This window comes from Diabrotica undecimpunctata, chromosome 6 (assembly GCF_040954645.1).
Source record: "Diabrotica undecimpunctata isolate CICGRU chromosome 6, icDiaUnde3, whole genome shotgun sequence".
Classification (NCBI taxonomy): Eukaryota; Metazoa; Arthropoda; class Insecta; order Coleoptera; family Chrysomelidae; genus Diabrotica; species Diabrotica undecimpunctata.
This window is the reverse complement of record NC_092808.1, coordinates 81,337,120-81,625,477: the sequence shown is the minus strand read 5'-3', so window position 1 is coordinate 81,625,477 and position 288,358 is coordinate 81,337,120. Positions and strand designations below refer to the sequence as shown.

At 32.7% G+C, this 288,358-nt stretch overlaps 1 protein-coding gene across 1 annotated transcript; it reads left to right on the top strand.

Moving 5' to 3' along the window:
• Nucleotides 1-48,757: 48,757 nt before the first annotated feature.
• Nucleotides 48,758-282,125, top strand: alpha-Catr (alpha-catenin related). Its single transcript, XM_072536256.1, has 12 exons — nucleotides 48,758-48,766; nucleotides 49,677-49,860; nucleotides 72,216-72,376; nucleotides 111,189-111,398; nucleotides 134,179-134,416; nucleotides 138,043-138,212; nucleotides 172,681-172,929; nucleotides 181,996-182,274; nucleotides 199,465-199,623; nucleotides 204,561-204,737; nucleotides 221,072-221,278; nucleotides 266,618-282,125. The coding sequence occupies exons 1-12, from the start codon at nucleotides 48,758-48,760 to the stop codon at nucleotides 266,750-266,752; spliced, it is 2,178 nt and encodes a 725-aa protein (XP_072392357.1). The 3' UTR covers nucleotides 266,753-282,125.
• Nucleotides 282,126-288,358: the final 6,233 nt, after the last annotated feature.

The following is a 288,358-nucleotide window of genomic DNA, read 5'->3' as shown; positions in this document are numbered from 1 at the left end:
TGCCCCAACAAGACCGGTAGGAAGACCCATAAACAGCGCTCCAATCAACAAAGGAGTCAGCTACGCACAGGCAGCGAAAAAATCCCCTGAAACCACCTCAGAATCTCCAGCACAACCACAAGAAGTATCGGTACAGGACACAGCTACCCTTATCGCAAACTTCCATACAGAGTATAATAACAAAATGATGGAAATGATGTCCATGATGGACAAAGCAACAAAAATGATGACTGCATTTGGAGAAGCCGTCCGAAAATGTTAGCAAACCAAAACGAAGATCTACGCATTGGGTCATGGAACTCCGGCGGAATTTTCAAAAAGATCAACCTTCTGGATGAAATAATAAACAGATTAGAGCTCGACATCGTAGCCCTTCAAGAAACCAAACTAGTGGAAAGGAAAAAAACAAAATTTCCAGGCTACGATATCTATAGAACGGATCATAGAGCATTATCAGGAGGAACAGCTATATTAGTCAAAAGGGGACTCGAACACGAGCACATCCCAACACCAGACGGACTGGTGACAATGGAAGCCACAATTATTCGACTTAAGGCCAACAACGAAACACTAAAAATAGTGTCAGCTTACGTTAGACCACATGATCCGATTTTCAACGAAGATTTGAGCCTAATACTGAACTCAGAAGAGCCAACTATAATTATTGGAGACCTAAATGCTAGATCTCCCAATTGGTTTGACAGGACGACCAACCGAAACGGAAGATATCTCTGCAATCATCTCGAAAACAGACCGAACACATATGTCATCGGACCAACAGAACCGACATGTTTCCACGGAGAACTCCCTACGTATCTCGACATTGCAATCCTACACAACGTGGGTCAACAATACGAGATACACTCTCTAAATGAAGGCGATTCGACACATAACCTAATCGTCCTGACCCTGGGCGCAACAGAATTGAACTATTTGCAGCCCCACAACAGAAAGAAAACAAGTTGGCCAAACTTTAGAAGAATTGTGAGCGAGAACATCGGTAACATCCCAACAATTAATAATATTACAGAACTAGAAGACAGTGTAATAAAACTAGAACAAGCAATAAACAATGCTATCGATGCCAGCTCCAAAACCGAAACAATCACAAGACTAAAAGGAAGATTCAGGGATATAAGTATAGAACTTCAAAACCTAATCAAAGAGAAAAACCGGAAAAGAAGAAGAGCCTACCGCACAAGAACGGTAGAAGACAAAAGGATTGCAAATGAGCTAGACAGGGAAGTGAAAAAACAACTTCAAAATCATAGAAATGAAAGCTGGGACTCCTATATCGATGAGCTAAACCCTAACAAATCCGCCTTCTGGAAGTTATCTAAAATCCTCCGAAAGGACAAGAAACCCATACCTCCCCTACACGGAGTAAACGGGATTGTCCATACGGAAATCGACAAAGCCGAAGTCATGAAGGACGAACTAGAAAGGGCGTGTAGAAACAACGAAGACCCCGACGATGACATAGACTTTGAAGAAGAGGTAGAAAGAACAGCGAGAAGACTTAGAAGGAAAAAGGGCAGAATAGGTATTACACATACATCTCCCGAAGAAATAAAGGAACTTATAAAAATGACAAATGCCAAAAAAGCCCCAGGACCCGACAACATCACAAATAGGGCGCTGAAAAATCTACTAACAAAAGCTATTGTTTATATCACTAATATAATAAACAACATGCTAAAACTACGATATTTCCCAGATAGGTGGAAAGAGGCACACGTAATAATGATTGCAAAACCTGGTAAAAACGGCACATTTCCGCAAAATTACAGACCTATCAGCTTATTATCATCTATAAGCAAGATAGCGGAAAGAGTCATACTAAAAAGACTCAATGAAGAATCACAAATGCTAGGAACCATACCAGAGGCTCAATTCGGGTTCAGAAGCGAACACTCCTGTGAATTACAGGTACTACGACTTACATAATTCATCACCAAAGGATTTAATGAAAAAATGTACACAGCTACAGCTTTTCTGGACGTCAGCAAAGCCTTCGACAGAGTCTGGCACCATGGACTCATCTATAAAATGAATGAATTTGGTTACAGTGAGGTAATGACATGCCTCCTTGCGTCATATCTTGCCAACAGAAGGTTCAGAGTTCGAATAGGGGCAACCCTATCCGAAGTCGGGACCCTGGAGGCGGGTGTGCCTCAGGGAGCCGTGCTGTCGCCGTACCTGTACACCATCTATACGGCCGACACGCCAAAAGAGCCAGGCTCTCTGTTGAGTCTTTACGCTGACGACACAGCAATAGCTGTTAGCTGGAGAAACCCGGATCATGCAGCTAATCATCTGCAAAGAGCACTAAACAGATTTCAAAGATGGTGCATAAAATGGAAAATAGCCCTAAATCCAGATAAAACACAGGCTGTAATGTTTAGTCACAGAAGAAGTGTACCAAATCGCGAAATTGCAATCGAAAACACCCCAGTAGACTGGACCAACCAGGCTAAATACCTACGGGTACATCTAGCTAAGAAGCTAACGTTCACTGAGCACATCAATCAGCAAATACGCAAAGCCAAAGCGTTGAAAAGTCAGCTCTCAACACTTATTGGAAGGAAAAGTAAACTACGATTTAAAACCAAAATCAGGGTTGCCAATAGTATTATCCTGCCAGTCCTAACATATGCATCCGCTGCGTGGGGACACACCTGTAAAACAAACAGGAAAAAGATACAGACTACTCAAAATCAAATAGTCAGAGATGCCCTTAAGATACCAAGGTACGTACTCTTGAGATATGTATATAGAGACTCAGGACAAACAAGAATCCTACGCACGCTAGACGAGAGAGCATATGAAATTTTTAACGGACTAAGAAACCACCCCAGCAGAATGTTAAGAGAGCTGACTAACTACAATGAAAACACAAGGACGGTACACAGAAGACCAAAACAACAGATTGCTCGATATAGGGAGAACCCGAACGAATAAATAAAAGTAAAGTAAAAAAAAGTCAGTAAAGTAAATAGGGAGAAAAGCCTAGATGTGGCTATCCCTACAGTTAGGTGGCATAACCACATTCACTAAAAACCGAGGATGTCCTATTACCCAGGGCATCTTAAGTAAATTTCAGATCATAAGCCTCCTCACGTAAGTCACACGATGAGGAGGGGTGGTGGAAAAGCCTGGGGGTCAGATAGGTACCACTTCGACTAGCGAAGTGTGACCGGTTTGATCTTCGTACATGTGGATCCCATTCTTACATTGGTATACACATGTTCCTAGGGGCAGGGTTGATCACTGCGTGTGTGTGTGTGTATGCTGTGATACTCTTGATCGAAGTGTCGTGACAGCTCTTTTTAGGTGAGTGTAGATACTCCTCACTGCGCGTGCAATCACGTTTTTGTAATTGCATAGAAACTTTTATGTTTTTGTTTAATATTTGGGTAAGTTAAAGGTATACCATTAAAACAATTTTATAATAGGTTACCATTACCATTTTTAATGTGTATTGGATCCGCGTCAAGAACCCAGGGCCCATTTGGAATTCAAGATGAAGCAGAGCCTTTAGAAATAAAACGAGAATCTAATAAATGTGCCTCTTATCCAAATTGTGGAAATCCGATTTGTAAGGAACTCACAAAAATTGTTTGTGCAATTCGTAAAATGGAGGAGGAAGAATCTGTGTAGATGCATTCATTATCTTTAAATACGTACATTACCTTTTAAACTTTTTATTTGTATATTCATTATTTTATTTATTTATTATTTAATTATATTTGATTTATTTCGTTATTAATTTGTAAACTTTTGATTTATGATGTTTTATCACTTTATTTTGTTAAATTAATAAATATATTTTGGTTTATTAGACTTTCTATTATATGTAATTATAAACCATTTAATTTTAATAATACTTTTAATTTTATACATGCTAACATTCATTCTTCCTCGAAATAAGTGGAATTAGAAAAAGAACCCTGTATGCATTGAAGATAATATGTATTATAATAATTTAAATAAAAGACCTTATCTCTAATTAAATTTGAGTCAGGATATACTTTTGTAGCTCAATATCTTTATTTTTGTATTTGGAAGCATAAGGACCAAAAGGAATAATAAAAAACAAAAATGTCAAATGTAAAATTCATTAATATATTGAATCAAAATAAGATTAATAAAAATATCAATTGTAAAATTCATCAATATCATGTATCAACATAGGATTATTATACCTGCTATATAAATACATAGAATTTTCTAACAAAACAAAGTCCTACCATAAATTGTCAACATTTACAATACACAAATCATATTTGCCTAACGTGCTTTCGGGTTCTAGCAATTAATGAAAAAATTGTTTCTATTTAGTAACCGATAAAATATTTTTAATCCACTCTGAGCTCCTGTGAATGTCTCTTAAAAAGAATTTAGTTTACAAATTGAAACTTTTTCTTCTATCGTACCCACTCCTTTTGGTGCAGCTACTCTCCTACTAAGTAATTCTTTGCCAAAGACGCAACTTATTATTGAAATTAAAATTTCCAATCTGCTGCTGAACTTTAAAAATCTAGTGTCCCCTTAAAAAGATATAGATAGCCTAGCCTCAAATCATTTGTTGTTAAAGAACTTACAGTTTTGATCTTTGTAGATCTCTGCTTGCTCTGCTACCATACTTTATTTCACAGCTCACTTTACTCCCTCGGCAAACAACAACAATAGTTATTTTTCTTTTATAATTATACGAAGAAACAAAAACACATTTTCTCCTTCAAGTATTCTACCGAAAGCTTTGTGTTTCTTTCTTTAAAATCCCTACTTGGTTTTCCCTCCTACCCATTCCTCATATTCTTCTCCTTTACTAATCACAACACTCCAAGAAACTACATATCTCTTTCCTCCCTAATTTTTCTATCCTCATTTCGTCCTATTATACAGACACAATATCCACCGGTTTCTTGTTGTTGTTCAGAGCGAATTTAGACGTGGAAGAAGCAACATCTCTGTTTGGCAGAAGTCCTAAAAATCCGCCAAGGATTTAATCCTCAAAAAGTATATGCTCTCCAAATCGGACAACAATTTGTCCCGCTGTTGGTATAACAGCAATCAATTTTAATTACAGATATATTTTAATCACAGATACATACACTTTCGAAAGACTTATTAACTAGTAAGTAGTATTTAGTAGTAGGAATTTTGTTTTAGTTCTTTATGTATTTGTACTGATTTTATCTATGCTATTTGTTTTTCTCTCTTTTTCTCTTTAATAAATCGTTTTTGTACCTTTGAAGAGCTTTTTGAACCACTAGCGCTGTGGCGCACCCAGGGAGGGTTTTGGGGGTTAAAACCCCCCAGGCCATATAAAGTAAACAATATATAAAGAATAGTAGGAAAATGTAACTTGTCACATACAAATATACAATACAAAAATCCAAAACGCTAATTGAATAATTAAATTACCACTTTAAATATGTAGAACACAATAATTATTGTATAAATACACAATAATTAATAATATTTTTCATTATATTTTAGATATAGATACCTAATATTGGGCTTATGAAAAAGTAGACAGAACGAGTCTGTTGCGAGTAGCATGCGCCTACAGGACTGTATCTGTGGCGGCCTTATGGACTATCACGGGTTGTGTTTCTCTGCATGTGTTAGCAGTAGAAAAAAGACATCTCTATGAGAAAAGAAAGCATTTGACAACAACTATAAAAAAAAAAGAAGAAAGGGAAATATTATTGGAAAGATGGCAAGAAGAGTGAAACAACAAGGAAGATGTTACCTAATGGACCAAGATGCTGATCCCGAGCCTAACGGACTGGGTAGATTGTCTATTTTAGGGCGTATCTTCATAGGTTCAGAAAGACAGATACAGATAAATGTTCCGATATTGTTACTCACTTAATGCTGAAGTGTAATAAATGTACAGTGGAGAGAAACAAAATGTATAAAGAAATAGGTACGAACCCTATGACTGTAAGAGAGATGATCGTGAAAATGACGGGAAATTCGGAGGGATGGAATAATGTTCACAATTACATCCGAGCAGTCATTAAAAAGAAAGGAGGAGAAGAAAAACACCAACCGGGCCAACTACATAGATAAAATTTAATTACTATTTATATAATATATATATATATATATATATATATATATATATATATATATATATATATATATATATATATTTTATATATTATTATATATATAATATATATATATATATATATATATATATATATATATATATATATATATATATATATATATATATATATATATATAATATTATATATTATATAATATTTTTGATCTTTGATCTTGCGCTGATAACTTGTTTATACTCCAGCAATTAATAGAAAAAAGAATAGCGTTTGGTACCAAAGTACATCTAGCCTTTATCGACCTAGAAAAGGCGTATAATACAGTTCCAAGCTTAAATTATGGAAAGCTTTACAACAACCCGACATTAGTCCATAACTTTTAGGAATAATCACAGAAGTATACAGGGATAACAATACTTTCCTAAAAATCGGATATAGACTATCAGAGCCAATAAAAGTAACTAAAGGACTAAAATAAGGATGCAGTATATCACCCTTACTGTAATTTGTATATTGAGGCAGCCCTCCAAAATTGGAAAAACCACTGACAGGGAATGGGAATCTCTATAGGAAATGACGTACTGTTCTCCCTGAACTTTGCGGATGATCAAGTCGTCCTAGCTCAAGATTCTTATAATCTAGTATTTATGATAAAGCGTCTATACAGAGAATATTTAAAATGGGGATTACAAGTCAGCACGAAGAAAACAGAATACTTAGTTATCAAGCCAGATGCAAGGTTTGAAGTGTTGATAGACGAGGACGTGGAAATCAAACAAGTGGAAAAATTTAAATATTTAGGTGCATTCACTGCTAAGAACGGCTTGGGAGAAATCGAAATTAAACACCGAATTATTCAGTGACGTAATATTAATTCAGGTGACCGTCAGAAAAGATCATAACATGTAATTCGTCTTTAAAAAGACAAATACATGCCATGATGACAGTAAAATTCTCCTGTTAGTGATTCCATAGTAAATTATGAGGGAAAAACCAGGAAAAAAACCTCATAATACTATCCCGACATGGTAAGTATTTGATCTTGCATTTATTTTACCTTCAATAAATACCAAATTTCGATTTTATATGTTTGTTATTTAAAAAATATAAATGATGTATTCTCTATATGTTACTGACTTACCAATACTGGTATTTTCTTTTTAATAACTTCCTCTTTCAATATGGGTAACCAGATCCTACTACATTCTGCCGAGGAATTCGCGACACAATTGGTCTCATTTAGCATAATTAGAGCCGCTTCTTTGAGAATATTCTCAAATAATGGATATTCTCAAGTTAAAGTTGATTTCATGTAATCGAATGAACTATCTTATAAGTAAAGTCGTCCCAGGAACGCAACTCAACAATATTGGCAATATCATTTTAAAGTCGTCTACTTTAAAATGTATAATGTATGTCTGAATTGTCAATATAGATGAGTCAGATAAAATTAAATTAATAGAAGAATTTTTTCACTAAGTAACAAAAACAAAATTTGTTTAATTTAGTAATGTTTGTATTTTGAGAACGATTTCCGAAGTGGAAATTGAAACGTCAATAAACGTATTTTAACCTTTAATTGTGGCTTATTCCTTATAGTGGGATCACAACATTTCCAAAAGGAGCAAAAAAAGAATAGGACAAACCAAGGTTGAATCAGTTCTTTGTTATGGCTCTGAAGTATAGACAATTAATGCAGACCTGAAGATAAGATTGTTGGCAATTGAAATGGATTATTTAAGAAGATGTGCTAGAACATCAAGGCAGGAAAGGAAGACCAACGAATCTAAAAGAAATAACATGAATGCTACAGAAACGGTCATTGACAGAATAGAAAGAAGAGGTTCAAAATGGTTTGGACATCTATTGAGAATGCCTGATGAACGTTGACCCCAAGAACTTTACAAATGGAAGCCCCCTGGAAGAAGAAAAAGAGGTAGACCTCGACGCTCACGGAATGAAGGAATTAGGAGAGCGATGGAATCGAGAGATTTGGCGGAGGAGCTTGCCTTGGACCGGGAAATGTGTTATATTTACAAGTTGGATTAATGTCAAACGTCAATAAACTTATTTTAACCTTCAATTGTGGCTTATTGCCATCGAATAGTAATTACTTTAAAATGCCACAAGAAAATAGCTTTAGAACAATAAATAAGATCTAGATAAGAGAAGGGAATGTTCTAAAAATGTCGTCAGCCTTACAGCGGCCATCCCATTTTCGGAGTACAGTACAAGTAAGAGAGGGTGGTTTTAGTTGGTAGGCAGGATAATAGATACCTGAATCTTTGGTACTGCTAGTACTTTAAGTTAAACTAAAATACAAATTTTAGGAGCTCAAAATGGAGGTAGCTTAAAAAAAATTTCAAAATATACACAATATATTACAGGTAAGAGCTCTCATATTTTGTAAGCAGCAATCTATGTTTGCCTCTCTATCTCATTTTAGGACATTCTTCATGTTTGTCCTATTGTGTAGATACTAATTTTATCTACAGTGTTTGTGTTATAATGTTTGTGCCTTCCAAAAAATTTTTATTTAATTAAATTAATTTAATTATACATCTTGATACAACAGCTGGAGACAAAATATATAATATAATAACATCTTATTAAATATTCTTAATAAAATGCACATAATAGGGTTTAAAACTCATAAGTACGAGTGAATGTATTCCTTAAGGGGGAGGGTGATTCTCAAAAGTACCTTACTTCATAGAGCTTTCCTGTACCTTATATCGTTTAGTTTTTAATACAAATACAAATAACGTACTGGGGCCTGATGATGGGGCCAATATTGTAAGCCTTGAAACCGTTAGCCCAAAATTTACCAACTATATTAATAAAAACTACTTAAAATTGTGAGTATTGACTTATTTCCCTTATACTAGTATAGAGAAAATATTTTAAGACCAATTTCTAACATTCAAGCATTATACCTAGTTTATTAGAAGAGATCTATCAAAAACAGGCTAACTCGTTTAACCAAAAAACTTATAATAATAAATGCCTTAGACACCCGAAAGTACGCCAAGCCCATATCTTTCCGCCAATTCTAATGATGATAACTGATAGCTCAGGACCATCCACATCCTCTTAAATCAGCTCTTATTAACACTAGCACTGCTAAGACTTATTCGGTGGAACTGCGATAGATTTACCCCACACTAACATACATACAAAAACTCATATTGGACTGTTCGCCCAATCTTAGCTGTCTACAAGAAACTAATGTCATCAAATCTTACCAAACCTATTCAAAAAACTACACTAGCTGAAACTACACTTGAAATTTAAGTTTTTTAAAGTAGCTGTAAGAAATATAAATTCCCATTTAAAAAAAATCTGAAATGTTGAAACAAAAGTTAAACTGTGTCGTGTTTCTAAGATTATGGAAGAAGATGAGCGTGTTATTCGGAGACAAGATCTCAAGATTCGGAGACAAGTTTCTTTACAAGGATTGGCTGTAAAATAAGCCCATGCTGTTGGCAGACCAATTTAAAAAGATACTTGTTTAAGGAGAATAAAAAAAAAAATAAGATATGGACTGTACGCAGTAAGTTTATTCTTATGAATAAAAAAAAAACCTAAACTGGGTTCAACGTCAATGTGATTCAGTTATTTGGAGTAATAAATCTAAATTTAAGGTTTGTGTTGGCGATACACAAAGTAGAGTTATTCGACTGCCAGGGGAAGAGTATCATAGAGACAGACTCAAAAGAAAGGTTAAGTTCTTGATATCTGTGACGGTTTGGGATTGTATATAACAACAATACAAAACATAATATATGTAACTCAAATCAATTCTTTAGAATCCAAAACGGTATCAAAATTAAATATCAATAATTCAAATGTTGCACTTTAAAATTTGTCATTTTACTTATAATTAGTATTTTAATATATCTGTTTTTGTATTTACAAATATATTATATTTTTATAGCTATGGGTGTAAAAACAATGAAAGTATGCAGCCTTGTTTTAAAACTCTTTTAAATTTTTTTCTCTGATTTTTAGTCATTACATAACACTAATGTTATATTTTCATAACATTCCATAATATTCATGCTTTTTTTTTTTCAATGTAGCTGACATCCTTGTTTAAATGGCACGTTGAAAGTTATAAAATAATAATAGGTAAAATAAATAAAATAAGACTTACTCACAATCAATTTAATTTTACTACCAAAACGACCGGTTTCGCTTTCTACACTTTGCAAAGTTTCTTCAGGTCAAACGGTACAAAGTAAATTAAATGCTGAAATTATAAAAAGCCCATATTAGGGTGGTGTCTTATAAAGATAAAGATAAAAAATTACAGTAATTATGCCAATATTACATGTCTGTGTTTATTAATATGAATAAAATTGATTAAATGAAATCGTAGGCTTCCACGGCCAGAGTCAGAATTATAGTTTATTCGTCTTCCGGGTTTGGACCGTGTCATTTGTGAGTGACCCAAAAGTGGGTTCATCTCGACGTTTCGCTACAATTGTATGTAGCTTCTTCAGAAGAACAAAAATAACAAGAAAAAGAAAAACAAGAGACAGGAAGATGGGTAGTTAGCAACGGTAACTCAGTTACTCAACGCAACCAGAGGCGAATACTAACTACCAAGATGGGCATTTGGTCACAGTAACTCAACTACTCAACGCAGCCAGAGGTGAAAACCAAATGCCAGGACAAGGATTCACGTCCAACAGCTTAGCACACTAACGCGTCGAGAGGCAGGGAGTGAATCCGACGAATTAAGACCTTTAGATAGAAGACTGCTTTCTGCACTTGTTAATTGGTGAGAAGAAAGATTAACGACGGTGTTAGTAAGAGGTGAATGAGAAGTAGAAGTGGTGGAATGTGATTTTTTCTTAGATACAAGGGATTGGAATTTCTTTTTGTGAGTTTCGTTGCTTAGAAGAAGGATTTTATCGGCTTGATGATAGGAAATGCGGTCTAAAAGTGACCAATCATCGACACTAAGAATACTGGAGAGTTCAAGATGCAGCTTAAAAAGTTTTTGGGATTGAAAATTAAGGGTTTTTCGAATATGTTAAATCCGTTCACGAAGTAGAGATAGGCTGGCTCGATGTAGAATTCGGGAAGAAGATGAAGAGGAAATGTGATGTTTTAGAACAAGAAAATTGGGAACCAAGTTATTATCACGACATCTAGAGAGGAAGGTGAGCGAAGAAAGTAGAGATGAAACTTTAGAGCGAAGATTGGAGAACTCTGAGGTTTTGCGGAATATAACCTCCCCGTAGAGGTTGGTCAAATGAAATCGTAGGCTTCTACGGCCAGAGTCAGAATTATAGTTTATTCGTCTTCCGGGTTTGGACCGTGTCATTTGTGAGTGACCCAAAAGTGGGTTCATCTCGACGTTTCGCTACAATTGTATGTAGCTTCTTCAGGAGAACAAAAAGAACAAGAAAAAGAAAAACAAGAGACAGGAAGATGGGTAGTTAGCAACGGTAACTCAGTTACTCAACGCAACCAGAGGCGAATACTACGACAGGTCACCGCGACTATAAATAGAGCGGTAGCGGAGTAATCGTCGGATTCACTCCCTGCCTCTCGACGCGTTAGTGTTCTGAGCTGTTGGACGTGAATCCCTGTCCTGGCATTTGGTTTTCACCTCTAGCTGCGTTGAGTAGTTGAGTTACTGTGACCAAATGCCCATCTTGGTAGTTAGTATTCGCCTCTGGTTGCGTTGAGTAACTGAGTTACCTACCCATCTTCCTGTCTCTTGTTTTTCTTTTTCTTGGTCTTTTTGTTCTCCTGAAGAAGCTACATACAATTGTAGCGAAACGTCGAGATGAACCCACTTTTGGGTCACTCACAAATGACACGGTCCAAACCCGGAAGACGAATAAACTATAAAATTGATTAAGCAGACAAAGTAAAAACCCACAAATTGGTAAGAGATAATCTATTTAATTTTAATAAATTAGTAAAAATCAAAATGCTATTTACATGCCGGTACAAAAATTATTAGTTAATGATTCGGGAATTATAGATCAAATTATCCTATTAATAATGATGGGTGATCTTTGGTTTTTATTGTAACTGTTTAATAATTAGCAGGGAAGTTTCTTGAGGGAAGAGATGTTAACAAATGAAATAGGAATAAAGTATTATGTGTTTGTTAAATAAAAGTGATGCTTTATATTATTTAAATTATTAAAAGTTATATATATATATATATATATATATCTGTATGCCGGAGGTAAAGGGCACTATGTCACAAATTTGTAATTTTACAGGAGAAGCGTTTTAAGTTTATTTTTGTGTTTGTTTATTCACAGGATGTATGTTAATACACATTATGTCACAAACCCTTGTCTAATTTATTCTTCGGATTATTATCTTTCAAAATTGTATTATTTAAAACACATATTGTGATAATAAACTTGATTTATTTTTAATAAAAAAAAAAATAAAACACAATGTAGTGGACATAGTGCTGTTTACCTCTTCAAGATCTTTTGGGTCATAGTACTAGATGTATACTAAAATGCATTATACAAGGTTAAACTTTAATTTGTTTCTCCTTCATGACAAACATTACAGGGTAAAGTGTAAAACTTAATATTTGTTTACATTTAACGACCGGGATACTGTTAGAATACTAAAAGAAACATAATGTATATCCCTCATGCATCAAAAACTTCTTCTTCATCATCTTCTGGGTAATCACTAGCGTTGTTAGATGTAGGTAATTTTTTATAAAATTGATGACATACAGATGGTAAATATGGTAGCAGTGATATCAAGTCATCGAACTTTTGGCGAGAAATCGGTAATAAGTCATTAGTGATAGGCAGTAGAACTTCTGGCCATGTAATTTTTTCACTTTTTCGAAATCGTATCATATCAAGTTGTTTGAAATTATTATCATCAAAAGAAGTTTTAAGAAATAGCTTTCCTATAGCCTCTCGACGAACTTGAAGATGAACACAGGCAGACATTAATACACGTTGTTTTTCAGTGTCAAGTTTTCTTAAGACAAAAGGAGCTTCTTTTCCGACAGATAATGAGTTGAATTGCTTGAAGTCCTCACATTTCATATTGTGTACAGTGTATTTAGTAGTTGTTGCCAATCCCAAGGAGTCAGTATTGTCATGTTTGGCACTCTTTTCCTTTTCCTTTCAATGTGACCATATACAGTGTCTGCTTCCATATGAGTATGGCCCTTTAACAAAAACTTGTGATCTATTTGCGGGAATTTGTGGGAAGGTCTTCAAAATCCAGAAATATGCCATTACAATAAACGTATTTTTATTTTGATCATAACAGTTTGACCATTTTAATAAATACAAAGCCATTTCTTTTCTGTCACGAGCTGCTTTACTTTCATCCCACATCATGTAGTGTACTGAAGAGTCGAAGGAATCATAAATCGTAAAATTAAATGTCCACAATTTTCTCTTATAAAAACTGATCTTAGAAGTGCTTACCTACACCTTTGTAATCAAAGCTGATGATACTGCAATGTACACAGAGGTATAGGGTTTCATGTCCACATGGTGCCCTCTGCCTCTAAATAAAATGTGACATGATACTTTTTTTAAAGTGCTTATCTTCGTTATTTTATAACGTAGGACATAGTGCTTTATACCTCTGTGTGGAGAATTAAAAGTTCATTATAACTGCAGTTTAATCTCAATATTGACAAAAATGGACATAGTGCCCTTTACCTCCGGCATACAGATATATATATATATATATATATATATATATATATATATATATATTTATTGAAGAGATATATTTTAGAAATGCGTGTTAAGTTATTAAAGTTTTATTTACAATTAAAGGACAGTTGTATGACAATGAATAAAATTAGATGTAAAATTTTGTTCATGTGCAATTTCTTTAACTTGTAATTATCAATTTTTTTTAATAAAATGAACTTAATTTCTGTTTTTGCAGAAAATTGTGATGTTATATATGTTAAAATTATTAAAACTAAAACAATTAAGGACACTTAGGGACAAACAGAACACAATTAAAAGGATAAAACAGACATAAATTTAAAAGGGGGCACTTATTGGCACTACATCACTTTGTAAAAGAGGAACTGGTAAATTGAGTTTTTTTGTTGTCTACTAGAATTTTAAGAGGTAAATTTGACAAGCTAATGTAGGTAGGTAAAAGAAGAACTGTCGCACTTTACCCTACATTAGCTTGTCAAATTTACCTCTTAAAATTCTCGTAGACAACAAAAAAAACTCAATTTTACCAGTTCCTCTCCTACAAAGTGATGTAGTGCCAATAAGTGCCCCCTTTTAAATTTAATGTCTGTTTTGTCTTTTTAATTGTGTTTTGTTTGTCTCTAAGTGTTCTTAATTGTTTTATTTTCAATAATTTTAACATAAATATGATATCACTTTTTTTTGCCAAAACAGAAATCAACTTCACTTTATCAAAAAAAATTTGACAGTTACAAGTTAAAGAAATTGCACACCCACAAAATTGTACATCTAATTTCATTCATTGTCATACAACTGTCCTTTTATTGTAATTATAATATCAAGAAATTAACACACATTTCTAAAATATATCTCTTGAATAAAAATAAATAACTTTTAATAATTTAAATAATATAAAACATCACTTTCATTTAACAAACAAACACATACTATTTTATTCCTATTTCATTTGTTAACATCTCTCCCCCCATGAAACTTTCCCGCTAATTATCAAACAGTTACAATAAAAACCAAAGATCACCCATCATCAGCAATACAAGATAGTTTGAGCTATGTTTCCCGAATCATTAACTAATAATTCTTGTACCGGGTGTAAGTAGTATTTTGTTTTTTACTAAATTTGTTACAATTCAATAGATTATCTCTTATTAATTTGTGGGTTTTTACTTTGTCTACTTAATCAAATTTATTCATATTAATAAATACAGACATGTAATATTGGCATAATTACTTTAATTTTTTTATATTTATCTTTATAAGACACCACCCTAATATGGGTTTTTTATAATTTCAGCATTTAATTTACTTTGTACCGTTTGACCTGAACATGCTTTGCAAAGTTTAGAAAGCGAAACTGATGGTTTTGGTAGTAAAATTAAATTGATTGGGAGTAAGTCTTATTTTATTTCTTTTACCTATTTGAAATGGACTCACACAAGCAACACATTAATGATTTGATATAAAATAATATTTTGTCAACTATAATATTAACCAATTTAATAGTTATATTTATACAATGAAAGATTTGTAATGAAATTCATACTATTATTTTGGCACGAAAATCTTACCCCTGTTTTTAATTAAATGTCACCAATTTGGGAATCTTTCAGAACTTAAATTTTCAAAGTTTAACCTAATCTCGAAACTCATTCGCAGACAAAAATATATCTCAAAGCTTAATCTGGCTACTCGACTCCTAACGAATAATAATTCTCTATTTAATGTTATTTCAGTCAAGAGAGCGGTAGAGTTGAAGAGTTCCTGAAAATAAAGTCTCCAAGATCTCGACACCTAATTGGAATTACTAAGTAAACGTAATCCCGGAAAACAGTAGTGTGCACTGACTAAAACCTTTATTGCTTTCCTCTAAAAAGCTACGGTACGGAAGGAAACTTTTGGTATTAAAAAGAGCGACATATTTGTTCAAGTTTTTTGTAGAATACACAAGCCTAAGAACATTCTGGTGTCATATTTTTGGTATATATATATATATATATATATATATATATATATATATATATATATATATATATATATATATATATATATATATATATATATATATATATATATATATATATATATATATATGTGTGTGTGTAAAAGATATAATCTTTTAGCGAAAGCCGCTATCGCTTTATTAAATTGTCCTCCTAGGCAATATATATATATATATATATATATATATATATATATATATATATATATATATATATATATATATATATATATATACATATATACAAAAAAAGTGTACAAAAACAATATATTATTAACTAATAATAAATGGAGAATTTTCTGCTGTCATATGGACGCTTGACGAGATTAAATTAGAAAGTGACGACCAAACAACAAAATTAAACAGAAGGATGGGACAAATGGTCAGCTTACGGAGAATTAAGAGAAGTCTTTACATCAGATATTCCCATGTGCTTGAAAATATAGGTCTTTGTGTGCTTTTAATTCTAACGTATAGAGCAGAAATACTGAATCTTACCAGAACCTATTAAATAAAATACAAATAGCACAGAGAGCAATAAAGTGTTGAATATAACCCTCAGAGACAGAGTTTCAAATTGCCTCAGAGTTAGTAGAAAAACAGGTGCTACGGACGCAGTTAAAAGAACTACAACGCTTAAAAGGAACTAGGCAGGAGATATTGCCAGATTAAAAGATGAAAGACCAAAAAAAAAATTTTTATAATATGTATTGTAATAAAGAACGTTCTTCAACAAGATAGTCGGACGACATCAAGGGAGTCTATTTTAGAGAATTATTTACGGGAGTCCTACCTTCAGAAGACTCAAAACGACTACACATGATGATGATGATATTAGACAACATGTTAATAACGCAATCTTTTTTTCTTCAGCTTTAATTAAAATAAATATAATTAAATAAAATTAAGTAAAATTAATGAAATTAAGCAAAATTAAGGTAAATTAAATATTATGTAAAGTTAAGTGAAATTAAGCAAAATTAAATAAGATTATAAAAAATTAGATAAAACTTATTTCTACATATACTAGAAATTTTGGAGTTGTTTATAAATAAGAATATAATTTTCTTGTATTAGTCAGAAATTATTTATTCTATTAATACAGGAACGAATTAAAGTTCTGGGTTAAAGTAAAACCATCAAACCCAATTTACCGTTGTATTGACTCGATCTCGGTAAATACTGACTTGAAGCTTTAAGACCTTTTGACCGACTCTCTCTCTCTCTCTCTCACTCTCTCTCTCTGATCTGTTACGTGCTTTTATAAATTAATTCCGAGGTCAAGCTCCACGCTTAAAGCCTTATTACAAATATAATTACCCAAATAATTGTAACAGTTTAAATCAATAGCGTGTGACAAACAAATATACTTATTTCAGGCCACACATGCAATACCAATATTTGAGAAAATTAGCATTCTTTACACGAGACAATAAATCTATTATTTAATAGATAATATTTAACAATAAGTATTTACAAATCAAAAATTTTTAATGAAAATTAATTAATATAACCTCCCATGATTCATGATAATTTTTAGAATATTGTTGTTTTTATTATTCTAATTTATTGTTTTTATTTATTTATTAAAGGTTCTATTTATAACACTTACAAATTTATTAAAGTCTTTATTACTAATTTATCTTACACGAACAATTATACAATTTATTATGATACGGGCGTTACATTTTAAAAAACGCGGCGCGATCTTCAAAAATTAACTGTCCCTCTTGGTGAAATGTCCCATTTATATATTATATATATATATATATATATATATATATATATATATATATATATATATATATATATATAAAATGCTGTTATCTAAAAGGATCGAAGACCTTCTCCATTAGAACGGGATCCCATCGAATAGACGAGAACGTCCCTCAAGGACTGGTCTTTCGGCAAATTTACTAGAAGTTGGTCAAAGGCTGAAACTGGTTTTTCAACTGAGCGCCGAAATAACTAGAACAGAAAAGATATTAGCAGTAAATATGTTTACAGTTTTGAGTCATATGACACGTCATTATTTGTCGTAACAATATATTAAAAATCAAAATAAAACTTTTGAACTATAGCCTTGTTAGGCGTACTTACTGCGCAACAATCTGCTTATTTTTCAACATTGTCTCATTTCATTCTTGGTTAAAGACATGTTTGATGCTTTCTCTAACAACATGCTATGATATGGAGCGTTATCTATTATAATTACAGACGGTTCACACAAACGTTTTAGTATTTGATTTTCAAACCACGATAAAAAATTTGCTTGATTCATTTTTCCATGGTAGTCCATTAAAGCCGATTAAGAGGAGAATGAAGCCTCTACACCGTCAATGAAGTCATTTTCATAATCAGCATGAAGAATAATGTATCTACAAAAAAAAAACTATTTCAACATCTTTGTGTTTTTAATATAATTATTTAAATATATTACCGTTGCCAATGCCATGAGTGACATATAGATCCATTCTGAAAAATCCAAGTTAGAACTACAAAAACAAACTTATATTTTTCTTGATGTTCAAATTTTTGATATAATCTCAAAAAATCTGCCCTTTTTGCAGCCATATCTTTCATTTGTCCTAGCCTTGGATTATCTGTTAGCCGGTTAAAACCAATTTCTTTCAGTACAATACTTATAGACATACGACAACCACTAAATAGTTTTTTTCCTTCAATTGAATCAACAAAAAGGTTGAAGTCACATGGTCTCCTAAAAAGAATTAAATTTTACTTCGTGTTAAACAAATCTGCTTAACTTAATACACTTTATGATATTTAATGAAAAGTATACCTACTTCGATCATACATACTGTAAATTGTATTACGAATTTCGCTTGTACTTATTATTACATTATTGGTAACTTTCTTAGGCCTAGTACGTTTTTTGGGTGGCGATGTTGGAGATGTATGAGTTTTTACGGCCTGGGAGATATGTACAATTCACAGTTGAAATATGCAAATTTAAAGGTGCAGCAGCTATATGCTAAAATAAGAATGTACGTTTGCTGTATAGAATGTATATATGGTAAAATAAGAACTATTTTCATAAACATATTAAAAACACATTTCATACTTCCCTAAGAGCAGAAGATGATAGAACTTGGCCATTATTATCTCGTTCCTATTCAAAATAATGAATCAAGGAAGCTACTATCTCTTTACATCGACTATTTGACTTCTTATGTGACATTTTGGAATTAAATCATATTAATTTTGTTCTAAAAAGAACAGAGTTTAATGAATAATGACTAATAAAAACAAATCTGAAGTGTCAACACCGCAATTGTCAAATAAGTGTTACCAATTTATGCCAAAAAAATCATCTTCGTTCGATCGCGTAGTTAAAGTGTGATCCGGACAAGTCTACTTCATAAAAAGGTTTTGTAATTCCCTTATACAAATTAAATGAAAGAATTTATGGTGCATTTCTTTGAAAATCTTTAAATATTATTTATACGCAAATATAATAAAATATGTCTAGTTAGTGGCTGTAATTCTAGTGTACTTGGCTAAAAAATTCTAAGAAGAAACGGACCTATGACTTAATTTTTCTATGTTGGTGTCATGTGACGTAAATTACTATGACGCGGATTATGTGTACAGGGTGGTGAATCGTCAAATGGCCCATAGGAAACTCAATGGGAAATTCTAAATTATTGAATTCCTGCTTCCCTATTATTTTACACCAAAAGTAAAAAAAAATATTTTTAGAGGACTAAAATATGTATCGAAAATAAATGTTAAAATTATTCTACAAATTAAACGTATTCCAAAATTTTGCAAGAATTTAATACATTTTTCAGGTCACCCTTTGTATATAACATGTTGCGTTTAGTCATATTGATGTTTCTGATATTTGACAATATTTAAATTGCCAAAATTTTTGTTTTGTGATTTATTGTTTATAAAACAATAAAATTGATTAAACAATGTATTTAGTTGAAGAGAAAGTGAAGAGAATAGTGCGCGAATTGTCAGTTCTTTATTTAGCGTAAGATATCCCAATAGACCAATTTCGAGTCATTCAACAATTCAAAGGGTTAAAAAAAATTTTGAAAATACTGGGACCGTGATTTTTAATTGTACCTGTACAAACAATATTGCTGAGAAACCAAAAATTCTGAAAATCAAAATGAAATAAATGTATAAACAGAAGTTGTAGAAAATCCTAGAATAAGTTCTCGGACCATTGCAGACCAGTTTAATATTCATATTTACACTGCCTTAAAAATTTTAAAACGGAATAAGCGACAAATGAGCGACAGGCGGAATTTTGTCATGAAATTAATTTAGAGGGGGCTAATGCAGACAGACAATTTTTAAAAAACATTTTGTTTAATGATGAATGTACATAATAATAATAATGAACCAAATATTTAAAATTTTAGGATTTGGTCGACAAGAAAACCTGAGGATATTATTGAAAGCTATACAAAATATCGTCGAAAAATAAATATCTGGTTAGGAATATTTGGATACAATATGATAAGACACAATATGATACAATAGACACAATAAGGCACAATATGATACAATATTTTATATCAAATCAAAATATTGGACCATTTTTCTACGAAGAAATTTAAATTCAAAAAAGTTTTTAGACTTGCTACAAGAAGAGATATTACCCAAACTTGCACAAATAGCTCCAGATTTTTGGATTCAAATGGATGGATGCCCTGCGCACAATAACTGGGATGTTAAGGAATTCCTTAAAAAAACTTTAATAATTGTTTGATTGGATCTGACTGCAATATTAAGGCCCCCGAGATCTACTGATCTCGGGGGCCACACACACACACACACACACACACACACATACGCAGGGATCAACCCTGCCCCTAGGAACATGTGTGTACCAATGTAAGAATAGGATCCACATGTCCGAAGATCAAATCGGTCACACTTCGCTAGTCGAAGTGGTACCTATCTGACCCCCAGGCTTTTCCACCACCCCTCCTCATCGTGTGAGTTACGTGAGGAGGCTTATGATCTGAAATTTACTTAAGATGCCCTGGGTAATAGGACATCCTCGGTTTTTAGTGAATGTGGTTATGCCACCTAACTGTAGAAGTAGCCACATCTAGGCTTTTCTCCCTATTTACTTTACTGACTCAATTGATTTTTACTCTAGCTTTACGTCGGGACTTGAGTCCCTAAAAAAAAGAAAAAAGAGCGTGTGTTCCGACCATAGAGCCATCAGCCTGAGCTGATGACTCTATGTCCGGAAAAGAGTGTGTGCTCGGTCACTCAGCCGCCGATTTGGCAAAATAAATTTTGTTCTCCTCGCCGGCTGAGCACCCAAAAGGGGTCCAGCCACCAAGCCCATGTATGCCGCACATGACTTCAGTGCTCGGATTTCGCGAGTAGATCTTTCATTCGATCTGCCTTAAGGGCCTAGTCCGCGGAGCGGTATATAAAAGGCCTGACGGGCCCCTTCTATATTTGCTATATAAGGTAAATTTACGTTAAACGGTTTAATGAAAAGTATGAATATATCAATATGAATTTACGTTATTTAATCAGAAAACACATTTTTTTTGTGGACTTCCTTGTGGCTTTGGGACTATAAAATGCCTGGGCAACAATTCTTTCCTTTTTTCTTTAATCCTATTTGTGTGCGTGTATTGGGGTGTGCATTCCCAAGTGTATAATGCTCTCACACACCCCGGTGTATATTGGACTTATAATTACCTAAAAACCTAAAAACCTAAAAAAGAAAAGCGTACCCTCTCGCCAGAGTTTTTTTGGTGTGTTTTCTGATTGAGTGCATTTCTTTGTTCGTTCTTCTTGCACCCATCTCATTCTTTATTTATTCGTTCGGGTTCTCCTTATATCGTGCTATCTGTGGTTTTCGTCCTTGTGTTTTCATTGTAGTTAGTCAGCTCTCTTAACATTCTACTTGGGTGGTTTCTTAGTGCGTTGAAAATTTCATATGCTGTCTCGTCTAGCGTGCGTAGGATTCTTGTTTGTCCTGAGTCTTGATATACATATCTCAAGGGTACGTACCTTGGTATCTTAAGGGCATCTCTGACTATTTGATTTTGAGTGGTCTGTATCTTTTTCCTGTTTGTTTTACAGGTGTGTCCCCATGCAGCGGATGCATATGTTAGGACTGGCAGGATAATACTATTCGCAACCCTGATTTTGGTTTTAAATTGTAGTTTACTTTTCCTTCCAATAAGTGTTGAGAGCTAACTTTTCAACGCTTTGGCTTTGCGTATTTGCTGATTGATGTGCTCAGTGAAAGTTAGCTTCTTATCTTGATATACCCCTAGGTATTTAGCCTGGTTGGTCCAGTCTACTGGGGTGTTTTCGATTGTAATTTCATTCGATTTGGTACACTTCTTCTGTGACTAAACATTAAAGCCTGTGTTTTGTCTGGATTTAGGGCTATTTTCCATTTTATGCACCATCTTTGGAATCTGTTTAGTGCACTTTGCAGATGATTAGCTGCAGGATCCGGGTTTCTCCAGCTAACAGCTATTGCTGTGTCGTCAGCGTAAAGGCTCAACAGAGAGCCTGGCTCTTTTGGCGTGTCGTCCGTATAGATAGTGTACAGGTACGGCGACAGCACCGCTCCCTGAGGCACACCCGCCTCCAGGGTCCCGACTTCGGATAGGGTTGCCCCTATTCGAACTATGAACCTTCTGTTGGCAAGATATGACGCAAGTAGGCATGTCATCGCCTCACTGTAACCAAATTCATTCATTTTATAGATGAGTCCATGGTGCCAGACTCTGTCGAAGGCTTTGCTGACGTCCAGAAAAGCTGTAGCTGTGTACATTTTTTCATTAAATCCTTTGGTGATGAATTCTGTAAGTCGTAGTACCTGTAATTCACAGGAGTGTTCGCTTCTGAACCCGAATTGAGCCTCTGGTATGGTTCCTAGCATTTGTGATTCTTCATTGAGTCTTTTTAGTATGACTCTTTCCGCTATCTTGCTTATAGATGATAATAGGTCTGTAATTTTGTGGAAATGTGCCGTTTTCATCAGGTTTTGCAATCATTATTACGTGTGCCTCTTTCCACCTATCTGGGAAATATCGTAGTTTTAGCATGTTGTTTATTATGTTAGTGATATAAACAATAGCTTTTGTTGGTAGATTTTTCAGCGCCCTATTTGTGATGTTGTCGGGTCCTGGGGCTTTTTTGGCATTTGTCATTTTTATAAGTTCCTTTATTTCTTCGGGAGATGTATGTGTGATACCTATCCTTTTTCCTTCTAAGTCTTCTCGCTGTTCTTTCTACCTTTTCTTCAAAGTCTATGTCATAGTCGGGGTATTCGTTGTTTCCACACGACCTTTCTAGTTTGTCCTTCATGACTTCGGCTTTGTCGATTTCCGTATGGACAATCCCGTTTACTCCGTGTAGGGGAGGTATGGGTTTCTTGTCCTTTCGGAGGATTTTAGATAACTTCCAGAAGGCGGATTTATTAGGATTTAGCTCATCGATATAGGAGTCCCAGCTTTCATTTCTATGATTTTGAAGTTGTTTTTTCACTTCCCTGTCTAGCTCATTTGCAATCCTTCTCTCTTCTACCGTTCTTGTGCAGTAAGCTCTTCGTATTTTCCGGTTTTTCTCTTTGATTAGGTTTTGAAGTTCTATACTTATATCCCTGAATCTTCCTTTTTGTCTTGTGATTGTTTCGGTTTTGGAACTGGAATCGATAGCATTGTTTATTGCTTGTTCTAGTTTTATTACACTGTCTTCTAGTTCTGTAATATTATTAATTGTTGGGATGTTACCGATATTCTCGCTCACAATTCTTCTGAAGTTTGGAAAACTTGTCTTCTTTCTGTTGTGGGGCTGCAAATAGTTCAATTCTATTGCGCCCACGGTCAGGACGGTTAGGTTATGTGTCGAATTGCCTTCATTTAGAGAGTCTATCTCGTATTGTTGACCCACGTTGTGTAGGATTGCAATGTCAAGATACGTAGGGAGTTCTCCGTGGAAACATGTCGGTTCTGTTGGTCCGATGACATGTGTGTTCGGACTGTTCTCGAAATGGTTGCAGAGATATCTTCCGTTTCGGTTGGTCGTCCTGTCAAACCAATTGGGAGATCTAGCATTTAGGTCTCTAATAATTATAGTTGGCTCTTCTGAGTTCAATATTAGGCTCAAATCTTCGTTGAAAATCGGATCATGTGGTCTAACGTAAGCTGACACTATTTTTAGTGTTTCGTTGTTGGCCTTAAGTCGAATAATTGTGGCTTCCATTGTCACCAGTCCGTCTGGTGTTGGGATGTGCTCGTGTTCGAGTCCCTTTTTGACTAATATAGCTGTTCCTCCTGATAATGCTCTATGATCCGTTCTATAGATATCGTAGCCTGGAAATTTTGTTTTTTTTCCTTTCTACTAGTTTGGTTTCTTGAAGGGCTACGATATCGAGCTCTAATCTGTTTATTATTTCATCCAGAAGGTTGATATTTTTTAATATTCCGCCGGAATTCCATGACCCAATGCGTTGATCTTCGTTTTGGTTTGCTAGCATTTTCTGACGGCTTCTCCAAATGCAGTCATCATTTTTGTTGCTTTGTCCATCATGGACATTATTTCCATCATTTTGTTATTATGCTCTGTATGGAAGTTTGCGATGAGGGTAGCTGCGTCCTGTACCGACACTTCTTGTGGTTGTGATGGAGCTTCTGTGATGGTTTCAGCGGATTTTTTCGCTGCCTGTGCGTAGCTGACTCCTTTGTTGATTGGAGCGCTGTTTATGGGTCTTCCTACCGGTCTTGTTGGGGCAGGTGTTTTCTTTTTGGGGGCCTTAGAGCATCCTCTATAATTTGCTGTGTGCGCTTCACCACAGTTTGCACATTTGAAGTCGGTTTCCCGACTTTTCTCACAGTCGTTACTGATGTGGTTTTCTCCGCATTTTACACATTTGGATCCGCAATGGCAAACCTTTAAGCTGTGATAGAACCCTTGACAGTTATAACATTGTAGGGTGTCTTTTGTGATTTTGAATTCATCCTCCACATAGATGCGCATGTAGCATATATCAGATATTTTTTTAATTTTTGCAACGTCTTTCTCTTTGAGGGTGACGATGAAATGTGGCAGTACTTTTTTATCAGCTTTTTTGGAGATCATATTGATCACCTTTGTTGCTTCTATTCCTTTATTGTATAGTTCGTCTTTAATTGCTACTGTGCTAGTAGTAGCAGATAGCCCTTTTATAATGACTCTTTTTAGTTTATCGCTATCTATGGGATATGCGATGAATTTTACTTTTGGAGTGTGTTCTTCTAGGATATGTACCATTCCTAGGTAATCTTTTCTGGTTTTTGTGTTAATAACAATCGATCTGCCTGATCGTGCAAACTTATTGACTGATATTATGCCTTGGTTGGCTGCTCTCTGCAGGATTTTTTGGTGTTCTCCTACAGTTTTTAGGATTATCGCCGGTGGTTTCGGCTCTTTTACTATTGGCTCTTTTACTATAGGCTCCTCGCTTGTTTGCGGTGAGTCTTTTGGTACGTCGTTTTCTTTTTCAACTTGGCTATTTTTGCTCAAGTTATTTTGGGCAGTTTTCTTTTTCTGGCTTCTTTCATGAGCCTCTTTCGCAACCTTGTTAAATTCGTTTTCTTTCCGCTGATTTATTATCTCCGTCTGCTTTTCGGCGACGCTTATTTTTGTTTTCACACTACTGTCTGATTTCTCAGTAGTGATGCCTGTCTTTTTTCCTTTTTTGTTTTGGACTTGTGTCCAACCTGCAGGTTCTTCGGTTGTTATGATTCTTTCCGGCTCTTTAGGCTTGCCTTTGCTACGGGATGGCTTTGCGGGGGGAGGTGAACTGATTCCTAGTTCCACTAGCTTTACAACGTAAAGCTTCTTCTTTCTCCTTGGTTGCTGTTAATGCCATTATATGTTGTACAAGTTTTTGTATCTCCTTGTCCTTTTCTTTGTTTTCGTTTCTCAGCTCAGTCATCTGAGCGAGAAGGTCTTGGATTTGTTTATTCGCCTTTTCCTCGCGGATACGGCTTTCTTCTTTTAGGGATTTGATCTGTTCCGTCAGTACATTGACCGACCTTAAAAGCTCATTGGCCTTTTCCCTTTCCGCCATTTCTCTGGCCTTTTTCTTTACTTCTTCGTCTTCCGGAGAGTCTTCTTTGGGCCTTAGCCTTTTCATTTTCTTGCCGATTTCGGGCTCGGCTTCATTTTTGGAGACGTCCACGGCGGGTTGTGTCTCTACTACCGTTGGGGGGCGGGGCTTCGCGCGATTCTGCAGCTTGGCTCGGCTCTTCGTCGATGGCGTCCATCGTATTAACATCGTCATCGGTGTCGATTTCGCTCCTTTTTTCTTCCTCCGACTCGAGCAGATAGGAGTCATCGTCAGAAGATATCACGATTTCTATGTCGTCGATCGCGGGATTAGTCGATTTAATAAATTTATTATATAGCTCGATCGAGCTGGCAACAGGGGGTTTGATGATTCGGCTAAATCATTCTCTTCTTCTTCTTGTGTTTTCACCTGTGTGACAATACTTTCTTGTGGGGGAATATCACTCATATTGCCGTAAGGCAGTGAACAAATAGTTCATAAGATATAAGAAAATTCTACTTAGACGACTCTGTTTTTTTTCCACCGACTGACCGCTGTCAGTACGGCTTACTGGGTGCCGTCCCAGGTACCTAGCGGTAGTTCACTCCCTGTATTCACAGTGAGGGATTCTCTTCCTGTTTCTCACACCTCGGGAGCAGGGGCCGTTTCCGTCCGACCTTGTCAAATGTCAAGGCCTTACAGTGTCATCCCTGACGACACACTGAGGTGATCCCGAATTCTTCGCAAACGCGAAGCTATTATAGCCTCCGCGGGGAGCCTATAAAAATAGCTCCTCGACTGTTTAACTAGTAACAACCTCGCATCCGCTTTTCGCTAATATGTAGGACAAGTGCCTATGCCACACTCGGTGTCTTACCCACCGGGAGCTGATAAGCTCCGTTGACAATAGGTCAGTCGCCCCCACCTAAGCACGCTTCTCTCTTGAGCACGTCTGTACTGTTCGACTACTCGAGTCGAACTCTATCTCGGAGGCCACTTAATATTACAGTACGATTATTTTATCTGGGAGCATCTAAAATCAAAAATCTATTCTGACCAAAAATTTACAGATATTGAATTGTTTATTGGCTAATGTAAGACGAGAATTTTACAATCGAATGGTACTGCTTAGTACAAAATGGCTTATTGTTTGAACATTTGTTATAGTTTTATGTTTAGAAATTATCATAAGTTACTTTTAGGAAGGATCATAGTAAAACTATATTGAAATTCTTTGAATTGTTGTATAACCTGGTATTGAATTGGAGTGTATTATAATATCTTCAGGTAAATAAAGATCTGGCAGTGCTTGCACTATTGCCCGAATAAAACATCATTGCGATTTTTTGTGAACTGAGTACATTTCATTAACTTTATTGCTTTGTAAACAGTATAATTTCTTGTTTATATAGTACTTTTTATTGGTAACTGGTATCTTTTTAAGCGTCATAAAAATTCAGCTTGTTCGTATGATTTTTAGAGGTTTAATGATATTTTCGTCTCTGACGACTGGAGTATTGCGTTAGTGTATAAAATTTACGTTTTACCAAAGTTTTCATGTGTATTTACAAAAAAATAAAATAACGTATTATTTATGACATTCAGGTTTTCGTCACGGGTCTCACTGAAACTAAGGTTTTACTCTAAATTGCTTTAGAGAATTTAATTTTAAAGTTCTACATGTCGTCTTTGATTTTCACATGAAAACAACACGAACTCTTTGTATTTTGTTATTTTATTTTCTCTTTAACCATCTCAAACGTTTTGCTAAAACTTTAATTGTACTTTTGTTCTCTGATATACTACGTCTTAAGCCTAAATACATAACATACTTGTTTAAATATTTAATGTAAGTGTATGGAATTTGAAATGTAAGATATTTAGTTATTATTATGGTCTAAAAGAATCGCTTATTGTGAAACATCGATCATACTAAGAAAACAAAATCATTTTAAACTAACTGATTATTAGAATTAAAAATACAACTATTACCTCTTTTAGTAAAGACCATAGCTAGGACTACTGAAAATGTCGGCCTTATGTTGAACGCCACAGAATTTTTTTCAAAAAGGATTGTTTCGTTTGTTTCCCTGGATTTTCTATCACAAAATATTTTTATCGCATTTATTCAACTAAAATTGGATTACACAAAATAAAAAACTTAAAAGAAAACATTAAAATGTGTTGAGTGTCCGAGAAATGAATGTCATTTTTCGTTGGAGGTCTGTCTCTCACTCGTACCCTTGCACGCGTAGCAATTTGGCGGTCATTTCGTCTACTCGCCCGGACCCTCTTCTAACTGTCGCGAAGAATTTAGAGTCGGGTTCACAGTTTCGCGACGTACCCACGTTTAAAATAAAATAAATGAATACAGTTAGGACGGAGTCTTAACATACTGCCCCCTGTTGTCCATCTTTCAACCCATTTTAACGCACATGATGCCACCTCAGAGGTGGAAAATCATCCTCCTTGATAATGACCACATCGCCGATTTGCAATTGTCTACTACTTGAAGTACGCCATTTACTTCGTGTCTGAAGGTGAATGAGATACTCTTTACACCACTTATCCCAGAAGTGCTGAATTATTTAAGTGACATGATGAAATCTGGACATTCTAAATTCGTTGTGATGTCGTACGTCTTCTTGAGGTAAGAATTTTAATTAGCAACCAATTAAAAAATGTACAGGCGTAAGTACCTAACTCTAAGTCCAGAGGATTTTTGGTTAGAGGTGTGAGAGGACGAGAATTGAGGCAAGACTCGACCTGTGGTATCGCTTTGTTAAACTCATCATAGCCCAACCGTTAATTTCCCACTATTCTACGTAAATGAAATTTAACACTTCGAACCCCTGCCTCCCAAATTCCTCCAAAGTGTGGGGAGCGTGGATGGTTAAATGACCAAATTAAATTATTTAGATTCATTCCTTCCCACCATAATTTACATTTTAATAATTGATCTGGATCAAGTCCCCGGGATTTAACGTCAGCTGGATTGTCCTAAGAAGAAATGTGCCTCCATGATGTCACTGAAGATAATTGTTGAATCTCTGCCACTCTATGCGAAACGAATGTTTGCCACTGACTGAGCTCCCCACGTATCCAAGATAAAGAAATAGTCGAATCACAGAAAAATTGACCTTTATTTATTGACATTCCCATGGCTCCTTGAACTTGTTTGACCAACCTTGCACCCAGTAAGCATCCACACAATTCTAATCTAGGTAAGGACATCACCTTTAGTAGAGCTACCTTGCTCTTTACGCAAAGCAGATTTACGTAATTATTTTCATTTGCATCTGTTGATTTTATGAATAAAACAGCCCCATAAGCCACTTCGGATGCATCTGTAAAGCAATGAAGCTCTATTCCGACGTTGTTTGTACAAATTGCTTGCCGACTAATACTGATCTTGCTAAGCTCATCGATTTGACTCCTGAAACGTACCCAACTTGTTTGGATATCCAGCGGAACAGACTCGTCCCATGTCAGATTTAATTTCCAAAGCTGCTGCATGATTAAGTTTGCTCGAATAACAACTGGTCCAAGCAATCCCATTGGATCAAAAATCCACGCAATTGTTGACAAAATCATCCTTTTCGTTACTTTTCTTTGTGATTTGTCAATATTAATGCTATACCGTAAAGTATCCTCGTTTGAGTTCCATAAAACTCCTAATGTGTTTGTGACGTCCTTATCCGAAAAATAGTGTTCAATATCTACACTTGAATCCCTCTCGTCGTTTAATATTTCCTTTCGATTCGATACCCATTTTCTCAATGAGAATCCGCCCCCTTGACCATATCTGTAATTTTAGCCTTTAAATTTCGAACGTTTTCAATTGTATCACCACCTGTCAATAAATTATCGACATAAAAATCTTATAATATTGTTTTGCTTGCTTCTGGATAGATGTCCAAATTGTCAAGAGCTGTTTGATGAAGATATCTACGTATGTCTGAATTGGTTCCTCCCTATTAAATCGCCATAACGTCCTTTGTAGATTTCTATGTTCTTGTTTCACTTGCAATTGCCTAGGCAGTATCTGCGCCCATTTTGACGGAATGCTTTCAAAACCTTAGAAGAATATCAAACAAATTGTCTTGTAGTTTAAGTCCAACCATGAATGTGTAGTTCAACGAAATACCAGTACCTGTGGACGCTGAACCATCGAAAACTACCCTTAATTTTATGGTAATAGAATTTTGTTTGAATACCCCTTTATATAGTAAGTAGTAACTATCCCCTTTCTGCATGGAAGGTGTTTCTTCTGAAGTTAATTTTAACATATGCCCCAAATCTATATATTCTCGAATAAATGCACGACTCTCGCAATTCTTCATCCTTCATCCTTCATCTTCAAACCTTCTTTCGAGCTGTTTGAATCGTTTTTCTGACAAAAATGACGAGTCTCCTAACTGATTTATGTTGTCACATAGCAACAAATTTACCCTAAAACGTCCTTCTTCATTTTTTACTATTGTTTCCTCGAAGATCCTTTCGCATTCTTGTTCCTCTTTGGTCGATTTGTGTTCTTCGCCGAGTTCCTCCAACAACCAGAATTTTTCTATTTGTTTGTGTATATAACTGTTGACAGAAAAGTTGCAAGTATGTGCTTCGATTTTTGAAAAATATCACATGCTTTGCTGTGAAGATATAGCTCCTGCTACCACCCATCCTAATTTCGTTTTTTGAACCGTCAAGTTAGTATTTTCTATACGCACTTGCCCCACGCATAAAAGTTGCCAAATGACAGATGAACCTAAGGTCATGTCTACCCTGGTAGATATACTAAAATGTTCGTCTGCAAGAGTTAATCTTTCCGGAATTTGAATTAATTTTAAATTGATATCAATTATTGCTGTGAGATTGCTAACAATATTATTTATTACCAAAAATGAAGCCTTGAATGAATAATTATTAACCCTTGAATTGACCATAGCATCTACTGCATGTGTGATTTTAGTAGAACTCTGACCCATACCCTTAACTGAAATATCCATATGTTTTGGTGTTAACCATATTTTCTCAAAGAACTCCCGTGACATAAAATTGGATTGTGATCCTGAATCTAAAAGTAGGTACCCTTCCTTCATGTATAATCCCATCTTTACCGGTGATATAAACAATCGCTGTGGAAAGCAAAACAACTGTTTCTGAATTTTGTCTTAAATTGTTACCCATAAAGAGATGATTATTATCATTAACCAAACACCCCTGATTTTCATTTCCTTGCACTTTTTGAGTTGTGTTACCTTGATTTATTTTCTTCCTAAAATAATTATATGATGATGAATGCGTTGGATACCCTTGATAAAGAGATTGATTTGAAACATTAGTGTGAGTTAACTAATTGTCTAATTGTGCCCTTGAACCATCTTGTATATATGATGAGAATAGTTCCTGATATTTGCTCTTGATTCTAAATGATTCTCAACTCTTGGCGGTTGTGCTTGTGCCCTCGTGTAATTTCCTGGAGTTGGTGTCCTTGAACTTGTGCGAAATGTTGAATCATGGAGAAGAGATTGATGTTTTCTACCACATGATTTGCAACTTCCTAATTTACAGTCTCGAACCCCGTGTCCCAGCTGTAGACAATTCCAACATTTAAAATCCGAGATATTTTATAATATCCTTAAATTTGTCTCATGGCATGACAAAGGTTCATAGAAGGTAATATAATTTTCAGGTCCATAAATATAATTTTACTCATCCGACAGAAAGTTGACAAAAAGAATCGTCGAATTTTTAAGAAAATTGACACATGGTTAGTTTGGCGCCTTCAAATGTCTATAGTAGGTTTGTTAGAAAAACCATTTAATAAATTTTTTAAACAATATTTTTTGTATTAACTAAGGCTTTGTATTAAAATATTAAAAGTCACAAAATATAAAATTATTATTGCCTTAAATAAAAAGAATGTCAATAACTTCAAATTTCAACAGGGGTCAACGTGGTCCCTTCGACAAAACCCTAATCCTAAATCCCTAAAACAAATAGCCCAATCACTAATTACACAACTCTGCCAGGTAGACAAATAATCATGAGACTACACACTGATAGTATTGGCCGTATTACGTGTATTATTAACTATAATACGTCGAAACTCATCTTGTCATACTTTGACACATATAGTAGTAGCCTTAAAATATTAAAAAAATAATGCGATCTGCTTAGTTTTGAATAACAGTCTTTTCCATGTTGACGTTTAGGGGAAGACAAGTAGACTGTGTGCCTAAAAAATGAGGCACCATAAAGAGGAGTACTTTCACCAGTACTCTTTAAGATTATAAGCCAATTACCAACTGATCCATAATGGGACAAAAACATTTATTTAAAATTAGTAGTCTTTTGGACATAAAATAACATCTTACGGAGAAGCTTGAATCGATGACAAGATATCACAAGGAAAATCAGCTGCACATAAATGCACAAAAAACATAAAATATTTTTTTAATTTCACTAATAGTCATATTCCAACAAGTGGAGTCATCATCATTATAGTTTCCTTTCTTTAACAAAAATGATCCTAATGTGTCAAATGCTACTAATACTGATTCTGACGCAACAAAACATTTAGTGAAAAACGTACATGTGAAAGAAAATAAATAAGGCTGTTAAGCATCTGAAAATCTTCAGACCGTCAATAATTCCATTGCTGTTGAACAAAATATAGAATCGTTTCCTACAAATACCCAACAAAATAAAACTAGCCATACTGAAAATTTAAACTACCGATCTTTTGACCTGGAAGATTGTAAAAGTGATGATAGGATTAAAGATCCAAATTATAATTGTGATTCATCTTCATCAAGCAGTTCGTCATTTTCAACGAAAAGTTCTTCGTCCATATTAAACAGTTCTTTATCTTCATCGAACTTATCAGCTTCCACTAGTTAGCACGTTCACCACGGTGTACAGACTCTGTAGCTAATTTAACTTTAAAACGCCGATTAAACTTAGCAGAAGAATGTTGAAGAAAAGAAGGAGGACGTTGAAGAAAAAAAGCCAAGAAAATAATTCGTGAACAAACAGAGTGAATAAAATCAGAGAGTAAGAGGTTGCGTAATATGGGTAAGGAATATATGTAATGTTCAAAATTCAAACAAATAATACCATTAAAAAACGTACAGACTGCATGTACTAATAAAAAATGCAAATTCAAATGTAGCCAGAAAAACAAACGAGATTGCACTTAACGAGTTTTATAGTTTAAGTGATATTAACAAAAAACGGAAATCTATAAATCGAAATATGGAAACCATACAATTAAACTACAGATACCAAAGTCCTAACAACAGGCGACTGAATAATATCTTTTATTTCCAAGGCTGGATTAGTAAGTGAAAACAAAAGAGGAAAGCATGGTAAACTTAGTAAAGTAGATTCTAATAATATAAACAATAACATCCTAAACATATTCAATCAATTCCGAAAATTATAAGCTGTTACTTAAGAGCATCGACCAGTAGAGTTTTTATCGAATGCGATTAAAGTGTTGTAGATTTACATAGGAATATTGTTAAACAATTTAAAGAAGCCAATTAACCTTTTGGAAACAAACATTAGCTCTTTTCCGAAAAAGAATCAATTCAATCGTTGCTTTCTATCTAATAACGCCAAAGAAACTGAAAAAAGTAATCTCGAAATTAAATATAAAAAACATCAAGAAGAAAAACTATTGTCTAGAGCCGAAAAGAAAAACCACTAAAAAAATTTTAGCGAGAACTTTGTAGTCGCATGTTTTAATATATAAGCAGTGTTCCAGCTGTTACAGTAAACTTAACTTAAAACTAAAAAAAGAAACTTAACTATCACCATTCTATCACTGAATTGGTAGGAGATAATACGTGCTTTATATGGTATGAATGATTAATGAAGTGGCTGCATGTGTTTTGATGTATCTAGAGCATACAAGCAAAACGTTCAACTCTACAAATTTGTAAATAATTGTCATGTATAGCGAAAATCGTGAGGCACATCAAAACAATAAGTAAGAATAAAACATTGAATTCAACGAATTTCTCTTAATGTTTCTACTTCTTTATTTCAGATTTTTGATATTAACACTCATTTATTCAGTACAGAAATTCCAGATTAAAAAAATACGCATACGTTTCTTATTGTGGGCCACGCTCCAAATAAGAAAGATTCCACACATGGATAATATTATCCATAGGCGGATCAGTTATCAACGGTATGTCATCTAACGGTTGGTAATAGTAATGTTCATATACATTTATTACTTCATGGTAGTGCCTTTTTTTCGTTGGGCCGTCGCTAACGCGGCCCTACTAACGCGACGATATTAGCGCTCTTATAATAGAGTACTTACATCAGGACCAAATTATGTACCGGACCAATTTATTTAAATTATAAAAAATGCAAAGAAAAATGCGAAGCCATACCGAGTCAAAGAGATAACTTATAAAGATTTCGTGAATATCAAACAGTTAATGAGTGACCTGGGATCAAATTTTAATATCGATGCAGACGGAGAACAGATGCATATTATTGATCTTAAATTGTTAAAGTAAAAAAGGATGAACCATTTAAGTATTTTTATAAAACTTTTTTCTCTCAGACAGCTTTCAAAGTAGTCGATATTCTCAAAAAAACGCGTGCCAATGCCAAAACGCATAAAAAAGCTTGCACTTACTCGAACACAGTTGACAACGTTAAAAAAAGTTTATAATGTCTCTAAAACGAGATGACTCCAGTTTTTAGTAAAGAAAGGATATATTTCGAAGTATTACTTGTTCTATGATTTATTATGTTGAGATATCCATCAAAAATTTAAAAGACGATAATTTCAGTATAAACTGTTACTATATTCTGTTCAAAACCGTTTTATAATAAAAAACATTATTCGAATGTGTTCAATTTTTAAGTTTTTTGATATAAATCATAACATTCATCGAAAAAAACTGTAACATATCTAAAAATTAAAAAAAATTACTTATCTCAAAAACCATTTTGTTTTACAAAAAGAGTTATTATCTTTATTTTATGCTAGTTGAAAATTTACTTCTCGTTTTAGTATTAGCATTTTAAAATTGACAAAAATTGTTTTTATTATTACAAAAATTATAATGTACAACTATTTGCAAATAAAAATGACACATTTATAAAAAATACACAACTTTTTATAAATAAATTATTAAATATTGAATTTAATTCAAATAATATTTTAGTAAGTTTTGACATAAATAGTTTATTTACAAATGGGCCATAAGACAAGACTTTGAATATAGTCAAGACAAAATTAAAGAGTTATGATACATTGGCAACTAGAACAAGACTAAATATATAAGCTGTAATGGAGTTATGGACATTATGTACTGATAAAACATATTTTCAAGTAAATGATGAATTCTATAAACAAAATTTTGGTCTGGGAATGTGCTCTAGTTTATCTCCATTATTAGCCGATATATTTATGAACAAATATTGAAAGGTACGATATAAACTATAAAGGAAAAGACAATAACATTTACCATGGAAAAGGAATACAATAACTCACTACCTTTCTTGGATGTTTTAATCTCTAAGGACGATACTGGATATCAGACTCAGGTGTATAGAAAACCCACACACACCAACAGATATTTAAATTACAAATCAAATGACAATATCAATAATAAACAAGAAATCAGTAAATCCTTATCCCACAAAGCTAAAATTGCTTGTTTGCTAAAACAAGCAATTTTAGCTTTGCTAAAACGAAAATTTGTTCTTGTAGGAAACACATCTGTTTTAAAATCTGTGTTATTAAAAACTGATTATCCTTTATCTTTTATAAATAAGAAATTTTCAACAATCGACCGAATAAAACAGAACAACTTAGAACGAGATACTACAGCATACACAAGGAATAATACGCGGAAAATAACAATACCATACATAAAAGAATTATCAGAAAAACTTAAAAGGATAGAAAATGAATTTAACATTTTAACAACATTCAAAACAACAAACACATTGAGAATCTAAAACTAAACCTAACATTGAACAAGAAAGAACAAAGAATTGTATTTATAAAATACCTTGTGAACACGATCAGTTTTATTTAGGTGAAACATCAAAGCCATTAAATCTTAGACTGTGAAAATCAATCTTATATTAAACATAGAGAATTTGATAGATCTGAAATATGTAAACACGCATGGGAAAATAAACATAGGGTTCAATGGAATGATTCAAGTATAGTCCTAAAATAAACGGATGCTAAAAAGGGAAAAAATCAAAGAAGCGGCTCTAATTATGCTAAAGGAGGCCAGTTGTGTCGCAAATTCCTCGGCAACATGCAGTAGGATCTGGTTACCCATATTAAAAAAGGAAGTTAATAAAAGTAAAATACCAGTATTAGTAAGTTAGTAACATATCGAGGATGCATTATTGATGTTTTTTAAATAACAGACATATAAAATTAGAATTAGAAACAAACGTCTGTCTCAAAAAACTCGTATAAGGCTGTATAGAACACTGATAGTCCCCATTCACACATATGGATCAGAGGCATGGACGCTAAAGAAAACAGATGAATCCGCTCTATCCATTTTTGAAAGAAAGGTGCTACGCAAGATATTCGGAGCGGTCTGTGAGAACGGAATATGGAGGCGTAGATATAACTTTGAACTGCAGAATATCTACAAGCATGCGTTTGGTGGTAAAGATATTACCACTATAATTAAGCGAAACCACCTGCAGTGGGCAGGATATGTATCCCGGGCCCCTGAGTCAAACATGATAAAAAAGATTCTAACAGCGCAACCCGTGGGAATGAGAAGACGGGGTAGACCAAAGCTAAGGTGGATGGACGGGGTAACACAAGATGCCGAGATCAGAGTCGGAAACTGGAAAATGCAAGCGAGGGACAAAATATAATGGCGTAGAAAGCTTGAGAAGGTCGAGGCCCTCTAAGGGCTGTAGCACCAAGATGATGATGATAAAATTAGAATTTGGTGTGTATAGGGAGTAAACTAAATGTAAGACCAAATACTTACCATGTCGGGATAGTATTATAAGATTTTTTTCCTCATGATTTACTATGGAATCACTGGCAGTAGAACTTTAATATCATTATAGCATGGTCTTTTTAAAGACGAACTACATGCTCTAATTTTTTTGTGATGGATATTCTCAAGTTAAATTTGATTTCATGTAATCGGATGAACTATCTTACAAAAAATCATCCCAGGAACGCAACTCAGCAATATTGGCAATATCATTTTGAAGTGATCTACATACTTTAAAATGTATAATATATGTCTGAATTGTCAATATAAATGAGTCAGATAGAATTAGATTAATAGAAGAATTTTTCACCAAGTACCAAAAAACAAAATTTGTTTAATTTTTTAATGTTTGTATTTTGACAACGATTTCCGAAGTGGAAATTGAAACGTCAATAAACTTATTTTAACCTTTAATTGTGTCTTATGTTCATTAAAATATTATCTATAGTTTTTACTGTCCTGAAAAATTTTGTTATTTTAATTTATTACACTTTATCTAGGAACGTGCGATATAATGATCTGATAGAAAATCTTTAGTTGAAATTTGTATTATTTGATTAAATAAAATATGCTCAAATAAATTTGTATTAGAAACAAACCCCAAAAATATGGAAAATACCTTTTAAAAGTATTTTTAAATGGTTCTGAAACTATTTTTATATGGTATGTTAAACACAAATATTTTTTGGATAGCAATAAACCACAATTAATTCTAATTAAAATGGTAGCAGCATATTTTGTGTTGACATTTTGATTTCCAATGCTAATATCGTTTTCAAAGAATTCTGAAATAAAAACTCTAAAAACTTTGAAATGTTAAAACAAAATACAAAATGTAATTTATGATGCAGTGTGGTCCATCCAAAAAAACAACTTTTAAAAACTTTAATAAATAATAAAGAACTTTATTTTTAAATGTAAAATATCACCTATCATCTCTTATGCCTTTTTGTCTACTGAAAAATAAAAAAAAACAAAAATTTAAAGTGAACCAGGGTCCGTTTTTCTGCAAATCAAATTTTACAAATTTTCTGCAACTTCTCCAAAGTAAAATTTTTAATTTTGACGACCTGCCGTTATATCTTTTTTTGCAAGTTCCTTCTCGTAGTTAATCTAACAAACTTTTACGTGTCATGAAAGAAGAAATAACGTTACATGTGATACACAATAAACATTATATGTCTTCTTCTTCTTCTTCTTCGGCTTTTCCCATTATGAGTTCGCCGTTTTCGTCCTCCACAGCACTCTATTCTCCCAGTCACCTTCTCTGAGGTCTCTATCTATCATAGCATTTCCAACGTATGTTTTCCATCTTGTAGCAGGTCTTCCTCTCCGTCTTCTTTCCGGCGGGTCCCAGTTTAATATTCTTTTCGGCCACCTATAGTCTGGCATTCTTTGTACATGCCCGTACCACTGCAGGGCTCTGTTTTCCAACTTTTTTGTAATTGAACATTTTACTTCCATTCTGTTCCATATTTCCTCCGTTCTTATTTTATCAGCTCTTGTGATTTGTAGACATCTTCTCATAAAGTCCAGTTCAACTGTTCTTATTTTATTTCGTATTGTTGTTGTTATTGGCCATACTTCCGCTCCATATAGGGTAATATTCATCACTATGCTTTGAAAGATCCTCTTTTTGTTTTCTTTGGTTAGAGTGTTGTTCCATATCACTCCATGAAGTGCTCTTGTGGCTTGTTTTCATCGTGCTTTTTTTATTTTTACATCTTTCATACAAGTACCATCTCGGCTAATCATTGATCCTAAATACTTAAAAGCCTTACAACTGTTAATAGTCTCTTCTTCTAAACTTAAGTCTAAATCTGCAACCTCGGGTCCAATACATAAGTATTTGGTCTTGCACATATTTATCTTGAGTCCCCAAAGTTCATATTCTTCCTTTAATTTCCTTATATCCTCTTATATCCTCCCTGCCTTGTGCAAAAATGACTTGATCATTTGCGAAAAGTAGTGAATGTAATATATTCTCTTGTACTGGTATGTCCATTGTTCCGCATTTTCTATACCATTTTTTCAAAGCCTGATCTATATATAGGTATGTTAAAAAGTGTAGGCAAGAGACCACATCCCTGTTTGAGGCCTTGTGTTGCGGTGATTGTTTTTGTTATTTCATTACCTAACTTTATTTGCACTTGTGTTTCTTTATACAGTCTTTGTGTTATATTCACCCATTTCTCTCTAACGCGCATTCTTCTCATTGCTTCTCATAGTTGTTTCCTGGGCACGTTATCGTATGCTTATTTCAAGTCGATAAAGGTCATATCTGTTTCAATGTTTTTTTCTTTGTTCTTTTTAATCACCTGTCTCATAATGAATATATTATCTAAACATGATCTGGCTTTTCGGAATCCGTCTTGTTCTTTGCTATAATGGTCCATGTGTTGTTCTAGTTTTTCTTTTATAACTGATGAAAAGATTCTTGCTATTGAAGGCATTACACTGATCCCTCTGACCTTTTGTCACCTTTTTTGAAAATTGAGGACATGTATGATAAACATTAAATGTTTAGGTGATAATTACCACCCTTAGGACACCAGTAGCCCTTATGCCAATGAATACCAAAAAATGAATACTCCTCTATAGATTCGTAAAATGGCATGAGCAAGAAAATTTTTTTACAAAAAAAAAAATTCAATTTTCACGCAATTTCTCCAGAAAACCCCACAATTTTCACATATTTTGCGCTCCTTGATTTCACATTTCAGTACTCTCAAAGGTATAAAGGTTCAAATCGTGGCTAAATGTTGTCGAAAATCCGACGGTCTATAAGTGCGAAAACTTGGATCAAGTAATGATTAGCAGAAGAAAAGAGTTGTTTATTTTCAACGAAATATTTGACAAAATCTACTAGATGAAAATAGTTTTAGAACCATACTATGTTTTTAGCCAGTTTAATTTTGAAAGTCAAGATTAGTTTTGATCCTAAATTTACTTTAGTAACTTAATAATAATTTAAACCTAAATATTTAATAATAATTTAATAATAGATTTTAATATTGATATTATATTATTCTAGTTCCCGTTTGGACTGTCGTTAACGATCCAATATGTTATTTATCGCTTTAGGGTAAACTTATATATTCACAGGTGCAAAATATAGCTCCAGTTATTAGTTACATTTCCTCCTTATGATCGACCATTAATTTTCCAAGTGAATACAGGTCCTACTTTACCGATGAAGGTATGAATTATTTCACTCTGTCATAATTTAAGGCGTTATTGAAATAAATGTAAGGAATAAATTGGTGGAAATAAAAGGAATAAATCATTTATGGCGTATCTCGTTAACTTGTCTGCGAATAATATTGAAAAAATTTTGGCCAAACAAAATCACAAACGAACAACTATGGCGAATAACAAGAGAAAAATAGAAATTACAATAAAAAAGCGGAAATGGAGGTGGATAGATCACACTTTACAGAAACCGCTGTCAAATATAGCTACAGTGCACAGGTTCTAAACATGCCGGTGGGAGATGCCTTCTATACGTTGTATTATAGTTGGTGTATGAGAGAAAAAGTTTTCGAATTAATGAAGTAACAAATTTTATATTATTATTTGTTATTTCATTATTTTAAAAACTTTCTCTCATACATCGACTATAATACAGCGCATAGACGCCATCTCCCACCGGCACATTTAGAATCTGTGCACTGTAGTACCGCCTACCAGATTTTTTTGCATAGTTACTTTAATAAGATACCTCAAAATAAAGTTCAAGAGGTCGCGCAGGCGAAAAGTTATTCAAATTTTTTAAAAAGAATTTTTTCGGCCAAAACACTTTTTTTTCGAATATTTTGGACCTTTCCGAACAAAGTAATTATGATCTTGTAATTTTTCTTACAAATCGAAGAGTACTACGAAAGAGTAACAAATCAAGATGTTCTGCTGAAGATGGGGAAGGAATGCGAAGTCATAAAAACCATACAAACGAAAAAACTGGAATATCTGGGCCATATAATGAGAGGAGAAAAGTACTCTCTGCTTAGACTCATAATCCAAGGAAAAATCTCGGGAAAGAGAAATGTGGGACGTAGGAGGATTTCCTGGTTGCGAAATTAAGGGAGTGGTATGGGTGCAGTTCAATAGAGTTGTTTAGAGCTGCAGCCAACAAAGTAAAGATTGCTGTGATGGTAGCCAACCTCCGATAGGAGACGGTACTGCAAGAAAAAGAAGAAATTTTTCTTAAAGTTGATTTTTCGATAAATAATTTAAACCTGAAAGAAAGGCACAATTACGATTTCCAAGGCTAAAAAAATATTATTTTCAAATTCACCAATGACCTAGATTCATTGCATTGCATTGCAGTGCATAACTTGTTCTATCATTTCCCGATAAGTATTTTGGGTTTTTTTAATTTGAAAAAATTTTTTTTTAATCGTTAATGAACCGCTAATGACAGGACGGACGCTTGGGCTGCGGCCTGTATAAGAGAGAGAAACAAGATCTATGGCACAAATTTAAACCCTTTGCCATTTAAGCCCTGCCATAAACGCTTAATTAACGATTAAAAACAATGTTTTCAAATTAAATAAGCCCTAAATACATATCGGGAAATTATAGAACAAAGTTTTAATTTAAATTTAGGTTCTTGGTGAATTAAAAAATAATATTTTTAGTTGTGTTTTTGAGTCTTCAATTTTTTAAATTTTAAATTGTTTGTAACTCGAAAACGATCAAGTTTACATAATTAGAAGAGACCTATATTGTTCAGAATAATTCAACAAATTAAAAAAATAGTCCAAATCAAAAAAAATTATTGTTACACTTTGTTTAAAAAAAATTGTTTTAAACAAATTTAAACAACTTTTAGCCTGGGCGACCTCTTTAAACATATTGTGCGGTATTTTATGAATGTAATTGTTCAAAAAATAATCTCATAGGAATATTTTTCCAAACAATCGCAAGCTTTTCGCCTTTTCTATTGATTTTTGCTATTGAAACGCTAATTTGTTCTTTGCTCCACTGTGGAGGTGGAACTAACTATTATATATAAATATACATATATATATATATATATATATATATATATATATATATATATATATATATATATATATATATGCAAACAACACAGTTTATGTTTGGCCGGCCAAACCTACTGACTGCAGCCCTAATAAACTGTGTTGTTTGTTTATATCGACAGTCAATAATATCCAGTATTTCTTATATATTTCTTATATATATATATATATATATATATATATATATATATATATATATATATATATATATATATATATATATATATATATATTGAGATGATTGGTGTTTAAAGAAAATAATTTATAAGTTATATACTAGAGAATTTTATAAAAATATATTTATGTGAGGGCATTTTTAAGAAATTAGCATATAATAATTGTAAAAAGTTGTATTTTAATGTTGTAAATATATTTAAGTGAGCCATGTGATTAGGCAACCAGATATAGTTTACAGTTTAAGTGACAGTTTAAGTAATGATTACGAATATAAAGTGGGGTTATAATAATAGGTTGTTTAAAATGTGTATTTAATTAAATTAGAATGTTAAGTTACTGATTTAAGTGTATATTCTGATCTGAAAAGCCTAAATGTCAACAAAATTATCAATAGAAAATTAAAGAATTCTCCAGAATAGAGAATTTGACCTTTGTTTACGGTGGAACATTCTCGAAATAATGGTTATGTCTGTGTATCGAACATTTACTTTTTTCGAAAACATTCATATAGAAGAAATAGAACAAATCGAACATGATTTCTTACCATATGGTTCTGGAACATGAAAAAAGGATATAAATACCCGGTGATTTGGATTTAGTTAGTCAATCAGTTATGAGTTACAGTTACTATGATGGCCAGTTTTAGTATGAAAATTAGTTAGAGGCAGTCAATCAGTTACAATTGTTCAATATAGTGACTTAAATCAAGATTAAGAAACAGTATAAAGAAAATATTATTGAAGATTAAAATTTATGTTATGTATAAATGATGATAATGGAAGAAGTATTAATTGAATATTAAAATTAAATAATATTTTTGGTGATTGGATATTGATATATTGAAAAGAAGAATAAAAATAAATGCTGTTTGCTGGTTTGCTTGGTGGTTTATAAATGCTGTGAAGAAAAATATCTTAAATTGGTGGAAGCTGATAATTGGAAAAAGTAATTTCACAAAAACAGGGATAACCGAAGCTGAGAAGAAGACATTTGAGTGGTGATTATAATCCATATAGTGGAAAACAGTTCATTTAGGGATTCAGTGACAGAAAGGTACAAAATTTTGTAAATATAATTTAGTTAGTGTTATAACAATTTCAATTTTGAAGATAGTTTGTTTAAATTTTACATTGTCTATAGAATTTAATTAGTTTCATAAGAATTTCAATTTAAAGATAGTTTATTTTAAATTTACATTGGCTAGGTTAGATATATATGTGTGTTTCATAATAGATATAATAAAGATAATTTAAAAAGTACTTACAAACTAATTCTTTGAGAACCGCGATAAAAACCCTATATTATTAAAAAATACTCATTGCTCATCATTTACAAACAACAATACATCCTAACAATTTGGCGCCCACCGCGGGGCTCTCTATTTAAAAGAATTAGTTTGGGAAGATAAGTGCTCTCATATAATTAAATTAATTATCATTAGAAAGAAGAATTATAGATTTTATTTTTAATTATATTTGAACAAGTAAAGTCTCAAAATGTCTCAAGGAAAGAAAGGTACAAGAAGCAAAAAGAATGAAGAAGATGTGGAAGTAGAAACACAACCTATACAAGAGGAGAGTTTAGTTCAAGTTCCACAAGATACTGCAGAAATGAATCCAGAAAGAGAGGAAAATGTCAATATGGCAGCTTTGATATCATTAATGATGCAGATGAACAAGACAATGGAAGAGAATACGAAAAAAATGGAAGAGAATACGAAAAAAATGGAAGAGAATTCAAAAGAAATCAAAGAAGACATAAAAAAAATTGGAAGAGAATTCAAAAGAAGTCAAAGAAGACATGAAAAAAATGGAACAGAAATTGGAAGAGAATTATAGAAAATTAGAAAAGAAAATAGAAGATAATAATAATAAAATTGTAAAGCAAATAGAAAAACAAATGGATAAAAAACTTGAAGCTGCAGAGAAAAAAGTAGCAAATGAAATAAAAAATATACGGAATGACTACAAGAAAAGGATAGAAAATGAGAGGACAGCAGTAAAGAGGATTATTCAAGATAATAAGATAGATATAGAACAGAAAATAGAGTTGCAGAAATGTAACTTAGAAGTAAAAATTAACGAAGACAAGAGAAACATAGAAGAAAAATTAGACGATATACAACAAAATATCCAAATAAATAGTAATCAAATAAGAAATGTGGAACAGAGAATAGATGACATTTCACAAATGAGAGACATAGGGAGACCTTACTTAAATTTAACAAATGAGACTGGGATTAAATTCTCTGGTAATATAAAACAATTGCATCCTAGAGTATACATAAATAGTTTAAAACATAAATTAAGATTTGTGAATAATATTAATGATATTAAAGATTATATTAGAATGACATTAAATGACAATGCAGCAACTTGGTTTGCTAGTATTGAAAATGATTTAGATAATTTTCAAACATTTGAAAATAAATTTTTAAATTATTATTGGGGTGAACTAGAGCAAGCCAAGTTTAGAGAAATTCTATATTTTGGAAAGTATAATCACAATTTAAAATCAAATATGGTAGATTATGCATTAAAACTGATAACAGTTGCAAAATATTTAGAACCACCACTTAGAGAGGATGAAACAGTCTTAAATGTATCTAGACATTTTGATGCTGATGTTGTGCAAACAGTAACTGTACAAAATATTCAAACAAAAGAGAGTTTTATTAATTTTATTCAAAGAATACAAAGAGGTAATATGACAAGTAATAATAACAACAATAGAAAAGGCAATAATAACTTTCAATATAATAAGAATGATAATCAACAATACAGACAATCATATAACAATAATACTAGGTATGGTGATAGTTTACAAAATTTTAATAATAATAACAATATTCAAAATAGACAGAATCTTAATAACAATACTAGTTATAATAGACAAAATTTTAATAACAATACTAATTATAATAGACAAGATTTTAACAATAGAAGAAATACAGAGCGACCTAACTATAACAGACAGGTAAATTGTGTTCGAAGGAATAGAAGCTGCGAAGACAGGGAACGAAATAGTACAAGGCAAGAAAATATGAGTAGAAGTCATAGTAGGGAAAGACATAGGACATCAGATCCAAGTGGTCAGATACAATCTGACAATTCTAATAATCAAAATTTTGTTCAGTTAACTTTCTGAATTACAAGTTAGGCCATTGCTATTATGAAAAACCTTCTGAATTTATTTCTTTAGATGAAGATAAAATTATTGAATCTATTAATTTATTTAGTTCTCGGAGAATTTTATTTTTAATACATTAAAACTATCAGATATAATAAAGATTCCAAAAATTAAAATTGTTGGTGCAAATAATAAGAAGTTGGGTGAAATTGATAAACTAGCCAATTTTAAAATTAATATTCTTAATAAAGGAATTAATATGCAAGGATTTATTGTCAAGGATTTATGTGTTGATATATTAATGGGAAATGATGAATTGGAAAAGAAGAAAGTAAAGATAGATTTTGAAAAAAAAATGGTAACTTTGGAAGGGCAAATAATTAAATTTATGCAGAAAAATGAGGTGGAAGAAGGAATAAGAGTTGATAGGATATTATTCAAAGAAAATAATGATGTTTATGAAGAAGAAATGTATTTTGATGATAGGGAAATGTCCCAAAAGAATGTAAAGAATAATTATTGTAGTGAATATTTAAGGAATGGAAATTTTAAGCAGATGGATGCCTACGAGGTGGAGTGCGTAAAATTGGAAGCAAGGAATAATGAGTACATAATGAAGAATAATTTTATTTGTAAAGAAGAAGATGTGATAAAAGTTAATTGCCCTGAAGAATATAAATCAATAGTCGTTTCCATATTGCAGCAACACAAGGGACTTGTCAATAAAGAAAATGGAATTGCACAAAATTATATCCATAGTATAAAAGTTAAAGAAGAAAAAGATTTTAAAACAATAAATCATACCAATATATATATATATATATATATATATATATATATATATATATATATATATATATATATATATATATATATATATTCTATATATATATATACATATATATATATATATATATATATATATATATATATATATATATATATATAAATATATATATATATATATATTCTGAAATCCGTTTTATTATTTACGTCATCGATATTAGCGTATATAATATCACTGTTTTATGAATTTTCACTGTTTACGTGTTAAGAATGTCATATAAGAAATAGGATATATAATAATTGAATAAAATGTCTTCAAAATAATAAATTTTAATGAAAAACATTATCAATTATTTTTTTTACATATATTTACGTGGTGTCAGTATACGGACCTATTAGTAACATGATTTGTTAATTTTCCATGACAATTGGCGTACAACATGGGTAAGCAATCAATTTTATTTATAAAATTTGTATTAGTTTTAAAAGCATATTAAAAATGCCATGCTATAAACCACTAAAAATTTTAGTTTAAACATGCCACCAATTTTTGTTTTGCATTATTTTGTTGCAAAGTTAACATTTATTGGATTTAAGTATATTACTTTATTTCCTTCCATTGTTCTGTCACTGTGTATTTTAATTTTTAGTTTATATTACTGTACAATTATTCCTGATTTAAGTACTCGTCACCTATTTAAACTATTAAAGTGCCAGTTTATTACAAATTACCTACTATTAATCAAATTAGTAGCCTATTTATAGCTATGGAAAAAAATTGTAATTTAGAAAGTCTTGAAATCACTTTGTTTTTAATTAAAATAAATTGTTAATTATGCACTAAAAATAAAAAGCTAACTAGTAATGACAACAACTATATTTCCAAATTTTGTAAGACACAGTTTAAATAATTTACCTACATGTACAAGAAAAGCTGAAATGACGGTAGTGATGGGGGTGTTAAAGTAAAATAGGGCCTAATAGTTACGAACAAATAAAAATACCAACACTACTGTGCCAAGTAACAAGGGTATTATGCCAATAAATGAATATCTTACTGAGCAGATGCAAAGGGGTGAGGTACTCACCGATAGGACTAATATGTGTCCGAATAGTAACTAAATACCAATTACTATAATCAAAATATTTATATAAAATATGTAATAGAATGAGTCGGGTTAGAGACTCTTTATAAAAACCTATTTAAAAAAAAACGCATTAAACATTCCCCTCCTTATTAAACAACCCATATAAACTTTAATTGCCCCTTCCTTTCCTATAAAAAAAACTAGTAGGTTTACTTAATTATATGCATATAAGCAATTTACACTGATTGTAAATCAAAACAAGTATCAACAATTAGAGATATAAAAAGATTTACAGGTATTTATATGAATTTAGAATTTAAAATAGCTTATCTGTTCCAACAGCTGGTTCCACAGAAAACAGGTCCACAAAGGGTTTGGCCTTCTCGGCTCTACAAAAACCAACGATGATGGACGGCTGATTGGAATAAGCCAAGCTGATTTCTCCAAGTGTTGTTTTATCCCAACACGCTGAAAAATAGGGCAATATATGAAAGAAGGAGTCCCCTCACGGAAAAAGAAGTTTAAGAGAGCTATCCAAAGACGAATAGAGTAAAAATATTAATAGCCAGGAGTCTTTAGATGAAGAAAATAGTGAAGATGAGGGTGGCTATTTATTCAACGATTTTATACCTGATAAATATACATTTCAAAAAGTACAGGAGGAGATAGAAAGCAATGAGGACGTTATGGCCATAGAACCTATCAAGAAACCTACAGCAAATCATCCCAAATTTTCTGGACGTATTACGTGGTACTCACAGACACTAGTGACGAAGAAAACAAGAGCCTCTGCAAAAACTTTTGTTTTGCATTTATCTGCTACAAAGGGAAGAGCTAAAGATGTAAATAAATATGAAAGAAATATGGCAGCTATTTTTCACCAACGATATTTTGGATATAATTGTCAATAATACAAGTAAAAAAAGACTATGTAAATGAAAATATGCATCGGAACAGCAATATTTGCAACAAATAAATAAGGCAGATATATAATTGTATTAATTAACTATCAGAGATTAACAAATATTCAAATGTATATTTTATACTCTTGAATATTCGATTATAATATTTATATCTATATAATCTTCTTCTTCCCAGTGCACTGGACTATCTAGGATTAATAGACTGGTTTGACATTGTCTGTTTACAATTGGGGGTGGATAATTATACAAACTAGAGTGTTTCTTGTAAAGCGGTTACACTAATACTAAATTATATATGTGTGCATCCCGAATTTTCTTCGCCTCCCTTAATTTATGTAAAGTGTCACGTAAAAACCTACACAAACGTTAATTAAAAAATAAAATATAAAAGAAAAATTTAAATTCTTTCGAAATAGGCAGAAAAATATGTTGAAGGGACGGAACAATGGCTTTTTTTGGATTTTTTATTTTGCTGGCGTTTTAAAAGATGCACATTTTTCACTAGAAGACACGTGACACAATGACAAAAAACCGATTTGCAGCATTACGGGTTATGCTAGATTATTGGTTTTCCTTATTTCATCTAGCAGGAGGTTGCTTGAAAATAATCTCCACCATGGTTGGAAACTCTTCGTAAAAAACAAAAGGGAAATACCGACACAATTTTTAGGTATTAAACGCCAAGTTACCCCTTCACCAGCTTTAGCTTTTTCAAAAGACATTACCTTAGTCTTGCATTTATCAGAAAAGAAAACATGCGTTGTGTAAATAAGTTTTATGAATTTCCAAGATGATATAAATCTGGAAACAAAAAAGACCGAAATTAAAAAGCTCTACAAGTCGCCTAAGAATGGACTCGATACATTTGACCAGCTTTGTCACTCAAAAAGTGGTACCAGAAAAACTAGAAGATATTCGTTTAGAATTGAAATGGTATACTAGTCTCCGCTGGAATCAATTCTTTTGTATTGCATCAATTCTATACGTTGGACAATGGAGATACTCGAACAAATTTTTTTTAAAATTAGCGAATGTTCTGGTGGAAGATTATATAAAGCAAAGAGAGAAAAACAAACGATTGCCAATAAAATTAAGACTGTTTATTCTTCTTATCCTTGGTCAAATGTCATTGTGACATTTGACCAAGACCTCGCGATCGGAAAGGAAGCCATGTTTGTGCTCATTGCACAAAAAATATGTGCTCAGAACATCAGAATGCTTATTTTAATCTGACTTTATCTTTTATTGTTTTATTCAGCATTTGTTTCTATGTTTTTTATGTATCAAAGATGTTCATTTTCTATTTTGTCATTTATTTGTTAGTCATAGTTTTAGTTTGCTATACCTCGTAAAAAGTTTACGAGATATATAATAAATTATTCAAAAACATAAGTTGAGCCATTTTATGAATGTGCTTCAATGTCAACCTATATTATTATTAAGTATGAGTTAATTGGTATCCAGCATATTAATTTCTTTTATTCTATAAATAGACTCGTTAAGCAGTTTTCTGACAAATATTTGCATGCTAATTTACAAATGCTACTAAAAGAAAATAAAACACTCCGTAGGTAGCAATTAAAACTTAAAATTTAATTAAAGCAACTTTTAATTAAAAACAACATTTGACTCGTGTATAAAAACCATTTTCTGAATAAACTTTTTCTTTTCCAGATTTCGTCGCTAATAGAACAACATGGAAGTTCCGGAAATTTGCGACCGTCAGCTGTGGCGAGAGTGGGACAGGCTGTCAACTTGGCTGTGGAACGATTCGTGACAGTGGGAGAAACAATTGCAGATGATTATCCAGAAGTTAGGCAGGGAATGTATGAAGCGTGTAAGGAAGCGCGTCAGGCGGGTACGTAACATCAGAAATCAATTAAACTTTTATTTTGGGCACAAGAGTATTTGAAATCTTAAATTGACATTTCATTATTCTTCAAGAGATATACATACCTACAGTAAGCTAATATTTTGTTGCTTCAGTCATAAATAAATATTATAATATAGATAAAAAATTAGGTATTTTATAATATTCTGTCAAGTTGTTATATATAACTATTGTTATATTGTAGTAATGATTAACAAAATTTAAAAAATAATTGAACTGCTAGTAGAATTAGAACCAGTAGTAATTTTCTCCAATGAAAAAATACCTTTAATATTAGTTTACAAAACTACGATTGCACATACAGTTATTAGCTAACTAAACCTATTACTCAAGTCGGTTGGTTTGAATCGTCTTAGGCGCCACACTTCACCTGTGGTTTCGTGTAGCTCACGCATCAGCACATTACAATGACCACTGGATTTATGTTTGTACCATGGAGCATCTGCTATCGATTAGGAGTTTATTTTCTATTTTTAGGCTGGATTTCCTGCCAATCAACCGGTATATGTGGTGCAATTTTTATCCCCATTGTTTACGTTTTATGAAGATGTGTGTCCTCCACATTATGTGATGATCTAAATACATACCCAGGTACTTTACGTCATGGATTTGTTAGAGCTGTATACCATTCATTGGGGCCGGTGGGCAGGTGACCCTTTTCATTGTAAAGGTTAAGTGCTTGGATTTGGCTTCATTTGCTTTTATTTTCCATTTGTTTAGCCACGGTTTAATCTTGTTAAGACAATTTTGTAGGTTTTTCGTAGCAGTAGCTGTATTGTATTGTGATGCTAATATTACAGTTTCATCGGTGAATGTACCTACTGTCCTTGATTGTGTTTCAGGGAAATCCATGGTGTATAGTAGGTAAAGCGCAGGTCAAAGAACACTGCCTTGGGGTACACATGATTCAACTGGGTCGGTACATTCCTCTTGGTGTCTAACTATATGTGTATCAGACCTTATCAAAAGCCTGACTTATATCCAGAAAGCCTGCCAAACAGTGTCGTTTATTTTCTAGGTCGTTATCGATTTGTTTAACAATTCTATGTACCTGTTGGATAGTGCTATGTTCCCGAAGGAAACCCAACTAGTAATCAGGTATGAATTTTTAGATGTCTAGGGTAAGTTAAAGTCTTTTTAACAACAATTTCTCAAATATTTTGAAAATAAATGGCAATAGCCTATTTGGCCTATACGACGTAATTTCCTCAGATTTTGTCCTTGGTTTCGGCACGAATATAACTTCCGCTACTTTTTATTGTTGCTCAAAATAAGATGCTTTCGGTATTGAAACACCCTTAGTTTATCTTGACTGTGGTTAGGCCACCTAGCTGTAGGGGTAGCACAATTAATGTGTGCACGGTCACTTAGCCTCCGATTTGGCAAAATAAATTTTGTTCTCGCCGGCTGAGCATCCGAGAGTTCTGGACACCGAGACAATGCTTGTCGCACATGACCTCGATGTTCACGTTTCACGAAAAGATCCTTATATGACCTGCCTAAGGGGCCTAAACCTAAGAAGCTTGTATAATAGGACTATATTCAGCTAAAATAAATTTAATTTAACTCTAATCGCATCAGTATTCGCTTGATATTTGATTTAGAAATGATTTAGACAGGGGCAGAGGAGACATTGGGTATATTTTTTTTAGCACCGACTCTTTCTCTGGCCAGAATCGTGTGTGCCGCCGCGCTCCTACTGTGTTTTGATGAGTTACGACGATTTAACTTCATATTCCACTGTGTTACACAGTGGAGGTCTAATAAGATCTACTTCGTCGAATTAGTCTACAACTCAGAATACTAAACTGAAAATTTACGTAGCAGCAATTACACCAGTAATCACACATGGTGCTGAAGTAATTTGGCTGATACAGAAAAATGAAGAAATATTGAGGATCTTAAAGAGAAATATCATTCGGAGAATTGCAGGCCCACTAAACTTAGGTTTGAATAATGAATTTAGAAAACTAAGGAACCATAAAGTAAGAGAACGTTTTAAAGGAGAAGACATCGTCAGATTTATCAAGGCACAGTGATTTAGATATATGAGACATCTAGAAAGGAGAACTCCAGAAGCAATTATTAAAACAATCACTAAATGGAGACCAGTATCAGGCAAACCACAAGGAAGATCGAAAACGAGATGGAGAACCAGATAGTTGCGGAGCTTAATAAGATGAAAATTAAAGATTGAAGAACCATAAGCAAACAGAGGAAAGAATGAAGTAATATTGTATGCCATGATAATGATGTTTAAGATACCGTTTGTTTTTGTTTTTATATATTTTTTTTACTTCATAATTTATGACTTAGTTCTGTTCATTCTTACATCTATGTCTTGGAACTCCAATGTCCAGCTCTGGTGCGGTTATTTTGGGGGTTTGAAAGATGGTCTAGATATACTGGGTTTTTCAGATCTGGCAATTTTTGCGAGCCTCACATGGTCCATTCTACTGATGTGGTCTCTCCACTTCCTGACTCTCGGTTCATCATATTTTATGATATTCTGGACCCCGCATTGTATAGTTTATTATTTGTCTTATGCGCATCTTATATATTTTACTACACTATTATTACACTATTATTACACATAACTTTCTATGTACGTGTCCTTGTTTTTTAACTAGAAGTATGTCGGTTTTCCTTTAACTTAAGCTTAATATCCAATTTGGTACCATCATTTATTGCATTGGTCGCTGCTTTTTTATCCACCTTACATGCTTAAGCCCGCGACACAGCTTTTCCATTTTCTTAATTGTCCCTTGGGACATAGGTGGCAAATTTATAAATGTTTCATGAAATAAGCGAGCAACATCTACTTGTATTTGTGTTTACGTCTCCATAACCAATCATCTGTAGAATTGTTGTTTTGTATATCTCTATTAAATGATGAATTTTTCTCATATGCAGTTAATTAAATTTAAACGAATGTAAAATTAACATCTATTGTTATGTACATAGACAATAATTTGCTAAGGTCAGGTGTTTTAAAGCAAAAAAAATTATATATTTTTTATTGTATATCAATAAAAAGGAACGGTGAAATAGTTTTTGCTCACTTTCCCCTTATTAATATATACATGGTAAATCATCATTAAGTGTTGTTTATCAAATTTTGCAATAAATCAGAAAACACTTAAAATTTCCGAAACAGTTAAAGATACTTAGAACATTGTACATGAGGTATGTCTAGAATATTCTGAGAAATCCAAAAATTGAATATAATACAGAATATTGTTTTCGAAATTAAAATGTTGGTATTGGCCACTGTTACATAACACACTACATATGGAAATATACTTTGCATTTTATTGTTATATTCCTATATCTATTTGCTTTGAGCCTATTGCATGTTTTTTAAACAATTTGTTTCTTTTCATTTCTTTCTAATTTTTGCTTCCACTATTTCTTTTTTTTTTAATTTTTCTTATTCATAATCAAGCCACACATTCCAAGTGCTCAGTTATGCAATTCCATTAATCGACAAATGTTAAATATTGTCTTCTTTTCTTCTATTTTCATATTTTATTTTGTTTAGTGCCAATTTATTCTTCTATATATAATTCTATATGTATTTCAGAGATTACTATGTTTCATTTTATGTTATGTCAAATTATATAGACAATATAATTTATTATACCTGTTGCTTTTCTTTCCTTTGCCAGGTATGTATATATTTTTTCCACTGGTTGGTCCCAGAAAGTTTTTCCTACCAGTAGGACCATTGACAAAGAATTCTGGAATTTTTTCTCTATTTTGGATTACGACACTTTCCTATACTGTTTAGACTTTGTGGTATTATTTTTTTGTTAATATCTTTTGCTCTAATCTGAAGTTAATTGTAGTTTTGCATGAAATTGTAAAACTTTTTATATTTCTGTTTTCTCCACTAATACATAAATTTACATTTTATTGATTTTCTCTTCCAATTTTTATTCCATATTTATTATTCTTAGTTTATGGGTTCAAATTTTATTAATTTTTTGTTTAACTTTTCGGTTAATATTACTCCCTCTCACCTCTTTCCTTAATTTGGTGCTTTTCTACCAGAAGAATATAGAATGGGTTTATTTGTTATTTTTATCGTTCCTTCTTGATTTTTGGATTAACTCATTTTTCATATTTACATATTATATTGGTCAATTTCTTCTGTTAAATTTACTTCTTTTCCGATAAATGACGTCATATTCCAGGAGGTTATTACATTATTTTTCTCTTATCCTGTGGTTATTTTTTTCTTTCCAGGCTTTTTTGCCATCAAATTTAAGCAGTTTCACTGTTAAGCAATCTATTTATTTCATACATTTTCTTTAGTTTACGGCTGGCTTCGTTGCTGTTGAGTTTGTGTTAAGCCTAATACTATTCGACGAGATGTAGTTACTTAAAAGTCCAATTTAAAATCTATACATGTATTAGAAACATTCTATATAAAAATAATGTTTAAATTCCAATTTTGTTGGAAGTAGATCAAAAAGAAGAACCAAAAATATTACAAATTTTACTCAAGCGGATACTACATTAATATACTCTCCTCGCATGGAAATTGAAAACCATCTTGTAATATTTCATCCATACCGCATACCAGCGACGGTTTACCGTTTGAAAGCAAAATAGGCCAATGATTTTAAAGATAAGATATAAGTAGTGGTTGAGTTTACCGAAAGTGCAAGCTGAATATAGCCGCAACTGTCAAAAATATTTCGGTTTGGCAGTGTTGGCATGTTTTTATAATGCATATGTTGTATGCTTCAAATATAAAGAGAGAAAGCTTTTAAAAAGTACATATCGATTATACTATTTTATGAATTCTGCAATTTTTATTTTATATGAAACAATAACAAGTAAATATTAGTATCTCTCCAGATTAATTGCAAACATCTGTTGCAATCTGGCAACTGCTGATTTGACGATTGCCAAATCTATTCCCTAATCTATCAAAGGGCAATTGCCAAAAAAAATTTCTAATAAATAACTGCAATTAATCAAAGAAACAAATATTTATTCATTCTTGTTTTATATAAATAAAAAATTACAGAATTCATAACATAATATAAACAAAATGTACTTTTCTAAAGCTTTATCTTTTTGTATTTGAAGCATCCAACATCTACATTATCAAAACATGATAACACTGTTAAACCGAAAATTTTTGTTTCATGTTTGATATTTGCGGCTATATTGAGCTTGTACTTTCGATAAACTCAACCCTAAGTAGTATTGGTTGCAAGCAAATTCTATTATTTTTAAAAGTATTCGATATATTTTATTTTTGCCGACTCCTTTTATGTCGCTTATAAATAAAAAGAGATGCTGTGGATTTTATTTATATTAAAATATCGATTCACTCTTTTTTATTTTGATTAAATATTCCATAATAAAATAAAACTTCTTTAAAAATTTAATGAAACAAGACAATTCTCTTTTTTACGACGTATTAATGTTTTCATGAAAATATAAAAATGAATAGAATATCGTTAAGAAGAAAATCGATCATAATAAAAATATATTTATCTTATTTGTTTATATTTGATATTTTCTCCTAAAGCCCTTATAACAGCCTGAAGAAATCTCAACATTGAACTAATTAAATGTAGAACATGAAGATTAGAAAGGCCAGAAACACCTCCCCAGGAGCCATTTGAGCAAATCTGGGACGTTTTAGTTAAAATAACTAAGGTTCTTCTTTTTACTCTCTATTAAGTATAATGAACAGTCTATTATATAACAATCTAATAAATAAATATTTAAAAATTCATACGCCACCATGATAAAAAAACAAAAAAAAATTAAAAGCATGGAAAGAATATTAAGAACTACTATTTTAGAAACAGAAAACAAAACAAATAAGTGTGGCAAATAAAGAAAAAAGTAATTGATGCTATAAAATACACAAAAGAATTCTATAGGGCCTACAGGTCTACAGAACTGCCAAAGGTAATTAAAACAAAAATAACATTGATTTATTATTTTTGAAAAATGTTTACAAACTGGTTTCTCGACCCAAAAACAATAAATACAAATAGTTGCACACGATATTGGACTATTGCACTTATTGATTCATATAAACAGGATGCGCTAAACCTCTTATTTCTTTGATTATAGCTAAACTATGTAGTACATAAAAAAATGTTTCTAACAAAATTGATGTATAACAAAAACGTCCATAATTTAAAATTATTTTCAATTACTCAGGGTCAATCAGATCCACGGAATGAACCAAATTTGTTTTTTATGGAACACCCTGTAGATTAAGCATTTTTGTATATATTTTTTAAAAATTTAAAGAGTTTGTATTAAGTTTTGTAGGCCTTGGGGTATTAATTTTTGAAATATTTTCACGTATAATAAGCAAAACAGTAATATTTAAAGGGCTGTGGATTAAGCTTCCAAGGTAATAAAAATGTAAATGATAAGTATGTCAAAGATTTTCTAGTATAGTGTTATTATTAAATATTTTAATACCTTTGAAATCGAGCCACACAATATAAAGTGTAATCACTATTATAAAACAAAAAATTTTCTCATTTTTTTAAGAACACCTTATATATTAGTATTTTATTTTATAAAAAAATATTATAACCTTTCTTCTGGTATCAGGTTTTATATAACTAGCATGTTTAGTTTTGTAGATATTTAGAGCATAAATATAAATTTTATGTATTTTTAGGCTTTTTATTATTTTTTGTGTTGCTACTCAAATAAAACAAACAAAATTATAAAAATTAGAAGCTTATTCCATAAACATAAAGGCCTATAAAGCCTTATATAAACTCTTCAAATAAAAAAAAATACATTAAAAAATGATTTAATATACCGGTTAGTCCATTTAAAAAACACAACTTTGGTTTATTCAGTTGTTTTAACTTACCCTGTATAATCAAAAAAAATTTAAATCGTAGACTTTTTTGATATACATCAGTTTTGTTTAAAACATTTGTTTATATACTCCATAGTTTAGCCATAATCAAAGAAAGCCAGAGGTTTGGCGCACCCTGTATATATTTCTATAGACGACACTCTGAAGAAATTATTGAGATATTTTATAACAACGATATTAAATTTAAAATGGTTAGGAGAAACGAACTAATACTTATAATTGGTGGTATCAAAACAAAAGTTATTAAAGTAGAGTCCTATAGAACTCTTTGGGCTAAGATACCGTAACGAACGAGGGGACTGTTTAGTTAAATTAAACCGAAGAGCAGCTGGTAGTGACAAACAACGTTTTAAATCTTCCTCCAAGACAAATATACTTAATATAAATCATCGTAAAACTCTCAGATCACATCACACACAACAACATATGATTTAGTTTACTTTCATAAAAGGATAAATGAAGCTGAACATAAGAAAACTAAAGAACTAACATATGGACAGCGAAACTTAATATTAGAAATAGAGCAGAAGAAATTTGGACGAAATACAAGGAGGAAAGTTTTGACGATGTACGACATGGTATTGATAAACGCCAAATACGAAACTGGAACTCTGCTTCTAAATCGAAGAAGTAAAGGACGTCATTAAAAGCACTATTCTCGATTTTAAATATACATTACATAATTTATCCATTACATAGTGTTTTCCAACTGACACAAAGGCATGTTAAATTTTTCCCCATTTTTGGTCAATAATTAGACTTTATGCATTATCTTCTTTGACTTTACTTAAGTTCTCGTTTATTTTAATCTGACTGGTCAGATACCAATTTTTTAATTCATGTTTAACTTTTAAAAAGTGTAAACATAATTATAATTCTATAATGTAATATAGGAAATATAATTCTATAATGTAATGTTTATAAAATAAAGTGCTTATTGAAAATGGCAAATTTGTCGAAACGTTTAAGCAATAGTTAAGTAGTTTTATTTACATCAGACCAGTAGTTTTATTATATCATTAAAAAAAAGTGGAGTGACATAAAAGACTACACTAACATCCCATTGGAAGAATTCCAATCATCTGTAGAGTTAATTTATATTTAAATGGGAATAAGCCACAATTAAAGGTTAAAATACGTTTATTGACGTTTCAATTTCCACTTCGGAAATCGTTCTCAAAATACAAACATTAGTAAATTAAACAAATTTTGTTTTTTGTTACTTAGTGAAAAAATTCTTCTAATAATTTAATTTTATCTGACTCATCTATATTGATAATTCAGACATACCTTATACATTTTAAAGTAGAAGACTTTAAAATGATATTGCCAATATTGTTGAGTTGCGTTCCTGGGACGACTTTACTTATAAGATAGTTCATTCGATTACAGGAAATCAACTTTAACTTGAGAATATCCGTCAGAAAAGATCATAACATGTAATTCGTCTTTAAAAAGACAAATACATGCCATGATGACAGTAAAATTCTCCTGTTAGTGATTCCATAGTAAATTATGAGGGAAAAACCAGGAAAAAAACCTCATAATACTATCCCGACATAATAAGTATTTGATCGTGCATTTAGTTTACCTTTAATAAACACCAAATTCCGATTTTATATGTTTGTTATTTAAAAAACATAAATGATGTATTCTCTATATGTTACTGACTTACCAATACTGGTATTTTCCTTTTAATAACTTCCTCTTTCAATATGGGTAACCAGATCCTACTACATTCTGCCGAGGAATTCGCGACACAATTGGTCTCATTTAGCATAATTAGAGCCGCTTCTTTGATTTTTCTCTTTTTACCATCCGTTTCTTTTAGGATCTGGTTACCCATATTGAAAGAGGAAGTTATTAAAAGGAAAATACCAGTATTGGTAAGTCAGTAACATATAGAGAATACATCATTTATGTTTTTTAAATAACAAACATATAAAATCGGAATTTGGTGTTTATTGAAGGTAAACTAAATGCACGATCAAATACTTACCATGTCGGGATAGTATTATGAGGTTTTTTTCCTGGTTTTTCCCTCATAATTTACTATGGAATCACTAACAGGAGAATTTTACTGTCATCATGGCATGTATTTGTCTTTTTAAAGACGAATTACATGTTATGATCTTTTCTGACGGATATTCTCAAGTTAAAGTTGATTTCCTGTAATCGAATGAACTATCTTATAAGTAAAGTCGTCCCAGGAACGCAACTCAACAATATTGGCAATATCATTTTAAAGTCTTCTACTTTAAAATGTATAAGGTATGTCTGAATGGTCAATATAGATGAGTCAGATAAAATTAAATTATTAGAAGAATTTTTTCACTAAGTAACAAAAAACAAAATTTGTTTAATTTACTAAAGTTTGTATTTTGAGAACGATTTCCGAAGTGGAAATTGAAACGTCAATAAACGTATTTTAACCTTTAATTGTGGCTTATTCCCATTTAAATATAAATTAATTTAAAATGCCACAAGAAAATAGCTTCAGAACAATATCTGTAGAGTTAACATTAAACTCAACATACTCTTATATAAGGACGAAATATACCAACAAATGGATCGATGTTCAATGGGTGCAAGTATTTCTAGTGTCATTGCTCAACTGGTTTTGGAAGATTTAGAAGAATATGTAATGGGTCATTTAGATTTTAATGTACCATTCATCTACCGCTATATCGATAACTGTATCTGTGCTATTCCAACAAATAAAACGAACAAAATTTTAGATAATTTTAATAGATACCATCCAAAATTAAAGTTTAGGTACTATAGAAATTAAGAAAAATAACAAAATAAATTTTCTGGATATTACCTTATATCGCATTAATAACTCAGTTAAAACCATATGGTTTACAAAAGAAACATGGTCTTTACAATATCTCAGCTATAAATCTCATCATCCATTCTCCCATACGAAGTCTGTAATTATGTCTGACTGATAGATCTATAAAACTAACAGATCCATAATACAGACCAACTGCAATAAAAAAAAAGCAAAAAATGCCCTTCTACATAATGCATATTCTGAGCACCTAATCGAAACTATTTTCAAATCGAGACCAAATAAATTTTACAACAATACCAATAAGAATAAACCACAGTTTTAAGACCACGTATACAATTCTTCCATAAAAGGTTTGTCCGAACAACTACCGAATCTTTTAGCCAAATTTAACATAACAGTGGCACACAAAGACCACAACTATTTAAATAAATATTTCACTAAACTAAAACCCCAAACTCCAAAACTCAAAAAATCAATTCATTAATGTCAGTGTCCCGTTATATGTTTTGGTAAGTTTTTAACATATTTTACAATAACTTTTTGTTCCCATACTTGTACATTTTAGAATCTTTACAAAGGCAAGGGTTTCCTACCGAAACGTTGATTTCAATGGACAATAAACTCTAGTGCCAAATTTATTATCACTTATTGAACCTAAACCCAAGAAACACTAATTTTATATATATATATATATATATATATATATATATATATATATATATATATATATATATATATATATATATATATATGGACACTCATGGACAAAAATATCGAATATTTTGGAATTTTTTAATTTTTGTTTTTTCAAAATAAATTCTGGTCAATCAAGTCATTTATTGGAAAATAGAATTTATTTTAACAATGTTTAATTAACATATTTAAGTTTTTATACGGAGACAATTGCGAAAAAAATAAATGTTTAATATTAGATAAATAAGGTTATTTTACTCTAAACTTAACTGATAATTTAAATTGCTTAAACAAGTCGTTTTAACTGAAAGAAGAGCATGATCAGTAACGAGTATTCTTCCCTGTAGCTCTTATTACTGTTTGCATCTTTTTCAGCATGCTTGCAAGTAAACTTTGGACATATCCTTGGGAAATTGCATTCTGTTCATCCTGTGCAGCAAGCCGAAGCTGCTCTATCGTATTTGGAACGGGATTTCTTTGTCGTATACTGTGTTTTAGGTGATCCCACATGTGCTCTATTGGATTTAAATCCGGGCTAAACGGTGGCCAATCCAATCTTCGAATTTGGACCTCATCAAGATAATTACTCACTATGGCAGCGTCATGTGGTCGAGCATTATCGTGCATTAATGTGAATTTTTCATATCCAATGTAACCAACATATGACAAAACATGATCTTGCAGGATGTTTTAAACGTAAAAATCACTAGTCAACCGTCCAATCACTTCCACAAGTGCCGTACGTACCTCCCAACCAATACCTTCGCAAATAATTATGCAATTAACTCAAAAACTAACGGTTTGGGCGAGACTGCAGCTGGCGAATCGTTCTCCAACTCTTCTGTTGAAGTAGTTTTGACCATCTGGCTTCCATAATAAGATTCTGGTCACATGAGTGAAAAGAACGTTTTTCCAGTTGTCGATATTCCACTAGATATGTGTTCTTGTAAATTCCAAACGACGAGCTTTATGATTTTGGAGAAAACGTTGAACTTTGGCGGGGCGTCTGGGCTTTAAGTCTGCTTCTTTTGATCTTCGTCTAACTATTTGTGAACTTACAATAACTTGTCTAACATTTAATAGCTCATTTCTGAGGTGCATCGATGTCAATGAACGATTTAGTGTAAAATTAAGAACCAAAAACGGTCATCAATTGCGTTTGTGCACCTTGGGCGTCCTTGACCAGCCCTTCGTACAAAATTTCCTGTTTCGCGGTACTTTTTTAGAGTATTCGAAACTATAGATTCAGTTCTGGTGAGACGTCGTGCGATATCTTTTTGTGCATATCCTTCCTCGTACAAAATTACAATATGTTTTACTTGGGCTTCATTGCAGTGTTGAATTGGTGGGATACTTATTTTAAGCTTGGTTAAATAAAAACAGTATTTAATTAAACTTAATAAATTAAACTAAAAGTAACCGAATTAGTATGATTTTTGCTTTACGTGAAGAAGGTTTTTTTATGATAAAATGTACGAATGACACTAACCACTGAATAAACGTCAAAATAAACATCAAAATATTTTAAACCAGTTGAGTACATCAGCCTACTATATGAGTATTATCAGTAATCTAAAATTATTTTGAAATAATAGTAACTACAAAAAATTGGAAAATTCCAAAATATTCGATATTTTTGTCCATGAGTATATATATATATATATATATATATATATATATATATATATATATATATATATATATATATATATATATATATATATATATATATATATATATATATATATATATATTTAGAAACTTTTTTATTTTCTGGGTTTGTCGGTCTGGTGTAAATAAAACTACTTAACTATTGCTTAAACGTTTCGGCAAATTTGCCATTTTCAATAAGCACTTTATTTTATAAACATTACATTATAGAATAATATTTCATGTTTACACTTTTTAAAAGTTTAACATGAAATAAAAAATTGGTATCTGACGAGTCAGATTAAAATAAACGATAACTTAAGTAAACTCAAAAAAGATAATGCAGAAAGTCTAATTATTAACCAAAAAAAATTGTGTCAGTTGGAAAACAAACCCTCAAACCACGCGGGAAAGAAACAAAACCTTGGATGACAGTAGAAATTCTTAAACTTATGGAAGAATGAAGCAAACATAAAGCAAAAGACCTTCTTCTTAGGGTGCCTGGCGATTAAACGTTGGCGATTATTCTGGCTATGGTAACTTTGTTGGTTGAAATACGGAATAGCAGTATTAAGGTCTTTCTATACTATGCTCTCAGGTTAGCAAGCCAGGATATTTTTCTTTGTCCTGGGGCCTAAATAAATACAACGAAATTTATAAAAACATCAGAAAGAAAATTCGAGAGGCAAAATAGAGGTAGTTTTCCAAAAGATGCAAAGAAATAGAAAAAATAAAAAGTATGATAGCTTTATTTTACACAAAAAAATTAAAGAAATAACAGGTTCTAGAAAAAGCACAAGAACGAATGTCCTTAAAAATGATAAAGAAGATAATATTACTAATATAAAGGATATATTGTGATTGTGAAAGAAGTATCAGTAGAAATTACTGAGGATACCGGACCACCAATATCACGGGAAAAAATCATCTATGACATCAAAAACACAAAAGGGGGCAAATTTACCGGATCAGATGATGTGCCCATCGAAATAATAAAACTTATTGATGGAGATGTTATTGATGTAATGGGTTTACTCTTTAGTCTAATATATCAGACTGCCACAACCCCAGACAATGGCTGCAATCGACCTTCGTGGCAATGCCCAAAAAGTCAAAAGCAACATCCTGCTGAGGTCACAGAACAATAGCTTTAATAAGTCATACAGTTACATTTTTGAAAATAGTACCAAGCAGAATAGTTAAAACTCTTGAATATGAAATTAGTGACCCACAATTTGGCTTTAAAAATGGTATGGGCACAAGAAATGCTTTGTTCGGCTTGAATGTGCTGGCCCAGAGATGGATGGCTATGAAACAGGACATGCACTTATATTTTGTAGGTTTTAAAAAGTCATTTGATAAGGTTCAATATAAAAAGCTTGTAGATATATTAAAAAGCAAAAATAGTGAAAACCGTGATGTAAAAAAATTATATCTAATCTATATTGGAATCACACTGCCAAGGTAAGAGTTGACAAGCAGAACACCTGAGAGATCAAAATACAGAGATGACTCTGCCAGGGTTGAGTGCTGTTACCACTACTCTTCAATGTCTATAGTAAAGCGGTATTTAAAGAAGCGCTCCCAAATTCAATAGAAGGTATATCTATCAATGGAGAAAACTTTTTGAATTTTGAAAAACTTGCGTTTTGCAGACGATAAAGTAATAATGACGAATAACAGCAATGATGTACAGAACGTAATGCAACGACTTAATGCTGTCATGAATAGGGACTAAGGATGAATTAAAAAAAAAAAAGGAAATGCATGATCATGACTAAATCAGCAGATGCAAACATCCAATTGATTGTTGAGAATACTGTAATTAAGAGTGTGAATACCTTCAAATACTAGGTAGATGGATAACATCAAACTTAGATTAAACAAAAGAAATTAAGACACGTATTGAAATCATAATAATAGGACTACGCCTAAGAATACTTTAATGTTACGTATTGACTTATTTCCTTTATGGCTTGAAAGCTTATAAAATAAAACAAGTGCATCTGAATAAGTTGGCCGCCTTTGAATTTTGGTGTTACAGAAGAATCCTACCAATATCTTAGACTCAAAGGATATCAAACGCAGAAGTTACTAGAAGAAAAGGAAATTAAGCTGAAATAATGTTAACTATCAAAAGAAGGAAACTTAAGTACTTAGGCCATGTTATGAGAGGATAAAAATACTCATTATTGCAGCTTAGACGAAGAGTATCGTGGCTTAAGAACTTAAAGGAAAGGTTTTAATGCAGTAGTGCAGAACTATTTATGGCGGCAGTCAACAGGGTCCGCATAGCCATGATGATTTCCAACCTTTGATAGAAGATGGAACTTGAAAAAGAAGTAGTAGTGTCTGTGGGTTTGGGAGACTCAGACCTCGGAAACCCAGAAGAAGACATCTGACAGAATGTCAACAGCTCGGCGCAGTGACCATCGAAGCGGATCAATCCGTATATATATATATATATATATATATATATATATATATATATATATATATATATATATATATATATATATATATCTATATATATATATATATATATATATATATAGATATATATATATATATATATATATATATATATATATATATATATATATATATATAGATATATATATATATATATATATATATATATATATATATATATATATCTATATATATATATATATATATATATATATATATATATATATATATCTATATATGTATATATATATATATATATATATATAGATATATATATATATATATATATAGATATATATATATATATATATATATATATATATATATATATATATATATATATATATATATATATATATATATATATGTCCGTTTGAGTTCGGGGTCTCAATCTGCCTACTCCCCTCACTCGACGTACCAGTATCTTGTTCTCTATAAATACAAGAACCGTCAAACGGTACTGAGGTCTCAATCTGTCTACTCCTCAGTGTCGAGTGACTAGTTTTTTAGAAACTTTTTTCTCTTCATAATTTAATAAATCTTAGTGTCTTTGTTTAATAAATCTCTCCAGTTGTATGACAACTCGAGAAAATTACCAGACAAACAAAAGAGAAAAAAAGAGAATACACAAAAGAAAAAAAGAAAACCACCTAACCGAGGAACTTAAATATATAACAGGGAGAAAAAATTCAGAAAATTCTATAAGAAAGTTACCATCAACAGAAAAGAATTCAAGGAAACCACAAGACAATGCAGACATCAGAATGGCGACCTATTAACAACAAGGAAAGATATATTAAATAGATGGGTGAAATACTTTAACCAGGCACTTAATATAGAGGAAGAAGAAAAAAACCTTGAAGACGAAAGAGATGAGGTAAGGGGAACAGACGAGAGGGAAGAGTAACCACCAACGATTCTTGAAGTTAAGGATGTAGTTGAAAAACTAGCCAGAAACAAATCACCTGGAATAGATAATCTTCCAGCTGAACTATATAAAAAAGGTGGCCATGATACCATAATGGCATTACAGCAGCTTATAAAACATGATATAAAATGTAAAACATGTAAAATATGGACACTGTAAAATATTAGAATACTTTGTACCATACACAAAAAGGAGCTAACTACAGGAAGGAATTACGCTTCTAAATGCAGCGTATAAAATATTTTCCACAGCACTATGTCATCGTATGGCACCATAGGTAGAACGGATAGTAGGAAAATACCAGGCTGGTTTCAGAGGTGGTAAATCGACAATTCATCAGATTGCAACCCTGAAACAAATTTTCGAAAAAACACTAGAATATGGCATTGGCACATATTTATAGACCAGAAAGCGGCCTACGACTCTGTGAATACAAGAGTTCAAAGTACACAATACATAAATGTTCAAAGCAATAAAAGAGCTAGGAATACCAAATCAGTTGGTAAATTTAGTAAAATTAACTTTTAAAAAAGTTGAATGTAGAGTATGAATTTAGGGGGAACTGACTGAACCTTTTAAAACAAATAACGGGCTGCGCCAGGGAGCTCCTTTCTTCTGTGTACTGTTCAATCTGGCTGGAAAAAAGTAATACGTATGTCACAAATCACAACCACTGGTTCAATATATAATAAATCACTCCAAATCCTGGCCTAGGCTAATGATATCAATATTGTTGGGAGAACCGAAAATGCTGTATGAGAGACGTATGTTGTATTAAAAGAATCAGCTACAAAAATGGGTTTAATAATAAAAAAACCACCAACCAAATAAACACCAACAAAACGAAGTATATGAACATAAGCACGCTACCACAAATACTACGACCACTTGTTATAGAAAACGACTTCATCGAAGTGAACGAATTTGTATGCCTCGGAGCGCTCCTTAACCCTAAAAATAATACTACCGCATAGATAAACTGCAGAATTTGCACGGCCAACAGATGCTATTTTGGGATCAACCTCTCCCTAAAATCCACAATTATATCGAGAAATACAAAAATTAAACTTTACAAAACAATAATACGCGTAGTCATAACATATGGTTCAGAGACCTGGACTCTAACAAAAAATAATGAAAACATGTTAGGATGTTTCGAAAGAAAAGTATATATATATATATATATATATATATATATATATATATATATATATATATATATATATATATATATATATATATATATATATATATATATATATATATATATATATATATATATAAGCGGGGATCCTACAGCTTCTGCCGCTTCCCGCATTTCGATCGCCATCTTTTTCTATCTCTCCAGGTGTCTTCATCAATGGCTCTATCTTTCATGGTTTCCATAACACCTTGTATCCAAGACTTGGCTGGTCTTCCTCGTTTCCTTCTATTACTTGGATTGTATTCCATAGCTCTTTTGGCCATCTGTTGTCGTCCATCCTCTGTACGTGTCCATACCATATTAACTGTCTAGTTTCTATTCTTTCAGAAGTTGTATGTACTCTATCTGTTTTTCTTCTAATTTCAGAATTAGGTATACGTTCTACTCTTGATATATGGCAAGCTCTTCTTAGGTAGTCCATTTCAACCGTGTCAACTTTTTTCTTTCCTTTTACTGTCATTTGCCAACATTCTGCTTCATATGTAAGAATGGGCTCTACAATTACTTTGTAGATAGTCATTTTAGTTCTCATAGTAGCTTTGTTGGACCAAAGTATCGAATTCAGAATTTGAACACTCTTCCTGCCTTGTTGCACTCTATAGTCTATATCTCGTTCCGTTGTTCCTTTACTGCAGATAATACTTCCCAAATATTTGTATTCGTAGCACCTTTTCATTTGTCTAATTTCCAAATCCGGGTCTTCGTCTTCATTGCCTATTCGCATATATTCTGTTTTAGACATATTCATACTCATCCCCCATTTTTCGTATTCATCTTTGAGCTTTCTAAGCATATAATCTGCATCTTCTTCACAGCTTGCAATTAGTACTTGATCATCTGCAAAGAACAGCGTTGTCAGATAATGGTTGTTAAGCTTCAACCCCATTCCCGCACATTTTTGTCTCCACTGGTGCAGTGCTTCTTGGATACATATTTTAAATAGGGTGGGGGAAAGACAACATCCTTGTCTCAAGCCTTTTGTTACTGTAAATACCCTTGAGAAAGTATTTCCTGTTTTTACAGTGCTTTGAGGACATTTATAGATGTTCAGTATTGCTTTTAGATATGTTGTGCTAAGGTCCGTTTTCGTCAAGACACTAAATAAGAGTTTTAAAGGAACTGTATCATAAGCCTTCTCCAGATCTATAAATACCAGATGCGTAGGGAGGTTTCGAGCTGTTCGTTTTTCAATTACTTGTTGAAGGGTAAATGTGTTGTCCACGCACGATCTTCCTGCTCTGAAGCCGCTTTGTTCTTCAATTTCTTTATACTCCTCTTCTATTCTTCTTTTCAATATACGACCATATAACCTTCCCAGCGAGCTAGTTACGCTAATGCCTCTATAATTTCCGCATTCTTTTCTGTCTTCCTTTTTATAAATGGGGCTAATGTGGGCCAAATTCCAATCGTCTGAAATCGTTTGGCCTTCAATTAAGCATTTATTAAAAATATTCACTATGCTTTCCAAAAGAGCATCTGGTCCATGTTTCATCAACTCGATGGGAATGTCTCCAAGCCCGGGTGCTTTTCCATTTTTCATTTGTTTCAATTCTTTTTTCAGTTCTTCTTTGTTTATCTTATGCACCTCTGAGTTTTCTGTTATTGAGATATGGTCAGGTCTTTCCATAAATTCGTGCCTACTTTCTGTTAATAGCGTTTCGTAATATTTTTCCCACTTTTTATTTTGAATCAGGTTTATATTTCCCTCATCTTTTCTTTCTTTTCTAATACTTTTTATGAATTTCCAAGCTTGTGCCACTTTGGTTCCTCCTAAGCATCGGTCCATCTCTTCGCATTTCTCTTCCCACATTTCGTTTTTTCTTTTAGTGACTTCCGAAAGAAAAATACTAAGGCGAATTTATGGAGCAGTAAATGACAATGAAGTGTGGAGAAGACAGTACAACTTTGAAATTTATAGAATATACCAGGAACCTGATATCGTAAAAAGTATTAAGATAGGACGTCTAAGGTGGATAGGGCATGTAATGCGGATGGAACAAAATGACCCAGCTAGAAAAACGCTCCTTGATAGACCCATTCGTCAGAGAAGAAAAGGAAGACCTAGAACAAGGTTCCTTGATAACATCGATGAGGACATAAGAAATATAGGAATACGTGCCTAGCGGAGAAAGGCAATGGATAGGGACGACTGGAGAGAAATTCTTGAGGAGGCTAGGACCCACGTAGGATTGTAAAGGCAGAATGATGATGATGGTGTTCGCTAGTTTTACATATTTCTTATTATTAGTTTATTTATTATCTATTTTATAGTATATTTATTATAGATTAGTTTCTTATACATCGTATTCGTCTCTTCTAGTGCCCATTAGAATTTTATCAGATGTACACTGCCGTTTGCTTTTCTGAAGTAGACGAATAGCAGATATATCTGTTGAATTCGTGCATTTTTTTACATAGTGGTTAAGTGTCTTAAAACATGGTGTGTTTTTAATCGGCATGCTTGAAAATTTTGTTCTTTTGAAAAGGAAAAGACAGTTAAGATTTGACAGCGAAATTCTGAATTTGATTTCGAACATTAGTTTACAGATTTTATTATCAGATGTCGCTATTTGCGTCTATACGAAGCCATGTTAGAGTTGCTTCCTAAGACAGAAAAGATTTATTTTCATGTTCACAGCAACTGCGAAAGCCGTTCTGATGAGGCCTATTAGGCCGAAATACGTATAAGCGGATGCGCAGGCGCCCTGTACGTGAAATGAAATTTTAACTGTCTTTTTCTTTTTATTCCGATATACTCTGAACAAGTACTAGAAACCAATTCGCTAAGAATTTTGCTTAGTTGAGGAGATATGTTGTGGAATGCAATTTTTAGATTCCCCATGTCTCTAATACCATCTTTATCAACGTCTGTTTTGCTTTGCAATTCTTAGAAGGCACAGATTAAAGCGAAATTCTGAATTTGGTTTCGAAAATTAGTTTACGGATTTTGTTCTTGTTCTTTCTTTCTCTGCTATTCTTTTGTCCCTACAGTCCTAAAATTTTTTGTCTTTTTGTCGCCTTTTTATGTGATGTTTGTACCTGTTAGATCCATATTTCTTTTGTCCTCTCTATCCAGGAAGTTATCAAAACGTATAAACATTGTAGAAATATCGAAAATCTTTCTTTTGACATAACAGATCTGAAATCATATCTACCAATAACATATGTAGAAAATATAGAATTTATATCTTCGTCATTTCTTTGAATTGTCGTCATTCTTTTGAATTCTTCGGATTTGAAAGCTGATGTGTACAAAGAATCTCCAAAAAGGCTTTTAGTTCCATTTGATCAATTTCATTTAGTTCTTGTCTATTTATTATTTTATAGTTTTTACGAACTGCACGTAATTTATTCTGTGTCCATTTAAATATTTCTTGTATTATATCCTCATAAATAAGAAAATAAAAAAAAAAGATGATGTTTCGTTTCTTAAATCTTCGGATCGAACAGCTGGTAAGTTTTTTTCAAGATCAAGTACAAATCGTGTTGATTTTCAATACCTTATTCGTCGCTTGCATTGTCAATATCACTATCACTAAAATATTCTAAATCACTAGGTACTTCGTTAGCCCATTGAGCTAAAATAGCATCAAAATCATCATCTGAAGGTTGTACACTTTTGCGAGTAAATTTAGTACAGCTGGAAAAACTTGCTGCCATACTAATAGCGAAAGAATACACTGGACTGCTTTTAACTATAGAAACGTAAACACTGACATGAGGTACGTAATACTGCAAGAAAACCTTACGTCAATGTAGCTCAAAGACTAAACGCATACTAAAACTGCAGCAGTTAAGAGGAGGTATTATAATGCACATCACTTGTAGGTACACCGATAGCCTTCTAGGAATCTTTTGTAAAACACATTTAACAACAAAAATACATTTTTGGTAAGGTTTTTATTACTTATATGCAGTTATTTTTATTTAAAAGGCAGGTTTATTTTAAGTTTGAATATCTTGTTTAAGTACTATATCTGATTCAAATAAATATATCTGTAAATTATAGCGGGTCTGCTATAAGTATTTATATTATGATGGTTAATAATATTTATTTATGCTCCAAGGGTACTATTCGGATGATTACGCCCTAAGAGCAATATAATCCAACCACAGAGCCTCTGGCTCGAGGGATGGATGTTGCCCGATAGGGTGGTTATACCAGTGGTACATACAACATTTTATTTTTCACGTTCTTACTTGTTTGAAGTAGTCTATAACAGTTATTTATATTTTGACCTTTACTGATTATATTATGTAGTTGTCAGTTGGATTTATATTTAGTTATGGATTTATATCGTTTATTTATATCCAGTTATTAAAAAATTTTACTGTCAATATTTATAAAGATTGTTAAGTTTAAAAAATGTTGGTTCTATAATATTTACTCCTTTCAATATTGTTTAAAATAAAAAACAACTTCTTTCTATAACATATGCTTTTTATTGTACAACAGGACGTTATAGGCCATAAAGCACGCTTAATGTATAGGATATAACAAGTGTGTTTATAGTAACCATATCCAAGATAAAATAAACAAATAATATGAAAGTGAAAAATAAATGTTTTTTTAATATATTTGAATTTTACACGGATTTTAACAATGATCATTTAAATCCAACAGACTGTCTTTCTTGCTTTTATTTGCGTAGCTTTACGAGATCCCTAGAATTCGAGTTAATAATGATTACTATTTTCGGCTAAAGTAATCAAACCGGTTGGCAACCCTTATTTGAGGTAAGCCAATATTAATTGACCAATTATAAGTTCTTGCTAATTCCGCTGGTATTGTTCCAGAAATTGCTTGGTTTCCTTAAATTCAAATATACCTTGAAAGTGGTATAATAAATTGCAAAGTTTCCAAATAATTCCATTGGCAAGATATTTTGTCTATCGTATGTGGCACGCAACTCTCTGATTTTTAACTTTTAATTATTTAGACATGCAAGTCTGTGTTACTTTGGTTGTATTATTTTATTTTGTTTTAACAGAAATTAGTATTAACGTTGATTAAAATTTTTATATTAACTTTTTTAACAAAATTATTGATTGAAGATAAACCATAAGAGAATAGGTAAATCACATGAATAGGTAGTTTTCGGATTCTAAAATTTTAAGTTGGGAGTACCACAATTTTTTTTAATATTGTTTTATTTTTCGTTTAAAGTTCGATCAAGTATCAATAATACAAAGGTATAGCACTTTTACTCTAAAATGCATCTACGTCTCAATAATATAATGCTACTATTCATGTACCTACTGTTACATTTTGTTAAGGACTCTATTTTATGGCCGATTATTTACTTAATGTTTTCTTTCCCGTTATATAATTTTGTCATCAAAAACAATGTAATATAAGAGGAGTCATACAGAACAATTGAAAAACTATTGTCTCTGGATCGCCGAAAAAACATAGTTTCAAATGAACTTTATAGGTCTGTATTTCTGTGTATATATTTTAAATATGTGTATATATTTTAATTTGTTACAAATTAAACACTTAAACAAATAACCATATAAAAGGATCCCAAACTATTAATATTAAGAAAGTAAGATAAAAGTAGTAATTACAATAAAATAACACTCAAATTAATCTTTTTCATAAATATGAAATATATATAAATATTTAGTCCAAAATTTTGTTTTTAATTTTATATCATTAGGCTATATCAATGTATAGATTTTGTTTTTTTTTTAGGTTCAGCAATCGAGCATATCTGTGAAGTACATGACGAGGAAGTCTCCCCCGATAGGACCATATTAGTTAGAGCAGCACGATGTCTACTGGGTGCTATTACTAGAGTTTTACTTTTGGCTGACATCGTAGTTGTAAAACAACTTCTGTTTGCCAAAGATAAGGTAATCTTTTATTTTATATATTTGTTTATATAAATTTGTATAGCATTCCCGAATTATAAATTATTCAGAATAATGCAGTTCAGAAATTAACAGATAAGTATATATGGCAAATGGAGCAAATTTCGGATTAAACAAACTTTAAACAAATTACATAAAGGAAGAAAAAATTGATATATAGAACTCTTATCGAGCCCGTACTCACCTACGCACCAAAAACATGGAAGATGTCAAAAAGCGACGTAGAACGTATAGGCTGTTTTGAACGTAAAATATTTAGACATATTTGTAAAGACGTGCAAGAAAACTGATTATGTCACACGCTATATAATTTTTTAGCTGTACTGCCTTAACAGTGAACCTGATATTACTCGGTCCATAAAAATAAAAAGGCTGCGGTGGCTAAACCACATAGAGAGAATGAACGATGTAGGGCAACTGAAACACATATGTAGTCAAAGAAGGAAAGGACTAAGGAGAGTTAGGCGAGAGCACGATTTTAGGACCAGGTGGAGAAAGACTGAAAATTGTAAAGCCAAGTGGAAGAATAGAAGCTGATCCTGGAGAAGGCCGAGATTCACTATGAGTTGTAGATCTCATATGTGTACTTTGTATACAGTGTGTAAAAGCCAAATGGAATAAATTCATTATTTAGGTTACTGTACATATTTATAAAAAATCCCGAAACACGTCAAATTTAAATTATAACTTGACATTCTTTAACGTGAAAATGCAACCCCTATCTTCAACCCCCTTAGAATGACAGGTCCAACCCCCAATTTTTAAAATAGGAAGTATAGGCTTGTGATATATCGTTTGAAAAATGTTGTCGCTTTCAAGTTTATTAAGATTAATTAAGATAAAATAAATTAAAATCATGTGGGTACCGAAATTTGCTAAAATATACTCAAATCTTATTTCCGGTTTAGGTCTTGATAATGAGAAAGTGAACAAAAACCATAGCAATGTGGTTTTTAGATGGTAACCATTAAAAAACTTTAAAGAATTTCCGTGGCAACGTTATTTTAACACGCATTATTAAATTGTTTTATTTAAGTTGTCAGTATTTTAATTTAAGTACAAAGTTCGTTCAATTCAATTCTGAAAAATGGTTAGTTTAACGGAAATGCATAAAATAACAGTTTTTCAATAAAAGTTATTCCTAACATCGTTTATTAGCTTGCAGAAAGCTTTGATTTGCAGCACACCTTATGAACCATCGAAGATAATTCTCTTGACTTTTTGTTGCTTTATGTAGACGTCACCACTAGCGTTCTCAGGCATACTACATATGTCATTCTATCAGCTATATATATATATAGTGTGTATAGTGTTCCTGATAAGAAGTGAATACTTAGAAATACGTGTAAAATAAATTGGAGCACTAATTGAAAAGATTTCTTATGGCATATTATGGTTGTTCTCGTTATATTAAAAAAATGTAAAGGGTGAATTGACAAGTTAACTTATAACTGTATCTTCTACAAATCGAAATTTAAATATATAGGGTAAGTCAGGGTACTTTCGATATAGGTACTTTTTAATTCAATAAAGCAACCTGTATTATTCTATATATTTTTTGAATTGGATGATTATAAAGAACTATAACTTATATGATAAATAAGAATAGAGCGGGGAATGTAAGTAGTCGCAGATAGTGACGTCATAAAACGAGTAAAAATTATGCTAATAATTGTAGAGCATATCACTGCTGGTAGTAATGGTAGTGATAGAAGTTCGTTTGTCAGAAAGTCGAGCTGGCAGAAAACGCGAAAAAATCGGTTGCCTGTAAAGTGGGTTTTATGGGCGAAGATTTTACGTGACAACGTCTTTTTCTCGGTAGAATATTTATTGATATGAATATTATTAAATTGCACAATAGGAACAAGGAATTGAATGAAAATAAGAATTGCACAAATTTTAACTATAGAAATATATTTTGTTTACTAAAACATTGTACATGTAAACTTAAACTTAACTAATTTCTATTTGAGTGATTTTGTTGAGGATAGGACGATGATAGGAGAAATAGCATCGCACCAGCGGACCGATCATGTTTGAGTGGGAGAGAGACGCAAGGCATTCGCCGGTCCGGCGGGCCTCTCTCTCGTTCGGTGACTCATCGTAACAGACGTGAGCGGGCGTTACACTTTTTCATGAGTGACTCCGAGCCACAACTTAATTTAAGACGTTGTCACGTCAAAAAAAATTAAGCAAACACTAGTAGGATGTTAAATGTGATAAATTAATGGCATGCTGCAGATCAAGTGTAACATACAGAAAAGTCGGTTATTACAGGAATAAATGCCCTAATTTTATGAACTCGTGTAATATGAGTGATAATAACCATAAGAGTTGTTTAAAATATGTATTATTTCTAATATGCTAATAGATTTATTAACCACTAGTATGTACATACTTAAACTATGAAATAAAGGGATATCAAAATAAATATCAAAATATTCGATAACAGTTACTCGATAGTTGTAGTTCGTGTCATTATTCGTAACAAGTAACAGTCTCGTTTAAATAAAAATTGTTTTCGAATAACTTTGATCTACTACATTTGGATATAAGTTTGCCAAGTTTTTTTATTTAATCCCATTGCTTTTAACAATATGTTCTTTCCATTGGAACAATAAGTTACATGTATGTCTATTACATAATGGTTGTGTAGGGAGAACCTCCAATGAAGTTTTACTTAAGATCACTTAATACCTATTTCAGTCTGATCTTAAAATCTAGTAATCAAGTGTGTTTGTTTTTACCGCACTTCATTAATAACGTCAAACAGCTCACTCGCGAGCTCGTTAAGATGCACAATCTATTGGTATTATCTGCTGAAGTTGAAGATTTCTTCTTTGATAGTAGGAAGTACTAGATCCCTTAATTGTACTAGTACCTAACCTATCCCTTAATTGTACAAGTACCGGTAAGCAATTACTATCATTCGTAAAACTTTATTTTAAAATCTGTGAAGAATTTCCAAGTTAAAATTACTGGCTGTACCCCATAATTGTATTGTAGGGTTTTATTATAGATTTATAGACAGAAGAGTATTTTATTTTCTTTTGATAGTTGCAATTTTCTGCCAATCATCCAGTAGAGTTTTGGTAGATTGAGTTTAAGTTGTTTCCTTTTAGTGAAGATGTGTTTCCGCCAAGTCAGCCTTCTATCAAAATGTATACGTAGATATTTTGTGGAGTCTGCTTGTGTCAGCTGACTATCATTTAAATAAATTAAAGAATAAGTTTCCCGTCACATTGTGAATGTCACATGGCACGATTTTGCTTCATTTGCTTTGATTTTCTATGTTTGAAGCCATTTTTGATTTTTTTTCAGATCCATTTGCAAGTGTTAATATGCTCTTTGTTGGTTTATATGTGACGCCAGAATAGCCGTAAAGGGCCAATAATGCTGCACCAATAACGCTGCCTTAGAACACACCAGACCTAACTTTGAATAGCTCTGACCGGGTTTCATGCTTTTTAACTACAGAACAACCGTCATATACGTAAGGTAATAATGACAGGGAAGATTTTTATTGGGTTTATATAAAAATTCGGTGTACCACACCTTGTCGAAAGCACCAATGTCCAAAAAGGCTGCACTACAGTACCTTTTGTTCCCAAATTATTATTTTTCTGTCTTACAAAGCGATGAACTTGTTCTATGTGTGATAAAGTTTTACTCTAAGAGGATCGGCTCCTATAGTTTTATGCGAAGTTTTTCAAATACTTTAGAAATTATTGGTAAAACATTTATATACCTATATAATGTTAACTTATTTGCACATTATCCAGGTCTTAGTATCATGAGAATTTCCGCAACTTTCCATTGGTTATTAAAATGATTGTGGATTAGAACTGCATTAAATACCTGTGTCAATACCTTTGCTAACTTTTCAGAAATGTTCTGTAATATTTTGAAGCAAAGCTTTTATACTGGCATTGTATTACTTTTTTTTCTCTACAGTAAAATGCTGAGGCGTGTGTCACGCAACTAGCACCATAAGATGGCGGGTCACGGGTAGCTTTATAGAAAAGCGGTTCTTGACATCGGTTTACTACTCTGAATCAATTCGTTTCTAGTTTAAATTTAAAAAATGCTTGAAAAATAACTAATAAAATATAGACAATAAATGAGAAGTAGAAAGTTAAAAGACTATCTCTCACAAAAAGATTCAATTCATAACGATTGTCAAAATTAAATAAAAGTCCTAAATTTCATCCGATTAATAACAACATTAAATCATCTGTTTAAATTTTTATAATAATTTTCGTTTTAAAATATTTTCATATAAATACCATTATTAGTTTTGGGGATATTACTTAGTTTATATACTAATTAACTTTATTATCAAATGATATTTGAAGTAAACGACGTATGCTTTGTTAATTTGTAAACAGGTGCCGTTAGAAGCAAACATAATAATTTGTTGAATTTATATTTAATAGAACAAATAAATAAAAAATAAAATTACTTTATCCAATTTTAAATAGATTATTTAAATTTTAAAAATACAGAACACATAGTATAAAGCTCCGCTCCAGTGTACAGTACCGCCTACTGTTCCACCCTGGAAACAGGGTGGCAAAATAAATTTTGTTCTCCTCGCCTGCTGAGCACCCGAGAGGGGTCCGGCCACCAAGCCCATGTATGCCGCACATGACCTCAGTGCTCGGATTTCGCAAGTAGATCTTTCTTTCGATCTGCCTTAAGGGCCTAGTCCGCGGAGCGGTATATAGAAGGCCTGACGGGCCCCTTCTATATTTGCTATATAAGGTAAATTTACGTTAAATGGTTTAATGAAAAGTATGAATATATCAATATGAATTTACGGTATTTAATCAGAAAACACTTTTTTTTAATTTTTTTTTTGTGGACTTCCTTGTGGCTTCGGGACTATAAAATGCCTGGGCAACAATTCTTTCCTTTTTTCCTTAATCCTATTTGTGTGCGTGTATTGGGGTGTGCATTCCCAAGTGTATAATGCTCTCACACACCCCGGTGTATATTGGACTTATAATTACCTAAAAACCTAAAAAGAAAAGCGTACCCTCTCGCCAGAGTTTTTTTGGTGTGTTTTCTGATTGACTGCATTTCTTTGTTTGTTCTGCTTGCAACCATCTCATTCTTTATTTATTCGTTCGGGTTCTCCCTATATCGAGCTATCTGTTGTTTTGGTCTTCTGTGTACCGTCCTTATGTTTTCATTGTAGTTAGTCAGCTCTCTTAACATTCTGCTTGGGTGGTTTCTTAGTCCGTTGAAAATTTCATATGCTCTCTCGTCTAGCGTGCGTAGGATTCTTGTTTGTCCTGAGTCTCTATATACATATCTCAAGGGTACGTACCTTGGTATCTTAAGGGCATCTCTGACTATTTAATTCTGAGTGGTCTGTATCTTTTTCCTGTTTGTTTTACAGATGTGTCCCCACGCTGCGGATGCATATGTTAGGACTGGCAGGATAATACTATTCGCAACCCTGATTTTGGTTTTAAATCGTAGTTTACTTTTCCTTCCTATAAGTGTTGAGAGCTGACTTTTCAACACTTTGGCTTTGTGTACTTGCTGATTGATGTGCTTAGTGAACGTTAGTTTCTTGTCTAGATGTACCCCTAGGTATTTAGCCTGGTTGGTCCAGTCTACTGGGGTGTTTTCGATTGTAATTTCGCGATTTGGTACACTTCTTCTGTGACTAAACATTACAGCCTGTGTTTTGTCTGGATTTAGGGCTATTTTCCATTTTATGCACCATCTTTGGAATCTGTTTAGTGCTCTTTGCAGATGATTAGCTGCATGATCCGGGTTTCTCCAGCTAACAGCTATTGCTGTGTCGTTAGCGTAAAGACTCAACAGAGAGCCTGGCTCTTTTGGCGTGTCGGCCGTATAGATGGTGTACAGGTAAGGCGACAGCACCGCTCCCTGAGACACACCCGCCTCCAGGGTCCCGACTTCGGATAGGGTTGGCTATTCGAACTCTGAACCTTCTGTTGGCAAGATATGACGCAAGAAGGCATGTCATCGCCTCACTGTAACCAAATTCATTCATTTTATAGATGAGTCCATGGTGCCAGACTCTGTCGAAGGCTTTGCTGACGTCCAGAAAAGCTGTAGCTGTGTACATTTTTTCATTAAATCCTTTGGTGATAAATTCTGTAAGTCGTAGTACCTGTAATTCACAGGAGTGTTCGCTTCTGAACCCGAATTGAGCCTCTGGTATGGTTCCTAGCATTTGTGATTCTTCATTGAGTCTTCTTAGTATGACTCTTTCTGTTGTTCTCGCTCACAATTCTTCTGAAGTTTGGCCAACTTGTCTTCTTTCTGTTGTGGGGCTGCAAATAGTTCAATTCTAATGCGCCCAGGGTCAGGACGATTAGGTTATGTGTCGAATCGCCTTCATTTAGAGAGTGTATCTCGTATTGTTGACCCACGTTGTGTAGGATTGCAATGTCGAAATACGTAGGGAGTTCTCCGTGGAAACATGTCGGTTCTGTTGGTCCGATGACATGTGTGTTCGGTCTGTTCTCGAGATGGTTGCAGAGATATCTTCCGTTTCGGTTGGTCGTCCTGTCAAACCAATTGGGAGATCTAGCATTTAGGTCTCCAATAATTATAGTTGGCTCTTCTGAGTTCAGTATTAGGCTCAAATCTTCGTTAAATATCGGATCATGTGGTCTGACGTAAGCTGACACTATTTTTAGTGTTTCGTTGTTGGCCTTAAGTCGAATAATTGTGGCTTCCATTGTCACCAGTCCGTCTGGTGTTGGGATGTGCTCGTGTTCGAGTCCCTTTTTGACTAATATAGCTGTTCCTCCTGATAATGCTCTATGATCCGTTCTATAGATATCGTAGCCTGGAAATTTTGTTTTTTTCCTTTCCACTAGTTTGGTTTCTTGAAGGGCTACAATATCGAGCTCTAATCTGTTTATTATTTCATCCAGAAGGTTGATCTTTTTGAATATTTCGCCGGAATTCCATGACCCAATGCGTAGATCTTCATTTTGGTTTGCTAACATTTTCGGACGGCTTCTCCAAATGCAGTCATCATTTTTGTTGCTTTGTCCATCATGGACATCATTTCCATCATTTTGTTATTATACTTTGTATGGAAGTTTGCGATGAGGGTAGCTGCATCCTGTACCGACACTTCTTGTGGTTGTGCTGGAGCTTCTGTGGTGGTTTCAGCGGATTTTTTCGCTGCCTGTGCGTAGCTGACTCCTTTGTTGATTGGAGCGCTGTTTATGGGTCTTCCTACCGGTCTTGTTGGGGCAGGTGTTTTCTTTTTGGGGGTCTTAGAGCATCCTCTATAATTTGCTGTGTGCGCTTCACCACAGTTTGCACATTTGGGGTCGGTTTCCCGGCTTTTCTCACAGTCGTTACTGATGTGGTTTTCTCCGCATTTTACACATCTGGATCCGCAATGGCAAGCCTTTGAGCTGTGATAGAACCCTTGACAGTTATAACACTGTAGGCTGTCTTTTGTGATTTTGAATTCATCCTCCACATAGATGCGCATGTAGCATATATCAGATATTTTTTTAATTTTTGCAACGTCTTCCTCTTTGAGGGTGACGATGAAATGTGGCAGTACTTTTTTATCAGTTTTTTTTGGAGATCATATTGATCACCCTTGTTGCTTCTATTCCTTTATTGTATAGTTCGTCTTTAATTGCTACTATGCTAGTAGTAGCAGATAGCCCTTTTATAATGACTCTTTTTAGTTTATCGCTATCTATGGGATACGCGATGAATTCTACTTTTGGACTGTGTTCTTCTAGGATGTGTACCATTTCTAGGTAATCTTTTCTAGTTTTTGTGTTAATAACAATAGATCTGCCTGATCGTGCAAACTTATTGACTGATATTGTGCTTTGGTTTGCTGCTCTCTGTAGGATTTTTTGGTGTTCTCCTACAGTTTTTAGGATTATCGCCGGTGGTTTCGGCTCTTTTACTATTGGCTCTTTTACTGTAGGCTCCTCGCTTGTTTGCGGTGAGTCTTTTGGTACGTCGTTTTCTTTTTCAACTTGGCTATTTTTGCTCAAGTTATTTTGGGCAGTTTTCTTTTTCTGGCTTCTTTCATGAGCCTCTTTCGCAGCCTTGTTAAATTCGTTTTCTTTCCGCTGATTTATTATCTGCGTCTGCTTTTCGGCGACGCCTATTTTTGTTTTCACACTACTGTCTGATTTCTCAGTAGTGGTGCCTGTCTTTTTTCCCTTTTTGTTTTGGACTTGTGTCCAACCTGCAGGTTGTTTGGTTGTTATGATTCTTTTCGGCTCTTTAGGCTTGCCCTTGCTACCGGATGGCTTTGTGGGGGAAGGTGAATCGATTCCTACTAGCTTTACAACGTCGTTATCGAGGGAGGCTTTCCACGGGTCGATCTCCATTATTGACTCTTCTTTCTCCTTGGCTGCTGTTAATGCCATTATATGTTGTACAAGTTTTTGTATCTCCTTGTCCTTTTCCTTATTTTCGTTTCTCAGCTCAGTCATCTGAGCGAGAAGGTCTTGGATTTGTTTATTCGCCTTTTCCTCGCGGATACGGCTTTCTTCTTTTAGAGATTTGATCTGTTCCGTCAGTACATTGACCGACCTTAAAAGCTCATTTTCCTTTTCCCTTTCCGATATTTCTCTGGCCTTTTTCTTTACTTCTTGTAGTACTTAATGTAGGACAAGTGCCTTTGCCACACTCGGTGTCTTACCCACCGGGAGCTGAAAAGCTCCGTTGACAATAGGTCAGTCGCCCCCACCTAAGCACGCTTCTCTCTTGAGCACGTTCGACTGCTCGAGTCGAACTACACACTGTTGTAATATTTGTTATATACGATAATATAACCTGCAATCTTTTAAAAAGTCAATTAAAGCACTGTACACATTTGGCGAACTAAGTATCTATACAGTCTATAATAACTGCACTCAATCAGTAAGTGTTCTACTGTAAGGCGGTGAGAATCACAATGTTCACAAGCAGGTGGGTTTTCGGAAGTCATCAGGTATCCGTGAGTGAAGCGAGTGTCTCCTATTCGGAGTCTTTGAATGATGAGTTTGTCCCTCCTAGTCGTTGTAGGTATCTTAAATGAGTATAGAGTGGGATTGATTATGTACAGTTTTGTGTTTTGTCCATTCCAATAATTTTGCCATATTTTACGAGTGTTTTGTTTTATGATTGCTGCTAGATCTTGATTGAGTTGAATTTTTTCTAGGCTTAGATCAAAACAACTTGCTTTTCTTGCTGCGAAATCTGCAGACTCATTTCCAGTGATCCCCACATGAGATGGGGTCCAAATAATGGTTAGTGATGTTCCTATGCTGTGGTTTTAATGACAGATGTATTGGATTTTTTGGACTATCGGATTTAACGAGTATATGTTGACAATGGACTGAATTGAAGAAAGAGAATCAGTGCATATAGCTAAAAATTTCGTATTGGGAGAAGTCATTTCAAGAGCTTTAAGGATACCATATAATTCTGCAGTGTGAATACTACAAGTGGTTGGTAGTCGGTGTAGAACTAAGGTTATGTTTTCGGTACAGACACAGCCAGTATTCTTTTCATCTTTAGATGCGTCGGTATAAAGAACTTGATAGTACTGTTATGCATTTATTGCTTCTTGAAATAATTGTCTAAGGAGGTGGTTAGGAGTGTCTTCCTTTTTATGTCTAGTTAGACTAGTATTAAAAGCAGGTAGCTTATTGGTTCGTGGACGATTATTGGAAGTACTGATGGGGGTAGTTATATTCAGGTCTATAGCTGCTAGCAAAGGATTTACTAATTTTGGTAGGGGGTAAACAGATCTGTCTCTATTTTCAGAAGTGTAGTGAATGTTAATGAGCTTAAGTACTGGGTTTTTTGGGTTGGCTTAAACTCTAGTGAAATAGGAAGAGAGTAAAAGCAGACGTCGTAGGAAAAGAGGAGGTTCCAAAGCTTCAACGCACATGCTTTCGGCGGGGCCAGATCGAAATGCACCTAGACATATACGTAAGGAGGTCATTTGTATTGAATTTAGGGATTTAAGATAAGTATTACAGACGGTCATGTAGAGCATGCATCCATAATCTAATCTAGAGAGAATAAGAGCTGTATAGATTCTCCATAACATATTTTCTTCAGCTCACCATTCATGATGTGCAAGTGTTTTCAATATATTTAGTTTACCAGCACATCTGTCCTTTAGATTTTTTAAATGTATTTTCCAGTTTAACTTCTGATCGAATAGTAGCCCCAAGATTTTATGATTATTTACTGTAGGTAAAAGAACATCGTTTAGATAGATTTCTGGGTTTTGAACGCTTTGCTTTTTGGTAAATCTTAGTACGTTAGATTTTGAGCTGGAAAGTTTGATGCCGTGTTGTGTGGACCAAGAATATACGTTGTTTACAGCATTTTGAATAAGATGTACTGGATATGCTTGCTCCACTACAGTAAATAAGTAGATCATCAGCGTACAGCAGAGCTTTTACCGGTTGGCGAACTTCTTTTGAGATGTCAATAATTACTAAGTTAAACAGAACTGAATAGTTTGAGTTGTCTCTTATTAATAAGTTTGTTAATGAGGTTGGGGTCATACCCATTGTTACCTCTAAAGCAAATAGCATCCAACAATATTTACGATACGAGCAGTATTAAACAATTTGATTTAAATACGAAGTCTTACATTAGCTACAAATATATACTATTTAATTTTTCCTTGTCCTAGATGTAAGCAACATAAAAGGACATTTCCATATTTTATATTTAAGCTAATTCGTCACAAATCACACTTTTTAGACCACACTCCATACGATAAAGAGTAACATAAGCTGCCTAATGCATACGTCATTCTCTTAAACATGACCTTCAACAACACCAGTAATTTACATCTTTTATATCCAATATTAAATAATTATAGAAAATTTTTTAAATCCCAACACCTGGATTGCTGTTATCATTTTAACATCATCAAAGTTTTTTAATCTTTTGGCTGTAGTAATACTATGTTTAACTAATATTGTTTCATGGTACATTGACATTTTGTTTTTGACACCGTTCATGGGTATCTTATCAATCAGTTACCAGCTGAAGTCCGTTTGAAGAGGTTTACTCTCCGGACACTGGAACTCACTTAAGCATGGGTGTATGTTACCTTAAGTAAAATTTAATTAAAATATTAAACATCATATAATATTATCAACATCATGTACAATCTTTGGTAACACATTACATTTTAAAGGGTTTTTACCCAAATATTTTGGTGGCTCAGGCATGGTAACCTGTAAGTATAACCATTTTGCTTTTTTAACCTTAGTCAAAATTTTAAACCACGTTTGCTGTAATCAAATGGTTAATACTTATTTTAGGTATTTTAACCTGATGATGGAACAGTTGTTCCGAAAACGTTCGTGCTTTTAATGTTGCCCTTTTAAGGGTTTTTATAAAATAAAATATACCCACATACAAAGACTAACCTCTTTTTGTTATACGTGGTATACAGCCAGCTACAGGAATTATTTTCCTTGTGGATTTTATTTTAATTAAAAAATGTGTTTGCTATTAATGGACTGCCTTGTGAAATATTTTCTGATAATGGTCCTCCATTCAGCTCTCATGAATTTTTAAATTTTGTCCGTATATATAATATTGAAGTAACAACATCAAGTCCACAATATCCTCGTAGCAATGGCATGGTGGAAAGAACAATACAAACAATAAAAAACTTGTTTTTAAAATCTGTACAAACTAAGAAAGATCCATTTCTAGCTGTATTAGATTATAATACAACTCCAAAACAAAATTTACCTGCTCCTTGTGTGTTGCTAACTGGAAGAAATTTCAGAACCAACTTACCAGTCAGTATGGAATTTCTAAAGCCCATACATTCTAATAAAAGATATTTTACACAATTGAGAGAAAATCAAAGTAAACAAAAACACTATTATGACAAAGGAACAAATAGGTTACTAGAATTAAAATCAGGACAACAAATTTTACTTCAAGAAAAGAAAAGGAAATGGAACCCTGTAGTGGTTGTGGCAAAGAAAGGATCAAGGGATTACATGGTTAAAGTAAATGATACTGATTATAGACGTAATAGACACTATCTTAGACCTGTACGGTCAGAAGCACAGCAACATGCAAATGCAAATTGTGAGCAAGCATATGTGAAAACTAGTCATGAAAATGATATTGTGACTACTGGAAGGACAAGTATGGGAAATATGAGAACAGTTCTTTGTCTAGATGTACCTGATGATACAAGAGACTGTAAAACAAATAAGACTATCAAAGATATTGATGTACCTTCAACATCTAATAGAACATCACCCATCAATGACATTAATGTACCTTCTACATCATACAGTTCTTCACCTGGTTTGAAAACCTCCAGAAGTGGTAGAGTCATTCGCCCTCCTGATAGATTTACCTATTGAAATATTTGTGAATTATTGTTTTGTTATTTATGTACTTATGATAATATATATTATGTGAATTAATTTTTGTTTATTTTGTTTTTATTAAAGGGGACGTGTTATGTATGGTTTTCATGTACGGATATACTTGGCAACGTTGCACTTGGCAAACGGAATCTCAAGTGACAGCGGTGACATGACAACCACACATGACAAGGGACTTAGGTTATGGACTACATGTGAACTAAAATAATGTTAATTTATACAATACTTATAAAGCTTAATAAATTAATAAAACCTATGGTAAGTAGCTTTATGTTATGTCCAACAGTCCTAAAGAGGAATACATTACATCTATGAACGCGTAAATATTGCCTGTAATATTATTATCGATAAGTTTCTGTAATATAACATTCTTTGGAATAGTATCGAAGGCGCTTTAATATCGAAGACTGCCACTACTGTATCATGCTGCTTATTGAAATTCTCGGTTATATGGTTTTGTAGTAATATTAAATTGTCCATTGCGCTTCGATGTTGTCTGAATCCCGATTGCACGGAGGTAATTATATTGTGCTTTTCAGAAAACCAGTTAAGTCTATTATTGATTAGTTTTTTCATTAATTTGCACATGCAATATGTTAATGAGATCGGTCTATAAGAGGATGGCTCTATTGAAGGTTTGTCTGGTTTTTTTTTATTGGAAGAATGATGGATTGTCTCCACAGGTTAGGAAACTTTTTGTTGATCCAAAGAAAATTATAAAATGAAAATAATTTTGTAGTTCATTGATGGCTAAATTTTTAAGGAATATGGAGGGTATATTGTCAATTCCTGCTGCAAATTTTTTTAAGGTAAATACAGCAAAGGAGAGCTTTTGAAAAGTAAAAGGTGCGTTCAAAGCGAGAAGGTCATCTGAGAGATCTGTGGTAGAAGGAAGATCTTTATGTTGAGTCAGAGTATTTGTGTAGTTGTCGTTTTTGCTTTTATTATGAAAATAAGATGCCATAATTTTAGCAATTTGATTATCTTCAGTTACTATTGAATTATGATAACTGAGCGCTGAAATTGATAGGTGTGTTATTTTGACCGTGCATTTATTTAATTTTCTTCCAAACTTGACTGGAAGGGGCGTCAATAGATATGGAAGATATGTATTTATTCCAACAGTCTTTTTTGCTTTGTTTTATCACTCTTCCTGCTATAGCTGTTAGTTGTTTGAATTTGATCAAATTTGACTTAGTTCTGATTCTACTATATTTATTTAATGCTGTTTTCTCGGATAGCTTTCTTACATGCAGTATTTCACCAGGGTACAGTTTTACGAGAAGACGATATTGTGCACGTTCCAATGTGCGTTTGAGCAGCCAGGATGATTAAAATCACTATGGAGTCTAGTGCTATATCAGAATCTTCTGGAAGTTGTAGCGGGTTGATCTTGTTTTCAATGAAGTCTGAAAAGTTTTTCCAGTTAGTTTGAGATAATTTCCATTTTAAAATTTTTGCTCTGGGTTTGCTGATAGAATTAGAAATCAATATAGGAAAGTGATTACTGTCGTAAAGGTAATCCATTGTAGTCCAAGTAAGAAATGGTGTTAACCTTGGGCCACATAAGCTAAGATCAATTGAGGAGAAAGTGCCACTAGAAATGTTGAAGTATGTTTTGGATCCGGTATTCAATATACAGATGTTATAGGAGTTTAAAACATTTATAACGACCTTTTCTCTACCAAATGTTTTTTTTTGACCCCCAAAGTGAATTATGGGCATTAAAATCGCCTACTAAAATAAAGGGGGCTGGAAGTTAAATAATTAAGTTTATTAGCTTAAATTTAGTAAGGCTGTGGGAAGGTGACATGTAAAGAATAACAGCAATAGCTTCTAGTGTGGTAGTTAAGTGTACTGCTTTACAATAGTAGTCTTTAGAAGTATATATAGATGTGCCTCCACTAGCTCTGATATAAGTTGTTCTTAAAAAGTGATGTGCGTGAAAACCATTGAGATATTTCTTGTCCGTTTGCTTGAAGTTTGTTTCTTGTAGGCAAATAATGTCAGCATTTGTGTCCATGATTAGTAGTTGAATGCGTTCTGGATGGGGGTAAAACCCGTCGCAGTTCTACTGGATTAAATTAAAAATGAGTATGTTATGTTTCTGAAGTGGTTGCCCCTTCAATGAGATGGTCTTCTTCGAAATTGTCTTGTGAGAATACCGAGATTATGCTTTCTGCGTCAGAATTATTAGAGCCTAGTTCCGTTTTAATTTTTTTACTAATTCTAGTTAGTCGATTTTTGAGAGATCTCTCAGTTAGTGATTTGTAAATCTTGGAAATGTCGGAGAGGAGATCTTCTATATTTTTTGTAGACAGGAGTGCTTTACTCAGTGGACTGGTTTTACCGTAGCAATTCTCTAAGAAAGCTATGGAGTTATCGACCGGTAACGTAAAGGAGTCTTTTTGATAGTGTTCTATGATTGTATTCTTAGATATCAGCGATATTCTGCTGTCATCTTGAATAGAAGAGTCCCTTTTGAGTTTCTTTTTGGCTTGATTTACTTTTTTTGTGGCTTGCTCTGGTACGATAAACTCTGACTCAGTTGGGTGTTCTATTTCTGATAAGTCAGTTGACTTTGGCCTCTTTTCACCTTTTGAAGTTATATTAATTTTGCGCGTGTCCTTAGGTGTTTTCGAATGTTCGTGTTGTGGAACTACCGATTTGGACTTGCAGCTTGGGAAATATCAGAGGGAAGTGGAGATGTTTTGTTTGAATTTTCTGATTGATTGGATTCAGGGGTGGTGCTAATTTATGCTATGTGAACGGGTTTTTTACAGTAGAAACAAGTCATTTTATCTGTGGATAAAAATATTCTATGATCATGATTGTCAAATAAAATAATCAGGGATGTTTGAATCCCAGAATTATCATGGGATTGCACAAAATATACTTGCCTGCGAAAGGACAAGATATGATTGTATTCATATCCTGGGATGCCAGCTCGTAGGAATGATATTGGAGAGACTAGCTGAAGTCCTATGTTTTTCAGGGAGACCTCTATTATTTCATTGGGTATTGAAGGACATATATTAGACAAGATCAATCGTTTTGCTGGTGTGATTAATCTTCTGACTGAAAGGATATGGTTTCCGATGGTAATAGTAGGATTTGTGGAAATGAGCTCCTCAAGTAGATCTGTTTTGGTTAAATAAATACATATTCTGTTGTTTGAGATCCTTGAGGCAAAGCATATATTCCTTGTTCCGACAATATCTCCTATGGATTTGACGTAGTCATATAACTTTAAGTCTTCTTCTGAATGGATCACTATGGCTTGCTCCTTCTTTGAAAAGGAGCATTTCGGCGCTGATTTAACTGCAGCTGTGTAAGAAATGGAAGGCTGTAAGATGTTTGTTGAAGTAGATTGCTGTGACATGTTTGACGTTGTGAGATTATTTTCAGTCGGTGAACTTATATTATTATTTGGGGTGCCCTCGTAGTCAAAAGCAACCCTGGAAATCTTTTTAGTTTTGTCTTCCATAGGTGAATATTACGTTTAACAACCAGTAATTACTCATCGTAATTCTGGCTGCCTATTCGACAGGTAGTTGTTTCAATAATAGGTTTATGTTTATTGTACCGTACTAATTATTAATAAGAGGAGCAAAAAGTCGTTTACTAAATCAAGTGTTGTTAATGTTTTTATGCCAGTAAATGCAAGTAAAATTATGTAAGTTAATATTACTGGCAGGTACACAACACAGTAACTATACTCCACTGTGATTCTTATCAATTAATATCAACTATTTTGCTATTTAGGCAACAAAATATTAAAGAGGTTGCCCGATTCGAACATACACGTTCTAGCTCGATTAGGCCAGTCCGACAACGAATTTAGTACCATTAAGAAAAGGGACAATAAGTAGAGTATATTTACTACTACAAGAACAGCTTTTTACCAAAAACGATAAATCAATATATGGAACAACAATCTACGATATTACGTATTAATCATAAACAGGAGAATTTGAGCGCATGTATTGCAAAATCAGCAAAATAAGACCATAGGCAAGAAAAATAAAATAAGGATAAAAAAATACCTACTAAAATATGGAGATAAGAACAAGTGAGAACAAATGAAAAATACAATACAATATGATTACGTACCGGTTAATAAATAAAAATAATTATTTATAAGGTAGCACATTTAACAACCAGTATAATAGACCGTCGGATTTCAATAAAAGTTCTGTAACGATTTTATCCCTTATGCCTTTGAGAACACCGAAAGAGGAACTTAAATAGAGTATAAGGTGTGAAAACTCTCGGGTTTTCTAAAGGAATCTGCGTGAAAACTGAATTTTCTTTTGTAAATTAAATCGCATATGCTGCAACGATTTTCTACATTATGCCGTTTTACAAATCGTTAGAATAAGGGCTACCGGTGCCCTAATGGTACTAATTATTATCTAAACATGTAATGTTAATAGGTCTTCTTCTTCTTCTTAGAGTGCCGTCTTCCTAGGGAGGTTGGCAATCATAATGGCTATTTTATTTTTGAACTTGCTGCTCTAACCAAATTAATCTATCTGCATTGATACCAATCACGTAGATTCTTCAGCCAAGAATTATGCCTTTACGAGAGCCTTAATAGGTCAGTGTCCATGATTTTCTCCTTCATGCCACTTTAAAGTTTGTTAGTTTTCACGATAAAGAACCTGCACAATAAAAGTTTGGGAAAATTTGAGAAAACTTAATAAATATGGATATTCAGAAAACCAAACCCGTTTCAAATTTTCTTTTCTTTTTGTTTATCTCATATGACATTTTCAATATACAAAAAAAAGCATAAGAAATAAAATCGTGGTTAAACTTCGCATTAAAATCCAATAGTCTGTAAGATTAACGCTAGAGAAGAATCATTTCAGAAGAATTTCCAAAAAGTAATTATTACTAAAAGTCAAAAACGTTGGGTAGCAATTATATGAGGCAAAACAGATATAAAAGTGATAGTCATAAAGCTTCCAGCTTTACCTTAATGTAAAAAGAGTATGGGAGACAAGGACTGCAAAGACAAGGATTAAGAAACACGGAAACTGTTCACCTGATTAAGAAAGAAACATAAAATGAGAATTGCGAACTTGTTAAAAAATATGTTTGCCACCATTCATTATATATTTCCACTCAAAAGGGAAAAACAAAATGATCTGTGAATAAAAAAAAAATATATAAATGAAAGGTAAATCTCTTAAATCTGAGGACACACATATACACTTTTTATAATCGGGTAAAGCCTAAAAGCAAGCATTACGCAGAAAGTTGCCGAAAAAGCAAATAAAAAACAAAATGTCTAAAATGTCTCATTGACTATCCATCCAACTACAGAAGCTCTCCATCCAGTTATGCAAGAAAGATAAGCTTACTAAACACAAATCAGTAAACAAAAGTAAACCAAAAAAATTTTTTAAATCCTTTATAAAAGGTATATAATTGACAAACCCAATCGGGGTATATCATAAAGACAAAACGTTTTCGGAATCCATATTCCATCATCAGTGTCCTGTATAAAAGTATATAATCACTTTAGTTAAAAAGAACGTGAAATTTATATTTTGACCAAGATTAATACAAAATGTGGTTAATACTTACTAGGTGTACATGTTTTGAGCCACTAAATATCTGGGTAAAAACCCGTTAAAAGTTATAGGTTAAAATTAAATTTCCATTATTCGATCTTCTATATTAAGATGTTAAAGTTACCAGTGGATCTGATAACATTGCAACGTATGACTACATGAAGTTGCTAGTCCTGAGACAAAGTGTCTACGAAGACTTGATGATAGCAACTGATTGAAATGACAATATTGACATGTTAGGACGGAAGTCCGAACAAAGCAGTCAGTGTAACTTAATGTATTTTTCTAAATATGACAGAAGCCAGCAATATTTAAAAATTGAATAAGTTAAAATTAAAATTAAAATAATATAACAGTAGCAACCATCAATGTTGTAGTTTTAAATTGTAAATTTGTCCTGAATTTATGTTAAGAACATGGAGAAAATTGTTTTATTGATTAATGTATGTGGAATGAATTGTGGTGAAAAATTGTGTGGGTACTGATACACGGCAACCAACTATACATAAGTCTAAATAAAGTGGTGTAAAATAAAGATTCTAATAAAAGGCCCTTTATGTTTTGCAAGATTTGGTACCTGGAAAATGCAAAATAGACATATGTGGGAAGTTGGATTCTTGAAACTTTATTGTTGATGGCTGAAATAGGGAATAATATATTTGAAAGTGCTATTAAGTAAGTAAAATTAGATACTTTTGTAATGTAATGTTCATGTAGTGTTTAATTTATAACTTAAGCATAGATGGCCCTGTTTGTTAAAAAACAAAATTTGGTACCTGGTAAATATAAAAATTTTTAAGTTACAAGTTCATGAACATAAAAAACTGATTATGTGTTAACGGATAAAGTTGGTTAGTTGTTTTAGTGTGTTAACAACTACATGAGACAAAAAGAAAATTGATGGTTAGAACGTGGTTTTGTAATATGTTGATCAGACATTACTCAGCTTGTAGCTTAAGAAGAAAAGGCCCTATCTGTTATAAAGCAACACTAGGTACATGAGTAATATGAAAAGGATAAGTTATAAGTTCATAAGCTTAAGGTGGGAAGATAAAGTTAATAAACTTTTGTTGTATATTGACAAGATATGTAAGAACTTCAAAAGTAGAACGGTTGTAGGTGGCTATGTTAAATTGAAGTAAAAAAGAAAATGTAAAGTTTAAAAAAAAAGGTGTGAGAAGAGCAAAGACTCTCCAGGAAGCTGAGGTCTCCAGAGATCCGAAACCAAACCCTGAGGGAGCTATGTGAATAAGTAAAATAAGATGTGGAACGAAAAATAATGAAAAGGTGATGATCTAGTTTAAAAATATATGTGGGTGGTTTTGTAATATGTTAATCATACATTACTCAACTTATAACTTAAGCAGAAAAGGTCCTATCTGTTATAAAGCAACACTAGGTACATTAGAAATATAAAACGGATAAGTTGTAAGGTCATGAGCTTAAGGTTTTAGGTGGCTCTGTTAAATTTAAGTAAAAAAAATGTGATGTTTTAAAAATATTGTGAGAAGAGGAAGTTGTGAGAAGATTAGTTGTGTCGGAAAGAAGCATGGAAAACATTAGGTATAGGGGTCAGACCTGAAGTTTAGGTTAACTAGAAAGAAGTGGACAAAGATAGAGAGTTTAATTTATTGAAAGAGAGGTTTTGGATTGAACTAAGGAAGATTAATAGTTGACGAAAGAATAATGATAAATACAAATTTTATTGTAGAAGTAAATTAAGGATGTGGGTTATGAGAATATTGGGCGATGGAGTGGAAGGAAGTCTGTATTGATCGAGACATGACGATTAACACAATCTGGACTTTGGAATTTTGTTTTTCTTTAATAATTTCAAGGTCTTCGTATAGGTCTAGATTGAGAAAGTTTTTTTGGGGGATATTGTGAATAAGTGATACGTCTTCTGGGATATTGAGGGTGTGGTTATGGTTAGTAAAGTAAACCAATAAATGAATATCCTTTTGTCAGGAATAAACGAACTGTGTTCCAAATCACTGCACAGCGATAAAAAATTTAACCAATTAGTCAATACACCTAAAACCTAATACGACCAGCCATATCAGCTGAAAACACCATACACGAGCTACCCTTGCAAATAATTACTAAAATGGATTTGCGTTCTGAGAAGTTGGAAGAAGTACAATGTCCTAAAATTTAAATAAAAATACAGGTTAATTAGAAGGGATATTAGACTTGCTATCTAAAATACCAGCGGCACACTTTAAAAGAAAAAAGATGTCCAACGTTTCTTGTATTTACAGAAAATAGATATTTTACTGATTCCAGAAACTCATCTTACAACTAGGTTATGTCTTAACTTCAAAATATTTGTTTTTTTTACGAATGTAAAATTTATGCATAGTTAGCATGTAATTATAAATTCAATATTTCGATGTAAAATGACAGAAAACGAAAAACAGTAACAAAAAAAAGTAACAGAACTCACAGATAATATTTATCTATTATTTCCGCGTTGTCGTTGTCTAGGTGCATTTTAATGCTTTTGCACAAAAAATGTCTTAAACTGTCATCCAAGGGCCATCGAGTTATCAAATATAATGTTTACTTTATATAAATTGGTGTGGGCATAATTAAAATAATTAACATTATTATAACAATAGATACTATTATTTTTATTTATTTTAAAATTTCACCCTGTAATGTTTGTTCAAACCATAAACGTAACAGTTCGTTAAAAGCTTATTTGGTGACCTATTAAAAATGTAAAATTATAATTGGTGTCGTTTAAAAAAGATTACTAGCAGTATTTTATTCAGTAGAATCATCAAATTCATGTACCCATATAATATATATGTTTGTTGGAACAACGAACAATTAATTTCTGAAATTGGCGTATAGAAGCGTTTATTAAACTATAAATTGTGACCCAAAAGAATAATATTAATAGTAAAAAAGAATGTGGGAACGAGAAATGCGCATAAAACCACTTGACTAAACAAGAAAAAAATCCGCGAATGGATGAGTAAACCTCTGCATAAGCGACATCTCAATAAGATCAGCCAGGAATGTGTCGACAGTACAGCTGTCGAACTATTGGTTGACATCAGGAAAGATGTTTTCCGAGACTGAGGATTTTCTACTTGGCATTCAGGTTCAAGATATTCGAACAAAAAATTACCTAAAATATTTTGTTAAAGATCCTCAAGTAAAAAAGACAAATGCCGATATGGATGCCAAGCCCAGGAAACGATCCAACATCTTACCAAGGGCTGCCAGGCGTTTGTCGGTACTAATTATATGGAACACCATGACCCAGTAGGAAAGATTATCCACCAGGAACTAGCTGACAAACTTGGACTCCTCCAAACCGACCACCTTCCTTTTTATTAATACGTCCCTGACAGTATGTTTGAAAATGACAACTACAAGCGATACTAGGACCGCGCGATGCTCACAGATAAACTAGTCCCAAATAATAGACCGGGTCTCATACTAGTAGTTAATAAAATTACTGGGCAAGCAACACTTGTTGCGATGTGGCGACACTTAACACCAATAATGTGCATGTTAAATACAACGAATTGATCGCCAAGTTCAGAGATCTAGAAATACAAATCAAAAGATAATAGAGAATGTAAACTAACCAGATAGTAGCTAATATTTTATCTACTACTGGTGTTATTCCCAAAAACGTGTATATATGGACTGTAAGCCGTATGGCTAAATCTGAAAAAAGAGTTAAACTTGAACTCTGATATACTATATTCGAAAGCACCGTTATTCAGTCCTAGTATATTAGGGGCGGGATCGTTTATAAAGGTGGAAAACACACAAAAGAATTAAAAATACAACACAACATGCAATTAAATAATACATATACAAAAAATAAAAAACTTACTCTCTAGTTAATCCATTTCAATTAAAACATGTTTAAAATAAGACATTATTAATTACCATTAAATATGTAATACAAAATTATGAAACATGCATTATCAACATAACATATAATAAAAGATTAAAAAAAAATAATGTAACTATATCCAATATCTTGCATTTATATATAAACTTTCTTAACATCACTTGAATCGGCTAAAAATATAAGAAAAAGTACTAACAATCAATTAGATAAAGCTATTAATAAGATCAACAACGTGTTGTCCTTTCTGGCAGTCAATTTCCTTATGATGAGTGCTGGAGTCAAAGGAATTTGCTGAGGAAGTGAGAAGAAGCTTAAATTCCCAATCGGATAACCCGGGTAAACGTGGAACTACCAACGAAATAAACTGAGACGAACTGGGGGCAATCAGGGACTACCGTTGATTAACTTGGTACTAGCTTACGATAAAATTAGATTCCCAATTTAAAAGCCTAATTAGTTGAAGAAAATACAACGTCGTAGGCAAATAAACAAAACAAAAAAATACGAAAAGGTTTAAAAAAATATCTTACCTTTTATCGGGGGTTTATAAATCACAAGACGAACTTTACTTAGATCTTGCACAGCAAAAAATAAAATAAAATTATACTGGTATGCATTTTTATAGAAAAATGTTTAAATAGAAAAGATATCGTTAGTTCATTTTTTCTGTGTGGTCCGAATAGACGGCATATCTTTCAGTAAATTCTTTAGATGGATTACAGCCGCTTGTTTCAATAGTTGCAGGTAAAACGTCAAGGTACTAAATCGGTAGATTTACCAGCAATTCGGTACATTTTTAGGAACAAACTTTTAAAGAACTATAACGAGTATTTTATTAGCATCGCCAACAAAAATAATTTCGTGAGAAAAAAATAGTTAAAAAAAATTCTTCTGAGCAAGGTGTGTTGTAGCGAAACATGTTTAAATAGCTTCATTTAGTGATTAAATTAAAAACAAAGTGTTGTTTTTATGCTTGTTAAATTGTAGAACAAAAATTTCCGTCAAGTAAGCAAAAAATCCCGTAAATAGTTCTCCATAAGTTCTTCGATACTTTAAAGAACTGCTTCCAACCAAAACAACTGACTTAAATGCACTACCTTAAATAGTAAGATAAAATACAAACTTTACACTCCCTGCAACTAAATAATAAATCGTCGGGAAGGTAATGGTGAGTAACTAAGGACATAAAATAGTACTTTGGGTTTATAATAAGGAATAAATCATTGTAAAGATGGTTTACGGAAACTATTTAAATGTTGCAACTACCAGAAAATAACCGAATAAAAAAATATTTCTGGACCCTAACCGGAATCAAAGTGGCTTTGAAGCTGACTCTTTTATTGAAATTAAATAAGAATATTATAGTGAATGAAGCCATGGACGAGTTTATAATACTCAGAAAATTAATAAGACTGGGGTGGGAACAATGCATCAAATTGTCTTCAGGGAAACATTTTAAAAAAACTTTAAAGCACAGAGCGGAAATCTTGCTTTGGCAGAAATATACATTAGGTGGTCTCCTTTTAAACATAGTCTTGAAAATCATAGTCCTCAAAATGGACAATAATGGAAAACTTATTAATTAATATTCTCAAAGTAAGGCCCATGGAGACGATTGTGACTTTAATGCCCATACAATACACAAGTTTTTTAACAAAGACATATCAACTAGTTTTTCGCCTGCCTTAGAAAATCTAGGTGTGTAAATATATGAAGAAACAATTAAAATGATGGAGTTAATAACCAATATCAGAAACATAAGTTATTTTTTTTTTATTGAAGCAGTCTCATAAACCGGTCGTCCTGTAGCCAGTTGGCTTATTTTACATATTTCATTCATTTTTAATACTGAGACTCATTTCAAAATTCCGCATCCCTTGTAGTCATGCAAGTTATGCTTGATGAATAATTATAAGTCCTCTGCTACAGAGCCTTAGATTAAATCTCCATGACATGGTTTTATTGTATTCATGTGTCTTTTAACTGACATATTTGTGCTAAGAAAGACTGTTATAACTCTAATCTGATTCCTTCTTGTTTTTCGCAGTACTTAAGAATTATAAGCACATATCTGTCTAATATACATTTTGCTTGTATTTGACTGGTTATATTATCCCAACGAATGTTATGCTGTATTTGGATCCAGGATTTTTTCCGATCGTGGTCGGTTCTTTTTAGCTATCCCACGGCCGCTTCTGAACCAAAGGATTTTGTAGCTAAGGCCCTTCTGTCAAGTTCTTTAGCTCTTCTGAGCTCTTTTGTCTATACATGTGACACTGTTAGGTTCCACAAGTCTATCCAGTTCCTCTCGGCATTCTCACACTTTCCTAAAAGCCTCTTAAAGGCAAATATTAGTACTTATTTTATCGTTCACAGTTAACAGTTCTAGCTTTAACGTTGAAGACACAATCATGTATTTGGGTCATTTTTAACCAACGAAAACTATATAACAAAATAAATCAAAGGTAAAATAATTCTAGCAAGCAACAACTACTTTATCCTTAGTAGACAACTAAAAATTAGAACAATAAGCTAGTTAACACAAAATACGATATACCAAACTGTCATTTGAATAAATGTTCCTTAAATGATGATTGAGTGGTATCTGAGTAAATGCTATTCAAAGAACTAATATAAAAACATACAAATACAAATACAACATACAAATACAACAAATATACCAAAAACAAATACGAATACAGATCACATGGAACAGACTTAATCTTAACGTTAGAGGGGTTTAATGTTTGAAACAGAAAAACTGAAATGGGCAAAACAAATAGCATGATTGGTACATAACAACCCTCATAGATGAAAGCTTGCACCAGGACAGGTAGAAGTTAAGGTCGGCAAAAATTAGATATTATGGCGCGTAGTTGCTAGAAAAATTGGTAGTTAAACGGGAAACGGTTGTTTCCCATATGTCATAATACTTCGCACTAATGTTTAATAAATCTATGTTTTTGTCTTCATATTTAGGTGTCTATCCCACCATACTGAGTTAAGTTGTCGAGTTGCTGTTCTTGTTTGTCCTAATCTTTGTGTAATTAATTCCTCTGTTGTTGCCTTTTTCGTGATTATAAACCCCAAGTATTTGAATTTATCCTTTTCTTCGATTGTTACGTTGTCATCAATCTGTAGATCTTCTATGTCTTCTTCACTTGTAGATAGGTACTCTGTTTTCGCGAGGTTAATATCTAGGCCAGCCTTGGTATATGCTTCTTGTAGTTTTGGTTTAACTAAGTTTAAAACAAGTATGCCACCAATTCGACACTGTGATCAGGCCCAAGCAGCACATATTGTAGTTTTACCAAATAAATCCATACAGGATATACACAAAAATATATCGCACGACGTCTCAGAAGAAGTCAATCTACAGTTTCAAATACTTTAAAAGACAATTTGATTTAAAAAAAAATTAAAAAATCCCAAAATATTCCATATTTTTGTCCATGAGTGTACTATTTATCCAAAATAAAGAGGCTTAAAATTGTTATTTGATATAAAGAGCGTTATTTGATATGAAAGCTTTTGAGGTATCATATCAAATAATGCATTAGAAACAGAAAATAAAATAAAACTATTATTCAAGAATGGTACAAGAATATGTTGCGAATGATATTTTTTAGAAATATCTGCAAACCGAATTTACATTTTGGGCTGTCACAAACTAAACCTCGTTTCTAGAACAATCTAAAATTATCTACCTAACTTTTAACTGCAATAAACTTTTGACATACTGTTCAGAATGGCTCTGAAAAGTTTTAACTAAAACAAATAACAACCATCCATATTATGTACGTGGATTACGTGTGGCTTCGATTGTGAAGTAACAAAAAGCAAAACAATTTTTGATGGAATCCTAGCTTATTTTCAAATTAAAATAGATAAAACAAATTTATACAATGTAATTACAGAAAAACTATGGAAATGTTTCAAAACCAATGGTAACAGTGGAAACAGCGGAACTACAGCGAAACTAAAATTTACAAGCCAATAAGAAAAAACCAAAATTAAAAATTAAAAGCTTAATAAGCTTAACTTTTTTGTTTCATAGTATTTACTTCCTTTTATATTGATTTTCTAACATTACTGTTTATTAATCTATGAATATACCAAGTCATTGAAAAAAACTGTAATTAAAGCATGCCTGTTAAGTCTTTTTTTAGGATGGTTAGTTACCACACAAGAAATTCAAAATAAGTATAATAAATAATATAATAATCTAACTTGTATATATCTGATAGTCAGATTTCTATAAAACACAATTTAAAAAAAATAGAATATGTATTCTAAACCACGTTTAAACCATTTTCGTTACATTTGTAGCGCATTCATTTTAGTGCATCAGAGAGTTAAATTAAATTTGACTGTCTGAAGTATTATGTAATAGAATAAATTTACTTGAATTACTTCCAATACAGTAAACTTTTTGTTTTAAATCCAGTAGAACTATAAAGTGTATAAGAGCAATTATAAGAACAATCTTAATTTCGAAGGAATAAAATGGTTGTCAAAATAAATGTAAAAGTGGAAAAAAATGTTTCTTGTTTATTTGGCAAAAAATTTATTGCTGTCAGTTGTAATAAAAATTTAATTTTTAATTTTAATTTAATTTAAAATGCAAAACGTGGATCATGACCGAAGCAAACGAAGAAAAGCTCAGACGCTTTGAACGAAAAATACTTCTTTGACCTCGCCATGACATCACCACAAACCAGTATAAGATCAGAACCAATATCGAATTAAAAGCACTCTACAATGACGCCGATATTGTCCAAGAAATTAAATCACAGCAACTAAGATGGGCAGGCCACGTCCACAGACTGCATAACGATAGACTGGTAAAACTGGTATGGGAAGAGATTCCCACAGGCAAAAGACCACTCGGACGTCCCAGAATACGATGGAGAGATAACATCCAAGCAGATCTCCGGAAAATGAACATTCCATTTGACCCTAGGTTGATGGAAGACCGAACAAATTGGAAAAAAGTTGTACAGTCAGCCAAGACCCACCCAGGGTTGTAGCGCTACGTGATGATGATGATGATGAGTTGTAATAAAAATGGTAAATATAAGAAAGTTTCGACGTCAAGTGCATGAAGGTTTACATCCTGACACCAAACAATTAAAAATAAAAATATTAGATGAATCATTCTTAAATAAGCACATAATATGTATCTAGCTTTTGAATTTTAATATGGATATATTTCGGTGTTACATATAAATCATAGGGGAATAATTTTATTGTGCACAACTTATTCCAAAATAGCAAAATTGCAGTGTCCTATAATAAATGGTGCCGTAATAATTAATATAAAAATATCCTCTCATGGTATATGATTACGCTATTTGTAAATATAATCTTAATGTAAGTATATTGGAGGTTTTAATATAGGCATTTTATAATTGTGTTTGGATAGTGTTCTGAATAATTTCAGTTGAACACAGATGGTTGTCACTGGAATCATAAATACTCAAGAATGAAATATTACACAATATCTTAATAATATTTGGTAGTTGAATTGGATTCACAAAATATTTCCGTATATCATGGTATCGTACTCTGGTTATGAGTAACTGGTTTTCTTTTCCGTTTTAATTTCCTTTTACATTTGTTTCTTAAATAGATTTATAATTTATCATAAAAATGTTTTGATAGATTACTGTTTATTGCAACAAGTTATCGTCAGTTTTGTTTTTTGGGTTTAGCTGAACCTGGTTGATAAGTAATGACAGAGATATATTAAATCATAAATTGTTCAAGCGATGGGGATTCCCTGTATCTCGACATCAGCACGTTCGGGGATTCGCAATTGATTTCATAGCTGCTACACGGACATATTTATCTCACTATCACTATCTCAGTACTGTTTTAGTTTTAGTGTGTTTAGTTACGTTTGCAGTGATTGTCTCGAATACTTGCTTTATAAAAATGAGTGAATCACCAAAGTTTGGAAATCCAAAAAAGGTAGCTGATGAAGAACTATTGGCGATGAGTTGGTACTAAAAGATAGTTCAAGTGATATTGAAGAGAGAGATATAGTTACCTAAATAGATTAGGTAGATAAAGTGTTGCAAGTTCGTGTTTGTGAGATCACTAACCAATCAGTAAATTATTTTAACAATCTAACTTATACGTCTAACGATGGTATTGTGTGGGCAAAAAGTTCCACTTACTTCAAGAATAAAGGGATGTAAATGTATTATACAAAATGTTTAAACAGGTTTGACTAGATATAAATAAAAAATTTAAAATAGTTTTTTCTCAAAATGTCATGAATTTTATTTTATTGGAGAGAAAAATGGGAAAGACCTTTTCTCCTTTTGTGCAAGAAGAAGTGGAAGCATTAATTAGTATTCTTATCATTTGTGGTACCTGGCACGCTGCTAAAGAACTAATATGTATATTATGCGGCAAAGATTAACTTTATGACGACCTGTAGTATCATCTGCAATGTCTTACAACAAATTTCAACAGATTTTGTGCTTCCTAAGATTTGACAATTTTGAAACAACAGAAAAAAGAAAACCCACTGATAAATGTGCTATAATTAGACATTTCTTTGATGGTTTTGTATCAAATCACAAGAAATCTTTAAATCCATCTGAACACTTGTGTGTGGATGAGCAGTTAGTCCCATTCCGAGACAAGCCTTCTTTTCGGGTTTGTATGACAAACCAACGATTTATATATGGTTGGATTTCAATACGAACCAAACAAAGTGCATGGTAGTTATTAAGCGCGAAATAATAAATCAAAGCCTCACCTTTGGGTAAACCAACAGCCAATTGACAGAGTAAACAGCTACACATATCTTGGTACTAACATAAACAGTCAATGGGACCACCCTAATAAAATAAAACATCGCATAGAGAAAGCAAGATCAGCGTTCGTAAAGATAAAGTCTCCTTTTAGAAGTCGCGATTTACTACTTAGTACCAAAATCTCTATCATCAGATGCTATGTATTTTCTACATTAATATACGAAGTAGAGGCATAGACGCTCTCTCAAGCTTCTTTAGGAAAGCTCGAAGACGCTCTCTCAAGCTTCTTTAGGAAAGCTCGAAGCCTTCGAGATGTGGTGTTACAGGGGCATCTTACGAATTTCATGGGTGGATCATGTGACTAATATTGACGTCCTACGTAGAATGGGCAAGGAATGCGAGTTCACTAAGATAATTAAAGAGCACAAATTAGAATATCTTGGCCATGTTATAAAAAATAAACATAGATATGGCTTATTGCAACTCATTCTTCAAAGCAAGGTATTTGAAAAGAGAGAACCAGGGAGAAAAAGGATATCTTGGCTTCAAAACCTAAGGAAGTTGTTCAATACGTCTACAATCGGACTATTCCGAATAGCTTCAAGTAAAGATACCTAATAATAATAATAATATCGTATGGCTTTTTTGCCAGGGAGATCCTTTCAGATTGTTCCGGCACCATTTGCATCTTTAACCCTGTTTCAAGTAGCTAGTGTCGATGCACACTAGCCCAGGGTACCGACGGCTTTACGTGCCCTTTGAACCACGGTGAACGACTAGTATCATTTTTCGAAATAAAAATGTCCTTGTTGGTGCCGAGATAAAGATACCTATGCTGATCGCCAACATCCGAAACGGATAGGCACAGTAAGAAGAAAACAATTTCATGAAAAAAAAAATGCAATATTATAAAATGTATACTTTTAGGCAAAAAAGAAAGGCCAAGGACAAAGGGTAAAGATGATCTGGTGAACCATTTATCTGGAGAATATGGAATAACTATTAATAACTTTTTACCAGTATTAGTTAGCTATTAAGCTTTTAGATGAAAATATAACCTGGTGTGGAACACTGTGCAAAAATAAACCTTATATTACAAAAGAAGTGCTATAGATATAATCAAGACATAAGAAAGACTTTTAAAACATGTTTGCTTTTATGGAAACTTAAACCTTAGTTTCATACGTCCCAAAAAAATGCAGGAGTTATTTCTTTATGGACAAAACATAGAGATGGCAAAATAAGTGGAGAAGAAACAGGTTGCAAACCCGATATTTTATTACACCACAATAAAACAAATGGTGCAGTGAATACAACAGATAAATATTGGCAAAAAGTTCACGACTCAAAGAAAAAGTACCTGTTGGCCGAGGGCAATATCTTTTCATGTGCTGGTCATTCGTGGCTCAACACTCATAAACTTTGGATGTTGAAAATACAGATAGGCAAATTAAAAGTTTATATAGGAGAAAATTGTTTTTATTAAAGTTAGACCAACAATTAATTAGTCAAAATATAATTTGTAGTTTACCAGAATGACAAGTCATTATATTTCAATATAAAACATGTCATGTTAACCATTTTACCAGAATTAAACAAGGAATCAAAAATGTGTTCCTGTTATTGCCATACAACAGTTAAAAAATAAAGAATAAAGAGTAGATTAGTTGGCAGTTAATCTAAACAGATGAAATTATTAAAGAATTCTTGAGACTACTTGATTACTGAGATAGCAGGAAATAACCTTTTAGTGGGCGCATCGCAATAATTTCTTACTGACGCGCAAGTGGACTACCTTTACCCATATTATTTTGGGCTTAAAATATAGAATATTTGCCAAGTTTTAAATAACTAGTAATATATATATATATATATACATAAACAAGTTTTTTTAACAAAAATTTGTATATTTATAAAAAAAGCATATAAAAAATTAAAACTAAATTAAAACTAAAAAACTAAACAAATAGTAGGTAACCAAACAAATAACAGAAAAGAGGCGTGCTGTAAGCCCCTGAATTTAGAGATTTCAAATTTTCTTAGCTACTTCGATACCACATAGTTTAAAATTCTCGATTTTAAGTTCACTGCTAAATTTACAATGATCAGACAGATACAATATACAAATTATACAAATATATGCTCCAAAGATTACTCACATTAAAGAAGAAATAGTGAAACTCGACAGTAACATAAACGAAACATTAAAAAACAATAAAATTCACTTCAAGTATTTAATTGGGCACCTTAATGTTAAATTTTGCAAAAAAAACGAAAAGGAACAAGTCGTAGGAATGTATGGAATCGGTGAGAGAAATAAAAGGCGAGAAAGACTGGTTTAGTTTACACACTATCAAAAATGCCTATGGCAAATACATTCTTTAAGAAAAATCGAACAGAAAATGGACTTGGGTAGCATTAAATGGAACCACTAAGAAGAAAATTGACTTTGTTCTAACCAACAAGATTGCTACCATAAAAGATGTCAGTGTAATAAATTAATTTGTTACTAAATGATACTATAACTAATTAACCTACCTAACAAAAATTATCTAGTTTGACAAATTTTTGTTGTTGTTTATTTTAAATAGCCTTAATTTATTTTTAAAAAATGTTAAAAATCAATCCTACTCTGTAAAGTTACCAATATATCATTTATAACAGTTGACCCTTTATAATCACTTTGCCTTTAAATAATTTTATTTTTAGAATCACATCTGGTCACGACAGTTTGATTAATCTGTTACATTTGGCTGTATTAAATATTAGGTTTTGTGCAAATCCGGGCTTTATTTAAAATTAGTTTCAGTAGAAGCTTGACGAATTATTGATGATATTAATTAAAAATTGATGTAAATAAACAAAAAACAAAATAAAAATAGAAAAAAACTTATAGTGTAAGGGTATGAGATTTGATCTAATCTTTAACTTTAATTTCCAATAATCGAAACAATTATTTATCAAAAAATACCCATTAGGACCAATATACTTTTTTTTATTTTTTAACCAGTTAGAGAAGTAGTTACATACAGCAGTAGTTAGTATACAGCAATAACTGCATATTCTGCATGGTTAATGCATCAGATTCCTTTGTAGACGTTGTAAATTGATGCATTGTTTATCCGACTACGTTTGTAAATAATAATATTTCTTGGTGCAAATTGTAAAACACGTTCATCCATTACAAACAAGATACATTTATAGATAAAGTATTCCTATTGCCTTGTATAGACGACCTACACAATGCGACCACGGTACGATCTAAAACTCCTTTTAAGTAGATATACTCTACCTGTATGCTTGCAGTTATCGGAGACGTTTTGCTGCCTGCTTTTGGGTCGCAAGTTCTACTTGAACAGGTACTTAAAACTTTTCCCAGGATTTCAGCGCTCATGTTTGCTCTCTGTATGTTTTCAGTTGTTTCTCTAAGCTTTATTGCGGTTTTTATTTATTTGTTCCTGGAACACTCTTATTCCATAAAATGCCAAATTAAAGATGGATAAAGTAACCTGGGTATCGCCTAACGCACGTAGTTGGCCGGTCTCTATAGTAGAAACCCTCAATTTAGAAGAGTGATTTCATATTTTAAACGCCGAATATCCTCAAATTTAAATGTACACAGCGGCCCTCGAAAACTGCCTGTTCTCTCGATTGCAATTTGCGTTTCCTCATAAGAAATTACAGAATATATAAAGTAGTATATTTATTTGTGCCTCTCTATAGTAGACTTGACCAGAAGTTGTCGTACAGTGAAGCCAATTCTTGTTCACAAGTAGTAATTATGGTCATACAAAACCTGTATTCTTCCACGCAGCGATTATCACCGTCATAAAAATACAAAAAAACATGATTTTTTCAATAGTAAAAATTAAGCACAAAATTGTAATGAAATAAATTTTATTTATATGTTCCGTTTCATTACATATTTAAATTTATAAAATAAAAATCGATATTTTAAAACATTATTTTTCAATCGCTTGGCAATGTTGGAATTAGCGAGGAAATTCCTTTTTACAATTCGGACCCAGACATGCCGTAAAACTAGTTTTTATTATTTTTTCGCCGAAGAAATGGTTCATTTACATTGGCGTTTCTATGGGTAGTGCATTTTGTGAGTATATTTTATGTGATAAGTTTGTAAACTTATTGTTGTCAATACTGTTTTAACAATACTGTATTGTAGTATTGATAAAACGTGTTATTGATAATAAGAGTGTCATAGTTTGTCGTTTTATAGTAAATTTTTAGTTATATTCTTATACAGAATTGTTGAGATTATTGTATATATAATATATACACAGATTATTGAAATACAATGGAGGAAAAACCGAGTTGTTTCAAGAGAAGACAGCAAAATTCTGATGTTGATTCCAAAAATAAAAAGCCGCAAAAGAGACGGAAAATGTTAACGTCCGAAGAGAAGGTAATGATACGAAACGTTTATGAAGAAATTGTCGGCAGAAAAATGGCATTAAATGTTAGCCAAGCGGTCGACATTTGTAGCAGTTTAACAAAAGTATCCGTTAGCTGTATTTATCGTGTACTTAAAAATACATCTGAAAATAAAAAGCAAGAAAAAGGTAAAACTAGAGGTAGGAAAAGCATTGTTTTCGATGACGAGAAAAGGAATATTATACGTCGAAAAATTCATTCATTTTATTTTCGAAGTGAAATTCCAACACTGAAAATAATTTCTCAAGAGCTCGAAAACGATGACTCTTTATCCAAGATATCTCGTAGGGTCTTAATCAGAACCATGCGCGAAATGAACTTTCGATATGTAAAACGCAACAGAAAAAGTATGCTATTAGAAAAAAATGAAATTATTCTGTGAAGAAGAAAATATTTAGAAGAAATACGAAAAATTCGCAGCACTGGACGCAAAATATATTATTTGGATGAAACCTGGATTAACGAAGGTCATACAGTTGGAAAAGTTTGGCAAGATTTAATTATCAAAAGTAAACGCGAAGCATTTATAGAAGGCTGGTCTACAGGATTAAAAGCTCCATCAGGAAAGGGACGGCGTTTAATCATCACCCATATAGGAAGTGATACAGGGTTCCTTGATGATGGTTTGCTTCAATTTAAGTCGAAAAAAACAGGTGATTATCATAAAGAAATGACTTCCGAAGTATTTGAGCGCTGGTTTAAGCGAATCTTACCAAAATTGGAATCTGGGTCTGTGGTTGTTATGGACAATGCGCCATATCATAGCCGCAGACTAGAACAATTACCGACGACGGCATGGCGGAAAGGGAGAATTCAAGAATGGCTTACAGAAAAGGGGATTGCATACGAACAATCAATGCTCAAAATTCAACTACTTGACATTGCACGGTTAAGGAAAAGTGAATATCTTAAATATGTTGTGGATGAAACTGCAAAAGATTATGGTGTCAAAGTTCTACGTCTACCACCTTATCATTGCGAACTTAATCCCATTGAACTTATCTGGGCGCAAGTGAAAGGAAAAGTAGCACGCAATAACAAAATGTAACTCCAGAGAAATGGGCTAAATGTATAGGCCACATAATTAAAGAAGAATATCGTATGTGGGAACTTGACACTCATGTCAAAGTTTTACTAGAGCCAATTATAATTACACCCCCATAAAAAGAACCTGAGCATAAAAAAACCAAAAACAAAAAAAGACGAAAAGAACATAGTAAGTGTGTATATATAGTGTTTGTGTTTAAATAGAATAGTACAATGTTTTGTTACATCCAAAATTATTTTTATTTTGTTTTTATAGAATTTTATTTTGTTTTATAGGATTTTATTTTGTTTTGTTTTATACTGTTTAAGTGTTTTGTTTATTTTATTTAATGTGACAATATGGCTCTTGGCGAACACCCATTTAAAAAAAAAGTGACGCGCCACAAGACATACCTCTCGGGTGGTGTGGAAACTGTCCTTGTGTAACTCTTTAAGGACGGGTCACGTCAAAAGACGTTTTAGCGTAACTTCCGCGACAGCCTGGTGGCATCAGTAAGATTTCTGCAAAATTACTTGTTTTTTATAGCTTTTTGTTTGTGGCATTCTGTATTTTTAGAAGACTGTATGGAATAAGTCACAAAATATTTATTTATAGGTTTAATTTACTGATTTTTCGATCTCTATATAAAGACATCGTTTTCAAATATACAAGTGATAGTAATATTTATTTTTTTATGGCTTTTTGCTTGCCGTTCTGTATCTTTAGAAATAATGTTGGGAATAAGGAACAATATATTTAATTGAAATTTGTAATTTACTGACGTTTTAATCTCTATATAAAGAGATCGTTTTCAAATATACAAATGATAGCAATATTTATTTTTCTGTGACTTTTTGCTTGTGGCATTCCGTATTTTTAGGGAAAATGTTGGAAATAAGCCACAATACATCTATTTACATGTTTATTTTACTGACGTTTCGATCTCTATTACAGAGACAGTTTTTAAAGTTAAGAACAAAAAAAGAAAATAATATAAGAATATATAAATATATAATAATAAACAAATAAAATAAATATAATTATAATTTATATCTTTGAAAACGGTCTTTGGATATAGAGATGGAAACTTCAGTAAAAACCTGCAGATAAATATATTGTGGCCTATTTTGAACAATAATATTTAAACAATATAATATAATTAACGTTGAAATAAAAGTGAGTGTACGCCACTGGATTTTCATACGTCTTTCCCCACTTCTACGCCTTCAAACGATGACTCACTCTCCCAAATTGTGAAATTAGAGTTTAGGTCACTTCACAAAATTAATGTCAATAACTATAACTGTGGCGATTAGATATCTTACCACAATATCTCGTAGCTCTCGGATGGACATGTCTAAGATAATAGAGAGATATCGCAAATGCATTTTTATCGCACGCTAATAGCGGAATACGCTATTTTGACATGTACGCAAGCGCATACTGAATGTTACGTTAATAACGGATAAGGGCTTCCGCTATTTGGGTCGAAATAAGGGGTGGTAATTACGTTAAACGATAATTTGACATTTCGCATAAAACATAAAAATATTTGATACAATACAAATTGAGAAACTAAAAACTGTGACTGTGGATCAAGTGGATGATCTTGTTTGGCTATCTAACCTTATCTATGTTGTTTGGTTTGTTTTGAGAAACACGTGTGTTCTTATTTTGTTTAGACAAGTTTAATACATTGACATTGACTATTGGTTAAATCATTAAAATTAAAGTGCACGTCTACCTGCTCAATATCTTCTCCTTGTAGCAAATTAACAAGAATTAAGTCTTCAATTTCGTTATCATCAGCACCAGCTATTATTGCTGCATCAATTTCCAAATCCATTATTCAATAAAAAAAAACAGTTAAGTACAAGTAGTTATATTCGAGTATGGCTATGACTAACATTAATTTCTAGGTTACAGTTAATGCCAAACGTCGGTTGTCATAATAACGTTAAGTCTTATCGTACCCCCCAGAACAATTTGCGATAACTCTTGATACCTGTGTTTCAACAGACCCTTATCCGTTATTTACGTCTCAATACGGTATTAACGTTTGACGTTGCGATATCTCTCTAATTACAGATTTTTATAGTTATATTAAAAATATACTTTATGTTTCACCTAAATAAAAATATTCTTTGTTGTTCTTTTGTTCTTTTTCATTCGTTCTATTCTTGAAAATTCCTTATTTTTGAACATCAGTCTTATATCAAAAATAGTAACTTTGATAGATCTCAAATATGTACACACACACATAGAAAAATTTACATAGGGTTCAACAGAAAGACTCAAGTAGAGTCCTAAACGAAACAGATGATGACAATAGAAAAATCAAAGAAGCGACTCTAGTTATGTTAAGTCAAACCAATTGGGTTGCAAATTCCTTGGTAAAATACAATAGGATTTGGTTACCTATATTAAAAAAGAAAATAAATATAAATAAAATACCATTATTAGTGGTATGACACTGTATGACCAACCATTTACCATTTCGGAATTTTTTTTTCTGATTTTTTCTCATAATTTACTATGGGTTCACTAACAGGAAAATTTTACTGTCATCATTGCATGTTATGACTTTTATGTTATAACATTTTTAGACAAATTTCATGTTATGATTTTTCTGACGGTTATTCTAACCATATCAATACATTATTATTTTAAAGTCATCCACTTTAAAATGTATAATATATGTCTGAATTGTCGATATGAATGAGTCATATAAAATTATATTATTAGAAGGATGTTTTGTCAAGTAACAACAACCAAATTTAAAATAAGAAATAATTGAATGCTTAAATATATGAATTTTACAAATAAAAGGCAGATATGGAGCAGAAATATTTTATTAAATTTTGCCCAAGTAGGTACTGTTATATTTTTATTAATCTAATTTATTGTCTTTATTCATTATCAAAGGTTCTATTTATAACACCTACAAATTTATTAAAGTCTTTATTACTAATTTATTTCACAATATTTATTTATATTTATTTCCGCGTGCAATTATATTTTCGGACTCAAACTAACTCGATATTCAAAAACTAACTAATTGTTTACAACAAAATTCCTCTTTTAATGTAAAATGCCGTTATTCGAGAATTGCGGCGATTCCCCATCGAAGAGCCGAGAAGGTCACTCATACTGGTTTAATTCGGCCTGCTTCTGGAAATTTCGAATCGTAGGTGACCCATCAGAATTCAGATTGGCAAACAGGTCTTTCAACTGAGCGGCGAAATTACTAGAATAAAAAATAATTAGAAATAATATATTTACAGTTTTATGCGCCATAATATTTATCGTAGCAGTACTTTCGCTCTCAGAGCATGTTCAGAGGCATTTCATAAAAAAATTTGGTTATCAAGCACATTATCGAATGTCATAAACATTTAAATACATTTACAAAAACCCAACACTAGACAAAGGACAAACAATTTTTAAAGGATCCAAAAAATTTTTAAACTGTTGTCACACCTTGTTTTGACACCATTATTTTGACAATGAAAATATGAACAGGAACAAATAATACAAGAAATTTCAGGGGAAAGTGACAAAGTACGAAGAAATAGCAACAATTTAATAGAGTAAAATCAGGGGGAATTGGCGACATACATTCGGAGAGAATAACGTATCTTTTATTAGTAACAATACTTTGGGAAAAACGGTGATTTAAAGCTCAAGAAAGGCAATAAAGAAAATTATAGGTTTATTTGTTTAACAATAAATATAGGGATATTTAATAAAAAAGAGCAAATTAAATAAAAATAAAGAAACAACAGATAACATCTCTATATTGAAAATTATTATTTAGAAGAATGCCAACCAGAAAAGACATGTATCTTACGTGTATAGATATAAGACTCGAGAAGCAATATGAATTATAGTAAAATATAACGATTCAAACGAAAAGTAAAGTATTTATAAATTAAACTTCTAGTGATAGCAACTTCTATGGAACTTTTTATGCATATGATCTACTAATAGAAAGATGAGTAAAAAAAACATAAAATTTTCAAACAGAAAGAACTAACTAGAAGACGAAGACTATAATAATACCGAAAGCAAAAAAGGCTAGAAACCTAACACAACCTACAAAACCTCTGGAAGAAAAATCCATATTATCAAAAATTGAGAATAATAAAGATCAAGAAAGAATAACATTGAGATAATGGTATAGTTTATTAAAAAAATACACTTCTGAAAACAAATGGATAGACCACATCACAGATGTAGGGAGAAAAAGGACAAATATATCAATAGATGAAATAATCGTTGAATGGTGAAATGAACTGTAAGAGAGGGTGAGAAGAGAAAGAAAAGTGCCTCCGACATACTTGAACGGTATAAGAAAAGAAAAGAGATCTGTGCCCCCGACATACTTGAACGGTATAAGAAGCTTAGAGAAAAATGAAGATAATTTTAATTAAAATCAATCTTTCAAAAATTAATCTCTCTTTAGGACTAACAGCATATTATAAATAACTAATATTAATACAATTTCTAATAAATAAATATAAAAGAATAAAAGTGTAATAATATAATTTCTCAAGAATGAAGAAAACTATTAAAAATGACTAAGATATTAATACTCGTATATCATATTTAACTTCTTACGAAAATTTTACACAGTGATCTTTACAAAAAAGTAAATTAAATGCAACTTTTAGGTGTCCCACAGTTTAGATCGATTAGAATCCGTGAGCAACTTCACAGAATTTGTCAAAGCTTTTAGTCAGTTTGGTGCTGAAATGGTGGAATTAGCGCATTTAACGGGTGATAGACAGAATGATCTCAAAGACGAAAGGAGACGAGCTCAAATGGCTGCTGCTAGACAAGTATTAGAAAGATCGACGATGATGTTGCTAACTTCCAGTAAAGTAAGTATTTCGATATTTTAATCCTAACTTGCCATATGTAGTAACGTATGTCATATCAGACATTATTTAAATATACTTTTTTATATCACGTAATAAAAAGATATAGTGTCCTGCTAATTATTATAATTATATTATTTTTTATATAACAATTACAATTTTAGTATTTTTGTGGTTTAATATTACCGTAATTATATACTGATAATAGTATTTTTTATATGTTGAAACAAGTTTATTTTTATGATGTTACTTATATTAACGTTTTATAGCGATTCATGTTTGTAAGTTCAACACTAGAAATACTTTTTTTGAAAAGTTGTCTATAACTACGCTTCTACTATTTTTTCCTTGTACTTTTTTATTTTTTTTCTGGTACTATAATTTTATTTAAATATTGATCTTTTAATTTATTTTCTTGGATTTTAGTGTCAAGAGCATCTAAATTTGATCTGGCTACTGTTATGATTGTGATTCTAACCAGAGATATTTTCAGAAGAGTGGCCTATACCCAAATTAAAATCTGTGGCAAATAATGCCCAACCAAAGAGTCTCAAAAATATAATTTTTTCTATAATTGCCATAAAATCTGTTTAATTTCCAGTATGATAGATTAAATATCATGGTTAAGGTAGCATGAGCTTTTAGCAAGTGGTTCATATAATACACAATAAGTTTCTATTTAAGAGGCAGTACGTAGTCTAAATATAAATTGAGTGTTAGAATGAAAAGTTAAGAATACCTTATAATTTATCAAACGGATTTAGAAATAGTTTATGATTAAACTGACCTCCTAATGGGAAATAAAAACAGCTACAGAAAATTCGGCTTAACCACTGATTTCCACGAAGTTAAAGCATTTATTTACTCTCATAATCTAGACGTTGTTTCTTTGAGCAGTATTCATTTTGACGATTGGTAGGTTGCCAACCTTCTTAATCACCCTCCACATTTTATCCGGGCTTGGAACTGGCTGTGGTAACCGCACAGCTACTCAATCCACCCTGCAATTACTCCATGCAGTAAATACGGCAAAAGATGGTTCTTCTAAAGGAAAACGATTAGTTCGACCACTTAAACGATAAAATGACAACTTACATTAAAAAATAGACATAGTCATGTTTACATAAAAAAGAAGAAAGAGAAGAAGAATCTAGATGTTATGTTTATTTCTGAAGCACACATGACTAATAAGGGCCATTTCTATATTTTCAAATATTCAAACTACAATTTCTATAATTTCAAACATAATATGTTACTTAACATAATAGAACAGACATAACATTAAGCATCATGAAATAAATAAAATTAGTAGAGTCATCCAAGTAGCATCAGTGTCGGTCGAAGATTCATAAGTCCTGATTATTTTATATGATGTTGATTGCCCACGGAATAAAATAATTAAAGATGATCATTTTACTAAATACTTTAAGATGCTCGGACACCGTTTCATTACTGCTGAAGATTATATCTCCAAGTGATGTATACTTATTGCCTCAGTGATGCACAAAAAATTCCTGATCTTATTGATTTTGCTATAGTAAAAAGAATATCACATACCTACTTCCAAATTTCTCCTTCATTTGACCTCTTATCAGATCATTTCCCTTTCTTCAAAGATCTACAAAGCCAAATTTGTAACTGTATTTATACATTATCCTAAACTTGCCTCTTAAAAGTAATAGAAAATGCAGTTATTCGCTTTACAGCTATTTAGCCAGCTGCTTGGACGTCCACTCCAGAAATTACCTATAAATACAACTTCGAGTCCTATCCAGCTCACATAAATACATTTATATTGGAAAAAAGAAAACTGTGAAATTGATAGCAGCTCACTAGGCATCCAGAAGATAAAGCAAATCTTAATAGAGCTTACAGTCTACTCAAAAGAAAATTAATCCAATATAACGACAATAGAAATTACGTATAAACACAACTTCGAGTCCTATCCAGCTCACATAAATACATTTATATTGGAAAAAAGAAAACTGTGAAATTGATAGCAGCCCACTAGGCATCCAGAAGATAAAGCAAATCTTAATAGAGCTTACAGTCTACTCAAAAGAAAATTAATCCAATATAACGACAATAGAATCAACAAATATTTAAAAAAACACCTGCAGATGATAAAAATTATTCGCTGTGGAAACTAAAAAAAAGGTAAACACAACGAAAAAATGATTATGCCAATCAGAAAACAAAATGACACTTGAGCAAAAACTGACATAGGTAAAGCATATACTTTTTCAAATCATCTATGCCAGGTATTCCAACCGCATAAAGGGGAAGTGTCTCATCTTGAAGAAGAGGAAGCTATTCGTGAAGTCGTGAATGCACAACATCAAATGGCTCCGCCTATTAAATCTGTTAAGCAATTTGAAATCAAAGAAGTAATTGATAAACTGGAAATTAAAATATCACCTGGATATGATATAATATTCTAGTTTTGTACTAAAAAATCTATCCAACGAAGGCGTAAGTTTAATTACTTTTATACTTAATTCAATATTAAAAACAGGTTATTTTCCACTCCAATGGAAAGTTGCTAAAATTGTTTTTATCCCAAAACCTAATAAGGATCACGCCAAAGTATCTTCATATCGCCCAATTAGCTTGTTGCACATTATATCTAAAGTGTTTGAACGGCTTTGTCTGAGAAGAATTAAGATTATTTTATATGACAGTAATGTTTTATCGAATTATCAGTTTCAGTTTAGGAAACAACATGATACCATCGAGCAACTTCTAAGAGTGGTAAAGAAATTTGCTCGAACACAAAAAGTACTGTACCGCTGCATTTATAGATGTCCTCCAAGCATTTGACAAAGTTTGGCATGTAGGTCTTATCTCCAAACTTAAATCCATATTTCCTCATCTCATAAGATCACTTTTAAGATCCTACCTGACAGATCGATTTTTTTAAGTTAAAAGAGGTGGGGAAATCACTATCATGTTTCCAATATGTTCCGGAGTTCTACATAGAAGCATAATAGAGCAACCTTCTACTTAGTATACATATTAGATTTCCCAATCACGAGCTATACAGCAATCGCTGCATATACCAATGACACAGTTAATATAACTTCAAATTCTACAGCAATTGAAGCATTCCAGGTATTGAAAAATCACATGCTTTAAATAGAAAGCCGGCTTAAACTGTGGCGAGTCCAAGTCAACACTTTACAATCAACACATATAACGTTTACTTAAAAAAAGGTGACGTGCCACCAGTTTCTATAAACAACACTCCACTTCCAGTTAATACCGTTCTTAAATACCTGAGAATTTATTTGGATAGCAAACTTAATTGAGGCATCCACATCTGGAAGAAACGTCTTCAACTTAGTTTAATCTACGGGAAAAGTGTATTGGTATATGAGTCGAAAATCAAATCTTAGCCTGGAGAACAAACTTCTAATTTATAAATGAATTTTAAAACCGATATGGCTATATGCAGCACAAATCTGGGTACAGCAAGTGATACTAACATACAAAAACTTTAATTATTCCAATCGAAAGTATTGCGCCAGATCTGCAATTTCCTTTGATATATTACAAATTAGAGATTACACTATGATCTACAGTTATAAACAATTAGCAAAGCAATATCTCCTGTAAACTCTGCATGCGAGACCAGACTGTCTTGCCATCCAAATCCGCTAGACAGTGATTTGCTCAACATTTCACACGAAAGAAGATTAAAATAATGAAATCATTTGGACCTCTAGTAAATCTGTAGAAATAGAGCATAATTCCATAGTGCGGTAAAATAACAATTTTTTATTCTGGTGTTTTCTAAAACCTTTCTCAATTTTTTAAGACTTGTAATACTCATATTTGTTGTCAGTGTTGTTTATCTGCATTAAACTGTGTGTTAAATTAATTACTATTTAAATGGGAATAAGCCACAATTAAAGGTTAAAATACGTTTATTGACGTTTCAATTTCCACTTCGGAAATCGTTCTCAAAATACAAACGTTAGTGAATTATTTACTAATTTACTAATTAATATTAATAAAACAATTTACTAATGTTTGTATTTTGAGAACGATTTCCGAAGTGGAAATTGAAACGTCAATAAACGTATTTTAACCTTTAATTGTGGCTTATTCCCATTTAAATAGTAATTAATTTAAAATGCCACAAGAAAATAGCTTCAGAACAATATTTGTGTGTTAAGTTAAAGTTAAAATTAATTGTTATATCATAGATTAAATTTATAATATTATATGTCTTACCTGGATGCTCGCCACTGGGCGGCTTCCCACTATGTTATTGTACTTAAATTATACATATTGCTTATTGTTTGAAATGAGATACACTGCAATAAACATCGGATGTTAAAAAAAAGTTCAGTCGATTTATAGTACCATCACTACGTGTCTAATTAAGTCTCGACTGAGTCATATATCTAATATTCTTTTGTGGACATATATCTTTATATTAAATAATACAGCGTAGTTATGTTCAGATAAATCATTATACCAAAAATAATAATGACTTAAAAGTTTCGTAAAAATTATGAATGGGACAATTTAATATACCTCATACCCGGTTCATTTACATCGTCTGGTCTACATAGGTTGCACTGTAACCAATCGACTTCTTAAATGACCAGTTACATATACATCTGTCAGTAACCATTACCAAAGACCTCGGAGTTTGGCAGATCTGCAATATATTATAAGCATTCCACTAATACCCAATATACATAGCAGCGTTCTTATATCGTGGCAAAGCTTAAATACTCCATAGCTGACAAGTTTTTTAACAAGTTATTTAGAATTTTTTTCCCTCGTGCTATGTATTTCATTGGCACAATGGTGTTATACCTCGGCATTGGTATGCGCATTAGTTGCAGCATAAAACTCCCAATATGATAAGCCAGTTATGGTGCGGTGGTCTAATGTCTTATCGATTTAGTATGTGTATACATGTACTATTAAGTATGATGTATATTTTTTCTTTGTGTGTGTCATCAATAACCACATTTACAGGTGCCTGCAGCGTTAGTTGGTCCTGTTCTATTGTTCTATATACCCATATAAAGTTCCTTATTAGTCATTAAAATACGCCGTAGTAATAAGCACTTCCTTATCTATTTTCTGCGTGGACTCTTACTCAGTTCATAGCTCCCTGCACTAATTTATTATGCTTCATACGACGAAAGAAATCTCTGGATAAATAACGGATTAAATATCACCACTAATATTTTCATGGTTTTCCCTTTCTTAAACATGGTCATCTAAGATCAGAATAGCCATGATGATTGCCAACCTCCGTCGCGGAGATGGCACGTGAAGAAGAAGAAACATGGTCACATATTCATTATTTTTATTTAAAGTCAATACAATTGTGCGTCCAATCAAATTAATTACTCTCCTCTCTGTAACCAAACTCCCGCTCTCACCAGGCATTATAAATATCTTGCATAGATCCTGAGAGGGCACAAAAATATGCCTTAATAGGACTTCCAAAACACAACAACCCACAAAAACACTACAACACTTTGAACAGACGCGAAGACGAGGCGAGAATTGCTAGGGACAACAGATTGATACAAACATATATAAGTTGATCATCAGAACATCTTACAAAACGGGACGTGCCAGTTAATATCTGATGAGATTCCTGTTAATTTAGATAATCCAAATAGCACGACACTTATTAAAATCTTTATTTAACGTTGGGTCGAATCCTGCTTTAAAGACATGTTCCAGTTCTAACCGATTCTGCAATATTTCTGGTTATCCTGGTAAAATTAACTGACCAATAACTAAACTTTGCGATGCAATAAAGAGCACAATTATATCCACTTGTCTAGTCTCTTAACCTAAATTATGTTTCGTAAAGACTAAAAACTTGCCAATGTACATCTTTCTAATTTTTGTCTTAACAATGTATTGACCTTTTACTTTTATTTAATCGGAAAATAACAAAAATTTTGTATAGAATATGTTTTATTTGAAAATTATCCTTATTATCCTCAAATTTTGACCAGAGTTTAATGGCGTCCAAATTTACTCTACACTATTAAAGTTCGAGTTGAAGATATAAAAGAATTAGTCAACTTATAAAAAATACCTAGTTCTTCTCGTACCAATCTTTCAGCGTCCTATTTATTTCTACGACGTGAATAGAACAATAGTTTCTGTCTACTACAAATTATGTATATGTATAACAACCCGAGGATATATTGATTGAGACATATACTTTTGAAGGCGTAAGAGAGTTTATATATTTATCTAGGTACACAATTCAACCAAAATAATGCAGTAAGTGCAAAAATTAAAATACGAATATAGTTGTTTATATTTAAAAAAAAAATAGAAAAAAAAATACAAATGTAATTATAAACACTTTTATTACAAAAACTATATGACTTATTAAGTGATAAAAACTTAATCAGACCTGATATATAAGTGTCAAACATAAAGGGTGTTTTTTTTAGAGATATAGAAATGTAAGATGGTCACACTTTTTTAACTGTTGGCCATTATAACAGCTGTCAAGTGATTTATGTTAAGTTCGGTTTGGCATTTCAGCATAAATAGACTTGACGTCCGAAAAATGCTTCCAAATTGTACAAATTTATTTTGAAAAGTGTGGTTCTGTGAACATAATCGTCCATTAAAGCAATTAATTCAATTAACTATGGAACGCTTTTGCACTACGTTTACTGTAAATGATAATATGCATCCACAGACACGTCGTATAGTGCGTACAGAAGAAGTTCTTGCTACTGTAGAGCGTAGCATACAGGAAGACCCAAATCAGTCCATCTGGAATCGTGCACAACAGTTGGATTCGTGTCCATCCACTTTATGGAAGATTTTGCGGAAAGATCTTGCTTTGCGTGCTTACAAAACACATTTCATTTAATCATGCAAAAAATAAAGGTACATCATCAACTAGCAAGGCGTAGATTCGTAGATTCGGTGAGTAGGTCTAAAATTTGATTGCCGTTGATTTCAATTTTCATAAGCGAATTTTGTTTAGAGATGAAGCTCACTTTTGGTTAAATGGCTACGTCAAAAAACAAAACTGTCCTATTTGGAGTAAATATAATCCTTAAATGTATGCTAGGAAACCATTACATCCAAAAAAACTGACTGTTTGTTGTGCTTTATGGTCTGGTGAAACCATTGGACCGTATTTCTTCAAAAACGATGCTGGCCAGAACGTTACAGTCAATGGTGATTGCTATAAAGTTATAATTACTGCCTTTTTCATTCCCCAGTTAAATAATTATGATGTGCAGGAGATGTCGTTTGAATAAGACGGCGCAATATATTACGCAGTCCGTGCCACAATTGATTTATTGAAAGAAACGTTTGGTAACCACATAGTTTCACGTTTCCGACCGTGAATTGGCCTCCAAGATCGTGCGATTTAACACTGCTAAACTATTATATGTGGGGATATGTGAAGGTACTAGTCTACGCCGATAAACATGCAACGATTGACCACTTGAAGGACAACATTCGCCGCGTTATTGCCGATATACGGCAATAAAATTTGGAAAAAATGATCGAAAATTAGACCTCCAGATTAGACTACGTCAGAGCTAGCCATGATAGTCCTATGCCAGAAATCATACTTAAAGTATAATGCCAAAAGATTATATTTCAAATAAAGTAAATTTCATGTAAATTTATAAAAATTATCTTTGTTTTATTCCATTTTAAAGTTCTCTACCTCTAAAAACACCCTTTATATTTCATAGACTATCTTTATTTTCTGCAAACATTATCAAAATTGCCAATAAAGCTTTTAGCTCATTTCTACTGACGTCAAAAATATGGGCACAACTGTATGTAACTGAAAGTATAAAAAATATTCTTCAACTTTTGTGTAGATTTTTTTATTTTCTTTGGGACTAACTATACCAGGAAATAAATAAAAAAGAAATACCATTTGTAGCTGCCGTTCTTTTTGACAATAAAGATATTTTGTTTGACCACTCATGTTCGTTTTAACCTTTTATAACCTTTTCTGAATTTATAATAAACTTAGAAATAACGACGTTATCTCTCGATGTTTCTTTCAGGTACTTCCTCTGTAGATTTTTCGCTTTCCACCACTATTGCTTTTATATCTAAATCCATTAAATTTACAGATGAACTGATTACACTAGATGGCTGGAAAATTTCAGAATTACCAATATTTTTAGAGTAATGTTGTTCATTTGAATCGTCCTACTCAAACTCGAAAGTATCTACTTCTAACTCCCAGTCACTTCTACTACTACTATTATCTTCAAGAGGCTCACTATCTTTACCAGTCAATATATGCTGTATTTCATTGTTTATTTTCTTTGCTGTTAAAGTTTTATTGATGACATAGTGCTACAATTAAATAAAATAATATTTACTACAAATATAAAAAATAATTAGATAATGACTTACCAAAAACGTCACCAGCATCCAAATAGACTTAAGAGAAAAAAACTAATGTAGAAACTGGACTGCCGTATAATCTACGACGTTCCTTAAAAAATATACGTAAATACAGTTAAAACGAAACACACCCACCACTTGTTAAATCAAGACTAAAGAAACAGCTACTGAGGAGGGTATCACCCTAATTGCGACCAAAACAGAGGTGCGTCGTGAAATTTACGAGTGTCCACTTTTCTAGGGTTAAAAAAAATTAAAAGAACAAAAATTGACATATATAACTCTTATCAAGCTCAATGAATTATGGCAAGGGCGCTATAATTTTGAGCTTTACCGCCGTTTTGTTGAAATTGACTAGGTCTTAATAGGTATTACTAGGTCCATCAAAACAAGCAATTGGAATTCTTCAGTTCTAGGTTTTTACCCAAAATGATTGAAAGTAAAACAGAAAGTCGATATTTGAACTCCTCATTTAACTTTGTTCCGATTGAGATACGATTTTACCAATTTTAAGTCATTTGTGCAAAACTTCTGGTAGTAACTTTTTAACCGGAAGCGATATAAAAACCAAAAGTATATATTTGTTCTAATCTTACTAATGCGCCTCGAATAATATATCGGTTGTACTATTACCGCGACTCTTAAATAGTACTTCCAGTTGAAACTTTGGACCCGGAAGTCACAGATCAAATATCTTAACTCTAATACTATGTTTGGGCTATAAGTCTAATAACGAAGGATTTGTGTTAACGGATAGACAAAGATGGATAGTTTAATGTTTTTACTATTTTGTGAAGCCTCCGAAACACATTTGTAACCAAAAATGGATTGGGCGAGAAGGAAAGGCAGGTCCAGAGCGAGATTTAGGGGTCAAGAGGAAGAAGACATAAGACTAAGGACATATTTAATATAATTAGTGAAACAACCATACGATAAAACTTATTGGTTACACGGGAATTGATCCAGAAGTAAGGTTCCCATTAATTTTACAAATAGACATTGTTTATGCTCATAGAAATTTTTATTCGTTGAAAAGAAAAAAATTGCTTAGTTTTTCTAAAAAGTAGTTATCTTTTCTGTATCTATTGTTATGATATTTATTTAACTGTTGTCTTTTGTCTTTATTAAAAGGTTCTTATTTTAATTTATTAAAAAGCACGATAACTTATATTAATTTATTTAACTACTCAATAATACATAATTTATTTAAAGGCGAGCGTAACAATTAAAATCGCGGCCGCGGGTTCAGAATTAACTAACTCCTTGAATGAAAAATCCATTATTATATATAAAACCACAACTGGCCTAGAATTCAGGAGAACCCCTCTGATGTATACTAGAAGGTCATCGTCTGACTGGTTTTCTTTCTGCCAGCTGGTAGAATTCTCTCGTACAATCTACAACATATTAGTGAATTAGTCATAATATATTTACGGTTATTTTTAGGCCATGATATTTATCGTAACATTGCCCCCCTCTTAAATTATGGTTCCTCCTGGAACCTTGTCGGGACTGGAACCGGAACGGTATGCTGGTATCGGCAACTGGACCCTCTTTTACAACTTCCAGTTGTATAAAAATGACAAGGGACGTGTTGGAGAACAATAATCTCCAACCAAATAATTCTATTTCAAAACAAATAAAAATATTTCCGCCGCATCGGTTACCTAAATAAATCCCTTGTCTGCATTGACTTATTTCTTAGAATGTTAATCTCCGCCCATATTGACCTTAAACCGGTAGATCCTTCAAAATGCAAAGACAATTATTTCGGAGGGGCTAGCTAGGGGAAGCCAGTGAATTAGCAATCGTTGTAGGGTTTAGACCTACTTTTCAAGTTTCGGAGAGTTTTTCTCCACGTTCGCAATCGCAAGTTACGCAATATATCGGGAACCCTTAATGTGAAGTGTTATGGTGTTTTCGTTCGTAAACTGTAATTTTCTAATTAGGTTCCTTACGATTAGTTATTCAGTCACAGTTTATAAGTTTCTATTTCTTGCCCTTTTTCAATTACAGTTCTAGCTAAACAAGTTATTGTTTTATTTCACTCTATCAATCTATTCAACAGGCCAGACCAAATCACATTTAAGAGTCCATTTAAGTTTCTATTACTGAGCATTCGAAGGCTAGCGGAACAATTGGACTTACAGCAAGTACAAACCGCTGAAAGAGACACTGTTAGCATACAAGAATCTTCCTGAAGGGATGTTGAAAACCGGCATCCCTCCAGGACGGTTTTCTCTCCGCACCAGTAACTATGCGGATTGCGACAGACTAACACCTGGACTTCGGTGTCTTTAAAGATCTCTTCCACCATATTTCGGATAACCTCCCTGAAGGGATGTTGAAAACCGGCAGCTCTCCATTTGTTCACTTCGAGCCGGATTTTGATCCTACTAGCCGACTTTCTGGCCTAAAACCGTTCAATTTAAGTTTCTGTAATTCTGTGCTTTCAAAAAAACATTGAGCGTCTATATTCTTTGTTAAAAGTTTCGTGTGTTTCGGATATTCTCGTCGATAGACAATAATTCCTAGAGACATAGTGAGTGCGTTGTTTATTCTACGGACAAATAAACATTTGATAAACAAAACAAAACAGTGATAGTTTAAAGAAAACCAGTGATTACTTCAAGAAATGCTGTTCCAGGACTAGCTGATTCCAGAGAGGGATAGGCAGCCCACATTCAAGTACTAAGAACCCAGGGGTGACGTACAAATCAAACTTTTTTATATAAATTCAAAAAGTTATTTCAAAAATCTAGTGCAAATTAGTGTTCTTATAAAGTCAAACATTGTTAAAGAACTATTCAGGGTTAAATTTTTAGTTTAGGTTATTGCATGCTTGTTAAAATTCAAAATTATTAATTCAGAATTAATTAATTCAAAAATAAATAACAATTTCATTTAAAAATAAACAAATTAGAGTTGCCAACCGTAGTCCGTTTGAAGAGGTTTACTCTCCGGACACTGGAACTCACTTAAGCATGGGTGTATGTTACCTGAAGTAAAATCTAATTAAAATATTAAACATCATATAATATTATAAACAACATGTACAATCTTTGGTAACATTTTTCAATTTAAAGGGTTTTTACCCAAATATTTTGGTGGCTCAGGCATGTTAACCTGCATTTTAACCTGATGATGGAACAGTTGTTCCGAAAACGTTCGTGCTTGTAATGTTGCCCTTTTAAGGGTTTTTATAAAATAAAATATACCCACATACAAAGACTAACCTCTTTTCTTTTAAACAAATTAAAGTTATTACAATGAGCAATAAAGGTTTAAATAAATTAACAAAAAAGAAGCAGTCTATACTAGATTCTGTTGGTAGAATTCAAGCGTGGCTAGAAATAAACCACGACTCGGAAAAAGATATTTTCTCCTTCAAGACACGAGAAGATAGGTTAAAAGACCTTTTCTCTGACTTCAACAGCGTACACGATGAAATTGAATTCCTGGACGATTCTCAAGAGTCTGATCGTGCTTTGTTTGAAGAAAATTATTTTGCGACGCTTTCAAAAATTCAAAATTCAATTAAATCATTGGAAATTACCAATACAGGGAGCGCTACTAAACAAATGGCCGTAAAACTCCCAGAAATCAGTACAAACAAATTTTCTGGACACGTAAACGATTTTAAAAGCTTCTATGAACTATTCGACACACTGATAATAAAAAATCAGTCCCTTTCTGATATCCAAAGATTTCTTTACTTAAAAAGTTACCTAAAAGGTGATTCTCTAAAGTTGGTGGATTCTTTGAAAGTCACCAATGAAAATTTTTCAATTGCTTTGGATATTCTAAAAAACCGCTATCAAAATAAGGTCACAATCATAAATTCTTATTTAACAGAAATTCTAGACATTCCTACACTGAGAAACAGCTCACCGCAGATTCTCAGAAGCTTTCTAACAACTGTAACAAAAAATATGCAACTGCTAAAAAATTTGCAATTTTCAAGTTCAGAGCTCATTGATATAATTTTAGTTTTTCTGCTACAAAGCAAATTAGACTTTTCAACAAGGAGACTTTTTGAAACTGAGCGAAATCATACAGATGTACCAAATTTAGATGCTTTTCTTAAATTTTTAGAAAAAAGGTGCATTGTTCTGGAAAGTCTGGAAAATACAAATCCTAGGCAAACCAAAAACGTAAAAGTTTCACATCATGCATACAGTAATAACACATCAGAGGATTCAAATAAAAATAATATTTCAAATAATTTAGTTTCTGACTTTTATTGTATTTACTGCAAAAAACAAGGACATAAAATTTATAAATGTCAATTTTTCAAAAACATTCAGCATGATGAAAAAATAAAATTCGTAAATTCAAAAGATCTCTGCCTAAACTGCCTAGGTAGGCATAATTCTAAAAACTGCTCCTCAAAACATGGATGCACCATATGCAAAAAGCGCCATAACACTGTTCTTCACATTTCGGGTAAAAATTATACTTTTTCTACGACTCATAACAATGAAAGTCCGTCAACTTCTACAAATTCAAACAATTACGAACGCGAGCATTCGTCTAATTCAAATTTTCAAGGTCCTTCTGTTCAAGGGCAAGAACCTTTTACAAATGCTTTTTCTGCTTTGTCCGTAAAGAATTTAAACATACTTGTTGCTACGGCCAAAGTCACTATTTTCGACAAAAACGGGAACCCTTTAACGGCCCGATTGTTACTCGATACAGGAAGTCAGAATAGCTTTTGTACCCGGTGTCTCGCTGATAGGCTGGGTTATAAGCCGTATGACATTTCTCTAAATATATCTGGCATAGGCCAAAATAATTCGGTTTCAAAAAAGATGGTCAACATAAAATTGCATTCTAACTATAATAAAAAGTCTTTCAAAATTTCATGTGCTATCTTAAAAAATATTACTTGCAATCTTCCACAGTTCCGCATACTTACAAAAAAGTTACCAATTCCAGGGGACGTTTTTCTCGCCGATGATTCCTTTCACAAACCTAGTCAAATAGACATCTTGGTTGGGGCAGATTTGTACTACGACCTAATTCTTCCGGAAATAAATCCTCTTGGCCCCAGGCTTCCAATCTTGCAGGCTTCGCATCTGGGGTACCTAATTGCCGGCGTGATAGCTCCTCACTTGACGGCACCCACAGTAGCAAACAATGTTTCTGGAGAGGTTGCTCTACTTTCTACGTGTAGCACGGACAAGCTGCTCACAAAATTTTGGAACATGGAAGAACTTTCTCAAAAACCTATTCTGTCGGAAGCTGACGAGCTGGCCGAAAAAATATTTCAAACTACAACAAAGATCCTTGAAAATGGACGCTTTGAAGTAGATATTCCATTAAAAAATGCACAAGAACACCAATTACTGGGTGATTCATTTTCCATAGCCAAACGGCATTTTCTCTCGCTCGAAAATAAATTCCAAAAAGATAAAAAATTATTTTTCGAGTACAAAAACTTCATTGACACATATATTTCTTCAGGGCATGCTGAATATGTACCGCTTTCGTTCGTGAATGAAAATTCGGACAAAAAATATTTTATTCCACATTTGTGTGTCATCAACGAACAAAATAAAAGTACAACTTTGCGTGTCGTCATGGATGCTAGTTGTAAAAGCTCTACAGGAAAAAGTCTGAACGATATTTCATTAAAAGGGTATCAGGTGCAATCTGATCTATTCGATATTCTGGTTCGTTTCAGGCAATACAAATTCATATTTTCCTGTAATATTCAAAAAATGTTTCGACAGACGTGGATCAACAAAGATCAACGCTTTCTACAAAATATTCTGTGGAGGGACGATACCCACGATTCTATAAAATGTATTCAACTTAATACTGTTACATACGGGACGAACAGCGCCCCATTTCTTGCGACGAGAGTCTTGCAAGAGATTTCAAATAAAAATAAAATTCAATTCCCATTGGCCTCACATTTTCTCGAAACCCAATTCTACGTAGATGATGGTTTATGTGGGTCAAATAATATTGAAGAATTGCTCGAAATACTTCAGCAATTAAGTTCTGTTCTAAACCGCCATGGTTTTACATTACATAAATTTCATTCAAATTCATCCATATTCCTACAAAAAATCAATCCAAAACATTCAAAAACTACTACTCAGGAATATGACCTAAATTTCGATTCTACTTCCAGCAAAGTTCTAGGCCTAAAATGGGACCCTGCGGAAGACCAAATGACAATTTCCGTCCCCGAAAATAATTTCTGCCCCCCAGTAACAAAAAGAAAAATCCTGTCTGCATTAGCACAATGTTTCGACCCTCTGGGACTCATCAATTCATTCATTGTTAAAGACAAAATGCTTACGCAGAAACTCTGTCTGCAAAAAATTCACTGGGACACAAAAATTTCGGACAAAAATATTCTAAACGATTGGAACAAGTTTCTACAGGACTTGTCACAATTAAAAAATTTAAAAATTCCTCGTTTCTACTTTTCTGAAAAAGTAATTCTAAAGGTTGAGCTTCATGGATTTTCAGACAGCAGCTTGGCAGCTTATGGCGCATGCGTATACCTGAGAACTTTCTATGCCGATGAGACCATATCCTGTGCATTAGTTTCTTCCAAATCAAGGATAACTCCGTTAAAGACGGTAACACTTCCTAGGCTTGAGCTGTGCGCAATGGTTCTCCTTTCAAAACTTGTTTCAAAAATAATTTCTATCTTTGAAAATCAACCTGTAAAATTTATTCAGTCATCCTCTGGTCAGACTCCCAGGTAGCTCTGTCGTGGTGTAAAAGTCACCCTAGTCGGTGGTCTGTTTTCGTGGCTCACCGGGTAGCACTTGTCCAAGAGTTGACTCAAAACTTTACATAGCTTCACATAAAGTCTGCACAAAATGCCGCAGACCTTCTTTCTCGAGGAATGTCTGGTTCTGAAATTCTCAATAGCGATTTCTGGTGGCAAGGCCTAAATGCTTACGAGATAAAAGTTTCAATGTTTCCAATCTAGCAAATGACAAAGTTCTCGAAAACCTGCCCGAGGAACGAAAAATAGGCCTCGTGGTAAATTCTAACGTAGAAAACTTCTGGATGAGCATTTTTTCACGTTTCTCAAATATTTCACGCTTAAAACGTACAGTAGCGTACGTATTTCGGTTTATTTCTAATTGTAAAAAACAAAAAATTTCTGAACCCCTTTCTGTGGCGGAGTTAAATTATGCTATGGATTTCATCATCAAACAAATTCAGGGTGATGCATTCTCAAAAGAAATTGCAGAGCTTAAAAATAACAAATTTATTTCAAATAAAAACATCGTTTCACTAAAACCATTTGTAGATTCTTCTAATTTTCTCAGAGTTGGAGGCAGACTTACAAACTGTCCCGACATAAACTATTTGCAAAAACATCCGATACTACTTCCATCCAAGAATCATACCGTCAATCTTATTATCAAAAATGAGCATATCAGATTGGGACATGCTGGTGCTCAAACAGTTCTCTCAAACCTTCGGTTGAAATTCTGGCCTCTCAATGGTCTAAAGGAGGCAAAACGAATTATTCGCAACTGCACCATATGTTTCCGATTTTCGTGCACTCCTGCACAACAGCTAATGGGTAACTTACCTGAAGATAGGTTGTCCATTACAACAAGACCTTTTCAAAAAATAGGTGTAGATTATGGTGGACCATTTCTGTTAAAATATTTTTCACTCCGAAAAGCGCCAAAAGTCAAGGCATACATATCCATTTTCGTGTGCATGGTGACCAAAGCTGTGCACATTGAGGTTGTTTCTGATCTAACAACTTCTTCCTTTCTATTAACACTCAAAAGGTTTATATCCCGACGTGGTAACCCAACCGTCATTTACTGTGACAATGCCACATGTTTTTCTGGTGCAAGAAACCAACTCTACGACTTATACAAATTCTTTAAAAATAAGTCAAATTCTCAAACCATTGTGGAATATCTGTCTGAAAATCAAATCTCATGGAAGTTTATTCCCCCTAGATCTCTTCATTGGGCTGGGATCTGGGAAGCTTCAGTAAAAAGCGCTAAATATCATATGCGTAGACTAATAGGCTCTTCTTCTTTCACTTTCGAACAGTTTTATACTGTCATGGTTCAAATTGAAGCTGTGATGAATTCAAGGCCTATCTGTGCCATGTCCAGCGACCCTTCCGATTACACTTTTCTCACTCCTGGGCACTTTATAATAGGCTCCAGCCTGACTGCGCATCCTGAGCAAAACTTAGAAAAAATTCCGGAAAATAAACTATCCGTGTTTCAGCAAATTGCAAAAGTACAACAAAGTTTCTGGAAAAAGTGGTCTGTTGACTACTTAAACCGCTTACAAAACTCTTCAAAATGGTCCCGACTAAGGGATAACATAAAAATCAATGACTTAGTTCTTCTTAGAGAGGACGATGTACCTCCTCTAAAATGGCCTCTAGCACGGGTAGTTGATACAATGCCCGGTCAAGATGGCAAAGTCAGAGTGGTCAAGTTAAAGACCATCAATGGTCAATTTACAAGGGCAATCTCTAAAATTTCGGTTCTCCCTAGGCAAGATAAAGAAGAGTAGGTTAGACCACAAGGCTCTAACGCCGGGGGGAATGTTGGAGAACAATAATCTCCAACCAAATAATTCTATTTCAAAACAAATAAAAATATTTCCGCCGCATCGGTTACCTAAATAAATCCCTTGTCTGCATTGACTTATTTCTTAGAATGTTAATCTCCGCCCATATTGACCTTAAACAGGTAGATCCTTCAAAATGCATAGACAATTATTTCGGAGGGGCTAGCTAGGGGAAGCCAGTGAATTAGCAATCGTTGTAGGGTTTAGACCTACTTTTCAAGTTTCGGAGAGTTTTTCTCCACGTTCGCAATTGCAAGTTACGCAATATATCGGGAACCCTTAATGTGAAGTGTTATGGTGTTTTCGTTCGTAAACTGTAATTTTCTAATTAGGTTCCTTACGATTAGTTATTCACTCACAGTTTATAAGTTTCTATTTCTTGCCCTTTTTCAATTACAGTTCTAGCTAAACAAGTTATTGTTTTATTTCACTCTATCAATCTATTCAACAGGCCAGACTAAATCACATTTAAGAGTCCATTTAAGTTTCTATTACTGAGCATTCGAAGGCTGGCGGAACAATTGGACTTACAGCAAGTACAAACCGCTGAAAGAGACACTGTTAGCATACAAGAATCTTCCTGAAGGGATGTTGAAAACCGGCATCCCTCCAGGACGGTTTTCTCTCCGCACCAGTAACTATGCGGATTGCGACAGACTAACACCTGGACTTCGGTGTCTTTAAAGATCTCTTCCACCATATTTCGGATAACCCTCCAATCTAATTGGCGGCACTCCAACTTTGGCATGGCTAACTTTTGCACGTCGGACTCTAGTACGTGCTCTCTCAATTGAAGTAAGACTTCCCATACATCTCGGTAGGTAAGTTGGTCACGGGCAGTGTCTTTTGTTACCAAGTAGAAAAGGTAACGTGATGCATCTTGAAGTTTCAAGGTTTTACCGGGAGCTGGCACTTGGCATTGAAGTTCTGCAACTCGACCAAACTTCCTTCGAAAGCCGGATGCCAACCCTGGTGCGTCTTTGATACGGGCCGGGATGGTAAGGGCCAGCGAGTGGTCATCGGGGAGCGCGAGTAGATCTTGCTTTTCTTCAGTGGTAACACCATGTCTTGCTTTACCGGTACCTCCATAGGCACCCATGAATTCCTCAAACGTGAGGTCAGACACATCTTGGACTTGGTTTACTTCCACTTTTTCATCTACGTCGTGGTCACCTTCGAAAGACGCCAGCCGGTTATGGTGTACTATCATCGGCTTTCCCCTCGGAATCTTGCTTATTCGGTAGATGACATCGTTGATCTTCTCCATAATGAGGTAGGGACCTTCCCAAAACTGCTGCAATTTGGGAGAACAACCTTTTCGCTTCTTTGGATTATACAGCCAGACTTTGTCGTTCTTCTTAAAGCAACCCTTTTCGACTTGTGTATCGTACCGTTTCTTCATTAGGTCGCTAGCGATCTGAAGGTGGGAACGGACCAACTCATGTACATCGTCCATTCTTCTTCGTAATTCGATCGCATAATCTTCACCTGCTACATCTTCTCCAGGTCGACATAGGACTCTGGCTGGTGTCTGGCCTGTTGATTCGTTAACAGCAGATCTGTAGGCCATTGTGAAGAATGGAAGGTATTGGTCCCAGTCTCGCTGATGATCGGACACCATCTTTGTCAAATATTTGCCGACTGTCCTATTCATCCGTTCTATCTTACCATCATATTGCGGATGATATGCTGTAGTTCTTGTTTTCTTCATGCTTAGTCTATCGCATATTCCTTGGAATAGATCGCGTTCGAAGTTCCTGCCTTGGTCACTATGTATCTTCAAAAGCACTCCAAATCGGCTGATATATTCTTGGATCAACTTATCTGCAACGGTGGCGGCCTTCTGGTCTGGAAGTGCGTAAATCTCGACCCACTTAGTAAAGTAATCCATTACTACCAACATGTACTTGCCTCCATTTTCACTTTCTGGAAATGGCCCAGCGATATCCAAAGCTATTCTTTCAAACGGGCTCCAACATTATATTGTCTCATAGGAGCTCTCCTTTTTCGGTAAGGCCCGTTACTCGTGACACAAATAGTACATTTCTTACACCAGTCTGTCTTTCTTCATTTCCTAAACAATCGTTTCAGCTTCCTCTCTTTTCGCCTGTGGTAATCGTCGAGCTGTTTGACGAATTGGCTTAACATTACCAGTATCAATTTTATGCTTAACAACGGTATTTCTTCCCGTCTTTCCTCCTTTCGGTACGAAAATATCACGATACTGCCGAAGAAATTCCCTTAATTTCCTTTTCTCCATCTGATTTAGAGACTGTCCTGCAACTGCAACCATTTGGTCGAATTTGACGTTGGAATTATCAGGTGTTGTCGCCTGATGGATTATGGATGTCACAGGTACACAAGTTCCTACTTTTGTCTCTTTCTTGATGGTCACTGGGTAGTCGTTGACATTGATAAGTCTCACAGGAATTTCTTTAGCCGAAGTCACCAATTCCTTTCCAATTATGATTCCACTTCCAACCTCATCGTCGTGGTTCCAAGGCTCCATCATAACAGGTGTCCCTTCGTCTACAATTCCCTGTAGTCGCGCAACTATGATCGTTTCGCTTCTAGCAGGCACGACTGTATCTTCTGTAATGGCTGCTTGCACAGTGTTGTCATTATGTGGATGAAGAAATACCTCCTCGTTGCCAACTTTAATTACCTTATTCTTAAAATCCAATTGGAATCCATGCATATTCATTACGTCCATTCCTAATATAACATCCTCTTCGATGTCAGCAACTATAACAGTATGGACAAACTTTTCTGCTCCAATTCCCAATTGTACCTGGATTTCTCCATGAATGTTGGCGTTTTCACCTGTAGCGGTCCAAAGTCGCAACCTCGTTGGTAACAGTTTCTTACGGCTGTTTATAACTGTTGGGCGTATAATGGTTCTGGTCGCTCCGGTATCCACCAACAACGTATGCTTTTTAACATTTATTTCTCCATCTACATATACACTATCTTCACGACATTTCAAAGAGGCTATTAGTATAAGAGGGTCTTTGGAAAAGTTCCGGGCCGAAGCTGCTCCCCTAAAGCCGACTCGTTCTGGTTTTCCTGATGGTGAGTTTCTTGATTTTATGGTCTTCGTTTTCTTGCATGTAATAATGTTCATCATATTAACGAGCTGGTCAAGTTTATCTTCATCTCCTTCCTCTTTTACAGTCCTAACTTTACGGTATCCGCCAGAGGCCTGTGTAGCTGACTCGTATTCGAGGGCGGCGGATAAGACATCAACCAGCGTCCTGTGACGAGCTAATCGCAGTGTTCTCTGCATTTCATGATCACGAAGACCATCAATAAACGTTTGAACGGCCAACTTTTCCATCATGTCTTCGGGAGCTGTTGGATAGACATATCGTACTAATCTGGCAATATCTACCTCATATTCTTGAAGAGCCTCCTCTTTCTTCTGTCTACGATTTTTAAGCTGCGACTGATATACATGCTCCAAATGTTCGTGGCCATATCGCATATTTAACCTCTTCTTAAGTTGTTCGAAATCATCCGTCTCTTCTACGGCTATGGTCTGAAGCACATCTAAGGCATCTCCTCGAAGAGCGATAGTCAGGTTTACAGCCTTTTCTTTTTCAGACCATACATTCGCTCTTGCAGCTGATTCGAACTGTTTCATGTAGTTATTCCATGACGATTTTCCGTCGAAAGTTTGGACTTTCACATGGACAGAACCTCCACTTCCTTCAAATTTCGGCCGTATTTCCAACTTACATTTCGTCTCGTCTTCTTTTGTCTCAACTGTAATTGGATTGTTTCCTCTCTCTGCCGTCCCTGTTTCCTCCAGCGTCTTTTCCATCTCTTTCCATATCTTTTCTTCGAAGGCCAACATATCGGCAGCAACTTGGTTTTTTAACGAAGATATTCTATCGTCCAGGGCAGACATCTCAGAAGTGACTTTAGAGATTTCCGAAGAGATGTTAGCAGAGACTTTGCTTTCCAGCGAAGAAATATCGTTAGAAACTTTGTCTTCCAACGAAGCGATGTCGCCGGAAACTTTGGCTACATCACCAGAAACTTTGGCTACATCAGCAGAAACTTTCGAAATATCGTCAGAAACTTTGTTCTCTAATGATGCGATGTCACCAGAAACTTTTGAAATATCGCCAGAAACTTTGTTCTCCAATGATGCGATGTCACCAGAAACTTTGGCCACATCACCAGAAACTTTCGCAATCGACGAGATAACAGCAACATGCTTATCTTCAAATATATAAGTTTCCGGATCCAAACCGTCTTCTTTTAAAGCGTTCTTTAGTCGTTGGACTAAATCAGCCTTTTTTCCGGTAGAAGCTAATTCCCTATCTTCAAGATGCCTTCTTAAATCCGTAACTGTGAGCTCAGAAATCGTAGCCATTTTCACAATTTATTTTATATTCACTTGTAATTTATTATTATAAGTCTAATTTATGTTCGATCCCACTTGTGACACCACTGTTATGATATTTATTTAACTGTTGTCTTTTGTCTTTATTAAAAGGTTCTTATTTTAATTTTTTAAAAAGCACGATAACTTATATTAATTTATTTAACTACTCAATAATACATAATTTATTTAAAGGCGAACGTAACAATTAAAATCGCGGCCGCGGGTCTTCAGAATTAACTAACTCCTTGAATGAAAAATCCATTATTATATATGAAACCACAACTGGCCTAGAATTCAGGAGAACCCCTCTAATGTATACTAGAAGGTCATCGTCTGACCGGTTTTCTTTCTGCCAGCTGGTAGAATTCCCTCGTACAATCTACAACATATTAGTGAATTAGTCATAATATATTTACGGTTATTTTTAGGCCATGATATTTATCGTAACACTATATTCTTATCATGTTTGTAGATAATGCTCCAAAGCGTTGACAACTCTACCACTCCTGTAATTTGGGGAATAAGTGATAAAGTCATTTGGTGTAAGATCTGGACTGAGTTGGTGTGATACATGGTGGGTGAGGCATGACTATCCATCTAAAAGTTCCTGCGTATAAAGGGAGGCGTGACGTAGTGCGTTGTGGGCTAGAGTCAGCAATAAAGTTATATGCTTTACACTTTTCAAGAAACTGGCGAACAAAACGATTCGGCTTGTGTTCTTTATATAACCGGGATATTTATCGATCACTACACTTGTGACACCCCAATTTTTCAGTAAAAGCTCTTTTCACTGTAACTTAAACTCTACTAGGAATTCAAGCAACAAGATTATGAACAGTAATCCTTTTATTTTAAAGCATTTTGCGTTGGACCATCTCGATATATGCCTCTGAAACTGACAGTTTTTTACTCCGTTCTTTATTGTGGACTTCCTTCCGATTGACAATAAACACTCTGCATGCTTTTCAGACGTATTTAACGAACATACACCTAGCAAATGAGGATGGTTATCCACAGGTACAGTTCCTTTTGCATACAAAAATTACGAATTACAGACGAATCTCGCAATTAGCGAAACCAACAAAGGGAACCCCGATCTCTGACGACTAAGCGGCGCAGCGTAGCGAAGGTAAATCTAAACTAATGAAATAGCTGCGCTGGATTTTGCCTCGCATATTCCTCTGCAACTAAAGCTCTTTAAGCACCTTATTTCAAGGTCGTTACTCGTACTCGTACTCGAAAATCAGGAAGTTTGATTTTGTTTCAAATTTAGAAAAATTCAAAATTAAGTTTGCCAATGATTTCACGACACTATATATAAACACTTTTTTTTTAATTTGATTGCATTTATTATTTCTACTTACTTTTAAAATTGTTAATATAATTTTATTTTTATTTGCTTAGACAAGCTTGAGGCATCCAGAATGTACATCTGCAAGAGAAAATCGTGATACCGTATTCTGCCAAATGAGAAGAGCCATGGATCTTATTCATTATGTAGTGAAAGACGGTGTCTTAAATAGTGCCGATTCAAGTGTTCAATCAGTTCATAGAGAAGGACTATGCGAAAGTGACAGAGGAACGGCATATGCCTGTATACAGCATTTGCAATATCTCCTCGAACATAGTAAAATCTCTATGGGTAAGTATTGGCAAGGAATTACCTAGAATACATTAATTTATTTTTTCTTTTTCTTTACTGTCTTTAAACGGACGTAGGCTTCTCAACTAGTAATAACAGGTGACGTAATATTGATAGATGACATTGCAGAGCCACTGTAATCAATAATTACATGGGATCATATGGCTAATGATATCTTTTTTAAAAGATATTAAACACACCTATTCAATTATACTAATTTTGTTTGGGTTTAAGCTGATTTTAAGCTGTTTAAGCTGAATCAATTAAATAAATACTAAAATTATAGTTTTGCATTTAATTATTAAAGATTGTAACGTCAGTCTCTGATATTTGTCAAACAAGTTGACGTTTTTCAATTCTCTAGTTGTTTTTACTTTGCTAAATTCTTGCACAAGTGTTGATAATTTAGTTTAATTATGATTTAAAGATACGCTTAAATAATTTCATAGGCAGAATGGTACGTACTGTAGCAAAGTAGAAGCTGTCTTAATAATTGGTGAATGTAAAAACAATTTCCGTGCAGCCAAACTTCTTGTCAATAAGAGGTACCCCGATCTCCTAATATCGAAGACTTATTTGTCTTATTTGTCGAAGGAAATTAAAAAAAATCAGGTAGTGTTCATGTTCAAGATGCCAAACGATCGGGTCGACCAACAATTGGTTATGACAAAAAATTTACATAATTGCAGAAATGGTAGAATGCAGAAACTCTACTTCTTCTTCATGTTGCATTTATTTGTAGATACAGTGAAAGGATAGAACACCGAGTGTTGGCTAAAAATAAATTTTATTCATACAACTTAAAAATTGTGCACCAACTTTCAGAGGATAACCCTGACCAAAGACTAGAATTCTGTGAAAACACGTCCAATCAAATTAACCAACAGATAAATTACATAAAATTAATTTGTTTTAGTGACAAAGGTACCTTTTTTCTCAATGGAAATGTTAACATATACAATGAGAGGTATTGGAGTGACACAACTCTGCACGTCTTTCGTGAAAAGATACTCAATTTTCAGAAAAGGTAAATGTTTTTCAGGAATTTTGGAAAACCACATAATTGGGGCTATTTTTCTTAATGATACCTTTACCAGTGAAGTGTGTCTGGAGACAAAACGCAATTTAGCCGTTAATTCTCAAAATTCTAGAAGGTAATTCAGATGAATTCGGCAAATTGGAAAAAAGGTTTTAACAATATGGTTATCCTGCACACTATTATTATGCAGTAAGACGTTACCTAGATGATAAAAATCGTGGTAGATGGATTAGACGACACACCCTTACATTTTTTTGTGGGGTTAGTTGAAATCTAGTGTTCACGCTACAGCACCCGACAGTATTGACATTTTAAAACAACTAATTGTTGAAAAATGTAGGGTAATTTTCCCCGGCACATTTGAACAAGTAGAACAAGAGTTTATTAATAGGGTGCATTTCTGTCAATAACTAGATGAAGCACATTTTTAACACTTAATACAAGAACTGGTTTTTAAATATTTATTAATTAAATGCGAAACCACAACTTAAGTATTTATTTAATTTATTCACCAAATCAGCTTAAACCTAAACAAAATTAGTATGATTGAATAGGTACTTTCAAGTACTTACATAAGGTCTCACTTAAGATTATCGGTCACGGTGGTTCTCTAACGTGATCTATGATCACTAAGTCACCTATTGTGACTAGTTGAGAAGCCTACGGACGTTTATTTCCTTCCTTGAAATTTCAATATGTTCAAAAGGTATGAGGGGAGGGACTTTTTGGCTATCACAGTACATTTTAGAGAACCAAAGTCAGGCAAAAGTATATATATATATATATATATATATATATATATATATATATATATATATATATATATACGTTTATATATTATCATGCTTTATTGCTAATTTTCTGGTATATATACTTATATCCACAAAAATAACCCTAACAAAACACTTTGCATAATTCACACATTTTCCGAAAAATCTTGCTGAATATTTCTACAATACCGCTGGATAACTGGATCATAAAACCTAAATGATATCACATTAGGTACAACGTTGCAGGGGTATACACATTTAAAATTCTGATACAAGATTTTTCCATTATACTCTGTAAACAGTATATTACATTTACGAGTTTGGATATCAAATCCAGGCCAGCTCATTTTTCGCCGTTTAGAGTGTTATGAAGACTACATAAAATATATGTGTATAAAAATTTTGTTAAGTAGGTACTACTTTTTATATCATAAGTATACATATTATATTCGATTCGACAACTCACATAATAATATTTTGGTATGTTAAAAAGTATACTGTAGAGTTTATTACAAAATGAATGCCTATATTTTAGCAATTGGTTCAGGAAGCTTAAAACCTTATCAGAATTTAAAGAATATTTTAAACAAATTATATAAATAGTAGATAATACGATTCGCAAAAGATTTGTTTTATTTATTATTTCAACCAATTATTTGAATAATATATCTGTTATCTGAATGGTCTCAATATATACCAATAAAATATATCATCATAATATCAAGTAAACAAAATTTAACATAATGACGGTATTAGATTTTTGTTTTGATACAGGGCAGCGACAACCGCTGATACGTATTTCGACCTCCTTAGGTCTCGTCAGAACGGTATAGCCACTGCTCTGAACCAAAACAAAAATCTCTCCCGTCCTAGACAATAGTTATTAAAATATCTATATACGGACGTAACTACGCCATATTAAAACAAAAAGTGAAATCAAACGATTTTTACCTAGCGAAACCGAATTCAAATTTTTACCACTGTGTTTCCTAAAATTTGCGAAACAAACATCTGGATAAATTACTCGGCAAGGGAATCTAAAATTGCATTCCGCATGCCGTTCATCCTGGTCAAAATTCGTAGTAAATTCAGTTTCTGGTACTTCAAACGAAGTAAGTAATAAAACATAATACCGTTCTGACAAGACCTAAGGAGGTCGAAATACGTATCAGCGGTTGTCGCTGCCCTGTATCAAAACAAAAATCTAATACCGTCATTATGTTTTATTACTTACTTCGTTTGGAGTACCAGTGACTGAATTCACTACGAGTTTTGACCAGGATGAACGGCATGTGGAATGCAATTTTAGATTCCCTTGCCGAGTAATTTATCCAGCTGTTTGTTTCGCAAATTTTAGGAAACACAGTGATAAAAATTTGAATTCGGTTTCGCTAGGTAGAAATCGTTTGATGTCTCTTTTTGTTTTTAGATGGCGTAGTTACGTCCGTATATAGTTATTTTAATAACTATTGTCTAGGACGGGAGAGATTTTTGTTTTGGTTCAGAGCAGTGGCTATACCGTTCTGACAAGACCTAAGGAGGTCGAAATACGTATCAAAACAAAAATCTAATACCGTCATTATGTTTTATTACTTACTTCGTTTGGAGTACCAGAAACTGAATTCACTACGAATTTTGACCAGGATGAACGGCATGTGGAATGCAATTTTAGATTCCCTTGTCGAGTAATTTATCCAGCTGTTTGTTTCGCAAATTTTAGGAAACACAGTGGTAAAAATTTGAATTCGGTTTCGCTAGGTAGAAATCGTTGAATTTCTCTTTTTGTTAAACAAAATTTATTTTCTTGTATCTTTTAGACCCTTCCTGTCAAGAGACACTTCCGACTGCTTTAGAGGCTGTCTTAGAAAGAACTCAGGACTTCACTGACAGTGCCTATACTAGCCATGAACATAGAGAAGCCATTTTAGAATGTAGTGAACGACTTAAAACTGAACTGGATCATCTTCTAGGTCTTTATGCAAATGTAGTAAGTATTTGGAGTATACGTAATAACTACAGGGTTATCATTTACACAATTTTTATCAAGTAAGAAATAAAAAAAAATAAATATTTTATAAACTAAGAGTACACCAAATTCATATTTATAATATATTGTCTAGTAAATCAATATTTTTCATATTATTATACAGGGTGGTCCTTAAGTAATTGTACAAACAGAAACCGTGGATTCTGCACTTTAAAATATTACGATTTAAGCCTACTTGCTTTAATAAAATGTTGATATTAAGAAAGATACAGGGTGTTAAAGTGGAAATGTAAAATTTTATTTGTCGCTATAATCTTTACGTTTGTTAATATTTATGGACAACAATTTACAATTGGATGCTTTTGAGCAGGATAAATTATAATTTTATAGATACTGTAGCGAGATTAAATAAAACGAGCGGTTCGAATTTATATAAATATATTTATTTATAAGTTTACAGTTTGGTACTCTCTTATCAACTAAAACTAACTCATAACACCGTTACATATATATACCAAAAGTATTATTCTAGAACAATCCAAAGTAGTCCCACCTCTAATTTGCCTACCTGACCGGTTGTTCTCTCTCGCACTCGATACATCGTGAACGATCTCGAAGCGTTTTCGAGATGCAACCGTTACATGGGCCATGCCGGAAGCATGTTCGTAACAATACTTTAACGTAACTGAAAAAGGCACCACAAATGCCACATGTGGGGCATAAATTTGCGCTTATCTTCTTTGCTCTTTAAGTTAGCTCTAATTGTGTTAAAAAATAATAAAGACATATTATTTTTACAAAGAAAAGGTATACTTGTTAATAACTTCAAAATTTAACGGTTTTCGAGATAATCGCATTTTATAAGTCAGCTGCATAATAATTCTTAGTTGCGATATTTGTGCGGTAAATCACTGAAAATCTGTGGATAAGCATAATTAATAGTTTATTCTTATTAAAACAACTTAAAGATAATAATTTAACACCACAAAATGCTTTGTTATGGCTGCTACATATCTTATTGGCTTTTATCTTCTTCTATAGATGCCGCGTCCCTATTCAGACGTTGGCCGTCATCATATTTACAATTTTCTTTTTCTATCGCTTCTAAAGTTTCTATACTGGCGTTGTATTACTTTTGTTCTATTCTAAAATGCTGAGAATGTCGTACGGTCGTAGCGTCCTCCTGGTTTTCAGGGGTTTCTGGACGATCTACGGCCGCCGCTCTTGAAGATGATCTCAGGTTTCGAGAGTCCATCTTCGTTATAAGGAGTTAAATTGAGATACCGGCCTCTACGGGCAAGAAGTTCAGCCGAGCCTTTGTGGTAGGTGAGGGGCCACCGGCAATCTCAGAATTCTCTAACAGTTCGAAATTTCTTACAGACAATATTTCTTACAATGACTTAAATTTGTGTTAGAATTCTGATGCGTGGTGTATGCCTCAATTCCACAGAGATGTCGGCCTTCTCGCTTCGTATAGCCGCGTTCCCTCTCCTCAAGAGAGGTACAATAATGCCGGCAATGTCGACTCTTCCTGTTGCCAGTCGCTTCGTATTGCTACCTTTCGCTAACAGTACTTCTTATATTTACTATTTGCATAAGGTTCTGGAGACGAAGTGTTATTGCAACTCAACCTGAACGGAAAAGCAATTACAAGTCCCCATCGGGGCTTTCATTCGCTCTTTACCATGACAGGCCCAAATAACGCTGTGGTCAGTTCGACACAATTTGAAATTGTTCTAAGACCAATGTCTTTTCTATCTCAGGAAATCGTGTTCTACTACAGGAAGCGTTTTGTAGTCGACACGCCGGGTCTTGCACACTTGATGATGATTTAACTTCTAAGTTCTATAACTATTCTTGGATAATTATTCTTGAATTTCGACGTCTTCGACGATAGCAGGATATTGGTTAATTAATAAAACTCAAAGGTGGCGTAGTAGCACACCGAGCCAACAAGGTCTAACGGTGCTAGTAGTGAAGAATGACTGGATCCCGATCGGAAAATGTGCTGCCCTTTTATACACATCGTGTTTGAGCATTTGCAGCACATTTCCGCGAGAGGCCAATGACGGCGCAGTTAATAACATGCGCTGTGGTTGACCGGCCAAAGTAACAATATTTGTCGTGATTGGCGACCTTGGCGACACTCCCTCCCCTCCGAAGACCTATTGGTAGGGTGTTTTTTTATTGAAAAATCAAGAAAATTTACATTTTTTTTTTCAGTAAACATATATGAATTAGTAATTAGTGTACATATGTAAAACATTGATACAATATAATTACAATACATAAATGTGGCAAAGAAAAATTCTTATCACTAGGCCATTTATTCAAATAAAAATAGTCATAATTAAAACATTAAATGTTCAGGTTATAAACCAAAGGTTAGAATTGGACATATATAAAAACAAAGAAATTGTGATAAAGTTACAATTAATAAACAGTGTTAAAATTGTTAAAAGGTGGAATATCGACTTGGTATCTACCCAAGTGCATAAATTCGTGAAACCTATTTGGTTGGTTACCGCAGAGTGTCTGTCCAAGTTTGAAATGCGCCTTGTACAATATTTTAAGGCATGAAATATTTATAAAACTTGAAATGATTATGACACTCTTAGAGCTGTAACGATAATATAAAATATATAGTTTTACTTGAAAAATACATGTTATGCCAATATTCCTGCAAGGAAAAATGTTTAAAATTTTTAAGAAATGTAACGTAAAAGTATAATAATTTGTTTTCGAGGTGTTCGAGGTATAATCCAATCTTTTCGCCGGTTAAATCAGCCTCGAAATTATTCTAAGTTTTTACACTTCTATTGGGAAGTTGCCAGAAGGACCAAAAAAACTTTTGAACTGAAAATATATTACTTGTAAATGAAATTAGGTAAAATTGATTTCTGCAATCTTCCAATATAGTTGTAAAAATTAAAATACTTAAAATTTACACTTAGAAAAGTTTGTAAAATTTTTTAAAGAAAAAGAAGAATTATTAGTCTGTTTAAACACTTACGTGGGGCTTATACGGGAGTGTCCGATGCCTAGGTCCATAGTTACGAGATCAGGAATTCCGTGATGTGTCATGAAGGTTAGAAAAGCTCTTACAATTTCAGTACTTGTCAAAGCTGAAAGTGGGTATGCTTCACCGTATTTAGAAAATGTGTCTATTATAGTAAGAAACTTTTGGCCTATAGTAAGAAACTTGAAAAGTATCTGCAAATATTATTTCAAACGGTTTTGTAGCTGTGGGTGTAATCATTAATTTTTGATTTGGCGGATTACGATCATATTTATTTACTTGGCAAATATTACAATTATTTATAAAATCTGTTACATCTTGTTTTATTCCTGGCCAATAGTAGGTACGTTTGATTCTAGTTTCTGTTTCTAGAATACCTCTGTGATTGGTTTTTCCTTCAAGAAATAACCTTATTTTTTCGTGCTGTTCATCTTTGTCTACCAAATATTTTAAGATGCTGTTACATTTTATTAACTTGTAGGCAGAATTTTTAAATGTGTTTTTCAACGTTTCTAATATTTCTGGTATAAAGGTGTCTTCTTTGAAGTACACAGCATATTTGTATTTTGGGTCAATGTAATTTTTAAATATATTCATAGTTTCTTGTACAATATTATTTTTTGAAATTTGGCTATAAAGTATTTTTCTGTTTATAGGTCTATTTAGTTTAAGTCTATAAATATTTTTTCAATTTTTGGTTTAGCAGCTGACTGTAAAACAAAATCAATTACAATTTGGTGATCAAAAACATTGATATATTTATCAGAAATGAGCATTCCTAGTATTGTATCTTCTATACTAGTATGTACAGTCTCTCCATCATCATCATTATCTTCAATGTCGTTATCTTGGTCCTTTCCTTGTTCTAGGTTTTCTTCGTTAATGTCGTCGTCGATATTTACAGCCATCGAAACGCTATCATCATCGTTCCTTGTCTGAGTCTTATTGTGTTCTTCCATGTATTTTAAAAATTCATTACAATGAATCTCTATTCTAGATAGGGAGTTTGCATTTGCATTGCAACTTCCTTTTTTGTATTCGATTATGTAATCAAATTCCTCTAATTTTAAACGCCATCTCACTAATCGTGAATTTGGTTCTTTTAAAGACATAAGCCACTGTAAAGGTTTATGGTCTGTCATAATTTTAAATTGTCTTCCAAATAGATAAGGTCTAAAATACTTAGTTGCCCATACTATCGCAAGAAGTTCTTTTTCTATAACACTGTAGTTTTGTTCGGACTCGTTTAATGTTCTCGATGCATAAGCTACTGGTTTATCTTGACCATTTACCAATTGAGATAATACGGCTCCTACTGCTACATTACTTGCATCAGTAGTTCTATATAAAATCTATATAAAAGTAGTTCTATATCTAATATAAAATCTTTATCAAAATCTGGATACTGAAGTATAGGTTCATTAATTAATAGATTTTTGTAATCTTCGAAACATTTTACAAATTCTGGAGTGTGTTCTATCTTAGCATCCTTTTTTAAACATTTCGTTAATGGTTTAGTTATTCTGGCAAAATCTTTTATAAATCTCCTGTAATATCCTTGCAATCCTAAAAATCCTTTTATTTCGCGTGCTGTTTTAGGAATTGGATATTTGATAATTGAATTAATTTTATCTGGGTTTGGTTTTACACCTTCTGTAGTTACAATGTGACCAAGATAGACTACTTTTTTTCTTAGAAATTCACACTTATCTAGTTGTATTTTAAAATTATTGGCTTGTAAACGTTTAAAAACTTTTTCTAAATTTACAATATGCTCTTGTAGTGAGGTAGAAAAAATAATTATATCGTCTAAATAAACAAGACAGATGTCATCTTGAAGACCTCGCAGAATATCGTCCATAACTCTCTGAAAAGTTGCAGGAGCATTCTTGAGTCCAAATGGCATACGAACATATTCATAATGTCCATTCTCAACATTGAAAGCTGTCTTGGGAATATCATCTGGGTGCATCTCAATCTGATGAAAACCACTAGCTAGATCAAGTGTACTAAAATAGTTGCATCTGCCAAATTTATCAAGTGTATCGATAATATTTGGTAATGGGTATTTGTCTGGAATTGTTTTCTCGTTCAGTTTTCTATAATCTACGACAATTCTCCATTTTTTTCCTGATGCATCTGCTTTTTTGGGTACTACCCAGATAGGCGAAGACCAAGGTGAGTTGCTTGGTCTAATAGTTCCTTGTTCTAACATTTTGTTTATTTGACCATTTACTTCTGGTTTATGAACAAAAGGTTATCTATACGATTTACTATAAATAGGTAGTTCATCCTTAGTTTTTATAAAATGCTTAACTCTATTTGTAAATGTAAGAGGTTTGTCCTCGCTATGAAAAAGATTAGAATATTTATTACAAATTTTTAGAATATTTTGTTTTTCTTCAGAGTTTATATGAGACGTACGGATTAAATTTTCAATATTAAATTTTTCGATTTCGTCAGCAGGCACTATGTCCGCATGGAATAATTCATGACAATTTTTGTCAAAAGGAACAGTATCAATTGGAGCATCAACAAAAATTTCATCTTGGGTTCAGTTATAGATTTCGACTAGAGCAAAACCATCTATTGCGTTCGAGAGACATGCAGGGATTTCACATTTTTGAATACTTTGGTCAGGGATAAATATACATCCTGATTTTTGAGAAACTGGAATTTTGGCTACACTACAAGATAAGTGGTCCAATTTTTGTTTGAAAATTATTTTTAGGTCAGATTTATAGTATGTTATAGGTATACTAGAATATGGAGTAGTTAATTGGGAATTTACGAAATCTAACTTAGCATTAAGATATTTTATGTTATCTAGTCCTAAAAGACCATCGAAACTTCTATGAAAATCAAAAAGATGGAACTTAATTTTAACTTTCTGAATAAATTCTGAAAAAATGGGGATTTCTGCACAAAAGCCCTTTTTTGTACTTTGAAATACTGCGGAAACATATAATTTTTGTAGAAAAGGTCAGCTTTTTCGGGGTTTAAAAAAAGATTTAGAGGAGCCTGTATCTACCAGTAACTTTAATGGAGGATCATGAATCTGAATATATGGCAGTTCTCTTTTATTTGTGGAAAAATTTAATTCTATTAAGTCGGCTGGTTCTGAAAAATGCTGTCTTGAAAATTTTGATGATGCTCTTCGTTAACAATATCATAAGCTTGTTGGTGAGAAGTCTGAGGACTATTTTGTTGATCACTATAATTATTGGATTCGTATTCGGTATTATATATTTCTTCGAATGTAAAATTTTGATTTGGATTTCTAGGGTTGCGGAAATTATTCCTGAATTGGGGAGTACTATTTCTAGTAGTTGTACTCATATTAGTGGATCTGTTAGGAACAAAATTTGGATTTGGTCGCCAAACATTTTGAGTTGGCCTATTAGAATTTTGGACATTATACTGATAGTTTTGGGGAGTGTTTCTTTGATACTGATGTGATTGTGAAGGTTGAAAATGTCTATCGTTGCGAGAATTTATTTGGGAATTTAAATGAAAGTTATACTTTGATTTTCTGGAATATTTGTTACTATTATTATTATTATTATTAAAGTTTTGACTTTTTTGATAATATTTAATATTATCTTCTTCTTTAATGCATTGTATAGCTTACTCGATAGATTGTGGTCTCATTGCACGAATTATGGGTCCTAAAGGTTCTCTTAAACCTGCTAAAAATATTTTCAATGCTTGTTTGTTAAAGAAATCTCGTTTGTATGTACGTTCCTGACCAAGATGGTGTAAATCTATATAGTTACAAATAGAATTTAATAAATCTAGCACCTTTTCATGAAATTGATATGGTGATTCGTTTGGCTTTTGTTTAAGATTAACTAATATACCGTTCAATAATAAACAATTTTGAAAGCTATTAGGATTAGTTGTATCAAAATAATGTTGTAAGATTGATTCGGTACCATTTTTAAATATATAAGGTTTATTGATATTGCCATCAAAACGAGGTATAATGGCTAAATTTGCGATATCTAACTTAGGTACAATAATAGTAGCATTTAAAGTACTTGGTGAAGTCATTTTTTTTATCTATTTACTATTTTTCTTTCTTAATTATATTCTTATCAGTAAAAAATAATAAGTAAATAATACTTACTCTTGACTATTATTTTCACAAAAGGATTTAATAGGTAAAGAGGAGTCTGAATATGAATAAAAATTATTAGCTTACCACATTTATTTACTTCTGCTTCTTTATTCTGATCTCCCTGGAAATTCTGGAGGTCCAGATGGAGCCCAAAATCACGGAGAGTTCGAAAAGTTAATAAAAAACGGAAACCGGTTCTTTTTTCGTCAAAGAGTTAAAACTCACGAATATCACGCAAAAACATGATAAAAATTTAAAAGTCCAAGAAAAGCTTGCAACTCGGTTTTATTGGTTGGCGCATGCGCATTATTTATGGCCGCGATTTTGTCTTTAGTGGGGTGTAAACCGTCTTCACCAATTTGAAAACCAAGAAACTCTATAGTTTTTGTTCGAAAAACGCACTTTTCTTTGGGCAAATGCAAATTTGCGCAAAATTCCTGGAAACGCGATAATACCGCGCGTACTTTTGAATACAAGTCTATTTCTGAGCTACCGACTATTAAAATGTTATCGTAATAAGGTAGTACACCAGAAATACCCTTTAATCTAGTGTCTATGAATTTTTGAAAAATTTGTGGAGCCACTGATATACCGAACTGTAAATAATTGCATTTAAAAGCCCCTTTATGCATGATTATTGTTTGTGCTTCAGCAGCTTTGCGGTTGACACTTAACTGCAGATAAGCTTGGGCCGTGTCCAATTTTGCAAAAACTTTACCGCCCGCAAGTGTGGATAAGATACCATGTACCGATGGAACTGAATAAGGTTCGGGATATACCGCTAAATTCAATGTGGATTTGTAGTCATCACAAATCCTAAGCTACCCGCTTTCTTTGCACACAGTCACAATTGGGGTGCACCATTTTGGGTGCGTAATCGGCTCTAAAACCCCTTTTGCAATAAGCCTGTCCAGTTCAACTTCGATTTTGTCTTTTAGCGCAAATGGAACTTTACGAGCTTTACACATAACCGGCTTTACATTTTTGTCCAACAAAAAACTTACTGGGGGACCCCGGTAAGATCCCAAATCGGTATTAAATACATCTGGGTACTCTTCTGAATAATTAATCATTGATAAAATTTTACTTACACCAGCTTTATTTAAACCTAAACTATCAAACCAGTTTCTGCCGAGTAGACTGGTGCAATTTCCTTCCGTGACTATGAGAGGAAGTCTCGCTGATGGACCTCTCTTTACCTCCACTTGACACTTATCCAATGTGGGTATCACTGTGTTTTGATAGTCCCGTAAAATAACACTGGATTTATCTATTTTAGGTCGATTTTCACTAAAAATTTTATGGTAGGTTGATTTGCTTATCACTGACTAACTCGCGCCCGAGTCAACCTCCATTTTCACTTTTTGGTCATTGAGTAGCACATCTACTAAATATTTACCGGTAATGATATCAGACGTCACGTTATTTAACGAAAATTGATAGTCACTACTTTGATAAAAAACACTCTGAGTGTTCCCAGAAACCGGCTTGGTATTGGACGTAGATTCCAGAGTAGTCTGATGTACGTTGCGTTTGTGATTTTGGTTCTTCTTTTTAGCAAAACAAACTAGTTAGATGTGTCCAACTTTCCTGCAATAGATTCAGGTCGATTTAATGTGGTCACAAGTTTCAGGAGAATGTTCCCTTTCGCACCGAAAACATTTCTTCCTTTTGCAATTAGCTAATTGTTGTTTGAACTGTCCCGGTTGATTTTTACGAAAACTTACCGCGTTTACATCTGCGCTCGACTCACTTTCTCGTAGCACCGCCAAACTTTCCACGGCCACCTCGTCTGCAAGGCACATGTCTTGCGCGTCTTTAAGTTTTAACTTATCTGTGACTAGCAATTTTTGCTGTAGCGATTCGTCGGTAATACCACAAACGAGTCGGTCACGTAGCATTATCTCAAGGCTAGCTCCGAAACCACAGGATTCTGCCAATTTTCGTAATTCTTTTAGATACACAGATATTGTTTCACCAGTCTGTTGATTTTGACGATAGAACTTAAACCTGCACACAATTTCTGACGTTTTTGGAGACAAATGCTTTTTTAACTCAACTGTGATTTGGTCATAAGTTTTATCAGACACTTTGCACGGCGCGACTAAATATCTAATAATCTCGTATGTATTTGAACCGCACAAACCTAAAAATGTAGCTTTTTTCTTATCAGGGTCCGTAATGTTATTTGCTGTGAAGAAGAAATCCATACGCTCGACATATGTTTTCCAACCTCACGTCACTCACGTTAAACTGTTCGATGTTTCCGAATGCCGCCATCTTGCACACACTTTGCTTTATTTATCACAGGGACGAAAAAATGCACTTAGGTAAGCGGCACAAACACACAGATCCCATCCTCGTCGCCAAATAATAAGTATCGAACCGGGTTGTAAATAATAACAACAGTATAGGAAATATTACCGACTTTAATTACCACTCCAAAAGGTAATGCAAAATAACAATATAATAATAATAGTCTCCCGTTTTATACCGCTGTCGCGGCTTTGGGAGTATAGCAGGGTAGTCTGCTATATCTAGGGCCTACGGTATACAAGGAAGGTAACATGGCCAGTGCTACGCTTCAACCGTCTATTATTACCCCTGGTTTTACCCAAGGTACTCATTTGTATTCAGGCTGAGTCGACCTGGGGCCTATAGACATTTTTAAAATGTCTAGATGTTCTTGCCGGCGGTGGGATTCGAACCCCGGACCACCGGCTTGCGAGGCAAACATCCTACCGCTTGCGCTACGCAGGCCCTCAAAATAACAATATACATTAATTAAACCCTCGTCGCGTATGTCTGCCTGAGTTTCTCTCCAGCTGATTGTGACGTAACCGCACTGCATAGTTGCCAATACATCACACTTAAGGACCTCCCTGTATAATAAATAAGACGATATGTGATGTATGTGTTAAGCAATAAACATAGGCGATTTTACATTATTTATGTATTCTAATCGAAATTGCAGTAAGACCTTAATTTATAATATGTTTTAACCTTAACCTGTTTGAAATTGCATTTTCTTCTTCTTCTACTACTTCTTCTTCTTCTTTTTCTATTCCCTTTTCCGATGTTGCTGGTCCTTACTCTAATTTGCCATTCATTTCTAATCATCTTGTCTTTTTCACCTAAACCTTTCTCTTTTAAGTCGTCGACCACACAGTCCTTCCATCCTCTCCTCGATTTTTCTTTTTCTTTCTTTTTAGCACCTTTTAACAGCTCTATCCTTTGTCCTACATAGTGTTTATTTCTACGTCTAACTTGTCCAAACATTTGCAGTCATTTTCTTAAATACTTTTTGATGCTCTTTCCCTAATTAATTAGTTTCTGACCATGTCTCTTTTAGTCTTACCCATTATCCACCGTAATCTTTTCATTTTCAGCTACCTTCATATTCTTTTCCTGAATATTTTTTACACGCCACACTTTACAGCAGTACACCAACGCAGGCGTCACGACACTCTTGTATATCTTTCCTTTTTGTCCTTTTCGGATTTTTTAATCACAGAGTATTCCTCTTATTCGTTTTTAGTGAAAAGGACCAGCTTGTATTCTATGGACAGTTTTCCGATCTAGTATCCCATTTTCTGTGATGTGGAATTATGTATTTAAATTCTTCTACTCATCCTAGCCTTTCTTCAAGCAATTTTGTATCCCCAATCGTTACTGCTCATCCTCCCAACTACATATACTCCGTTTCGCTATCCTTAAGTCCTGCCTATTTAATAACCCTTATCCAACCCTTCAGCTTCCCCTTCAACATTTCTTTGCTCTCTTCTACTAACACGATATTATTAGCAAACAGCATTGACCAAGGAGCTCCCTTCCTTACATTTTCGGTCGGTACATTCATATCAAGATTAAGCAGGTAGCGACTTAGTGAATAACTTTGATGCAAACCAACCGTCACTGGAAAACTTTAAATTAATCCTACACAAATCATTACTTTGGTGTAGCTCCCTTATACATATCCTTCACGAGCCTTACGTACTTCTCAGGAACCCATTTTTCTTTTAATTTATCTCCATGGCTCTTGTCTAGGTACTGTGTCATCCGCCTTCTCAAGATCTGTAAATACCAAATGTAGCTTTCTTTTCTTCTCGTCGTATTTTTCTATTAACTGTCTCAAAGCAAACACGGCATTCGTTGTCCTCCTTCCTGCATAAACCCAAACTGTTCTCCTATCGATGTCTCTCTCCTTAATCTTCGCTTCACGAGTTCTCTCCCAAATTTTCATTGTGTGGTCCCAAAGCAAGGACCAATGGTCGGTTGTATTCGATGGATTCTTCGATAATCCATTCGATGCAGTGGAGGTGGTCGTTGGTGCCAAAGTATTTTCTAAAACATTGTGTTTTTTGTAACTATTTTTATATTGTTTTAAGTGATGTTTATTAGTGCAATTCTTCTTCTTCTTCTGGTTCCTATCCGTTTCGGATGTTGGAAATCATATTGGCAATCATGACCTTGCTCGCTGCGGCTCGAAACAGCTCCGTTGAGGTTTTCTTAAACCATGTTCTTAAATTCCGCAGCCATGATATTCTCCTTCTACCGGGTCCTCGCTTACCTTTGACTTTACCTTGCAATATAGACTGCAGCAGGGAGTAACGGTGCTGATTTCTCATAACGTGTCTTAATTAGTGCAATTAAGTTTTGGAAATAATGTAATAATGTCCTTGACACATGGCAATTGTCAGTGGTTATAAATGAAGTCTAAACTCAATCTAGCTTTCTAATTTACATCATTTCTTGCAACGACCACACTAAATTGATAGTAAGTGAATCATACATGGTTGTCAGACCTTAAATTTAAAAATCTTTTTCACCTTAGTTGTTATGGAACTCAAAAGACCTTCAATATTTGCCATGTAAGTACTTAAACCAGTTATGCAGTAATGACCTAATGATTATTTGTTGCATTTGCAAGATAATTTTTTACCATGTTTGTATTAATTTGAGCTCTGCTCTAGTACTCGTATGAAAGTTGGAAATGATCTAATCTCATCTGAAAGTCGTATTTGTACTATCGGTTGGTAATTTTAATAAATAAATAAAAAACGATCTTCGGTTTTAAATAAATAAATAAAAAAACACCGAACTTAATATGAAAAAAATAATTTCGGATATTACCAAAAGGAACAACCGGAAAAATGGTTATAATAATTTTTGGGGTTAAAGAAGAGGATAACCCTTTCAAGGAAACTAAACAGAAAAACGAGAATGGAAATTTTACTGAAATTCTTAAAGTTGTGGTACCTTCTATTAAAATTTATAATAGTCATTTTCGAAGACTTTGAAAATATAATTCTGATCATAGAAAACTACGTCCTATTCACATACCTCTTTAAACTGGACAACAAATGTTTGATTTCATAAAAAAAGCTCGTAGTCCCAAAGACAATTTTTCATGTAGTTCTTCTTCTTGATGTGCCTATTCGTTACGAATGTTGGCGATCATCATGGCCATCTTTATCTTATCGGCAGCAGCGCGGAAAACCTGCACAGATGTTGTATTGAACCAGATTCTGAGGTTCTTTAACTAAGATGTTCTTTTTCTTCCTGGACCTCGTTTCCCAAATATTTTTCCTTGCAGGATGGCTTGAAGGAGAGCATATCTGGATTCATTTCGCGTAATATGTCCGAAGAACTGTAACTTTCGAGATTTGATAGTGGTCAGTATCTCTAGGTTCTTATTCATTCTTCTGAGAACCTCCTCATTTGTAACTCGGTCAGTCCACGGGATCTTAAGCATTCTCCGATATAGCCACATCTCAAATGCTTTCAGTTTTCTGCACATATCTTCGTTTAAGGTCCACGATTCAATACCATATACCATACCATACCAGCATTTTTATTTTGTATCAAGAGAGAGGTTGTGACTCTTGAAGAAGGCCTCCATCCTATTGAAGGTGGATCTAGCTTTTCCGATGTGTGCTCTTATCTCCTGGTTGTTGGTCCATTCTTTATTTATTATGTTGCCAAGGTAGTTGTAGTGCGTCACTTTTTCTACAGGCAATTGGTTGATGTAGAGTTATCCTTTTCTTGCTAATTATCATAAGCTTTGTGTTCTTAACGTTTATATTGAGTCCATATTGTTGACTGTAATGTGATTTTGTTCATAAGAACTTGTAGGTCTTCTAACTTGTCCGCAAATACTATGGTGTCATCTGCATATCTGATGTTGTGTAGCCGGTAACCATTTGGTAGAATACATTTTTCAGTTTGGTGCAAAGCTTCAATAAATTTTCTTTCAGAGTACAGATTGAAGATTCATCATCCAGCTTCAAGAGTCCACTGCTGAACATAGGCCTTTTCCTCATGTTTCCAACCCCGTCTATCTTGCGCCGCTCTTATCCAGTTTTTACTGAGTCTTCTTAAATCGTCAGTCCATCTTGTAGGTGGTCGACCGACGCTTCTCTTGTCTTCCCTTGGCCTTCATTCCAATAACCTCTTTGTCCATCGCCCATCTGTCATTCTGGCTATGTGTCCTGCCCATCTCCATTTTAGTCTGGCTATCTTCTCGATGATGTCAGTCAGTCCGGTTCTTCTCCTGATGTCTTCGTTGGTTATTCTGTCTCGCAGAGTTATTCCCAACATGGACCGCTCCATTCTTCTCTGCGTGACTCTCAGTTTGGTAGCTGCTGCTTTTGTTAAGGTAAGTGTTTCTGCTCCGTACGTCAAGACTGGGAGGACGCACTGATCAAATACCTTTCTCTTTAGGCATATGGGCAGCTCACTTTTAAAAGTTTCTCTCAGTTTTCCAAATGCTGCCCACCCAAGACCGATTCTTCTCTTCAGTTCATGAGTCTGGTTATCCCCGCCAATCATAATTTCATGTCCCAGGTATTTATATCTATCTACGAGTTCTATTTCTTTCCCACCAATACTGATGTTCTGGTTGGGTACCAAATTGGTCATGATTTTTGTTTTCGAGATATTTATATTTAAACCTACACTTTCTGTAGCCACAACGAGTTCCTGTACCATCTCTCTTGCCATACCTAGATCTTCAGCTATTATAAGTATATCATCGGCGAAACGTAAGTTGTTTAGATATTCTCCATCTATTTTTATTCCCTTTGTCATCCAATCCAAATTCTTAAAAGCATGTTCTAGCACTGTATTAAAAAGTTTAGGTGACATTGGGTCTCCTTGTCTAACCCCCCGTTCTATTTTTATGCGATTACTGTTAGTTGTAATCTGACAGTGGTTGTTGCCTGCAGGTATATTTTGTATAATAATTTAGTATATCTATAATCTAGCCTGCATTCTTTAAGCGCCTGTAATATTTTGCTTAGCTCAACTGTGTCAAAGGCTTTGTGAAAATCGATAAATATTAGAACTAGAGGTTTATTGTATTCCACTGCTCCAAAAGCAGTGGAAGCAGATTCAAGATTAGAGGAGACAAAATACAGCCTTGTCTCACTCCACGCATGGTTTTCACATAGTCAGTGAGTTCACCTTTAACTCTGAGATTTGCTGTCTGATTCCAGTAAAAATTTCTAATTATTTTCAGATCTTGGTTGTTAATTCCTGTTTCTTTTAGTATTTGATTTAGGATTTTAGTATTTTTCATGTAGTAGAACACCCAAATAACTTGATTACTTCTGAAAAAAGTTTGTTTGTAACTGTTTGAAAAAATCAAACCATAATTCGTTGATATGAAGACAGAAGGTAAAACTAAAATTAAATACTTCCCAAGGTAGGAAATTTGCCTAATTACAAGGTTGATATTAAATGCTATTATTAAAACTGTCGTAAATTGAATTCATAAACGGCTTCATAAAAGGTTTTTACGTCTGTGCTGGTAAATAATTGTGAGGTTTTAGCGTTGTCTGAAACATAGTTGTAAGATAATGTCCACAACACTGAACTACCTATTATGCTATATTTTGTCCCCCATAATTTTTTCAAGCTCTTTAAAATTATTCTCTATATTATTCTCTAACTTATAAAAATGTTTCTTGTAAAAATTTAATTTCTATTTCTCAACATCGATTTGTTAAAAAAAATCATCAACCACCGGCTTAGCCGCCATTACCAATTTATATCGACACTAATAATACCAATTCGTATTTATATAGATTTCTAAAAAGCATTAGGCCAAATAGATCATTGAAATCTGTTATATCGACAGTGTTAATTTGGAATATCTCACAACTTAATCAATCTGTTTCGATTTTAACTTATTAATTGTAAGGTAACTTGCCCAGAAGGGATATTGGGGCTTAAAAGAGAGAATAGAATTCAAGTTGTAAGTATGTTCGCGTCACAACGGTGAGCTTTGGGACGTGAGTATACAGATTAGGATGGGGTATATTTAGATAAAAATGGGGAATTAAAACGTGTCAATGGAAATGGCAGAATTATGATACTAAAAGAAAAGAAAACTTTGAGAAAAAATGCCTCCTCCTCTTTGTCCTTTGGCAAAGGACGAGGAAAACTCCACATTTTATCGATGAGAAGATTGGTTTAATATAGATTCTGAAAAAATGACAAATATGCTAAACCTCTCTAAGAAAACCAAAATGCATACATAGTCAAAAAGAAAGAGAAACAAATACACTTACAATCTTATATTGTACTTTATATTAACTTAAATTAACAAAAATATTATGATATTACCTCAGTTATAGCATATCATGATATTATCGCCATTAGAATTTAATATATAATAAAATATACCTATAAATTAGCTGAACAGAAAGTATAATAATTACCGTTTGACTACTAGAGTACAAAACATTAATTTTAGGTTTTACACAAAAAACAAAGATTACTACGACATACAAAAAAGTTGTGTGACATACTTCACACAAACAACGTGATACTGCACTACACTAAATACAGATGGAAAAAACTTTAAAATGTAATCAGGTATATTTATTTAGTATACCAAATAGAAAAGATTCTGTGATTTTATCTCCATATATTTTGACAAGTTTTAAATTAATTAAAAAAACTTACAAAAAACTCTGCTAAATTTTCCTCTGGTCATCACTGCCTTTAAAATTTTAACTTAATTAGGCTTTAAACATTTTATTTAATCTTTGCTTAGCTGTCATTTTATCTCTTTAAATGAGACTATGTGTACTTAAATGCTTGCAAATGCAAATAAAAGCAACTGCTTCACACGGTTAACCACAGGAAACTGGTGCGATCTAAAACACATTAGTCTCACGAGGATAGATGGAAATTTCTTAAAGTAACTAGTGGACTTAGTGGACTTTTATTTCTCTATTTCTTAACGAGCTGCTTTGAGAATCAGCATTTTATTTGAAGCTCTCTATTCGCGAAACAAAAATAAAAAGAATTCCAAGTCAAACAGTTAATATTTCTTCTAGAAAGAGCATTCTGCTAATTATAAACATACTTCAAAGTTGTTTAAAATAATATTTTTAAAATGTATAAGAATTATGAAAATAGTTTACGGATTGTAATATCAGATGATATCATACGAAGCCATGTTAGAGCTGCTTCCTAAGACAGAAAAGATTTATTTTCACGTTCAGAGCGACTGTGAATATCCGTTCTGAAGAGCCCTTTTAGGGCGAAATACGTATAAGCGGATGCACAGACGCACTATACGTGAAATCAAATCTTAACTGTCTTTTTCATTTTATTCCGATATACTCTGTACGAGTACTAAAAACCAATTCGCTAAGGATTTTTGCTTAGTTGAGGAGATATGTTGTGGAATGCAATTTTTAGATTCCCCTTGTCTCTAATACCATCTTTATGAACGTCTGTTTTGCCTTGCAATTCTTAGAAGGCACAGATTAAAGCAAAAATCCGAATTTGATTTCGAAAATTAGTTTACGGATTTTAATATCAGATGTCGCTATTTGCGTCCATACGAAGCTATGTTAGAGTTGCTTCCTAAGACAGAAAAGATTTATTTTCACGTTCAGAACGACTGTGAATAGCCGTTCTGAACAGCCCTTTTAGGGCGAAATACGTATAAGCGGATACACAAACGCACTATACGTGAAATCAAACCTTAACTGTCTTTTTCTTTCTTTTTATTTACTTTGTTTACTATACTACTATACTAAACTATACTGTTCTTAGAAATGGCATTCATTTCTCAGAATGCCAATGCAATGAACAAAAGGAGTGATATAAATCAATTAAGCACTATTTACTCCTACCTATTATATTTGGATAACCATTCTCTATTCCAATAATGTTTCAACAACTGATTCATTGTAAAGTTCCAACTTTCAGTCTATCTTAAGTTATTTAATATACAGTTTTGGTTTTTGAACTTCAAACAACTTTCTGGTAAATTTAAATGTGTATTCTATCAGTAGTAGTACTTCATAGGAAAAAGATAAACTAAAAGAAGAAGTGGTGTCATTTGCAATGTCCAGAAATGACATTTACTCTTAACCTCACAAATCACAGTTGGCCGGCACACGTGGCTTTAAAACTGTTTTTACTTGTCTTTTTCTTATGTCTTAGTGTATAGAATCCACGAAAAACAAATCTCAATCACGTAAGTTTAATCAACCCTTACACCTTTTAATATATGTTTCGAGGATACTGTACTAACAGTCGCACTTTATTTCAGTTTTTCCTGATGATGAAAATAAACACACATTTTCGAAAGCTTGAAACTTAGTTAAAAGAGTACACTTATTTCACCGCTGCGTATCCCAATAGACCTCAAAGCTGTAATATATATATATATATATATATATATATATATATATATATATATATATATATATATATATAAATATATATATATATATATATATATATATATATATATATATATATATTGCATCATCACTTTCTGGATCGATATCATCACCTTCGTGAAATGTAGATAGCATCAAATTATTTTTCTTACGTGAACGTTAGAGAAATAGGTCTTTTACTCCACAATCCTTAATAAGTTTTATTAATAGTCATTAATAGTCAATAATGACAAAAAATTTTCTGTTTTCGTCTCTGCTGTTTCTAACATCCTTTTTGTCCTCTCTGTGTCAGGTCGTGTTTCTGCCGCATATATCATTATTGGTCTGATGACTGTTTTGTAAATTCTCCCTTTCATTTCTTTCCCGATATTTTTATTTCTCCATATTATTTCATTCAGGCAGCCTGCGGCTCTGATTGCTCAATTCACTTGATCTTCCACTTCAGTTTGGAGCTTTTCGTAACTAGATAATGTGATGCCTAGATATTTAAACTCGATTACTTGTTCTCGTGGCTGAAAGACCTAAGGCGATGGTTCGACCGTTCATCCGCAGAGATTTTTCGCGCAGCAGTTTCCAAAACTACAATTGCCATTTCGATCGCCAACCTTCGAAAGGATACGGCGCAATGAGAAGAAGAAGACTTGTTCTATTAGCTGACCTGCTAGCTCTAAATTAAATCTTAGTAAATTTGCTGTCAAAACTATGCATTTTGTCTTTTCTGGGAAAATTAACATGTTAAATTTTCTGGCGGTTATATTAAATTGGTGCAGCATACGTTAAAATCGTCTTCAATTTGAGAGAGTAGTATTGCGTCGTTTGCATAGCAGATTATTTTAAGTTGTTTTTCTCCCATTTGTTATCCTGTTTTAGTTCTTTGAGCAATACAGAACTCAGGGAATCTTCCTGTCTTATCACATTGCCAGCTCCAATAAGGTCGGTTAGTTGTTCTTCCACTATTACTTTTATTGTGTTGTCTTGATAAATATTTACGATCGTTTTGATTTTTCCTAGAGGTATCTCTCTTGCGTACAAGAAGTGGATTTGTCCACTTAATTTGTCCTTTACGTCCTTTAATTTGACCTGGTCAAGTGCCTTCTTAAGGTTCACAAAACATATATATGCCAGTTTTTTGTATTCTAATGATTTCTCTTGCACTTGCCTCAATATAAATATAACGGCGCTGCATGATCTTCCTGACCTGAAACCTTGTTGTTCTTCTGCTAGTGTTATAATAATTTCATTCAGTTTATTTGTTATTACTTTGGTTGTTAAGTTTAGTTGACGTTAACTGTATGAGTTATTTATTAAAAACGGTTTTATATTCTGTTGTTTACTTATTATGAGTATTTTGGTTTTCCGTATGTTCAGATCCGAACCTTGAACCTTTTCTCTGACTATCTTTAAAACACGGTACTTGTCTAGTCCGAAGTACATACTAATATTATAAGGGAATGTTTCTACAGTTTTTGGCATCTGATCTGATATGGTGATTTCGAGTGAAAGCCATTAGTTTCAAATCATTCATATACAACAGATGATTAAGCTTCGCCACTACAGTATTGTTGTTTTTATAGCTAAAACCTGAGTAAGTGAAGTTCAGTAGCTGGGATAGTGGGTTCATCGCTAGTCAGAACCACAATTAACTTAACGAGTCTTCTTGGAATAGGCCGCGGTTAATTGTGATATTTTCCGTTTCGATAATGTTGTCACCAGGTATTTGAAGGTTAATTTTAATTTCCCAATCTGTCAAACATGACAGATGATAGAAATAACATGATTAATTAGTGTTGATAAGCACTCGTGAGCACTCCAGAACTTCTTAAGCCGGCAGTTTTAAACTCCATCTGGTCCAGGAGATTTCCAGGTATGAAGCGCTTTGAGGATATTGAGACTTCTTCTGTGGTGAAAGATTTATAGAAAGTAGTACGGCGGTGTTGACAGTTATGCGTTGTCTTCTATCCATCCAGCATTGGTGTTAAGAGCAGCTGGTGTGGAAAGTTGATTTCCCCAAAACTCCTGAATCTCTTTTTGGTTTATGTATGACTTATTGGTACTTTCTACAGTGGAATTAAATTTCCGACATAACGCCTTCTCGGCATGCTCAAAAATCGCATTGTCGCATTTCCGGCTGTTACTGACTTTGTACCTCCTTAGTCGTCCTGAATAAATGGAAAGTTTTTGTTTTAATATATCCAGGCACTGTTGGGCTGTGCTGTTTTCTGATTCATATTTACAGTGTTTTGCAATTCTCAGCATTACTTCTTCAGCTCTTCTGATGACTTTTTTGCTTGTTTCTCCTCATATATATTTTCCGATTTGACTAATATCCCCAAGCAGTAAATTAATCTTGGTTAAAAGCCGTTTTTCCCAGGGTGCACCTCTGTTATTTGTTCTTCCCACATTGGTGCCCATTCGTGTTTTGATTTTAATTCTCATTACATTAGCTGTTGCTGGTGTTGTACTGTATATAAGCATATGCGTATCTTCCAGCGTATCGTCTTCTGTGACGTTTTTGGGTAGGACTTAAATATTCATAATTTGTAACAGCGCACCTAGTTTCTTAAAAGAGTTTATTTTTGGTAGCGGTGGTCTGCTTTTGCTAGCGGTTGCTAGCGGTAAGTTTGTTCTATTAAACTTTTGTACAGCACGTGCCATTTGGCTAACCAGAATATTGCGTAACTCGTTGTTCTCCCGTGGTGTATTATCAGGTTGAGTTTCTTGTATGGCAAACTCAGGAAGCTGCTCATGTATTTAGTTAGGGACTTCGTCCACACTTACTTCTTGATTATTAATCTCCAGTTCAACTACGCCTCTGATGTTATTGCGTCTAGTCTCTGGGATAAGATTGTTTCTTAGAATTACCCGATATTGATCTGCAACTCGTTGTTCAGATAATTAAATTTCTGGGTACTTACTGCAAAACTCGGCATATAGATTTTGTCGATACCCGATCGTTTCTTGACCAAGGTTTGTCACATGGTAGTAGAAGTGCAAAATATCTTTATTCATGGACGTATTTCAATTTCATGCGCTGCCTCAGTCGTCGGCTTGGGTAAGCGCCGGCTGATGTTCCAGCGAACCTTCAGCGAGTGTAGCTCTTGTTATTGTTTGGCTCACTTGTGGTTGTTCTTGTTGTTGGCCTGTAGCTGATTGTATGACATGGGCCTGCCTCCTCAGCACCATACCATCGACGTCCTGCATGCTGTCACGTCCAGCGCAGGCTCCAGACGTGCCCTAGCGATCCCTAAGCAGCGACCTTAAACACAAATTATGTAACTCCATTTTCATGGGCGTGCATTTTATACCCACTGCTAGGTGTCAGTTTTTGTTCCATATCAGATATCCCTGCTAGCCTTTGGGTATCTTCTTCTTCTTCTTCTAATGGCGCTACAACCCTTTGTGAGTCTTGGCCTGCTTAACAATCTTCTTCCATTCTGCCCTGTCGGATACTTTCCTTCGCCACTGCCTGATTTTCATGGTTTTAAGATCCCTCTCTACGTCGTCTATCCATCTTTTACGGGGCCTTCCTCTTGTTCTGTTTCCTTGGGGCTTCCATCTCTGAACTACTTTTACAGCTCGATTATCTGGCATTCTTTCTAGGTGACCAAGCCAGTTTAGTCTTTGTGATTTTACAAATCTGACAATATCTGCGCTCTGCATTAGTTCATCCAGCTCGTGGTTCATTTTAATTCTCCACGAACTATCGCTGCATTGGGTTGGTCCAAATATCTTCCTTAGTATTTTGCGCTCAAATATTCTCAGTTGATTTTCATCAGTGGTTGAGAGGGTCCACGTTTCACATCCATATGTGACCACTGGTCTAATTACTGTTTTGCCTTTGGGTATCAGCTCTAAGAATATTCAGAGAGTATTCCCCACTCGCAGGGAGCAGCGCCTGATAGAAAAACTGACAAAAAACTCCCACAGGATATATAAATATACATTTTTTGTCAGTTTTTCTATCAGGCGCTGCTCCCTGCGAGTGGGGAATACTCTCTGAATATTCTTAGAGCTGATACCCAAAGGCAAAACAGTAATTAGACCAGTGGTCACATATGGATGTGAAACGTGGACCCTCTCAACCACTGATGAAAATCAACTGAGAATATTTGAGCGCAAAATACTAAGGAAGATATTTGGACCAACCCAATGCAGCGATAGTTCGTGGAGAATTAAAATGAACCACGAGCTGGATGAACTAATGCAGAGCGCAGATATTGTCAGATTTGTAAAGTCACAAAGACTAAACTGGCTTGGTCACCTAGAAAGAATACCAGATAATCGAGCTGTAAAAGTAGTTCAGAGATGGAAGCCCCAAGGAAACAGAACAAGAGGAAGGCCCCGTAAAAGATGGATAGACGACGTAGAGAGGGATCTTAAAACCATGAACATCAGGCAGTGGCGAAGGAAAGTATCCGACAGGGCAGAATGGAAGAAGATTGTTAAGCAGGCCAAGACTCACAAAGGGTTGTAGCGCCATTAGAAGAAGAAGAAGAAGATACCCAAAGGATAGCAGGGGTATCTGATATGGAACAAAAACTGACACCTAGCAGTGGGTATAAAATGCACGCCCATGAAAATGGAGTTACATAATTTGTGTTTAAGGTCGCTGCTTGGGGATCGCTAGGGCACGTCTGGAGCCTGCGCTGGACGTGACAGCATGCAGGACGTCGATGGTATGGTACTGAGGAGGCAGGCCCATGTCATACAATCAGCTACAGGCCAACAACAAGAACAACCACAAGTGAGCCAAACAATAACAAGAGCTACACTCGCTGAAGGTTCGCTGGAACATCAGCCGGCGCTTACCCAAGCCGACGACTGAGGCAGCGCATGAAATTGAAATACGTCCATGAATAAAGATATTTTGCACTTCTACTACCATGTGACAAACCTTGGTCAAGAAACGATCGGGTATCGACAAAATCTATATGCCGAGTTTTGCAGTAAGTACCCAGAAATTTAATTATCTGAACAACGTGTTGCAGATCAATATCGGGTAATTCTAAGAAACAATCTTATCCCAGAGACTAGACGCAATAACATCAGAGGCGTAGTTGAACTGGAGATTAATAATCAAGAAGTAAGTGTGGACGAAGTCCCTAACTAAATACATGAGCAGCTTCCTGAGTTTGCCATACAAGAAACTCAACCTGATAATACACCACGGGAGAACAACGAGTTACGCAATATTCTGGTTAGCCAAATGGCACGTGCTGTACAAAAGTTTAATAGAACAAACTTACCGCTAGCAACCGCTAGCAAAAGCAGACCACCGCTACCAAAAATAAACTCTTTTAAGAAACTAGGTGCGCTGTTACAAATTATGAATATTTAAGTCCTACCCAAAAACGTCACAGAAGACGATACGCTGGAAGATACGCATATGCTTATATACAGTACAACACCAGCAACAGCTAATGTAATGAGAATTAAAATCAAAACACGAATGGGCACCAATGTGGGAAGAACAAATAACAGAGGTGCACCCTGGGAAAAACGGCTTTTAACCAAGATTAATTTACTGCTTGGGGATATTAGTCAAATCGGAAAATATATATGAGGAGAAACAAGCAAAAAAGTCATCAGAAGAGCTGAAGAAGTAATGCTGAGAATTGCAAAACACTGTAAATATGAATCAGAAAACAGCACAGCCCAACAGTGCCTGGATATATTAAAACAAAAACTTTCCATTTATTCAGGACGACTAAGGAGGTACAAAGTCAGTAACAGCCGGAAATGCGACAATGCGATTTTTGAGCATGCCGAGAAGGCGTTATGTCGGAAATTTAATTCCACTGTAGAAAGTACCAATAAGTCATACATAAACCAAAAAGAGATTCAGGAGTTTTGGGGAAATCAACTTTCCACACCAGCTGCTCTTAACACCAATGCTGGATGGATAGAAGACAACGCATAACTGTCAACACCGCCGTACTACTTTCTATAAACCTTTCACCACAGAAGAAGTCTCCAATATCCTCAAAGCGCTTCATACCTGGAAATCTCCTGGACCAGATGGAGTTTAAAACTGCCGGCCTAAGAAGTTCTGGAGTGCTCACGAGTGCTTATCAACACTAATTAATCATGTTATTTCTATCATCTGTCATGTTTGACAGATTGGGAAACTAAAATTAACCTTCAAATACCTGGTGACAACATTATCGAAACGGAAAATATCACAATTAACCGCGGCCTATTCCAAGAAGACTCGTTAAGTTAATTGTGGTTCTGACTAGCGATGAACCCACTATCCCAGCTACTGAACTTCACTTACTCAGGTTTTAGCTATAAAAACAACAATACTGTAGTGGCGAAGCTTAATCATCTGTTGTATATGAATGATTTGAAACTAATGGCTTTCACTCGAAATCACCATATCAGATCAGATGCCAAAAACTGTAGAAACATTCCCTTATAATATTAGTATGTACTTGGGACTAGACAAGTACCGTGTTTTAAAGATAGTCAGAGAAAAGGTTCAAGGTTCGGATCTGAACATACGGAAAACCAAAATACTCGTAATAAGTAAACAACAGAATATAAAACCGTTTTTAATAAATAACTCATACAGTTAACGTCAACTAAACTTAACAACCAAAGTAATAACAAATAAACTGAATGAAATTATTATAACACTAGCAGAAGAACAACAAGGTTTCAGGTCAGGAAGATCATGCAGCGCCGTTATATTTATATTGAGGCAAGTGCAAGAGAAATCATTAGAATACAAAAAACTGGCATATATATGTTTTGTGAACCTTAGGGAGGCACTTGACCAGGTCAAATTAAAGGACGTAAAGGACAAATTAAGTGGACAAATCCACTTCTTGTACGCAAGAGAGATACCTCTAGGAAAAATCAAAACGATCGTAAATATTTATCAAGACAACACAATAAAAGTAATAGTGGAAGAACAACTAACCGACCTTATTGGAGCTGGCAATGTGATAAGACAGGAAGATTCCCTGAGTTCTGTATTGCTCAAAGAACTAAAACAGAATAACAAATGGGAGAAAAACAACTTAAAATAATCTGCTATGCAAACGACGCAATACTACTCTCTCAAATTGAAGACGATTTTAACGTATGCTGCACCAATTTAATATAACCGCCAGAAAATTTAACATGTTAATTTTCCCAGAAAAGACAAAATGCATGGTTTTGACAGCAAATTTACTAAGATTTAATTTAGAGCTAGCAGGTCAGCTAATAGAACAAGTCTTCTTCTTCTCATTGCGCCGTCTCCTTTCGAAGGTTGGCGATCGAAATGGCAATTGTAGTTTTGGAAACTGCTGCGCGAAAGATCTCTGCGGATGAGCGGTCGAACCATCGCCTTAGGTCTTTCAGCCACGAGAACAAGTAATCGAGTTTAAATATCTAGGCATCACATTATCTAGTTACGAAAAGCTCGAAACTGAAGTGGAAGATCAAGTGAATTGAGCAATCAGAGCCGCAGGCTGCCTGAATGAAATAATATGGAGAAATAAAAATATCGGGAAAGAAATGAAAGGGAGAATTTACAAAACAGTCATCAGACCAATAATGATATATGCGGCAGAAACACGACCTGACACAGAGAGGACAAAAAGGATGTTAGAAACAGCAGAGACGAAAACAGAAAATTTTTTGTCATTATTGACTATTAATAACTATTAATAAAACCTATTAAAGATTGTGGAGTAAAAGACCTATTTCTCTAACGTTCACGTAAGAAAAATAATTTGATGCTATCTACATTTCACGAAGGTGATGATATCGATCCAGAAAGTGATGATGCAATAAAACCGTGTTTTAAAAGTAATAAGTTTCTAAACTCTCACGAAAGGAGCTGTCAAGGAAGGATAGGAAGAAGGTAAAATATTCTACAAGAGTGAGAAATCCATGACCTTGGACTATTCTTTGTTCTTTACTTATAGACCAGGCGGTTTTGGGTTGGGTAAATGGTATGAAAAAATAATTATTATTATTGCGAAATTGGCAAAAACCATTAAAAATGGTTCAAAAATTAATATTTTTTTCAATATCTGTTTCAGATATTTAAAAGCCACATATAACCTTCAAAATTGATCCAGAAAATATTTTCAATATAAAAAAACACTACGCAAAATTTTAGCATAACTAATCAAGCAGTTTTCACAAAATTATGTTGCAACCTAAATTTTTGAAAAAAGTTACTAATTTTCAAAAATTTTCAACAATAAACCTTTTAAATACCAGCAATTTTTTGCATATAAAGGGTATTCAAAATTTTAAATAAAATTCAATCATTGAAATCCATTGAACAGGAGAACATACAATTTTTTTCACAACTGTACAGTTTTTAAGCTAATAAACAAATACAAATAACAATTTTTTATTAACATTTTTTTTCTAAACTTTACTATATCAAAAGTTCACCGGAAGACGCGTATTTAAAAAATATTAAGATGGGCCAATTCGTTCCGAAGATAATTAAAAATTTTATTGCCAACTATAGTCATTCAACAATTTTTTAAGTATTTTATCAACTCCCTGTATATTTATATTAAGTTCTTCATTTGTGGCTTTTTCGGCGTTTCCGGTTTTAGCGTCGTTTGTTCTTTTTCTGCATAGAGCGTTTTTAGGTAATCAATCCATGTATCCTTTTCTAATTGTTTTGGTTTTAATAGTTCCTTTACCTCCGTAAAGGAACAAAGTCCCTGTGATCATTTTTTATTTGTCTTACAAGTTCCTATGTTTAGTTTCTTATTGTCTAGTTATTATGGTATGCCTTTTGTGTTTTGGTTGAAATGTATTTCAGATCAGCCTTTCTTTTTTCTTTACATTTTTCCTTTAATGCTGTACAACAACCACGGAGCTTGAAAACGATTTATTTTATTTATATTTCTTTCACCAAGAACTTCCTTGGCCGAGTCTGAGATATTACACTTAATTTTCAAGACAAGCTTTCTTCGACTCAATCACTTTCTGTGATATATGTGTTTCTGCATTTTTTGGTGATTCTTTTTTGGAATAGATATCTTAGCGAGTAATCCTGTCAGCTTTCGACTTTTACCTTTGTGGTTTATTCTGGTGTTTTTTTGTCATATATATATATATATATATATATATATATATATATATATATATATATATATATAAATATATATATATATATATATATATATATATATATATATATATATATATATATATATTTATGTTTTCATTCGGATTTTGCACAATAACAATTTATGGTCGCTTCCTATTTCTGCTTTTATAATATGTTAGTGCTTTTACATCCAAGATTGGGGAGAGATGTAACTCTTTATTCTACAGAATATAGTCTATTATAAATTTTTGTCCTCTAATATTTCCAAAAAAGTATTTGTATGGTTCTTTTTGAGGGAAAATGTAATATTATTATTACGAATTTCGTTTATGTTACAGAGGTTAATCATAGGGTCTCCGTTTGCATTTCTGATATTTTCATTATATCGCTGTTTTATTTATAAGACTATATCAGTGCCAACACGGGCGTTAAAATAACCCGTAATAATTATACATTTATTATTTGGGGTCTCGTTTATTACAGTCTGAAGGTGTTCATAGAAGTTTTTCCTTGTGGTGGTATCTCTGTTATTTTCTGGTGCTTTATTTGCAATTATATTCTATCCTAACCTACATTCTCGTTTGTTTTAAATATAATCTTATAATTTGCAGCTATTATTATTTTAGCAATCAATATTCAACGTTTTCGAAATATTATAAACAAAATACTTGTACTGTAATACAAAATAATTTAAATAATATCAAATTTTCGGTATATCGTAAAATCGACATGTTTAGGGAAAATTAGAGGAAAAATGCCTCATAATAAAAAAAATCGCAGAGCAAAACCGTGTCAACTCGGGCTAATAAAACGATACTCAAAGTTTGGAGAGAGTATCTATCCTACACTTTTTTGCTGACGGGCACTCTAACTATTGTATGTATCTCAATTTCCTGATCACACCAGTACTGTCTCTTTCTTCTTTAGGTGCCGTCTTCGTAGCGAAGGTTGGCGATGACCTCTACAAAGTCTTCCCTATTTTGGGCTTTTCTTATTAAACTTTGAAAGTCTAATCCCGTCCAATCTTTGATGTTGCGCAGCCAGGTCATTTGTCGTCTACCCGGGCCGCGTCGTCTGCCTTCTCTTTTCCCTTCTATAATAAGCTGAAGAAGTTATACCTGTCGTGTCTAAATATGTGTCCAAGATAAGACGTTTTACGCTTCTTGACAATATCTGTGAGTTCACGTTCTCTATTTATACGCCTGTACTGTTTACGACTTTTATTTTTTCTATTTTTTTTTTCAAAACTCTCGTGAAGACTTTACATACCCACGCGTTTATTTAATAATATATAGTATGTTTATGCTCAAATCTTGTCCTATAAAGTTTTTTGTGCTTTCGTGATCTAGGTTATTTAAGTTGATACTGTTATATAAAGTTTTTCATCGTCGTTGTTAGCTTATTTTTAAATCTTGTTTTTTCTTCTTCGTGAAAAATATATATCTGCCTGTAAGAGTTAATGACTGCAGCAGCTTGGTCCTCTAAATGGATTTACATATTTTACACATTATATCTCTATTTACGTATTTAGTTATTTATCGCATAATCAATTATTAATTTTGAATGTCTTCTTTCTTGGATCTAAATATCATCTATTTATCGATTTTATTGGAATGCATTCATTCAAAATTCTGATTTAAATCTGAGCACATACATCTATAGTCTTTCTTGGTTATTGTTAATTACCTCTCTTAATAGCCTCTTAGGGGAGGATGGGGCATCATGGACCATGGGGGTAATGTAAACCACATCGGTTTTTTTGTTTAAAATTGGCAACACTGCATCTAGTAACTACTACAAATATGCGTAGACATCTTATCTACTTTTAGTATGAGTGTGAACGCACGGGCAGTACGTTCAGACGTGTTATAATTAAAAACACGTGTTTCGTCGCTGCTGATCTAAGGAATTTACTACTTTTGACTGAAGATTTCTCGGTAAGTAGACATGATTATTTTAACTTTTTGATACTATGGTGTTGCTTGTAAAATGTGCTTTTAATAATTAAGATTTGCTTTTGATACGTTGTGAACTGGTACGTTAATTTCCATATTTTGAATGTGTACTACGCATGGGACAACGTGGACTAGGAGTGGTTCACATTGTCCCATTATATTTTCTTGACACTTTTTTAATTATATGCTTCTTTTGCAGTTAGAAATGGTACGAAATTATGTGAGGAAAACTGAGCAACAATCCTGGTCTCTTGTTGCCTTGAAGAATGCTATCCGGACAGTTAAAGCTGGGGAAATGGGCTATTTAAAAGCTAGTAAAGTTTATGGTATCCCGAAAGCAACGTTAATTCGCAGATGCAAAGAAAAAGTAACAAGAATTGCTCCTGACGAAAAGGTTTCTACAAAACGGTTTTTACCAAGGAACAGGAAGAAGAATTGTATAATTATATCTTAGATATGGAGAAGCGTTTATACGGAATTACTTTGCTTGATCTTTGTCACCTAGCTTTCCAGTTAGCCGAAAAAAATAACATAGACCATCCATATAATAAAACAAACAAACTTGCAGGTTTAGATTGGGCGTACGGATTTCGAAAACGGCACCCAGGGCTTTCATTACGTAAACCCGAATCAACATCTGCTGCAAGAGCTGAAGCTTTTAATCGTTACAATGTAAAACAATTTTTTGATCTGTATAAAGCTACTTTAGATTCTAAACATGTCAATCCAACGCGTGTTTTTAACTGTGACGAAACAGGTCTAGGTACAGTCCCCAAATGTAATAGTAAAATCTTGGTGCATAAAGGACGGAAACAAGTTGGACGGCTTACTTCTGCTGATAGAAGTGGAATAACAACAGCCGTTATTTGCATGTCATCATCAAGAATCTTCATACCGCCGATGTTAATCTTTGCAAGAAAGAGAATGAAAGTTGAACTCCAAGCTGGTGCACCTCCAGGTTCAATATTCGCCTGTAGCGATAGTGGCTGGATAAATAGTGAACTCTTTTTAATATGGTTTCAACATTTTCTTCAACAAACGAAACCAAGTGAAGACGATCCGATCTTATTGATTTTGGATGGACACAGCAGCCATACAAAAAACATAGAAGTAATTAATTTGGCTAGGGAAAAACACGTACATATCATTTGTTTGCCTCCACATTCCACCCATCGAATGCAGCCAACCGATGTTGGTGTCATGGCTCCTTTAGCACGATATTATGATATGGCATTAGAAAAGTTTCTTAATAACAACCCAGGCAGAGTGGTAACAGCTTTCCAAATCTCTAAAATTTTTGGCGAGGCTTTCTTACAAGCTGCAACACCTTTGACTGCTATTAACGCTTTTAAAAAATGTGGGATAGTACCTTATGATCCCAATATATTTACAGACCTCGATTTTGCACCATCTGCTACGACTGAAAGAGATTTGGAGAATAATAGTCTACCAGTGTCAAGTCAAGATGAGGCAAATCCTTCAACTTCAACTGCAGAGCCTCACTTAAGTCAAGATGAGGTAATTGCTTCAACCTCAGTTGCAAAGCTTCATACTGGTAACGATTTTCAATTGACAATTTCCCCTGCACACAATAGAGCAACAACTTTATTTGGAGCAAACAGCCCTAAAGACATTTGTCCTCTGCCAAAGAGAAGTAAATTAATGGAACCAAAGAGGAAATCCAAAAAAGGTAAAACGGCTGTACTGACATCTAGTCCGTATAAGCTAGAATTAGAACTTGAAATAAACACGAAGGAGGCAATAGAAACAATGAAAAAGGAAAAAGCTAAGAAAAAAATAAATGATGATAAGCACGAAGATAGTGAAAGAAGTAACAAAAAAATAAAAGTTTGTCCTTCCAAAAATGGTAAGGGAAAGAAAAAAAATAAATGTAACCATCAAGTACAAGATGATGGCAATGGTGAAGATGCTGAATGTTTTTACTGTAACGAGTGGTTCTCCTCATCAGCCAATGAAGAAGGATGGGTACGTTGCTCGGCCTGTCTGAAATGGGCTCATGAAGCATGTGCGGGAATAGATCCAGAAGATGATGAAGAATTTCAGTGTGAATTTTGTATTTCTGAATAAATATAACATTTGTCTATTTTTACTAATATTCTGTTACCGGTTTTCTAAGTATTTTTAATAAAAAAATTCTTTTTACTTGATTTTATTTACCAAACATAGCCATTAGATAATGAAATAGTGTGACTTTCCTCAGTAGTTCACATTGCCCCACCCTATGGGGCAATGTGAACTTTTGACATATAGTCAGTTGTCATTTTTTTGTTGAAAATACGTTAAATAAATTATGTTTCAATTGCAACTAAATGACAGTTAAATGTTTAATGAACGTCCCTAATTAATTAAACAAAACAAAATCATTTCTGGTTTAACAGTATGTGCATATCTTCCTTAGATGGTTCACAATGCCCCATCCTCCCCTACTACCTACTGTTTATTTTTCGTTCTTACTCCTACTCTAAAAGTCTCCTCTCTACATAAATGATTTTGTACTATTTCCATTCTTATCTTTTTTTTTTTTTTAATTTCAGAGATTATTTTAATGTCAACCTTGAGTCGTTAGAATTCGTTCACAACTTAAATTATCGTTTTTAAGAGACCCTGAGAAGTCCCAGACCTGGACAACAAGAGTCGGAATATATTCCTTGTTTATTTGCATTAGTTTTTTAGTATACACCATTTTGTCGTTTGTTAAATTTCTATCTATTCTCAGCAGTGTATACAGGGATTTTTGAGACACCTTCTCTTTAGGAACGTGAAAGTAAAATTCACTGGTATATGTCAGTTGTAAAGACTGCCATGTAAAGAAAGCAAAAATAAAACCAAGGCCAAGAAAAAAGAATTATTCTCAAAGGGGTAGTAGCAGTACAATATCTCTGGTTAATTTTCTGATAATAAATATCGATACAATTGGTAATGTTATACGTCTTCATCATAAAAAAATTCAAGCGAATATCAATATACTGTCATCCGCATTTGATTGTCCTTTTACTAACGTGTAGTGGATAAGCATATTCTGTTTTTCATTGTTACTTTACATTTATCACTTATGTTTTTTTTTCAAACAAACAAGATTCTTTTTTTTTTGTATTTCTTTAAACTTAAAATTATCGGCCGCAGACACTTATCTATTGCCTTGGTAGTTACTGTCTCTACAAATTGCATCAGATTCGTAATCATCGAATCTCTTTTCAGGACTTAAATCTCTAATATTTAGTTCGAATGTTTGTAGATATCAAGTATAATTTTAGTCCAAATAGTAATACTATGCCGAAGAGTACAAAAAATAAATGATTTTTATATTTAAAAAATAAAACAAACTTCTTAAGGTATTATAATTTACCGTATCTGACTATTTTGGCACAACAAACAAAATCTACAAGAAAAATGAAATTCCTGTAGTTGGCTGTACACCATGAATTATAAAAACTTGTATTTAAAAAAATCCTGTATAAAAGGTATATATATTAAAAAAAAACCTTTCGGGTTACATGACAGAACGTTTTCGTATTAATAAGTTTATCATCAGTGCAGTTACCAGGTATACATGACTGAAGCCACTTAATATGTGGGTAAAAACCATGTAATTGTTGTTGTTGTAAAGCATGTAAAGTTTGTTAATTAATACATATCTGTTAAAAATTTAAATGATGTTTAACTCTTAAACAGATTTACATCATGGCAAAGCAAGACTCCCAGGGGTTGCTAAAACAAGAAAAGGTATCTCTATAGGTCCTCGATAGCAACTGCAAAATGTGATGAAAAACAATTATCACGTTTTGAAATTGACATTTTATCTATAATTAGAATTTTAACAGAAGGATCTAAATAAGCATATTTAAAAATTACTAGAGTCAGATAGTCACCAATGAAGAAGTACTGCGGAGGATGAACACAACTGAGGATCTGGTCAGCATCGTGAAGGGCCGTAAGCAGATACAGTTATAGGAAAACCCGAGATCATTATTAATTACAATAATACTGAAGGTGGAGTTGACATTCTAGATAATATGTGCACTGCATATGAATGCGCTCGAAATATGTCAAGAGGCTAATGGTTATTTTTTATTCTGTACCGAATATGACTGGATTAATTTCATTGGTATTGTTTTATTTGAAAAATCTAAGTACTATAAATAGAAGAAAATTTTTGCACAGACTTTCATCCCAGTTAATCGAAAATCTTATTTGTTCTCGAGAAATACAAACTAGATGCCATCCAAGTAGCTGATAGCTCCCAATAAAGAAAATTTTCGAAGCTGTAGCAGTTATTGTGACAGGAGAAAAAATCGACCAACAAGTTTCTGGTATAAAAAATGTGCCAAATTCATGTGCCTTGAACATTTAACTTGTGCAATATGTTATAAACATCACATGTACTATATATCACGCTTTTTACGTGTAAAAAAGATATGCGGACTTATAGTCCGCCGCCACTATCGGTGCAAAGAAAACGAAAAACGGAAAACGACCAAAAAAACAAAAAAAAAAGAAAGCGCTAATCACGGAAGGTTAACTTCGATTACATTTTTTATTTTTTAGAAATGAATCTTTAGTACAGTATACAAATATACTGCGCGGCTTAAGCTAGGGATATTGCCAATATAATGATAATGGTACTTTATTATGTTTCAATTATTTGTAAGTAAACAATTAAAAATTATTATAGATTTTAAAAAAACATGAAAATTTTAGACTTTATAAAGATAATAAGACCAAAAAAACATTTTAAGTATTGACAAAGCACCTATACAGCCATTTGAAAATGATCTTTGTTCTCTCAACTGGGATAAACAAATATAATTGCTTAAAAACTACTTGGCCGACTGATACCATCTTACGCAAATGAAGTAACTACATAAAAACTCGTATATATTATAACCAATTTAAGAACATGCTTACTGTTGGGTTTAATTTGCAACTTTTTTGTTTATAAACAGTTTTTAATTTAGAAAATCTCATTTTAAACAGAAAGTATTTTCAAGCAAGTCGTCTGTTGAACATTTTATTCTAGAATGCGTAGTTTTTTCACAATATTGAAATAAATTAAAAAGTGCTGAAATTGTGCTGCTTTTGTGCTGAAATGTCATGACGCAGAAAAAGTTTCGATAACCATCAGATAATATGCCCTTTCTATCGACATCTCCCAGATATTCCAGTTTAAAAATAACTCCCAGTAATTTTTCGAATTTTCAAGTTTTTGGTTTCGTTTCATGGGATAATAAACTATAAATAACTTATTAATTTAATTTAATTATTTATTTCTTTGAATAAAAAAATCAAAAAATAGTATTGTTGATGTAGATAAGTATCTTAGTTGACTTATATAGTTGTATAATTGTTTTATTATTATTTTTTTCGTTTTTTTAATATTTAACTATATACCTTACTTATGCCTTGCAGCTTATGTTTTAAGTTTTGTTTAATACATTATTAAATATCTTTTTTTCAAAGCTAATTAGTATCGTATTCGGAAAGCTTTGCATACTATGTCTCGTACGGAATAAATATAAGTTATTTTATATTCCTAATTATGACATACATGTAATAAATCTTTTTTATTTTCAGGGAGGTTTCGAGGATGTATCAAACTGTCCGGAGCTAGACAATTCGGTGCAAGTGTGTATCAACTCGTCGAGAGATTTATCTAGACACTTAGCGAACGCTGCTATATATCAGGCTCAGGACTTAAGCAGTGTAACGAAACAGGGACTGGAATTAGTTGGTGGGATTAGGCAACACGCAACTATGTCGGAAATCGATAGACTGCATCATACCTCAAATGCCTTTCATGATTCCATTGACCATATTTTAGAGGTGAGATATGAACCAATCGTACACGTTCCACTAAAAATAATAAAATTATATTATAATAGTGTAGATAAAACTATCCATTCTCAGTTGCTAATTTTGGATTTAACTTAAACCCTTACTACTATAATATCGAAACCTTAGAACACAACTGCGCAATGTCCTCCCATTTTTAGAAAATGTAAAGTTTTGCGGATTGCATTACTCAAGCGGTGCATATAATTTTGTTTTATTATTTATTTTAATAACTCGATGAAATCTTAATCTTAAGTAAAATGATAACAAAAATATTTTTAGAAGATTTTCCAATAAATTAAATATTCACTTAACCCTTCGTTAGGCACTTGGTCTACAATCGTAAACCACCTCTTTTCAAACACTTGTAACTATATCACTGTCATTTTATCTTACATGCGCGTGCCTCTCTGTAGCTGTTGCTAACGGGCGTCTTATTCTAATTTGGGGTTTTATTTGTGTTCGGCACTTCACTTGAGTATTTCGTCAAGCATAGAACAGTATTGTTCATTGTCGTTACAACATCTGGTTAAACTACAGATATTTGATTGTATTGTTTTCAAAATCCGAGGTAACTTTTATTTATTACCATTTGGTACACTTGTAGTTACTGTGATATGTTTTAGATAATACTGTGTCAAAAAAAGAAGACGGGTGGAACGAAGCAACGGCCCAGAAGTTTGGTCTCGATGGTTTGATGAGATATCAAGTAGGGAAGAAGGAGACTGTGATGATGAGTCCGAAGATGATCTCGATGTGAATGTGAATTTTGCTGAAAGGAGTGATCACGAAACAGACTGAATTAGAAACATCGGAGCAAGAGAAATTGGCCCAAGATAAAGGAACGTCAGACGACTCTGATAAAGCACGTCCTTCAAATTTTTACATAGGAAAAGACAGGGTGATTAAATGGAAAAAGAATAGATCCAATTTCTTATCCGTTCTCAGAATCTCATCAAACTTATGCCTGATACAAAAGGAATCCCACGCACTGTTGAAACTGAAATTAATTGCCTGAAGTTATTTTGGATGTAACTGTTATTACAGTAATAACTGTCTCGACAAATATTTTTATTGAATATTGAATTCGTGCATGTATTGGGATATTATTCTTGATTGGTATTCTTAGAAGTTCCAGTAAAAATTTACATAAAATATGGGATAATTCTCAAGGATCCGGAGTTGTCATGCTACCTGGCAATGAGCGAGAAAAGGTTTTGATTTTTCATAAGATGTCTACGGTTCGATGATGTGGAGACAAGAATAGAGCGAAGAGAAATTGATAAACTTACACCCATTAGATAACTTCTGAAAATATTTTTATTGAATTTTCAAAATAACTTTATTCCTAGTGAATATCTTACAGTAGATGAACAACTATTATCATTAAGGGGTCGTTGTGCATTTAAGCAGTACATCCGAACGAAGCTACCCAAATATGGCATTAAAACATTTGCTGTGGTAGACGCAAAAACGTTTTACACATTCAATTTAAAAACCTTCGTGGAAACACAGCCAGAAGATCCCTACAAATTTGTTAATACCAGTAACGAAATAACTCTTCGGTTCCACGCCTCTATGTCTCATGACATGAACTGGAGATTCACTTTCACAAGTTTCATCAAATTTAACTGAACGAGATGTAAACACTGCTAGTTTTAGAGGGTCCCAGAGGTGGTATTTATTTTCACAATAGCCAATAAAAATACATTTTCTTGATCTCTCAGAAAACTTCCCATATCGATCCTCTTCAGGAATATATGCATAAGCATTACATCCAAATAATTTAATTTTGCTGCTATCAGGTTTGTAACCATACCAAACTTTAGCTGGTTTACAGTCATTAGGCAATGTGCTTGTAGGAGTTCGATTTGTTAAGTACACAGCAGTCAATACAGCTGCTCCCCAAAATGACTTGTTAAGACCACTGTCCAAAATTAAACGTCTAGATTTATCTAAAATAGTACGATTGTATTTTTCTGCTAATCCATTCTGTTCTGGATTCCTGGGTACAGAATATTGTATAAATATTTCTTTACTAGTACAAAAATCTTTAAATCTTTTAAAACTATTCTCCCCAGCATTATCACATCTCAAATTCTCAGATTGAATTTTGATTCAGTTAAGGCTACAAAATTCCTAAAGCACATATGGACACATATTGAAGTAAGCGTCGAGCTTTCCTCTCACTTGGGATGCATTTTAAAAATAGAGAACGCGTCTGCTTACCTTTTAAGCATATCTCACATACTGAACTCACAGGAAATCTACAAGAGTGTCCCATCCGCTTGTGCCAGAACTCAGTTGTATCTCGAACAATGTTAACCACATCTGAATACAATTGCAATTATATAAAATACAAATTACCAATCAATTTTCCAGTAATAATTGTAGTATCACCCCTCATAATTCTTACTTCCTTATTTTCAAAAATCACACGAAAACCTTTTTTTTTCAATTTTTCTTACTGACAATAAATTGTAAGAAAGATTGTCACAAACACGAACATCATTCAAAGTAACTGAAAGTCCTTCTTTAGATGTAGCTGAGAAACTACCTTGAAATTTTGCAGCTACAGTTTCACCAACTTTTGCTACATTTATTTGTATATTTACTGCTATCGAATTAGTCAAAAATTGAATGTATTTTGACATAAATAGATGGTTTGTACAACCACTATCCACAACCAGATGTATACTATTCATTACATTTGAATTACAGCCGACTGCAACTTCCTGTTTTGTGTGACTACCAAGAAATGCAATTTCTTTATTTTCAACATTACTCATATTAGCAGTTTCACGATTTTTTGATAATCTTTTTGGACATTTCGAGCGAATATGCCCCATTTCATGACAATGATAACAACGAACTTTAAAAGTATGTTTGCTCTTACCTTTGTATTTCTCTTCACGAACAAAGGCATGTGAAGGAATAGGTACACTAGTAACTTCCTTTGATTTTAAACGATCATCTTCTGCCACTAAAGCATTTTACACAAAATCTACAGTTACTTTGGATGGATCAGAACGAAATAAAATATCAGTGGATGTTGCAACTTAACTAAATCTGTCAGGCATTGCAGATAAAAATGTAGTGATCTTTTCAATATCATCTATTTTACCTCCTGTATCATTTAATTCTCTTAAGGTTTTATCAAAATTCACTAAACACTCACCCAAGTTGCCGTCTTCTTTAAGTACTAAGTTGCGCAACTTTGTCTGGATTCGAGACTGAAGTCCTGTCTTTTAGTAGACAGCTTTAAGAGCTTTCATCATTCCCATCGAAGTATCTTGAGTTTGTATTATTTCCAAAACATAATCCTCAACTAACTGAACAATAATATCCTTTGCAGTCGAATCACTTTTAAGAAAGTCTTTGTACTTATCGTCAGTCCTAGCAGGTTTCTCTTGAGAAATGACATCAAGAACACCATGTCGTTCGAATGTTCTTTCCAATCGAAATTTCCACGAATCAAAACCGGCTCCATTTAATGTTTTACATTAGCCATAAAAAATTGATTGCTGGACTAAGCCATAACTAAATAACACACGTGCAAAAATTGTAAACAGAAACTGGCAATCTAATATTAACTTCAGTAGGCGATGGTCTCTTTTTTATTTAAAGTGGAGAGTATATCTGATCTGTGATGTTAAAGGAGTGAACATATTTCCAAAAATTATATTGTAGCAAATACATTCATCAGATTTTTGGCTATCGACTACAGATACATATGAAATACATCAGAACTTTTTTTTGGAGATCAAAAGGTTGTTCCATTGTGAGGGTAAAAACATAGTATAGCAGCAAGCGGCGAGTCTCGATGCAGTTTTTTCGATCAAAGGAGGTATTTGCACAAAACATTAAACGTGCAAAACTTTCAATAAGTTAAGAATAAAGGTAGAAAACGCGTTAAGTTACCATGCTGAGCATTTAAAAAAAAATATAATTTCAAACTAAATCTGTTAGAAATAAGACGTATGCATAAAAAAGTTAAAAACGATGAATAAGCGAAATATGTACTTAAAAAAACAACTAAAGTCCGTTTTGAACGTAATATGTTACTCAGAAATCTACTAATTTTGTATATTTTGCTGTGAAAAGGTTTATAGGAAAAGCTTAAAGTGTTAAAGTTCATGACGCATTTTTAAGCAATGTATAAGTAGCCAAGGACTTTTTATATTATGCTGTTCTGTGAAGACCGAAGAAGATAATTGGTCATATTTAAAAAGAAGATAATCTACAATAAAAATATATGTGATTGAATATGTTGGAATATGATTTTACTTAGGTCTCTTAGGTCTCTTTCTGGTACACTGAAAATTATTTAAGGATCGAAATATTATCTAAAGAACAAAAATAAAAAAGGGTATCAATACATATCAGAAAGAATAGTAACAGTCAAGATAAAAATGGAGAAAAAGACCTGAACATCATCGGAGTATACGACCCAGAAAATAACAAGCTTCAAACCACAAGGAAAGCGTTTTATGACCAATTACAAAAAGTAGTAGATAAAGTCAGAGAGAAGATGATAATATTGGAAGATTTTAAAGCTCGAACAGACAATCAAGTAATACCCGGAATTAAGCAAAAACATAACGAGGATGTCAAAAACGAAAATGGAGAACTGATGTTAGACTTCTGCGCGAATAACGAACTAAGAATAAACAACACATTTTTTGACCACAAAAACCAACACAAATATACATTTAATAACACCCGTGGACAAAGGTCTGTGGTAGATTATGTTATAACCAACAGAGGTATAGATCCGTCGAAAATAATCGATGTAAGATGCCTCAACTCAGCAGATGTAGAAAGCAACCATAGCCTAATAATATAGAAAATATGAATCATCCTGAAATACAACACAAACAAAAATCAAAGTCGAAGGACTAAATACAGAATCCACGGACTACTTATACAGGAAAAGAATATCAGAAAATATCGCTGGGAATAAAATATTAGAAAACGATAACAGTGAAAAGAAAAGCTGGGAAAAACTCAAAAATAACATAATTAACGCAGCAACAAAATCACTTGGGGAGAAGAAAGTAACAACGAACACTAACATATCAAAAAAGAAAACACCATGGTTTAGAGAGGAAGTGAAGACAAAATGTAAAGAAAAGAAAAAAAAACATTTCTACAATACAGAACACAACAAACACAACAGTCATACAACCACTATAAACCAATTAGAAATGAAACAAATACTTTAGTTAGACAAATAAAAAGGTGACACTGGCAGAGCTTCTTAAAACAGATGGAACACGACTTCTACGGGACACAAAAAGAAATATGGATAATGATCAGAGGACAAAGAAAAGAGAAGAATAGAATAATAACAACGAAACACATTCAGAGGAAACATGGGTACACTACTTTCGATCCCTATTTGCTAAAGTTGACGATAATGAACCACCAACACCAGAGATGACGACAAACAAAGAAATAAATATTAAGGAGGAAGAGGTAAAGGAAGCATTAACGAAATTAAAAAAATAGAAAATCACCAGGAGAGGAATACCGAACGAACTCTTCAAGTACGGAGGACGAGATCTGACCAAACAACTATTAAAACTAATCCAAAAAATAATAGAACAAAACACAATTTCTCAAGAATAGAGATCAAGCATCCTAATACCTCTTTTCAATTAGGGAGACATATCGGACCCAGAAAATTGCAGAGAAATTAATTTAAATTAAAATTTAATAAAATTAATTTATTAAATACAACAGTAAAATTAACAACCAAAGTGATAACAAATAAACTGAATGAAATTATAACACTAGCAGAAGAACAACAAGGTTTTAGGTCAGAAAGATCATGCAACAACCCTATATTTATAACGAAGCAAGGGCAAGAGCAATCATTAGTATACAACAAACCGGCATATCTATGTTTCGTGGACCTTAAGAAAACATTTAACCGGGTCAAATTAAAAGACGTTATTCACTTACTCTAGGGATGAGAGATACCTTTACGAATAATCATAACGATCTAGAATATCTACCAAAACAACACAATAAAAGTAAAAGTAGAAAAAGAACTAACCGACCCTATTAAAGCTGGCAATGGGATAAGACAGAGAGATTCCGTAAATCCTCTATTGTTCAACCTGATTATGGATGAAATAATAAAAAAAGTAAGAACTAAAAAAAGGATACCAAATGGGAGAAAAACAACCTAAAATAATCTGCTATGCAGACGACGCAATACTACTCTCTCAAAGTGAAGACGATTTACAATGTATGCTGAACCAATTTAATATAACCGCCAGAAAATTTAACACGTTAATTTCGTTAACACGAAGGAAACGATATGGAAAAATAAAAATATCGGGAAAGAAACGAAAGCCAGATTTTACAAAAAAAGTCATCAGACTAATAATGTCATATGCGGCAGAAACAAGACCTGACACAGAAAGGACAAAAGGATGTTAAAAACAGCAGAGATGAAAACACTTAGAAAAATGATGGTAAGACACTATGGGCTAGAGCTAGAAGGACAGATATACGACGTAGATGTAAGGTGGAGACCATTAAGAACTGGGTAAGAAACAGAAGAGTAGATTGGAAGGATCATGTAAGCTGAATAACAATAAATAAAGTAGTAACGACGGCTAAAGACGGTTCCCCAATAGGAAGACGATCAGTAGGAAGACCACGAAAAAGATGGAACAGCAACTTACTGGAGGCACATTTAAAAACAGGCAGAGTCATATCTATATAAATAGAAGAAGAAAAAGAAGAAGAAGAAGAAGAAGAAAAAGAAGTATACTTATGTATGATATACTTGATATAAAAATCAACTCTTTCATTTGATATGATATCTATCTACGTTATTTGATATGATATTTGACTAATTTTGTTGATCACGTTGTCCGATTATGTTATTCGATTATTTTGTGGTAGATATGATACATTTAATATGATATTGGATTGCTTTATATGAATATTTCATGTGATTATTTTGTGGTACGCATGATATGTGTATATTTTAGAATAAAGTTTGATATAGTGATTTTTGCCATCTTTTATTAAATGGTACTTGCTTTTCTCTTTGATTTGTACCTAAATATTCCTGTTTTTTTGGTCTTCAAACATTTTTGAAATGTCAATTCAATGTCCATTCAAACACATTTTGGTGTCATTCACCTCTATGAAATATCTCGCCGATGATCTAACAGTACCGAGCAACTAGGCAAGGCAGCAATGATGCAGTCAAAAGCCCCAAATCTACCAATTTTTTGCAGTTGAATAGATCTCAATGAAACTTATTGCATTTTATTCGTTAGAGAGTCAGGAAGTTTTTTGAAAAAAAATGATTTTGGAAATAAAAATTGCTTAATGAATAAGGAAAATGCATTCTCCAAAGTGCATTTCGAAGTTATGAAAAATGATAAATTTGTAAATCAAGAACAATTAACGGAAATGATTTCAATATGACTACTCAGGGGTTTTTGTCACTGAACACAAATATCCTAACGGTGGTGGTCTCCGAGATACTTGGTGCCAAGGATGAGCCTTATCTTTTGGAGTTTTATAAAAATGTGATACAAGTGCACATTCGTTACTGGAGGTTTTTTGGGCGATGATCCCTATAAAAGGGCCATAAAAGCATATAGTAGAGTAAGCAATGCACTCTAGTTAAATTATATCTTCAATAGTAATCTACCTTAGCCCAGCGGATTACTTTAATGTAGGTATAGGAAGAGGGTCAACACAGTAATATCTACATGCTCTACTTACACTTTGAATAATAGTGATATATACAAATTAGAATCAAAGCAATTGGTAAAGTTCTAAAAATAAAATAAATGATCAACACAAATAAGTTTTTCTAAAATGTTTAAGACTTTGTTGAGTTTTTAGTAGCGTATGACGGCAAAAGCACCAATCCGTACCGTCACTTCTTGAATTTACCAGCAGTTATTTATTTACAATATCATTATGCAAATAACTAATATACTGAATGAGTATATTAAATACCAAAGTAATGTTACCAAATAACATGAATATACCGGAGCTTATAAGGTTTACATGTATCTACTTGACACCACAATGCAATTTTTTAGTTTTACGTTTACAACAATAATAATTGTTGAGAGCGCTTAAGGAAATGAGGACACTATAGACTAAGATGAAAGGGCCAGAGAAAGAGGGAGGAAAAGAAAGAGACAGAAATATTTGATATAAACACTAAACATTTCTATCTTTAGCAATATTAGAAGGCTCGCCAGCTGCTTTTTTAAATTTCTGTAATTTGAGAACAAAACAAAAAGGATATGGAGATATAATTATCAAAGTTATGTTTGTTTTAGAAATAATGCTACTGGGCTAATGGGTCGTTGGAATTTATTTAAAATTGACATCAGAGAGAAATCCCTTAGAGCTTAATATATCCCTAAACATAATTAATTCAGTTCGATCTTTGGATCGTTGATTAATTGTTGCCTTTGATTTTTTTTACTTATGTACAATTATACTTTTTTAAAAGCTTTAATACCAATATAGAAGAAGTAATTTTTTAACTTTTTATGGTCTAAATAATCCTCATCCTCCAACTGCTTCTACTCACTATGATCCATATCTTTGTTTTTTCTTTTACAATATCCTATATGGTCAGCGTCCAAGATGTCGCTTTGTAGTCCTAAAATTAAAAAAAAAATGTATAATAGTTTGTCGTTATAAAATTAAAGGAAAATGTATAATGGTTTGTGGTTTGTCGTTACTTTCTTATCAAATACTCTTAAATGCTTGAAGTTGACAGAAAGTAAATACCTAGATTAGATTATCATTTATTTATATTATTTATAATTTATTATTTTATTTGTATATCATATTTATAATTAATGAAATTATATTAAACATTATTGGGCGCGCTCATGTATTCAATGTCAGATAGAAGTACCTAAGAATTTAAAGTCAAAATGCCATGGTTATAAAATGCCTCGGCAAAGCATTAAAAATAAAGGGAAAAAATAAAAGCTTTGTATTATTAGTAGACAATGCTATATAATTATTATCATATTTTTGTTTTTAATATAGGTCTGCAAATTACTTAGAAACGTGGCCATTTCCGACACGCTTCAAGTATCTGCAAAATTTACGGAAATAAATTTACGTGTTTACGGTCCTCAAGTGATAACGGCAGCAAAGTGCTTGGCCGCTGTTCCCAGCAGCAAAATTGCACAAGAGAATCTTGAAGTTTTTGCTGATATGTATCAGTGGCTTATTTCTGACGTGACGACAATGGTGAAAGATGTCATTGATGCCACGCAATCGAGACCGGAGAAACAAGTTTATATGTCTCTGCCAAGACCAGGGGTAAGTTACAATACGTTATTTAATATAAACATCTATTTTTTAGAAATTGTTTCTCTTTATGTTTGTTAAACTAAAATTTACTCTAATACTATGGTGGTATTCATTTTCTATATTTTGAGTACACTTAGACAGTTTTCAGCTAAGCTTAATAAGAAGAGATTTCAATAGTAGCATAGAACTCTTTCATTGACTCTGGATAAGTTAAATACTAGAATGATCTAGGTATATTAAGAATATTTTTAATACAGTGCTATACAAAATATAAAGAGCAACATTTTTTGTGGATCAATGAGTCTAGTGCTAAGGGTTTATTGGATCTAATTTCAAAATATAAATAGAACATTCATTAAAACTAATATGTCAATAAAAACCGTATAACAATAACAAGAGTGTACTAAGTTACAGAATGACTTAACGAATGTGCTATTTTTCAATTGAACACATCTTCGCGGTATACTTTGGGCAGCTTTTCTAAGAAATAAAAAATCTAGACGCTGTCTAATTTCGTTAGTTTAAAACTAGTTTATTCTAAAGGCCGCCTATAATATTCTACACTTACCACACAACACAAAAAACATACATAATATACAAATATGTAAATATGTTATTAGAAAATACGAAAAGCTCGGGTTGGTTCGAAAAAATATTCTTATCAGATTTTTTGCGTAGTCACTTTTAAATTTGTTTAAATTTTTTATAATAACTTTTTTTTTAACAAATTGTAACAATCATTTTTTTCTTCTGTAGTTTTTTGTAAACTCAATCGTTTTCGAGTTATAAATAATTAAAAACTGAGAAAAACGCTAAATTACGGTTTTCAAGGCACAAAAACAGAAGGAGAACCATTATTTTTGAAAACTAAATCCAGAAAATGTGCTGATCTACACGCCGGCAGCACTAGAAGTTAAAACATCGAAAGGAATAAATCTGGAAAATGCTGCAAGAGGAAGGGGTGTAACGATCACGCTTTTAGGCAAAAACGCTAGAAGAGGGTGAGCCAAAATAAACACCAAGCCCAGAGAACAAAATGGAGTGATAATCATGAGCAAAATCAAAGAAAAATCGTTTGTGTAAAACGTTTGCAATGTGAAAATAAAGGGTAGAAATACTAAGATATCTCACCTTTTTACCTAAGCAAGGGCACTGTAAATGCAAAACTGAAGATGGATGGAAGAAGGATGTTGCTTCCTATGTAAAAAAGAGGGTCACATAGCGTTGGAATGCAAGGGAAAAACAATCGGATGCCTCAACTGCTATGTCACCAAGCATATGGCGAATTCAAGAAGCATCTGACTGGGTTGTGAACTATTAATACGGAGACTGTACAAGCCTCTTTGCATTCACGGATGATCTTCTTGTCTTGGTAGTAGCGTGGAATGAGCCAGATTTTAAATGCCGGGTTCTGTACGCATTCTGTACGATCATTACGCAGGACGGACTCAAACTCGCAGCAGGGAAGACCGAAGACATCATTCTTAAAGAGAAAGATTAGGCAAAGGGTAAAACTACGATTTAAAGGGGCGTGTTTAACACCTAAGATACACGTAAAGTACCTGGTAAGCACCAGAATAAAAAGTAAAAGGAGCAGGTGTGAGAAGTGATCCGGAAGGCTGCGAATAGTACAACTACGCTGGGGAAGATAATGCGTAACAAAACCAGTTGGCTGCGAGTAGTATGCGCTTACAGGACTGTGTCTGCGGGACCTTGTGGGTCATCACTGTGTTGCTCTGCATCTGTTGGTAGTGGAAAGAAAAGAGCTATATGAGAGAAGAGACCTGGACCTTACTACGGCCGAAAGAAGATAGGAAAGGGAAATATCAATTACAATATCGCAAAAATAATTAAAAAACAAAGAGGATGCGGCACAGTGGACACAGGTGCTGATCCCAAACCTAATAGATTGGATGGACTGAGGTCACAGGCACTGGATTATTTCCTAGTGCAGACACTATGACAAGGCTGACACGGATGAATACCTATACCGCGGGTACCCAAACACTGTGACCCATACGATATTGGAGTGCAACAGATAAATAGTAGAAAGGAACATAATGGAAAAAAAACAGGTTTAAAATTTGTCAATGTAAGACAAATGATTGAAAGAATGATTGAAAATAAAGCAAGTTTGAATATTGTACACAACTATATCCATGCAGTGATCAAAAGGAAAGACGAGAAAGAAACAGCCGGACCGGCAAAGGTAAGAAAGGAAAATGTTGTAAGTTACAGTAGAAAGGTAAAAGGAATACGTTTAAATATGAGGCAAACAAGTAAGTCAAATTGTGTAAGTTAGATTATTAGTCAGGCACGATCCTGAACTGAGATGCTTTTTAAAGGTTTCAGAGCCTCCTCTATAAAAGGGATCACAAAATATGCATTGGCCACATTGTCAAATTTTTATTCAAAATACTGTACCATCTCCGGACTAAGGCAAACAAAGAAAATAAAAAACGGCTGTGAAAAATGCTTCCCGTTCAAGCCACCCAAGTAAACACAACTTATCCCAATCGTATTCTCTCGACAAGACCCTTTCAAATAGTCTTAGTAGATTATGTAGGTTTTTCATGTTCCGATCATCTCATCTTAGAAAAGCCTTGTTATATAAAGATACGTAGCCTTCTGCATATCTCTGATGACCAAATATGTACAAATCGAGCTTGGCACCGGATTAACTACTTGTCAGAAAATGCCACTTATTTGTATAATGTTAGAAAAAACTCTATTTGATTAAAAATTTAAGCTTGGCACCTGATTAACTACTTATCAGAAAATGCCTCTTATTTCTATAATGGTAGAAAAAACTATATTTAATTTAAATTTGGGGTGCCTCGTAACTTCTTTTAATTTGGGTTACATTAGGTACGAAATAGAGGTGCCAAATACGATCTATATCGTCTTTTGAGACACCTTCATTTTACTACAGAAGTTTTTTATTCAACAATTTGTAAATTAATAGCATTTTGAACATAAGACTCATCACCCCGGACGCAAAATAGTTAAACGATTTCTTAGTCCTAACGTTCGGACATTTCATTTTAGGAAAAAATCTCGCAAGTCTACCAGAACCAGATCTTTCAGAGATACCACATAACCGCTTTTCTCTTTTTAGCATATCTCGCACATTTATCAAAATTTTAAAATTTAAAATTATTTCAAATTTAAAATTTATTTAAATGTGACCCAAACTAGGCGTAAGTGAAATATTGCTACTGATCCTTTGAAGATTAATGAAGTTGTACTAATCAAAGATGAAGAGACTTCTCCCGTTCCTCTAGTCCCTAACAAAGGTCATTGAATGGCTCCTAGGCAAATATTATCTGGCGAATACCTTAGGTCAATGAAAAAAGTAGCCAATTTACCCTTTAACTAATAGTGTCGCTTTCAGCCATATGTACAACTAGTTTAGATTCTAGTTTTTTAAATTTTAAGTATTTTTCAAATATCTTGTTTTTACTATATTGCATTTAATATATATCATCTTACCCTTCTCTGCTGGTAATCACAGACGAAAGACGCTCTTTTGTCCTCTTGATCCTTAGTCATAAAAACTTATTAAAAAGTAAAACTAATTTATAGGCATGATAAAGCTCCGCGAATCCGTTACAGATAAAGCGAACTCATATGAGAAACTTACCGCGCCTGACACTGCCGTCAGTGTATAGGTATAAAAGTAGAATTGGTAAGCATTTTATAAACTTTATTCAATTATTGTCTGTATTAAATTTAATTACCTATGCCAATTATTTTCAATTAAACCTATTAATACAGTCCTATCAACTGTGAAATTATTTTAATAATTTCGCATGTGCACACGAACCCTTAATTGTACAAACTGGGTAGTGGAAAATTTGGCAGAAGTATTTTATCATGCCTCCTTCGTTAATTTATTCATTGTCCCTTCTTTTTACTGTACTGCTTTACTTCTACCAGATTCTCCCTCCACTCACTATTTCTTGTTTATTTGCAGTGCCATTTTTTTCTGACTAGAGAGCTAGAGAGCACTAATTGAGTCAGTCATGTAATGAACCAGGTTTTAATATTGTTTCTTTTATTTTTATATATAGCTATAGAAACACCACTTTTTGCTCAAGAACTTTTACATACTACACTATAGAAATATATATATTCTCTTTTTCTTTCATTTCTTTTTTCTTTATTTCTCTATGGGCATACATATTATATTTAAATACTTTTATTTTTTTGTTTTCGGGCTTTGAATGTTCCAGGTTTCCGTTCCCATAACCCCTTTCCGTTGCGTTCCTCGTACCGTATTTTGGTCTAGATTCCGAGGCTTTTGATCAAAACATTTAGCGCATAAAATGTTTATGAAATAAGTTACTAGCCCATTGTTTCAAATATTCTCTTTACTCGGGCTTGAGACCAGTAACAGACCACTGAGCTATTCAATCCAAACAATGTAGTTCAGGCGAAGTACTCTCTCAAATTTTGCTGTTTTAAAATAACAAAAAAATACTGCCTATATTGTTTAAAGACTCATGTCAAATATTGTTTTATTTATCAACATCACAATCTTCACATCTATTCTGTTGGCTGTTCCTCTTCCATTTTATCAAGACCGCCAGTTCGCCAGCGTACCCTACAAGCTGGACGTCCAACGAGCTCTTTCAACGAGACTTTTAAATATTTATTTTATTTTCATTAATTATTTTCGTACCATATTTTGTTATTTAAATTTTTAAATCATGTATACATTAATTAACGATACCTACATTTAAATAAGACAACCCCATTTTATTTTAGATATTAAGGAAAGGAAATAGGGATAGGTCGTGAATATTTATATAGTATATCATTGGGCCCGACAGACATAAAAACTTCCTACAAAATTTATTTGGTATCTTCTTGTTTACTTACACTGGCGTATTCGAATCAATTCTTATTGCCCTTCAGAATTCTCAGGGTAGTCGCATCGGCTCCAGTTTGTAATACATTGTTGCCAGGCGTTACTCCAAATTATTTTATTATCTTAGGTATAAAATTTAAATTTTCCTAGTAATTCTTTCACACAAAATCACACATCAAATTGTTCACGTAAATCAATATCAGTTTTTTTATAATTTTCGCATAATATAATATATAATTATTAAGCATATTAATTATTTTAATATTTATTCAAAAATATTAATTTTTTTATGCATTTCTGACTGGACTTTATTTAAGATTACAATTGTTTAAATGCATAAGACTAACAATCAGAATTGTAATTATTATAAAGTCAGTTACGTTAGTAGCTGAATATACGCATCTTCAAATCTCGCAAAAAAAATATCTATCGTAGATTGCTTTTACTCCGTTAACTATATTTTCGTACCTATATCCACCAGAGGCCTTACTAAACGATGTTGTTAAATATGCACATGGCGCCGGAACCTGTCCGAAATGATCTCCCTGGCAAAAATGCCATACGATATTATTATTACAACTTAAGTTAGTTTTATATACCGTTTTTAAAAGTTCTTTGGTTTCCTTTGTTACTTTTTTTTATTTCTCAAGTTTTTCTTTCCTGCATAATTGTTTGTGAATGATTTTTTGAATATAATGTTACTTGCTGCGTCTTATTAATGCTACTACTAATATTAGAAATGTAATTTTTTAAATTTATTTAAATACCTATTGACAATACATCCTTATTTTAAACTTTGACATAAAACTAGGTTAAATTGCATAGAACTACAAATATAAAATTGTAGGTGTGATATTTACCTGTTAGTCCAAATTACGACACTGGCTTGGTTTTTTCAGTTAGGGTCATTTTGTAAGTAATCGCTATTAAACCATATGGTATAAAATATTTGATGTAAGGCGCTCTAATTACTTCTATAAGCAGAAAATTCTAGGGGATGCACATTAAAAAATGTACGTATCAACTTAGTGTTATACATTTTCTTTTTTATGTTTAAACTCTTTACTTATTTACGTCTAAAAATAAAGATGGCCTCTAATTATTCTTTTTAAGAAGAAAACATATTAAGAGAGTATATTCTGCAATATTTCGCTTTAAATGTTACATAATTCAGAAAATGGTCAATTTTAACGACTTGTTCGAAATCCAATAAACTTGGCAATGGTTACGTAATATACTCTCGGAAATTCGGAAACAGTAAATAATGGTTTAGTTGTGCCTGAAACATTTAGAAGTCAAGTCAACCCAGTTTCAACAGAATTTCAATGTAGTCGCAGTTATTGAACATTTTACTAGGTATATTTTTATATTATTTTCGGTAATCTAGTTTTGCTATATCATCTTTATTAAATCGATAGATTTAAAGGGTTATTTAAAGCAATTTTATTTAGCTTCGGTTATTTTCTTATTTTCAAAATTAATTACTGGTGTTTGTTTTCGAAACTCGCTACTGCCTATATAATTCTTGAAATTAGAATTTTTATTAATAAACATTTGTTATACTCAATTTTATTAAATATTATTAAAATCATTAACTTTTGTATATGGCAGACAAAGATGTATTTGACCGGTACTTTTACCAAAGAATATAGACGCTTATTCTTTGCTTTTACTTATCCCATATTTTTATATTTTAACGGTTCTACACACATAATGGGCATATTACACAGGGCTTTAAGTTCGATAATTCCACAAACTTATTAATTTTCTTTTTATTTATAGAGGCTTAGTTTGTACATGGTTCAAATACAATGCGAAGTAAAATAAAAATAAATACTAACAATATTATTAAATTAAGCTAATAATAAAGACAAAGGTCTTGGTTTTGGTACTAAATAGATTACAAAGAATAACAAATCACTATATGTGACTTAATGCTTAGTTTAATTTTCAAAATATTTAGCGAAATTTTGAGGCTAAAAAACAAATCAAGAGTTAAACTATATTCAATAGTATAACCCTCATCAACATAATATATTAGTCTCTTTCGTTTATTTCTGAACACTGTTTATCTGCCATTGTTTTTCTCATTAATTTTAAGATATATATATATATATATATATATATATATATATATATATATATATATATATATATATATATATATATATATTAAGATCATCGTTCTGCTAGTTGCTGTTTTGCTTTAAGTTATTCGACATCACTTGTGTTTGCCAAGAACTTTTTTATGTCCTATTTGCATTTATCAACATCTTTTACTTAAAATTTATGTTTTTGTCTTAATAGAGCACAATATTATTTGTGTACTGTTGTTTGTTTTACCTACAGTTTATTTATTTTGATGATTTTGGTTTTTAGGCCATATAGCGATAATTCTAAAATTATTTAATTATAAGTTAGCATGTTTCTTTAAAACGAAGTTTTCAATATGAGTTTAAGCATGCCACTATTATGTATGGCATTTTATGTTTTGGGCTTTTGATCTGTTTTAATAGATGTTGGATATTTCGAATTTGTAAATTATTTATGAAAATGATAATTTTATTTATGCAAGTTATCCTTATTTCATAGTTTGTTAACTTTAGAGATTAGATTTTTTATTTATTTTTTTTTTATTTTTTTATTATTATTTTGTATTTATTTGTTGAGACGTTTTGATTTTCAGAATTAGTTTAACGGAAAAAATGAACAAAATTCAAATAAGGAGGCTATTACAATTGCTCTTTGTTAATTGGGTCTTTTTTGGGACCAAAATTGATGGGGAACTTATCTGGCTTCCATCTAGCAGGTTGATAGCCTTGTTTTGAATAGAAAATTCCGAGGTTGTACCCTGAGGTCGATATAAAATTGTGATTTATAGTGTTTGTAGTGTCTGTTTATGTATTATGTATTTATATATTGTGTATAATTCTAGATGATATTCTGTGAGCTTTCATCTACTATATCTGGGATATTCTTGACTTTTTCTGACTTTTTCTTTTAGTATTAGAAACCAGAGTTTACTACATTCTGTTGATGTGCTGGCTACACATTTTTTTTTTTTCATTAAGTGGAATCAAGATTTTTCTCTATTTCATGTCTGTTTCTTACATGATTATTGATGTCTCTTTTTCTGTTATAGCCTGTGCTCATTGACCCTGGCATATTTTTATATCTGGGATCTGTCAAAGTCTCTGTTTTATATGTATGATTTAGCTCGTTTATAGTGGCACGGTTTCTTCCACATGATTGTTAAATTTACATAGTATTATATAAATACAGTTCCTTGATCTCTCATATGTCTAGTTTGGATTGTTTTTGGACAGAATAGACTTTAGTCTATGGATAATTTTAAATTCTGTTGTATTCATTTTCTATCCGTATAAACCTTTTTGATAAGCCATTTACATATGAAATTATTGTCATCTTTTAATACCTTCTTGTGAGAGTTTCTGGATACTTACGTTGTTTTGTAGGTAACTTTCTTCAATTGTGTGAAATTCCTTGTTTATAAATAACGATAGCAAATTATTTTTTATTGAAACCGTTCTTAGTAGGTATTTTTCCTTCTGAAATGTTTTCATTTGAGTGGATGTATTGGGCTCAATATTGCCGGATACCGGTTATACAGAAGCTGTAGCTTTCTACACCGGTTTCTGCAGCATATATTGTAGAAAGTTTAGATTTCTTTTTGAATTTTGTTGTTACAAATGACGGGTAGATTACAAGAGCTACTACTCGAAGTCATTCCACATCGGCTGTAGATTTTACTATCATATCTTATAACGCATTCTCGACTTTTTACCAGGATATTGTCCCATATACCTATCGATCCGACTAAGCTTCCATTTGACTTTCTGTGAAAAATATCATAATTGAATATACGATGTTTATATTTGTAGCACGACTATTTCGTTAAGTGACCAATGCTAAATTCTTACTGGAACAATTGTCTTTGCAGAGAAAGTTTTTACGTTCAAATCAAGTATAAATAAAACCAACGAAATTATTTTATTCCTATTAGAATCTGTTTCTAATTTCCCTCTCGTCATTCCATAACGAGACGGAGAATGAACAAGATATAGGCGAAGAAGAACAATACCTACAAATTTTACCCTTAGAAGTAAAGAATGCCCTACAGAATGCAAAACAAAGAAAAGTACCGGGTCCTGATCAAATTCCAGTTGAACTGTTAAAAGCCTTAAATCGATATTTTTACCTCTACCAAAAAACAACAATCCCAAATCATGTAATGACTATAGATTGATAAGCCTAATGTGCCACCCTTTAAAGATTGTCTTGAAAATTGTTCACAACCGAATTTATAAGAAATGTGAGGAGCAGATAGAACAAACGCAGTTTGACTTCAGAGAAGGTATGGGTACAAGAGAAGCATTATTTGCGTTGACGGTACTCTTGCAGAAATGTCGGGAATATAACAAGAATGCGTATGTATGCTTCATAGACTTTAGGAAGGCCCTTGACCGAGTGCAGCATATGAAGTTAATAGATGAATTAAAAAACCTCAATTTAGACAACAAAGACATTGAGTTTATTAAGACTATATACTGGAACCAGAAAGCAGTAAAGGTATAATATACCGATTAAGAGAGGGGTCAGGCAAGGATGCGTCTTGTCTCCGACGCATTTCAACGTGTACTCACAGGTCATATTCAGAAAAGCCTTTGGAAAAGAAAAGAGGGAATAAGAATTGGTGGAGAAATCGTAAACACGATGACAGGTTTATGATTATTATGTACTGTATGTATGACAGTATTATGATTTACATGATTACCAGATGACAGGTTATTATGGCTGAGAGTATAGATGAACTACAAACTTTACTAAATGCAATAAATAGTGAATGCATTCAAATGGGACTTGACATCAACACAAATAAGATATCCAATATCTAATAATATATAAGGTTATATTGGGGGTGAAGACACCATTCTAATAATATATAGGATAATTTATTGAGGGAAGCTGTAATTAAATCTAATATACCCCTCTAATGAATTGTCTCCACTCTGATAAATGCTGTCACCATTGTAGAAGACGTCTGTTTCAATCTCCTTACCAATGCCTCTACAGTTCTTAGGGGATACTTATCCCTGCGAGCGGGGCAAGGCTTACTGGCTCTACTAGTCTGAACTGACTGGTGTCGCCCTCGCGGATTTACAAGAGGGTAGAGAAATCTTTTTGGAAAGGAAGGGGATTAAGGAATTCTCGGTCTCAGGTCCTGCAAAGAGTGAGAGGCTATGGGCTTACGTTAGAAGCCGGAGCACTGCATAGCGAAATGTGTATCTCTTCTAGTCTCGACCTGTAACGGCTAGGAATAACAAAAAAATTTCGAATTTACAATGTATTAACTAGACTGTACATTACAAATATCAGTTATGACAAAAATGTTCGCTCAGGCGCGAAGGGAGACGAGAAAAGACAAGCAAGGAATTAAAGATCAGACAATTTCCGTATTATTAGATATACCTGGGGTTAGTATATAGAGATCTTAGTTACCTCTGCGTATCTAGGCTCTAGCTAGGGAATACGCCTCCAGTCTACCGGGATTTGAGATTTCGTACCTTCGAATCTCCAGTTGCCGACACTTTATACGTCACACTACCCCGTCGAGTTAAATAACGCGTCCACTGTCTGCGTACCTTCCGATCTCCACACTATGGCGTGGAGCTGCTGCGTGACCACTTCCCACTAACGCCGCTCTCGCGTGGGGCCCTCAGGCGCCGCGCTACTACTGTCCTCTCTGACCCACTTCATTCCGTTTTTATGTATCGCCAACTTCTACCTTAGATTCTTTATGTCACGTATTCCATGTGTTAAACTGGATCACGCTATGTAAAACTACTTACTCAGCTCAATTCTTCTCACTTGTTTAACAATTCTTACCTTGTATTAATTTCCAACAAGGTCTAAGTGTCGTAATTTTTTAAACATTCAGGCTTGTGTTAAACTGGGTCAATCGTTTTGTTTTTACTTTGGAATGTATACGTTAAACTGTGTCGAATTTATTCTTTATTAATTTGGAATATATAATAATTACTTAAATAATTATTACTCTTTACTGGGCTAATTACCTCTTAATTTTTCCTTCTTTATTTCCTTGCTGTTTACATTACAAAATTTATGATAATTTATATTTAAATGGGAATAAGCCACAATTAAAGGTTAAAATACGTTTATTGACGTTTCAATTTCCACTTCGGAAATCGAAGTGGAAATTGAAACGTCAATAAACGTATTTTAACCTTTAATTGTGGCTTATTCCCATTTAAATATAAATTAATTTAAAATGCCACAAGAAAATAGCTTCAGAACAATATAAATTTATGATAGTATCAAGGAGTCCAATAAATAATGAACAACTAACTCTTGGTGGACAGAAAATAGAGAGAGAGTGATAAAATATAAATATCTAGGAGCTAACATCAACACAGAATTAGATCCAGATCAAGAGATCAGGGTGCGAATAGAAATGGCAAGGGTAGCGTTTTTAAAATTCAAGCAATTGTTCTGTGACAAAAATCTGAATACTGCGCTGAGACTGAGGTTTGTTGAATGTTACGTCTGGTTCCAACTATTCTACGGGGTAGAAACATGGACGTTAAAAGACGTAAAGGCGAAAAATATAGCCATGGACGCAAATAGTTAAGAAGATTGAAGCCTTTGAACTTTGGATATACCGGAGAATGTTGAGAGTTCCATGGACTGCCAGGGTCACCAATGAGAAAGTGCTGAGCAGGATGGGCAGAGACAAAAAATTGTTGAGAACAATAAAAGTACGCAAGACTGCATACCTTGGACACATACTGAGGAATGACAAATATAGTCTTCGGCAGGTCATCATGCAGGATAGAGTCGATGGAATCGGTAGAAATAGGAAGTCATGGCTGCGAAATATTCGAGACTGACAAAAATGACTCTAGACGAATTATTCCACGTTGCAAAAGACGGAGAAACTTTTAGAAATATGGTCGTCAACCTCCGTTAATGGGGACGGCATAAGAAGAAGAAGAAGAATCTGTTTGTTACAAACCACGTACTATTTTACTCTCCTCCTTTTAACCAGCACAAAAAAAATCATCGAGATCCCTCTTCCCAGAGGTAGTTCGGCTAGTCCCTAAGACAAACAGTTGTAGCAACAATAATCACAACCGAGACCAAACCATAGCACAAAAATTTAAACAATTTTTTTTTCAATAAATAGGTAAACTTGTCTATATTTTACAGAAAGACGTTTACAAGGTGACTAAAGACCTAAAAAAGTGACTAAAGGTCCAAAGCAAATTAACTGGCTAAAGGCCTAATGGTAAAAAGGTGGCTGAAGGTTTTAATATTTAAAGAAAAATGCCCTTACAAAACAGCCAAGCTGTTTTCAGTGCAGAGCTGCTAGATGAAAATTTGACGATGTCACTAAGACATAAGGTCTTCTAGTTATTTAGTAGATAGTGGAGACTGTAGTGAAAGTCTACGTGTGTAGTGAACTAATAATATCGTAAAGCTATTCTGTATCAAATGCTTTTGTAATATATGAACACTGCAATAGTTTCCTGTTTGTTTGATAATTATTCAAAAATTTCAGACTATAAATCATTCGGATTATCAGTTGTAGTTTGATTTTGTTAAAATCTACTCTGGTCTGGTATAATTATTGAGTTGTTCAGGAGGTTGGGAAGATATTATTTTACCAAACTTATTTGAAATTTTTTTAAAGAACACACTTAGGCAGGTTTTCCAAGAACACTAAAGGAATATTTTCAGGTCTAAGAGTAGAGTTTTTGTATAGTACTAAGATCAAAGTTAATTTCATCTGTAGTTAAAAGGATATTGAACGGAATATTTTCGTAGGACAATCAAATCCATCACTCGACTATTTTCTTATCTTTAACATCAGTAAAGGTAACTAAATGGATAGAAAAAAAAGGAATGTGCAAAGCTGAGAGATGCGACAATTGCAGAAAGGCACTCGGAAAACATGACCAACAGGCTAAGGAATAAAAATGTAAATGAAGAAGGACAGACAGATATAGAAGCAGCAACGAAAAATGAAACAGGAACAGAAATTTGTACCAGTAAATATCAATGGTTTGACGATGAATGCAAGAATGCAACAAAAGTAAAAAATTAAGCCTACAGAAAGATTCGCAGCCAACAAACTAGAACAACTGTAGAGTATTACCAGACAAGGAGAATAGATGAAAAGAGGATACACAAAAGAAAAAAAAGGAAACCACTTAAATATGGAACTTAAATATATAGAAAACCTCAACAGGGAGAAAGAATTCGGAGCATTCTATAAGAAATTTAACTAACATCAACAGAAAAGAATTCAAGGTAACCACGAGACAATGCAGAAGTCTGAATTGCGACCTATTAACAAGAAAAGATGTATTAAATAGATGGATGAAATACAATAATCAGGCACCTAGAGAAGAAGAAAACTTGGAAAACGGAAAATATGAGGTAAGGGGAACAGGCGAGATGGAAGAAAAACTCCCAACGATTTTTGAAGTTAAACATGAAGGTAAAAAACTAGCCAGGAACAAATTACACGAAATAGATAATGTCGCTGTTGATCTATGTAAAGCAGACGTCCACGATACCATAATGGTATTACAGCAGCTTATAAAAGAAATATGAACACAGACATCCCTTTTCAACGATTGGAATATTAGAATACATTTGCACTATAGACAAAAAAGGAAATATCCTTGAATGCACTAACCACAGAGATATTACGCTTTTAAAAATATGAGTATAAAATATTTTCCTCAGACTTATGTCACCGTATGGCACTATATATGCAGAACGAATAGTAGGAAAATACCAGGCTGGTTTCAGAGGTCGTAAATCGACAATTTACATTTACCAGATGAACCCTGAAACAAATTTTAGAAAAAATATTGGAATATGGCATTGATACTCATCACATATTTATCGACTACAAAGCAGCCTACGACTTTGTGAATAGAAGAGAAGTGTTTAAAGCAATAAAAGAGCTAGGAATACCAAATCAGTTAGTAAATTTAACAAAACTAACTTTTAAAAAAGTTGAATGTAGAGTACGAATTCAGGGGCCTGTCTAAAGCTTTTAAAACAAATAACCGACTGCACCAAGGAGACCCTCTCTCCTGTATACTGTTCAATCTGGCTCTAAAAAAAGTCATAAGTATGTCACAAATCATAACCATTGTTTCAGTATCTAGTAAATAAGTGCTAATTCTTACCCATGCTGATAATATCAATATTGTTGGGAGAACGGAAAACGCTGTACGAGAGGCGTATGTAGCATTAAAAGAATTAGGTACAAAAATGGGTTTAATAATAAACACCAACAAAACGAAGTATATGAAAATAAGCACACAACCAAAAATCCTACGACCACTTGTTACAGAAAACGACGTCATCGAAGCAGTGAACTAATATGTATACCGCAGAGATAAACCGCAAAATTTTCATGGCCATCAGATGCTATTTTGGGCTCAATCTCCTTAAATCCACAATTATATCGAGAAATACAAAAATAAAAATTTACAAAACAATAATACGCCCAGTCCTAAAATATGGTTCAGAGACCTGGACTCTAAGGCGAATCTATAAAGCAGTGAATAACAATTGAGTGTGAAGAAGACGATACAACTTCGAACTTTATAGAATATACCAGGAACCAGATATCGTAAAACATATTTAAGATAGGACGTCCGAGGTGGATAGGACATGTAATGCAAATGGAACAAAATGACCCAGCTAGAGTAACGCTCCTTGATGACATTGAACAAGGTTCCTTGATAACATCGATGAATACATGAAAAATATGAGAATTTCTTGAGAAACTTCTTCTTCTTTAAGTTCCGCTCCTATCGGAGATTGGAAATCATTCTGGTAATGATAATTTTGTTGGTTACGCACCTGAATAGTTCAATTGAACTGCATCCAAACCATTTACGTTGATTGCGCAGCCACGAGATTTTACGTCTTCCTACGCTTCTTCTGCCTTTGATTTTACCCTGTATTATCTTCCTTAGTAGTTCGTATTTTTCACCTCTCATAATTCCAACTCCAATTTCCTGATTTTTATAAAATTTAAACTTCGAACTTCGCATTGTTTTCCTAGTTATTTGAGAACTTGTTCGTTTGTTTTGCGATCCTTCCATGATATTATCAAAATACGTCGGTTACACCACATTTCGAATGCTTCTAGGTTTTTAATGTTGGATTACTAAGTGTCCAAGCTTCAATCCCATACAAAAGGGTAGAGAAAATATAACATCGAAGCATTCTTATTCGGAGCGATATATCGGGAGGCTACCCACGCAGGGTTGTAAAGCCAGAATGATATGATTATCTTATATTCACAATCGTGCTGCTGTTTTCCTGTAACGATTTTCTGTATTAAGTAGTAGCTAATTTATTGGGTTTTATTATTACATTAGTATTATGAGTAATATTATGAGTACTACATAGGGCCAACATGGACCAGAAGGAGATCAGAATTATTCAGAATCTATACTGGAACCAAATGGCAAAGGTGAGGATTGATCAAGACCAATATTCGGATGAATTTGAAATCCGGAAAGGTGTCCGCCAAGGCTGCATACTCTCTCCGATGCTTTTTAATTTATATGTTGAAAATATATTTGCGGAAGCATTAGAAGACACGGAATTAGGTATTAAGGTGAACGGCATACCAATTAGCAACCTACGCTATGCGGACGACACAGTGATTATAACTGATAATTTGGAAGATCAGCAGTTATTACTTGATAGGGTGAATAGCATAGGTAAAAAATATGGCCTCAAAATCAACATTTTGAAAACGAAATATATGGTCATTAGCAGAAACCCTCCAGAAAACCCGATAATATGCATAGGTGACGATCGCATAAAACGCGTGAAAACTTTTAAATACCTTGGCACCACAATCAATGACCAATCGGATCCACAACAAGAGATAAAAACCCGAATACAAATGGCAAGACAAGCTTTTGTGAAATTCAGACCGCTCCTATGTAATCAAAACCTAAATTTCGAAATACGCTACAGAATGGTCAAGTGCTACAAATGGTCCATCTTGCTTTATGGCATGGAAACGTGGACTTTGAAAAAAACATCTATCAACAAACTTGAAGCATTTGAAATGTGGTCATTGAGAAGAATGATGCGCATACCTTGGGTGGATAGAGTTCGAAACGATGACGTCCTTAAGAGAGCCGGCGTGGAAAGAGAACTCTTTGAATTAATTAAAAAACGCAAGATTGGTTACCTTGGGCACATATTGAGAGGAGCAAAATATGAAATACCACAGTTAATCCTACAAGGGAAGATCGAAGGTAGGAGAGGAGCCGGTCGCAAACAATTATCCTGGTTAAGGAATATTAAAGAATGGACAGGAATACACAATACAGGCGAGCTGTGTCACGCCGCCAAGAACAGAATTCTAGTAATGAGATAGTCGCCTACGCACTTTGGTGTATGGCATGTTAAGAAGAAGAAGGTAAAATTATTTGTTTCCTTATATTCTGCGAAGATTGCGCTATAGTGTAGATAATGGTGTTCAGCTGTTTGTATTTACGACAAATTTCCTCCAGTTAGTTGTCCGAGCAGTTTTTGTTATGTATCTACCATATGCCCATCGTTTTTTGTATTCTATAATGTTAGTTGTATTATGTTTTTTTTTTATTTGAAAGATGCTTTGTCTTGCTTGATTGTTTTTTGAAATGGTGTATTTTTAAATCTATATTTAAATATTTTAATTATTACAATATTTAAATAATACTTAAACAATATTTAGATTTTTGCTATACGCATTTTTGCCGCTTATATAAAAATATTAGTAAAAGTATTGAGAGATTTTATTTATATCTGTGTTTTCTAAACTGTCTTTTAGTGATAATATTATGTTTATTTCTATAGCTTCAACGTATTTATTCCAATAAGTGGTAGGTATTTAGATTCCATTTTGGGACTTATATTTATTCAGAAGTAATTTTATCAGAAAATATAGATATTTTTATTGGATAATAGTCTGTCCCGTGTAAAAGAGGTAGAGGATCCCAGTTAAGCCCGATTAAAAGATTTGAGTCCCAAATCGATGGATCTATTGCCGGTATTGTACCAGTATGTACATTAAGTTTGATTAATCTACCTTTGGTATTAAAATTTTCTGATTCCTACTTTGGGTTGTGACTATTAAAATCCCCTATTATTAGCCTGGGCACAGGTATTTGTGAATTTGTGAGATAACTGTTTTAAAATCGGTCAAGGTCATGAGTGGTTTTATATAACGTTTTAATATTTATCTTTTTTAGAAACATGGTACTACCTCGAAACCTTTAAAAGCTGTTCGACTAGACGTAGCAGAGCAAGAAAAAATTGCCAAAACCGGCCTCGAGATGAAATTAGCAACTACAGAAATGGACGCTGAGACTGACAAGTGGCAAGAAAATAATAGTAGTGCACAGTTAGAGGTAAATGCGTAAATACTATAAAATTTATGTTGTTTATTCAAGGCAAATAAAATTGTAATTGGGGTTGCAATTATAGGTTAGGTTTTACAACCCCTGTTTGTACCTGACTATAAGACAAAAAGTTTACACAAAAAATGTAAAAATTGTAATGTAAAGCCCTTGGGACTTTGCATTCCTTTTGACTACGCCCCTCAACCTAGCTACCAAAAATTCTTACCAATTTTAGTACTAGCCTCGTAACAAGTAATCAGTAAAATAAAACCTTTAATGCTGCAGTGCTGATGGCAATACATTTATAAGAAACTAAACATTAAAAGTCAAACTGTTTTTTCTTTTCGTATTATATAGTCAGTATAACTGTTAGTTGTTCCTTTTCCTATGTTGAAAGTGTCGATGGTGGAAGCGACTGGAAAGGATTTTTGATTAAAAATATCGAGCAAAAACGGAATTAACACCAGGGGTCCTTTAAATTAGAGATGGAGGATGGATCAGTTGTAGAATTCGAGAAGGTGGATGAATATCTGTACTTAGGTACCCTTATTGATCAGACATAAAAGAAAAAAAATGAAATCAATCTGAGACTGATTAGGGCCAAAGACCTACCTGGTAATACAAAAATTAGAGTATACAAAACTATAATTAGACCCACAATGCTATACGCTACCGAGACATAAACTATCAACAAAACTATACAGAACAGGTTGGAAGCATGCGAAAGAAAGATGCTTCGCAGAATGTTTAGTAGAAAAGTAGTCGAGGGAAAATGGAGAAGACGTACTTATGTAAAAGTATACCAATTGTGTGCTAACCCTACAATAACAAAGCTAGTAAAAAAACGTATACTAGAATGGCTCGGACATTTAGAAAGAATGCAACGTAACAGATAGGTCAAGAATATTAGTTGGAGAGTACCTAAGGGCAAAAAAGAGCGGAAGACCAAGAAAGCAATGGGGTGATGTAGTAATGGAAGATATCAGAGAGATGGGAAGCGAACAGCTAAGAACAGAAAACGATGGAAATTATTATCAAGCTATGGACCTAAAAGACCTGTTACCTCTGTAGGTAAGCCACAATTTAAGTTTAAAATAAGTTTATTGACATTTTAATTTCCACATACATATAAAATCAGAGTTTGACGTTTATTGAGAGTAAACTAAATGTAAGACCAAATACTTACCGTGTCGGGATGGTATTATGAAGTTTTTTTCCTGGTTTTTTTCTTATTAAAAATTACTTACTTTCATTATAGCATGTGGTTATCTTTTTAAAGACGAATCACATGATTTTTTTGACAAATATTCTTAAGTTAAAGTTTATTTCATGTAATCGAATGAACTATCTTACAATAAAGTCGCCCTAGGAATGCAATTCAGCAATATAGAAAATTATTTATATATTAATATATTGTATTATAATAGTAGTCTACTTTAAAATGAATGATATATATTTGAATTGGTAATATGAATAAGTTTATTTTGAGAATGATTTCCGAAGTGTAAATTGAAACGTCAATAATCTTATTTTAAACTTAAATTGTGGCTTATTCCCAATAAAAATTGTAATTTCATTAAGATGCTACAAGAAAATAGCTTCAGAATATTTCCTATATTTCTTCCGTTAACCTAAAGTTACATAACTGCTCTCGACAAAGTCTTCACGTCGTTTTCTATTGTTTTAGATAATACAGTATTGCCCAAAATAAACAGTACTGAAACTGAAACATAGATGTCTCTTTGTGCGCGTTGTCATATTCAAATTAACTAGTATAAACTTGTCAAGTAATCCTTAAGCAATTAATCATTAGGGCCTAATTGTTAAAAATTGTGTTAAGTACAGAGGAGAAAGTGTTTCTTGTGGAGCATTAGTTTCGCTTATACGAAATCGGCCGACGTAATAGTGCAAGGCTGCAATACGTGTGTCATCAATTCACACAACCAACGGTTTAATAAGCGTTATCCAAGTAATTCTGTAATTTTGAAGGTTGTTGGGAAGTTTAGAAATACGGGTAATGTATTGTGCCAACGAAAAGGAATCTCAGGGAGTCCCAGGACAGTTAACAACAACGATAACCATGAACGTGTTTTTGAGCGAATCTTGGAAAATCCGAAAGCCAGTCAGATAAGAACAGCGTTGCATCTTGGCTTAAAACAAACTTTCTTGCAAAGAATCCTGAAGGAGCTGGGTGCATTTTCGTATGGTATTCAGGTACATCAACAATTATATCCCAGGAATTATCACAGTAGAGTGGAATATTTCTGAATTCTTGCATTATAGTTTTCAGCCAATCCTGAATTTTTGGAAAATGTATGGTTTTCAGACGAAGCACATTTTCATTTGTCAAGCCATGTAAATCGTCGCACAAATTAATTTCTGGGCTTTGCCAGACCAGATGAAGTTCAAGAAGTTCCTTTACATAGCGCAGAAGTAAGTGTCTGGTGTGCAGTTTCGGGACACGAAATCATTGATCTATACTTCGAAGAAAATGATAGGCAAGTCACATTTAATTAATAGAGGTACATACAAATTTTAACACGCTTTGTTTTCGATCTACGTCAATTTTGTCCTGCACGTAATTTGGCATTTCGAGACCAATTTTTCCAGCAGGCTAAAACTGCCGTTTTTAAACGGGCACCACAGACCATCAATGAGTTAAAGAATACCGTTAGAGCCTTCCTCGAGTACTTGAGACAATCTTTATTCCAGAACATTACGAGAAATCTGGAATATCGGTGTAAAGTCTGTCTTGAGAGAGGAGGAGCTCATTTAGAACATGTTATAGAGTGTCAAAAATATGTATTGTTTAAAACAGTAAAATAATTACAAGTTCAATACTGTTTATTTTGGGCTATACTGTATTATCCATTGTTAATAATAATAAGGGACACGCGACTCCTATGTGACAATGTCGCGACATCCTAGGCTGTCATTACGCACCGTTAGGGAAGCTCTACTCTACAGTTTTCATTCATTGGAGCTAGGATAATTAAATTATTTCAAAGGATATATACTAATAGTGTAAAATATAATCTTATAACCATTATAAATCTTAAGAGTCTATGTGGTGATAATAGTTAACAGTTACAGTTACTAAAATGATTCTGACCGTTGTGTTTTTTTCAGAGATTGTATTGCTCCTTTTATGCCATTTTTATATCTGTCTTTATTTTGAATTGCAAATAGACGCTACCAATTTTCCCCATTCTTATATGTCTTGCAAACATTGACAATATGATAATCTGATTATCAAAAATTAAACTCTTTTGTGATATGGTACCACAGCATAACGCACAGAACATCATGAGTGAATAAACTATATAGATTAATAAAAAAAACGAACAAGAATAAGTCGTTTCTAAAACGATTCAAATAAAAAATATTTGGGCTCATATAGCGAAATCAAAAAAACATGAGTTGGATAAATCTATTATGCAAGGAAAGATATCAGAAGAAGACACCTAGTGGTTTAGATGGTTTTAGCTCTTTATACTACTTTGAAAATGCGGCTAATAGCGTTAAGATAGCAATGGTGATTTCCAACCAGGTAGAGTATAAGGATCTTAAAGAAAAAGTTTGTTCCCTAGAGTTAATTGGGTTCTGTGTCACAAGATATTGTTTATTCTTAAGATGAATTCCTAATTGCTTGTTTTAATAATTATACAGATATTTTAGCTATATTAACGTTTCTCAATACCACGAGTAAATTTACAAATTGATAAGATTTTTTGTGATAAAGGAAAGTGCAATAAGTGTATTTGTTGGTATTTCTAATTTAAGTTTAATTTTTATATCTTAATGTATGTAATGCATATTTTAATGTTCTTTAGGGGATTTTTATAAATGTAGTGTATCGTTTTAGCTGTAAAACATACATATCCATAATATTCCGATGCTTCTATATTTATCTTACTTTATCAGGTTATTTCGATTGGGATATGATGTTTTCGGATTAGATTTCGAAAGGGTTTTTTAAACTTAAACCACATATCAGGTTGCTGTTCTTTTTCAAGCAGAAGAAGACTTTTTGTTTACACCTTTCCCTGGTTATGTTCCTAATTCGGTACTAATTATTTATCTTCTCTAATTAGTATTACTGGATAATTAATAAAAATTTGGACATCTCTTCTTTGTTCTTAGAAGTGTCCAGTTTTAAGTATTGTAGTATATATTTGATTAAAATTTTTAAACATTTTGTTGACACTAAAACACCCGACTGATTTAGAATAAAATTAGCATACTCCAGCAGATGAAGCCAACCGTCCACCAGGTAGCTGGATGACCTTTGCCGTTAGAATATTCGTATTCAGCGACCTCTAAAACCATCCGAGTAATAACTTTCGACTGATTTTAAATGAAAATAACATAAAAGTCCAGGGGACGAGGTCCACCCTTAGCACCAGTTAGCTCGAGGACCATCGGCGTTATCATATTCGTGTTCAGCGATCTCGAAAACCCCCGAGTAAGAAAATTAAATTCATTCTGTCGATATTTTTTGAGTTGCAAATTTTTCATTTTCTATACACTTTGAAAATACATTTTCTTTATGCACAAAATGCAATTTTCATTTTACCACCATGACGCTTTCCGAATCGAATGCTAAAAGTTGCGCAGCGATTCGTCTTACTGCGGAAAATTGGTAAGTTTCGTGCTCTTTAGTGCTTCATTGTCTGGCAATTTTATTGGAATCCAATTATTATAAAATGAAAAGTAAATAAAAGTTTACAATTTCACTGTTTTTTGTACGAAACCACATGAATAATAACTATTAAAAACAACTAAAATTAGATACTATTTGGAGATAAAGAATCTGTACTCTCCTGTGAATACAGAAGTTGGAATTAAGTAATTTAACAATATATAGTAATATAATAAAATAATTAACATAACATAAGATAATAAATAAAAAAAACCTATAACTAGTCAATTCATACTTATTTTAGGAAAACAATGACATTGTGAAGAGGGCGAAAAATATGTCAGCCATGGCCTTTTCTATGTACCAGTTCACAAAAGGTGAAGGGGAATTAAAAACCACCCAGGATTTGTTTACACAAGCTGAATATTTTGCTGAAGAGGCCAACAGGCTGTATAAAGTAATAAGACAGTTTAGCTATCAGGTAAGCAAGTAGGTATTAAAATAAATATTTGAGTGTTATTAGTTTGGAAATTTGGAAGTGTAAATTCATAAAAACAATTTATATTTATCCAATACAACGGTTGTTACTAACAAATATTAGATAAATGATATGTTAAAGTTTACAAGTATCATTAAGAATTTGAACTATGTTAAACACTAAGGTGTAAGTGGCTTTAATCAATCTTCCAGTGGGTATCTTGGCGTATAGATAATTAAATAAAAGTTACTTATAGCTTTTAATATCAATAATCTGACTTGAAAAATATCATTTTTATGTGTATTCACAATAACACATGACGACATATATCTAAACGTGTTTATACAAAACAACACAATAATGTTGTTCTTAAACATCTATTCTGAACTAATATTTTTGTAAATATTAGTTTTGCTAAATGTTAGTCTCAATATTAAAATAAAAAAGGAAAAACTCCCTAGTAAAATGGCAATATTATGAAAATTACGAGTAAAACATAATCAAAGCTTAGATTTAAAGTTCTATCACCCATAATGTCCACATAAGACAACAATGGATTAAATAGATTACAAATTATGCTATGAAAGATATCTAATGTTTTAAACCACTAGCGATAAACACGGCAAACACAGGTACATAATGACAGAGTTAAGGACACAAATAAAAATTCACACAAACACCAATAGCACAAAACTCAATAGGCTTTAAGCAGAAATTGATAAACACAGATATATTAAAGCAGAATAACTAAATACAAATCATAACTGGAAATTCGTGTATTAAATAAAAATAGACAACATACTACCAGTTGTGTAGAAATAAATCACGAACAAGAATGATCAAGTTTCAAAACTAACCAAATAAGTTAATAATAAAGAGACAATAACGTGAACAAACATATAATAGAATATAACTAACCCAAATCAACAAAACCATAAAGAAAGTATAGAGAACTAACAGGAAGTACAACCAATTTTAATAATTTTCTCCATCAATAAGCCTGTATAGTTTTACTGAATGTCAATAGTTATCACATTGAACTTGACGATAAATGATAAGTTTTAGTTTTAATACTATTTTTTTCAATTCCCAGTCTATGTGATTAAAAAATAATTTCAATACATGGTTGGTAAGATCATAATTATATTGAAAAGATCTAAAATCTTGAATTTAATATGAATATTAATCTTTTTAATAAAATTGTACTTTTGTACTGTATTTTAAGGATTATATCACTATTACATCGTTTATATTTATGAAAGATTAAATTGCGGAAAATAAATTTCCTTCTTAAGTTCATAGTTACGGAGTTCAGTGGAATTATGCTTTCAATATACAAACTGTAACGTATTTTTTATTTATTTTTTAAAGATACTTGCGGATAGTTATCACATAAAGACAAATTTTAAAAACTCAAAAAAGTGAAAAACGTGTACAAAAGTTATATGAGCTTTAAAATGTACGTACCTATTTAATATTTTTATTTGATGATAAGCTATTAGCATTAGATATTTAAAACTGGATTAGATATATGTAGAAAACTTTGAAAAATATTATAAAATTTACAAAAACAACCGGATTTCAATAAAAATTATTAAACGAGTTAATAAATTTTTAATTTATTTATAAAATTATCAACCATGTGTGGAGCTTCGACGTGAACACGCAATAAAAAGGATATTTATATGTCCTTGAAAAACTTGGTAACTGCAATTCTTGGCAGAAATACCGGCGTGACTTTATTTAAATAATGGCATGCGGCCAAACTGTACACCATAAGAATTGTGACTTTGGTTTCCTCTGTTTTTGTACTAAACAAAGATAAAGAAAAATCCAGTATTATGTTTCTACCGGATTATAACTCTTTGAAAGATTTTTGAATGCCTGCCAAGTTAAATCCAGAAATGCAAAATGAGTTAATTTATTGAGTTATATCGTTTATGAATGTATTTTAAAAGGTAATTTTATAGATAATATTTTAGAATTCATAGAGAAAAACTCATTTATAGGGTATCCCCAAATAATATACTGCCATGAATATTTATTAATGTTTACCAACTCAATAGAGAAATAAAAATATTGTAAGTATGTTTCAATATCGCTGAGATCATTATCAATGTTCACTCTGAATAAGTTTACAGTTTATCTTTTTTCTTAAAATTTAACAGATGTTAAAACTTTATAATAATTTATTTACATAAAGTATAAAGATCCGGTATAAATGGAAAGAATTTTATAGTATAGTATACCTAAAGATTTTATTCACTACAACTAAAAGAATTGAGGGAACTGTTCTTTTTGTAAATACTTTTGTTTTATTTTCCAGTTTACATGTCTAAAAACACTCACCTCCATACGATCGAGGGATTTGGGTGCAATTAGGAAGTAAAGATTTAAGTAGCATTTTTTCTAGAGTATTCTTCTTCTTAAAGTGCCTATCCGTTCCGGACGTTGGCGATCATCACGGCTATCTTCACTTTGCTTATTGCAGCGCGGAACAGTTCAGTGGTAGTCGTGACTTAAGGGTTGTCACTCCCGAAGGTACTTTTTAAAAAGGCCCTTTTAAAGGTACAACTGACAGAGTAACAGCACTTTATTTAATATAATTACAACTGACTTTAAAATGAAAATTTACAGTATTTATATGAAATTAATTGATGACAACTTGTCTGCAATATGTGTCGAAACTGCTGATCGGCTGGACTATTGAACTGCAATACTGCTGACAATCGGGGTTAATGTATCGTAATTTCTCCATCCCCTGGGGAAGTTTTGTGAGGGATGAACAAAACTCTGTGAACTGTTTCTGAGGACTCTGGGCTTTGGTCAGGGATGTCTTCTGCTGTGGTTGGATTCTGCTCATCTTTTTCTTTTTTCAGTTTGCGTAGCTTGAGAAAACCAAAAATTAAAAGGATTGCTACCAGTATATATATCGGTGGTGTCCATATGTAGCTGTGGTCCATTTGTGTTGGAAGGATGGATTGGAACCTTTCTTCTTCTTGTGATAACTTGTGTAGTTCGTCTAAAGGAATTCTGTCCAATTTTAGGGGTTTGACTATTGGGTGGTTCTTCAGAATAGTGGTGGTCTTGACTTTTGGTAATGTTAGTGGTTCTTCTTTAATTGTTGTTTTGGAATTTATGTAAACTTCATTATTGGTTCGTAGTTCACATCCTGGCGGTAACTCAATTAGATAGGTCCCTTCGAGTACTTCTATTTCAGTGGTGGTGCAATGGGTAGATACTTTCGTAGCCTTTGGAAAAACGGCAATGTAGTGTGCATCGGATACTTTTTGAATGATCGTTGTAGTGACAGTGACGGGAACACTTTGGCATTGGGCGGCATCATTGATTAACTGGAGAATTTGGATGATGCAGTCATTAGTCTGGTCATTCTCTTGTGGAAATTTCTCAGGACAGATGAATGATTTGGATTCGCTTCTTTTGCATGGTACATCCATATATTGAAAAAGGTCTGAGTTGTGGACTAGGTATGGACCAGGTGGAATGATTATTGTGTGATTATTAGTTGGAAGGGAGTATAAATGGAAGTATGTGAACGACTTGGAATGAAGAATAGGAAAATGTAAAATAAAAACAAGGGTGTGATTCGTGTAGTAACCATCAATGTCTATGATTTCATAGTATTTGGTTAAGTCTTCTTCCTGAATATAGGGAATCTGTGATGCAGGGTGGTGTTCAAGCATCTTTTGCACGGTCCATTTTATTTCTTCAGGTTTAATGAGACCGTTGTGTAAAGTTTTGATTCTTGCAAATGTAATTGCTGTTTGTAGATCATCCAGTATTTGTATAATTGTTTGTAAATTTAGATTTATCTGGTCAAGGATATTTCGAACTTGCATATAATCATTAAAATCGAAAACGAATTGGTTCATCTCTAAGCTAATTTTGCTTGTCTCTTCAGCTATGATTTCTTGGTTGTGTGTAAGTAATGAAATTGTTTGGTTAAAATTTGTCATTATTCTTTTATTGAGACTGAGTTGGCTATTGATGTTAGTAATAATGTTCTGTTGGTTATTTTCAAGTGATTTAATGGCAGCGTTGTATCTTTCAGCATCTTCTTGATCTAGATTACCAGAAATAGATTTTATTACACTTCCCAATCCGTTTATAAGTCCTCTTTTGCTTCTGGATTTTGGATATATTGTGTCTAGTTTCTCTTTTGCTGTTTGGAGGAGGTACTGTACAGTTTTATCAAAGTTTTGTAGGCTCTCAAAATATGGTTGACTAAGTCCATTTTCTATTGCTCTGTTGGTGGTGATATACTGAGATTCTATGGATTCAATCTCTTCTGCGATGGGTTCTAGATGGAAATAGTGGATGAAATCATGAGTGCTGGTCTGTATCCTCGCTTGTCCAAGTTTAACTGGGAGGATTCCTGGATTGTCCTTCAGGTTTTGAATTTGAACTTGTTGGGCTGCTACTGAGGTACATCTGTAAAGCAGTTTTAGCGTTAGTCTTTGGCTGGTGTTTGATGTTCTTTTTGTGTATTGACGTATCTTGAGTGTCTATTGTTACGGGATTATTATTTTTCACAATGCGGGAAGAAAATCTCGGAAGAAGTTTGTTTCTTTTTACTGTTTTTCTAGTGTAAACTTTTGTGCTGGGTTTATAAGTTATTGGTGTTTGTCTTTTTTGATTTATTTTTTCAATATTTTTCTGTTTGGTTTCTTGTAGCTTTTTGTTTATTTCACTGTAGATTTCTTTTGTCTTTAATCTGTGGCTCTGTGTATAGTTATTTATTAGAGTTCTGTTAATATCGATGTCAAATGGATCCTGAGGATCGATATGCCCATTTAGAATTTCGATTGGCTTTTGTTTAGTTGATGAATGAATGGAATTGTTGTATCCTAAAATAGCATACAACATATGTTCTTTAATACCCAGAGTCTTCCTTTTTTCTCTAAGTATTCTTAGGTGTTCCAAAATTGTAGAGTGAAAACGTTCTATCATTCCGTTCGATTGTGGATTATCTGGTGTTGTGTAGTGAATCGAAATTTTGTGTGTATCGACAAATTCCTGAACAAGGCCGTTTTTGAATTCGGTTCCACTATCTGCGATTATCATGTGTGGGAGTCCATGGTGGGTTATAAATAGCATGAAGGCATTAAGGACATTTATTGCGTTGGATCCTTCTATGGGATATGCTTGGCCATATTTCGAGAATGCATCAATTATTGTAAGGAATTTTTGTCCGTTAGCTTGGAATGTGTCCATATGAATGATTTCTAACGGTTTTGTTGGAGTTGGTGTTACCATAAATTTCGGCTTAATTGGATTTCTGTCATACTTGTTAGCTTGGCACGTATCACAAAGGTTGATAACTTCTTCGATGTCTTTCTTTAGCGTAGGCCAGTAGTAGCGTTTTCTTATTTGAGCTTCGGTTTCGTTAATTCCTCTGTGGTTAGTCTTCCCTTGATGGTAGTTCTCTATAATTTCTTTCTGTCTCTCTGTGCTGTTTATATCTTCTAGGAGGCTGTTGCATTTGACAAGATCGAATGCGGAATTTTTAAAAGTTTCTCGTAGAATATTGCATAGGGATTTGTAGAGTTCATCATTTTCGAACAGAATGGCGTACTTCTTTTTCGGATCTATATAGTTCTTGAAAAACTGGAAAATGTCGTTGTGAAGATCATTTTTTCCCAATTGGACATACATTCTCTTCTTTGTTACAAAACACTGCTCTATGATTGGTTTCGCCGGGCTATAGTTTACTATCTTGAGAATTATTTGATTATTGTAACAATTTAGTGGTTTCTTGCTAATTGGAATTCCCATTATTGGATTTTCTGCCGTGGAATGTTTGGTTACATCTGTATCGTTATCTTCTTGTAAGTATTGGGAGTTTGATGGCTGAGCTTTAGATTTTTGCTGTTTGCTGTCTTCATGTAGGATTTCGTCTATTATCTTTATTTCTTCGGGAGTTAACGTTGCCGTTTGATTTTTTTGGATGATTTTATCTAAGTCACCTAAAGGGGTTGACGGATTCAAAGTTTTTTGAGACTCTTCGGCTGGGTCGGTTAGAAATTCTTCCAGATCGGATAAGGAACTGGGGTGGTTAATCATGGAGATATCATCTTCATCTTTTGAGAGGAGTTTCATTATTTCTTCCATATTCTCGTCTATACTGTTTAATTCTTTCGTGTGAATTTCGACACGGGATAAAGCATCTGCATTGGTGTTGGATTTGCCTTTTTTATATATTACTTCGTAATCAAATTCCTCCAGCTTTAATCTCCATCTGACAAGCTTTGAGTTTGGATCTTTAAGTGAAAATAGCCATTGTAGAGGTCGATGGTCAGATAAAATTTTGAACTTTCGTCCGAAAAGGTATGGGCGGAAGTATTTAGTAGCCCACACAATTGCTAACATCTCCTTTTCGATAGTCGAATATTTCAGTTCTGTTTCATTTAAAGTTCTGGATGCATAGGCGATAGGTTTATCATTTCCTATTGGACCTTGTGATAGTATGGCTCCTATAGCGAAGTTGCTTGCATCAGTCGTGAGGTTAAAGGGTTTAGTGAAGTCTGGATATTGCAGAAGTGGTTCATTAATCAATAAGCTTTTACAGGTTTTGATACAGTTTAAGAATTCTTCGGTGTGTTCAATTTTTGCATCCTTTTTAAGACATATGGTAAGTGGTTTTGTAATTTTGGCAAAGTCCTTTATGAATTTTCTATAGTAGCCAAGTAATCCTAAAAATCCTCGAATTTCTTTTGTTGTTTTTGGTACAGGATAGTCTATGATGGCTTTAATCTTAGTCGGGTTTGGTTTAATTCCCTCGCAGGTTACGACGTGACCTAGAAAATCGACTTCTTTCTTAAGGAATTCACATTTGTCAACTTGTATCTTAAATCTTGTTTCTCTTAATCTTTCAAAAATTTTCTTAAGATTTACCATATGTTCTTGAAGAGAGGTTGAAAATACAATAATGTCGTCCATGTAGACCAGACATATTTCTCCTATTAGTCCTTTTAGTACGTTCTCCATTACTCTCTGGAATGTTGAGGGTGCATTTTTGAGTCCGAACGGCATTCTCATGTATTCATAGTGGCCATTTTCAACGTTAAATGCAGTCTTCTGGATATCTTCTTCGGCCATTTCAATTTGATGGAATCCGCTGGCTAGATCTAGGGTTGAGAAGTATTGGCAGCGTCCTAGTTTGTCCAGAATGTCTGTTATATTTGGAATTGGATATCGGTCATCGATGGTTTTCTCGTTCACCTTCCGGTAGTCGACAACTATTCTCCATTTAATTTTTCCTGAGGCATCTGGTTTCTTTGGAACGACCCAGATTGGAGATGACCAGGGTGATTGACTCGGTCTGATAATTCCTTGATCAAGCATCGAAGTGATCTGCTTACGTACTTCTTCTTTATGGATGTGTGGATACCGATATGACTTGGTATAAACTGGAACTTCGTCTTTGGTTCGTATATGGTGCTTTATTTGGTTAGTAAATGTTAAAGGATCGTCTGGATGATGAAATATCTCTGCAAACTTCCTGCACAGTCGTCTTAGGTGAGATTCTTCTTCGGTATTAAGATGATCGGTTCTAAGGAGAGGATCGACATCTTTTAGATTACTGTCTTCGGTAGGTATGATATCTGACGTATATATATGATATTCCTCGAGATTTATGGGTTGACTTTTGATGGGATCAGTTAATGCTACTTGGATGTATTCATCAGTGTTATTGACTAGCTCGGTCCAGGCGAGTTGATTACAGGCAATGGTGAGAGTTTCTCTTAGGATGGCACCTTCGACTTCTTGTCTTGGGATGACGATTGTACCTGATGTTTCCTTTACTGGTAAGCGGACTTGGGTAATTGATTGGGGCTCTAGCTGGACTGTATAGAATTGGGCTTTGTTTGTGACGTAGTAATTAATAGGAAGAATAGAATGCTCTGTAGTAAGAGTAGCTTGGGTAAAATCGAGATTTGCTTTTAGAAGTTTAAGATTATCGAGGCCGATAAGACCGTCAAATGTCTTGTGAAATTTGAAAAGATAAAATTTTAGGTTAATATCGGAGTTAAATTCGGGAAAAATTGGGATTTCTACACAATAATCCTGTGAATGATTTTGAAAAATTGATGTAACGATAAATGGTTCATATTTAATATTATTCTTGTAGAATTTATTGGCTATATCAGGATTAAGGAAAGATTTAGTGGCTCCTGTATCAATAAGAAGTTTAAGAGGGGGATTTTGAATTTTAATGTAAGGAAGCTCTCTTTTGTCGGCATAAGAATGCAATTCTACTACGTTTCTTCTTTTTCGTCTTGAAACGTTTGAAAATTTACATCTTCCTCATATTCTTGGCTTTCTTGCTCATAATAAGTGTAATCTGGGTATGTGTCATTGTCTATACCTTCATCGTAATTATTTTCCTCTTGTTCGATATTAAAGAGTTCTTCTACGGTGAATCGGGGGCTGGCTGTTTGTTGAAAGCGGAAGTTTCTTTGAGATTGGGGTCTATTAAAGCCGGTTTGGCGTGTAGATACGCTCATAGGTGTTGGCTTATATGATTGAGATGGAACTGGTTTATGAAAATTGGGTTGATTAGCCCTAGAATTTTGTGCATATGGAGTGAGTTGATGATTTTGTTGGAATCTAGGGGGTTGAAATGTCCCTCTTGGACTATTATTGAATGATTGTTGTTGCACAGGAATTTGATTTGGTCTAAAGAATGGCTGTGGCCATTGGGGCTTAGGCACCTCAGGTTGCCATCGTGTAGGAGCAGGTGTATGAGTTAAATTGGATCTCTGTGTTTGTGAAGTCGCAGATGGTTTATTAGAAGATGGCAAGGAATAATTATGAGTTTTTTGGAGATATCTAATGTTATTTTCTTCCTGAATATATTGGATAGCAAGAGCGAGATTGGGTGGTCTCATGGATCGAATTGTTGATCCTAGGGGTTCTCTTAGGCCTGCCAAAAATGTGGTTAGAGCTTGTTGTTGGAAAAATTCTTTTTTACTTCTTTTAACTTCCTCGTTTTCCGTGTGTAATTCAATATGATTTGAAATGGTATTTAAAAGACTCATAACTTTTTCATGAAATTGATGGGGGTTTTCGTTTGGAGCTTGCCGAAGGTTAACTAAATCTCTAGTTAATGAGTTTTCGTTTCGTTGGTCTGCAAAATTTTGGACAAGAATTGATTTTATTGACGGCCAGTCTTTACAGCCGTATACGGAAATAATTTCTCTGGCTCTTCCTTTAATTTTGTTCATAATTCCCCGGGTAAGCATATGATTTTGAAAATTTTCGGGATTTGTATGATCCCAGAAATGGTTTAGAAGCATGGAAATAACATCAATAAAATTGTGGAGTTCATTTGGATTGCCGTCGTACTCTGGTACGATAGAAAGGTCTTTATTAACATCAAAAATGGGTGCCATATTAGAATTATTTGAAATGGATGCTGGTGTAATAATTATAGAAGGTATTTCAAACAAATTTGTGGTTTTAAAAATATGATTATTATCAACTAAATGTAAATCTGGTTTAATATTTTCACTAGATTCTATATTAGATTCAAAAATTGTTGAAAGAGAATCGCTTATTCTAAAGGATGATACTTGTGAATTGATATTAGAATTAGAAATAAGATGAAATTTGCTTACAGTAATAGGATGATGCTTGGATGCATTCCTTTTAGGTACAAGTTTCTTTTCTTCTTTAAGTTTCTTTTCAGCTTTCTTCATAAATATGTTTCTGTGCCAATTTGCCTGGAATCCGTGGGTTAAATAGCTGCAGTTTTCCCTGGATTTGGTTCGGTAGCGGGTAAACGTTTGAAAACGACGAGGATCTTCTGGAGACTCTCCCACTAATCCACTGAATGCGCCACTTAAGGGTTGTCACTCCCGAAGGTACTTTTTAAAAAGGCCCTTTTAAAGGTACAACTGACAGAGTAACAGCACTTTATTTAATATAATTACAACTGACTTTAAAATGAAAATTTACAGTATTTATATGAAATTAATTGATGACAACTTGTCTGCAATATGTGTCGAAACTGCTGATCGGCTGGACTATTGAACTGCAATACTGCTGACAATCGGGGTTAATGTATCGTAATTCGTGTTATACCACTTTCGCAAATTTTGAAGCCAGGAAATGCGTCTTCTTCCCGGTCCTCTCTTACCATTTACTTTCCCTTGGAGAATCAGCTGGAGAAGGCCGTAACGTTCTTTATTTCTCATTACATGACCTAGATATTCCAACTTTTTAGTTTTGACGGTCATGAGAATTTCACATTCTTTCCCCATTCTACGCAGGACCTCCACATTAGTAACTCTGTCAACCCATGATATACGTAAGATGCGCCTATAACACCACATTTCGAAAGCTTCGAGCCGATTCATAGATGCAACAGTCAGTGTCCATGCTTCCATTCCGTAGAGCAGAACTGTGAATATGTAGCAGTTCAATAGACGGCATTTTGTTTTTAATGATATGTCTCGACTGTTGAAAATAGTTCTCATTCTAACGAATGCTGCTTTTGCTTTTATTATTCGCTGTTTAATTTCTGTTGAGTGGTCCCATTGGCTATTTAAATTGGTGCCTAGATATGTATATTGCTCGACTCTTTCGATATTCTGTTGGTTGATTGTAAGTTGAGCGTTTAGTATTGGTTTTTTACTAATTGTCTAGAGTATTAACAATTCGATTTTCAAATTTTGTTATGTGCCTAGTGATTCTTCGAAAGTCATGATCTACACATTGTCGCTATCAAAGCAACTGCACGCAATTTAAACAGACCTCGTTATATCATTTTTTCTCGTAAAAGGTTATTATCACTTTTCAATAAAATTAAAGTTGACGAAGAATACCTCCATCTCTACTAAAAAGCAAAAGTATTGCTTGAAGAAATTGGTGGTATACTTCTTATGCCGAGTATCGTTGGAAGGCAGTTAAATCGCTCGAACATGCCTGCGACAAATTTATCCAATATTGCCTGTATTGCAAAACACCGTAAAGTAGACTCGGCACTATCTGGTCTGTTACCATCAAATTTTGTGGCTGGTTGAGAAGTTAAATAGACATTTTGTATGCATTCGGCAGTGCTGCCCAAGAAAACTACATCTATCGTCAAAGCAGAACGTAAAGTTTGGAAAGCAGCTGTGACTCTCACCACACTTACTCCAAAGATCAGCTTTAAAATGCTTAGATAAATGCAACCAAAAATATATCCAAATATTTTTGCAAATATTGAATACCATATATGATTCCACTAGTATCCCAGAAACGACTTTATCAAGACTAAGAAGATTTATAAACTACTTGTGCAACACAATGAGTAAAAACAGGCTTAGCTATCATGAACATTTACTAAGGGATAGAAAGTGATGTGAATAAAGAAGTGGATACATTTACAATAAAAACGAAAAATTCATTCTGTAATACTTACCCATATAGAGCAGAACATATACAGGCAATATATCAATAAAAATAGCCAAACACATAAAAAGGAAAGAAATAACACCAGATTTCAGAACAAACTACAACTAAGGCAAATCTATTAAAAACAACAAGAGCCAAAAAAAACCAATTGCACAGTGATGTATACAAATTTACATTGGTCAAACTGGTAGAACTTTTAACAAACAGATAGCAGAACACAAAAAGGCGTCCAATAAAAAAAACAAATTGTATGTACGCCCTTAACCTTCTAGATCATAATCATTCTTTTAATGAACAATCTCAAATTCTACGCATTCAAAATAAAAGCCTTAAGCTATATTTATTAGAATCTATAAAAATTAACAAAATAAAAAATACAGACATAATTCCGAATGACCAACTTAAGAAAAACAGTTCTCCCCTCCTCAAGTTGTTTAGTTGAAGACTATAAAATGTAAACGCATGCCAAAAATAGATCACTTGAGAAAGGCACTCTGTCGAAACAGCTGTGGTGATAATCACATCACATTAGTTATTTTATAATTTTTTTAGTCGCTTTAGTTTCTTAAATATTAAACCCTGGCTACATCCGTTTAATGAACATATCACGCACTAGAATGCCCTAAAAATGTACACTAGTTTTGTTTTTGTAGTTTTCGTTGTACTTGGTGACTTCACTTTTATTATATTACTTAAATAATTCCACAAGGCATTGGTTATAATTCAGACAGCTCTATTCTGGAAACGTTGTATAATTTTCAAGTTCGAGGTGCTAGCAGAGCCCTACAAGCCATTCTATTGTTACATCAATACAGCTTTATAAAAAGCTCTGGTTTGTTAGATTTATTTGCAATTTCCTGCCAATCATCCATTAGGTGTGTCTTAATCTAATTTTCAATTGTTTTCGTTTTATGAATATAAGCGATGTCCAAGTTATTCTTCTTTCAAGATGTAAACCTAAGTACTTTACTTCATTTTTTAAATAATCGCTTAACCAATTATTAACATATCTCTTTTCATTGTAAAGTTAAATTAAATTAATTTGATCTCATTAATACGATTTTCTATTTCCTTAATCACGTTTGAATTTATTCAGGCTAATTTGTAGATTTATTAACGCAGTCACTGGATTGGGATGGAGGGAAATTACTGCAGTGTCATCCACAAAGATCTCTGTAATTGTAATTTTTAAGGTGGGTAGGTTTGCAGGGAAAAACTGAAAGAGCATTGGTTTCAACGCGCTGCCGTGCGGTATTTCTGATATAGTTAGATATAAGTCTGAACATTGTGTTTCATATTAAACTGAAAAGTGTCTGTCACATAAGTAGGATTTCAGAAGGTCTTCGAAATGATAGGAGAGTTACGTTTTTAGTTTAAACTGTAGATTATTATTATGCCAAACTTTATAGAAGGCCCGACATATTAGGAAATACTTCTGAGCAACATCGCTTACTTTTCTAGAAAGTGCTTTATACATCCGACTAATTTATAGAGTTGCCATAATCTAAACTTTTTCATAACTAAAAATAATAATGCTCCAGGGATAATAATGCTTCGTTCCATAAATTTAATTTAGAGAAGAACATTTAACGATACAAAAAGTAAACTAGCTCTAGCCTGTCTGGCTATATCTTCCATTCAGACCTCTATTGTAATTTTCTCCTCTATTGTCTTACATTCATAGTTTTGAGGTCGTGTTAAACGCTATTCAATCATCTTATTCTGGATCTTTTCATTTTCGTATTTCTATCGACCTCCATTATAGCATTTTATTAATTTTGTATGTTCTTATCTCTTTGCATGTCCGAGCAATGACAGTCTCTAACCTTTAACAAATCTTACAATATCCTACCCTTCATCGTTTCTCCTGCTTCTTCACGTGCCGTGTTCGTCTTGAATCGAGCCGTATTTTTTTTTCAGTATCTTTCTCTCGAATGTCTTAAGTTGCGCTTCATCTTTTTTGTCATTATCTACGGCTCCCAAACAATAAGGTACTACAGTTCTAATTAGTGTTCTGTAGATAGTCACTTTGGTTCTTTTGTCTAATAACGATGGTATTAAGCTTATCCCTATAACGCCGAATTTTTAATGTATTAAAAAAAAACAGTTTTTTTTTTAAATATTAGGTGTTTTTTTTAAAAACGTTACGAAATCGTCACAAAAGTCCTTTGTTTAGAAATAACTCATGATTTAAATTTTGAAAAGTTTTGATTTTTTGCTTAATTTTACATACATAGTAATGCACAATATCGATATAAAAGACATAATAAATTTGAAAAACATCAATTTATTATAAATTAAATACAAAAATAGAAGTTATTATGTAGTGTGGAAATGTATAAAACAGTTCTTTTCCTTTGTAATGCACAGGTGTACTTTACATTTGATGCACATATATACTGGAGCACTTCTACAATTGATATTTTTACACCTACCCCTATCTGTGACCATGGGCAAGTGATCAAGCCCATCTAGACGTATGTCTGCTACCGGAATACTTTTAGTGGCTGGACCTAGCTTCTTTTTTGAAAATTCTGCATCTGTGCTGGTTTTTGATGGACGACCCCTTTTTGATTGTTGGGTTCTTTTCCCTTCCAATAGCAGTGCCTCTGCAATGCTCATTTTGAATTCTTGGAGATTAACTATGTTTCTTTTAGGTAGCTGCAAGGATTCGCAGTCTCTTCTGTAAATGAGCCAAGAGTTTACCACAGTAACATCTAAAAAGTGAAAAAACAATTTGTGATAGAACTTTTTAGATCTAATATGAATTCTGTAAAGAGCAATTAATGCATCCATTAGGTCCACTCCACCCATAAATTGGTTACAGGTTTTGACAATAGCTGGACAGGTAATTGTAATATTCTGTTTAGTCTTTTTGTCATATCGCTCGCATGTTTCAGTAGGTTCTGCAGACGAAAATGTTGATAGCAAATTGACTACCCGATTATCAGCCCATTTTACTGCTCTGACTTCAATATTATCTACTAGAGTCGAGACTTCTTGGAAGGATCCTTTACCTTTTTTTAGTAAATCTTTATCCTTGTTTAGAGGAACTCCCGATAAGCGATTTATCCTTACTGTTCCAAGGCAATAAATTTTCTTTTTTGCCAAATGCACCATCTGAGCTAGAGAGGTAAACCAATTATCGAAATATAGGAGATGATTTACACCTACAGGAATATGAGTGGCTAATTGCAGTACCACATTGGAACTAGCTCCTAAATCTGGTTCTCCAGTTACTGGTTGGATTTTTTCAGAATATATAAAAAAATCATACATAATTCCTTTCTCATCACAAAGAGCAAATAATTTGTAGCCCCATTTGTGTGGCTTGCTGGGTATATATTGTTTAATGCTAGATCTGCCTTTGAATGGTACTATCTGTTCATCAATACATAACATTTGAGGCATTGGAATTTCTCTAAATTTCGCCTGTAAATGATTTATCAATGGCCTTATTTTGAATAGTTTGTCATATGTGGTATTATCTTCTGGTATTGTCGAATTATCGTTAAAATGGATTTTGGATTTTATTTCTTCCCACCGATCCCTGGTCATTACTTCCGATACAATTAGACAGTTTAACTTAGTTTTCCAATACAATCTTGAGTTGGATAGTTTTACCATGGACATTGCCAATAAGGACCCTAAAAATTGTTCCAATTCAGGAATTGACAATGACAAACTTTTATTGGGATTTTCTTGAATGGCATACAAGTTTGACTGCTCAACTGTGTGAGTCAGAATATCTTCCGAAAAAAAATTTCTAAAATATTCCACAGGTCGCTTTACAACTCCAGACGGCTCTAGTTGACCTAACCATATAGGAAGTGGTTTAGCAGAATCTTCAGTTGACACATGTCGCCAAAGTGGATAGGTTTTACGACTCTTTGATTTTAATGTTTCTGGTGCAGCTACTGTTTCTCCACTGGCTTCACTTTCTTCAGTACTATCGTCAGATTCATCTATAATAAAAAAAGAGTATAAATGAGTCATTTCAAACTATAATACAAAGAGGCAAAGCAGTCAATACAAATGACTATAAAATTATAAAAAGAACTATAAAAATAATTACCCAAATCCTCGAAATTAATATCAGAACCATCTACAGTATCTGTACTACTCTCATCCATTAAGGGAAGACGTTTTTTGCCATAAAACGCTGCACAATCCATAATTATTTTGATCAAACTAAAAAAATCCAAAAGACGAGAGTGACGATTTCGTAACGCTTAAAATTTTCAATAAAAATACAGAAAAATAATTAATTTTAGCACATATTACCTTCGCCAAACGATAATCGTCCTTCTAGAAGTATGTAAAAAAAATCCAACGTTCATATGCTGCTTGATTCCAATTTATAACAATAAACACTCCACAGTACACTATAACCTAACTTTTCATTAGTGCACTGTCAAACAGAAACATCTCACGTGAATGTGCCGCGCGAACGTAATCAAAACGCGTTTGCTACATTTTCACTGAAATGTAACGATACCGATCCCGTCGGCGTAGCCGTCCTACATGGGTTATTTTGTGAATAAGACCAGTGTTTATCAAACGTTACGAAAACGTCACGCTCAGCGTTATAGGGTTATATTAGCATAGTATGCATGATTAAAATACATTTGTCATGTAAATTCATACTTTGGAAATCGTTCTCTAAATAAAAATTTAAAAGATAGTAATTTTGTTTTGTTAGTTAATTAATAATATAAAAAAAAATTCTCTAACAATTCTCAAACATAACTACCCCTCCCCCAACTAAAATTGTTATTTATTTCCATTAGATATAGTAGATAATATACATTGCATAACGAAAAGAAAAAAATCTGTATATTTGAATCACTTTAAATAAATTTTTTATCAATATATTTTTTCCGTACTTAATAATCATATGATCATATATATTGCAGGTTCCTTGTGGTGCCAACAAAAAGGACCTTCTTGCTCACTTAGATAAAGTACCAACTTTTGTCCAACGATTGCAATTCACCGTTAAGGACCATACAGTAGGAAAAGCTGCTACTTTTACTAAAGTCGATAATGTGATACAAGAAACTAAAAATCTGATGAACGTCATTTCAAAGGTTGTTACTACTTGTTTCGAGTGTGCCACCAAAGTAAGTAGAAATATTTAAATTCTGTTAGTGTATATTTTTGAAGTTAACGGAATGTCTGTTTTTATACAATTTTTTAAATTTAGTGCTGGTATTTGACTAAATAAATTTAGGGTCTGTAAAAACCAATAATTAGGTTTGTTTTAGATTAGAATTTAAAAAATACTATTTATATTTTTATGAAACACATACTTTTACTTTTGACTATAAAGTTTATCCCGTCTCTAGATAAACCACTTCCAATAGGATATTTCCACTGTATTTAAGGTATGGAATATCAAAATATTACAGTCCAAATCTAATACTCCCTAAGCCATAAACGTATATACAGGTTGTTTAAACATGTATTTTGTCCGAATGTCAATCATTTATTTTCAATTTATTAAATTCTTAACCCAAATATGTCTAAAACATATTTTTTTATATATTTCTTTAAACTTTCTTGTTATATAAGGTAACAAAAAAATATTTATCTTTAAAACACAATATTTAGGCTAACTAAGTAAAAACAAATATTGAGCAAAATATGGTACAAGAGATATATAACGTACCATTAAGTTTGGGTCTAGTATGAAAAATTTTTTTTTTAATATTTAAGACTAGGTTGCATTTTCAATACCTCTTTAGTTGTATTTTTGCTCTGTCATGGCACAATCTGCATTGAGTTGGTTTTTCTCGTGGAATTACCAAATGGTCTAGTCGGCTATAGCTAATATCGATGATTTCATTGGCTAATTGACAACCTCGAGAATAGGAAGGAGGTTTCTTAATTTCTTGTTTTAAAAAATTTTGCAATGGTGTTTCTAAATGTAACTGATCCAATTTTATTAAGTTGATTGTTTACATTTCTTTGACGCTGCCAAAACCTTCTCTTTCGAGGAGTGTTAACATAACCATCCAACATTAGAGTTTCCAGAAAAGCTTCTACCTCATAGTCCCGAATTTCTTGTTGATGATTTTTCTGTGTAGCATATCGATAATATTTTGATGTTATTAGCTTTCAAAGTTCCTTATTAAAGAAAAGTACAAACCCTTCCAGGGAACTTTGAGAATCATGTTCTTGGAAGTTTTCTACAATGTAGATTGATCGTCTGTCCAACATTTCTTACTCAGTGATAGATTTTTTTTAAGACATTTTTTTCTTCTTCACGTGCCATATCAGAATTATCCGACTTTGGCGATCACCATTACGAAGGCTGCTCTATCTTCTGCTACAATGAATATTTTGTCCTACATTTGATATCTCAGTACATTCAAGAATGTTTTTAAACAAGAAATCTGTTTTTCCAACACCTACATATATCGCCTTTTATTTTGTCGTTAAGGATCATTTGTTGTATTCGATATTGATTTCCCTTAACTATGTGCCCCAGATAAGACATTTTCCAATGTTTAATAATCATTAGCAATTCTTTATCTTTTTTGATCCTCTTTAGTACTTCCTGATTAGTTTTAATTGATGTCCAAATCATCTTCAGCATACGTCTACGAATCAAGATTTCCAATGCTTCTTTAATTATGTTCATGACTGATTTTTCTCTATAGTTGTTTTTATGATTAGGTTTACGTTGAATTTTTTTTACTGGTCGTTTTTCTTTCACTTTTCTAGCTATCTGGTATTTCAAGTTTACTTTTCATGCCCAGTTTTTTTGGATTGTTTGGTTTAAGGTTTTTTGTGAGCTAATTCCATTTCCTATCCATATCCATCATTCCTATCTGTTTACCTAAAAAAACTCACATTTTTAGATTAACCTTATAATGTCATTTATTATTTTTTGGTCATACAAAGATTTAGGTAGATATTTTCCTTTTTTGAAGGAAATATATTATAAGCCTGTCGTACTGCCGCCAGTTGGCTTATTTTACATCTTACATTCAGTCATCATACCTAGTTTAGGATTTTGGAACACTGTACCAGCTTGTACAAGTTTAGAGGATGGGTACCATGTATTTTTTAAGTATCTCGATAGTCTCCGAAGAAAGGTGTTATTCTGCCATCTTCTACCTCACAGTCATTCAAGATAATATGGTTGACTGTTTCAGGTCTTATAGTACAGAGTTTACAGCGTAGTTCTTAGTAATTCAGTCCGATTAAGACATATCTGCCCAATATGCATTTTGACATGTGCTTGACCTAATATATTTCAAATAACCAGTAAGAGTTTTGTTGTCAGTCTTTTTTTCTTTTGCAAACGATGATTTTTAGCACTTTCATGGCCGGCTCTGGACCAAAACATTTTGTAGCTGTTCTGTATCCATGATTTCATTTATGATGTTACAGATTTTCTCCAAGATTGCGGGAAGTCCAATAGAGCCATCATAGCCGATGTTAGTGTATCATTCATAGCTCCTGTCGTCTTAAAGCAAGCAACTCTTTGCAGCTGGCATACGACTCATATAAATGTTATTTTTCTTGTATATGTAATGATATATAAATGTATACGTAATAAGTGCGTCTGACTACCGTTAACGTAATTCCTCCTTCTCATTCCTTGAACTCTTGTCAGGGCGTGGTGACACTCTAAATATAATTAGCTTGCTGTTTAAATTCGCTGCGATTCTGTGCCATATCCACAGCTTCATGTAGGAATTTTCTTACCAGAGTCTTTATTTGGTCTGCCCATCTTGTTGGAGATCTTCCTCTTGGCCTTCGACCGTCTACCTTTCCTTCTACTACAAATATTTCCATGGTACCCGTTCTTATATCTATGGTGTCAAAGTAAATTAGGTATGCTCGGTTTACTTTCTTTAATAGCCTTTTTTAATACGCGTAGATTTTTTCTATATACCTACATTTTGAAAGTTTCGATCTGTGTCCTATCGATTTTTTTGAGAGTCCATTTTTCAGCTTCGTATATATCAATGGAAAAAATAAGGGCATAGATCAACCTAATATTGGTATTTCTTGTTATCGTTTGGCCTTTTTATATTTTAGTCAATTTAGCTGTTGCGGTTTAATCAATCTGTCTACCACTTCAAAATTCGCAACTTAGTGTATGTGCGATAGTTTGTTATATTTGCTATGTCAACGATCTTTATTTTTGTTTTTTCGGTGTTATTCTGAAGTCCGAATTCTCCGCTTATCCGGCTTAGCCATTCATTGAGGGTAATCATTTCGACTTCATTCACTGCTAGTATAAGTGTGTCATCTGCGTATCGCAGGTTGCTAATTTTTCCACATCCTGTAGAGATTTCTTCATCCTATTTGACTCGTACTTTTCTTATTATATATTAAAAATATTATGTTGTATAATATTATGCAGTCCTGTCCAGTTCCTTTCTTTGTTTTGAGCTCATCTGAATATATTCCATAAATTTTAACATTGGCTGAGTTTTCATCATACAGATTTTTCTTATTAGCTTAACTAGGTGGTCAGGTACTCCCATATTTTCTATTATACTCCAGAAGGGGTCCCATTTTACGAATCGAAAGACTTTGTGTAATCTGGTACGGCGTAACTATGGCTCTATTATTAATATGGTCTATTTGCTGATTTCAAATAAGCCTTGAGTCTAATATTGTCCCTAGATCAGGATCTAATCCCTCTAAATTTCTCATTTTGGTAAAATACACGATTTTAGACTTCGTAGGCTTATGTTGGGTCCTAAATATAAAGTATATTCTGTAATAAATTATAGCCAAAGTCTGTTACACTCTATCACTGACTATGTCTTTAAGTTTGCCGTGAGCTCAGAATGCCAGGTCATCCCAGAATAGGACCAGATTTCACAAGACAGGAAATAAGATTCCACCGTTCGGACAGCCTTTGACTATTTGTTCTGACAGTATATCTTTAGTAACATTCCTTATATCACATGGTTGGGGATTATTGGTCTATCCATTTGCAGCTTGTCACCTATTCGTTTTAGACGAATCGCCCATTTAAGTGCTTTGTAAAAGATTCCTCTATATCGAGAAATTTAACCGACATCATCTCCAGATTTTTCAGAATGTACTCTATCTTCTGTTCGAGATGATGCAAATTTTTTATAGCGAGTTCTGACCAATACTGCAAACTGTCCCTAGTCTGTTGTACTTTTAACCAATACACCATCCCTAATGTGCTTATCGAGTAGTTTTTCTGTAATTTTTAGTACTCATTGACATCAGACATATAGACCTCAAGAACCTAGCTTAATTCATTCCGGTTTTGCTTAATGTGGGTACTAAAGCCACTCTTAAAGTTCTTAAAGGGTCAATGGTTTGGATATATACTTTGGTTCTAAGCTAGCCTGTAGTACCTATCGTATAAATATCGTCCAGAGCCGGTAATTTAACGGCAAGAATGAGTTTGATCATTTGGTTTTGTTCTGGCTTGCCACTTCTTTTGCCATATGCCAGATTTTCCCAGAACTAAAATTTATACTATCTAGTGCAATCTACTGCTATTTGTATAGTGGTATAAGGTTTAGACTTTGAAAAGCTTACCCTGAAAAGTTCTTTTAGGGTTTATTTCTTCACAATTCTAAGTTCATTTTGTTGTGAGGAAATAAATATATATTATTGCCTTTCTAACGCTAACATTCCATCTTCTTGAAATTGTTTGGCGACCATGTATAGGCCCAGTGTATGCCATATCGTTCATTAAAACGTAAAGTAACCTGTATTAAATAATATTACAATTTTGTATATTATGTTTGCCAGTCTGTTATACGACGGTTTCGATCATTTTCCTTGATAGTCTATATTACCTAGTATTTTAAAACAGACATGTTGATGGCCTGAACCGGTTCTGGGAACCTGAGTCGAGACAAATTTGTGATTGACAAAAAGTTTGCGACAATATTCTTTACTAAATATAGTTTATGTAATAATATATACAACTTAACCCAAAGGTTATAATAATATTATGTTTCTTATTTTTATTAAAAATAGCTTTACCCTTTTTTCCGTCACAAAGCAGTAAAACCAGTTACATTCTGGACCAATTTTTAACCTGTAACTTAACCTGTATGTTGATTGTAGACATGTAACATAATTTTTTTACAATCCTAATATCACAGAAAATAATTTCCGAAAAAAAAATAAAGAAAAAATTAAGATACATGAAATAAGCCTGTGTAAGGACATACTTTTTAGTGAGTTTGATCGTGAAGAAAATGTTAATTTTCACGATTTTTTTGTAATAATTTTTTTACAAATAATCTTCGATTTCATTCTCTAATATTCCTTAACTTAAAAAGTGGATAATTAATATATTACTTTAATTGCAAATATTTTGTAATCTGTAAATAAAAATGTAGTTTCTAAATTAGTAAGTATCTTAGTTAACTTAAGCTGCACATAACTTTGCCGCTACTTTTGTGCTGCTAAAGAAGTAAGTTGTATTTTAAAAATTAACGATAGACATAAACGATAGATAAATGGTTTTGGCCGATGTTATTTATTTCGTCTTGATTAATAAAAATATTTTTAGTTGTCTGTGCGTAATTTCTGTTTTCTATATGCCAATATTTCGTTACCCCTTTCCACTAGATCTTAGTAATCTATCTACGTTTTTTGTTTTTTTTTATTTTTGAATATTTATTGTCACGTAATTAATTTCTTCTCTTTGCTGTTTTAATCCATTTACTAACCGTTGTAGATACTTGTGTTTGCATATTTTTTCAAGTATGTAGTAAAAATACTTAATTACCAGATATTTAATATTATATATTTGTCAAATTTTCAAAATCTGTAAATTTATAAATTTAGAACTATTAATATAATATCTTTTAATATCTTATTATCCCTTTAATATATTTTATATATCTTTTTTTTATTTTTTTTACAAATTTCTTTACTTTTTATAATTTCTTTAACTTTTGATAAAGTTATAAACTTGTTCTTCTTTAAGTCAGAAGCTTTCCTTTCACTTTCCTTGTACTTTAAACATTTTGACATACTTTTTTTATTACATATTAAGATATGTATGAGTTAATATTTTTATTTATGTATGCGTGTACATTGGATATTAGGCAGTACTTACTGTATTATATGTTTTCATTTACAACTGAAGATAATTAAGCTAACTATAGCCGCTTATGTTTAGATATTTTTTTATTTTAGATCAAATATATTTCCAACTAAACTTTATTATTAATTTAGAAGCTGTTGAGCTATTACTCTAAACAAATACCCAAATTTATTCACACAACTTTATTTTATAAATTCGGATTTAAAACAGATCTAAAAGTTTTTAAATACCAAAGTTTAATTAGCCAATACTAGCATCTGATGGAATGTTTCTACTTAATTTAGTTCTCTATAGCGTTACCACAAAGAATTAGAATTCCATGCGCAACCTTAGATGATAGACCGCTACCAGAGAAATTCAGTCCACAAACCCTTCGTAGAATAATCAAATTGCAAAGCTCAACTCTGCCAAGATAGCATTTTGGTGATTTTGTTTTCTTGCGTTTGGAAATACTAACATATATTTTTTTCTAATTATTTTTTCGTTTTTCTTTTAACAATGGTAGCAAAACTTTTAAAGTAAACTCTTAAATCTTTACCCAACTAAATTGGCTTGCACAAGGCTGCTTGCTACTAAAATATTGTAATAGTAATGGAAAAAATAATCTTAAACAGATTTTAAACAGTTTATTAATATTTTGATTTATTTAAGTTTTATTATACCGCTTTCAAATTTTAAAAATTATTACTCTATTTCTCTTATTCTATGATTAAGTATTTTTAAGAAGCTGATATAAAAATAAGATGAAAATATAAAAACTAATAAAATCATATAGTTCAAATAACAGAACAAATTGACAAATAATAATGCTCTGTTAAAATACACCTTCTGGTCGATATCAGATATAAAATGATAGCGATTAAGCTTTTTAGGAAGTTATTTGTACCTAGACCAGGAGCTGTCATATAGTCAGAAGATATTTCTGTTCTTAGTCTTCGCTTTCAAGGTAAATATTCCTGAGGTCTTTCTGTAATTAACCGGATTTTCACAGAATAAAATAGATTAGTCCAAACTAACGCTGAACAAATAGCTCCCAAATAAGCCGTTTTTTGAACAAAAAAGGAGAACACAATAACAAATTCTAAGTCTGTAAAACCGGTTAAGAAGTGTAAAGAATAGAATAGTCCCATGTGTATCTCAAAAAATATAGGCGAACTAATTTAAAATAGGTATGTAAAATAGAGGTAATAGTGAGATTAAAAAACATATTATTTTGAATATGGCTTTTTGGCTTACGATACCGTATTTATTGCCCAATTTTACGAAAACGTTAGTACTTGGCAAATTAAAAAGTGTCAGTTTTGAAGTAGTGTATAAGTTTAGTTACTGGTTCTAAAAACATTGGAGATAGAAAGAATTAACCAACAAAATAGACTTACATAGTAAAAAAACTACACTGGATACAATCTTTGCTAGGATATTGGATAAACCACAAATTGTTCTAAATGGTATATGAAACTACTGAATAAAAAAATTAAATTTGATATATTCAAGGTATGTGAATATAAGCATGGAATAAATTACATTGCAACTGCGTTTCTACAACGAAACAGAATTGTATACCATTTGCCAAAAACAAAATATACTTATAAACAAAATGTATGCCTTCTCAAAACATTGACCGAAAATTATTAGAAAAAATTATATTTCGTATATACTATAGTTTTCTTTTGCCGCTAAACTATAGAGTACTTTACTCTATAGTTATACATAGCAACTATATAAAAAAATATTTATAACAAAATGACGTGTATTAAAAAGTCTGTAATTTAAAATTATTTTAGATTATACAGTTTCATTCGGAACAACGGACCTGTTTATTACAATACCCTGTTTATTAAAACATTTTTGAATATATTTTTCAAAAATATAAAATTTATTTGTATAAGGTTTTAGAGGTCTAAAGTTAATAATTTTTGAAATATTTACACTTTTACACTATTACACTATTACATTACATTACACTATTACACTTACAACAAAATGTAAATGGCATGCCATAGTTTTTCTAGTGCAGTGTAATTTTAAAGTAATTTAATATTTTTGACATCTAGCCATACAATATTCAGTTTGATCTCAATTTAAAATACAAATTTTTCTAATTTTTTTTAATAATATTAGTATTCTATTTTTTAGAGAATATAACAATCTTTCTTTTAATATCACATTGTATATATCCAGAATGTTTTTTTTCCAGATATTTAAAAAAGAACTTTAGATTTGATGTTTTCGCAGTTTTTGCATTAATACATTTTGTGTACCTTCCAATATATAACAAACAAAAATTTTAAAAATTATAACCTTATTTTATAAACATAAGTCAAAATATCAAATATTAAAAAATGTACGCTATTAAAATACTATTAAAAAAGTAGCCCAGTGGAGTAAGTCCTGGATATCTTGGGGTTATTCAACAGTACCGTATCTGATTCAACTGTCGCTGTAGTAATATTTAGCACAGGCCTAACATTTATTATATCAGGCGGTGATGAGCCGTCATGTTGAAACCACATGTTTCATCTATTTCCCAATGGAACATCCTTTAACAAGCCAGCAACTCGTCTATTAAAAACCTTTGATACTTATTGCTCATAATCGTTTGGTCAAAGAAATAAGGTCCAATGACATATTATCTAACAATGCCTCCCCAAACATTTAAAAACGTTCAACATCCACCTGTTCGGAGACATAGCAAGAAATATATGAAGATTTTCATCGAAGTAATAATGATAATCATGTCTGTTATGAACCTATTGCAATGAAATGTCGATTCGTTAGGAGATATAATATTTTCCAAGAAATTTACATTTCAATTTAACATTTTTTCCACCAACATACAAATATTCAATGTTCTTTAAAAACCATTTACGATTAAATCCTGACGCAACTGAATTTTAAATCTGTAAAATTTGTTTTTCTTAGTAATTTTCCAACTGAAGTTGTATTTACTCTGTATTACGGCTCAATTCGCACGTACTTATTTGTGGAGACTCTATTACATGTAATATAACTCTAAATTCATTTTTATTCGCTAAAATTGTTTTTTGTATTAACGGTTTTTAATATTATCCGAACGAACAAAGCAGTTTAAAAGTTTTTCGAAATCTTTTTTTGTATGATATCTTCTGTGCAGATATTTCCCATTATACACTTTTAAAGCTTTAAAGCTAGTTAACAGTTTCTGAGGCATTCGCCAAATAAAAATGGCACATATATGTTAATTCTTCAGTTGAAAAATTCATGCGGTCTGCAATAGACGCCATAAGCCACTAAAGCGTTACGTCGTACGTCGCATAGAGCGTTTGAAGCTCGCCGGTAACATGCCGGTTGGCATAGTTATCAGTCAAAAGTCAAATGCGATCTTTTAACTTGTTTTGTTCAAAATGAAGGATGAAACAGTATTCATTAAATGTTCTTTTATTAAAAAAGATAAACAATCTTAATTTGTAAGGCAGTAAAGAAATGCCTACCAAAAAATGCGACGTACGGGTGGAACTGATTTAGTTTCAGCAGCACTTATAAGAAATAAGTTTACCACAGGGAAGATTCTAATGGCAAAATGCCCCGAATACATATATTTATTTATTATTATTTAGTTAGATGATAAAAGTATAGTGTTTATCTTCACTTTTGTTTTCCCAACATTTCTGTTTTTCAATATTGCTTTTATAAGTTTTATCCCTGGCACCATATATTAATCCATTCTTCTTCCTATGCCGTCCCCATTAACGGAGGTTGGCAATCATATTTATAAAAGTTTCTCTCTCTTTTGCAATGTGGAATAATTCGTCTACAGTCATGTTTGTCCAGTCTCGAATATTTCGCATCTATGAATTCCTCTTTCTACCTATTCCCTTTGTGCCATCGACTCTACCCTGCATGATGACCTGCAGAAGACTATATTTATCAACCCATATTATAATTAACCCATTACTTTTGACAAATTCAATTAAACATTTTTTTTGTCTCTTTTATGAATTAATTATAACGCATACCAAGCGTACGTTAGAATGCTCGAAAATCCTAACTAAAGACGCTGCGTCCAACATTTAAAATCGCGTACAGCAGTTTCACGCTGCGTTCGGTTACAATAGATACCGCATCCATTATTTATTATAGACGCGACGTATGGCGTAACGCTGTAGGCGGAGTATAGGGTTTATTGGACATCACCGACCGTGAAGCTGCGTACAGCAGTTGGACGTTACGTTTAGCGTACAATACGAGTCCACATCCATTATTGATTGTATTAAGCATATAGACGCGACCTAAGGCGTGACGCTGTAAGAGGCGTACGACGTTTGTTAGAGACCATTGCTCTAAGTATACAGATACGACGTATGGCAGTAACGCTTTAGGCGGCTTACGGCGTTTATTGGGGACCACCGTCTGTAAAGCAGTTGTACGCTGCATTTAGTAAACAATCAGAGACTGTATCCATTATTTATTTTATTATGAATATTCTATATAATTATACAAAAAGTGAGGTTAGAAATAGGATCTTAAAACAGTATTGTTGAAATAATTACTTAAACTCGTTTTTAGCACAGATAAACTCTGTAGGTATATAAATTGGTCTAATAAATATAAAACATAGGTATAAATTGGTGTTTTATTATTGTTAAAAAAATATACATAACCAAGAAAGAAATCTATAATATATAAATTTAACTTAACTAATGGTAAAATTATTTAAATTTTGAACTGTCAACAAATCTATTTGTAATAGATAAATACTACGATGACGTTATTTATATACAGTGTGTTCCAACGAAAATTTGACCCCCTCCAGAAACTTAGAAACTAAGAGTTTCTTCAAAATTTAAGACAACACTTGTACTGGGAGGAGAACGAATTTTTATCCAAAATGCATGCCCTCAAATGTAACCCTCTTGTACCTGCTCATCATCCACCAGTTTTTTTTGAATAGCAAGTGTTGTCGAGTGGCACATCATTTGAAAGGTATTTTTTTTTTCTACACGACACTCTATTTTTTATAATTTAGGTAATAATTTTGAAGATAATTTTGGATTTAGCTAATTTATTGGTTAAATATCAGTAATAACAAGAAAAACATAAAATTTTAACAAATTAACCAATTAAATGTTTTTAGTGACCTCCAATACAATAATTTTTTTTTTTAGTAAAAATATCACTTTTTCGTATGATTTTTTTGTAAAGATAATGAATCCTAAGTATCTTAATTAGTTTCTACCAGGTTACCTTTGATTTGAGATTTGTCAACGACCAATTAATCAGAGATATTATTGTAAAGGCTTACAAAAAGGGATATTCCATTGACGAAAGAATGAAATTATTTAAGCTCTACTCTAGAAATAATCAGTGTACTACTACCCAGAAAAAAACGTAAGTTACCAATACATTTAAAATTTAACTGATAAGTTTGAAGCTACAGGTGACGTTAATAACACAAAGCACGAAGTAGCCCGTCGAGTGCAAAATGTAGCAGTTTAAGTGGCAGTATTTTATTATTAATAAATGGATAATCGACAGTCTATCAGACAACTATCTCGTACATTTAGTGTTTATCGAATTATAAAATTTCATAAATTTCACCCTTCACCCAAACAGGATTACTTCATCGATTAAACTAAGATGATCCTGATCGTCGACTTTTGTGAAGAATTTAGTAACATCATAAATAACAACCAACCAATATCGATTGTATAATACGTGTTTTTCCGACGAGTGTATTTTTAGTTAAATAGTGAAGTGAATAGACATAATTGTTGTTATTGGAGTAACAGTAATCCTCATTTATTCACGGAGACACGCACATACACAAACTCCTCAGAAATTAAATGTCTATTTTAATTTGCCAGAAGACATTTGATCCGCTGATCACTGACACATTGGAATGTAATAATAATCTTTTGGGAGGATGAACTTACTTTCCACAGGACGGGGTACGGGGTACTCACATTATGATATACGCTTAAGACAATTTTTGAATCGATGTTTTCCACGGCGTTGGATTGGCAGAAAGGGGTCAATAGAGTGGCCAACCAGATCACTGTATCTTTCGTCTTTGGATTTTTTGATAGGGATACCTAAAATCAAAAATATTAGCCACTCTGCCTGCAGACCCTGAAGAACCCCGACAAAGAATAATTGTGACAGAATGCCGATTATTGACACCGAAGGTATTTCCAAATATACGAAGAGGCTTTGAAAATAAACTGTATAATTGTATGGAGGTCACAGGAGGTCCTTTTGAACATTTAGTTGGTTAATTTGATGAAATTTTATGTTTTTTGTTATTACTGATGTTCAACCAATAAATTAGTTAAATCCAAAATTATCTTCAAAGTTATTCCGTAAAAAAAATTGAGTATCATGTAGAAACAAATAATACCTTTCAAATGATGTGCCAGTCGACCACACTTGTTATTTAAAAAAAACTGGGGGTTGGTGCGGGGCAGTAGGGGGTTACATTTCAGGGCATGAATTTTGCATAAAAATTCGTTACCCAATACAAATTGAAGTGTTTTTTAAAATTTTGAACAAATACTTTCTTTCTGAGTTTATGAGATTATAGAGGGCGATACCTGTTTAGCCGCACGGGGAGAGTAGACGCGACCTTACCAAACTACCTTAATTAACCGAATGTCACTGCATAAAACAGGTTAGATCAAACCAACACTAAACAAATAGCTCCCAAATATTCCTTTTTTTTTCACAAAAAAGAAGAACACACTAACAAATTCTAAGTCTATAATATTCCATTGAGAAGGCTAAGGAACAGAAGTGTCCCATATGTATTTCGAAAAATATAGGCGACTGATTTAAAATGTCTATAAACCATAGAGATAATAGTGAGATTAGAATACATATTATTTTAAATATGGCTTTTTGGCTTGCTATACCGTATTTATTGCCCAATTTTACGAAGAGTGTTACGTTAGTACTTAGCAAATTAAAAGAGTCTCAAAATATTGGTGGCTTTGAAGTAATGTATAGTTTTAGTTGAAGGTTCTAAAAATATTGGAGATACAGAGAAGTAGGGGGAATTAACCAACAAAATAGACTCACATAGTGGAGAAATTACTGGATTTTTGTTAGTATATTCAAAAAAATAATAATAACATAAGCTTTTAAACAAAAAATATTTAAAAAAAAGCCCATGAAAGGTTTAATAATAAAAACCCTAACGGGCTACATCACAGAACGTTTACGAAATAACTATTCCCTCATCAGTGCTATCTGGATGTACATTTTTGAAGCCACCAAATATGTGGGTAAGAACCCTTTTTTGGCAAAAACCATGATGTTTATTTACAAAAGAAATTAATTACATGGCAACGTAAAACTCCACTGAAGTTGCTGACAAGATTTAAGACATATTCTGTGAATGGCAAAAATCACAAATTTTTATAAATGATATATTATTATGACACTCCTAAATAATAAAATAGACAAACAGTGATCTTACATCTTAAGTGTAAATCTTATGGTGATGATATAACCTATACAGGGCGATACCTGTTCAGCTGCACGGAGAGAGTAGACGCTCTATACGGTGTACGGCGTTTATTGGATACCATTGTCTTAAAAAAATAGAACTACAACAATTTTTCTTTGGTAACACAAGTACATAGTATTTATTTTATTAAATATTTTGAAGGATACATTTAACATTTGTTTTGTTTTCATACTTTATACGTTATCAAAACATAGACATCCTTATAAGTATCTACACTAAAAAGTTATGTAACAACTCTTATTCTTAAATACAATTTATTTAATTACCGCTAAATTTAGTAAAGGAAATTTGCTATAAATTACTTGCGGTAGATTTTAAAATTGGTTGTTTATTGAATTGAATAATTAATTTATGGATACTGACTACATTTATTTGTATGCTAAATATTATTTCGTAGCATGATGAATTACTAAATTTAACTAATTTTTGCTAACATAAGTTTTTATTTTCATCTTTGTTATTTTCTTGTGTTTCTAAAATCAGATTATAATTCTTATTATTGCAAAAAAATGTCCACAAAAACACAAAATCTATATTTTTTTGATATCTACAATACTAAACATGCTAAGTATGTACAACCTCAGCTACCAGCTTGTTAGAGGATGTTCAATTGATAATTAGACGAAATATGTGATTTCAACATTACGGAGCACCACCGCATCATCAACAAATGTTAGCGTTTGCTTAATAATAACAACAGTGACAGTTGAATCGTATATGGTACTGTGCAATGGCCTCCAATATATCCAGGACTTACACCACTCGACTATTTTTTGAGGTAGTCACTAATTTAGTATACAATGACGAACCCACACCACGAAATAACATGAAGATTCGTATACAAAATGCTTTTGCCAGCGTTGGAACTGAAATAAAAGACGTTCGACAGTCCTTTATCAACCGTATACGACTATGTCTCAAACATAATGGGCAACATTTTAAAGGTTATTACATAGTTAATAGTGTATTTATGAATATAGGTTATCAATTAGGTAAATATTATTTTTTAACTTGATGAACTATTATTATTATATTAATTTTTACTATAGAGCGTTCCACGTTAAGAAAATAACATTGTGGATATAGGGCTATGTATTTATTATGTACAATAGAAGCGCGGCGATGCCACGACGAACACAAGCACGATTCACGCTTGTAATATTTGTATTTTCGTTTCCACAGACATGAATTAAAATTAATGTTTTTTAACGTAATTGACCAAAAGTGCTCATTCGAAACAAGAAATGAAAAGTAGGGAAAATGATTTTAATTAAATAAATAGTATTTACAAAAGATGATTTTATTTTATATTATTTTAATTATAGTAACGACAGTTTATTTATTTTTGGGTGAGAATACCATATGTCATGAATAATGGAAATCAGTAGAAAAAAAAAGCTTAGCTAAATCATGCATTTTGGCGGCTACTAAAGACAAGCAACGGACCGCTTTGTATAGCGTGGTTGTCCAGCTGTCCGTTGGAATACATCTAATTACTAATTGCATACTTAAAATAATACGGTGTGCATATGTCAGCGATTTTATGTTGTTCTTTGACTACATAATGATAATAAGGCTTTGTGGTTCTTTAGTAGTTATTCTGACTTAACAGTTAAATGTTAATTGAAAATGAAAATTCGAAAATTAAGGCAAGGAGATATCTTGGACATCCGTGCAAAACAAAGTGTTTTAAATTTATTTAATTATCATCTAAATTTAAGAAGTGGTGAAAGTGTTAAAAGTTTAACCGATAAAGTAAGTGCTATGACGGGAGTAAGTTTTAGTACTATTTCTAAAATACGCAAAGAAGCTGCAGAAGGAGGACAAAGCCCATAAAAAAACAAGAAAACGTACCAAAGGTAAAGTGAACAACAGAAAGTTCAATTACGACGTAGTAGTTCATAAGAAGTAACGTGCCATCGTGCATAGTTTTTTCTTTAAAAATTTACCGCCGATATTGAACAAAGTTTTTGCACTGGTTAAAAAAGACAACGATTTTTTTTGCAAACGTTGTTTTGTGCAAGCGAGCAGTAAAGTCAAACATGATTGAACGGCCCGATGTTCTGAAATGGAGACATCAGTAGTTGCGTGAGATAAAAAAAATTCGTTCTCAAGGATACACCGTCGTTTATTTGGACGAAACTTGGGTGAATGTTGGACATTGTGTTTCCAAAGAATGGAATGCGTTTGTTAAGGGGTTGTCAACAGGCCTAAAACAGCCGACACAACGAGGCTCCCGATTTGTTATAGTACATGCGGGTAGCAAATTGAGCTTTGTAGAAGGTGCTGCTTTTTGGTTTAACTTGAACAAAAGTATAGCATGCATTTTATTTTTTTTTGATATTTTGTTTTTTTATAAAATTATTTGTTTGTTATGTATCAGTAGCTATACAAAATTTATTAATAAAAATATATAAAAACATAAAATTTATAGTTTTTTTTCTAAGTATCTGCAAAAGTATAATAAAATGGAAAACTAATACAAAGAAAATAGTGATCACAGTGTATATTGTATGGTTAGATATCAAAATGTTATATTCAATTATATAAAAATGACATTATACTAGAAAACCTATGACTTGTAAAGTATTGTGAAAATAAATAACTTTAGGCCTATAAAACAAGCACTTCATATTTAAAAAAGATGTGCTTTAAAAAACACAACTTTGGTTCATTTCGTTGTTCTGAGTGATTCTGTATAATCGAAAATAGTTGCAAATTTTAGACCTGTTTGATCAGTTTTGTTTCAAACATTTTTTATATACTCTGTAGTTTAGCAGTAACAAAAGAAAGTCAGAGGTTTGGTGCATTCTGTATATAATTGCTTCGCAAACTAAATTTTTGGTTGAGTTATAATGCAGTAAAGTACTTTGACATGATAAAATGTTTTTTTGTTTTTCTTTAAAATACCTACATAATAAAATAAATTTTTAAGTCTAATATTTGCACAAATCTCGCTCCATCAAATGTATACTGCAACTAATATAAATACAATTATTAGTCCATTAAGACCATTGTGTAAAAATTGTTTAATTGGAACAAAATTACCTGTATTTTACAAAAACTGACCTGAAAAAAAAAACCTTAAGATGCTGAAATATTTAACATCAAAGAAATAATTTTGATTTTATTAATGACTTTTTACTTTTGACGTTAGATTTTCTTTAAAAAAAATGATAAATAAAAAAGGTTTACTTCTTTTATTTTTGTTAATGTCATCATAACTTATAATATAATGAATAAATTATGAGCTAATACTTTAATATTATCTCGATACTTCTATAATTTTAGTTACACTCAGTCAATACTTTTGCTACCATTGTCTAATAAACTTCTAGTTAGCTTTCTAAAGGACACAATCACACTACACCATCAGACATACTTTCCACTCCGCACACTATTACAGGTTTAAAACTTTCAAGGACTCCAAAAGTAATATTTCCTCTACTGACAAAAACAGAAATCATATCAAATGTACTACACCAGAACAAGAACTAACCAATTAATGGGAGTGCGTGTCAAGGCATTTAGTGTGATAGCAAAAGCTTTACATATATCGCATTTTTGGGTTTGCGTTAAAATACCAATTTGTACCTGGCTTATTACATGGAAATGTAAATGTGTTTTTATTTGGAAATAAGCAATAATGGTATAAAAATGTCAAGTACTAAATAAGTATAATTACTTATTACATGAATTAAAAATTAACAAACAACTAAAGCAGACAAATAATTTGCAATAAATTATAATAAACGATAGTTTAAATTATGGAAATTACGGTAATCATATAATATACAGATTCCACCTTAAACTCTCAGCGAAACACTAACATATCGCAAATACTCTTGATTTGGCTATTTCTTAGTTTTGTAGTAATTGACTGTAAAATATCTTTTATTAGCATAATATTGGCCATCCAGATCTTCAAAATCCTAATAATAACGGAGCCGATTATGATCAGGTTAATTTTTGGTGGTGCTAGTTTGTATTGTGTTCGTTTTAGTTTTGTGAGGTAGATCGAAATGACTAATACATAAATAATAGTACATGCAATCATTTCTATTGATTTGTAAGACCGTACGACTATAATAAAACTATGCTGATAGAATGCTGTAGCTTCTGAGCTTACTTCTTAAAGTTTTATATTATAGTCACAAATGTAAAAATCATAATCGTTCCTAACTAAGTTAAATATTTATTTGCATTTTTATCAATATTGTCCAAAACTGTTTGCAGGTATTTTCCAAAAGGTCTGATATTTAAATTTATTATTTTTTAAATTTTAATTTATACATATATATATATATATATATATATATATATATATATATATATATATATATATATATATATATATATTATATTCGTATAATTTAATTTCCATCCTATATCTAAGAAAATACCACAATTAGAAATAAAGTACAAAGATATAAATATATATATATATATATATATATACTATATATATATATATATATATATATATATATATATATATATATATATATATATATATATATATATATATATATATAAGACCAGGGTGGATCGTGTGCCATCAGATCTTGTGTTGATAATTTATTCGTACTTTAAATAAAAGAAAAACGGAGAACCTGAGATTTTTGCCGTTTAGTAATAGTAGATTTAGAGAAATATTATGATACTGGTCCCTCCCGTCAAAGATCCTTTCAAAATATTGACTACAGAAAACGAAAAGAAGATTGCCCTTGAAGAACTTTTAAAAATCTGGATTCAGAGCATGGATATTAAATGTGAAAATAATATAATATGGATAACAGAAATAACAAGCTTTATAAAAGGCAACAAGAAAGGCAACAAGTCCACACTGTACAACCATTGTCTGCGAAGTTGATAAAGGAACGGTAGTGAATAAATAACATAGAAATTAAATAAAAATAAGCAGAAAACAGAAAAATATAAGTAAAAGAGAAATAACTAAATTTAGATAAATAAAAGAAAAGAAAGTTAGAATAACTTAGACAATAAGAGGGTCAAAATGACCATTGAAAATAAATCAATAATAAGTACTATACATATATGTAATAAAAAAATTAAAACAAAAAACAATAAAATAATTTAGGTATAACTAAAATACTTGCTGTAACACAAACCATAAATTTCCATTATCTTGAAAAATGTTCTATTCTTTCTACCACAGTCATTTAGCCACTTTATACGCCTAGATTCGATTACTAAAACATATCATTATCGTAGATCACCGTAAAAATCGCAAAATAGTAAAAAAAGGTTATTTTAAATTTTATTTCTAAGTAAACAATACGGTTTTGGACAATATTTTTATTGGATACATTTAAATAATTAAAAAATATTAACAGGAAAATTTATTGTTGTGATGACAGAATTCCATTATGTTAATCTCAGGGTATAGTTTTCCGTCATTTTAAATTTTCCTCATTTTTTTCTCACTATACTTTCTCTTTTCTTTCTCTAGATAACATTTTTTAAGCTTATTAGTTATTTCTATACTGGAAATATTGCATTTAACTAGTTTAAAACAAACAAATTCATTGCATGTACTAAAATGCTTTCGTAAATAGAAATAAAAGATATGGCTTTCTTTCTACTTTCCATTACATACAATTTTAATAAAATCCATTAATAATCAACAATGTCTGCTGACATAAAATAGTGATTTGGAATTAAATATTTTTAAAAACATTATCAATAAAGATAAGGGAGTGATTTTGAGAATATTTAAAGTTTTTAAAATTTATTTTTTTAAAATAATTGTATAAGTTTGGTGTTTTATTAGAAATAAGTTAATGTTTGATTGTTATGTAAGATAAAATTATGTTAACTGTCGTTATTGGATCCATTTTATGTATCGCTTTTCCAAATTACTTTAAACATTTTATGAGAAGAAGAAGAATTTTATGTTCAAAAATATTGAGTAAGCAATAAAGCAATTTATACAAACGACTAAGAAAATATTTTTCTTAATATGCAATTAATACGCAACTTAATACACAAGAAAATAATTGTTTTTAGCTAACATAATGCCAAAACTAAAACCCAGAAAAAAATATAAACAAATTTTTACAATAAATTATTTTTTATTTAATTTATATTATGGTATTATTTGGTTTAAACAATGAATAATGCTAGTTTCTATGACTTTCATTAGTGGAGAGTGGAGAGAAGACCATTATGTGCATTATAAAATATAAACTTATTAAAAAACTAAACTAACTAACAACTATTTATTTTTCAATCGGATCTAGATAATATAGCTTTAAATCTCGTATTTTATGTTTATTAGTATTAGAAAGACGTAGAAATTCATCTCTTCACCTGTAGTGAGTAATAATAGCTTTTAGATTTTATTTACGGTTAGATAATTATTAACAATATATAGACGTACTATATTCGTTGCAGACCGAAACGAAAAGGTAAGAAATGAATAATTTCATAAATGCATTCCCGATATTCACTGCTGAAATTGTATCAAATACATATTGGTGAAATTATTATATATATATATATACATATATATATATATATATATATATATATAAATATATATATATATATATACATATATATACATATATATATATATATATATATATATATATATATATATATATATATATATATATATGTATACTGAAAACGCGATAAACGCTAGTAATCAACGCTGATCAGTTAGACTACAAACACAACTATCTGGGTGTGCAGCGGAAGAGAGGACAAAGAAGTATTCTTTTTAGTATACCAAGCTTTCGCAAATCTTTATTTGCATCATGAGGGTACTGCAATAAACAAAATTAGTATAAATTACAGAACAAAAACTATTTTATATCTTACACTAATTGAGGTTAGTTGTAATGGTGACGGGAACATCTATCAGGGCGTAACCTTAACTCCTCACGCGAGTGACATTAGGTTACACCATGATAGATGTTCCCTAGCCACACATTATAACACAACAGGGCACTCTTTCTATCTTCCGAATGTGAAAATACTCTCCACGGAGAGTAATTATTCAAAAAGATTGTTCCTTGAAATGGCTTTTATTTTTCAAGAGAAAGAAACCATTAGTAAAAAGACAGATACCAAAAATTTGAGCATCTTAATATACTCATTATTGTTAACTCTAGATAGCTATAAATCTACTAATAAAGGCAATTTATCGGCAACAATATAAGATTCATTATATATGTGATATAACATCTCTTCTACTTCATAAAATAAGTCTTTCTACTTTTTCAGAAAATTCAGCGCTTTAGAGTGTTACCATTTTAAATCTAACGTTCTGCCGTTTTAAATTAATAATAATGAATTCACAACCAGTTGTTGTGTTTATGATTAGAATATGTATAACCTAAATTTTATATTATGACTAAATGTTCTGTAATTATTTTATAACATAATTTTATTTAAATATTTTAAAATATATGTATTGTGAAAAAACGTTTTTAAAACAATTTTTTGGATAGTTTTCGCCATTATTTGTAGGAGTCAGATGAGTCGCTCATTCCATTTTTTAAGCACCATGACAACTCACCTCGATAATTATGTAGGGTCAGATACAAAATAATTTTTATTCTTTAATTTGTACTTACTTTGTTTACTGTAGCACCATGATAAAGCAAATAAAGATTTATGAAAGCTTGGTATAGTAAAAAGGGTACTTCTTTGTCCTATTTCCGCTGCATACTCAAATAGTCGTGTTTGTTGTATATATAATATATATATATATATATATATATATATATATATATATACATTTATTTATAAATTTATATATATATATATATATATACATGTATATATGTATATATTTATATAGGTATATGCTCTTGCGCTCCATATTTTGGCCTTTCAAATCATCAAAGCGATAGCAAAGCTTTTGGTTCAATCGGAAACTCTTGTATCTATATATATTAGAACACAATATCTATATATATATTAGAACACAATATTTCCGTTAGATGTCGTTTAAGTAAAAAACGCCGAGATAGATCGATTTTTAAATTTAGGTTTCCTTTTATTTTAGTTAAAAGCAACTGTCATTACGTCAAGAAAACTCTATTTGTTTTTTAAATGTAAACCTATATTTCTTTTGTCAAAATCAATAGACAATAAAATTCTAAGAACGGCAATATATAATATGCCGATGACTATTTCTTAAAGTTAGTAGTTTTTAATATACAAGCTGGTGAATTTAAAATATTATTTCAATTCCCTCACTTCTTGGTAATAAAATTTGCCTGAAATTACTTAACTCACTAAATATACATATATATATATATATATATATATATATATATATATATATATATATATATACATACACATACAGATCACGACATTGTTTTATTGACCATACGCAATAGCACATGCTGTGACATGTTACACGTTTCCACCTCTATATTCATTTCACAGTAGATACGAATTGTCGTAATTGTCACATTGATAATAAATATTTTAAATGTAGTTCTGAAAGAATAAACAAATAATTAATAAAATGCCTATTACGTTCTATACCGTCCGAGAAAAGTGCAACTTGTAACATGGTACTTTCAGGGTCGATACGCCAAGTAATTGATTTATTTATTGTTGTCTTCAAAAATAGACACCCACCAAGTGTTACAACAGTTAAAAATACTATTAAACATTTTCAAACTTCGGGATGTGTAAATAGTTGATGAGAAAAGTGTCATGAAGGTAATGAACCACGTGGTAGACCTGTCGATGAGGAGCGTCAAAACAGGGATACACCCTGCAATAGTGTACAAATTGCTAGGGAAGTTAACGTGAATGCTCGAACTGTCCAGCGAGTTCTCAAAAGCAATGGGTATCATTGTTTTAAGATACAACTAACACAAGAACTGTTTCCGGAAGATAACTTTAGGCGGATGGAGGTTTGTGAAATTATGTCAGATAAACAGAATGAAAATGTACACTTTTTAAAAAATTTATTTTCTGACGAATCTTTATTTTAATTACATAAAAAACACAATCCATCCGTTGCAAAGTATTATTCTCGGAAAAATTAGCACCTCAGTGTTGCAGTGCGAACGCAACATCCGTAAAAGTTAAATGTTTGGTCTGGGATATTAGGCGACCATATTGTCGGTCCATTTTTTATCGATAGAAACCTACACGGGCCCAAATATTTACAACTTTTACAGAATGAGATCATTCCGGCAGTTCGACGCCTTCCTTTTTGGGGTTTACTCAAAGAAAACATTTATAGACATCCGTTTGAAAGGACCACAAACCTAGTCGAATTAGGGCAAAAATACTTTATTTCTTTGCAAGCATTACACCAGCCCTACTCCAAAATATGAGGAGAAATCTGTATAACAGATTTGGTTACTGTTTAGCACAAGGAGGTGGAATATTTGAGCCCTTAATTCATTAATCTGCTTTCCTAATTTTTATTTTTTGTAAGGTACATTTTACGAAGTTTGTAGGTTCTTATTTATTAGTTAGTATTTTTTATGTTTAAGTTTGGAAGAATTTTATTGTTTTTTTTTTATTTAAAAGTACAAACGATTCTTATTCTGATTTTTTTTCTTCTTTCTTGTCTTATTGTTATAAGCTTTGTCCATAAAATTTGTATAATTTTCAGTGACAGTAAAGCATATTACTTATTTACTTACTTGCTTATTTGTATTGCTATTAAAGCTAAAAAATAAACAAAAAATTAGTTTTAGAGCATTATAATAAATAAACTCTAAAGATGGGATAAACAATAAATCTTAATTCCTATGGTCAACAAAACAATTTCGTTATCTCTATATACAGTGTGACGCACCGAAAACGAAACAGAGGCATTTACTGGCAGATGATTCCTTTTTTGAAAAAACGCTCGGACCCGTCGATTTTGTTTTCGAGGGGGACACAAAATTGGCATAAAATCACTATAACATTTGCAGCCCCTTAAGCGGGGGTGGCATCATCCCTAAAATCTTAAATGAAAAGGGGGGTCGAATGATCCATTATTTAAAAGGTCTTTCAACTCCCTTTATATTGATGTAAAATTCATGTATTCAATTCAGTAGTTTTGGAGATTTATTGATTTAAAGTTTAAAGTAGACTTTAATAGGTACATCAAATTAGTTTGTACTTCTTTCAAAAGAAATTTGAGTAAAAGCATTTTCTTGATAAGTAAATGCTTTTATTTACTACGCCCATGGTTTATTAATAATAAAAATAGCAATTGAAGTGTCCTTTGTGACAAAAAAGTTGTTTCTTGAAGAAAGATAAGTAGAGAATGCCACGTACTTATTTTAAATAGGAAATAGTACATTAGTTTGCGATTGATTTGACCAATCTTTGTTGTTAAAATATCATTTATTGCTTTATACATAAATTAACCATGGTATATTCCACGGCAGAAAGGGTTGAAATTATTGAAATATTTTTCGGAAATAATCAGTGCGCTAATAGAACAGCACAAATTTTTAATGAGCGACATGAGAACAATAATGTGCACCAAAAATATGTTCTAGAACTTGTAGCTAAATTTCGGGAAACTGGATCAGTCGCCAATAAAAGACGTAATATTGAAAATCCTATAAGGAACGAAGCAACAGAATTGGGGGTTTTAGGGCAAGTTATTGTAGATCCTACATTAAGTACCCGCAGATTGCAAACTTCGTGTGGTGTTAGTCGACGTACTATCCAACGGATTCTAAAGGCCCATAATTTTCATCCGTATAAAATTCACCTTGTACAAGAACTTAATGAAGACGATTTTGATAAGCGATTAGAATTTTGTGAAGTTATGAGTGAACGAATTACAAACGATGAACAATTTTTATTTAACATTTGCTTTTCCGACGAATGTCCTTTTTTTTTAAATGGCGAAGTAAATAGTCATAATTGTCGATATTGGTCGGACTCTAATCCCAGAATTTACCATGAGGTACACACAGAGCAGCCACAAAAATTAAATGTTTGGGCTGGCATTTTTGGCGATCATTTGGTTGGTCCTTTTTTCTTACCTGGAAATTTGACTGGTGAAATGTATTTGGAATTACTGCAAAATGCCATAGATCCTGCGCTAACAGATATAATTGAAAATCAGAATGATGGTCGATACGTTGAGAATATGTTGATGTTCCAACAGGATGGTGCCCCACCACATTACGCATTAAGAGTTCGGCATTATTTAGATCAGACCTTTCCAGGTCAATGGATTGGTAGAAGAGGTGCCGTTGAATGGCCCCCAAGATCGCCAGATTTATCACCTTTGGATTTCTTTCTGTGGGGTTACTTAAAAAGCACAATCTATGCTACTCAGCCAACATCCTTAGAAGATTTACGACAAAGAATTGTGAATGAGTGCCATCAAATTACTCCTCAAATATTGCAAAATGTCCGGCAACGTTTTCAGCAAAATCTTTGTTATTGCATGGAAAGTAATGGTGGTCATTTTCAACATTTACTCGGCTGACAGGTCAGTTCATTCTTTATTTTTTAACAACTTTGCTGCTATGTATTGATCTCCTCTTACGATGATGTATTTAAACTTTAAATCAATAAATCTCCAAAACTACTGAATTGAAGTACATGAATTTTACATCATTGTAAAGGGAGTTGAAAGTCCTTTTAAATGATGGATCATTCGACCCCCCTTTCCATTTAAGATTTTAGGGATGGTGCCACCCCCGCTTAGGGGGCTGCAAATGTTAATGTGATTTTATGCCAATTTTGTTTCCCCCTCGATAATAAAATCGACGGGTCCAAGCGTTTTTTTTTTAAAGGAATCATCTGCCAGTAAATGCATCTGTTTCGTTTTCGGTGCGCCACCCTGTATATATATATCGTCGCCGTGGATGTGAAGAGAGCTAACCAACAAAAGTCAGTTTCGAGATAATGAGCATTTTAGATTACCATGTCCAGGAAAAAATACATTTTAGCTTATAACTTTGCTGCTCATTGAACTATTCCTAAAATTTTTTTAGGATTTAACAAACAAATTGTTTCCTACTTTGTACTGAACCAAACACTAATAAAACATTGATTTATATGAGGGCACATGAGGGTAGAAGGGTTTCGTTCACTTAGCTCCATTCACCACTAGATAACTTTTCACGAGTAATACTGGTTTTTTGTTGTGTGAAAAGATCTAAGTCTACGAAATTAAATAATATAAGGAGATATTATGCTTAAAATGTTTAATTTTGGATACAAAAATAACACAAAAGTATAATAAATTTAATTTAGTTTTTAGTCTTTAACATTGAATATTATTTAACAGTGAATATACAGAAATCTTATTATTTTATCGCTACTTGGATTCCGAATCGTCTGCAGCGATTCTCTCTATTGGTTTTAAAAGTCGGAGGTAGTAATCATGGTAGGTGGCTGGGATAGTACTTGACCTACAAAGATCTTGTAGATCTTTTAGTTTCTTAGGCTCTATTCCTAAAGCAGAAGGATAAAGTTTCGGAACCTCACTGAAAACATTGTTGTCAACTCGAGTGTTTCAACGAATGCACAATTGTTTGAAGTCTACCTGACTAAGTTGTGTTTTATGGAAGATTATATCAAGGTGTTCTTTTCTATATTGCAGCCATTTGATATTTAGCCACTTCATAACATCGCCATCGACTGTCTTTGTTTTGTTAATAATTAATTTTTCGCTGTAAGTTTTAAAATCTATAAAATGACTGTAATCTAATTCCTTAACGACGTGTAGAGCGTGATTTACTTTGGCTGTTCTTGCTACTGTGTACCAGCCGTCAGGCACATATATATTTATTTTTCGTCCCCTACTTTCAATCGCAGAATGAACGATGTCACATTCCATTTTGGAATGTCCGGATTCCATGAATTTTTGATTAATAATTTGCAAATTATCAAAAGAAGACAAAGCTTTTATAAACATTGCAGATAAAATGGAATTTCTATTTTGACCTATTACAGTATCAGAATTACTCCTTCGTTCGAAGTTGATGTAAATTGTATTCATCTTGATGTTTTTCTTTTTCGTCTTCGGTTTTTTTTTGTGAATTGCGTGCAAAAGCTACATTGGTCTTTTTTTGGTTTATGGAAACCATAGTTAAATTCGGTGCTAAATATATGTTAATAATAATAAAACGACACTGAATCATCTTCCTGATACTCTTCGCAGCATTTTAAATAATTCTGGTAAAGCCGTTTTTCAGATATACCAGAAGGTAAGTATTTCCTTTTGGTTGAACTTCGACAATAGTGAGAATCAATCACCGGTAGTGATTTAATGTGATTACGTACTACCTCCTTTTGATTATCTGGGATTTTATTATTTTATTATTACTATTTGTGATAAATACGACATTGTACGTTTTTAATTTAATGAAAGTTTTCTTTGCAACAAGATTTTACACTCAAATCAATGTACCCAATCAGAAATATTATTATCATCTGTAGATCGTACAGAGGTGACAGACTAGAAATATTCGCAGAAGATAACAAGCTAGTGGTTCTAAACACATTTTATAAACTACCACCGAGGATATTGTATACATGGAAGGCACCAGCAGATAAACGAACAGTGGAGCAATGTACAGGAAATAAAGTGCCGCATAGGAAAGGCAAGAACGGTCTTTAACAAAATGAGCGCCATCCTCAAAAGTCACAACATATCCCTGGATACAAAAATGAGACATTTGAGATGCTATGTTTTCTCTGTGTTGTTGTACGGGGCGGAGGCATGGACGCTTACAGACACCACTATTAAAAAACTTGAAGTATTTGAGATGTGGCTTTATAGAAGAATGCTGAGAATATCATGGACAGCAAGGATCACGAACAAGGAAGTTCTAGAAAAAATGAAGAAGGACCCAGAGATTGTGTTTACGATCAAACGCATAAAATTGCAATATCTGGGACACGTTATGAGAAATCAGCACCGTTACTCCCTGCTGCAGTCTATATTGCAAGGTAAAGTCAAAGGTAAGCGAGGACCCGGTAGAAGGAGAATATCATGGCTGCGGAATTTAAGAACATGGTTTAAGAAAACCTCAACGGAGCTGTTTCGAGCCGCAGCGAGCAAGGTTATGATTGCCAATATGATTTCCAACATCCGAAACGGATAGGAACCAGAAGAAGAAGAAGATCGTACACGTACACCCACTTGTCTTAAACCTAAGCTCAATTACATAAAAATTGTATATCAATATAAATGAACAGCAATAAAATTATCTACTACTAACTACTAACTACTCGCAGACAAAGAAGCTGTCAAATAAAATAAATTTAATAATTGTTACAATCGAGTACCATGAGATTTTGCTTTAACAGCAAACCCCAGCTAACGATAAGGTGACTAATCGACTGTCGTAATAATTTATCTGTCTGTTGTTATTTGCACACTAAGCTCAAGCGTCTGATAGCTCTGTTCACCACTGACAATATTTTCAGTACCCGGTGGTGGTAAGTGGCATAGATCACTTCACTTCAAAAAATAGGGATTGTGAATTCACCTAGCGTCCTTTCACACTTTAGAATATAAACCATTTGAAACAACATATTCACTTAGATCTCTTCACTACATTATAAAATCTTTCTTTCTGATTCCGATGCTGCAGTTAGCTCATTTTTAACAAAATGTGGGTTAGCTCTCTTCACATCCACGACGACGATATATAATATATATATATATATATATATATATATATATATATATATATATATATATATATATATAAATATATATAACCAAAGAAAGCAGTTTATTAGGGATGCAGTCAGTAGGTTTGGCCGGGATGTTATAGAAACACTTCCCTAATAAACTGCTTTCTTTGTTTATATCGACAGTCAATAATATCCAGTATTTCTTATATATATATATATATATATATATATATATATATATATATATATATATATATATATATATATATATATAAATATATATATATTGTTGTGAATTTATTAAAAGGTTCAATATTTATAACACTTACGGATTTAATTTATTTCTTTATTTATATTAACTTATCTGACAATAATTTATTATATCCGTACGTAACAAATTCGCGAGCGCGGGTCTTGAGAATTAACTGGCCCTCCATATAAAAATGTTGTATTTATATACGAAATCCTGATATACTAGAACAGCATCGAAAGATCGCATTGTCTTGCATCGAAAAATCGAGAAGCATCTAGTTGGATGATTCACCATAATTTGAATCTAGATCCCTTCGCCAAAATTTCTACAATAAAACAGAATTATTAGTGAATAAAAACATGTTTTAAAGGTTAAAACTATGACTCATATTTTTACGTAACATTGCCCCCCTCTCAAAAGATGGTTCCTCCTGGAACCTTGTTGGGACTAGAACTGGAACGGTATGCTGGTATCGGCAACTGGACCCTCTTTTACAACTTCCAGTTGTATAAAAATGACAAGGGACGGTTTTCTCTCCGCACCAGTAACTATGCGGATTGCAACAGACTAACACCTGGACTTCGGTGTCTTTAAAGATCTCCTCCACCATATTTCGGATAACCCTCCAATCTAATTGGCGGCACTCCAACTTTGGCATGGCTAACTTTTGCACGTCGGACTCTAGTACGTGCTCTCTCAGTTAAAGTAAGGCTTCCCATACATCTCGGTAGGTAGGTTGGTCACGGGCAGTGTCTTTTGTTACCAGGTAGAAAAGGTAACGTGATGCATCTTGGAGTTTCAAGGTTTTACCGGGAGCTGGCACCTGGCATTGAAGTTCTGCAATTCGACCAAACTTCCTTCGAAAGACGGATGCCAACCCTGGTGCGTCTTTGATACTGGCCGGGATGGTAAGGGCCAGCGAGTAGTCATCGGGGAGCGCGAGTAGATCTTGCTTTTCTTCAGTGGTAACACCATGTCTCGCTTTACCGGTACCTCCATAGGCACCCATGAATTCCTCAAACGTGAGGTCAGACACATCTTGGACTTGGTTTACTTCCACTTCTTCATCTACGTCGTGGTCACCTTCGAAAGACGCCAGCCGGTTATGGTGTACTATCATCGGCTTTCCCCTCGGAATCTTGCTTATTCGGTAGATGACATCGTTGATCTTCTCCATGATGAGGTATGGACCTTCCCAAAACTGCTGCAATTTGGGAGAACAACCTTTTCGCTTCTTGGGATTATAGAGCCAGACCTTGTCGTTCTTTTTAAAGCAACCCTTTTCGGCTTGTGTATCGTACCGTTTCTTCATTCGGTCGCTAGCGATCTGAAGGTGGGAACGGACCAATTCATGTACATCGTCCATTCTTCTTCGTAATTCGATCACATAATCTTCACCTGCTACATCTTCTCCAGGTCGACATCCAAACTCGAGATCACAAGGTAGTCGCATTTCGCGTCCGAATAGGACTTTGGCTGGTGTCTGGCCTGTTGATTCGTTAACAGCAGATCTGTAGGCCATTGTGAAGAACGGAAGGTATTGGTCCCAGTCTCGCTGATGATCGGACACCATCTTTGTCAAATACTTGCCAACTGTCCTATTCATTCGTTCTACCATACCATCCGATTGCGGGTGATACGCGGTAGTTCTTGTTTTCTTCATGCCTAGTCTATCACATATTCCTTGGAATAGATCGCTTTCGAAGTTCCTGCCTTGGTCACTATGGATCTCCAAAGGCACTCCAAATCGGCTGATATATTCTTGGATCAACTTATCTGCAACGGTGGCGGCCTTCTGGTCTGGAAGTGCGTAAATCTCGACCCACTTAGTGAAGTAATCCATTACTACCAGCATGTACTTGCCTCCCTTTTCACTTTCTGGAAATGGCCCAGCGATGTCCAAAGCTATTCTTTCAAACGGGCTTCCAACATTATATTGTCTCATAGGAGCTCTCCTTTTTCGGTAAGGCCCGTTACTCGTGGCACAAATAGTACATTTCTTACACCAGTCTTTTACATCGTCGGAACTGTTCATCCAATAAAACCGTTCCCGAATTCGCTGAAGGGTTTTCCTTACACCAAAATGCCCTCCCGATGGACTGTCGTGTAACTGACGAAGTACTTCTGCTATTCTGCTCTTTGGGATCACCAACTGTCTTCTCTTCTCTGAACCGTCATCATTTTCCAGGACTCGTTTGAGCAAGCCATCTTCGATGATAAATGAGTCCCACTGGGCCCAATACGTCTTAACTACTGAGCATAGGTTTGATATTTCCTGCCAAGGTGGTCGACGGTTTTCCTCTTTCCATTTTCGGATTTTCTGTATAACTGGATCTCTCTCTTGTTCTTCCCTTATCTTAGTAGGCGTCCAGTCATCGTTGACAATCGTCGTTCTTAGCACTGCTACTTCCTTGGATTCCGTTTTGTTGCAGTGGGAACACTCTGCTGGGCATGGCCTTCTGGAAAGAGAATCAGCGTTTCTGTGGCTAACTCCGGCCCGGTGCTCAATCTTAAAATCGTATTCTTGGAGTCGTTCGATCCACCTGGCTATCTGACCCTCTGGATTCTTAAACTGCATCAACCACTTAAGGGCGGCATGGTCGGTTCGGATTAGAAACTTTCTGCCATAGAGGTATTGGTAGAAGTGCTCTACTGATTTAACTACTGCTAGAAGTTCTCTTCTCGTGACGCAATAATTCCGCTCAGGTTTTGAAAGGACTTTACTAAAATATCCGAGGACTCGTTCCTGTCCTCCTTGAATCTGAGACAGCACTCCTCCAATTCCCACGTTACTTGCATCCGTATCTAAGATAAACTCTCCTTCTGGCAGTGGATACCCCAAAATTGGTGCTGTTATTAAATGCTTTTTCAACGTTTCAAAGGCATTTTGGCAGTCTATATCCCAGCGGTATTCTCTTGCTTCCTCTGTAAGTCGCGTTAATGGCTTAGCGATATCTGCAAACTTCTTAATAAACCTCCGGTAGTAAGTACATAGTCCAAGAAAACTTCTCACTTGATGTTTGTCAGTTGGTTTTGGCCATTCCTTAATGGAATCGATTTTTCCCTTATCCACGGCCACTCCTTCTTTACTGACTATATGACCCAGATAATTGACTTTACCTTGAAATAGCTGGCACTTCTTGGGGTTTAGCATCAATTGGGCAGCTTTAAGTCGATTAAAAACGTTTTCTAAATTCCTCAAATGATCTTCGAATGTCTCCCCCAAGACGATTATGTCATCTAAATAAACCAGGCATGTTTTCCAAGATAACCCTCTCAACACATTTTCCATAAGCCTCTCAAATGTCGCAGGAGCATTACAAAGTCCAAATGGCATAACGTTGAATTGCCACAATCCAGATCCTGTGGTGAAGGCTGTCTTTTCTTTATCGACTGGGTCCATTTCTACCTGCCAGTATCCAGACTTCAAATCTAAAGTAGAAAACAATTTACTTCCAGCCAATGTGTCCAATGTGTCATCGATCTGAGGCAGAGGATAACTATCTTTCTTGGTAACGTTGTTCAGCAAACGGTAATCCACACAGAACCTCGTCGTTCCGTCTTTCTTCTTAACCAGGACCACCGGAGAGACCCATGGACTCGTAGAAGGTTCTATCACCCCGTCTTTCTTCATTTCCTGAACAATCGTTTCAGCTTCCTCTCTCTTCGCCTGTGGTAATCGTCGAGCTGTTTGACGAATTGGCTTAGCATTACCAGTATCAATTTTATGCTTAACAACGGTAGTTCTTCCCGTCTTTCCTCCTTTCGGTACGAAAATGTCACGATACTGCCGAAGAAATTCCCTTAATTTCCTTTTCTCCATCTGATTTAGAGACTGTCCTGCAACTGCAACCATTTGGTCGAATTTGTCGTTGGAATTATCAGATGTTGTCGCCTGACGAATTATGGATGTCACAGGTACACAAGTTCCTACTTTTGTCTCTTTCTTTATGGTCACTGGGTAGTCGTTGACATTGATAAGTCTCACAGGAATTTCTTTAGCCGAAGTCACCAATTCCTTTCCAATTATGATTCCACGGCCAACCTCATCGTCGTGGTTCCAAGGCTCCATCATAACAGGTCTCCCTTCGTCTACAATTCCCTGTAGTCGCGCTACTATGATCGTTTCGCTTCTCGCAGGCACGACTGTATCTTCTGTAATGGCTGCTTGCACAGTGTTGTCATTATGTGGATGAAGAAATACCTCCTCGTTGCCAACTTTGATTACCTTATTCTTAAAATCCAATTGGAATCCATGCATATTCATTACGTCCATTCCTAATATAACATCCTCTTCGATGTCAGCAACTATAACAGTATGGACGAACTTTTCTGCTCCAATTCCCAATTGTACCTGGATTTCTCCATGAATGTTGGCATTTTCACCTGTAGCGGTCCGAAGTCGCAACCTCGTTGGTAACAGTTTCTTACGGCTGTTTATAACTGTTGGACGTATAATGGTTCTGGTCGCTCCGGTATCCACCAACAACGTATGCTTTTTACCATTTATTTCTCCATCTACATATACACTATCTTCACGACATTTCAAAGAAGCTATTAGTATGAGAGGGTCTTTGGAAAAGTTCTGGGTCGAAGCTGCCCCCCTAAGGCTGACCCGTTCTAGTTTTCCTGATGGTGAGTTTCTTGATTTGCGTCGTACCTAGGGTGCTTACAGGAGCTTCGTACGTGTCCTATTTCGCCACAATTCCAGCATCTGATGGTCTTCGTTTTCTTGTATGTCATGCTTTTTATCATATTAACGAGCTGGTCAAGTTTATCTTCATCTCCTTCCTCTTTTACAGTTCTAACTTTACTGTACCCGCCAGAGGCCTGCGTAGCTGACTCGTATTCGAGGGCGGCGGATAAGACATCAACCAGCGTTTTGTGACTAGCTAATCGCAGTGTTCTCTGCATTTCATGATCACGAAGACCATCAATAAACGTTTGAACGGCCAATTTTTCCATCATGTCTTCGGGAGCTGTTGGATAAGCATATCGTACTAATCTGGCAATATCTACCTCATATTCTTGAAGAGCCTCATCTTTCTTCTGTCTACGATTTTTAAGCTGCGACTGATATACATGCTCCAAATGTTCGTGGCCATATCGCATATTTAACCTCTTCTTCAGTTGTTCGAAATCATCGGTCTCCTCTACGGCTATGGTCTGAAGCACATCTAAGGCATCTCCTCGAAGAGCGATAGTCAGGTTTACAGCCTTTTCTTTTTCAGACCATCCATTCGCTCTTGCGGCTGATTCGAACTGTTTCATGTAGTTGTTCCATGATGATTTTCCGTCGAAAGTTGGGACTTTAACATGAATAGAACCTCCACTTCCTTCAAATTTCGGCCGTGTCTCCAACTTACATTTCGTCTCGTCTTCTTTTATCTCCACTGTAATTGGATTGTTTCCTCTCTCTGCTGTTTCTGTTTCCTCCATCTTCCTTTCCATCTCTTTAATCTTTTCTTCGAAGGCCGACATATCGGCAGCAACTTGGTTTTTTAGCGAAGATATTCTATCGTCCAGGGCAGACATCTCAGAAGTGACTTTAGAGATTTCCGAAGAGATGTTAGCAGAGACTTTGCTTTCCAGCGAAGAAATCTCGTTAGAAACTTTGTCTTCCAAGGAAGCGATGTCGCCGGAAACTTTGGCTACATCAGAAGAAACTTTCGAAATATCGTCAGAAACTTTGTTCTCTAATGATGCGATGTCACCAGAAATTTTGGCTACATCACCGGAAACTTTGGAAATCGACGAGAGGACAGCATCTTCAAATATATAAGTCTCTGGATCTAGTCCTTCTTCTAGCAAAGCGTTCTTTAGTCGTTGGACTAACTCAGCCTTTTTTCCGGTAGAAGCTAATTCTCTATCTTCAAGATGTCTTCTTAAATTAGTCACTGTCAGCTCATAAATCGTAGCCATTTTCACAATTTATTTTATATTCACTTGTATTGTTATTATAAGTCTAATTTATGTTCGATCTCACTCTGACACCATTTGTTGTGAATTTATTAAAAGGTTCAATATTTATAACACTTACGGATTTAATTTATTTCTTTATTTATATTAACTTATCTGACAATAATTTATTATATCCGTACGTAACTAATTCGCGAGCGCGGGTCTTGAGAATTAACTGGCCCTCCATATAAAAATGTTGTATTTATATACGAAATCCTGATATACTAGAACAGCATCGAAAGATCGCATTGTCTTGCATCGAAAAATCGAGAAGCATCTAGTTGGATGATTCACCATAATTTGAATCTAGATCCCTTCGCCAAAATTTCTACAATAAAACAGAATTATTAGTGAATAAAAACATGTTTTAAAGGTTAAAACTATGACTCATATTTTTACGTAACAATCTCTTACCTATCTATATATATCTATATATATATATATATATATATATATATATATATATATATATATATATATATATATATATATATATATATTGAAATGATTTCAATATGTTAAAAAGGATACAACTTAAATGGATTTTTATATGAGTTTGTTGTTCATGAATTTCATGAAGCCATCACAATGTGGTTCGACTCTGAAATAAAAGAGAGAAAAAGATTAGTAAATTGTTAAATAAATTAATTTTGACTTACCTGGTATAGTGTTAATAATTTCTGAATAGTATAGTTGCCTAGTGTATAGGTGAATCGTAAACCTTAAAAAGAACAAAAAAAAGAAGAATTCTTAAAAAATATTTAAACATAGAAATTTTAAAAACCGTCAGAAAATAAACTGTCAAGCAAGTCTGTGGGAGCTAAATTAATAGGGGTTTTGTTAAATAAGAAATTACAATGATGTGGAGATGAAAAGAATAAATTGTATTAGCATTGTAATAGAATAAGTTTTATATCTGAACATTTTTTTTATAAATTCCCAAATTAGATGTGATTAAAGTGATTATGAGAAATTAATGTGGATTGACAAATGTGTCAGAACAGGACAGTTTTATGGTTTAAAAAACATAGAAGACGAAAAGAAAAAAAGAACGTTGGTTGCTGTTAGCAACGGAGAAGAGGTTTTTTTCGGGAGGCGGACGAGGATTTTTCGACGAAGGGGAGCCCTAAGACTGTGGAATAGGTCGGGAGTCTTTTTTAACTCGTCTAATTAGAATTTTAGTTTTTCCACAGTTTCCACAGCAGAGATATCCAGAATTTGTTACAGAGAGTAAGAGAAACAATTTGACTTATAAATTATTATTGGAGTACAGAAATGTCATTTAAATTGAGAAAATTAAAATTCATGAATTAACATAATTGCGATAGGCCTTAAAAATTTGAAAATATTAATGATCATTAAATTAAAAAGAGAATAGTACGTACCTTAACATTCGAAGAGAGGATTGATATTCCAGTTTCACCGATTATATTGCGAGTAATTAGTTCTCTTTAAATAAATCAGAACTGTTTTAAAGTGAGGTTGGATAATAATTTTGGGGATCATTTGAAATTTTGATTATATTTGAATGCAAGTTAAAAGTCAGCGGAATAAAGTGTTCATTTTCTTTTTCTTTAAAGTTCGTTTAAACACTTTATAAAGTTGCAATATTTATTTAGTTTTTAGGTACTTGTAGAGAGTCTCCACATTTTGTAATAAATTTTTATTGTCACGACATTAAACCACATTAAGATTTATACGATTCCTATTTTTGTAAATTTTTAAAGGCAATCCAAGTTGCAGACGAATTTTATTGTTATATTAAATTTGTTCAATATTAATAAATAACGTGCTTCATTTGGGTTAATTTATCAAAAGTCTAAAGTAAATTTTGGTTTAATTTCTTTTTGAACTCTACCAGGAGACTACAGAGTCGAAGTCACACAGTGACAGATTGCTTAGAACACATAATTGAGCTAGCTGAGGTATATATTAAATTAAACAACGAACCACATATTTTAAAAATTACAACATTTATTATAAATAAAAATAAAAATAATAAAATACAACATTTTCAATATATATATATATATATATATATATATATATATATATATATTTATATATATAGGTATATATATATATATATATATATATATATATTTATATATATAGGTATATATATATATATATATCTATATATATTTATATATATAGGTATATATATATATATATATATTTGACATATCGATCGCTTGAATGCAGTTTGACAGGTAAGTTATTGAGGATTTTTTGCAATACCGACATTGTCAAAATTTCTAAATTTTGCTCTTTGCTCATCATAGATAGAGTAATAGGTCTACCGGGATAAGTTCTTTTTGTTACATCTTACCCCTTGCTATTTTAAATATATTACTCCAGCAGTGATATCTTAACAAATAAAGCATTGAACTGCTCTGTTCAAGCAAGTTTGTTAGTCCTTAACATTAAACAACATAGTCCTGTAGTTTTCTTTACATATTTCAGTTCTTTTTTTGGTTATTGCCTCTAAATATTATATTAAGTAACAGCAAGCAATCTTTAAGAAAGCTTCGTATCACTTCGTTGGGCTACGCCGGAGCTAAAATTGTTTTGCGATAAAAATCCAATTTGTTTATCCTTTTTGCCTTGGACTACTTAGTGTCTATATGATCCTTAGTGTTCTCTAACTTTAATATATGCAATTATTTCAGGTTTTTCAAAGACTTTAGATATATCTTTCTTTTCTTTGTTTTACGGATTCAATTATGAAAACAGACTAGAAAACCATATAGTTATTTCCAAAACCAACGCTATCAAATTTATAAAAGATGAAGTATTAGAAGAAGTCTGAATTACGACTTACTATAAACAAACGATATCTACAAAATAACTATTTATCTAATATAATCGTATTTTCTTACCTTTCGTAAAGTTTTGTTTTATAGTTTTTGCTAAACATAATATTTTCATTCACCTAGTGACATTTATTATGCACAAAATTTTATCTTGCCGATTGAAAAATAAGTGACATAAATTTAAGCTATTTTGTTGTAAAAACCTTCATGAGTTACTCTTTTTATACAATTTTTGTGTTATGAATGTAAAAATACATCACATAAATAAAACTTCATTGTCCCCCTTGTTACGAAGAAAAAAGGTTATACACAAAATAGACATCTGAACTTTGAAATTTATAACGGGGATAATAATATTTATTAAAGAAACTTTTTTATACATATCAAATACATCCCTGTTTTAAATTTATCAAGGCAGAATTTGTTATACTCACTGATATAAAATTTCTTAACAAACATATAAACTATTATTAGAATAATTAGAATGCATATTATATGTTTTGTATGGCAGTTTTCCCATTGAACTTAATTCTATGAGTCAGATTTTCGTTGGTTATAAGCATAACAATCTAGCATGATATTTCGTATATTAAGAAGAAGGGAGAATAGTTTCTAGCGTCATACATATCTGGACCAGAAAATATAACATTTTGCAACATTATAATTATAAACATGTGTTCTGAATAATTTACTACTAAAAACTCATTTATATGTAGTGAAAAATGAATATAGTGAAAAAATAACAAATATAAACTTAATCACGTCAAAAATATATCCTCTTTTTCTAAAAATATAATAGGTATACAACTTAGGAATACATTTTTAAATATAAATATATGATATCATATTATCAAATATAGAGAATGTATTTTATGGTACAGGATAGGTTTTTATCTGTTATTTTATGACTATATCTGTTTTGCCTTACATAAAATGCCAATGGCCTAAAAAGAACACAATAAAAAATAAAACACAGATATTCCGACACGTGTTGTTACAACTTCTATACATTTGAAAAGTTCGTTATGGGACGACCATCTAAAGATAATACAGAGTAAACTTTAGCATTTCTGTCACAATCTTTCCCAAGTTAGCATGAATTGCTAAGAAGTGGAAGGTCAATGAAAATCTATAACAATAAAATATTAACACAATAATTAAGAATGTAGGAAGTTTTTTATGTTACTGTGCGTGTCAGCAAATAAATATATTATTTAGAAGTAAAGAGTTTTAAGGATTTTAAAATATTTTATATATTATATATAAGATTAATGTGATTAATTTAAACACAGAAACAAAATAGTATTAATTGATGGATTCGACCGTTACTTGATGGAAATTCATTTTATGTAAAAATAAAACACTAAAAACTTTGTTTCTGTTTTATGTAACAATAAAACACTAAAAATTTCCACAAAATTTATTTTAATATTAACAAAATTAAATATCATTAAGCAAATGGCATTAAACAATGGATACAACGAACAAACAATTAATAAAATGTTAAATAAAAAATTACACAAGAAAGCCCTGAATTTAGTATTTCCACAAGCAGAGAAAAAACCCAGTACCTTCTGCTCGATTACATATACAGGCAAAATATCAGCAAAAATAGCCAAACACATAAAAAAGAAAGAAATAACACTAGCTTTCAGAACAAATAACAACCTAAGCAAATATATTAAAAACAACAAAAGCCAGCATAAAAAACACTTACACAGTGGTGTGTACAAACTTAAATGTGGCGACTGCCCAAAAACTTACATTGGTCAAACGGGTAGAAATTTTAATAAACGAATAGCAGAACATAAAAGTGCTTTCAATAATATAAAAACAGATTCTACATACGCACTTCACCTTCTAGATCATAATCATTCTTTTAATGACGAATTTAAAATTCTCCACATTTAAAATAAAGGCCTTAAGCTATCTTTGTTAGAATCTATGGAAATCAACAAATTAAAAAACACAAATATAATTCTGAATGACCAGCTTGAGACAAACAGTTCTCCCCTCCTCAACCTATTTCTTTCGAGACTATAAAGTGTAAACCCATGCCAAAAACAGTTCACTTGAGAAAGGCAATCAGCCGAAACAGCTATAGCGATAAGAATTTAAAATTAATTTTGTGCATGTTTTGAAAAGAAAGTTTTCAGTGTTTTTTTTGTTACATAAAATAGTATTAAATTTAAAGCGATATATCTTAAAATGTACCCGCGTAACTTAAGACGAAACATGTACTAAATTAGTTAAATTTGGGGTAAAATGTACCCAAGAATAAAAATCTGATGCTGATGGCATCCTAGTACATACTACTACGGCGAGACTTGTAGCGCCATCCCTTGCTCGGACATTGAATAATAATCTCCCTATTTTCCTATTGTACAAGTACATTGCTATATTGGTATATGCTATGGTAATAAGTGACCTACTAAATGATGTTTACATATGTATGTGTAAACTGAAAAGTAAAAGATCTGATCATTTTGAGGTATAAACTAAAGTTTTGAATAGTTTGGATGCGAAGTAAAATACAAAATTTTGTTATTGGTACCCCAGTTATGTTTATTTAAGGTACGCCTTAGCGTGTTTAAACTCAACTTTTAAAAGCGCGCGTGTCTTACCATGTGTGTGATACTATGTTACCATGACAATATCAACAGTTTTGAATATTTATCTGGCCTGACAGGATTACATATCTTGTAACGTCAAATAAATAAAATATTACTAACCTACGTTTTAAAATCTTTATTCAAATATTTGAAAATCTCAATCTTTAAAATAAATGTGAAAACTACAGATGGTATTCTTTGAAATAATTATACTTCCGTTTTTTAACTCAGAGAAAATGCTGTTCAAATTAAACTCCCAAAGTTACTCTCCCAATAATATTTGAAATATTATTTTTATTGGTTAGACTCTCTTTAACGTAACCAGTCGCCACAGCTGCCAATTTCCATCCTACTTGTCGTTGAATTTGATCTATTGTCATGCCACTGTCAGCCAAAATTGTAGCGAACCTACGTCGAAACGCATGCCCCTTGTATTTCTCAGTACCGTCCAATTTAAGATTACGTGCAATTTGCAGAGTCCATGGTCCAAATGTGTTAAAACCAACTACTTGATTAGTGCACTTCCCTTTATCATGCCGTAAGAAAACTCGATCTGTACTTTCATTTTTGCGGCGCAATAGTAAATATTTCTTCACCAAACGCATTTAATTAATTGCACAGCTATCAACAACTGTAAAACAACGAGCCATCACAGCCTCAGATGGTCGGATAGTAATAAGCAATACGCTTCCTTCCTCCTTGATGTCATATAAGCATAAATCGCACACTTTACATCTTCTGGAAGCATCTGTAAAAAACCTTCGCAAATCGTCTTCCTTGAATACATACGCATTCGTGGCCTCGTCATTCTTGCTAATTGCCTTCATGAATGCATGCACTTTCACAAATGATTTTAAATCGACCTCATTATTTATCCTTAACATACTTTGCAATTTCATATGGATAGCCCACATAGTCGGCGGCTTGTACTGTTCCGACATTTTCTGAAAGTAAGCAGTAAGCACAACTTGTTCATCTGTACTTGTTAGCTTTTGTCCTTCGATCCATGTTATGAACTTGTCTTATCCTATTGTATAAAGGTCTTCTGATTTTTACGGTATTAACCGCGATTCTGCTTTACTATTTAAGTAATCAATGTTGGAACTCATTTTTAAGCAATATACAACCAGTAATAACAATTATTCTTATTTGACAGATTGCCCATTAATCTTTGTTTCTCTTATTAACATAACAACGAAAGGTATACTGATGTACATAACTAATTCAACTATTTTACGTTATTAGCTCTTATTTAATTTTTTCGTAGTAATAATACATGATTTCAAAGCATACCAATAAAAATATATCATAAAGTATTCGTGGATACCTGGTCTTTAAAACACTTGCTCTATTTCTATGCTTATGCTTTAATATACTATTTTTATATATACATGATTTATTATTATTATTTTAGTGAATAGTATCATATTTTGATAATTAATTTTTTCTTACCATTATTGATTTAGTTTGTATGCAATATCAGTAAGGAAGTAAACATTAAATATTAGGTTTGCAGCAATAAAAAATGAAACGCGTACTCTTGTAAATTTTTATTCCAAGCTTTCGGACATTGGATATGTCCTTCATCAGGGAGAAACTTAATGATGTTGTATCATCAATGATGTTATGTAATGTTGATAAAATTTATCACAGTCTGTCATCTTTGTTCAATATAAAAAACCTATTTCTACGTATAAAATTCAAAAATTACTTTACATCTACAACACTTAATTATTCTAAACACATTCATGCCATTATTCTTCTTAATCTTTCTTAATTCTTTCTTAAGAATAATAATGGCATGAATGTGTTTAGAATAATTAAGTGTTGTGGATGTAAAGTAATTTTTGAATTTTAAACGTAGAAATAGGTTTTTTATATTGAACAAAGATGAGAGACTGTGATAAATTGTATCAACATTACATAACATCATTGATGTTACAACCTCATTAAGTTTCTCCCTGATGAAGGACATAACCAATGTCCGAAGCTTGGAATAAAAATTTACAAGAGTATATATATAAATACGTTAGAATTATAAATTTTTTAGATTTATGGGGTAAAGTGGTCTGTAATGAAAATCTTTCTTTTTTCTGAGATACTCAATATTTCGCCATTTATTTAATAGCTTTTTCAGGAGTAAACTAAAACAATTTAAACATTACAAAAAATGGCGTACAAATACATTTTAAAACACTTACAGAATTTAAAAGATTTCGCAAATAAAAACTGACATTGAAGTATTTGAAATATTGAATGTCAAGATTAAATTGTCTTAAGCACGTTCGTTACAGCTATACGATAAAAAATTAAAATTATTTCAAATGTAAAAATAAAAATAACAATAAAAGAAACGTTAGAAGAATGATATTTCTTTGATGAATTATTAAGGTTAGTTGTTATTAAGATGAATGTTGTATTGAATTATCTTGTTCGAGGAATATCTTGAACAGTGTCGAAGATGTAGAGCATCCCTATAATAAGCCTTTTGTGGTCTTAAATTCGTTGGAGTATTTATTGCCGGTTTTAACTCTTACCTTGTTGTTGTTGTAAAGGTTTTTTACGGCTTCTATTAACCTCTGAGTTATTCCGATTTCCTTCATCGTGTTCCATAGTTGTTTTCTGGGGACCTTTATATATATATATATATATATATATATATATATATATATATATATATATATATATATATTATATATCAATTGCTTGCAAAGTATATTTTTAAATTAACCAATAGGTACCGTAAATTTAACTGCTTCATTTCAACGGGTTTACTATTTGATTTATACATAACTAAATATGCCAATTGCTGCTTCAAATCTACAGTAACAAAATTTATCATTAAATTTCTTTAATTGTTTGTACTTTTTACTTGGGTTTTTAATTAAATCCTTAATCAGTTAAAATGGTGGTTAAATGACGTAAATGAATTAAATTAAGTACTTCTCATAAGCCTTCAATTTTAACAAATTTTATACAGTGAGTATACAATAAACAAAATATTTAAAAAATTAAACAATTTATTATTATACAAAAACATTCATTTTCAGTTTTTTCTTAGGTTTATACAAAAGAATATTTTTAAGAAATACTCAAGGATGTTGATCATTTAATTTTATTTTTTATAACACCTGCAGCAGTTTAATTATAATTATTAACATCTTGTTACCTACTATTTTGAACAAACGACAAAGTACAAGACTAAATAGGTATATCTTACTGTTTAGAAGTTTATTGATGAAGCTAACTGTCAATTATGTAATGTGGAATTCTTTGATAAACCGGCACTTTTCACACAAAAAGTAATATCAGAAAAGGGCACGAAATCTCGCATTATGTAGACTATTACTATTCTTAGTATATTTATCTCATACACAAATGAACGTACCTAAATGAGATTTGCTCAAATAATAGATATACCTAGCATTATTAAAATTCTGTTTAATTTCAAAGTTAGTGCCAATATCACCAAGTCTTAATTAATTAATCAATTAATAATTAACTACTAAATCAAATTGGAGAATATAGTCAACCATTAAATAACATACCGGGTTGGTCACTCAAAAGCGTTCATCTGATGTTTGGCATTGTTTATCAAATTTTTTAAAATTGCTCGATTTTAACAAGTCGATTTTTATTCTAAAGGGGACATCTAACGATATAAATATTTGTCATTTGTCAACTCCCTTCTTTTTAGTACCATAAAACTTTAATTTTAAATAAAGAATATTCCATGTGTGACACATCATTGGACGGGTATTTTATTATTGATAATTGAATAATAAATTCATAATTTAAAACAGTTTACATAACAGGTTACAGGCTATTATTATTTAACTAAATGCTTAAAATGATATCCATCAACGTTTTTACAATAATTATAATGTCGCTGTTCAAAATAACGATGAATATCTTCACGCATTTAAGCATTACTGGACTACATTCATGTACTATTTCTCCTTCCAATTAAGCAGAAATGTTATTTAAGATTCGGCTTTTTAAATAAACCTATAGGAAGATGTCATAGGGATCTTCTTCTTCTAGTTCCTATCCGTTTCGGATGTTGGAAATCATATTGGCAATCATGACCTTGCTCGCTGCGGCTCGAAACAGCTCCGTTGAGGTTTTCTTAAACCATGTTCTTAAATTCCGCAGCCATGATATTATCCTTCTACCGGGTCCTCGCTTACCTTTGACTTTACCTTGCAATATAGACTGCAGCAGGGAGTAACGGTGCTGATTTCTCATAACGTGTCCCAGATATTGCAATTTTACGCGTTTGATCGTAAACACAGTCTCTGGGGATGGGGATCTTACTGACCATTTAATTAAACCTTTTCGCCAAATTTATTGCTTAGGAAACTATTTATTAAGGAATCGGTTAATATTAGCAGGTAATTATCGCAAATTATATAGAAATACATATTAAGAGTCAAACATGCTGAAGAGAAATCCGGATTTTTGCTTATAAGAACTATACAGAAATAGTACAAAACTATCAGTTATTGTGATTTTTGTCCTATTTCTCTACAAAAATGAAAATAAAATTAACGAAATATTAAGAATAACACAAGAGTTAAAAAAAGTTGCTCTTTATCATCGTGTTTAAGATTCCTCTGCTTGAGAACGCACAAGAGCGCATGAGAATTCCACTAGAAGAACACACGATATTTACGTTATTTTTCGTAGTAATAGTAATTGTAAAAATAGGGAACATATCGACTAGGTGCAGAAGAAGAAACTTGTAGGAGCAACATGAAACTGCGAACCTAAAAATATTTTTTTCCTTATCTGTCTAATTTTGGATATTGAATATCATGAATGCTATTATAATCGTATTATCAGCTTTACTAAATATTCTTCTGCTTCCGGATTCCTTTATCATCCGGTCTTTTGCAAAAATATATATTTTTGTCACATATTTTTCTTTAATTGCTCTATTGCCAGATTTCAGTAAAAGCCTAAGAAGGTATCCATTGAATTCTGGCAAGCAGCGGTGGGGGATCTCTTTTTAGAGATCTAACATCACGGAGCAAGACACCATGGCGTCTTTCGGCCGAGTAGGATATTAGGCCAGGAAACTCCAGGGTAGTGCCGGATTAACCGTGTTCCAGCTAAAACCTTAACCACCGTTCCACAGGTCTGACCACTCAATAAACAACTAAAATCCATATAATAATTGTCACCATTAAAGAATAATAACTGTATTATATTAAGGAAAAACTTACAAATAACCTATCACAATAAAACAATATTGCATTGCAAAATAGCAGATCGCTATAAAAAACAACACAATTGTTATAAATATTTTTGAAGCTTACATCAAAATTTTCACCAAGTATATCAATCATATAAAAACTGAATTAGCAATTTTTTATATACCGGTATCTTATCATAGAAGATATAAAATAGATAGACATAATAAATATATTTCCATTACCTACCATGATAGACTGTTGTTTATATAGATAGATCTTGGTAAAATGAAATGCCGCAGATTAAATGCTTTCAAACTGAAAGAGTTGACTATATTCTTATATGTAAACACAAACTATCAAAAAATAGTTGCATCCATTTATTTTTCTTATTCTTGTTAATTTATATTTGTATTTCTGTTTAGTATAAGCTGGACTTTCGTGGATCTGGCGCAGGAGCTCGCAGGGGCTCGGGTGGAGAGGGAGGATCTTCCAGTGGTGGCGGTGCGAGCGGAGATAATAAGGGTGGAGGAGCTACAGGCTCGGATCAAAGTTTATGACAAATGGGGATGTCCCGGCGCAACAAGGGAGATTCGAGACGAACTCGGGTCTCCTTCTTGTTGTTCTAGGATGTCAGTTGCGTTTATTTTTTTATTGAAACGTATGTTCGGAAAAGTTATGAAATTTTTGATAAATTTGCAAAAAATCTATAAAATCAAAGCTTTATTAAATACTCAACGTACAACTTACTTTTTTCCCAACCCGTACTAGCTTAAATAGTATTAAACACCATAGCAAGTCGAGTAATAAATATACTATTTAATAAAGTTTAACTAAAATGCTTAAATTCTGATAGTGATTAATATAGGCTATCATAATAAATAACAAATATTTATAAAAATTTTCTCTAAGCAATATACTATACCTGGAGAATTTAAAATTTCATAGCTTTTCCATTGGTGAGATTTTTAACCTAAGAGTAAAAGATTTTCTTTAAAACTTTAGTCTAAAAAGGAAAATATCATAAATAATGAATAGATAAAGCCGCTTGTAAACATTTTAAAACAAGTATATTTTTTATTACATTAAAACATAATAATTACATTACAATAACATAATAAATTTAAGCAAAATATTATACGATATACTTAATTATGGATATTTTCGACTATGCATCAATCAAACGTTATATTGATTGATGGTAAAAATTCCAATTATCTCATTAGAGTCTTTCATCCATTACTTTTAATTAAGTTATATGATGATTTAATAAATTTCCAATTATTAAAGTTAGTCTTAATCCATAGTCTTGTTTTAATTTTTAATTCTGGTTTACACATAATCTTGCATTGCACACTGTATGACAAAACAAATATCATGACTTTTTGCCTTTTCTACTTATTTTAACGGTAAGATGTTTAGAAAAGTTGGAAGATCTGGTGTCATCTTGATCCTTGCCACGACGAGAAATCTTTTATCTGTCTTGTATAGCGTATTCCCAAGAATACCCTGCTGTTACTAAGGTGAATTTGGTTAAGCAAAAGTCGACTTTTAGAAGTAACAATTTCTCTCTTTTAGTATCAATTAGGTATTCTGTAACTTACGTGGTGGAATGTGGTTAACATTGATTTTTGCGAGAATAAAGTATCGAAACATTCCTTTACTCCTAAATTACTCCTAAATTTACACAGACTTAATTTTAATAAATAATTTCTAAATAACAGAAATAAGTTTTATAACGCTGATGTTAAGTGTCAATTTCTTAGATAGTCAAATCAATAAATATATTATTAGAATTCAAAGTCTTTTGACACACTTTTGACTACTTTTTTCATTGCTGTCAGTTTTCTGTTTAATTCTCCGTATCATAGAAGGGTTCACACATTAATCTTCTGTTGATACGAGTATAATTATAATTTCGTCGCTTGTCAAAAGACCTTAATTTAGCGTAATCTTCATTAATAAAAAGTATTTTAAGAATAAATAAGTTTTTCAAAACTGACATCATACATTATAACGTTTTTATTTTTAGTTGATAAATAATAAAACAATAACATAAATATTTCTTGGCTGTATGGATCCGCTCCTAATGCCAAAAAATAAAATAAAATAAAATAAAAACATAAAATATTTTAGATCATCAGATAAAAGTTTAGATATTAGTTTAGAATCCGCTATCGTATATGTACATTAAATCTGTAGTTACAAATACCCGGGATCATGATTTTTTTAATTCCCTATTTCTGTTTTTATTATTGGTATGTAGATATTTGGTTTTTCAGATTTTCCACTGTTATTTATTATATAATACTCAAATTATGTCAGCTTATTTACTTGCTAATTCTGCTGAATATTAATAATACATTAATTATTATTATGCAATTGTATATTGCGAAGCCATAATTCGAAGAGTCTAAACGACGATGACGATCATCATAAGGCAAAACAAACTAAAATATTAAATAACAAGACTAATTACCAGATAGAATAAGGTCCGCTGTATTAGAATGTTTCGGATATTTTTTACAATATACTAATAGTATATATGAATGAAAATATATTACAATAACAGAAATATATTTTTTAATAGACTTCTTATTACCATCTTTCATGGGATTACTAACATTTTTTAACTTATTTTAATATTTCGTCGAACGATGTATTGCTACTGTTCTTAGGTATCTAGAAATGTATCAATAAGTTCATTTGAATATTTTTAAATTCCACTTTATTTGAAATCTGTTTAAAAAAACATCAATGGTCAAATGGTTTATCAAAATTTGATAACGTAGGAAAATACCCAGTGGCAGTAATTTCCTTTTTAAATTACTAGCTGTAGATTTATTTTAAAATTCAAGACAATACATTAAAAAGGTCACTAATGAATTAACTAGTTAACAATTGTTTTCTTTTTTAGACTAGACTAGGTATATAAATATAATAATATTTGAATATAAATATTTTATTTGAAATACTTTTTCTTGGTATCACTTTATATTATTTATATATTTTTTTCTTCGTATTTTATGAGATTATGTGCTTAATAAAACCATATTATTTTTTTATTATATTTTTATAGAAAAAATATCATTAGGTTTCAGATATTTTAAAAGAAATGTTAAAATTTAATCATTTTCAAATTATTCAATATTAGATTTCTGATGACAGAAAAATATTTTTGAAATACTAGTTGGGTAGAAAATATATAATAAAAATTTACTTTTCTTATAGATATTTTTATATGTAATAGAAATTGTACTTTTGAATGTGTTGACACTATTTTGGCATAGATATAATAGAATATTAAAACAGTGTAGACCAATATTCTTTAAGCATTGATCATTCTTGTTAAAATCATGTGTTATACTATTCAGTGGGTCCGCTGGATCTTTGCACATTGTTATCATTCGCATTATAGAAATTAAAACAAAATATGTGAGCCGTTTACGTCGGTTATAAGAATTAGAAAATGGCTAATATTATGATCAACGTTTTTATATTTCTTTTTTAATTAATCTATTCGATTTTGAAAACTCGGTATGCATTTATGCACGTGATTTTTTAATCGGAAACCTATTTTTTTGGTACAAACACACATTATAATCCACTATGAAACTAAATTCTGTAGTTGGCTGTATACCATGTATCACAAAAAATTTTATTCAAAAAATTTCCTTTAAAAGGTATAATAATAAAAAACCTATCGGGCTACATCACAGAACTTTTTCAGAATAACTATTTCATCATCAGTGCTATCTTAAATTAAGTATAACCATGGCTGTACATGTTTGAAGCCACTAAATATGTGGTGTATTTTAATATTTAAAACTATGATGTTTAATTTACAAAAGGAATTGATCACATAGCAACGAAGGACTCTACTGGGGTTGCTAGTCCTTAGACGAAGTATCTGTGAGTACTTGTTGAAGCAACTGTTGCTGTTATAATATGTTAAATATATTATATTAAATATTGTAAATTTTAATGATATGTTTAACTGTGATTGGAATCTTGCAGTTGTTTCAGAAAGGGATAAGTACTTTATATATTAAGTGGATATAGGTTGGTATAGTATGTCCTAATAGCAGTCGAGTTATTATTACTTGCTCATTAAGTTTGAATGGGAGTAGTTAGGTGATGCCGACGTACTTGAACATCCTTTAACATCTTTTAATTTGTTGGATGTCGAATTCCTGTTATTCTGATATACATTGGTAATATGTTTTTTGATAGAGATTTTATGGTCGTTTTTGTTACTATGTTTGACCCAGGGATGCTTTCATCTAGTGTAGCTTTAAACGCAAGTTGGTCCACTGCTTCATTTCCATTGATTCCCACGTGCTATAACACCTATAAAAAAGTTGTTCCTATGTTTTTTTGTTGATAGTAGTATTAAGTTAGTAGTAGATAGTAGTATTCAGTTAATTTTTTATTAGCCTTAATATTTCATTTAATGGATATAATTACTGTAAAGCTTTAAGTGTACTTAAGGAGTCAAATATAATGGAAAGTAATATAAGGTGCGGATTTATCTTTTAGTAGTTTGTTCACCAACTATATGGAACCTTATAAGCACCTAAGTTACCCGTTTTCGTATAAGTTGCTATTAAATCAAGAAAGTTACAAAAACAAATTGGACGTTGATAGTCCATTGGATAATTTGATAATTTTGACCGTAAGATCCAATGATAAAATAATTGTGGATAACAAGTACATTTAAGGTTTTATAGTTTTAACTAAAATATCTGTATTACCACTGCTTGTTATTAAATTCACTACACCAATACCTCTTTTTTGTTATGATTTATTTACTATTTTGATCGTAGGCACGTTGCCATATCTATAATTACATACAATGTAAATTGTCTTGAAAATAATAAGAAATTTAAAACGGAAAATAACTGTCACTTTTTTATCATTTAAATTGAAAATTTATAATCCATAGTTTAGACAAAGATTAGTTTGCACTGTTACTAGTATTCTAAAACTTTTTTTGTTATTTACAAACACAGCTCTAAAATATATTTAAACAAATACATTTAAGTCAACACATTTTTAATCTGTCTGAAACATATTGTATGAAGAACGGCTTGTTAAAATATATTGCTAGTAATTATATTGCTAAAATTGTAAGCTTAGTTTTAGAGAGTTGTGCATTAGCATACAATTATTTTATGTATACCGTGATGACGTGTAGGTATATCAATACATTGAAATAAAGGCGGCAAACATGATATACATTCTAAATTCAAACTAAACCCTGCACATTTGTTTTTTTGGCGTTAGTTATTTGAGATCCATTCATTTTAATATTTCAAATCTTTTATTGTCAGATTTATTTTTGACTTTAGATAATAATTTATCTTTTATCTAAGTATTTAAATAAAATAGTTTATAAGTAATGCTGCATTACACTTTTGTTTATATTTTGTAATGTACTAAAGAAAATTAATAACTCTGAAAATATATCTGATTAATAATCTGAAATCTTCGACCGTGTTAAACTATTTAGACAATAACAGGGAATTTTGTTCCGAATTAATATCCCTTTAATATAATGACAGCGTGATATTACCTATTTGCCACGCAAGGCCTCTACACTCAGGTACGTTATATTTCATTTTCTCTTATGCGGTATGTTTATTTTTCATCATTAAACCTATACGAAGATGAAAAAAACAATAAGGAAGAAAATTAGGCAATTAAAACTAGCAATGTATGTTGACAAATATATGTTTTATACCTTTTACAAATTAATTTATTAGTAAACATGTTTTCTTTTAAGTAAAGGTTTGTGAGACAAGTATGTAGATAAATGTAAACAATCATGAAAATGACTGTAATAAATATTGTAAGAATAACCTACACCAATCAACTCTGCATAACTCCAATATTGAGGTAGGTTCACTTTAGGATGTTAAGTAGTTGTTAAGTTAAAAAATGTTGGAGGACTTGAAAAAGTCAAAATTTTTATTGTCTTTAGCAATAAATAAAAAAACTAAGTATATTATCAAGTTAAAATGGAAAAAATCGAATGGAAATTCAACGTTAATTCTTTTTATTAGTATAGTAATAGTAAAAGTTTTTTTGGTATTAAAATTTATTCTGCTTACTGCTGCTTTAATATTTATCTAGGTGGTTCGTTTATAAGTAACTAGGACTTATTTATTTTTAAAATTTCCTTGTGTGGCAGTACTAATTAAAATTGAAAATTCAAAATTTTAACCAAAAAATTATAACGTTTTAATTTTACGTTTTTAATGGCAGCCACATAACATTTAAATACGCTCTGAACTTTAAGTTTTAGGTAAATATCATAGATTTTTGTATAGTCTATAATCAATTACTAATAATACAATTTTAAACACTGAAACTGAAAACTAATTTGTGACTAATAATAATTATTGTGTAGATCAATGTAATATTTAAAGTTAAATTTTACTTCTTCGTCCTCAGCATTTATTTTTTTCCATTTCCGCTCAACAAGGTTCGCTGTTCTTTACTCTTCTCTCATTTTTACTCATTTCTGTCCATCATGTCTTCTTCACCTAGACATTTCTCTCCCAAGTACTCTGCCACACAGTTCTTCCATCTTCTCCTCGGTTTGGTTCTACATCTCTTTTTATCGACTTCTGTTCTATCCTTCGTTATACATTTTCTACGTCTGAAATGAGCAAACCATTTTAGTCTTTGTTGTAATCTTAAATCTTTTTTGTGACTGTTGCATCACCGGCTCTTTGTCTAATCAATTTCCTGATCCTGTTCCTTCTAGTCTTACCCAAAATCCACCATAACATATTTTTATTTCAGCAACCTTCATCTTCTTTTTCCGAAACTTTGTATAATTTTTTTTCAGCATTTTTCCCGATGTTTCGATCGAAGAGTACCCAACTTATTTGCTTTCAGTTAAACCAACCAGCCTGTATCTTATGGGCAATTTTTGAATCTAGTGCCCCATTTTCCGTTATGTAACCCTCCAACATTTCTTTTATCTACTAGCACAATATGATCAGAAAAGAGCATTGACCAAGGAGCGCGCTCTCTTAGCTTCTCTGTTATTACATCCGTCACAAGATTAAACAGGTAGGGACTCAGTGAACAGCTTTGATGTAAATTAACCATCACCGGAATACTTTTACTGGGTTAATCTGACACCAGTACTTATTTAGGTGTACTCTTGCCAATAAATAGCCCTTAAGAGCCTTATGTACTTCTCAGGAACCCATTTCTCTCTGATACATCTCCATAGCTCTGACTAGCACTGTGTCGTGTGACTTCTCAATATCATCAAAAGTACGAAATGTAGCTCTATTTTCTTTCCGCAGTATTCCTCTACCAACTGTCTTAAAGGTAGAAAAGGAAGGAGGAAAACAGGTATCCGTTTTTCTCCTTCCTGGTATAAATCCAAACGGTTCTTCTCCTAATGACGTATCTCCTCTTAAACTTCACTTTAAAGTTCACTCTCCTAAATTTTTATTGTTTGCGCCTTTACTGTATTCCTTTATAGTTTTTACAGTCCTGAATGTTACCTAAATTTTTAAACAATGCTCATCATACTCTCTCTCTCTCTCTCTCTCTCTCTCTCTCTCTCTCTCTCTCTCTCTCTCTCTCTTTCTCTCGCTCTCTCTTCAAGTATTAGTAATCCTTTTTTCCTCATATTATATCCTACTCATTATTTGCCATAAAATATCAAGTCCTTCATCCCCTAGAGCCGTCCAAACCTTCACAGGTATTCTATCAGGTCCTACTGTCTTACGATTCTTCATCCTATTTAACGCCTCGATAGCCTCATGTCTTGAAATCACCGGTATTATTTTCATTCGCTTTATCATTTGAAATTCGGTATCTTCTTTTTTCCTGTGTTGTTAATAAAAGTCATCAAATTGGTATTAAATATAACAGCACAACGGTTTACTATAGATATTATATATATCACACAAACAACCATATAAATTTTAAAATGTCAAAAGTCATCGATCAATGACAGACCATAATTTATTAAAGATAGAGAAAACTCACGAACAATAGTTGGATAGGAAGAATGCATGATAAAATTCTAAACTTATACTTTATAAAAAGAAAGAATTTAATTATAAGTTTCATAATATAATATATTAAAAATAATTGTAAGTACAAGCATAAATAATAAGATAAAAAAAATATAATATAAAAGCAAAATTATATTAGTTACATTTTTTTTTCAAAACATATCTTAAATGTCCTTATACCATCACAGCTTATATTTTGTATATTTTGTTTGAAATTAGCCATCGGGATGGTAATTGTTGGACATGTTTCTGAGTAATAGGAATAATGCAAATATACAATATAGTATATTTATTATAGGATAGAACCAAAATTACTTTTTCAAATACCCAAGACAAGATATACTATAAGGCTTTCCAACGAAAGACTCATAGTGTTTGTCGTAAACTTTGTCCTTGAATTTAAATTTGAATTTAGATGTGGTTACTTTACTCTCATTTGATTAATTGCAAACAAACTTTCGGTGTAGGCATTTTTACTATTTTTGACATACCTTCTTGATCCGAAATTATGTAATACTGATTAATCAAAAACCATTTTAAACCGAAATTAATTTATACTTCAGCGGTGAAACTATTCGGATTAAAATGCAGAATCATGTCTTCATAACTTTTTTTGGCAATAACACGGCCCTTAGCGCTGTAGACTAAAATTTTAATTCTGTATTTTCAAACAGAAACCCAACGGTATTTTAATTAACGAAACATCAACTCCAAAAACGATAATGAATGGTGTTCAAAATAGAGAGTATCAAAAACCTTTACCATGCCAGGCACTTAAGAGGCATGTGAAATAGAGGCAAAGATAATACTCGCTAAACACTATATGTAGAAAGCCTGTTTTTATACTCAACAGTTACTTATTTGGCAGTCCAATTACCAAAAAGTTAAATTTGGATGTCTTCTTAGTAAAACCCGTAACAGCGTAACAGAGCCGGACTTAACAGGACGAAGCAGGCATTTAAGAGAAATGGCTCAGCAACACTTATAAAACCTGGTTTTGTAACGTACTTAAATGAAAACAATAGGTACTGGATAATGAGAGAGGACATCTATGTAAAATCTTAAAAATATGAAAACCTAATCATTAACTAGAATCCGTAACCTAACAAACATTTTTTGTATAACAAAAATAGGTGTTGGAGATTATTAGGTACAAAATTAGGTATGAGAGCGTCCTGAATACTCGACCTCCAGAAGGCACGTACTCGTGAGGACCTCAGAGTTTAAAGTTCAATCTATGTATACAAGTTTACGAAATACTATCAGCAACAAGCATCCATACTAGTATCTTTATGTTTTACAAACCATTCCTTACGAATATCACGTAATTCAACAATCCAAAGGATAGTGAAGGGTTAGTATTATATTTTCCCAATCTTATCGCACAATGATACCTATCATAGTTAACCCTCAACTGGTATGATGAGTCAATATTGAGTCAAAAAGATGTAGTTTAACAATTTATTAATATTGTAATCGACACACGGCATTGACCAGCTATGAAATATCCTATTTTCTACATGATTTACACATTTAGTGATCTTATTTTTTGTTCTACTGTTTTAAATAATGGACTGCAGCAACAGACCTCTTACGTAAAATGAACTGGAACAAGAGGCTTTAGACGATTATATTAGTGATTATTTGTCTATTGAAAGTGAGTTTAGTAATCATGACAGTGATTTAATGTTAAAGGCATCAGATAATGAGCAAACTGAAAAAAAATTGTTTAAAAACAATCAAATACGGTTAAAAGTTATAAAAAGGGAGAATTCAAAATAGGGGGCAGTATTTTTTAAAAAGAATAAATACAAGTGGGTAAAAATACCTCCAGCTTGCGAAAAACTCAAGCAGAACATTTAATCATAGCATGCATACCCGCTGTGATATATGATGCATACAGGAATAAACCAACTAAACAAGTACAAACAAGGACTTTGATATTTGACAATCATAGGCTTTATCTTATAGTAGAACATACGAATGAAACAAGCACCGATTTCAGAATGCCTTACGGTGATAGAGACTTGAATGGGCTCGTTATGGGAAAGAGATCTAACGGGTCGCGACATTTTTTGCGTCCCTATGGCACTGAAACTTTTTATGCGGTGCATTGCTCTTTGATAATAGTATCACAAGAAATGAACGAGCCCAGAATGGAGATAAACTTGCCGCTATTTTAGATATGTTAAAACCTTATGAATGTCAACTCCCAATTAAATTATGGCTGTGGTCAGTTAATGACTATTGGTGAAATGCTTGTAGGCTTTAAAAGAATATTTCGATATAAGTTGTATAATATGCCAAATAAACACAATAAATATGGCATAAAGATAATGTGTTTGTGTGATGCCAAAACAAATTATTTATTGTATGAGTTTATATATGGTGGAAAAGATAATTCTCCTAATCCAAAAAAACTATCAATTCTCACACTTAACGGTTTTCATAAGTTAAATTGGCCAATAAATTGAAACAATGTGGACTAACGTGTACAGGAACCGTGCAAAAAAAACAAAAAAGAAATTCCTACTGTATTTTTGTCTGATAAAGACCGGCCCGTTTTTTTAACAACTTTAGGATTTACAAGAGATCTAACATTTCTACCATATGTGCCGAAAATTCGTAAATGTGTCATAATGCTGTCTTCGCTACACCATACAGATACAATTGAAAATAATGATAAAAAGTTCCCGAAATTATTATCCCGAAGTTTTTATAATTTAACAAAAGGGGGGTTGACAGTTTAGACCAAAAATGCGCATGTTATAATGCAGGTCGTAGAAGTAGTCATTGACCAAGAACGGTTGACTACATCTGTGTTTAGTGTCCTTGGGCATTGGCCACTAATGACATTTTATGCAATGATAGATATGGTTGTAAATTCTCACGTTATTTATAATAGTGCAGAAAATACTAATAACACAATGGACAAACAATAGATTATTACCTTGGGAAGAGAACTTATCAAGGACCACATTTAAATAAGGACTGAAATTAGAAATATTCCGATTGATCTACGAAGTATGATACGGCGTTTTATTGAACTACCTACAGAACAGCCCAGAAAAGATAATCTCCATGATAAGAAAAGACGGCGATGTCACATGTGTTTTAACAACAACAAACAAATGTGCTCAGTATGTATGAAGAGCGTCTGTAAGAATCATAGCGTTGATGTTATGAAATTTTTGCAGTTGTGCGACTGCGACGGAATAAGTCTTTAACTAATTTCAAGGTACAAAATACCCTAGACTTTTTGACTAAAATTCCTAATTTTTTATTCCTTTTTTACCAGACAGACATAAATAAGTTGGAAAAAAATTATTTAGTCAGATTAGCGTTTTTTTTAATATTTCTAGTATAATTTTGTTAGTTTTTGTATAAAAGTTTTTAGTCCAAAAAAATTCAATGTTTATGTTTAATTCATAATAATAAGGTATATAATCTATATTAATTTTATTATTGGTAATTGCTATATAAATTATGAAAGAAACATTACTCAAAAGTAGATTTTCGCAAAAAAATATTAAGTAGCAAAAGATATTAAAAAAAAATGTGACCTGAGTTTGTTTTACGCTAAATAAATGAACCACTTAATAGTTTGCTCCAACTATTGCTATGAATAAGTATACTACTTAAGAAGTTAATAAGTTAACTATCAACTACTGTCTATTATTTTTTTATACAGATCTATTGCACGTTTAAAATTTGGTGGCTCCTATTTTTTTTATTCTTATCTATATAACCACGAAGAGATTTCAACAAATTGATCGTTTCTTCTTTTTCGATTTAATTGAAATATACCCTTATTGACTTCCTAAATGCCTCCCACATTTTAGAAACTATTATGATGTTAAATATACTTAATTTTGTACTAGCCATGTTTCCAAGAAAAATTTATTTTTAATATAGGTACAAATGTAATGATATAATTGTTATGCTAAGCGTAAGTATAAAACCATAAGTATTATTAGGAAATAATAAATGTAGCGAAAGGTTCTTTTAGTTTCCTTTTTATCGGTACTATACTAATAAATATATTTTCTTGGAAAATGGAATAATTTTAGAATAAGTTTTTACCAACCTCGAATGTTTAATTAACTTTTTCTAATAACTAAGATAAGTCAAATACTTGCTCTATTCATAGCATATATATTTTTATGCTGCTAATTTCATAGATAGTTGGTGGTCAATGGATGTTGTGATATTATTTAATTATAAACAAATTGAGAGAATGAATAAAGTTTCTTTTTCTTTTTCTACTTTTATCTAGGAATATTTTTTGTTTAACCTCTTGTCTCTCATAAAGTTGGAATATTATTATTCTGTCTATCTCTTTTAGATACACTTTCTTCTTTCGATTGATTACTTGTCTGAGCTTATGCTATCTTATTTTCTAGTTACTATTTTGTTTCTTGCAATTTTATTGTTTTCTCAATTTTAGTACCTATTTTATATTACGCTTTCTATTCCGTTCTATGTTGCAGTTACTAATTTTATGTTTTTTTTTTCTTTCATGTTTTTTTAAGATTTAAATTTGATTTATATTTAAGTAGTTTTAGTAGTGTCGTTTCACTTCTTGAATCTGCAGCGTAGCGTCGGTCATAACATTCGGATGACATACATTTCAGTTGTTGTCTATATATTATTCCTTATGGCGTATGATTGCTTCTGTTTATTTTTCTGAAGCTATTTTCTTGTAGTATTTTAAAGTAATTACTATTTAAACTAAAGGTTAAATTACGTTTATTGACGTTTCAATTTCCACTTCGAAAATCGTTCTCAAAATACAAACATTAGTCAATTTACTAGTGTTTGTAGTGGGCTTATAATTTTTGGCATCTGGTCCGGCATTTAAGTTCAGTAGATCTTTTAACTCTAGGAAAAGTTAAGATTTTCTTATGAGGCACTGGAAAATGTCCTCGCTTTAAGATGCCTGTGGCAATTTTTTTACATGATTGGAGATAGTTCTAGCTAATCTCTACTGCGAGAGGGCGGCGGTGAACTTTTTACTATGCCTTGTATGTATTTTAGTAGGATGCAATTATGTTTTTTCCTTATTCTGATAGGTATTTTTCTTCTTCATCTTTTTATATAGACATGACTTTGTCTGTTTTTCGATGTGCCTCCAGTAAGTTTTCATTCTATCGTTTGCGTGGTCTTCCTACTGATCGTCTTCCTATTGGGGAACCGTCTCTTGCAGTCTTTACTACTCTATTTGTTGTCATTCGGCTTATATGATCGTTCCATTCTACTCTTCTATTTCTTACCCAGTTTTTGACGTTCTCCACCTTGCATCTATGTCGTATATCTGTACGTCTAGCTTTATCCCATAGTGTCCTACCATCAATTTTTCTAAGTGTTTTCATCTCTGCTGTTTCTAACATCCTTTTTGTTCTCTCTGTGTCAGGTCTTGTTTCTACCGCGTATGTTATTATTTGTCTGATGACTGTTTTGTAAATTCTGCCTTCCGTTTCTTTCCCGATATTTTATTTCTCCATATTGTTTCGTTTAGGCAGCCTGCGGCTCTGTTTGCTCTATTCACATGATCTTTCACTTCGGTTTCGAGCTTTCCGTAGCTAGATAATGTGATGCCTAGATATGTAGATGATACGTATTCAAGGGAATTTTTTTGAAGTCCAGATCAGAGAATACTTTTGAGTTTAATGGGCAAACGCTACAGTTTTAAAACCCAGAGGTGATATTTTGAGAGATGAAACTCGTTTCAAAACAATTTTCACCAAACCGGGTATGTCATGTTGGATTATTTTCCGACCTTGAAAAATTCCTCTGAAAAGTGTACACTGTAATTTCAAACGATCTTAAACCATCTGAACACCATCACATCAAGTGGTTAAAGTTCATGCGTGGTGTGGTAGAACAGATAACATGGTCACGCCGTTTTCTCTGGCAAGAATAATAAGGGTTCAAATTTAAATGAGAACTGTGGTTATTCAAAATTAAAAACACAGGGTACTGTTTGAAAGGCCGAACTATTTTAATAGTTATAATAATATATAATAATAAAAGAACTTCAGCCATTCATGAAAAACGTCTACATTGATCCACCCAGAATAACTGCACCAAGCGGCGCTACCAGAGTTCAACATTCTCCCTCCTACTTTCTTTAACTTTCCGAAAATGAAGGCTGGCGAAATAAAACTTCCAGCGCCATTGATGCAACCAATTATTGTGGTCAGTTCACCTCTCTTAGCAGAACTTGAGCCTTGTTGGCTTAGAAGATTAAGTTTTTACACCACACTCGTCCATGTTATATATGCTGGTTGTACTTTATTGTAAAAAATAATAGTTTTTCTTTAGTTTCTCAAAGAGAGAGAGATCATAATTCATATCCTAGACTCTTGAAGCATTCTTTATAATGTTGATATCCTATTAAAATATTACTTTTAATAATTTACATATTGTATGAGCTTGTTTGCTATTTCGTCTTTATTCAAGATAAACTAAGTTTTACTTTAAATTTTTTTATATTTTTACTAAATATTGTTTAGTTTAAATTTGGTAAAAATATTAACTTCTGTTTCGAATTCGTCTGTTTTTAACTTAAGAATTTTAAAAATAATTTTTGGGTACAACAAAAACTTTGCTTGAAATAATATCTTATTTTAATATTTAGACTATATTTATTTTGATATTGAATATAAAATCTATTAAAATTTTTAAATCTCTTATTATAATTATAATAGTTTTACTTGAAGTTCTTTGATATTTTCTTGTGTCTGATCTGATCTGACAAAATATTTTCCTTAATTATTTTACCACAATTCTATGGTGCCCATTCTTTTTTTTATTCCTATGATAAAAGTTTTTTTGTGTACATGCGAACGACTAGCGAACTGCAGTTGGTTAATCTATCACTCGATTGCTACGTGGCGTATATAATTACAGAATTACCATTTACTTGAATGAGATGTTCCTTGTAAATCAATACAAAAATTTTATATCGCATTTTACACATGCGTAGTAGAGAGTGTATTTTCACGCAGGTTTTGCTAGTTGTTGATAGATGGCGAGAAGTAGAACATTACAAAAATATTATTAACATTGTTTTTTATTTCGAAATTAACTATTTATTTTGTAGTTATTTGTTATTTTACTTAATCTATCCGATTATTGTTAATTTAAATTAAAAGTTATATGAATTCACTTATATTTCCAATTTTGTTTTTATCAAAATCAAAGAATTATTTAAACCTGACATTAATAAATAACAGCCTATTAATTTCCTTTAAGACCTGTTGTATTCCACCTTTAATAAATGTACCTAATGGTAGATGACTATAAAGAAAGGGAATTTCTCTTTGGCTATGCCGTATTTATACTCGAGGTATTTCTGAAGGTGCTTCCATTAATAAAGCTAAGATAACTAGATTAACTTAGATATTCGATGGTTGGCTAGGATGTTGTCCAATTATTTGAATAATTTTGAAATTACTATCATTTTATTGAAAATTGGTAATTGAGATCACTTTTTCTGTTGCTTAATGTAAAACTTTTATTATTAAATTAGTAAACTTTAAAAAAGTATTATTTAGAATATAAAGTTATACCTACATTTTATTTGTTTTATGCAGTTATAATGTTAAAGAAATCGTTAGGTATATTTAAATTGTATGGGCAGGATTATGTCTTTTCCTTTTTCACTTTGTATCTGGCATTTTTTATCACGTATTTCTTGTCTTTGTCCATTTCAGTTACCATAAAAAATATAACATACGAAACTATTTGCAATCATGGCTGCTTTTTTTTCATACACCTTCTGAAATCCCGACGTTGAGTATCTCTTAACATTCAAAAGGTCCAGTCTTTTTTTAACTGTTATTTTTGCTTTACAAATATATGTATACAGATATATATATATATATATATATATATATATATATATATATATATATATATAAATATATATATATATATATATATATATACATAAATATATATATATATATATATATATATATATATATATATATATATATATCTCTGTATCTGTGGAGTAGGGAGGGCGAGTTAAGTTTCACAGCACTTAGGCCACAATTGACCCATTGTGCATCCTCCCAGGGAGCTGTCACCCTTAGCTCATTGTCCATCCTGCCAATTCTAGGAAGGTGGACAAGTCACCAGGAGACATCTCTCTTATATAGGGCAGGACTCGCCGAACGCGTACTCTCCTATTAACGATAACTCTGGGCATTCACATAGGACATGCTCTACAGTTTCGTCTTCTCGTTCACACTTCCTACATAGAGGTGTGTCTGCTAGTCCCAGTGTATGGAGGTGTTATATATATATATATATATATATATATATATATATATATATATATATATATATATATATATATTCTACCATCGTGTATGTCACTACTTTATCTCCTGCTCGAAAGTTTGACGTAACCATCTGGTTTAAATTGCTTTATGTTGGTCACGATTTCCTCTTTTACTACATTCTTGATGTCTGCATTTGGCCTGCTTCTATATTTGTTTAAGATCTGTTTTGATTGGTCCCAGTATGGTTCTTGTTTTTTCTTTTCACCATTCGTCTTCTTGACATTTTTGAGTTATTGTTATTGTTTCTGCTGTGTATAATATTATTTCTCTTATATAGGTTATTATCTATAGGTATATTATACCTTACTTTTCTTATCCCGTATTTTTCTTGGGTAATCTCTTATTTGCACAATAAGCTCTATTCGCTTCCAATATTTTTTTGTTTCTATTATTCTTTCTCCAGTTTTATCTTAGCACAAATTTTAGACCTAGATCTATGAATTTTTTTTATTTATATCTGTAATTATGTGGATAAGTTAGTTGGTAGAGTATTAACTATCATGCATAAGGTCCATGTTCGCTACCTGCAAACATTGAAAACATCGAGATAAATTTTAAGATATTCAAATGCTCCAGTTGGCTGCGCCTGAATAAAATAAGTAACTTAATTACTAAATTCATTCTATATTGTAGGCCTAAGAAATGTCAGTCTACCTTAGTTTGTATACTGCTCTACCAGGGTAAAGGGGTATTATGTTATGAAAAAAATTAAAAGATAAAATAATTTTAAAGTTGGCCCATTATTTAGGACTATTACTGTATATAAATTATTTACTGATGTTTTTTTAATATTATTTAAAGAGTTTCAATAATTTTGCGAAAATATAGACGAAATCATTAACAAAAGTAACCGTTTAAGCAAAATTATAATAACAATCGTAAGTTCTTTTACATAAACATCCACTAAGCACATAAAACTAATTCTTTATTGCATGTATATCAATTTTGTACTCGAAATTATTCATATGATTGGACTATATAAATATGACAGCGGTTAACTAAAATAATGTACTTATAACTATTTAAAAAATATACTGATTAATACATGTTGTGCCTGTAAAGTAATTACAGTGAGCTACAAAATATAGAAATGTTTATTAAATATATAAATGTATTTTGTTAAGAGAATTTTATTTATCATGTTTTATAAGAGCTGTGTTACACTTCAAATGAGCTGAGCACGTATTTTATTTTACTGATACGTTTATAGATATATTAAGAATTTCCTATTTTAAGAATTTGGATAAACTTCTGGCTTAAAACAGTTGCTGCAATTAATAGAAAATCAAAAAAGTTTAGTTTTTCACCGTCTCCACTACTCACATTGTGGAATTTAATAATTAATTGTTGAAATATATTACGTATCACTATTTTCAACTAAGTGTCAACCCTTGAATTTGAGAAAACATATAGGTAATTTTTGATATTTTTATAAAGATAGATAATTTTTTTTTTATTTTAAATGAGATTCTACTATAACTACAGAGGTTATTTGCACTAACAATTTTATTAAAATAAATATGGCAAGAAATGATAATTAGAAATTAATACAGAAAATTAGATCTTAACACAACACGCGCACAAAACGAGTTGCCTAAATTGTATACAGATATATTTAAATCAGGTAACCCAGTATCGTACGTCCTTAAACCAGGAAAACTATCAGATACGTTAGAGTGTTACCACCCCATCACCTCAGCTTACGAGCTCCTTCAAAGACTGATCCTAAATACAATTGTTCCAAAGCAATTCAAATTAAACAATGAGGATTCAGGCTATAGAGAAGCAACATGACCAAGTGTTCTCTATAACTACTTACATAGATACAGGTTACCAAAGAAAGTCTCTGTGGCATTCAACTTTCTTACAATAATCCTCCACGGCTAAATACTATGATTTTATATGAGTGAATACCGCCTACATCTCAGCTTAATATCACCACAAATATAATATCTGAAATGATAAATCTACACCAACAGAATTGCTTTCTATTTCTAAGCAGGATCGTAAATATGCTTTACTGAGATAGTTCCAAAACAAATACGAGTACACAGGAACATCGCTGACCTCATTGCTTGCGCTTTAAAAGACCACTAACTGAAGATACAGTAAACCTGAGATTCAACACGTTCTAAATGCAAACGCAGTAGAAAATAAGCTGAACGATAGATCCAACACGATAATGAGAAACCACATATCACAGAAACTTAATCAGGTTTTGACCTCCCCCAAAAATCATAGTCAATCCTTAACAGATCAGCGAGACCTGCCTACGTTACACTAGCATTGATTAAATACTTTTATTATCTAATGATTTAAATAATAAATTTTTGTGTATTAAATAGGCATATGCGAAATAAACAAAATATTGTAACACCATTTGTATATTGATATAAATTTCTTTCCTATAAAATTTTAAGAAGATTTTCTTTATTTATACGTTAAGCCTAATCTTCAAAGATTAGGCTTAATGTATAGAACTTTAAACAGGGGGGCGGTTCCTCTGAAGCCGTCAAGTGTTCGAGAGACAGTAGAGTATGACCGAAGGTCTTTCTGATAACTATTTTTTTCTCTTGTAGTCATAATAGGTAGTTGGAATGTCTCGACATTAGGCTGAAATTCTTTAAGTTGCTATATATTCGTAGACTTTATAACCTTATTTCTGCAATATGTTTTTTGGCAGCTGCATAGCTAGACAGTTTCGAAGTAAGTATAAGCTGGTGATTCTCGCCTTCTATGTACCGTTTTCAGAAGTATCATTTCCTAAAATCCTGATGATATTAAGTTCACCAGTTCATAGTTAAGCACACCAGTGTTCGCTATATTCCAAAAGAGGCGAAGCGACTTATCGTGTGTGGTATACACTAAGAGGTGCTCGGAGTATATCTTTTGAGTACATATTTTATGAATAAAGGTGAAAAACATGGAATCCATACAAACTGAAATATTCCTAGCTTCGTTAGACATGTAGTTTACCGCTTGACACATGGCGTATAAGTCACACTTGTATGAGTAAAGACGAATGATGGGGTGGGACATATTTAAAAAGTAATATTTATGGTTGTTAGAGTTAATCAGACATATATATTAATAATAACGCTGATAGATTGCTAATAGTACTACAATTATTTTCTGTTAAAGGCAATAGCCGTGTAAAATAAATACTTAAAGTTTGACATAATATTCTCTTTTTGATGGTGAAAACTAATAAAATGTCTAAAAACTAGAATATCTAATATCTGAAACAAAAATTATTTTAGCTGGTGTGTATCTAGCACATATGTAGCTTTATTTGCTTAGATTAGACATTATTTTATATGATTATGTTAAATTTGAAGCAATAATTGCATTTTCCCAACTTAAATATAGTTTTTAGCTTAGTTTTTGCTTATATATATATATATATATATATATATATATATATATATATATATATATATATATATATATAAATACGTTCAAATTATCGGGTAAAGTGGTCTGTAATAAAAATCTTTCTTTTTTCTTCTAAATTACTTAATATTTCGCCATTTATTTAAAAGCTTCCTCAGGAGTAAACTAAAAACAATTCTAATATATATATATATATATATATATATATATATATATATATATATATCGATATAAATTAAATAAACGATGACAATCGTCACATTATTAAGAAAAAAGCTGTTCTAGTGTAACACAGTTTCTTTATAAGATGTTTTAAAGTTACGCCCAATAATAAACAAATCAATTGTAACAAAATTTTGTCTTTTTTTGTCACTCTATTGTGTAGATATTAAATATGTCGATTGGTTGTTGCTTAACCAAAAGCTGCGTATTTAATATTTTGCGCTTCCTGACTACCATTACTTTGTTTGTTTCTAATTAAGATTCAGTTCAGATCTAGTTCAAAATAATTACTGGATCTTGATTTTTTTATCAATCGTAGGTACTTAAAACTATTACTTTTCACAATCCAAAGTTATAATTTTATTTTTAATAACTGCATCTTTAAATGAACATTCCACATACTACTAAATTTCATACTACTAAGTTTTTATCCTACTAAATTTTCAACCTTTTTTCTCAAGAGCTTGTCCCCGCTATTCAAGTTTTTATTCCAAATCCAGTTTAGTATTTCATACTAACACTATTTTACCAGCATACAATAAGCACCAGGGAACGTTACCACCATCGAGGACATCTAGTATTTAGGCGACCCAAACAAAATTCCTTATCCACCATCCATTTTAATTACATACGTCGGTGCAGACTTTAAAGACGAATACCATGATGTCCTAGAAAATACTCCCTATAAGTACTGTATAACTAGAAATAATTAAAAGGACAGGGCAAGATTTGATTTTCTGTGGTTATCAATCTCATTGTACAATAATACCTGCCTTAGACGAGGTAGTAACCAAAGCTATTCTACACGCCTTGCTAAAAAAACTAAAAACTCTGACAAGAGCCTTTTTTGAATGCAAATCGATGTTTAGGAACTAACCCAATCTAACCTAAGATCTACTAGGTGACCACTAACAATTGACGCTTCTTTCCCTGCTGCAATCCTACTTTCACATGACATGTATCGGTCTCTCTCACACCTGTCCTAATAGACCTCTTATATGCGTTTTCCAGATTAATGAATAACCTATGAGTGTTTTTTTTATTGCCGTATTTTTAAATCAGTTGCCTCATAATTGTATCTCATCAAACCAAACTGATTATCGGAGATTTCGAATGCTTTACGTATTCACCTATCAATTATTCTCTTCCATATTTTCATGGTGTTACTAAATAGTTTTATAGCTCTATAGTTTGTGCATTTTTGTATATTTTGTTTATTTTTGTAAACTGATATAAATATACTGCTTTTACATTCATCTGGCATTTGTCACACTTCCACAGTTCTATTAAATAAACATGTTAGCTAACATGTTCCTGTCTCTTCTAAAGCTGTCCATACTTCTCCAATAATATCATCTGATTCAACTATGTTAATTTCTTCTTTTTTTTTGCAGTAATTGAACAACTTACTTCCTCGTTTTAATTTTGATGACCATTGCTATTTAGGCCTGTGTCACCTAACCTGGGTTCCTGTCCAATTCTTTATTTAATAAACTGCCAAAGTACTTTTTCCCTCGCTTTTTTACATCCTTTTCGTGAACTAGCAGTTTATTATTTTTATCTCGGATGCTTTTAATTTAACCGAAATCTTTTGCTTTCTTTGCTCTATATTTGGCTAATTTATTATTTTTGTTTCACCTTCCCTGATATCAAGTTGATTGTATAGATTTGTACATGATTCTAATTTAGCTTTTGCTACTGCTAGGGTCATTTCCTTTTTGGAGACCATAGAATTTTTAAGATCTGTGTCCGACCTATTTTTTTGTCAATGTTCACATGTTATGTTTATTACGCAATATCAAGTTAATAACATTGTGAATTCGTCTCTTAAAAAATATCTTTTACTTTTCAATCTGTAACTTCCTTCTTACGTATAAATCAACCGGAGATTCTTAGAATTGGTGTTTTATATCCTACCAACCTACAGGTTAACTTAGTAAATTCCACCCTTAGTTTACGCGTGTGAGCTTACTTATCGTGGAATATAAACGACACATATTTTACTAAAAAGTAACGCTTTATTAAATAAAGTATTTTTTTGAATAACTAACAAAAATTAACACATAATTTAATAAATGTGCAATTAAAAATATTTATTTGAGATATATTACATATTTTTAACACCGTACCGTACCTTTCATTTTCTTTT

Excerpts from the sequence above, each read along its gene's own strand:
- alpha-Catr (XM_072536256.1), top strand. Across the intron at positions 111,399-134,178 it reads TGTTGCTAACTTCCAGTAAA|ACAAGCTTGAGGCATCCAGA; the intron begins GTAAGTATTTCG and ends TTATTTGCTTAG. Across the intron at positions 172,930-181,995 it reads CCATTGACCATATTTTAGAG|GTCTGCAAATTACTTAGAAA; the intron begins GTGAGATATGAA and ends TTTTTAATATAG.